The 263,475-nt window shown below is 42.1% G+C and overlaps 12 protein-coding genes across 18 annotated transcripts; 6 read left to right on the top strand and 6 right to left on the bottom strand.

Annotated features, from left to right (window-relative positions):
* Positions 1-21,430: 21,430 nt before the first annotated feature.
* Positions 21,431-26,196, bottom strand: LOC113036521 (homeobox protein otx5-like). The gene is made up of 3 exons (XM_026192921.2): positions 25,360-26,196; positions 24,066-24,217; positions 21,431-23,814 (listed from the first exon to the last, which is right to left on the bottom strand). The coding sequence occupies exons 1-3, from the start codon at positions 25,457-25,459 to the stop codon at positions 23,176-23,178; spliced, it is 891 nt and encodes a 296-aa protein (XP_026048706.1). The 5' UTR covers positions 25,460-26,196; the 3' UTR covers positions 21,431-23,175.
* Positions 26,197-37,897: 11,701 nt separating this feature from the next.
* On the bottom strand, positions 37,898-44,447 carry LOC113036556 (proteasome subunit alpha type-6-like). The gene is made up of 7 exons (XM_026192975.2): positions 43,982-44,447; positions 43,388-43,482; positions 42,336-42,417; positions 42,018-42,173; positions 41,647-41,825; positions 38,694-38,788; positions 37,898-38,401 (listed from the first exon to the last, which is right to left on the bottom strand). The coding sequence occupies exons 1-7, from the start codon at positions 44,055-44,057 to the stop codon at positions 38,344-38,346; spliced, it is 741 nt and encodes a 246-aa protein (XP_026048760.1). The 5' UTR covers positions 44,058-44,447; the 3' UTR covers positions 37,898-38,343.
* LOC113036555 (inositol-tetrakisphosphate 1-kinase-like) lies at positions 44,295-50,888 on the top strand. Of its 2 annotated transcripts, XM_026192972.2 has the most exons (10): positions 44,295-44,573; positions 44,710-44,734; positions 48,393-48,515; positions 48,707-48,824; positions 48,912-49,013; positions 49,173-49,213; positions 49,333-49,498; positions 49,742-49,809; positions 49,895-50,057; positions 50,132-50,888. In XM_026192972.2, exons 1-10 carry the CDS (start codon positions 44,440-44,442, stop codon positions 50,269-50,271), a joined length of 1,080 nt encoding a protein of 359 aa, XP_026048757.2. In that variant the 5' UTR covers positions 44,295-44,439; the 3' UTR covers positions 50,272-50,888. The 2 variants fall into 2 exon arrangements, with proteins under 2 accessions (XP_026048757.2, XP_026048759.2); XM_026192974.2 differs by lacking the exons at positions 49,173-49,213; positions 49,333-49,498 and having other exon boundaries at positions 44,296-44,573.
* Positions 50,889-51,884: 996 nt separating this feature from the next.
* LOC113036557 (uncharacterized) lies at positions 51,885-56,953 on the bottom strand. Its single transcript, XM_080288550.1, has 6 exons — positions 56,733-56,953; positions 54,485-54,525; positions 54,303-54,372; positions 54,124-54,189; positions 52,944-53,992; positions 51,885-52,179 (listed from the first exon to the last, which is right to left on the bottom strand). Exons 1-6 carry the CDS (start codon positions 56,776-56,778, stop codon positions 52,111-52,113), a joined length of 1,341 nt encoding a protein of 446 aa, XP_080144676.1. The 5' UTR covers positions 56,779-56,953; the 3' UTR covers positions 51,885-52,110.
* Positions 56,954-57,353: 400 nt separating this feature from the next.
* Positions 57,354-65,567, bottom strand: sars2 (seryl-tRNA synthetase 2, mitochondrial). Its single transcript, XM_026192878.2, has 16 exons — positions 65,262-65,567; positions 64,486-64,581; positions 64,308-64,337; positions 64,036-64,176; positions 63,877-63,931; positions 63,708-63,771; positions 63,466-63,571; positions 63,290-63,337; positions 62,595-62,703; positions 62,221-62,266; positions 62,055-62,142; positions 61,828-61,940; positions 60,048-60,141; positions 59,775-59,867; positions 59,621-59,686; positions 57,354-57,764 (listed from the first exon to the last, which is right to left on the bottom strand). The coding sequence occupies exons 1-16, from the start codon at positions 65,565-65,567 to the stop codon at positions 57,624-57,626; spliced, it is 1,596 nt and encodes a 531-aa protein (XP_026048663.1). The 3' UTR covers positions 57,354-57,623.
* Positions 65,568-66,051: 484 nt separating this feature from the next.
* LOC113036485 (kelch repeat and BTB domain-containing protein 8) lies at positions 66,052-72,388 on the top strand. Its single transcript, XM_026192877.2, has 5 exons — positions 66,052-66,496; positions 66,839-66,992; positions 67,111-67,189; positions 69,560-69,787; positions 69,992-72,388. The coding sequence occupies exons 2-5, from the start codon at positions 66,839-66,841 to the stop codon at positions 71,487-71,489; spliced, it is 1,959 nt and encodes a 652-aa protein (XP_026048662.1). The 5' UTR covers positions 66,052-66,496; the 3' UTR covers positions 71,490-72,388.
* A 4,098-nt stretch (positions 72,389-76,486) lies between these two features.
* slc5a2 (solute carrier family 5 member 2) lies at positions 76,487-87,493 on the top strand. Its single transcript, XM_026191821.2, has 15 exons — positions 76,487-76,778; positions 76,850-76,921; positions 79,245-79,349; positions 79,463-79,522; positions 79,606-79,710; positions 79,800-79,905; positions 83,938-84,018; positions 84,496-84,725; positions 85,455-85,590; positions 85,792-85,899; positions 85,999-86,149; positions 86,407-86,575; positions 86,665-86,880; positions 86,967-87,099; positions 87,186-87,493. The coding sequence occupies exons 1-15, from the start codon at positions 76,692-76,694 to the stop codon at positions 87,398-87,400; spliced, it is 1,974 nt and encodes a 657-aa protein (XP_026047606.2). The 5' UTR covers positions 76,487-76,691; the 3' UTR covers positions 87,401-87,493.
* A 1,766-nt stretch (positions 87,494-89,259) lies between these two features.
* Positions 89,260-98,658, bottom strand: fbxo46 (F-box protein 46). The gene is made up of 3 exons (XM_026191820.2): positions 98,197-98,658; positions 91,925-92,505; positions 89,260-91,787 (listed from the first exon to the last, which is right to left on the bottom strand). Exons 2-3 carry the CDS (start codon positions 92,390-92,392, stop codon positions 89,955-89,957), a joined length of 2,301 nt encoding a protein of 766 aa, XP_026047605.2. The 5' UTR covers positions 92,393-92,505; positions 98,197-98,658; the 3' UTR covers positions 89,260-89,954.
* A 2,966-nt stretch (positions 98,659-101,624) lies between these two features.
* On the top strand, positions 101,625-117,650 carry coq8b (coenzyme Q8B). 2 transcript variants are annotated; one of them, XM_026193116.2, is made up of 16 exons: positions 101,625-101,762; positions 102,291-102,472; positions 103,046-103,199; positions 103,488-103,693; positions 105,295-105,361; positions 106,305-106,379; positions 108,328-108,447; positions 108,532-108,617; positions 110,834-110,974; positions 111,061-111,142; positions 112,805-112,898; positions 113,345-113,486; positions 114,273-114,380; positions 114,467-114,532; positions 114,735-114,821; positions 116,558-117,650. In XM_026193116.2, coding segments are annotated over exons 1-16 (1,917 nt in total). In that variant the 5' UTR covers positions 101,625-101,761; the 3' UTR covers positions 116,864-117,650. The 2 variants fall into 2 exon arrangements, with proteins under 2 accessions (XP_026048901.1, XP_026048900.1); XM_026193115.2 differs by having other exon boundaries at positions 103,043-103,199.
* Positions 117,651-120,113: 2,463 nt separating this feature from the next.
* Positions 120,114-191,402, top strand: numbl (NUMB like endocytic adaptor protein). Of its 3 annotated transcripts, none has more exons than XM_026191458.2 (9): positions 120,114-120,580; positions 172,805-172,955; positions 176,813-176,887; positions 178,179-178,253; positions 182,068-182,208; positions 184,292-184,499; positions 184,608-184,877; positions 189,286-189,465; positions 189,557-191,402. In XM_026191458.2, the coding sequence occupies exons 2-9, from the start codon at positions 172,830-172,832 to the stop codon at positions 190,693-190,695; spliced, it is 2,214 nt and encodes a 737-aa protein (XP_026047243.2). In that variant the 5' UTR covers positions 120,114-120,580; positions 172,805-172,829; the 3' UTR covers positions 190,696-191,402. The 3 variants fall into 3 exon arrangements, with proteins under 3 accessions (XP_026047243.2, XP_080145414.1, XP_026047241.2); XM_080289288.1 differs by lacking the exon at positions 120,114-120,580 and adding an exon at positions 138,667-138,834; XM_026191456.2 differs by lacking the exon at positions 120,114-120,580 and adding an exon at positions 158,728-158,912.
* Positions 191,403-203,056: 11,654 nt separating this feature from the next.
* LOC113036442 (zinc finger FYVE domain-containing protein 1) lies at positions 203,057-214,701 on the bottom strand. The gene is made up of 12 exons (XM_026192805.2): positions 214,474-214,701; positions 213,475-213,756; positions 213,028-213,250; positions 212,715-212,932; positions 212,465-212,571; positions 210,512-210,620; positions 210,334-210,431; positions 210,103-210,220; positions 209,134-209,304; positions 208,790-208,982; positions 206,711-206,809; positions 203,057-205,047 (listed from the first exon to the last, which is right to left on the bottom strand). Exons 1-12 carry the CDS (start codon positions 214,591-214,593, stop codon positions 204,815-204,817), a joined length of 1,971 nt encoding a protein of 656 aa, XP_026048590.1. The 5' UTR covers positions 214,594-214,701; the 3' UTR covers positions 203,057-204,814.
* Positions 214,702-216,171: 1,470 nt separating this feature from the next.
* On the top strand, positions 216,172-263,030 carry dpf1 (double PHD fingers 1). Of its 3 annotated transcripts, XM_026192582.2 has the most exons (12): positions 216,172-216,299; positions 228,679-228,708; positions 229,257-229,417; positions 232,590-232,697; positions 233,177-233,304; positions 234,591-234,680; positions 235,579-235,657; positions 235,760-235,891; positions 255,191-255,310; positions 261,103-261,215; positions 261,854-261,935; positions 262,820-263,030. In XM_026192582.2, the coding sequence occupies exons 1-12, from the start codon at positions 216,187-216,189 to the stop codon at positions 262,888-262,890; spliced, it is 1,227 nt and encodes a 408-aa protein (XP_026048367.2). In that variant the 5' UTR covers positions 216,172-216,186; the 3' UTR covers positions 262,891-263,030. The 3 variants fall into 3 exon arrangements, 2 of the variants coding, with proteins under 2 accessions (XP_026048367.2, XP_080145415.1); XR_013901547.1 differs by lacking the exon at positions 261,103-261,215 and having other exon boundaries at positions 216,176-216,299; positions 262,820-262,993; XM_080289289.1 differs by lacking the exon at positions 262,820-263,030 and having other exon boundaries at positions 216,176-216,299; positions 261,854-262,204.
* The last annotated feature ends 445 nt before the right edge of the window (positions 263,031-263,475 follow it).

Here is a 263,475-nt window from a genome sequence, read left to right as displayed (position 1 = left end):
GTTTAATAACTTTCATACAAGACATGGTCTTTACATATATATATTTTTCCCCATGAGATCAGCATTCATACAACTACTCCAGCTGACAGGATTTCCATTTTTCCTTTTCAGTCCAGTGGAGTCAGACTAAATGTAACAAGTTGTTAGTTAATGTTAAAATGACTAAATGAACTACCTTTCAGTGTAAAAAAAAAAAACCCATCCTGGTTAGGAAAACCTGCAGTGCGTACAACGACTAATTGTCACAGCTTTCCTTTATATTATTCTCTTTTCTTCTATGTCCATCCATGCTTCCATTTTCTGATGTTTATCCAGGACCATGTTGTGGTGGCCAAGACAGCGAATCCTAGACCTCCTCTCCTGGACACCTCCTTCAGCTCATCTAGGGGAACACCAAGGCATTTCCAGGCCACGCAAGAGATGTATACTGTCCAGCGTGTTGTAGACCTACCCCGGGGCCTGTTCATGGTAATACATGCCTGGAACACCTTGCCCAGGTGAGCCCCAGGAGGCATCCTACTCAGATAACCAAACCTACTCAGATCCCATGACCACAAGTGAGAGTAGGGATGTAGATTGCATCACTGCAGACACTGCACCAATCCGCTTATCAATCTCCCGCTCCAATCTTCCCTTACTCATGAACAAAACCCAGAGATATTTTAACTTGGGGATGCTAATTCTCATTCCTGCGTGGTCGAGCTTGAAGCCACCACCTTACAAAGCCAACAAAATTGCAGTGTTCCACACCTAGGATGAAAACTACATCGTTACATCCTCGACTGGCACCAACCACCTTGTGGCCACAGCTCCGTGCAGCATTGTTTATTTAGACTCAATGTTCCAAAGCTTCCATCCGAAGGATTTATTAGCTCTTCTCTTTATCCAAGTGTCCAAGACATGAGATCATAGATGTCACGAAATGATTACAAAAACAGTCATCAAGTTGCACCTCATGCTTTTATGTACAACCTTATACTTGAACATCGTGCTTGTTATGGACAAATTGTGATTAGCACAAGTTCAGTAACAGAATAACATTCAGGTTCAGATCAGGCAGATCTGGGCACTCTGAAGTGACCAACAACAGTCAGGACCAGTTCCCCGACCTGAAGGCACAGACACACAACCCTCTTGTGCACAATGGAAAATCTGAACGTACAGATAGCAAGCCGGGGGGATACAAGAATAGCCACCCTGGCCTGCCACTGCTCACTGCAGGCAACTCCAGTTTGAAACAAAGTCCAGTCCCTTTCAAGGAGACTGGTTCCAGAGCCAAAGTTCTGAAGTTGGGCTTTGAGGTGAGCCCTATTATATCTATCCAGTGTCTCGCAACCTTATACGCAAGGCCAGGCTCCTCCCCCACATGAGATGTGACATGCCATATCCCAAGATCCAACATTCCAACAGCCAGGGGTTTGACTGTCAGAGCCTTTGTCCTTGAATGCCACCCAACACCCCGTGTTCTCATTTAAATTCCACCCTCAGTCGTGAGTTAAACTGACCAAAGTGCCCCAGCCTGTATAGCAGTGGGTGTTAGGTGATTGGGGGGGGGGGGAATATCACCTGATCAATAAGTTTGACAAGCTGATTTTTTACATCCCACGATTTACCTTTATATGCTTTGTCTCGCTTCATGTATTTAAATTTTTTTAAAATGACAGCTCAGCAGATAAATTTGTATTGGATTATTTGAAACATCCATACCAGGATCAGACTTAAGCATCCTGCCGCGGTGGCACAATAACCCAGTCTGTTTCCTGTTCCAAACGGGACGCATTTTCCCAGATTATACTGAAAATTGGCTTCACACACTTACCCAGTTAATTATACATGAAATAATTTCATGCTCTGGATGAAAGGAACACCCTACTAATTGTCAGTTGCAGGATTTCATGGCAGAATATGAAAAGAATGGTCTCTTTCAGGATTTGGACCTGAAGGGTAGCATGGTGGTAGCAGGTGAGCCAGGCCTTTATTGTTCTGAATAAGCTGCAGTAACGAGGAATTACTGTGTGAAATATTTGTGTCTAGCTTTTGCCACTGATTGGAGCCTCTCTAGCTTTTCTTTGCTCTTTAGAAACATTCAGTCTGCTCTTAAAACAAAGAAGCATCATGTGAAACCACTACAGCTCTAATAGCTCAACATATAATGGACTCTGCATGTCAACACATTAAAGAGGTATGATCCTAGTTATTCTTCTTTCTATTTCATGCTTTTGTCTATGTGCGTGTTTCAGTGTGTATATGTGTGTGTATTTGTACACAACTGTGCATTCACCTTCCCCAAGGTCTGCGTAGTGGCGCTCCATCTGTGGCACTCAGGGGATTACAGCCAATCTGTCTGTCTGCTGCTCAAAGTGCTGACCGTCAGACCAGCAGCAGATTAACACAGTGCTGGGATTGGGAGGAGTGGAGGGGGGGGAGTGGGCAAATGAGGGAAGTGGGTAGATGTTGAGGAAGAGAGAGAGAGATGAGTGTGTGTGTGTGTGTGTGTGTGTGTGTGTGTGTGTGTGTGTGTGTGTGTGTGTTGGGGGAGAAGGGGGCAAGTTGAGGGGTCGACCCCAGATTAGAACAGAACTGGTACAGTGCGTATGTGTGTGTGTTTGTGTGTCTTATCTGGGGGAGGAGGGGGTGTATACATAGGACAGAAGGAGAAGAAGGAAGAGGGACAGATGTATATGGTGGGGGGGAACGAGTGGGGGCCAAAACTGGCATAAAACTCTATGCAAACAGGCATCTCCACTGTTTAAACCAGTTGAAACAGTTCAAATGGATCAATCTCTAAAATCTAAACTCTAAAGCATTAAAATTTGTCAGACGTGAAGGTGAAGGTGAAAAGTCTGATGTCATTTGTTTCTTTGTTTCTTTGTTTAATAAGGATCCCCACTAGCATCAGCCTTAGCTGTTCTTCCTGAGGTCCTTGCTCTCAATCCAACATCCACAACACATGAATAGAAACGAGCAGGTTGTTCTCATACAGACGCCACCGCGTTTCAGAGAGAGAATTAAAAAGCTACCTTATAACAGGACATAAATCCATCTTATTCTTTATTATTTCTAATTGATTGTGTTATCGCATGTCCAACTTACATCCTTGTAATGCAGTTTTAAGACGGGTCATGTGTGCATTCAAATTCACCTAACATATGTAGCATGTCCCCATCATTATCCAAACAATTATAATCACAGTTTTTATTGGGTTATATTTAAAGTGTTCAATTGGGCCTCAATGTGCTGTAAAGGAGCCAGATGAGACCTTACTTGGATGAGAGTGTAGTATGCTAAGTTAAGCTAAGAAGCTAGGCAGTTTATTTTCCCAAGGGGTCACATGATAAACTGTGACTGTTGTGGAGGGCCACACCAATAAGGTGAACTCAGTTTTGATCTGTATTCATTTGATCTCTTTATAAGCTTATTGGTGTGACCCTCAACAACAGTCTCATGTGGCACCTTGGAAAAATTAATTGGTTAGCCCTGAAATGCTAGCCAGATTGGTTAGCAAGCTGCATTCACAAACTGTAAAGATACCAGGCACAATCATGCTTCTAAGTGACGACAGATTAACCAAAACTAGAGCACAAGCTTCTTGGATGGGCAGTACCTCAAAGAGGGACATAGTATTTTTCAGGTGACTACACCAAAAATGCTCTTGGAGGTCAAATTGAGTGGATAGTAGCGATAGTAGCCTGTTCTGGCATCCACCCATGCCCCTAACCTCACAATAAGTAGGTGAAATCAAACTGAGACTGAAGTGGGTTTAACCTCACTTGTCCTGTGAAGTCCAGCTGGGATGTCTGGCAGAAGATGGACGTAACATTGGGTTTTTTGTTTTTTGTTGTTTTGTTTTTTTTATTGTATGGTTGCAGCATTTGGGGATGTAGTCACTGTGGGAGGGCGGTGAATGGGTTAAGACTACAAGAGTGGACCACAGAGATTACTGTAATGTACTAGTGCACCACAAAGAGACTAGTAAGTGGGGGTGATGAGGAACTGGAGGTTGTGGGGGGCTGGGGTGGATGGAGTTGGGAATTGCTCTGAGGGATTAACTGTGGTCTCCTGTTAACACAAGCTGGTTGTCAGCTAGCAGCACAGCAGGGTTCAGTGGAGTCCCACACATGCTGTTTAATAAAGACTGTAGCTGTACACACTGTGTGTGGACAATGAGGGGGACATAAGAACAAAAGAAAAAATAGCTGAATGCTAAGGACTACATGTGGGGTTAGCGCAAGTGATGGTTTTCATGTAGCTTTTTAATCCACTTAATGCTGAAGTGCGATTCCACTGGTCAGTATATATGTGGTCAGAGAAAAGATAAGATAACCTTTATTAGTCCCACGCGTGGGAAATTTGTTTTGTTACAGCAGTGGACAGTGCAAAGTTGCATAGAAAAATTAGAGAAAAAACACTGGAATAATATATCCATAAGATACTGCACACAATAGAATATAATAACAATAAAATAAAATACTATATACAATCAAATAAAATAGAATACAAATGCTATATACGATATGAGTATGATACAACGATGCCAGAAAGAGTATTGCACTTAGTGTTATTGCTATTGCACATGTGTGGATGTGTGTGTGTTTGATCAGTTGAAGTCTTTGTTGTGGAGTCTGCCAGCAGTGGGGAGGAAAGACCTGCGAAATCTCTCCACGTCCCACATCGTGGGTGCCGCAGCCACTGAAGGAGCTGCTCAGTCCTGTTAGAGTCTCCTGCATGGGGTGGGAGATGTTTTCTAAAATGCTGTTACATTAGAATGATAAAGGTATATAGGTTAAAATTAGGTAACCTGCTGACTGTCTATAAAAAATCCCTTTGTCTGGAAAACAAAAAGGGAAAAGTGATGCCTTAAAAAGGGGGTGCCTTAAAAATGCATTCTTACTGATGGCCAGCAGGGGGTGACATTTCTTATTGCAAAAGGAAGTCAGATTGTATTGAAGCCTATGAGAAGAATTGCCCTTCTCCTCACTTGATTTACGGCCTCAGTAAAAACCTTCTTGACCAGTTCTTTTCTTGATCAATTGTTTCCAGTCTTATTTTTATACAATATGATATTAATATGGTGAATTGCTCTTACAATTATTTCAGAAGAAATAATAAAGTTGTGCATGTTTTCTTGTGAGTGAAAGATCTTAAAGATCAACACAAAGCTTTGAAAAAGGCTTTCTTTCATTGAGGGAAGACTACTGTTAACCAGAAAGACTTACACGCTCATGGCTAGCTAAGAATGATCAATTAACCCAGCATGCATGTGTCTCTGGATAACATAAAAAAAAAGCCCACACAGTCACAGGGAGAACCTACAGGCAGCACTAAACCCTGCTCATATAACACAGCAAAGTTAAGATCAATCACTCAAGTGAAACGAGTAAGTAAATGAGTAGAGACACATTTTACATCCCTGTTCATGTTACTGTGCAGCACCAGTGTGTCCCTGTGTGCATGTGTGTGTCTGTGCTGGCTTGCATCGCTTAGGCCATGTGCTTCTCTAGTCACACTGCTACCAGAAGCAGGCGAGGAGGGAGGGAGAACATACAGTCTGCAGACACATGGGAAATGCTCGGCAGCCTCTCTACAGCGCCCTTCGTTGAACAGTTAAGAACTGCAGTTTTGTGACTGACTGGTCAGTCTCTCCCTATCCTTATATTTCCTCCTCATGTTGTGTCTGTTTTTCCAAATTAAATACAACCGCAGGACGTGTGCATGGGCAGTGAAACAGAAACATGGATAGCAAGCAGTTTCCCCCGAGAATATAGTGACTTTCTTTGCTTTTAACTACTTAAGAACAAAATAATTGATGGTTACAGCAGGACAAAGACAAATATTGCGTCGATTCTATGAGCCATGTACAGTCAAAAACGATCTTTTAAGCCTTTGCGTGTTTGCACGGCACAGACTGCAGGCTCGATGCCCATGATTTGGCAATGAATAGATGCCGTTTCTTGATGAATTCTTCATCTCGTCACAGTGACACACAGTAAATATTTGTGTGAGTGTGAGGCTGCTCGCCCGTCACAAACACCCTGGCTGTTGATGTGTTTTTTTGGCAGACACACTGACATGTAAATAGCCACCGAGTCACAGAGTCGGAACAAACATGTTGACTTGTTGTTTCCAGAAGGAGTGTGTGTTGTTGGTGTGTGCTTATGTGTGTGTCTGACTCACATTTTGTAACTTAATGGAGGCACCCCTGACCCCCACCCCTCCCGCTCCCACGCCACAAGTTTGTGATTGGTCTGCAGCTCCAGCGTTGGGGATTAGGCCATGTTTCCCCACTTTACGTCCCCTGTTCCTCTCTCGCTCTCCTCTTTTCTATTCCTCTCTCCCATTCTCCCTGCGTCACATGATCCATTACATCACGGGATTGAGGTCAGAGCTGGATTAGGGCGAGCTACGTGAGCGAGCGAGCAAACGAGAGAGGCAACGCTGGAATTACTGAAAGTGAAGGAGGAGAAATGGGTAGGTAGTCGTTGTTTATGGGGGGGATCAGATGGCCTACAGATGACGAGTGAGGGGGAGAAAACTGAGACAAAGACAGAGGAGGGGGGACAAAAACATGGAGTGGGGTTTTAGGCTAAAAAGCAGGACTTTTGGTCCTGTGACATGTAAAATGCTCTGATGCAGCTCCATGAAGGTAAAACATGTGTAAAGTATTCCAGGATATTAAAGAAGTGTTCATACTGAAGTAAGAAAACACAGGTAACATAAATGTGGTGGAGTGATGGGGGCAAAGGTCAGGCAACACTGGATGCTATCAGACACAGAGGGCAGTGACGAGTGGTGATTACCAGTGTAATCCACAGAAAATACAGCATATGTAGTGGTCAAAGTAGAAACACTGAAAATGAGAACAACTGTAGGTAATAAAATACTGATAACTGATACGTGTTTGAGCCACGTGTAAAGGCCAAGCACATCTGTAAGTGAAGCTGGAATTTGTTACAGTGAAGAGATTGGTCCCAGTTTAGATTTTCACCTACATGCAATTATTATGTTAACACTAGCATGAGACAGATGCTGTTTTTTATAATGTTTTTTTGTAATAACAATAATGTTTAACTGCAATTACCAAAAGCACATAGCATCTAACACTGACTATACTTTTGCCAATATTGCTTAAATCTACATGTGATTATATTTACTATATCTATATCTCTAACCAACCCTAACATGATTGAATATAGTTTTGTATTTTCTAATTAATTTTATTTCCATTTTGAATTTTTGTTTTTAATTTCATTTACTTTCAGTATTAGTTTCACTCTTTTTCATTATTGCTGCATCACGGGCATATGTTAGAGGCAGGGTTTCGGAAATCAGTACAGGTATTACAACAAAAGCACAAAACTTTTTGAAAGCAATTGACTCACAGTTTTGTATACATCCAAAGTCTCAATAAACACGACGGGCAAGGTTTGATACAAATGTATCAATTGTAATGCAATTGTAAACCCTTTATTAAAAAAACCTGGCCTTCACTCTTTAGTTTCCTCAAATTTTAGGCCCATTTCAAAACTTTCATTCCTTTCAAAAATATTGGAAAAAAATCGTTTTTACCCAAGTGAATACGTTTTTAGATACTAATGGTATCATGGATGTTTTTCAGTCTGGTTTTAAACATTTACACTCCACTGAAACAGCACTTTTTAACGATATCTTTTTAGCTAATGATTGTGGAAGTGTTGTGATCCTTGTGCTTTTAGATCTTACTGCAGCGTTTGATACTGTTGACTATAGTATTCTTATCTCCTGTTTGGAACACCTGGTTGGCATCAAAGATGCAGCACTGGATTGGCTTCGTTCATATTTGAGTGGCAGAACGTTTAGTGTTAATGTTGAAAATTTTGAGTCCACTTCAGCCCCTCTTTCTTGTGGGGTACCCCAGGGCTCAATCCTTGGCCCTCTTCTTTTTTCATTATACCTGCTCTCTTTGGGGTCTATTTTTACAAAACACAAAATATCCTTTCACTGCTACACAGACGACTGCCAAATTTATTTGCCTTTAGCACCAAATGGCCCAGGCTCCATCCAAATCCTTTTGAACTGCCTTGAAGATGACAAAGCTTGGATGGCTCTGAACTTTTTGAGTTTCAATGAGAGTAAAACGGAGGTGATTGTATTTAGACCTAATAATATTTCATGCAACCCGCTTGGGAATTGTGGTTGGCTAGGGTCTTATATCAAACAGCACGTGGCAAATTTGGGAGTCATTATGGACTCGGATTTTAAATTGAACAAACATATTAGTTCTGTGTTGCAAAAAAGCTTTTTCCAGTTGAGGCAAATAGCAAAGCTGAAGCCAGTTTTGTCAAGACGTGGCATGGAGAAGGTAATACATGCCTTTATTTCAACTCTACTACTACTGTAATGCACTGTATGTTGGAGTCAGCCAAGGATCATGCTGCCCGCCTCTTGACTGGTACCCACAGGCATGAACATGTAACTCCTATCCTGTCCTCTTTTCATTGGCTTCCTGTTCAATTAATTTCAAAGGTCTAACGCTGGTTTATAAATGCTTTAATGGTCTTGCTCCCCCATACCTTTCTGAGTTACTTCAGCCTTATATTCCTTCGTGGACCCTTAGATCAGCTGACCAGCTCCCGTTGGTTGTCCCAAAATCTAGGCTAAAATGTAGAGGAGAACGAGCCTTTTCAATTTTGGCCCCCAAACTCTGGAATACGCTGCCTTTAAATATTAGACAGGCATCTTCATTTCTTGTTTTTAAGTCGCTTTTGAAAACACACCATTTTTCGACAGCTTTCAGACTGGTGTGAGTTGATATGTTTATTATGTGTATTATTATGTGTTTATGTGAGTGTCAGTGTTTTTATCTTGTGTTTTACCCTTTTGTTTCTGTACAGCACTTTGGGCAAACTTTCTGTTTTTAAATTTGCTATATAAATAAATTGGATTTGGATATAAGTCTTGTACATACATTGGGAAAGCTACAAAAATTATGTCTGTATAAAAACTTCATGGTGAATAACTTTAACAAACTTAAATGGATTGGTTCTTATGCTTATGTAGCATTTTGCTACTCTATCTGAGCACCCAACGTGCTTTATACAACATGCTCCATTCACCCGTTCATACAAGCACGTTTTCTCTACTTTTTTTTCTCTTTTTCTTGTCTAACATTCACAAACATTCATTCTCTGAAGAATCCATGGATGAGCAACTTGGGGTTAGATATCTTACCCAGGGACACTGAGACACGCAGACTGAGGAAGCCAGAGACTGAAGCACCAACCTTGTGATTAATAGCTCAACTGCTCTACCTCCTGAGCCCTTACATGTTGCATATTGCGTGAGTAGTGTTGTCTCAAGCCAAATGCTGCAACTTATGCACAGAACTTATGATAATAAGATTCTTCTTCTGCAAATTAACTGGTCCGGCACTCTCACAAAACTTTTGGTTAATGCAAAATTATCTTTCAATTTGTTTTCAAAGACAACTCGGGGGAAAAGAACGTAAACACAAACTCCCTTTTGAAATGAGTCATCCATAAATAGTAACATTTCCCTTGAGCTTCAAATGTATCCATCCATCCAATCTCCACCGATGGAGCCTACTTATCCCACCTGCCATAGGTTGAGAGGTGGGGTACACCCTGGACACGTCACCAGTCTGTTACAGGGCTAACCTAGCCTTTTTTAGAATCACCAGCTTGCAGCAAGGTGGAGTAGGAGATAGCACTTTGGTCTCACAGGCCTTTCTGTGTGGAGTCTGCATGTTCTCTGATGTTTGTGTGGATTCTGTCCGGGTACTCTGGCTTTCTTCCTCAGTGCAAAGACATGCAGTTAGTGGGGGTGAGGTTATTATGTGTGAATGGTTGAAAAAAATGTATGAATACATTTAAAGAATCTCCCATCTTCCTCGTCTCCATCTGTTTCACACCCTCTTTCTTACAGGTGCGCTACATAGACACACAGCCTGCTCATTAATACTAAGTAACAAACTAATAAAATGGTCCAACATTTAGCTCTGGCTCAAAAACTGAGTCATTTGTAGGAAAGTCCTACCTAATCTAGGTAACAAGACTAAAGTTCATAAGTACAGGATGTGAGACAGCTTGTGTATATGTATGGTTAAAATAATATTTTTATGGTAACACCAACATCTCACATTTTTTAAGAAAGAAAAGGGATTCTGACAAATTTAGTGTTACCACAGAGTTCGTTCTGGTAAACAGCACCTAAGTTGACCCTGCAATTAAACAGGAGAGATCAGGGTGAAGCTGTGGGAGCCAGACTGAGGATTAGACTACTGGCACAAAACTGGATCTGGGGTTCCTCCAGCATCCTGTGCAATCAATCCCAGTCACACAGTTGAGAAACGTGGTTCCAGCAGTGCTGCCTGCAGTGGAACGAGGGTGAGCGGCAACCCTGATCAGCAGCATCCATGTTCATACAGCGCTTTCCTTGTAATATCTTCTCCCTGTTCTACTTTGACATGCTGATGTTTGATGGACTTCATCTGTGTTATGTCATGATTTTATTTTTCTATTTGCAAGAGGTCAAAGTTTAATTAACGATACTTAATGTTCAATGATGGACTGGGCCTGCGACAGCATCTGTCAGCAGGGGGAACATTGGAACCAATTTGTCATGTGGAGAGGGAGAAGGCTTTAATCCCGCCGATGAAAAGAGAAATGTCCACAGAAAGATGGACATAGAGATGATGAGCGAGAGTGATGGCGTGGATGGAGAGGAAGAGGAGGACGAGAAGGAGGAGGAGGAAGAGGGAGACAGTAATCCCATCTAATTCACTTAGTGTTGCGCTGAGGGAGCAGGACACTAAGAGGATTTGGGACATTCTCTAAATTAGATCAGCAAGAATAACAAACTGCAAGGAGAGGTGGAGAGGTGGGAACGAAGGGGCACACTGGAGGAGGTGGTGGGGAGGAAGGGTCAGACGAGGGGAGGCGGCGTGAAGGAAGGAACATGTGAGAAGAAGGGAGAAAGAGAAGGGTGCAGAGGGAGAAGAGGTAGGTTACATGCAGCGGGAAAGAATTCAAACGAAACCTCCGATGGGAGGTGGGACATCAGAAAGAGTGGCACAGGCACCAGAGAGGTACTGAAATGGCCACACTGCTACCTGTTGCCTCAGGTTCAGTCACTCGGATACATGCTCTCACTAGCTCCAAATGCCAAGTGCCTCCATAATCCAGACAACTGTTTGAGTGAAGCATATCATTAATCTGTGGCTCTAAAGTCTGACTTTTACTATTAGTGATATTAACTAGGTGTTAAGTTGTAATCTGCAGTAAAGCCCTAAGCAGAAGTGTATGCTGAGGCTGACAGTGGCTGGTTGATCCATTCATAGTGTAATACTGATCTTGTTACCACTGTTAGCTGCAGATCACTCACTACTTACACTGCAGTACTATGTGATTTAGAAGTATTACTGGACCATTACAAATCTTATTTAAATGATTGATACGAATTATTATTTTTAATGTCTCTTATGTAATCTGTGCAGAGACTAGGGCTATGCTATGCTACGATGTTGAGGTATGATAAATAATATCTGATGCTAAAGACTGACAAATGACTAACTCGTTACCAAATACGTGATACAGTTAATCTTAGGTAACTTTACTGAGGAACAGTTGTGCTATGATAAATAATTACATTTTAATACTGTATGTATCACCTCTTTGGTTTCTCATTGAGAGTTCCAGTGAACAGCTAACAAATACAAGTTTAACACTTGGATTCAATTTCTTGATAGCCAAGGAGCACAAAATTTAACATTTATTTACAATAAAACAAGTCCAGGGCATTTAAAAAACTAAAACCAAGCTAAAAGTCCTACACATATACAATGTATGACAGGTGCAACAGTCTTGACATGGATGTTCTTGCACCAACCATCACAGAAAACCCTCTTCTTCATTGGTTGGTTGAGAAAGGCCTTACTGCATACAACTCCTCCACTATATCCAACACCAGTTCAGCAGACACTTCCAGGGCCAATCTCCTTGGCTTCTGTCTGGCTTCCCCATCCTGTTGCTCTGCTGAAGCTCTGCAGTCTTCATGCTTTCATGCCATTCTGCACATGCTCTGTGACTCCTATCGACTTGCCCACACCTCCCATCTTTTATGCAGTGTGAGCAGGTGTTAATGCAGGTGTTGTTATGGTTGGGTAGGAAGTAAAACACCCAACAAACTTCAAAATAAAAGCATGCAAAAATATATACAAACATGCATAAAACCATGCTATAAAAATAAACCAATAAAAGACAGAATACCAAGAGTCATGTTAAGAGGAAACCAGGCACTGCTCATCACCAGGCCAATACCAACCCTACAGTGAAGCATGGTGGTGGCAGCAACATGCTGTGGGGATGTTTTTCGGGAGCAGAAAGTAGGAGACTAGTCAGTGTTGAGGGAAAGATGGATGCAGCAATATGCACAGACATCCTTGATGTTAAACTGCTCCAGTGCCCTCTGGACCTCAGACTAGTGTGAAGGTTCATATTCCAATAGAACAACCCTAAGCACACAGCCAAAACACTACTTGGCTGTGTGCTTAGGGGCCACTCTGTGAATGTCCTTGGGTCCAGAGTCCAGAGTTGAACCTGATTGAACATCAGATCTCTTGAGAGATTTAAAAATGGCTGTGTACTGACATTCCCCATCCAACTCGATGGATCTTTAAGAGGTTCTGCAAACAAGAATGGGAGAAACTGGTCCATAAACAGGTGTGCCAAGCTTCATCATACTCAAAAAGACGGTACTTTCTACCAAAGCTGCTTCAAAAAAGGATTGAGCAAAGGCTGTGAATACTTATGTACATGTTATATTTTTTGCTCTGTATTTTTAATAAATTAGCAAAAATATCGATATAACTTTGTCATTATGGGGAATTGTGTGTAGAATTATATGGTGAATAATTAATTTAATACATTTTGGCTATAAAATGGCAAAATATACAACAAGTAAAGTACTGTGAATGCTTTATCAACCCTATCAAACATTTGCCCTCTCAAAATATTTACGTTTTTTACGTGATTTGAAGTACACTTTGCTCAAAAGCTGTCATATTTATACAACCACTGGTTGCTAGAGAGAACTGTGTAGTCCCCAAAAGGTTGGGAGTGGTTCCAAACCTCGCCAACTGCTCATAAGTACTCATTATTCCCTCATCAGTGGTTGCCAGATGGTTGTAAACTGTTCTCTAGTCCTGTGTGAATGGGACCTTTTTCACCAGATCTTGACAAATTAGCACACAATTAACTGGTCACAGTACATGAATTTAATCTGTTATTGTTGTTTCAAAATGTGCAAAGTGAGTTCTGCAATTATTAGAAATAAGGATGATGATTAGTTCATTACCAGGCCTCTGGAGAACTTTAAGACATGTTGAGGAGGTAATTTAGCCATTTAAATCAGCTGCGTTGGATCTAGGACACATCTAAAACCATTTGAGGCCTGGAGTTCCCCCACCCCTGCTCTAGTACTTAAATCTACAGTTCCTCTAGTGGTCTTTTCAGGGTCTAAAAGGGATTCCGTTCCCCAAACAGACAAGGGGATATTATGAACATATATACCTGGAGACTTCCCAGACTGCTAATTATTACTAAATTGGACGTCTCTTTCCCCTGTTTCCACTGCTAGTACCTTTTGGAGCATTTTAATGGAATTGATTGCTGTAATATGTAGCATTGTGTGTAACTATAAGAGCTGTCATTAAAGTTTTTAAAGCTAAATGAAAATAAAACTGAGGTTGTCATTTTTGGCAACTTTAATCATATCGACAGCACTCTAGGCGCCCTTTCCTCATATTGTAAAACACATGTAAAAAACCTCGGTGTCTACATTGATGGTTCTTTTAAATTGAATAAGCAGGTGAGTGCAGTAGTTCAGTCCTGTTTTTTTCAGTTAAGACAGCTAGCCAAGGTAAAGCCATACCTTCCGGCTAACGTCTTTGAGCGTGTTATTCACCTTTTTCTTACTTGCAGATTAGACTACTGCAATTCATTGTATTATGGTCTAGATCAGGCCACCATCCATCGTCTTCAGATGGTTCAAAATGCAGCTGCTCGCCTGCTAACTGGTACCAAACGGAGAGAGCATATAACCCCAGTTTTAGCTTCTCTACACTGGCTTCCTGTCTCCTACAGGATCCAATTTAAACTTCTACTTTTTGTTTTTAAGTCACTTAATGCTCGAGCCCCTCCTTACCTGTCTGAGCTCCTCTCTGCCTATGCTCCAGGAAAAACCACGAGGTCTAGCTCAAAACTAATGCTGTCCATCCCACGGACTAACCTCAAATCCCGTGGTGATAGATCCTTCTCTGTGGCAGGTCCCAGACTTTGGAATAGTCTCCCCTTAAATATTAGATCTGCACAAACACTTGAGCAATTTAAATCATTACTAAAGACACATTTCTATGCCCAAGCATTTTGGTCTTATTTGAATTAGTTTAGTTATTGTTTTAATTCTTTTACTGTCCTATTATTGTTTTTTTTTACTGTTATTATTGTATTACATTGTTGCTTTTTAATACCATTTTTATATTGTTAAGCACTTTGTGCAGCATCGGCTGTTTGAAATGTGCTATATAAATAAATTTGACCTTGACCTTGACCTTGACTACTCCAATCACATTATTTCTCAGTAATGCAGTAATGTAACACTTTACTGTACTAAATTCAGCAATCCCATTACAGTTCTAAATATATCATTACTTTCATTACAAACTTTCTTCATTTAACTGCATGACAGGCAACATCCGAAATACCTGATGTCATAGGTATGGAAGAATAGGAAGGTAATAGGAAAGGAATAGGAAGAAGGAAAATGGTGGAGCAGTCTACAACTTACAAGGAGTGGACTTCTCCTACTCTTTTTTATTGCACAAAAGGACAAGAGCGCAATGGTAAAATGTAAACATCTGCACAGACAGTATGCTAACACAAAGCTAGCAAAGATCTCAGAGTGATGATAAGCTGACTGAATGCAGACCCCAGCCCAGCTTCCGGAGCCTGAACTTTAACAGGTAACAAAAAGCAGTGATGAGTGGTCAGGCTTGCCAGATTGCAGATTTGATTTCTACCTGTACATGCTTATACAGAATCACTGTGGGTAACGCCTGGGCGTATCTTGGTCTGGTTTTCAGCTTTTAGTTTTGTGTCCACATGTCAACACTAAAAACCTATATGTAGGATAGGAATATGTGTCGGCCTATAGAACTGTAGCCTGAGATTTATATTGTTAACTAACGATAATAATGTAATAATGCATTTCAGATCATGTTACAGAGTAATATAACAGGTAGTATAATTAATAACTTTCTGATTAAGCAACATACTTTATTATCAAATTTTGTAGCGTAATAATTTTCTTCTTGCGTTTGTTATATTTTGTAAACTTTTTATGGATTTCGATTATAGTATATTGCCTTTGTGTAGATGTCAGGGATATCACAACACTGTGAGCTACTACAGCTGTCATTTTGACTTCAGCCCTGAAACTAGGAGCACCAGAGAATTTCTAGCAGCAGGTTCCTGATTAACTTGAACCACCCTTGTAAGTCCCTTCTTATTTACACATGTAAGTTTCTGGCGTTTATTCTTCCAGTATGTTGTTTTCCTCTGGAAACGAGTGCCATTAAGATGTGTGTCCTATTGTAAGTTTTTAGTCTACCAATAAGCATGCATTAGCAGAATGCTTGTGTTTTATGGATACTGTTGCTTTCCCTGAAAGAAAAACTATATGTTTAAAAGAGTCTGCATTCACTAGTGTATGTTTGATGATGCAATTGCACCCACGTCAGTACAAATTCATGCCTATGTGTATTTGCGTGTGCCTGAGCGTGTGTTTGACGCATGTGTTATGGCGGCAGTGGGATTAGGAATCGATTAAGAGGAAATTGGACTGCAGTTGGACAGGAGGGAGGGAGAAAGGAAGGGAGGGAAGGAGGGATGGTGGGGAGGCCGCTCAGCTCTGGCAGCAGCAGCAGCCTGTGGCATGATTACAGTGTGCCTCCAGAGCAGGCCAGCCACCAGCTTGTTTGTAGGGGATTAGAGAGGGGAAAGAAATGAATCATATTTCTAAGTCCTGAGTGTATCCCTGTCTGTGTGTCTGTGCTTCGTGGTCCATATGCTGCTTCTGGGGGATTACAGGAGCATGCTGCCTGCAGAGTACAGGACATCTATCTATCTATCTATCTATCTATCTATCTATCTATCTATCTATCTATCTATCTATCTATCTATCTATCTATCTATCTATCTATCTATCTATCTATCTATCTATCTATCTATCTATCTATCTATCTATCTATCTATCTATCTATCTATCTATCTGTTAAATTCACTCTGCTCACGATTTAGTAACAAAAATCTGTCTTTTCATGTCACAGAGTGTAGCATTATAATTTCAAGTGTAACTGGGTAAATGAACAGCCACTGAAGTCTGTTAGTGACTGCAGTCTCATGCTTAATGTTAATAAGCTTTTTGGGTTAGCCAGAGTTATGCTGTGTCACCATGAGGCTGAACCCAGCTCTGTGTTCTCAGGCTAAATCCCAGTCAGAAGTCTCACTGTTACTGGGCAGCCTGAGTAATAACCTCAGCCGCCTCTATTGTGTGGTACATATCGTTTTTTGGGTTTTTTTTGCCTTCCCTATGTTCCAAGAGACTATCACGATCACGTAACTTATCTGCTAACCTTGATATATCATATATTAAGTTGGTGTAGTTTGAAACAAATGGTGAATTGGTCCCTCTGGAATCTTCTCTGTAATGGTCAGCGCACCCTTTGATGCAACATTTCTATTGTCAAGTATGCATAATTCCCTTTTCTTTAAAGGTAATCCGGTGCTGTAACGACCACTGACTAGTTTGGTAGATCTTAAAGGTATATCTGAGAACTACTACTTTTTGAAGGTTCTGAATCATCTCTGATGTTGCCAGTTAATTTTGAATTACTGTGCCCACAGCTTCTCTGGTTTTAAAACCAATAGCCTGTTGACATGTCCTCCTGGCCATGATAACTTATAATGGTCCGCTGTACCAGAGGCATGTAGAAAAGTTGTCGCACCATATGCACGAGGTGTGTGTTTCATAATGGTTTCAGGGCAGTGTACCAGGGGCATGAAGAAAAGTTGTACCATATGCACGGGGAGTGTGTGTTGACATGTCCTCCTGGCCATGATAACTTAGAATGGTGCATTAAGAAAGCATAGTTTGGACAGAACAATGTCCATCATATACACTCTATATACACTATACACAACTCCAGAACTTGTGGCATATAGAACAACTTTATCATGGATTCCTGATGTCGGCCAGAAGCTGGTCAATCATTAAAGTTGTAATATATATACATACATACAGATATATATTTATATATAATGATAATGGCAATTGCCGGTGTTCATTTTTAATGGGCTAAACCTAAAATTATTCTTTTCAATGTATTTTTTTTGAAATAGGGAAAATTCTCTATCATGACTAACCTGTTGAAGCGTGTTGTAAAGCTCACGCGTGTAGTTAGGGTGTTCTAGAACATTTTAACTCTCAGAAAGAGGGTATGTGCTTACAGAGCTTTCATGTCATGCTCAGTGTTACTGACGGCCTTTAAGGAGCCTTCTTCATATAAGCTGTGTAAATTTTATGCTCATTGCCAAAATGCTCCTTTAGCAAAGACTAAGCCTTTCTGAATCCTCTGTCCAAGACAACATGGAGACAGCTGTTAAAGTTCCCTCGATCATCCTCTTGTGTACTGTTCCAGAAAATAGAAACAATCTCCAGGCTTTCTATCCTTGCTCTCACTGATGTTTGGTACTGAAGTTTGTCACTATCAAAAAAATCAATCTCCTTCAACTGTGGTTGGTATTATTGTCTTGGATTGGTAACTCAATACCTTGAGATTTGTCCTTTTGTATGCACAACTCGTATCTGTAAGGATATATTTTAACCTGCTGTCCTGTTACAAAACATGACTCCATATTTTCATCGTCAGGTACGATTCTCTAAACACAGTTTGGCTGAGGTTCCTGAATTCGCAGAAATAAAGGTGGAGTAAAAGTAATTCTGTTACTCAAGGTACAGTCTATAGAAATATACCCTCAAAGCTGCCTCAACACAATCAGCATTTCACAGTGACATGGGGAACACAGAACAGAGAGAGTGGACATGACATGAAGTGGGCATGATTGAATCTAAAGTTTATTCCACTTCAAGGAAGCTGGAGCTGAAGCGATTGCCTATGAGATACTGGTGACTGACATTTGAAAGTTATATGAAAAGCATTCATTATGCTAACTTTTTTTAAGGACCCTCTGGGTTTGAATGTGGGGCTGTTGTTCTCCCTGTGCCCTGTGGGTGTTTTTTGTGTACCTTTGTCTTTTCTCACTGTACAAAGCCATGCATATTAGATTAATCTGAACTAGCTGTTTGGTGCCTGAAACTGCTATATGAATGCCATTTCCAAGTATATGAATGAATAACAGTAATAATATATGTCAAAATTATACCAGAGATACCTTTATCACCTCTTTATGTTTAGGGGGAGACTGTGTGTGGGTTTGTATAGACTACCCAAGAGCAGACAGAGGCGAGGAGGCGAAACTTGAAAGCCAAACGAACCTTTATTTGGCTAGTTGCAGGTAAAAACATGGAAACTGAGAAAAAATATGAACAACTATGAAATATGGAATAAACTGAGGGATGCTGGGAGAACTAAGACCTAGTATTATGACATAAACTGTTACAAAAAACGACCAGACATCGGGTGAAACACACATGAGTTGATCAGGGGAAGTGGAGACACATGAGGACACAGCTGACTCGAATGAAACATAATGACAACACAGGGGAGAGTAACACTGGACATGCTAACATGAGACACAGACCTTCAAAGTAAAACAAGAAACATGACAGGCACAGAGTAGACACTGAACTAAACCTAAACTCTTAACCAGAATAACACTGAAACTTATCCAAACAGGACAACTAAAGAATCAGAAAATAAACCATAATACAGAAAAAAATACCAAAATACAAGAAATAGATCATGCTGGGTTAAAATGACCCAGAACCATGGCACTTTTACATATTCCACACACTTGTGGTATTACATTTGTCTGTTGTTGCCATATTGTCTGATTTGGAGAGGGGAATGTCATTTTGAACATTAGTGAATGAGTATTTTCAGTTTTACTTCACCAGGTGCCTCATCTGGGGAAATGGGAGAAATGTCTAAATTTGCAGCAAGCAGTGCATCCCACAGCCCCATGACCAGTTTGCAGAAAGGCCTACAAGCTCCAAAATGCTTTAGAGCTTCCATAACGCCTGAATTGTGTTCGGTAGTACGTTTAAACCAGTCTCTCTGGGTTTCCTTTTCGTCTTTGGGACTTAATATAACTGACTCGTGTGCTTCTTTGTGGTTTTAATACAGCTGAATCAATTTCCCCAGTTTGTTGCAATCTTCCCTTGCATTTTCATCCTTTTTTGTAAGCTCTTTAATTTCATATGTTAGTCCTTTTGTTTTTTTCCCCACATTTAATTTGTATTCTGTCTGAAGACTTTCAATTTTTCAAGTCAGTGCCCTTATTTCAAGCTTGATTGTCCTCCTTTCCTCTATTTTCCTCAGGCATTTCACTAGTCTCACTCATTTTGTTAGATAAACTGTATTCCCAGCAGCTCAAAAGCTTAACTTTCTCGGCAACGCAAATTTGCAACCCAAAAAAAGCACATCGGCCACACTGTGACAGCCCAACTACAGCAAACCAAACAGGCAAAACATTTCCCAAAAGAACAAATAGCAGCCTTTAGAAACTGTTCAAACAGAAGCAATCAACACCTTTGATGACATTGATCTGTTCATGTCACCGAGTGACTTTCCTCTGTTTTTGCACCATAGATTATTCAATAAGTTTCAGATAATCCCACGAAAAATAATCAAAAAGGCCCCAACACAACAAAACACAGAGGTGAGGTCCAGTTCAGTGAGTCGAATTAGCCAGCTATGGCTGCCTGTGCCTGAGGCTCTATCAGTCAAACAGCCACATATACCTAACATTAAGCCTAAAAAATATCCAAAGGATGAGTTATTAATTATTATTAATACATTTTTCTTTCCTCCTGTCTGTAAATATCTTCATTTCATAGCTGAAGTGGGGATTCTTTGGGACTGACTTGCTTGTCCTGTAAGAATCAACACTGATTTTTAGTTGTGGATTTTGTTCCTTGATCTAATCTGAGGTGTCTGACTGATGCTCAGACTGACAGTAATTGATCTGAGGCATTAGAGAATATTATAACTTTGCTCTTTTCTGCGACTGGCTGACAGATCAACAACAGTACAAGAAAGCGTAGCCCACAGACCGGTCACATCACATCTAATAGCAAACACTCCTTGCAGGTTGACCTGCCCATGGACTGCCTTTGTATTACCCTGGTTGACCATAAAATATGGATAAAGCATATAGAAGGCAGTGCACAGGGACAAAAGACATAGCCTATGTGGTTCCCGGAAGCATGGCTAAAACCTTTCATCCAGTGCACTTTGCGCAACCCCCATAAAGCTGACCCTCTGGCCTATCGGTGGCAGGAACACACAGAAACATCCATCAATCCAAAGTAATCTGCCTGTCTCTCGTGCTTCAGTTTGGACCCGGTGTGGTGGTGAGACTCGGTATTAGGGTTAGTTCTAATCTGTTTTCTGTCCTCTCTGCCCTGCTCCCTCTCATTTCAGCCTTATACCCACTGAGCCTCTTGTATGGATTCCTAATGTTCCCCACTATAGATGTCCCAGTGCTCCATTTTCTTCTCTTGCAGTAGAGGTGGGCAAATATCGATAGTATTACCAACACCAGTATCGGTATTGGATTGATGCTAGCATGATAGAATCGGTACTTTGTTGATATCAGGCACACTGAATTGTGTTAAGCACATTATTTTTCTGGAAATGAAAAAAACATACCTCAAACATGCACTATGAAAAATGTCTGATCCTTTTTGTGTGACTGTCAGTTCTGTTTTATTAATAGCCCATATCAAATTTAAACAACAGGAGTTGACCCAACAAGCTTCAGAGACAGGCAAATTTAAATTCCAGGTCTCCAAAAAACCCAGTTTAAAAATAAATGGAAAGCTGAAAGATGTGTCTTTCTGTGTTAACTAATTATTGTGGAGAATAAAAATCACAGTGATTTAGTGGACACTAAAATGCATTTCCAAATTGATGATGATTCATCTCATAAATTGTGACACACTGCTCTCCCCTAAAAAAGCTGGCTTTATATGTTAAAAGTACCTGTATTAGTACCAGCAGTACTGACCCTGTATTCCCTTGGTATTGGAACGATATTAAAATTTGCAGTATCACTATTTAGCACTATCTTGCAGCCCTGAATTGCAGAGAAATGGAAGGATCCATGACTTAGAGAACACAGTAACCCAGGAGTTTTAATGAAGTTGTTTAATGTCTCAGAAACATTGTAGCTATCTGGCATGGTAGTGATGAGACCGGTCAAACACAGGAGACAAATGAAATATACAAAATAATTCATATCAGAAAATAAGCAGAGACGATTATAAAGCAAAAAAAAAAATGTAAGTACAATAAATGATTAAGAAGCATACTGCTACTTCTATTGGATAAACCCCTGAGTTTGACAAAAAAGAAGAAGAAGAAGCAGAAACCAGAAGTATATAAACAGAAAAAAAAATTAAAAGTTGGCAGTTTTCTAGAAATTAAGAAAGAGGGTGATAGAGTCTGTTGGGTGGAGTGCCTGTGTAACAACACACAGCTGATACCAGACATGATTACACTTTCAAGTTTTAATATTTACAAAACAACAACAAAAAAGTATATTAGCAAAGTCCATGTCAGCAGAAGATATAATATTAATGATGATAGTTATAATAGTACTGATAGTAATATGAACTTAAAAACAAATTACCACAAATTTTACTCAAACAAATTCACAAATTTGAAAAGAAACTTAAGTTGTTTCAAGTCTAATACAAAAAAGAAAAGAAATCAGACAAAACATCAAACACATAAAGTGGTACCCATCACATCTTTACAGGTTGGAGCTGAGAGAGGCACCAGACTCTGAGCAAAGGAGGAGGAGGAGGGGTGAGTCGGCCGCATGTAGGTCCAGTCCCTTCCCTTTCTCCGGTGCAGTCTCCTCTCCCATCAGATACCTCACTGCAGCAGTTTATTGGCAGTCTGCTCTCATCATGCCACTGTGAGATGAAGAGGGGTTCCTCTGCCTCAACTAGCAACAATGTGACCATTGTCCCTCAAAATGTGTGGAAGTGATCTTATTACACTAACAATTTACTAGCCATTCAGCTAATGATTATAACCATGCTCAAAGGCAACAGGTTCGTACTGCAGTCACTGGAGTGACCTACTCCTCCCCCCCCCTCAGCTCGTATCCCACACAGGCTGCAGGGGGTCACTGTCATGCAAGGCTACTAGGAACCATCAGCTTGTGTGTGATTTAGAGAAGACCCTGTAAAGACACCGAGCTTTAGGTGTCACATTGGGTTAGCTGAACTGTTTTCATTTCTCAAAGCTCAATGATTAAAAAAAGCAGCTTTTTCAAAGAAAAACATGACAGAAAAAACAAAATTAGAAGTCTGAAAGGAAGAAATGCAGTTCTCATCAGTGTAAAAGGTCCATTTCAATTCTATGTTAAAAACAACCTGTAGGTTACAAATGTTGTTGTGCTGTGGCAATTTTACAAATAAGCCCTGCTTTAAATTTGGTCCAAGTCAAACTCAGCTTTATCAGTCGAATCAAAAGGAAAGCTTGTTCTCACTAGTCTGATTTTATTCTGCATACATAAGTCTCTTTTTCCTTACATGTAGTCATTCCTTGATTTCAAGGCTGATTTTCTATGTTGCTTAAACACGATTGCCATCTCTTTGTTACAATCACCAAACCGAGCTTCAACAGATCACATTACTCCCACTGATATTTTTCTGAAACGACAAACACGTAGAGTTTATTTCAGCCGATCACTTCCTCAGCTGATGTGTGATTGGTGGGACTTCTGTGTCCCAAGTTTACCTCTTCCTCCTTCTAAAACACATAGAAAGTAATCTTGTTTTTTTTTTTCAACCTACTTTGATTATTATCTTTTTATTTCTTACCTCTTCCCTCTACCTCCCTCCCCACGCCCCACCTCCTGTTATTTACAAGACCTGGAACTTCCAGGAGTTCTGGTCTTTGTAGTCCAGACAGTCAGCGGCATTGAAATTGAGCTTCCAGGCAGTTTGGTCTTTGTAGTCTAGACAGTCGACGGCTCCAAAGCCCAGTGAGGCGGCTGTGTAGCCCTGGGAGGACAGTGAGGCTGGGGACTGGCTTAGGGGCCCGCCCATAGAGGAGGCTGTGATAGGGCTCAGGGCCCCTCCGGTCCCCGACAGCTGTGGGTGCATTGGAGACAGGTAGGAGCTACAGTCCAGGCCAGTGAAGTAGGAGGAGGAGCCTGCGTAGCTCTGGCTGTAGGCTGGGGCCTGGGTGTAGGTCATGGGGTAGGTGGTGGTACGCTGCATGCACGGGGTGGTGGAAGCAGACAGGGGGTCTGGCAGCGGAGAGATCGAGGCTGGGCTCCAGATGGACACTGTGGCACTAGCAGAGCTGGAACTGGGGGTGATGGCGGTGCCTGGAGGAGGGGGAGGAGGGCTGTAGGGACCGTTGGTGGGGTTGGCACTGGCCTCGGTGTTGGCCTCACGAGCAGGGGATGCCTTCTTTTTAGGGGGCCGTGGTTTGGACTGGCCTGTGCTCTGTTGCTGCTGCTGGCGGCACTTGGCACGACGGTTTTTGAACCAGACCTTTGGGAACAGGAGCATCAGAGAGAAGATATCTAAGTATCACTATTTCACAATCAAAGCAGCTGATAAAAAACATTAAAGATGTACAAGCTGCTTTCATAAGAACTCAACAAACCCTCACTTTCTTTCTGTATGTGTGTCTCTGTGACATACGCACACGCGCGCGCGCACACACACACACACGCACAGGTGTTTTGCCCTGCCAATATAGGAAAATATATATGATTATAATTTTCAGTGTAATGTGTTACCTGGACTCTGGACTCAGGCAGGTTGATCTTGAGTGCCACTTCCTCCCTCATGAAGATGTCTGGGTAGCGTGTTTTGGCAAAAAGAGCCTCCAGGATGTCCAGCTGCGCACGCGTGAAAGTCGTGCGCTCCCGACGCTGTTTGCGTGGGGTGCCTACAAAAAATATTATTATTATTATTATTATTATTATTATTATTATTATTATTGCCACGTTAAAATCTACGTTGAGTTTATACCTGAAGAATTCCTCAGAAAAATTATTGGACCATGTAAGGCCATGTATCAACGTTGGTGTGCATTTATTACATTTAAAAAATGATTGAACTGATGAATGAAAATAATATGAAATTCAAATCTATATATAAACCACTTCAATAAAAACGCTGGAACAAATAAACGAATTCCGATTTTTCTCTTGAATTCGCAGCATACACTTTAAATACATAAGCACTGTTGCGGCTTCGTTTCACATTTTATACGCTGCTGTGGATATTTGTAGACAAACAAATAGTGGCGAGTCTCCGTAGCTCAATCTTTTATGTGGCGTTCAGGAAAGAAACAAACGTGTGCGGGATTGAAACGTTTTTATAGGACCGAATAAGCGGATCCAGCAGGCCTGATGTTTTTCTTTCTTTTTTAATATTTCTGACTGGAAAAAAAAGAAAGACCGAAACGAAATGAATATCCACATCGGGGATTATGACTTTTAAAAACGTAAACTTTGGGCCGAGCTCGACAACACGCCTTCTGCCGTCGTTTCAAACTATCCTCTGAGCTGTGGCAGATGCTGATCGCTGCATATCGGCCTTTATAAACAACCTCAGTGTTCATTCATGAAAAAATATATATTATTAATGCACCAATATGAAATACAATGACTGTCCTTTTTGTAAATAGGTTACACTGTAAGCGCAACAGATTGGAGTTAGTTTTAATTCCGTGTGAGAACAGGCGGCCTTTCTCTTCTCACACATTTTCATTGTTTTTTGACTCTATAATCCTCTGAATTTATAGGTCAAGTGAACACATGTTCTGATACACGGAGCAGACACTTAGGTTCATAATCATAAATATAACCGTACAGATAAATTTTCAAATATATTATTCAAATTGAGTCTTTTTTTTTCTTTACCGTTTTTCTGCGCGATATAAGCAATAAATACATAACGAATATTTCACTTAATTCCATCATTTCCCTTGTTTTATTTTATTTGTTTACTTAATATAAAGGCGATTAAAGAAACTACAGGTTTACACAGATTAAAAACACACAGAAGTCAAAGGCCAGTACTTACTGGGATATCCAACGGCGGCGGTGTGGAGCAGATCCATGCCCGGGCCGGACAGCGTTAACCCGTTCACGGCGTAATGGGGTTGCTTAATGTAGGACATCATGCCTCCTGCCGGCTTTAAAACACTCTCTCACTCGCTCTCTCCTTCTCTCAGACCGGGGGCCGGGTCTCCTAACTAGTCTCCAGGGGGTGTATCTCTCTCTCTCTCTCTCTCTCTCTCTCTCTCTCTCTCTCTCTCTCTTTCCCTCCTCTCTCTCTCTCTCTATTTTCCTTCTAACTGCCTTTAACGGTGTTTGTTCCTTTTCCTGGGATGTTTGGCCTTAGGTTGTTTTGTTTTTTTAATTGTCCATTGACTGCCTTCTCCTCAACTATTTTTATACGTTACTCTGACTTACTGCCTTCCAGCCAGGCACCTTTGGCCAAGCCCCTTTACGTTTGTTTCCATCTGACGCGTAAAACCACGGCGCTTTTAAGGATTTGGTGTTTGTTCAATGCTTCTAGTCAAAAAAAGAAAGACTACCTTAACTGAAGTCGGCCCGGTGCGACAAGTCAATACACCACACTGAAAACAGCACAGTTCGCTAATCGAGGCCGGTTAGAATCTCCATCAGAGCCGTGCGTAATTGCAGTGCGCACATATAACGTGGCCGGGTGAAAGATGGCAAAAAGCAGCGGCAGCAGCGGCAGCAGCGGCAGCTCCACAGCAGTTTGGTGCCTGCGGTCTGACGGGTGTTGAAAAATTGTAAGGCGGGTGGGGGGCCTCTCTGTCCCTGGTCGTCCCTGAGAAGAAGAGGATGCTGATCTGCAGGGCGGACAAGTGAGGAGAGCGAGAAGAGACTGGCTAATTAGAAGTAACTTCTTATCCAAGTAGACACCCAGAGCCCTCCCTCCTTCTCTCTCTCCCCCTCTCTCTCTGCGCACACGCCCACGCGCATCTACATATTGTTCATTATTCATTCAAGTTGTCTTTCAATAGAGGATAATATATGGTCTTTTTAATGTCCCTATTTGATCTAAATGTCGCCGCAGCAACAAAGAAGACTTGTTGATATGCAGGCAGTAAACACAAACATCGAAAAAGTATTATAAAACACACACCGCGCGCGCGCAAACACAAATTTTTAACAATTTTCGTTTTTATAGCCACTTGCCAAGCTTAAAACAGTCGTCCCAGCAACAAGCATAGGTGTCCGGAGACATTGTCAAGATATCTTTTTTTTTTATTTGAATTAATTCTTTTTTAAAAAAAATTTAATATATTGTTCTAAAGTATTTTTGAAATTGGCCTCCCTAAAATAATTGGACAACTGAGTGTGGAGGCAGAGGTAGAGCAGCTGAGGCGGAGAAGGGGGGTACAGGCCGGATTAAAAGTAGCACAAAGACCGCGTTGTTCTGCTATTAAATCCCCTTCTGATCCCCAACATGCTGCCTCCGGACCAATTATCCATTCATTCACTTAATCAATAATAATAATAATAATAATAATAATAATAATAATAATAATAATAATAATCTGAAACTAGTTTTATTTGATTTGTCAGGCCCTGGTCTGATTATATACCTAAATTCTAAATGTGTTATAAGTATCTGATAAAGATGTTTTATTGCAAAGTCCGACGTTATTTCGTTATCTTATAATTTTGTACGCACTATTATTACAGAAGGTTGTTTGTTTTTTTGTTTCCGTTACCCTTTGTTTATTTTGTCAGTCCTGGTGTTGTATTTATTATCGCTGAGCTTTGTGTATGCGTTGTGTCTCCTCCCGGGGCTAGTTTGGCCTGTGCCATCCTCTACAGCGAGACAATTTCACAGTGTCCAAAGCCGATTCTCTGCGCTTGTTAATTGAATCGGATTTCTTATAGTTTAAAATCCACACACACACACATACACACACATGTAGCTACAGCCCAAACTGTATAAGGGGTTTATCTAGCTCTGTAAAGCCAAAGCAGGAGATATAAAGACACACACAGAGCCACAGAGAGTATTTTACCGGCGTGTTTGAGCGTTTCCAAATCTCAGAATAAAATGTCTTCACCTGCTGAGGTGTGTGTGGCTGTCTCAGTGTGTGGGAGGCCTTCCAGTGTGCGCGCTGTTCACGGTTTGGATACGGTGGACTCTTCAGTTGCTTACCGCATCCAGGTACGCCTGTGTGTTTGTTGGTATGTCTAGCTGTTATTGTCAGTTGTTGTTGGGTAGTTTATACACAGCTAACTGCTAGCAGGATAGCTAATTGAGCTAACTGTGGGGAGTCCGAGGACAAGACTGTCTCGAGACCTCCAGCTGACATGAAAAAAAAAAAACGGCGGGAATAGCGAGACCTCAGATGCGCGTCAGGGCGCGAGCGCGGTAGTGCTGTGCACGCGCATTCTCCTAGCACCTGCCCTCAGAGTCTTAAGTAAATTTTTTAACATGTTTTATGTTATAAGCTAACAGAAAATACATTGTTTTCTTACTTTTTATGTTAAAAATGTTTTTTTGTTGTGAGCAGTAGAATTTGATAAGCTTATAGTAGAAAAAATAACTTCATTTAATCAGTAGTTTCTCAGTTGACAATATACGCGAGCATATTAAACAAAAGCATAAATAGCCTGTATTGTGTGCTAATTATAAATGACACATTTGTATTTGGGACTGTATTAGGCTATAAAGTATAGTTGTAAAATATTAGTATATAGTTATTTTTAGTTATTGTACATGTATTTTGAAATGGAAAAGCTGTTCTAAATTAGACTCTTAGGTTCCTAATAAGATAATAAAATATAGGATTTTTTTTTTTAAATCGTCATTAGGTTGTAGCCTAAATGCTGCACCAGATTTAAAGAAAAAAAGTCCCAAAACTGCCGCATCCATTGTTTTAGAAAACAAGACAAGCATTATGAAAGCATTAGGAAGTTGACTCATTTATTCAGAATTATTTAGTACAGTCACTATTTTTGTCCTCCAAGTTATTTTCTTTGTGATTTTTACTCTTTAAATTGTGCTCTTGAATGTGCATAAAAAGATAAGCCCTCCCGAAGATACAGGGCTAGGCAGTCTAAATATTAATGCTCTTATTCAAAGCAGCAGATTTTACTGTTGCATGACAAGTAATGTTTTCTGGGTTGTTTGTTTTGGAAATTGTTCCGTGATGCTTGTGGTTTGGACGCACTAGGACCCAGAGTAGAAGCAAATTAAGGGCAACCATCACATAAGAGGCTTAGTGCATCTAATCTATACTCCCACAGACAAACACCTACACACACACACACACACACACACAGCAGGGCACAGCATTTCGTAAACATCCCATTTTGAAACAAGCACGCATACATGTCCCACAGGCAAACACTGCCATTGTATTTTCATTTAGTTTTCATTTTCTCCAAACTCTTTTATTCCCCTTGTTGACCTTAACTGCCATCCCACTTTGTTAGAGAACATTTGCCCATATGCTCCACTATTTCTCTCATCCCTTTTTCATTAGCGAACGCCCTTCAATAAACTAAGAAGCTGAGAGCAAACTCATCCATTCTGGACAGCTATAGTTAAAAAAAAGAAAGAAAAATACTCAGATATGAAATCCTCCTCATCTGTATGCTCAGCGCTGCTCAGATGGATGTCTGAATGTTTTAATTCCAAAGGATAAAAAAAGGATTTCAAACTGGAATTGAAATGAAGTTTCACTCAGTCATTGCTCATGAAATGTTCCCGAGGCTTTTTTACTGACAGAAAATTTACTTTATTTTGCAGCTAGCCCTTTTTTCTGAATCCTCCCATGCTAAAACGGCTCAAAGACAACTTTCTCTTCTGTTTACTACCAATCCTTTACTTTGTGTGTGTGTGTGTGTGTGTGTGTGTGTGTGTGTGTGTGTGTGTGTGTGTGTGTGTGTGTGTGTGTGTGTGTGTGTGTTTGGGAATGATGGAGATGAAAAAAGCTGTTTTTGTGCCATTTGCAACACGACAAAGACCAAAAACCATTAAATTCAAAAAGGCCTAAAACACACATACACATACATGCACAAACCCTCCACACACACACACACATTTCCCCCAGCTGTTAAATACTCTGACATCATATTGTTCGATACACAGCGTATTTTTGTATGTCTGTGTACACTCTGTGTGCTTATAGTGTGCATGTGTGTGTGTGTGAGACAGTTACACACACATACACACACGCGCACAGAGTTCAGCCGATTTATCATAATATGCTTTATCTGAAAAGTAAGTATCTTACCTCGGGATAAAGGGAGGAAAGAGGGGTTTGTGGCCAGATTGACAGAGGAAGGGTGGATGGAGAGAACTGAGCGCTCACTGCACTGGAACGGAGAGCCTGGACCTTAACTTCTGTGGCTGGATTGATCGGTTTTGATAAGGTAAACGAACATTATAGGAAGTTGCTGTTGTGAGAGAGAAAAGGCCACAGTGGTGTTTGTGTGTGAGTGAGGGTGAGACCGGCCAGGCTGACACAAACGAGAAGGTAAGAATGCGACAGTTACCGTGAGTGACTGGCGGACGACAAAAGTCTATAACTGGAGGAAACTGGGCGGAAAGTTAGGGCGGATGGGGTGGAGAAGAAGGAAGAAAGGAAGACTTGACTAGAGTGATGATAAAACAGGGCAGAAAAAAGTGGAAGAACAGAGAGAGAGAGAGAGGCAGATGGAGGGGGAGCATGGGAGGGGCGTTGTGACAGACCCAGTCTGAGCTTTCTCAGGGTCCCGCTGTCAGCGCTGTGCCGCCTCTCATGTTTTTCAGTATACAAGTTGGCCTATTCATATAGAAAGTCATTCACAGACGACACATGTTCATACTACATCTGTTGTAGGAGTTTGTATGTAGCTATGAATGCTGTTGTTGGAGGGTATGTATCGAGGTCAGTGTTAACTCCTCATTTAACTCGTGTAAGGATTACTCTGCGTGAGCCCAGGTCAGACCATGTGTCTCTCTCTCTGATAGTGCTTACATTTCATATATGTACAGTTGTGTGTAGGTTACACTGAATAGTCCTGCTGTTACAATGTTTCTGCACACTGTTAGTGTATACGTATGCATATGCGTGGGCTTGCGTGAGCGCGTCCTTTGAGAAGGATTTGGGTTACCAGCAGTCTGTCATGGATCTAGGCTGTTAACACTTATACAATGCGATGCATATATAAACATATACTCAACAAATATAGACCAGGGCTGGATACTTAATTTACTTGCACCTTGGTGGCTATGTATATATGGATACAAACAAGCTACTTTAAAGAATCTCTAACAAATTTGATGCAGCTAAAACTTCAGTCATATTTATACTTGGTGGTCTCTTTGGTGATATATTGCATGTTTGGAAACCTCTGAAAAATGGTTTCACATGAATTTTTTATGGTAAATACAGCCTGGAAGAAACTAATGCTTTGTTATTTATATTTATGACATTTTAAAAAAGAAATACAAACCTATTTCCGTGATTCTAAAACGCCTTTTCTTCACACTATCAGCTTTTATCAACTGCAACCAAAGACTTTTTTTCAAATTTTTTCCATGTTTATGATACAGTCACATGAGGCCCCGTCCTTGAATAGAGTCGTGGCTATCAGGCTGATGAATGATATTAGTGAATGTTTTAATTAACCCCTGAATGCCTAGTGTAAACTAGTGTGACTGGTGTAAACTTATATAAACTTCAATAAATTACACAATAGATTTCTAAGCAATAAAATGCACTCACTCCCCCACCCAAAAAAAACAAACAAATAAATAATTCTTTACATCCTGCAGCAAATAGAATAAAAGTGAAAACTCATGCACTTATGCAAATTAATATTGCTGTATAATTAATATTATAATTTTAAAATTTTTATTTTCAGTTTCAGGGTTCAGCTTTTAAAGTGTTAAAGTGTTGGTTTTATTACCATGCGTGTTATGTGGACAGTTGTTTTATGAGATGAGATTAATGTAATTATACATAATGTATGATATGCGTGACGTCAGTCGTTGCAGGATGCAGTTCTGCTGAGTTTTTTTTTTTTCTTAAAGAAGCTGTGCTGCACTCCAGCCTCCTTTGGGTCTCATGTGGAGGCACAAAGTGTGTGTATGACAGAAGAAGGAGGATCAGTCTGACTATGAGTTCATCTGTAAATGATGTCTGGCCAGCATCTTGATCAATTTCACAGACTGCAGACCCCCTGATGCGTGCATGTGTGTGTCCTGCTGTCTTCTCTGGTAGACAGATCTCTAATCAACTGCAGACAGCAGCAGGTGGTGTGTGTGTGTGTGTGTGTGTGTGCAATACCAGTCATCATTTAACCCCCTCCCTATCACTGTCTGAGGTTTTAGGGTGTTAACACCTGTTCATACCGTCATACTCATACACTTGTAGCTGAGAAACTGCATACCAAAATATCACCAAACAATGTCAAAATATTCACTTTTAATACTGGAAGTGAATACAAATTCAGTAAATGCAATAAAAAGAAAAAAAAAGTACACACACTCACACACACATATGCCCGAAATTCTGACTTGAACTAATTTAATTACATGTAAATTGTTCATTGAATTTTTCTATGCAAGTGCAATTTAAATTGCTACATTTAACAGGATCTGGTCCAATAAAATTATACCTGATTGTTATACTTTTTGTACTTATTTAAATAAATAAACCTTTGATTTTTATACATTTCAGATGCGTTTCATCCAAAATTCTGGCTTCATTTTAATTGTGGTTGAAGAAAAGGTAGATAATGATCATTCAAAATACAAGTTATGTTATGGAATAAACGGAGTTCATAATGTTGACTGATTATTTGAGGTAACCTTTATAGCAAACCAAATACTTTTCATTTGCTTAAAGTTATTTATTATTATTCATTAAAAATATATGATTAAACTGTAAAAACCGTGGAAAAACTGCTAATGTAAAAGCATTCACAGTGTTTAATTAACATCAAAAGGCAGCCTGTGCTCTTCAATTCAATTTGCATTTTTTTTTAACTATGTAGCACTAATTCACAACAACAGCACCCTCAGAGCGCTTTATAATTGTATGGTAAAGACTCAGGTTCGGACTCAAACCCGGGCCACTGCTCTCTGACCGTATGGCATGCAGTTGCCTGCTGACTCACAGGTACTAAAGTAGTACCTGTTACCCATCTATTCACAACTTAGACACAGCTTACACTAAGTTTTAAACCTAAATTTTTCAATTACACTATATGGACATGCTTTCTGTCTCCAGGGAAGTTATGTCCCCCAGATGTAACACACACACAGGCTTCAGCTAGTTAAGACAAAGCTCATATGTGCATTCATGTATGGCTTTATATGCTTTATAAAAGACCGTGTGTGTGTGTGTGTCTTCTGATCATGTGTGTGTGCTGGTGTGGAGGAGAAGGGGGACATTATTGCAGTGGGTGGACAAAGGTGGGGTGTGTGTGTGTGTGTGTGTGTGTGTGTGTGTGTGTGTGTGTAGCGTGGTACAGTAGCTTGAACCCCCACCCACCACCTGCAACACCACCAGCCCATATGGCAGTAGACAGCAGTAATAATCATGGAAGTGGAGCAACAGGCCCTGAGCCTCACTAATCCTCAGCCACACTCCGACACGTGCCACACTGATGCATACACCCACCCTATGGACACACACACACATACACACACACACTGAATGGTACTGAAGGTACCATTTATATATGCAATCATGCATACACACACACAGTCTCACAAATGCATATACTAACGAACAGAACAGAGTCGAATTACAAGGAATGTTTATTGCTCTGTAGCGGGTGGAGCTGCCACTGTTGTCTCAGTAGGTCCTGGTTTATCTTGCTTCATTAATAAGAACACTGTGCCAAAATACACATAAACAAACACACACACATCTTGCATTTACAGAACATCTTTCTCTCTATCAACGCTGTTTTTACGCTACACACAGTTTCTGTTTAATCTCAGTTATGAAGCCATCGATTTCATGTTAATATTGTAACACATCGCCACAGGAGCACAAAGAGTTCTTTCTGATCAGCAGAAAAGCACCTTGGCTTCGTGCTCGTCCAAAGGCACATGCACTCGGCACACAAACAGAGTCGCGCGCACTCGCTCGGTACACATACACACACAGAAAACCTTTTACGTGTGACGCACAAGGAGACAGGGCGACAATGGCGCTCTTATTGTTAATTGGCTGTTTAATCCTGAGGAATGTGTGTGATTAGTACCCACCGGTGGGTCAGGATCTTGCTCAACACTCTTGTTCACAATGGACAGGCTGTAACAGAGATGTGAGAGTGAGCAGGCGCGCAAATGCACACTTGTGCACACACTCACACAGACGGACAAAGGTGTGCAAATAGTGGTGCATGGGTATCACATAAAACACACACATATACACAGACAATTGAGCATCAATACACATGTGCAGATTGAGAGGCCCTCTCACAAAGTACTAAAGTGACCACACATACACAGCAATCTACCCAGCATGCAACTCAGTGGCAAAGAAAAACCATAATTGTGATTTCAATCATATAGTACTGCTCATGCAAGGGACATACAATTTGCAGGAAACACAATATATAGATGTAGCTACACATCTGCATGTGTGTGTGTGCTCTTTTTTTTTTAACAATCACACCTTCACAGCAGAAATGAAAGCCATCTCAGAAGAGCTGGAGGCTACATCATGAGCATTGTCTGATGGTCATGAGACTGACTGCATGCTAACCCATATTCTCTTTTGCCTTCTTTTGTCAGCAAAGTAAAACGCTTTTTTAATGCCATAATATTCAACACAAGTCTAACTTTATATGTAAAAATTCACCCATTGAGTAAGTGTACTGGTAAGTGAGGTAAGCCACTGGTTGCACTGAAATGCAACGTGTCCTTAACGTTGTTTGTTTCGATGTTGTTTGTCAAGATTCAGAGGACACTTAGAGCACGCTACAGTGGCCTGCCTGCATCATGGGGTCCACTGTGCTGCTGATGCATATTTACAGGAGTGTAAAAAGGTTATGATGGACAGAAAGGAAGGGTTAATGGGACAGCCAAGACTGGTTACAGGTGGATTGCTGGGTCGTGTGTGTGTGTGTGTGTGTGTGTGTGTGTGTGTGTGTGTGTGTGTGTGTGTGTGTGTGTGTTCTGTAGGAGGTCCAACCAGGCTGCATCACTGCTGACACACTGCTGCTGGTAAATCCAGCTTAGTGTGTCTAAAACAGGCCTACGAAATCTGCCACAGGGCACCTAATGCTAGGGCCGCTGTCACCCTCAATCACTCACACACACCTAATCCCCACGCTGTGACCCCACACACACACACACACACACACATGGCCAGTGCTCTGGGCCCATTTAGCTTGGCAGGCACTCACAGTACCAGGAGACACCAGCCACAGGGTCAACATTTCATATGGTGGGGGAGTGATGGGGGAAAAGGAAGGATAAATGCGAGGTAGAGGGGTATGAGCTGCAGGAGTTCAGGCATGGAGGTAAGAAACAGGTGGCATTAGCTCTTGAGGTATGGCCAGAACAGAGAGGAGCAGAACAGCTGTGAGGTGAAGGTGCCTGAGGAAAAAGAGGGTTATGGGGCTGCGAATACGAGAGAAGTGGTGTGTTTGTAGGGATGAGAAAAAAAGGCACAGGGAAAAATGAAGGGTATGTGGTGAGGAGAGGACATGGGAAAAGATACTTAGGGGAGTCTGAGTACAAATCAATTCAAAAATTAAAAAGGCACCACTTTGTTAAATACACCATAGAATAAGACGAGCAAGTCTTGATAGCAGTGGGCAGGGGTATGACCTTAAGAGAAAAAAAACTATAAAGATGTTTATGAAAATACACATATATATAAATTAACTGTTTAATTATTCTTAAAGTTTTATAAAACATCTAGTATTCAATAATACACCATAAGAAAATGAAAGGGGAGCGGTCTTATAGTTAATTGTGTGTGGTGATATTTCTTTTCCATTACAAAGTCTTTATTTTTTCAAATTTAAAGATCCACTTCAGTCATTTTCTTTCCAATCCTGTAAATCTTCTGTCATGTCTTCTTTTCCCATAAAAAGCTTCACTTACATCTTCTACTATAATTAATTTTAAAACAGCTTAAAATAGGACCTCCCTTTCCACCTTCCTCTGTCCTACTGTGTGGTAATCCCTAAATTAATCTCAAGCACAGATTGGTCTTTTTCATTAAAGATATTTTGTTACTGCAGTTTGAAACTTAAATGAAGAGACCATTCACATTGCTGTTATATAACCCCTGTGCTAGAGTTATAGACTGTATATAAAAGATGGACAATGCTACCAGCTCTGAAAAGTGACATAGATCTGTCCTTTTAATAGCCAGAATGGGTGTGACTTGAGTCCAATTGTGTAGAGGTCTAGGGGAGAACATCCCTTCAGTTTTCTTGCTGTTTGATCTCAGTAAACACGTTTTAATTAGTTATGATCTCAATTGCTAGTTGCAAATCATATATTATATAACAAAATGTTTTATGTGCTAATCACAGACTTAATTAAAGTAAAAAAGGAGGATAAAGCAGGATATGCTTCACTTTGTTTGACAAATTGCTAGCTAATCAGCATGCAGTGGCTTCTCAGTCTGCTTTATGGTGGCCATGTCCATCTTTTGTATACAGTCCATGGCTGTAACAGTCAATGTTTCTGCCAGAATAAAGTATCTAAAAACTGGGGACTGGAACATGTAAAGGTTGCAGTACTCCAACTACTTTTGCGGTGTGGATCCACTAAGTATAGCTAGCATATCTACGAGTTCAACACTTTTATTGGTGGAGACTTTTTCATGTCTGTCTGCATTTATGTAAACTATGAACCTGCCAGTGCTGACAGCGTTCTTTGTGTTCTGTGTTTTTCCAGGTTCCTGTGCATGCAATGCAGCAATGGGGGTTGAAGAGCCAGCTGGTTTTACCGGTTAAAATGCTAAACTGAAAGATTTACACACACACACACACACACACACACACACACACACATATATATATATATATATATATATATATATATATATATATATATATATATATATATATATATATATATATATATATATATATATATATATATAATCTTTATGCTACACTGCAGCACTGTTCCCATCCTGTTAAAACAGGCCATCATAAGAGTTTATGTGCCAACGCTTATACCTTAATACACAATCTTATGTTATCTAAGAAGTACAGAGATGCTCCCATAAAGTAATTGAAGGCGAGACACTTAAAGCCTATCAATGCAACTTAGGACCGTGCTCCAACCACTAGGAGCTTTAACAAGACTAGCAGGGCTTTTTGATGCTCTCAGTCTAAATCCTTAATGTGTCTGCAAACAAATTGAGAATCTAGTCTTTAAATATCCTTCTTCTCAGTCCTGTAAGCTTTCAAATGACCTTAAAGTATTAATCTTAACTTTAAAATGTATTATTGGATGGGCATTAGTAAAGTTACATTACATAGCACCAGTTCACAACAGCAGTTATCTCTATGAGCTTTACACTGTAAGGTAAAGACCCTGAAATATCAGATGTAAATTCTAATGAATGGAACAACCCCCAGACCACTTGGTGACTGTAGGAAAGAAGAGACCTCAGCAGGCTGTGGGGCAGCTGGGGGTGGTAAGGAAACAGGACAGCACCGAGGAGCAAAGAGAGCTCATAAACAACAAACAAGATGAAACACAAACTACTGGAAACTGGTGCAGAACAAACACGTGTATGATGTGTAACATCACATGGCTACCATAGAGATATTGCAACGGTACAGTATTTGTTTAAGACAATTTCAGGGCAGTGAATACTGTGAAACTACTTGGCAGGTAAGTAATAAATATTGTTGTCAATGAGAGAATCAGCATTATTAATAATGTAGGATCACAGTTTAACTTCTGTAAACTAACAGGATATTCATGTAATCTGCTTCTAATAATAAAGTAAAAGCATAAACACGCTGCTGTTCTCTGTCATTGTACGTGTTCATTTTAAGAGTGAATATGTGCGTGCGTGGCTGAGAAACACTTATCCTTTCAGACTGCCAGGTGACATTTTGTAAATGGTGGGTCACAGTGTGTCTTTCTGGTGGACTGGCAAGACACACAACAAGGGACAAATAACAAAGTGGAAATGCACGATTGGCAGTGTGACACACATACAGACACGCAATCCCCAAAGACTTGGAAGCGTAATAGTTTACAAGAGTCAAAATAGATTTCTGTAAATAGAAAAGTACAAAGAAGAACAAATTCTGTTATGAAATACTCAGAGGCTGGAAGCAGGCACACCACTGCCATCTAGTGGTCACAAGAAGAAACGCAGGACATTCAACAGTGAATAACAGGCAGAGAAGCCACATACATTTCAACACAAGAGCCTCATAAACTGTGATTGCTTTTTGAAATTAAATCTGCTTTAGCTGCAGCTAACATAAATGAACACATGAATGTTTCTAATGGCCTCATTAGTCTACCCCGTCTAAATCCTGGATCCTTAGTTCTTGCTCATGAATACGTATCCTTATCCTTAATCCGTTCACATTAAACCAACACACGACATTGCTCAGTCTTCTTTGCATTCAGTTTTATTGTGAGTTGCTTAAAAAGCATTAAGTATGACTCCCAGGGACAGTTTTATTATGATCTTTGGAGAGTGTTGTTATAAACATACAGTCCTAAAAATGCTGTATGATAAATATTATGCACAAACCAGCATCCAACAAAAGTTTAGCTAGTCACTTTAGGTGCAAGATCAAAATTTAAAAATGGCATTACTACTCTATACAGAACTGTTTTAAAAAAGCCCACTGGAGACATGTGTCCTATCACTATGAATCAAACATGTATCGATCCTTTTTAGCACAGTTTCTTCATCAGGTGCGCTTGATTAATCTGTCTGGATATGCAGGTGACCGACTGTGTACAGTGGAACAGCATTGGTAAATTAGACTAAATCAAGCACACCGACTATAGCAGACTATGATAAATCACAGACCGATGTTTGCAAGGGTGTCTCTACTCCCGCTCTGCTATGGCAACCAAGTGGGTTTCAATTTCTTCTTCAGCGAGTGTCCTGCCAGAAGGAGAGGAGGGAGGAAAAGTGGAAGAACAGAAGTCAGACATGGCCATGTTAAGTCCTTCAAAACAGAGAGATTCAAATCCTGTATAATTACCAGACTGACAAAAAAATAAAAAGCATCTGACAAACAATATAAACGAAATGAACCAAAACAAAAAAGTAAACTCGTATTTGCAATAAAAGCACCTAAAATAATAAACAATGCCACGTTTCTTTCAGGGTAAAAATCTAGAGCAGAACCTCAGTCATGACCCATGTGGTGAAACCAGTGTGTGAATGAAGTTACCTGAACTTAGGTTTGTCTTTGGTCACTATGCCGATCTCCAGCTCACTGGCCTTGAAGTCCACTGACAGGACAGAGGACAGACAGGAAATGGCCAACTGGAAAGACAGGAAAGAAAAAATCCTTCAGTCAGAACATTAAAGAGGATTTTCGGTCAGAGCGAAAGCAGAGTACAACTTCACAGACTAACAAGGTGCACAGAGGAGAGAAAGCCGAAAGGAAAATGTTGTTTCAGGTGCGTTTTCCTACAACACAGGTTGTATTGCAAGTCATTCAAAAGGTTTTAATAGTTTTGAGGAATGCTGGTTGATTCTCTGGCATTGGGCGATTTTCAGGCTTGGTTCAGTTTACACTTGGTTAACTGGCCTGACTCCAACATCATGAACAAAATCATGGTTTACACCTGCTTCTATAGTGTGCTCAGGTGACCACTAGTATTCAGGTTTTTAAAGGCCAAGTCAGATTTGACGTTTAAACCCCTCTAAATGTTGACACTGGCTGAACAAAAAGGGAACAGGACAAAAGAAAAAGTACCACCACATCTGCCCTCATGGCTCATTTTTCAAGGGACACATCAGGACACATTAGGGTTTACACTGCAAAAGATATAATATATGGACTAAAGCACAGGCCTACACATTATACCTACAGAATCCTGTTGGTCACAGAGAACCCAGGCCGTGAAGCTCCCAGTGCACACTCTTCTGTTGACGTTAATGTTAGAGAAGGTTTGAACCTCTGCAGTTACTGAGACAGCTGGTGCGCTGAGTGTAATAACGGACTGAAACAGAAGATGGCAGCACCGCATGTACAAGGATGCCAGCTGCCGTTACACCCCGAAGAAGAAGAAGCTCTGTCCCAGAATTCATAGTGCAGCCCAGCTCAGTTTCCAACAATGGCAGCAGCTAGTTAGTTTTAATATTACTCTTATTATTCTTTTTGGGTCACAAAAAAAAAGTTTAACATATTTTCAGGCTGAATGTAGCTGTGTAAACCTCAAATATCTGCTCAGTTTATCAAGACACCACATATTTTCAAAAGCGCTCTGACGTTTTCGGAGACGTCTGTTACCCACTAGCTCGATAGCTAGCCGGGGGCTAGGCTCACTAGAGCCCGTGAGAACACCGGACTCCCGGCAAATCGTTTTCAAACCCACCGCCGTCTTTCGCTACGCAGGTTAAACATGTAATATAAGTCACTTAGATAACTTAAAAATGTTATTCTTTGGCTTTTTTAGTATTTTATTTGTTCCTGAGTAAATCGGTTTGGCTGAGAAATAAAGTTTTTACACAGCTGAATAAACGTCAAGCAGACAACTGATTATCAGAAGTGTGAGATGCTGGAGAATATACTCCAGTGTCCTGTTATATTTTAGATAGCAAGGAGCAGACGGCTGAGTTTATTAAACTTCACTGAAACAACCTGCAGATTTCATTAAAATTTAACAAACTATCATCTTGTCCTTATTTTTAGTTAGCACATACCTTAAATACTTCAAGCTGTAAGCTAATGATAGTTATATAAGAGCAGATGCTGCTGGTGCAGTAAGCTGTACGTTTTACGTCCAATGGATGCATGATCTGATTAGTCGACTAATCGCAAAAATAACGGTGACTAGTCGACTCTCAAAATAATCGTTTGTGGCAGCCCTATTGTAAAGGCAGACTGCATTGCTCGGTGCATGACTTTGTACACATGTGGCAATGGGACTGGCAATACTTGAATTCAAAGATTAAGAGGTGCGGCCCAACACTTTTGTCCATATAGTGTATGTCGTTAAATACATCATAGACAACTCAGCAGGCAGTTTTAGCGATCGTCACACAAAATGTATAATGCCAACCACACACTAGAAGACTTTAAAAGCACTTCTGAAGCATCTAGAGATGCTGTGTCTTGACTGAAAGTTTGTAGTCATAGATTGTAAGATTTTGTAAACACTGGGAATTTTTTTCAGGGTTATTATTTCCAAGTAACCAAATTGCCTTTAACAATATCACACAATGCTGGACAACTGAGCATTAAACAGAAGGTGCTGCATACATAAGATGCCACTGAGAATGAGACCGGAGGAAGAGAAGCTACTGGGTGTCAACCATGTTCATGAAAGTGATTTGCCTGAGCCATGACCAAAGACTTACAACTGAATCAAACGTGGGTGATTCCTATGGAATATGGAGACGACAACAACACCAACTTAAGGCAGCTTTGACTGAGACAATCGAGATGACAGAAAACTGCCAATATTTTGTCGTGACACGGGACATTTGTCTTCGACACTGATATTGCCTGAGAGTTATTTGGTGTAAGGCCAGCATCAGTGATTCTTTACAGGTGAGATGACCTGAGACATGTAAGCAGGGTTCATGTTACTGGAAACGTCACACTTTATGAGGTAAGTTCAGAGTCACATGAATGGCAATGTGAAACTGTTATAAGGACAGGCTGCTATGGTTCATTGTCACATTGACCTGTTTGCTCACAGGTCATCCTCTTGTAAATCATATCTCAATCAGAGATGCTGAAATCATGCAACACCCTCTCCTTCACTGACATACAACCACTGAGATGTTGATATTCTAACAAAGGTAAAAGGCCAAGTGCATCAGAGGCTGCTATTCTGGGAATGAGCAGGTATAGGAAAAACAAATTCAACAATGCATGATGAGCTAATCCTAGGTGAGGCAGATAATTTCAAGGCAGTGACTATACCAGTGATAAAGGCACAGATTTGACTTTTGCAGGATGTAAAAACATCCTGTATAACGACAGACAGGAATCCAGTGTTTTATTCAGGGACACTGTTGGTATACCTTGGCCTTTCTGTTGGAGGACAATCCTTTCGATTCCACCCAGCAGCTTTTACCACCACCGCATAACTCACCTTTTCGACTAAAATTGGAGGCATCGCATCAATAATTCAGAGAAAGTGTGTTTTCATCAAGCTTCATTTTACCTGCACTGTCCTGTCATGGTTGAGTTCTGGCTTTTTCTTCAGCTTCTTCTCCAGGTAGCTGTTAGCCTCCGTCTGTTTGGCTCCAACCGCCGTGGCTCTGAAGCCACAGTAATAGCCTGCCGGGTCGCATTTATAAAGGACAGGACCGTGCTGGGGGTCAATGGCCACCATGATCATACCTGGGAGCACATGGGGACAACTTAAGACAGCCGTCCTTCAGATTGTGAACATTCAGTGCACATGCAGTCAGTTTTTAATGAGCTCTTATATGTGTTATTAATGTGTCCCTTAAATTAAACTGTCTTAACTATTAATTATATCTATATATTAACGCAAATAAAATGTGAAAATGCACGTAAGCGCCTACTTACAGCAGCCTAGAGGTCTCATTTCAGCATTCTGCGTGTACACCTGAGAGATATCAGCCAACCTGCGACACAACACGTCTGCCGTGATGTCATAACCAAATTTATACTTCCATTCCCCAGCTTCCACTCGGGCCCGGTGAACCTGGGAACGACTGTCAGCTGCACAGAAACAACAGGATTTGAGTGTAATTACACACAAAAAGAACATCAACACTTTAACAACACATACATCACGTCTCATATTTATTCATTATTATTTATGACAGCACAGCATACACATTATCATAATGAAATGCATGCTGTTAAGTGATGTATACATACCATTGTGCCCGGTCATCACGCAGCCAATGCGAGGTGTTAGTTTGAACATGTTGGTCACAGTGGAAGAGTCCAGCAGCTTATCCTGTAGGAAAAATGATCCAACTTTATAAATCTAGACACTGCAGTATTTTGTCAAAGTAACAATTTAGACTCATGAAATGCATCTCTGATGGTTTTAAGCACTTTGATCTTCTGATAATTTCCTTTTTCCTTTTCTTTTGTTTTTTGTGATGTTCTTTTTCCAGGGTCTTTTTCTCTAATTCACATAGGATGAAATATTTATACATGGGATCAATTATATACAGACACCCCCACTAATCATTGGTTAAATGTGCCTTAGCAAGCTGGACACTTTTGGTAGCCATCAAAAAGGTTCTAGTATAATTCTGGCTGGATATATGACCAGTCCTTCTGCTCGAATTGGTAGAGTTCATTTATTTTGGTTTTTAGGAACATCATGACATCTGAAGCATAGTCCACAAATTTTCAACAGGGCTAAGGTTGGTTCTTTGGGTACTGCTACATCTTGTACCAGTACCACTGGTACAGCAAAACAGCCCAAGGGCAACTTAAGACCACTACTATGCTTGACAGCTTATACAGTGAGTGCTCTTGGGTTTGAAAGCCGCAGCTTTACTCCTCTAACATACCTCTTGCCATTGTGGCCAAATAGCTCAATATTTGTCTTGTCTGGCATTAAAACCTTTCTCCAGAAGGCCTTTGTGGTCTCTGAAAGACCCTGCCTTTCACCCTATCATAGTTCCAGCCTTCCTGTAACCCTAAATTGGATAAATGAATGGGTCTCCTGGATCATATCTGGATCCGTGCACACTCCATAACATCCATAAATGCAGTGACTAGATGATGAAGCTGACATAGGAGAATAAAAAACATGCCAAAGGTGTGTTTGAGGCCCTATCGCGTTATATACAGGGTATCTTATTCAAGCTTTTTGCTGACATGCTTTGAGTCATAAGTGGCCTCACTGTTTGGCTTCAGCTCACATCATCATCATCAGCATCATCACTAGTGAGACGCGTTTGAGGTCTTACCGGAACTTTCTTTTGTGTGACCACCACCGAGGTGTCCTTACCCCGGATCCCAACGGAGGTCAACCCGCCCTGAGAGATGGCTTTGAAGGCATACTCTGCATCGCAGCACAAGACACATATGAGAAAAAATAACAACATAAACCTCCCCCTTTATTTTTTTAATCTGATTATTTAATTTATGAGGGGGAAGGCACCGAGTTAGCCCATGATAGTTAGGAAAACAACTTAGAGGAACTATTTTTTTCTCTTTTCGGGATACTTTAAACACTAAAAGCACACATAAAGAATAAAACTAACTCAAACTAACTACTAACTGTGTGCAGTTATTCATATTGCAATTTAACTAGGTTATAAACATTCAAGCTTGAGTAAAAACAGGTATAGCAACTAGTACGTGTTCAACTTGGACGCTAACCGTACTCCGCACCGAAACCAGAAGAAGCTAGCTACTTTTGCTCCATCATGTTCTTGTAGTGTTGTTTCGATTAGCAGCAGCAGGTAGCTCACACCTGGTAATGACTGTGCTACTGTACTGTACACTAGGCATGGTCCGGGTTTGCTGTTAGCTAACACACAACAGAAAATGTCCCTTACCGACTTGGTACAGGCGGCCCTCTGGTGAAAAAATGGTGATGTGTCGGTCAAAACCTGCGTTGGACCCTCGGGACATCTTCCTCCTTGTGACCTCAGGTGAACTTTACTCAATATGTCTATATGAGCACGCAAATAATCGATACTTCGAGTGTTTTTCAAGAGTCAGATAATAGGAAATGACATGCCTGTGCTACTGCCGTGAAAGCAGGCTAATGGAGTAACTTCCCCGACAGGATTTTTACTTTCTCTTTCAGTTTTTCGCTCAGAGCGGCTCCATGACCGGCCCCGGCCGCTTTAATTGGATGGCAGCGCCAACGAGGAAGTCAGAGACTTTACTAGTTAAACTGGCCCTCTCGCTCCTCCTGTGCGGACTCAGACAACCATGACTCATGACTGTCCCCATAAAAGAGCGAGAGGACTCGACACTCCCGAGCAGAAGTGGCAGAGGGAAGGGATGAATGGATCGTCTGTCCGTGCGCGTGTGCGGTCCCTCGGCTGCAGGGGTCCGGATGTCAGAGCGCAGGGTGGGCTGCTGGCTCAGTGACAAGAAGCGCAGGAGGATGAACCTAGACGCGTTCATACGGTTCTGTGCGTAAGTGTACTTATTGTTTTACTATGAGGCTATTCAACTGTAAAATTCTCTATACTGAATGATTTGTCAGCATAGTCTTGTTCATTATGTCTAACATAACAATAGACAATAAGCATTTTAATATTTTTTCCTACAGACACCATGGAGTGGAAGTGGTAAAGGTGAGTTCTTTTCGCCCATGAAATCTTGGCTGTGTGTTAAATCTTAAATCACAATGGCGAGTCACATGAAATGCGAGGCTGAAGACTGGCCAGTTTATTTTATTTGTTACGTATTCGTGTTGATAATTACAGTTTAATTAAGACGAGTGGAACAAGGCAGTGTGTGAGTGATGCTGTGTCAGACTCCAAGGAGTAAGATGATTGTAAAAGCCTAAATTAGGGGAAAATTATTAATTTTTTTTAGTGTAAAGGCTAAAAACTTTCTTGTTTGTGTGTGTGTGGGCGAACATGCTTAACATTGCATGTCTTTGTAAGTGCGTGACGGTAGATGGATGTTTTCATACTTGCTTGATAGCTGTGACACTAGATTATGAACACTATGCGCTCATAGTCACATACTTGCGGCCACAACATTAGCAGTTAGTATCGCAGCCACCTGCGGCCACCTGCTATAATCTGCTTGTAGTGAACTTGCAACCCATCCGTGATCATAACTGTTCAGACATTTAACTGCACGCAAATATCTTCATATACTACTGCATGGGTGTGTAAAACCACCTGGGTGTGTTTTATGGTGATTTAGATTTCAGGAGCAGAGATCAGGAAGTGACTCTTTTTTCTTGTCTGAAAGATTTGCTGGTGGCTTAAAACGAAGCATTAAGCAATACCAAAAGAAAATCAAAAGAACTGCGTGAACAAGGTCTATATATATTTCATGTGGTGTCTTAACCTTTTACATACTGTGTGATGTCATGAAGTTGACCTTGCTTCTGGAAGTTATTACGAGTCACTGTGTTGCAATCTATTGACTGTAGGTGTGCCAGTGACAAGGCCCTGCTAATGTACATAATTATCTACTGGCTCTGTGGTTTGGTTGTAAAACGTCTGATCCCTCCTGAAGCCAAGACAGCTGTCACCCCCAGAGGTCAACTCTTTTGTTTTTTTTCTTTGTTCTCTTCTCGAATCATATAAGGCTTAAAGACAGTGCTGACTTTCTATTTGGTTTTATTTATATGGCACCAAATCACAAGAACATTCACCTTCAGTCAGATTACTCCCCTATGACAAGGCGCTTGGTCATAGGTTTCCAAGGTTTCTAGGAAAAGTGGCCACAATTCAAAGAAACACCCCTGCTGTCCTTGCTGCTGACTACCGGTTGGATATGCAATGATTTCAAACTTAAAGTAATAACACAGACTCATTTGATCATGTCTTGTAGCACACGCTTTTTTGGGATGCGATATTCAAATTAGCTTTATTCTTGTTTTATCACTGTTATAGACAGAATGGGGATATTATCAATGCAAACAGTAACACCTGTGTTTTTCCTGCTCAGCCATTTGAAAATTTGACTTTCTATATTTTTTGATGATCACTCCTTAATTGGTGCAGTGATCAGCTACATGTGCTAAAACAAACTGCCATTTGCAACTGTACATTTATTACACTTCAAGACTGCACAAATGAAGATAATATGAGTGATAATATGAGAATTTAGCTATATTAAACTCCTACAGCATAGATTGGCTACATCTATTATGGCTTACAGCTGCACCACCCTGAGCACACCCAATCTGATTTGACCTAAAAGATAAGCACAGTTGTTTAGAGACAGCCCGAGAGCGCCAGGGTCTGTAGGTTTAGTGGGTGGGTCATGTGGTAATTGTAAAGTTAGTGCTTTGATCCCCAGTTCCTCCAGTCTGCATGTCAAGCGAGATACTGAACCTTGAGTTGCTCCTCGTGCATTGATTGGAGTGTGTGTGTGTGAACATTATAAGGTATGGATATGTGTGCGAATGGGTTCAGTTCAATTAAATTTTTTTTATTTATATAGCACCGAATCACAGCAAGTTTCCTCAAGGTGCTGTATATTGTAAGGGAAACACCCTACTGTAATACAGAGAAAATCCCAACAGTCTAATGACGACCTGTGAGCAAACACTTGCTGGCAGTGGGAGGGAAAAAAACTCGCTTTCAAAAGGAAGATGTCTGTGAAGGTTCTCAGTCATCCAGGTCATCGTAGTCAAAGGAGCTTGCAAAGAAAAGCGTCTGGACTTCTTTAAGTTGCTTGAAGACGTTTCACCTCTCATCCGAGAAGCTTCTTCAGTTCTAAGGTCAAATGGTGGAGAGTCCCAGATATAAACCTAGTGGGAGTAACCCCCCACAGAGGGACAAAAGGACCCCCCGATGATCCTCTAATCGCCTGAGCCAAGGTGTGAAACTGGGTGTGGGTCCAAATCAGGAGTAATCAGGACCCTACACCACCGGGCAGAACATGTTCCCTCTGAGCCTGAAGGAAAAAAGAAGGAACACACACATGTAAAGGAAGCACTCAAAACTTGCAGCTATCCTAAATGGGCGTTTTTAAAGTCAGCAAAGAGGCACAGAAGAGAAGATCAGACACCAGCGAGTGAGGATAAGAAGGACAGACGCAACAACATTGTCATCCCCTATGTAGCCGGTGTATCAGAGAAACTCAGGAGAGTTTTCTCCAAGCATGACATCCCAGTGTATTTCAGACCCAGCAACACGCTCAGACAGAAACTGGTTCACCCGAAAGACAAAATGCCAAAACACAAACTTAACAATGTGGTGTATGCTGTACAGTGCAGCGAGGAATGCTCAGACCTCTACATTGGAGAGACCAAACAGCCACTTCACAAGTGCATGGCACAACACAGAAGAGCCACCTCCACAGGACAAGACTCAGCAGTCCATCTGCATCTTAAGGATAAAGGACACTCTTTCGAGGATGTCAATGTTCACATTTTGGACAGAGAGGACAGATGGTTTGAAAGAGGAGTGAAAGAAGCCATCTATCATCTATGTCCACTGTGAGCGACCATCTTTGAACAGAGGCGGTGGTTTACGACACCAACTCTCTGCCATCTATAATCCAGTTTTGAGTTCCCTTCCCAGACGCCTTAACGCCCACTCACATCCTGGGCCATCTGATCTTAGGAATTCGCATGATAAGTGGGGCCAGGTTTCACAATGAGCTCACCCGAAACTCTGGCTGATTGGGACCCACGCCCAGTTTCCCACCTTGGCTCAGGCGATTAGAGGATCATCAGGGGGTCCTTTTGTCCCTCTGTGGGGGGATACTCCCACTAGGTTTATATCTGGGACTCTCCACCATTTGACATTAGAACTGAAGAAGCTTCTCGGATGAGAGGTGAAACGTCTTCAAGCAACTTAAAGAAGTCCAGACGCTTTTCTTTGCAAGCTCCTTTGACTTTCAAAAGGAAGATACCTCCTGCAGATCCAGTCTCAAGGAGGGGCAGCCATCTGTGAGACCAATTGGGGGTGAGGGGAGGAAGACAGAGATTTTAATAATTAATGATTAAAAACAGAGTTTATAAATGTGTATAAATATATATAGAGACTGAAGAAGAAACACTCAGTGCATCATGGGAAGCCCCTAGCAGCCTAGGTGTATTGCAGCGTAACAAAGGGAGGATTCAAGGTCACCCGATCCGGCCCTAACTACATGAAAAAGGAAAGTTTAAGTCTAGTCCTAAAAGTAGAGAGGGAGTCTGTCTCACTAATCCAAACTGGGATTAAAGAATAAGATAATGAAGCTTGTAATAAAAAGTAGAAAATTCTATATTAAAAGAAGTTCATCAACATAGCCTGTACATTTTTTTTTCTATTGTAGATTGATCTCACTCAGCCCCTGGGCCCTCAGGGACCCTTTGACATCATCCTTCACAAGCTGTCTGACGTAATTGTGGAAGCTGAGCACAATAGCCAATCACAGCAGCTCCTTGATAACTTTCAGGTAATGCTGCACCTATTTAAACTATTCATGTTGCAAGTCCAGTAAACTGTGTGTTCATCTGGGGCTGCTGACAGAGGATACTCCAGTACCCTCTGCATGTAGTCTTTTAATCTCGGGTGTTAATAATAATGGTGCAGCTGGACGTTTTCATTAATGAGCAGTTAGTGACTCCTCTCTCTTTCCCACCACAGAGTTATGTTTCAGCTCATCCTGACACAGTGCTGCTGGATCCCCTGCCTGCCATGGCTAAACTATTAGACCGCTTTATCTCGGGTCGGATAATGAGCCAACTGAACAGTTCACTCCGAGGTGACTGCAGCTTCTTAGCCCAACGGTAACACAACTTACAGCTCAATCGCAGATATTAACAGTTACTCATTCTTCTTTGTTTGTCAGACTGGCGTATCTGCAGTCCCCCATGCCTCGAGGTCCACAGTGGCAGTGACCTGTCATCCATTCAGCAGGCTGTGATAAGACAGGGCCTAACATTTCCTCTCAGTCAGTTCACTTAATGTCTGTCCTCCACATTTCTTACTTATTATCTTTGTGTGCATGCATGCATGTGTGTGTGTGACTGAAGCCTGGAGGTAACATGCAATTCAGTTTTATAAAAATAAAATACTAACACACAAACACTTCCTCTTTTCCTCACCTCAGTTTGTAAAACCAGAGTGGCACACGGCTCATATTCACATGAGGTAGCTGATTTGGTTTTTCCTGCCTCGCAAAATCCCACTTGATATCTACTAACTACTAACTGTAAAATGTATTCTTGTAAGTTTCCATTTCTTAATCTCATGTGGTCTCCATGCTGCAGATGTGTCTGCTCTTCAGTGCAGCCAGTCTGGCTGATATCCATCCCCCCTGTGTGCTTCAGAGTTTTGTGAACCACGGAGCCGTTTTGTACAAAGTGTTTGTGGTAGGAGACAAGCACTGCTGCGTAGAGAGACCCTCTATCAAGAACTTTCCCTCCGGCCCCTGTGGTCAGTTTCCACCCCGCCAATATTCCTTTCGTCTTTCCCGTCTTTTATCATTTAACTTTATATTTTAACTTTTTTTTTAACTCACTTGCATCGCCCTTACCTTTCTTGCTTTTCCTTTCGTTTTGTGTCCCTTCCTTTTGAGTTCCAGCATTTCATTTTCTCTACTACTTTTACTTTCATGTGCCACTGTTATCACCTAGTTTTGCTTTCTGTATAACAGTTTCTCTTTCTCCCTGCCTGCAGACAGGAAGACCATCTTCTTCAACAGCCAAAAGGTGTCCAAACCAGAGTCGAACTCTAATCTCACGTCTGTGAGTAATATTTCGGACTTAGTTTAAAGCAACAGGTCAAATGCTGCTCATGTCCACCATAAAATGCCACGTCTCATATTCTAAGGTGGATGAACATATGGTGGACCCGCCTTCTCCCAGCTCAGATGCTGTGGCCGCCCTCGTCAAGGAGCTCCGAGCTCAGCTCGGCATGGCCCTGTTTGGCGTGGATGTCATCGTCAACATAGGAACGCACGCGCTCACCGTCATCGACATCAACATTTTCCCAGGTAGTGCCGGAGTACACAGTGACTTACACACAGGAAGACACTGTCGTTTTCTGATGCGCTCTTTTCTCTGCTAGGCTACGAGGGCATGCCTCAGTTTTTCTCCTCTCTGCTCAGCCACATCCAGTCAGTGTTGGACAAACACGCCGCTGCTGGTTCACACACTACAGGTGGTTCCTCTGAGGAAACAGTGGGTGTTTGTCACCCCAGGAGTTGATCACGGATAAGCAAAACTTGATCCCGAACTTTATCCTCTTCAAAACACACTAATTACTTTGACCTGCTAATTGTCTCTGCTCTGTTAAGGCCAACAAACAAGCAAAAAAAAAAAAGGCAACCTACAGTACTTGAGTATACTTTTCTGTTTATTGATTGACAGGTAGCATAGAAGAAGATACAGCAGGCACAAAATATAGCACTCTGATTGGCCAGTAATAATACAAATGCCTTTTTTAATCACTTTTTTCCATATTGTGTCATATGTCCTCTATGCTGAGCGCGTCACCTCCCCACAGACGTTTCCTGCAGTGATCCTGCTGGTTTGTGAGATTCATTTTGTATTTCTATAGAAAAAGGAACTACAGTACATTCATGTTGATTAACCTTTGAGCGAACAAGCATCTCCTCTTTGGAATAGATTGCTATAACATCGTCAGTGTTGATTCATAACGTGTATTATTACCACGTGTTTACACAAGTTGACCGTCGGCTCGGCCAGTGTTCAAATACATAAACGTATCGTAAATCTCGGCCTTGTAGAAAAAAGAGAAATATTTGTATACGAGTACCACATGATGCACTTTGATTACATATTAAAATACATTAAATAATTCAGTATTTGGCTAATTATTGCATTCGCGTGTGCTCTAGTCTATACTGTGTTATTGCACTAAGTGGGCCTCCAGTAGCAACCCTGTTAATCCTGCACTAAGTGCATATCTGCCCAGTGTCCTCTTGGGGGCGGTGTTGCTTCATATTTCCCATGACCTTGGCTTACAGACCACATATCTGATATTTACAGAAATGACATGACAGCCATTAAAACTGGGATGTAACACTACCTAGTATTTATCGACGTTATTGTCGGTGTCACTGTTACCAAAAAGACAACAAATGGCTTTAGTTTTTCCTCTCCTCCTTCCTTCAGCTCCTCCTTGGCTTGTTAAGATAAGAGTGCAAAGCTGGCTGAGAAACCTGAGGTGACACTTTTAGACCTTGTAAGCTGTAAGTACATCACCTCCTTCTGCCACACGATCAACCAGGCAAAAGACAAACTTAAAGTGTGACGTACGTGCAAGTGTGTGTTTCGCTCGTGTCACCCCGGTTCGTCGCAAACAGTCTGGCTGTAACAGTGCGTGCGCCGAATGAAACAAACAATCTTCATTTCTACTTAAGTCGCCAAAGAAATTAAGAGGAGATAACGACTTCCTCCTGGGTACAAATATCAGCAGTATCGTTAACAGTCGGAACAGCAGGGTACACACAGTTATCAGTTATTGCACAAAATATACTGTATATTAAAATACACTAACTACTTATAATAGGGAAACTGTATTTTTTTTTCCTGAAACAAGAACACGCCATCAAAGATGAAACCTTCAGAGTAAAAGAAGCGCTGATTGCTATGATCATGACTCTTCGTGGCTGACAATCTGCAATCAAACTAACATCTGAATGAAAGTGCTGAAATGCTATTGCATCTATCGCCTGTCTACCTCACGCACGTTATTTACAGATACTCGAGAAGACAGGGGCAACGGTGATGAGCACAAGCTTTCAGATTCTCTGGGAAAACTACGTCTTTTTCTTCAACACAAAAACACATCCAAATGACCAAAAGAGAAGAAAAAAAGAGTATTCTTTTTCCCTCCAGGCAATCTAAAAGCAGAAATGAACCAACAGTATGTACACTTTGCACTAATGTCCATTTACAGATTCCTCTGAGTGTTGAAGGGATTTGAAGGCTGTTAAATGGAAACTGTGTGAGCCGAATGTGTGACTGTGAATGCAACAAAGGGGTTTTGTCATTCTGCTGTGCGTGTGGGTTATGGGTATCTTATCCTCTGCGAAGTTCCCTCAGCTCTGCAGCCACTTTGCGCAGCTCTGCTTCAATCTCCAGCAGCTCCTGCAGATTAAAAAACAGTTGCACAAGCCTGGAATCAGTGCATTTGTAATTTGAACAGACAAGCTAAGAGAAAGCATATTTTTCAACTATCCCAAACCACTGTCAATGTAACAAGAGACACCCCCCCAAAAAAAACAAAAAAAACCAACAAAAAAACAAAAAACAAAACATGCAATAATAAATGTTCCATTTAATGGAGTCTGGTCAAATTAAATTGACTTGTATACACCGACTATATACCAAGCATATTTACCTTAATGATTAATTGTTTGAATAAATGAACCACTGATTTTATATATTTCAGTTGCATTTCACTCTGACGTATTGGTCTTAATGCTTCATGTTTGATTTTGAAAGTGTAAAATCTTTTACTTTGTGATATACTGAATATTACAGTAACATACATTGTGATTTATCACCTTTTTTTAACCGCATGTAATGTCCTCAGATTTAAACTTTGTCAGTATTTGTTTTAGCCAATTAAAAAAAGTTATCTTACTTCAGTTATTTATTTATTTATTTATGTGATTAAAAATGAGATTATCAAGGTTGCCAGGTCACATGACCCCTTTTGGTTCTGGTATTCCCAGAGAATTTTAATTTATTTAATAAAATGTCGTTATTTGGTGTCCCTTTAACAATACTACATCACCAAGGATGATATCATGATTCTATGGGTTCCAATAACTACCAAGTAACTACAGTATAATTACACTGTAATCTGCAGTTAAGCCTGAATGTACCCATTAATTGTTCTAACTTACTTCTCCTTCATCTTCTTCATCCTCCTCTTCACCCTCATTGTCTTCCTCCTCCTGCTGCCCCTCCTCATCCTCCCTGACATATTCATCCTCATCTTCCTCGTCCTCCCCGTTTCCATCCTCCTCCTCCTCACCCTTGTACCGCTCCCGCTCAAACTGCCGTGTAGCCTCATCGCTCGCTTTCTCCATTACTCTCTTCTGCTGGGGCTCCTTCACCTCCACCTCCTTTGCTGCCTCTTCCTTCTTAAATCCAGTCTCTGTTTTCTCAGAGTCGGGCTCTTTGTCTCCTTCCTCGCCCTCCTCCTTCTTCTTCTCACTGTCCTCCTTCTTCTCTTCCCCCGTCTTTTGGTCCTCGTCTTCCTCTTTCTCCCTGCCCTGCACCTCCTGCTGTTCCTCCTCCTGCACCCGTTTCATCTTCCTGACGAGTTCATCCAGCTCCTCTTGCTTCTCCTTTCTCTCCCTCTCCTGCTCTAGCTTGCCCTTGCTGTCCTGCTCCTTGAGCAGCTCCTTCAACTCTTTTTCCACCTTCTCTTTCTCCACCATCAGTTCCACCTCATTCTTCCTCCTCTCCTCGAGCCTCTGCTTCTCCAAGTCCTCCACCATTTCCTCCTTCTTTTCTTTGTCCTGCTGCTCCTTCTTCTTGTCCTCCACCTTGTCCTTGTGCTCCGTCCCAGCGCCTTTCTGGATCTCCCTCTCCTTCACCACCTCATACCTCTTCTTTTTAAGCTCCTTCAGCAGCTCTTTGAGCTCTTCGTCATTTCTCTCCTCCTTGCCTTTCTTGGCGAGCTCTTCGGCAAGCAACTCCTCGAGCTCCTTGGCTCGTTCCTCCTCGTCATCCCTCTCTCTGTCTTCAATGCGCGGCTCCTCCATCACCTTCTCCTTGGTGTCATCATCCTCTGTTTTGTCTTCTTCCTCTCCCTCTCTCTCCTTTGCGAGGTTGCTCAGATCTCTCTCGTCCTCGCCCGTCTCCTCGAAGTCATTCTCATCCTTCTCATCATTGGCCAGATTGTACTCGTACCGCTGACGTTCATCATCATGCTCCTTATCTCTCTCTGAAAAATGGAAACAGTCAGTGTGACATAAAAAAAGACAACAAATATAAGTGCCCATGTTTTATGGGGGTTTTTTAGTAGTAATATCTTAAAAACAACATCAGACTGAGGCAGTGTGAATTTATGTGTACCATCATCAGCCAGTTTCTGCAGCTCCCTGAGAAGACCCTGATGCCTGTGCACCTCATCAAGTTCATCTGCAAAAAACAATTAGACACAAGCGAGCCTAATCACCGTGCAATCAAACCGCACACACCAAACCCTGCATGACACCATCTGATCTCTTAAGAACAGCTAATTGGTTACCTACCTGCTAGCTGTGGGCCACAATCGTGCGGTGACCCATCTTCATTCAGTGTCTCCTGAATAATACATTCAACCTAATGGTACAATACACACACACACACACACACACACACATATTTTACAGTTGAGTAATTAAAAAGCAGCAGACTGATGGATGAAATTCAAAAATAAAGTCTTGTTCCTCACCTTTGCATCATTAAGGGGTGAGATTACTGGCCGGCTTCCCACTGAAACACAAACACAGACAGAGACGCAGAGTGAACACGGTGAGGCACGGAGGGACAATTGGACTAAAAATCAATGTAATCAGCAGTTTTCTATCAGTAAAAGGAGCTGAAACCTTGCACCACAGATGAAGTAGTTTGTTTACTTTCCAACCGTTTGCTCTGTGCGAGCGTAGGTGGAGCTGTTCCCTTGTTAATGTGCTTAACTCCCAGTCCCCCCTTCTCTCTCGCACTCCAGGATGCAGTCGTTCCCAGAAGCTTTAGCTCACAAGGTCGTTTCCCACCCGGGTTAAATCAGTCACCAATACCACACAAGCCAGCCAGTCATTAAAGGCACACTAAGCTGCTCTGCTGGTGCCTTTTCCTCACGGTGATACACTGCATCTAGCGAGGACCAAGAATCCATGTTCATCCTGCAGCCTGCAACCCTCTCCTTCATTATTGCGCGCCGGGAGCGAGGACTGTTTGAAGTGTGAGACGTGATGCTGCTCAGTTCCAGCAGCTTTATTCACTCTTTGTTTACAAATGTCATCGCACATGTTAACTTTACTTTACAAGATTGTTTTTTGTTTTTTTTAGTGGTACTTTGCCATCACAATTATGAAGAAAATCATGCATAAATAAAGGCAAATATCATCAAGTCTGGGCCCCTGACATAAAAAGGGAAAAATAAATAAGTTTTTAACTGTCATAATATTTTTTGACTGACTTAAAATGCCTAATGAGCGTGTACTTCTATTAGCATGAAGTGCATTTTTCTTCCAAAACCACCACTGCCAAGCATACCACACTAACAGTGCCACCCAAAATACACAAAGGAGAATTTCTCTAAGGAAGTTTCTAAGGAATTACTCACATCTACAAAAAATATATATATCTCTGAGTCACATAATGGAAATCAACAGTTGTTTTGTTTTCTTAGTGTTTCTCATCAGCTTATTTATTAAAACCACTTCACTTTGATTGTGTCTATCAGCTAACAACAACGGTTTTGTTTGAAAGACTCCATAAAGGTTCACTTCATCAAACATGACTTCAAATGTTATGTATTCACAAATAATTATAAATAATAAAAGACACTGAGGAAAATTAAAGCTATGACTTTTATCTGGGCTCTGTGGGATCGCAGCTCGCAGCCCGATCAGTGCAGGATCAATACGGGACCAGCTGATACCACTGGTGCCCCCTCGCAGACACGTGAGCTGCCTACAGTTTGGCCTTTTAACAGTCTGCATGTCCATGTGATGACGAAGTGTGTGTGTGCAAGCTGGGACACCCCAGCACCATAATTATCACCGTGATCTGGCTTTATTTCGGCTTGTCCGCTCAGAAATGAATACATCACGTGTCCAAGTCAAATTAGTGGAGTACACGAGCTGCTCAACAAGCCCCCAAATGTCTGTCTGCATCAGGAATAGGTGCATTTATTATGGGGGGGGGGGGGTTGAAGGATGCGCAATATGGAGTGTTGGCTTTGACAGATGTGGAGCGGCAGTTGCATTATGCAGTATTATTACAACCAAATGTAATAATAGATTTGGTTGTATAGTGTTAGGGTGGGGTTATTGCCCTCACACACTGCGACACAACTCTAACCCACAGCTTGTAGTATCCTCTATAGGTTACTGACAGAGCTGTGCGCCCCTGCAGACACGCGCGTGTGTGTGTGAAGCACACTCCCCCCAGATTATAATTGATTACGCTGGCTCTCGCAGCGGCTGGCGCGTGCAGCTGAGCATCACGCGCACGTGTGCGCTGTTCCGCTCACCTGCGCGCGGAGCTTTTTCCATTTGGATTAGTAGCGGACAAAGCCGGGAATCCCTAAACACTGAAATACTCCTCTGTGTGTGAAATGTGTCTACGGGCAGAAGCAGCATCGCCCCACAGGCACACAAACACAAAGGTGGGCGCACAACAAATTATGTAACAACGCTCCTGTTTAGCCTATTAGTCTTAAACCCCTGCGGATTCCGCCATTAGGTTAGCATAAAGCGCCAGTCTGCGCCACAAAGTAGCGCTAAAACGCGTTTATTGTGTGTGTTTCTATCACAAAGCCGGCTCCATGGCGGTAAAAAGAGTAGCTGAGGTAGTAGCGTGTAAAGAACTGGGTCGTCTTCGGCTTAGCTTGCCAATTTTTTGCCGCCACTTCACACTAAAAGCGCCCTGCATGCACACAGTGTGTGTGTTTAATGGATGTGATGAATGCTTACCTCCGACGGCAGCCCAGAGAAACACCGCGGTTATCAGAATTCCCATAGGATCCGGAAAGTGAGGCTCCTGCAGGAGATAACCTTGAAATAACGGGCTGGATCTTCTTCACACACCCGCCGAGCGAGGTGGAGCCGAGCCGCGGAGCACAGTCCTCTGTGTGTGTGTGTGTCAGGTGACCGATTAAAGCCCAGACCGGTGCCAGAGAATCAGGTTGACGTCCTGTACTTAGCAAAGAATATTTGCGCATCAACTCTGATAACAGTAGGGGCATGCAGCTCTCCTTGGAGTCAAGTGAAAATAAATTAACTTAAACTGCGCTCTGTTTAAACCCCAGCCAACAAGCTCTTCAATGACACTATTAGGATAACACTTTGATTGCAGGCTCCCTGTAGGCTCCATCACCTCCTCTAGCTGCTGCTCAATTATTTTAGCAGATCACTTTGAAACAGCTGGTAATGTAAGGCACATTAACAGGTCTGTATGTCACCTTTGGGAGTTATTAAATATCCAACTGCAAGCTCCCTCCTTCAAAGGCACATAGTGTGTTTTTGTTGTAGAGCTAATCCATCTACAAGGTCTATATATGCAGCCCCCTGGAAAAAAACCCCAAAGTAACGATATTGGAGATATACACACTTTTTATTGCTTTTTTCTTATTGTTCCTCTAATTATCCAGACAAAAGACACCAGTTTCATTACATTAGACAAAGGAATGAATCTATTTACAGTGGTCTTCTTTCAAACACTGACAAACTTAATTCACTCTCAACGTTTTTTATGTCTTTTGAGGGACACGGTCAATCAACCAATCCACTTGCATTAAATAAACAAACAGTTATTTATTTATGTAGACGATGGCTTCTGTTTAGAGTGTTGAACTTGTGTTAGTGTCATCTAATTTTAGGAGCCGGCCTTGGTGGTGGGTAGCGCTGATTGGGTCCGATGTATTTCAGTGGAGTGTACTTTGGCTTCTCAATCACTTCCAGACTCAAGTAAGGCTGCAGGGCTCGGGGAACACGTATTGTTCCCTCCTGGTGAGAGAACGTAAGGAAGTATAGTCTTAGTTTCAAAACTTCTTGAAAACATATGAGAAAAAAGAGCTAGACTTTATCAATTCCTGTGAAAAACTAAATACACCCTCACTACTTCTATAAGAATTAACAGCCAGTTGGTGTTATTCAAATGCACTTAATTAATTGATTATCATTGAGTGCGAGTACCTTTACAAAAAGCAGAACTTTGGGACTTTGCTGGTCTGGAGCATTCAGGTGTGTGTTAACACGTGCTACAACCTTCCTAAGAGTGGACATCCCAGCAAATTTACCTCAAATGTTGGCTGTGCAATGCTCCGAGAAGTTTAATGGTTAAAGTTCATGATGGCACAATTATACAAGTACGGATTGTTTGGAAGTGTTGAAAGGAGAAAGCCTCTGATGTAGAAACAGAGCATGGCAGCATGAGTTAGGTTTGAAAAGCTTCAAGATTTCAAGAACAAGTCCTCTGTGAAAACGTAAAACCACGCACAGCCTATCAGCACCAACACAATGATCCAAACACAGCAGCAAATCAAAAGAACAGCTGAAAACGAAAAAAGAAAAAAAAAATCAACCTGCTACAACGGCGAAAGTGTTTAGCTCAGGTATATGCGATGTCAAGGTATCCATCTTTTACTACAGTCTAGATCAGTGGTTTTAAACTTAAAATATCTGTGGGCCACTTCTGTCATCTCGTGTGAGGGACACTTTAGTGTTCAAGTAGTACAAAAAAAAAACAATCACAAAAACACCCACAAATATTTCCAAAAATGTCGTGTTTTGTTTGTTTTTTGAAATTTCACATTTTGTATAACAAGACAAAACTGCTAAAGTGAGCACAATTATTGTTCTCACTCTTAACTAACTGAAGCCTTTCACTGAACTACCAAATGAACAAACTGGCCAGACACGTGCCAGCACTTCTGCTATAATTTTGTTTGTATTTACCGAAATAAAAATGCAGACCTAAGTGTACACATTCGTTTTGGACTACGAGTGAAAATTGTTTTCTTTACAAATAACTCTCTCACTGAACTAACACACCCAATCCCTCATCACGTTTGTACTCTCTGCTCATATTGCCTTCCTATTAAGTCATTTTTTCCTTTTTAAAGAACTTATTGTAGCATTGCACTCAACAACAAACAAATCCTCCCTAACAAAAAAGTAACTTCACGTCAATATAAAGTAGGGGTGATGTGGGCCGCTAGTTTGAGACCCCTGGTATAGAGCCTGAACGTGACAGCTCAGTGGGTTTTAGAAAAAATTTAAAGATCCTTGATCTTGAAGTTCACCTGTACCATTCAACCTCAACCTGACTCGGTTGCCGTTTCCACTGCTGCAGTGAGACTTGCCTTTTACAACTTCTAACCCTTCTGTGGCTCTGTGTGCTGATTCAGAATTACAAAACAAATTATTCTTTGCAAACACAAACTGTCTTGTGGCACATAGAGTCACCAGCTTTCTTTACACTCAGTAAAGAAGTTGTCTCTCTCCCAGCAGCCTCAACTTTCCTTTGTTGTTCCACTGTGGCGTGTGCACGGGGCGCATTACTGCAGACAGCTGCTGTAACTAGGTCGAGTAAAATTTATTTAGAACCTCACGTGTATGTGCAAAGTCCCAGAAAAAAATGTTTGGAAGGCTAGGATGTGAGTTTGACAGAAATGATTTAGAGAAACATGAATCACAACAGTCACAACACCACAAATATTACACATTATACACTGTGTTAGGTAGATGAGCTGACGTTTTATTATGAGAAACATGAGGGGAATATACTACAGAACTGTCTTTCATAATAATGTGGGGGAAAAAACTAATGTGGGGGGGAAAAAATGCTGCTAGTGTCTTACTTTGGTTTGGTGCGTCTCTAGGATGGCGATTACTGTTCGGGGGATTGCACACGCTGTGGCGTTCACCTAGGATGAGGAAGAAAACATAGATTACGGAGGTGGTATATCTAACCAGCAGCAATATACAGCAGTGCAGCATCATCTGCAGTCTTACTGTGTGGGCGTACTGCAGACTGCCGTCCTCTCTCTCATACAGGATGTTGAGGCGTCTACTCTGGTAGTCTGTGCAGTTGGACGCACTGGAAACCTGAGATACAGAGGATATAAAATGAGCAACAATTATAAAAACCAGTCCGTAAATTTATTCATGCAGGAGTGGTGTGAGTCGCTATTGACTGTACAAACTGAAAGCTTCTTGATTAGAAATAGAAATGAGGTAACTGGAAGTAAGTAGGTAAATGGGTAATATTTATATAACAGGGCTGACCTCTCCATAGCTGTTTCTCCCAGGCATCCAGGCTTCAATGTCATACTTTCTGTGTGCCGGAGGGCCAAGTTCCTCTGTCGGCATGTCTAGCACTCTGAAGAAGAAAATAGTCACAGGTAAGGGTCAGATCTCAACATGTGAGGGATGTGTAAAGTGAAAGTAGTGCTGCATTTTCTGTAGACATTGGGTGACTTGAGCTTTAAATCTACTTTTTTTCTGTTTCACTTCAAATTCAAGACAGAACAGGGTTCAACCAAACTCACTGCTTTATGACTACATGGGATTGTCAGCCTGTCAATGAGCACTTTAGAAGCATTTCTCCCCAGACTCGACCCCTTGGATATAAAAAGTCATCATTCTATCCTTTTAGACACATGTGTACCGTTGAAACGCAGCTCACCTGTTCATATTTGAATGGCCAAAAATGTGACTGACAAATCCTAATCGGGTCACTTTCCAGTCGAAGTTGAAGGTTTGTTTTGTTTTTTTGCTTTTGTTTTTTTCAGAAGTACTGAAATTATTCCAAGCTTTACCGAGAAGAAGAGGGACGAGGTCATAATGTCACCAGTCACCAACACATGTGACCTGGTTCTAGCCATACATGTCCTTTCCACAACATTACCTCCACCATGTTTTACAGATGATGTGTTATGCTTCTGATCATGAGCCATTTCTCTCCTCCTCCATACTTTTCTTAAACACCATTTTGGTTTCATTTGTCCACTGATTTTTTTTCCAGAACTGTTGAGGCTCTTTCAAATGATTTCTGGCAAAGCTGGCCAGTGCAATCCTTCTTTTAAAGGATGTACCAGTTTCTTATATCTGATAGGTTTCTTTTGGCTTTACAGCCTAATGGACTTTTCCACTTTCAATGGAAAAATCTCAATTTCTTTGGACCTCATATTGAGATTTCCAGTGAACTAATGGAATAATAAGGGTGCAAACCTCACCTGGCCAAAAAAACTAAACACTACCACGCTAATAATGGCCAGAAAACATTTATGGCCCCAATATGTTCATTGTGTTGCGCACTGAATTTGACATCACATCCTGTCTTGCTTCAGCCAGTCATGCACATCTTGATCTTTGTAACGTAGCCAGCTGTGCCATGGCCACTGCAGCTGAGTTGAAGAGACTAGTGTAGGATCTTGTCAGTCTATACTGCCATTTTAATGATATACCAGTACAGAAGCTCAGAGACACACGGATATACAGACGTTGGAACAGAAAGCCTGAGTTTGTAGTGGGAAAAAACAAAAAACACTGGACAAATTGTTGGCTTCTGTTTTTGAGTTCTTCTCCTCCTATATCAGCACTTATGCTTATGTGGCAATATTGTCTGAGTGGCGACACCTAGTGTTCAGAAAAATACTGCAGCGTCTTAATGTTGGATATAAATACAAGTGACTGTGAGATGATGTTGTGGAACAAAGCGACCATTGTAGTGGGTATACAGAGCCACAGAAACACGGAAAACAGTGTTTACACATCAACACTAAAAATACCTTTACACTTAATATTTTATATCTTTGGTCTTTTGTTATTATGCTCAGCTTTCCATCTTTCCTCACTACACAAAACTATTTCTTACAACCAGTGCAAGCATTCTCTGAGAGAAAACGGGGAGGAGCATTGACATTTTTGCATTTCAGAATATTTCCACAATATCATTTTGTCCGAGCTGAGGACACAGCTGAGGAGACAGTAAGACTGTGTGTGTGTGTGTGTGTGTGTGTGTGTGTGTGTGTGTGTGTGTGTGTGTGTGTGTGTGTGTGTTGACCTGTAGTGCAGTTCCAGTGCAGAAAACATCTCTTTTTGCAGACTGACAAACTCCTGCAGCAGCTGCGAGCTTTCTTCTCCTGTCTCGTCTGCCGTCACTCCAAACATCTCCACCTGCACAGACGCACATAGAAGCAAGCAGCCGCACAAGCAAATAACCACTTACATTATCATTGGTTTGTCCATGTACAGCAAATGTACACATTAAACTTCTGTGTGGCTTCTGACCTTATTGAAATGATGAACTCTGTAGAGCCCCCATGTCTCTCTGCCTGTGTCGGTCTCCGCTCTGTAGCAGGTGCTGCTGCACACCGTCCTGCACACAGACACGACAGCATCGCATTACGTGTAATTATTCCATATATCTCAAAGTAAGAGGTGGGGTGTACCTCACCTGACAGGAAGGTCCTTCGAGTTCACTGCATGATCCATGAAATAGCCTGAGGGAAGAGATACAAATGGATGCATCCAGTTTACACATTACCACCCCTCTCCAGATTAAAGAAACGCAACTAAACATACAGAGATCCACGAGAGCTTTTCTTTACTGAAACCTGACTACTGATAAGTTGATGGACAGCAAGACACACGACATCTCAATTCAGCAATCGATCGAATACAGGATTGCTGTTAGGACTAAGCAAACTTCTCTCAGTTACTACACTCGATAGCTGTAGGCTTACTAAACAATACAACACACTGTTGCTGTATTGATACACAACCAGCTGGTTATTTGAAACTGTGAGGAAATGGAAAAAGAAGCTTTACCTGCCACCCCAACCTCTCCAGTTCCAGCCAGGTTGAGGTCTGGGAAACGTGCAGGGTCCAGTGAGTAGACTTGTGAGCTGTGGGCATTGGGCTGCATCCCACAACCCTCCTGGAGGTGGGTCAAATCAGAGAGCAGAGTGAGATTATCTGTGGCTGTGCCCAGTTACTTCAACGAAAATTTATATATAACTGCAAAACAATTCATTTAGAATAATTTAAATTTAAATTGTTTGAAAAATGAGCTGAAAAATGAGATTAATGCAGATGTGCTAGCACCAAAAGTGAGTCAATCCCCAAAGACTCCCATGTTAAAATGCTCAACTTTGCTACAGATATGAATATGTTTACGGCCTGGTTTTGAAAAATGGTTTTCATCTCTATGGCTAATTACAAAGGTTATGACAAGGTAGCCATGTGAATGTATCTGACTCAGTCATTTTCATTTTATTAAGGCTTTAAGTTGGGGGCATAGCCACTTTGAGTGACAGGTGAGTGCCTACTCATCAGCAAAACTGAGCTCCTAAACTGTGCTTATATCTGGCAAACAATAAACTCAAATTAAAGCCTTAAAATGAGGCTGAAAGACAAGACTACACAGAATAGTGAGTGTCTTGATGGATGAGGCCATCCTTTATGTATAGTGTATGACAAAAGTATTTTATTGTGACTTTAGAAACCTGAGCTTTGGTACTCACAAACACTGCACCCTTCAGCATATCAGGCACAACCATGGGAATGAAGCCCTGTAGGAGTCAAAGGAGGAATCCATGTTTGGCATGTCTAGATATTATATATATATATATAGATATAATAATACACACTACTAACATTAATTATCCGGGGATCACATCAAATGACCAAACACACATACCCGTCGCTGTAGCGTGTCAAGGGCAAAGTTCTGGAGTGCAGCTTGAAGTCTGGCCCCGGCTCCTCGAAGATAGTAGGACCTGTGGCCTGAGACATGAGCTAGATGCCTGCAGCAGTGGACAGAGGAAATGTGAATAGCGCAGTTTATTTAAATTAAAGTAGCTTGTACTGTATATTAGACAGTGTTATAGTGGACATACAGTACAGTGAAGGACTGTAAACAACAACCAGAGTCATCTTCACCTCTGCCTGATGAGTCCTAACTCTTCCCCCAGCTCTACATGTCCTTTGGGCTTAAAGTCAAACTCTGTACCAGAAACACACACAAACGTTTGTGTCAGCATTCATTAAAAAAAATATTAGGTAATCAATTTAAAGTTTAGAAATCTGCACTTCTCATCTCATTAGTCACCTGGTTTCTGTCCCACGAGCTCCACCACCCTCGCCTGGTTCTCATCTCCTATTGGCTGGAAAGAGCAAGAGAAACTTATGCTTAGTGACTTGAGCTTCACAGTAAATCTCTCCCAAGCAGCTCAGGACAAAGTAGTGTGTGTGCATAGTGTATCCTGACCACATCAGGGTGTGTAGTGTTGGGCAGCCTGAGTGCTCGGCCATAGTGTTCCTCATCCAGCTCGGTCTCTTTGTGGTACAGATGATTGAGTCTATTGCGGATCTCTCTGCCCTTCTGAAGAGCTTGGTTGTACTCTGGAAGCTAAAGAATAGAAAAGAGCAAAGACTCAGAAGTGGTGCCACATGAGATTTATTATAGGTCAAAAACACAGGGGAGTAGGAAGGTTAACTGACTCAGTAACAAAAGAGACAAGGTTCTGAAGTGAAACTTACATTGGCGAGGGCTTTCTTGTCCTCCTTTGTCTGTGAGGAAAAGATCAGTTAGGTCACAGAAATCTACTCTCTGACAACAACAAAAACCTCAAAGCAGAGTAAATGATGACGCAAACCTCGATAGAAACTGAAGTTCATTCTGGTTATAATGTTTAGAGCTGTAATAACTATTTCTCACCACTAGTGCTCTGACTATATCACTGATGCGCCGCTTCTCTTCCTCCAGCTCAGAGATTTCTGTCTTTACTGCCTGGAGCTCCTGCCACACACACACCTAAAAGGTAGACAATCAGGATGATCGAGTCAAAAGCAAGCACATTAGACAGCAGTGATAATAAGCAGGTGTACATATGTAAAAACACTGAGAACCGATCAGTCAAATTTAACACAGTCGATCTAATTTTAAACAACTGCTTTGTTTTTTGTTTCCCAGATGATTTCATGGTAGGATATCTTATTTACAGTCACAAGTATTCAGACCAAAGACGTCACTTTTTATTATGGTAAGTAGTGTAGTTTTAAGGTCAGTCAGCATGACTAGACATTTTTGTCAATTTTTAGATCCAGGCAAGATTTGCAGTGCCGTCCATAATGTTAGGGGAAAAGACTGGGTTTTTTTCTGCCTCTGTACACCACCACCACAGTGGATTGCAAATCAGGGAATCAAGATGCAATTTAAGTGCAGACTTTCAGCTTTAATTCTCAGGGTTATAAAAGATTTTGTATGAAATCTTTACACATCTATGTATCAGTGGGAGTTTGTGGCATCACACGTTTGGAGCGAATCATGTCCCAGTTACATTTTAAGCAAATGCATGTGGAGGCTTATTGTAAAAACAGATTTTTCAGTGAAGCGATAACACCCAGAAAAACTTTAGAAAATAGTGACATAGGATAAAATTATGGTGTTTTAATGCCACAAACAGTACTTAATTAGTAACTAAAACCGCTTACAATTTTCCTCACATCGTCCCCTCGCAGGTCCCCTTTCCTGCTCTCTACATTCGCTATGACTTTGTCAGTCTCCTCACACACAGCTCTCATGTCCAGCTCAGGCTTGTCACTGTAGCCTTCACGGACATGCTCGTACAAACGACTCCGGACTCCATGCGACAAGCGATGCGGGACAAATACATTTACGCTATGCACTGGACACTGTCTGGCTACCGGCTTTAGCACAGCAGCTGCAAAACCCCCAACTTTAGCGACCATGCCGATGCAGGTCGCCATGTTTGTCTCTTTAGCTGAGGATGCGTTCATGGAGGTATAGGAACAATCAACGCCGTATTCTGTTTAGGCTCTTGCTCAACTGAAGTTTCTCGTGGTTATCAATGTGTGCCGAACATTTGAGGCAATGTTTGTGTATTTCATTATTATTTTCATTGTTATTATTATTAATATTTTTGATTTATGATAAATTTATATTTTTAGGTGTCAGTTTAACTAGGTAGCGCTAGTTCTGGCTGTTAAAAAGTCCGTATCTTCCATGAATGCAGCATGAATGCGGAAACCAGTGTTACCGCAGCTAGAAACCAAACAAATTTTTGTAAACAATTAAATTTGGAAGAGAGAGAGAAACGAGTAGTTATTTAACGCAACTTTTGTCACAGTGGAGGAGCAGGATTTATTTTTTTTAAATCCAGTAACAGGAAACGGCTCATCCTCCCCAAACAATCGTCACGGGGCAAAGGTCAGCCAATCAGATGAACGGAAGTTTACCGTTGCGGTAATCCGGTTCAGAGACGACAAGTGCGGCCGACAGGAGCTGAACTCAGTCACAATTTTCAGCTCCGTGAGCCCTAAAAGCTGCAGTTATTACCGGCTAACCACCGAGCTGAGCGTCTGTGTACACTGCCATGGTGGACTGATGTGTGTAACGACGAGACGCGTTTGCACAGGAGGAGATTTTTTTTCTTTTTTTAAGCTAGTTTGTACCTCCAGTTGGTGATGGTGTACACAGGGCTGGATGAGTAGCCTGACGAGCAACGAGTAGCCTGACGCCTCTTCACCGCAGGCCGGGACAAGCGTTTCAGCTGAGTCCGGAGGACCAAGACAACCAAATGCTTCCAAGTTTTTGACAATAAACGAGGTACTTGGATACAGTCGGTCTGCTCCAAACTGCCTCACCAGTTCCTGCTGAAAGTGAGACCCAACCAGCTTTCACGGTGGAAACGAGAAGAAGAGCAAAGGTAAATGAAAGCTAAAAAAAAAATCCCCCATCACAGCCTCTATGAGCAGTGTGCTTTGGAATTTTTAAAACTCCACCTTTTATGGCAAGTATCACACATGTGATATTAAAATCAACGAGTTTCTTAACATGCACTGTATTGCAATGCTCTCATAATGTGTGGCTAGGAAAGCATACCTTTTTCTGCCAGTGATTTGGAGGTAGGTGCTATCTGGGCCATGTGTCCACAGTCTCTGGGTATAATGATGGTCCTTGGATGCATAAAGATCAGCCTGTTCTGTGTTTGCTGATGTTAAATGCATAATGCATGTGTATAATTCTCTGCTTGTGTCCACACCTTCAGATGAATGCTGTGCGGGGGGGCACAGTCACCTGGCGTCCCCAGCCGTGGCAGGACGGAGACGGGGGCGGAGGGGAGCCTCTGTCAGACAGCGACTCAGAGGAGGAGGACTTCCCCGATGACAGCACCACCCCGCTGGGGGACTACATAACTCATGGTGGGACATTAGAAAATGACAAGGCTGGGGTTTCTCTATTCCTGCACTACATTGGGCTGATCTTACCTTCTGTTGCCACTCTCTCATTCCTCCCACCTCTTTCTTCTCTGTCTTTCAGGACTGAAGCAACTCCTGGATGCTCAGCAGCTGTGTGATGTTACCCTCCTTGTTGAAGGAAAGAAGTTCATGTGTCACAGGTATGATTGCCATATGTTACAGGGTATGGAGATGCAAGGGTCTAATTCCCTGACAATAAGTAATTATTGACAATATTGGGAATAAATAAGCATGTTGATGCATGTTTTCCTGTGTTGGAGCCCTGACTTTGGTGAACAGGACCCTATCTCAGATGATAAAACCTATATAATATCCTTCATATCTTAAGTCTGAAGTACAGTTTGCCTCCACAGCATGACTTCTCTTTTCCACCTTTGACGTACTGAGTGTGTGGGCTCATTCATAAAACAGTAGAACAGCAATGTGCATCTCGGCCACTGTATTCAAGGTGATGATGCAACATGGTGGTTTCCACAAACCAGTGCCTGCCCCTGTGTATTTACAGTTTTTGTAGTAATTACACACTATCAATATGTAATTATGAGAGCAATATCAGAGGAACGTTGTCTTCACTGTGTAGTGTACCACTGCACATGGTTGAAATGACAATAAAGCTACTTGACTATTCCTTTTTCCCTTTTTTTTCTTTAGTAAACTCAAAAACATGACTTGAAGAGCTTTGAACACTGAAAGACTGCAAAATTGATTTTCTAGCACTGACAAATAAATGTCCCTTTTATTTATACGCTCTGGTCCTTAGGTTTTTAGACAGTGTTATAGTTTTTGTCATTTTACCTCTGTATGCCACCACAGTGGATTTTAAATCAAACCATCAGTAAATAATTTACTTGGAGTGCAGACATTTAGCTTTAGTTGGAAAATTAAGGAGCAGTACAAGGTGAGACCTGTTCTCTGTCATTTTGTAACAATTTTCAGTAGTTTTCAGAGGTTCAGAGGAATTGAGATGAGATGCCTGACATTTAGAATCCATGGATGTCACCAAATGTTGTGTTTCCTCCAGTGAGGTGTTTGTTTTTGGGTCTCTCTGCATTCAGTTTTGTATTTAGTAACTAAATAGCTGCTCTGTTGAGTTAGGATCAAGTGACTGACTTGGACATTGAACAATCTCACATTTTTCTTGCCTTAAGAAACTCTTGGGTTGTCTTTTTGCTTTGGGTCATCATCTATTTGTAGTTCGAAGCTTTGTCCATTCATGCTTGCAGAATTTGTCTGAATCTGAGAAGGGAGTGTAGCTCTGTGCTCATCGTGATAGCTTTCTTGATTTGGATTGACACAGCTTTGAAACTTTGTATTAAAGTGAACAGCTACAGCTCTTTTATCGCCTTAAAATGCTGTGGAATAGCAAGAGAACCAGCCTCTGAAAAAGAGAGCTATGAGCAGGTCTAGATTATTGCGATTTTTATATAATGATGCAAGTGACTTTGAAAGAGTGTGCATTGGTGCTCATCTACTGATGAGCTGAGAAGAGCCTTTTACTAAGGCAGCTCATCTGGCACACTAGAAAAAGAGACAAAAGTCACATCTGCATTATGTTTGAAATTCCAGTGTGATTCACAGCAGTGTCATTTCCCAATGTTTTTGTGCTTTCCAAAGCTATCACAACCACCATTGCCTCAAGGGCAGAAGAAGATAAAAAGCCACATGTTATAATGTGTAGTTCTGCATGAAAATTTCCCGTCAGTCAACTGCATGCATTTGTTAGCACTGATACCCGTGGTTTAGAGTGATATGTAAGAGAAGACAGGGCAGCTTGTCCTTCGGGAAAATGGTCTGCTTGGAAGAATAGTTATTGCAGTAGGGTTGAAGTGCAGAAACTCGCCATTAAAAGACGTGCAATGGAAACTTCAGTGTTACAAAAACTGTAAAGGCACAGGTTTAGGAGTGGAGTATAGGAACTTACCAGATGAGTCATCCTTTGCTATATTCTGAATAAGAGCACCAGTGTGTGTGATGAAAAGAAAGAAAACAGTTCAAGCCTGAAATTTTTAAAGCTCTGTAATGCTTTTGGGAGGTATTTGTCCTGTTAGATCGGGGATGTCAAACTCATTTTACACCATGGGCCACATACAACTGACTTTAAGCTTGAGTGGGCTGGACCAGAAACTCCCCTTTCAGTCAGTGGACAGAAGTGTAAATACAGTTTAATCCCTGAGATATCGCAACGTAAAAAAAATAACAGTAATTTCAAACGTATGTCTCTGTTTTTCTACATGTTTCTATAGGCACTATGACTGTTTGTGCTAATATAAGATTACATAAAATTACAGACTGTCTTGTAATTATGCAACATGAAAGTTTCAGTTTTGTTAAGGAATTTATTTATTTTTTGTGTGCATCTATGGATCCATTGTATAAAACCTAAATTTGTACAGTAACAGGAAGTTTTCTTAATTGTTTATTTGTTACATTTTGTTGTGGTTCACTTTAATGTCTCACCCATCTACTTCTTCTTTTCTTTTGACTCTCCCTCGACTTCTCTTTGCCATCAGAGTCCTTTTAGCAGCCGTGAGTCCGTACTTTCGGGCCATGTTCACCAGCCCGCTGGTGGAGTCTCGCCTCACAGAGATCCGGCTTGAGGAAGTGACGCCATCTGTCATGGAAACCATCATCCAGTTTGTGTACACTGGGGAGGCTGGGCTCTCCCTGGATACAGCTGAGGATCTGTTTGTGGCTGCCAACCGGCTTCAGGTCATGCCCCTCCAGGACCTGTGCTCCAGGTAAAGTTAATATCCTCAGTAATTAGATGTTACAGTTCAAGTGGCTACGTTTTTACTTTGACTTTAGATTGTAATTAAAATAAAACCTATTCTGTTTTCTAGATGAAGATGGCAATTAAATCATCTTGTGTCATTCCCTTTTTCTCTTCTTCTGTTTTTCTTTGACATTTTTCTGCTTTTTTTTTCTCACTTTAAATGCTTCAGGTTTCTTTTTGAGCACCTCTCAGTGGACAACTGCCTGGGGATGTACTCTCTGGCTCGCTCTCACCATGACCAGCTCCTGCTGCGTGCCTCCCTGCGACTGGTAGCCCAGCACTTTCCCCGGGTGGCCCGCCAGAAAGACTTCCTCCTGCTCGACCACGGCACCTTAGGCAGTCTTCTGAGCTCCGACCGTCTGGGCGTGGACTCGGAGGCAGAGGTATATGATGCGGCACGCCGCTGGGCAGAGCACCAGCCTTTGGATCGCTACGCTCACATGCCGGCGCTGCTTCACCACCTGCGCCCCGGGCTGTTGTCCCAGGAAGAGAGCCGAAGACTGAGTCAAGAACTGGGGCCAGCAGCAGCAGGAGAAGGCCTCGGCGGGCCTCTCAGACCACGAGAGGGAATGTTTGAGAAAAAGATTGTCTGTGTGGACCTGACGCCTCGGGAAGATGAGTATTTAGCTGCAAGAGACTACACGGTGGACTGCTTTGATCCTCGGACAGGGAAGTGGGAGAAGCTAGCACCACTCGGCTCACTTGTCAGTCCTGGCTGCACAGCTGTGGGCGACAGGCTTTTTGTAGCTGGTGGGATCCTGCGGACCGGCTCTGTGTCTGCAGCCGTGCATGAATACGATGCTGTGTTGGACCGCTGGATAGAGCAGCCTTCGATGGTCCAGCCCCGGGCCATGCTAGGCCTCCTTGGATGTGGAGAGTCACTCTATGCTTTGGGTGGCAGCAACCGCTCAGCTCTCCTGGACTCCAGTGAGACTCTGGACCTGACCACACTTCAGTGGAGTCCTGGGCCTCGGCTACCGCTTCCCCTGCGCGCCTTTGCCTGTGCAGCACTACGTGGAAGACTTTACCTCCTGGGTGGAACCACACTTGAACAGAACCGAGCTGTGGTCCACTCAGGCGTGCTTATTTATCACACCCTGACAGACTGCTGGACACGTGTGGCACTAGATTCAGGTGCCACCTGCCTCGCTGGAGGAGTAGCAGTGCGAGGTGGAGTGTGCGCCATTGGGGGATACATGAGGGATACCACCAAGTTCCTGGATGGTAACTACACCAACCTGGAGACTTTGGACGCTACAGGCCGTGTGCTGTTTTTCAGAGAAGGCAGAGGGTCAGGGGTGGAGAGGGAGGTGACTGGGGGAGGGGTGCTGGTCAGCGCAGAGCAGCGAGGGGGAGCGGGTGGCGGAAGTGACCGAGCTCCAAGCCCCGTCGTTTTTCCGGGGTTGCCTCGGCGGATTGCAGCAGGGGGTGTGGCCAGGTGGAAAAGACGGATTTATGTGTTGGGAGGGGAAAATGGCTCGCGCTTTTACGACAGCGTGTACTGTTGGAAACCCGGCTGGCGCAGCTGGGTTCAGAGACGGGAAAAACTTCCGGGAGATACCGGAGGCGTGAGCCAGTTTGGGTGCACCACTCTAAAATTCCCTAAAAAACACATCCTGTCCAGACTCAGACTAGCCAAAGAAAACTGCAAGAAGCCCTCTGACTAGCTGAGCAGGAAGCAGTGAGACTGAAGTGAGGGTCATAGACACAGATTTACTCCAAGGAGAATCAGCTCCTCCATGGCTTCTTGAAATGTTGAATTTTAAAATGAAGTCACGTGGAAAATAGCATTTTATACTATCTGAGTTCAGCCACCAAGCAGGCCTAGAATAGACCGGATCATCTGAAAGTGTCACAGATACATCAGTAGTCAAACAGGCAGTAGGTAGAGGCAGAAACTGGGGAAAAGTCAGGCAACGTGCACCTGAATGTAACTGAATCCACTGTTTGTCCTCTATAACCCAGAAAAGGGCCTTCACTTGATTGAAGTGTGATGTTATTTTAAGCTTTTTTTTTGCTGTTGTAATAACTCTAAATTTGTGGATTTTCTTTGGACGCATTTAGTTTAGACACAAGGATACTGGCACATTCCTGTTCACTTTATTTCCCTAAATCTTTTTTATTGCTCTCCTGATCTCAGCCTGCAAAAGCCCTTTGATACTGCAATTTACAGCACACAAAACCTGACTGGATGGGAAATGTATTGTAGAAAGTTTTAGAATAACTGTATTTATAGAGCATCTTTGAAAAAAATCAAGAAATAATGGGTGTTGAAAGAAAGAAAGAGAAGAAATGAGCCCATAAATCATTGAGGTGATTATAAAATAGATAATGGACTTTCTATAGCCTTTGTAGTGTTGCATTCCTGAAGACAGGAATACAGAAAGTAATGTAATGTAAGAAGAGCATGGATATGAGTTTCTAAGTTTTCTGTGAGTTGAAAGGATTTTTGATGGTGCAAGAAACAAGAGTGAAGAACAGACTGGACCTGGTAAACAATGCTTGATGTCAAAGATGACACGCACACATCTGGGAGTCATTTCAATAAATTGTGTGTGGAGGTTTTTGTTGTTTTCACAGATTCATTTTGATCCCAGGTTACAAAACTACATTAAACAGCTTTTCTAATGGCTCCAGCCCTCCCCCCCCCCCCCTTTTTTTTTTTTAGATCAACAATATCAAGAAATTTGTGGTTGATAAAACTTTGAATAACAAGCTGATATGTTTCTTTTTTCATCTGACATAAATCATTTGGCACTGATATCTGAAAGCCATGGTACTTGCCGAGATGCCAATATTAGTCAACAAGGCCATTACAGCAATGAAAGGCCAATTCACCTTGTTTTTTTTTTTATGAGTTCTGATAACTTATTATATGATAACTTATTTACTGTAGATATCTTAATTCTAATCATTTACGGCTATTTAAGTTCATTGTTTTTAATTTATTACATATTCCCTATCGTGGCCCTGCTGTATTATCTTAACAACCTCCACATGTGAGCATGATTGGGATAAATATTCTAGACAAAGAGTGTGTAACCTAACAGAAGTGAATTTCCTGGTAATTCTGACTAATACGTTTTTAAAAAAAAGTTTTATATTTGTCTGAAACCCCAATGTTATCCTTTACACTAAGCTTTGAGCAACCCTTCAAGTCACTCCCTGTATGAACCTAGACTCTTTTAGCTCCGCCCACTTTACGCCAGCTTTCTTCTGAGTGGCTGCCCAGAATAGGAATAGGAAAACAAAAACAAGACGTGATAGCTATGGCAGCAAGTCCCGGATGAGCTTCGGGGAACCGAACGATCCAAGATCACGCGAAATCGTCAACAATCAAATCCAGCTAACTTACTTAGCGAGGTACGAAGAACGGGCCCCAGGTCACATTGTAACCAGTACATGTATTCCAGAAAGTAATGAAGAGAACAATATGTCCCCTTTAAAAGTGTTTTGGTTAGAAAACACTCGAGTGGGAGAAACGGAAAAAATGAAAGACTGTATTAACACATTCAGTGAGTAGTTAATGTGATATCTAAACCCCTCTTAGAATTTGACCTTCAGTATCCTTGTGTCTAGACTCTGTTACATATCTTCCCTCCATCTTGAAGCCAGTTCAGTCTCTGCTTGATTCAGCAGACACGTGAAGCTTCAGCTGTAGGACTTTGAATGTACTTGGCATGGAGGTTATGGACTATCTAAACACACATTGAGTAGCATTGCACCTTATTTATTTATTTTTTTAAAGTATTTTAAGTCTTTTGTTGTTTCTAAACATTTGTGTTGAGACTGCACTTCCTGGATGTCCTGTAGGTCTGCTCAGAAATGATCTGCTGTGACTCTAAAACGCACTAATAATTATTCAGATGCCACAGAGATTAGGTCACGGTCAGGTTTTGTTTTGTTTCATTCTAAATCCGCTTTTCTCCACTTTCCACTGATAAATAATTTCAGAATCCAAAGTCAAACCGTCCTCTTATCGTTCCAGTTGAAAATGTTGCGCTAATAGTTTCTCCTTCAAGGTTGGAAAAGTGGAATTTCTCCAATTTTCCCAGCTCGCTTCACAGGCAGCAAGTTATTTCTAGTGGCCATAGTGACTTCCTAGGCTGTGCATCCCCATTAAATACTGTGGTCTTTATTTTATGTAGTGCATACTAAATGATACTTTGCTTACTCTAATTTATTCTTGCTTTATATTTGTTAAATACATGGACGTGAGCTGAGTTTCAGGATTCCCTTTTCCTCTTCACTGCTGATAATCAGTCCAGTTTGGATAAGAATTATTCCAAGTGCTTTGTTGGTACAGGGGATTCCATATGTTTTTGGGAAATGACAAAATTTTAATATATTTGTCACCTTCTTTGCCGTAAGTTTGTACAACACCACAGTGGATCATTTTCTGTCACTTATCAAATTCAGGGTTGCGGTTGGGCTGGAGCCAATCCTAGCTGTCATAGGTGAAGAGGTGCAGTACACCCTGGATGCAAATTCAGTCTATTGCAGGGCTGACACATAGACAGACAACCTTTCACATCTACAGGCTATTTAAAAAAAAAAAAAAAGGACACCAGTTAACCTTTGAACTGTGGGAGGAAGACAGAGTATCCGGAGGGAACCCACACAGATACTGGAAGAACATGCACACACAGAAAGGCCACAGATTGGATTTGAACCCAGGACCTTTTTGCCGTGAGGCTAATCACTGCACCACTTACCACTCTTGAAGTGCAGACTTTCAGCTTTAATTCAAGGTGTATATTGTGTCTGAGTGTAATGATAGTTTTTTTTTTTAATACTTGGATAAAATCCTTTGCAGTCAATGACTTCTTAAAGTCTAGAACTCATGGAGAACCAATGCTGTATTTCCTCCTTTGAGATGCTCTGCCTTTCAAGAACATCCCATTTCTTTGCCTTTAGGATGTCTTGAGTTGCCTTTGCAGTTTGCTTTGGCTCATTATCCGTTTGCACGGTCCCATCAGTTCTTCTGTATTTGTCTGGGCAGAGAGTACAGCTCTATACACGTCATAGGTCATCCTGCTGCTTCTGTTAGCAGTCACATGAGCTATAATGATGAGTCGCCCAGTTTCACTGCCAAGCCATACATGCCAATACCATAACGCTGCCTCCATGTTTTTCATATAATGTGGTGAGCTGTTAATCTCGGAAGTTCATCCTGGTTAACCAGGCTCTTTTAGATGATGTCCAGTCTGACTTTGTAGTTGTTGAGCATAACCAGTGGTTCACAACTTGTTGAAAACCTTCTGTATTTCCATTCATGGAGAGGTCTCTTCATACACAAAACTCCTCATGAGTGGCCTTGACTTGATTAGATGTTGTGAAGTTGTTTTGCTTAATCATGGAAATAATTCAACATGAACTTAAGTTGTCTTCTGGGTTCTTTCAGGCCTTTTGGTGTTGCTGGTTCAGATTGTTGAATTTGTTCACTCCTAACTTTTTTTTTTTCCTTTTAATTAGTCATGGAACCACATCAACTGCCATAACCCTGCTTTTTAAGTCAGTTGTCCAGTTACTTTTGAGCCTCTGGAAATGGGGAACTGCGTATAAAAGCAGCTGTAATTCCTAAACATTTAATGCAATACTTTTATTAAACCCCTTGAGTTGTAGCTGGAAATCTGCACTTTAATCACGTTGATGGTTTAAAATCCACTCTAGTACTGTGCTGAAGCAAAACTACAAAAAAAAATGCCATTCCACAAAAACTTATGCACCCGATGTTTCACTTTTGCTTCTTCCTGCCTTTCACTGAGCCACTGCCATTAGCTGAAATATGACCGCCAGTAGATTGGCAGCTTTCTCTTCTCCCTCAGGTGGTGTTGAAGTTTCACGGAAGAGCTGGTAATGCGAGTCTCTCATGATGAGACCGTAATGGTCTCTGCTCACGGTTTGCCATTTTAGACATTTGATATGGAAGAATTCATACCAGTGTGTGTCTGACCAGTGAGGGTTTCTTTGTTTGTTTTGTGTTTCCAGAAAACTCCACACTACACTGCCTGTTAATTATTTCCCCTGACTTGCTCTGAGCTGTCACCCCGGAAATGTCAGACGAACTGATTTCCTCTCCCTCGGTGTGCTTACAGCTTGTGTGACATGTGAAAAGTGACTGTACGCATGCATGTTTTCTATGCTGAAGCGTAAATGTGTTCTACACAAGCTTTTCGCACACATCCAGGGCTCACATGCCGTGCGCCCATTCAAAGAAGCTGCCCTAATTTGTATTACTTAATGACATTTGTGAACTGGAAGGCAAATGGATGCTTCAATGGAAGCAGTGCTATCAAATGAATAAAGGACTTTTTTGCTTTTGTGTTTTGTGACTGTGACTTTTTTGACATGCCAGAACCTTTTATGTTGACTTGGTCACAATGATTTGCAATAATCATATTTTTATCATTGTTTAGTGAACCGTTGACCAAAATAAGGAAAAGTACCCATCTTTACTGGTAACATTACGGGTTGTTGTGGGAATAAAAGATGCAGGACATGCATAAAGTGGGTAATTGTGCATGTAAAATATTAATTCAATCCAGTGGAGCTACTTAACTCAAGGCATGTTTTTCATGGTTTAGTGTTAATAATTACTCTAATAAATAAACTGCTGAATCTGCCCATTGTCAAAAGTGACCAGAGCTCTCACTTAGACCAGTCGCCCCAACTTTGCTGCCTAACTGCTGCTCATCTTTGTAGTCAAGTTGATGCAGAAATGTAGGTGTATTTTTATTTTTTTGTAGATGACAAGACTTTAAAAAAAGCTTTACTTGAAGAAAAGTTGCAGGTAAACCCAAAGCAGGTTTCCTCTAAGGAATCATATCAAGTCAAGTTTTAGAGTGTTTTTAGGTACAAGTGGAGCAATGGCAGACAAGGTGACCATCAGCAATCCAGCAGACATCTCCATCATTGTTGGATATTTCATTGTGGTGATAAGTGTTGGCGTCTGGGTAAGTGTGCCTTAGAGAATTCCTGATTATTCTGATCATCTTTGATGTTTACGCACTTTTCCATGTTCCAGTCCATGTTTCGGACCAATCGTGGGACAGTTGGGGGATATTTCTTGGCCGGTCGTACCATGACCTGGTGGCCGGTGAGTTCAGTAGATACACAATAAATGTACACTTTAAACTGTTATTGGCTTAATATCTTCACTGTATTCATCAGCCAGTAATAGGCGCTGCACAGAAATACCAAAGTTTGAAGTAATTTTAAAACAATTGTGCTATACTTTGCGGTTTATCCAAAGGCGGTGTATAAATAGCCAATACATAAAAACGATACTATCGTTATTGGATTTTTAAATATTGAATCTGCATAGAATCTTTTTGCAGTATCTTAAAACATGATCAGTATATCAAATAATAATCCCCCATAAATGTGAGTGATTGTGAATGAGCACACACTCCTGCATTGAAAAATGCTAAATTTCTGAATATGAGGCTTCAACCGAACATCATCAGTTCTGAAATTGAAAATGCGCCACAAACTATTTGCATTTTGACCTGAAAACATTTGTATGTCTGAATGTGTCCATTTTTCTTTTCCTGTTGCATTCTCTCTCATTCAGTTGTATTTTTTGGCCTGAAGGTTGTGCAAAAAGGTGAGATTAATGAAGTGGCTCTCTTTCTCTGGCTAGAGCACCATGGAAACTTCTGCTCATCACAAACTGATCTGGAGCAGGTTATGTTCTGAGTTTCTAAGCTCCATGTTTTCACTGATTATTTTATTCAAAGTAAGCTCTAAGTGTTATACAGATACTCTGTTGAAGGAATAGGTTTTATACAGAACTGTGCAAAAGTCTTGAGCCACGTTTCTGGATATTTTTCTTCCAAGTTTTCTGAAGGTCTTTAAAAGTTTTTTAAATATACTGGCTGTTTCCCCCCCCCCCCCCCCCCCCCCCCCCCGCTCATTTTCAGTACAGTCCTACTAAAATATGAATCTATGAAGCATAAAAAAGACGCTTTACTCAAGAGAGGAACCACTTTTGTATATTTAGGCATTTTGTTACTAGCAGCCTGTCATAAAGCACACCGTTTGTTTGCATTTCTTTAACCTTCTTTGTATTTTGCACAACTCTGTTGCTTCCCATATGGAAAAGATATATATAAATCTTATAAAGTTTGTATCTGTCTTGTGTGAAACTTGTATGAAAAGCATATAAGAGTGAAAACAGATATAAGAGCCCTTGAAAAATTATATAATGAAACTTGTATGTTTTGGATACTTACTAAAACAATGTATGAAAGTAATGAGAAAGTGGCCACTTTCATGAGTAAATCATGTAAGCCTTATATGATTTACTTAATCACATATAAGTTTTTACTATTTCTTTTCCATATGGGTTGTGAAGCTCGCACACAAGAATTTCACTCACATGTGCTGTACCAATGTACCTGCACATGTGATGTGACAATAAAAGTGATTTGATTTGATTTGATTTGACCTATCAGAGACGTACAGTATATCTCTGAACAGTGAGTGTCTACACTCATCTGCAAGGCATGATGGAGGCACTGTCGTGGTTTGGAGCTGGCTTTCTGTGAGTGGTTTTAGGGAATTATTAACACGAATAATATCGTCAGAGTTTAAACCAACATCCAAAACCATTTGGAAAATAACTGATTTTTCAGAATGACAATGATCACAAACACACTGCCAGTATAGTAAAAGCATACCTGGATAGAAACTCTGTTTTTAGCTTATATATTGTTTCTATGTTTGCATGTTTTTCCATTTTCTTAGCAAATATATAAAGAAATAAAGGGTATCTCAAAACTTTAGCACAGTACTGTATATATAACTGCTGAGTCACATCCTAGTAACAACACCAAATGAAGCACAGTTATTACGTTACAGTACTGAGGAACCTGTAATGTTTAAACATATGAAGTTTAAAGTTTAACACCTCTAATGATCTCATAGAAATAAACAGCAGTGAAGAGAATATTTATTGGTTTTGCTGTTTCACTTGTAACAATCACAAATTCACATTGAAATAGTTTCTCTTGTCTTACTTGCAGTGTCAGTGTTGCGTTTTACTGTTACGTTTTCTGCGTGCTTCATAGATCTCTTTCGCCTTTTCCTGTGATAGTGCCTCTGACTGGAGTAACCAGTCCATTTTGTGCGGAGGAAGAGTCGAGTAATGCATCAAGTGTATGTACAGATCCCGAAGCAGAAGTCCGGGGCATCAAAATTCATTTGATTGCATTAATTAGTATATGTTTTTTATGTAGTGCCAGATCTCAAATTTTCTCTCTCTCCCTCTCAACACCTTCGTGGCAAAAATGACCAAATATTCAATAATTTTCGTGATTTTAAGCCTTTGAAATGCCAGTTTAATTAATTTAATGATCAGTTATTTATTAAAAGCTCCTGTAATTTTGCTGGATCGGCATCTCGTGTGGTTTTTGCAGGTTGGTGCGTCTCTGTTTGCCAGCAACATCGGCAGTGGTCACTTTGTTGGTTTGGCAGGCACCGGGGCGGCTGGCGGCATCGCCGTTGGAGGGTTTGAGTGGAGTGTAACAGTCACCTTATTTGCCTACATTAGACACACTGTAAATGACAACAAGTGACTGGAAGAAGGTCTAAATATGTCGCGTGTTTTTGTGTGTTGTTCGTTTTTATGTGCCAGGCTCTGTTTATCGTGCTGCTGCTCGGCTGGCTGTTTGTACCTGTCTACCTCACAGCCGGGGTAAGAAGTTCAGCCTGTGCTGTATTTCAGGCATCATAAAGTGTAGCCATTCACTGGTGTGATGAGATGTTGTGCTGTGGCAGGTGATCACGATGCCTCAGTACCTGAAGAAGAGGTTTGGTGGGACCAGAATCAGCCTCTACCTGTCAGTTATCTCACTGTTACTGTACATTTTGACTAAGATCTCAGTAAGTGATCCCATTAGTGCACACGTGTTTTAAAAAACTGTCCCTATTGTGTGTATTTCTCTCTTCATTCAATCTCTGTCTCTCTCCAGGTGGATATGTTTTCAGGAGCAGTGTTTATCCAGCAGGCGTTAGGATGGAATATCTACGTGGCTGTCATCGCCCTTCTGTTAATAACAGCTTTGTACACTGTTACAGGTATGGTAGGATCTATACCAGGGGTGGGGGAACTCCAGGCCTCAAGGGCCGCTGTCCTGCAGGTTTTAGATGCGTCCTTGATCCAACACAGCTGATTTAAATGGCTAAATTACCTCCTCAACAAGTCTTGAAGTTCTCCAGAGGCCTGGTAATGAACTAATCATTTGATTCAGGTGTGTTGACCCAGGGTGATGTCCAAAAAGTGCAGGACACCTGCCTTGAGGCCTGGAGTTCCCCACCCCTGATCTATACAGTACATGAAATAAGTATTTGATCCCCTACAACCCAGCCAGAATTATGGCTTCTAGAGATTTGGCTGTCCATCACCATATGGACAGCCTAGACCAAAGACAGACAAGACCAAAGAGTTGTAAAAGGATGTCAGGGATAGATCACGAGAAAGGAGGTGGATCAACACTGTAACGGGGAAAATTCTAATTTTTTCTTACATTTAGATTTAGGTGCTTAGGATTTCATTGTAGAGGTTTGTATAGCCTTTTGTTTTGGTCTGGTCATGCTGGAAGATGTTGCAGGCAGCAGAATGTTTTCCATGGCATCTCCAGACTCTGTCACATGTGCTCAATGTGAACCTGCTTTCATCTTTGAAGAGCACAGGGCGCCAGTGGTGAAGTTGCCAATCTTGGTGTTCTCTGGCAAATGCCAAACGACTTGCACGATGTTGGGTTCTAAGCACAACCCCCACCTGTGGTCGTTGGACCCTGATGCTACCCTCATGGAGTCATTTCTGACCGTTTGAGCAAATGCACATTTCTGGCCTGCTGGAGGTGATTTTGCAGAGGTCTGGGAATGCTCCTCCTGTTCCTCCTTGACAAAGGTGGAGATAGCGGTCCTGCTCCTGGTTTGTTGCCCTCCTCCATGTCTCCTGATGTACTGGCCTGTCTCCTGGTAGCACTTCCATGCTCTGGACACTACGCTGACAGACACAGCAAACCTTCTTGCCACAGCTCGCATTGATGTGCCATCCTGAATGACCTGTACTACCTGAGCCACTTATGTGGGTTGTAGACTCCATCTCATGCTACCACTAGAGATAAATCACCGCCAGCATTCAAAAGTGACCAAAACATCAGCCAGAAAGCATAGGTACTGTGAAGTGGTCTGTGGTCACCACCTTTATTGGGGATGTCTTGCTAATTGCCTATAATTTCCAACTGTTGTCTGTACTTTTGCATAACAGCATGTGGAACTGATTGTCAATCAGTGTTGCTTCCTAAGTGGACATTTTGATTTCACAGAAGTGTAACTGACTTGGAGTTACATAGTGTTGTTTAAATGTTCCCTTTATTTTATTTTATTTTTTGAGCAGTGTAGCTTGACCACAGCTGACCTTGTTGTAGACTTTTTTAATAGAAAATTCCACAACAACACAAAACTCTATGGTAGGAGCTTGTTAATAATCTGAAGGCAGCTGGGACCACAGTCACTAAAAATACCATCAGTAACACTACTCTTTGGCATCAACTCAACCCACCATATTTGTAGGAAGAGAAATGCTGAGTATGACCCAAAGAAAACCATCCTCACAGTCAAGCATAGAGGGGGAAACATCAATGCTTGGGGACTGTTTTTCTGCTAAGGGTACAAGATGACTTCAGTCCATTGAAAGGTAGTGACTTTGCATATCTCCAGACCTCAATCCTGTAGAAAATCTGTGGAGCCACATGAAACTTTGAGTGGCCAAGCAGCAGCCAAGAAGCCAAAACGATTTAGAGAGTTTCCGTAAAGAGGAGTGGACCCTGCTGAGATGTGAGCCAACCTGGTGACCAAGTATAAGAGACGTGTTCGACAACAAGGGTCTCTTCATGCTGTACTAAGTCCTGTTTTGCTTGGGGATCAAATATCCATTTCTTCCGCTTATCCGAGGCTGGGTCGCGGGGGCAGCAGCCCAAGCAGAGAAGCCCAGACTTCCCTCTCCCCAGCCACCTCCTCCAGCTTATCCGGGGGCACACCAAGGCGTTTCCAGGCCAGCCAAGAGATATAATCTCCCCAGCGTGTCCTGGGTCTGCCCCGGGGCCTCCTCCCGGTGGGACATGCCCGGAAAACCTCGTCCAGGAGGCGCCCAGGGGGCATCCTTGTCAGATGCCCGAACCACCTCAACTGGCTCCTTTCGATGTGGAGGAGCAGCTGCTCTACTCTGAGCCCCTCCCGAATGGCCGAACTTCTCACCCTATCTCTAAGGGAGAGGCCAGCCACCCTTCGGAGGAAGCTCATTTCTGTCACTTGTATCCGCGATCGCGTTCTTTCGGTCACTACCCACAGCTCGTGGCCATAGGTGAGGGTAGGGACGTAGATCGACCGGTAAATTGAGAGCTTCGCTTTTATGCTCAGCTCTCTCTTCACCACAACAGACCGGTACAGCGTCCGCATCACTGCAGCCACAGCACCAATCTGTCTGTCGATCTCCGGCTCCCTTCTCCCATCACTCGTGAACAAGACCCCGAGATACTCAAACTCCTCCACTTGGGGCAGGGTCTCGTCCCTGACCCAGAGTGGGCACCTCACCCTTTTCCGGCTGAGGACCATTTCCTCAGATTTGGAGGTGCCAATTCTCATTCCCACCACTTCACACTCGGCTGCGCACCGTTCCAAGGCAAGCTGTAGGCCATCACCTGATGAAGCCAACAGGACCACATCATCTGCGAAAAGCAGAGATGAGATCCTGAGACCACCAAAGTGAAAGCCCTCCGCCACTTGGCTACACCTAGAAATTCTGTCCATAAAAATTATGAACAGAATCAGTGACAAAGGGGAGCCCTGGCGGAGCCCATCACCCACCAGGAACGAGTCCGACTTATTGCCGGCAATGCGAACCAAGCTCTTGCAACGGTCGTATAAGGACTGAATGGCCCGTAGCAATGGGCCTCCCGGAGCACCCCCCACAGGACCCCCCGAGGGACACGGTCGAATGCCTTCTCCAAGTCCACACAACACATGTAGACTGGTTGGGCAAACTCCCATGCGCCCTCGAGTATCCTTGAGTGGATAAAGAGCTAGTCCAGTGTTCCGCGACCAGGACGAAAACCGCGAATCACTACCTTATCTTGGTGGAGGGGTTTGTGTGTTCCAGGGTTCCCAGGGGCTATGTTGTCTGGGGGCTTTTGCCCCCTGGTAGGGTCTCCCATGGCAAATTGGTCCTGGGTGAGGGACCAGACAATGAGCGATTCAGAAGACCCGTATGAAAAGACTATCGAGGGAGCAGGGTTACCGGGGCCCCACCCTGGAGCCAGGCCCAGGGAGGGTGCCCGAGGGCGAGTGTCTGGTGGCCGGGCCTTAGTCCATGGGGTCCAGCCGGGCACAGCCCGAAAAAGGGATGTGGGCCCATCTTCCTGCAGGTCCACCACCCGCAGGAGGCACTGTAGGGGTTGGGTGCAATGTGAGTCGGACGGCGGCCAGGAGCGGAGGCCCTGGCGGACCGATCCCCGGCTACCAAGACAAGACAAATATTTTTTTCACTCAAAAACATGCGAATCAATTTTTAACATTTATTAAATTTTTTAAATCTATTTTGAGTTGATATTCTGTCTCTCTCCATTAAAATGAAACTACCATAAAAATTAGAGACCATTCATTTCTTTACAAGTTAGCAAACTTCCAAATTTAGCAGGGGATGAAATAGTTATTTATTTAAGGTCTACTCCACTAACTTTACACATGTGAAACCATATAACTATTACGTTGCTATAGTGATATCACCAGGGAGACCTTGGATGTGGGAACTTGTAGTTTGTAGGATAAGCTCTGGCTTACAGAGTTTAAAAGATGAGTGCAACCACAGCGCAGAGAGAGTTTAATGAAAGGTCTTTTGCAGAATGCAGTGATACTAAAATTCGCCCCATTAGACTAAAAAAATAATATCAGGGTATCAGGGTCCTATATTCTGATTTCTTGACAACTTTACGTTGACAAAATATTGCAGAGATTTTTTCCATATCAGTGTAGTTCAGTGTGTGTGTGTGTGTGTGTGTGTGTGTGTGTGTGTGTGTGTGTGCGTGTGCGTGTGTGTCTTACCAGGTGGGCTGGCTGCGCTGATGTACACCGACACAGTTCAGACTTTTGTCATCATTGCTGGGGCCTTTGTCCTTACCGGCTTCTGTGAGTCCAATCTTTGCAGCACGACACAACACGCGGGTCACACCTGGGTCCCCAGCAGTTTCACAACAACAGGAAAGACGTTAACCAGGGTCTGCAATCATTGACTTCATTACAGTAGAGGTGTACAGTTTGCTGACAGTGCAGACATGCAACCCCACCACACCTTTTGCTGACTCTACAACCATTCTTTACTAAAACGTCTTGAAATCACAGTCTAGTACTGGTGTAGAATATTAACTAATCCTCTGAGCAGTTAGTGCTGCTTCAGCAGCTGACTCATGTCTTCAGTTAGGATATCAGTTTGACACAACAAGAGAGTTCTGGACTATTGAACAGTAAAAACACAACACGCTTACACACACAAGCAAGAGTCCTGTTTGAGATTTTGGGAAATTGAGTGTGTTTTAAGCATCATCAGCCTTAGAGGGAGGGGTCCTAGCACAAATTATCCTCATGCTTTCTCCTTCTCACCTCTAGCATTTGCTAAAGTCGGGGGCTACAGCGCTCTGCTTAATAAATACAGCTCCGCCACGCCGCTTAATTTCACCTCCCTGGAACCCCACCGCTACAACATCTCCCCCCACTGCTACACCCCCAGAGCGGATGCCTTCAACCTGCTGAGAGACCCAGCTGCAGGGGACCTGCCCTGGCCCGGGGTGCTGATTGGGATTCCAATAGGGGGCATCTGGTACTGGTGTACAGATCAGGTGACTTTTATATCAGTGGAAGCACTTTGGTTTGGGGAGCCAGGGAGTTCAGCCAGTTTCTAACAGCTTCAACTACCATAAAAGGTGAAATACAGCAACATATGTTGTCAGAGTTACAACTTTAAATGGCACGCTTTACCAGTATTAGTAATTTAGTTCTTAAAAATCAATAGTTAAAGACAAACTTTGTAGCCTTTCTCTCAACTTCTCTGTTTATGCAGTCAGCGGACACTACCGCTGACTCAGAGAGGCTTACTGCAGCTCACAGAAGAACCTACTTTGGGCAGCTCTTTTATTCACAGTCTTATTCCCTTCCTGGCATTACCCCAAAGGGATTCATGTCTCCACCCAGAATCTTTCGCTTGTTAGTCGAATGTGTAAATCGCTACACTGTGGAGCCAGCTGCAGCGCACATACACTGCTGTAACTGTCTTTACGATACACTGAAGTCAAGCTGATAACCTGGTACAAGGGCGCCTGTCCTCAAGGAGGAGGAGGAGGAGGAACCAATGGAGTGCAACAATACAGAAAAATAGTCTAGCTGGTGAAGGATGAAAGAAAAACACATTAGCAAACCAGTATTTCATTTGCCCCCCAGTAAAGCATCCTCACATGCTGTGTTACACTAATAAGGCCCATAAGATGCAGAATTACTGCATTAACAGTTGCTACTTTAAAGCAAATGTCTGAACCTTTAGGCACATATCGTTAGTCTGTGTCTTTCTCCAGGTGATTGTACAGCGGTGCCTCGCAGCTCGCAGCATCACAGACGTGAAGGCCGGCTGCATCATGTGCGGCTACCTCAAACTGCTGCCCATGTTCCTCATGGTGTTCCCCGGCATGATCAGCAGGATTCTCTACCCAGGTCTGTGGGCTACACTAGTAGTGGCAGGTGCACACTGCATCCTTATGAACCTGCCTGGCTCTTTTGAGACCGAATCGTCAAAAGTGACTCATCTCAAATCCAAGACCATAATTCCATTAAGCTTTTTGAACTCTCGCTTGTAAGCTTGACTTGCTGTAGGCAGGTGATGTGTCTGAACGTTGTGTGTGTGTGTTTTTATAGATGAGGTTGGCTGTGTGGTCCCTGAACTCTGCAAGAACATTTGTGGGACTGAGGTGGGCTGCTCCAATATAGCTTATCCTAAACTGGTGATATCAATAATGCCGGATGGTAAGGACACAATTATTGGCTACATTTAAAAAAAAAAAAAAGATGGTTATTTTTGCCTTACATGACCCCTGCTCTGCTTCCTGTCACGCTTTTGTCCAGGTTTGCGCGGTCTGATGCTGGCTGTGATGCTGGCTGCTCTCATGTCCTCTTTGGCCTCCATCTTTAACAGCAGCAGCACTTTGTTCACCATGGACATCTGGACCCGTATCAGACCACAGGCCACTGAGCGTGAGCTCATCGTCGTAGGCAGGTACAGTGCAGCATGCTTTCTGTAACACTCAATGTTACAGAAAACCAGCATAACCAAAGAGAGGTCCTTTTCTTGGACTCAGAAACTTTTGTTAAATAACAAGCAGTAGAGTTTTAAAGAATTACACTTTGCTGAAGACGTCATACGAGAAGTTCTTCATTTCCTTTCCTAGGAAAGTAATATAAACAGCAGAGGTTTATAAAACTGAACTGATATGGACTGATTTACCAAACTCTCATATTTTCTCTGGTCTTTAGAGTCTGGGTTCTGTGTATTGTAGCTGTCAGTATCTGCTGGATCCCGGTGGTGCAGGCGGCACAGAGCGGTCAGCTGTTTGATTACATCCAGTCCGTCTCCAGCTATCTGGCTCCCCCTATCGCCGCCGTCTTCCTCCTGGCTGTGTTTGTTAAGAGGGTCAATGAAACGGTGAGACATCGTCTGCCAACATTACAGCGATGAAACACCAGGTGTAGTCACAGTTATATGACATAACACTCATCTTCCTCCACTTGCAGGGTGCCTTCTGGGGCCTGATTTGTGGTCTGCTGATGGGTTTGTGTCGGATGTTGCTTGAGTTCTGGTTTGGTACCGGCAGCTGTATTTTCCCCTCCAGCTGCCCTTACCTGGTGTGTGGGATCCATTACCTCCACTTTGCCATTATCCTCTTCTTCTGTACCTCAGCGCTTGTGTTGCTGGTCAGTTGCTGCAGCGAGCCAATAGATGACCAGCATGTAAGTGATTTACACAGCACTGATTCACTGAGGGCCAAAATAAGGCCTTATTTATCAAATGCTTATGACAAAAACATGCCTTCCAGCTTCATCGTCTGGTGTTCAGCCTTCGTCATTCCAAAGAGGAGAGAAAAGATCTGGACTGGGAGCAAGAGGAAAAAGGGAGGAGGGCCAGGAGAGAGGCCAGCAGGAGGATGAGGGAGAATAAAAGCGATGCAGGTAAGAAACAAAGTGAAATCGCAGTGATGGAGAAAAGCAAAAGAAACACTCACTAAAGCAGCTTACAAACTATTTCTCCCTTTCAGTGGCTGAAGAGGAAGAGCAGTCTGGGATCTGCCAACTTATCAAACGGTTCTTTGGCCAGGGTGGCAGTTCCTCCCCGACCAATGACGAAGAAGAACCTGAGGAACCGGTGCAGATGCCCGACATCAGTGAGGACCCAGTGTGGAAGAACACAGTGGACGTCAACGCTCTCATCATGATGGCTGTAGCAGTTTTCATGTGGGGATACTATGCATGACAGAGTCCTTATGTTGCTTAATGAAAGTGGATTTTTAAATGTCTAGAAATAAATACAAGTGTTGCCATCTGTTGGCAAACTCTGGTCACTGCACTTAAGCTATTTTCTTTATTTTGAAGTAGTTCAAAGTAGGTGCACGTGCAAATATACAACCATGCTGCATTCTGACACAGCATGGTCCTTCTCTACTTTTGTCCAGTTTTAAAAAGCATATGTAATGCACAGTCTGAAAAATGCTTTATAAGGTTAAAATGCCATTACTGTATACGGTTACATCGTGATTCAATCACAGGTCGATCTCGAAAGGTGTGAAGATTGAATTCTAATAGAAGTTAACTCAATAAAGCCTAAAGATTTTTCTAACCTCCTCTAAAACCGTCTCAAAAAAAAAAAAAAAAAAAAAAAGAAAATCAGTGGAAAGTTTGGAGTTGCTTTATACCACCCAACAACATGTGTGCTCATACTGTGCCCATCTTCATTCCCGTTTTTCCGTTAAAAGCAGTTTCAAGGGAAGGAAAAAGGTGGTTTGTATTGTGTCCAATAATCGAGTCGGCTCTAATATTACTCCATAAATAGGCAGGGACACAGATTGACTTGTAATCGTAACTTGGCTGTTGAGACACCACACAAACCAGGTAGTGATTCCGATTTCCAGTTTTAATCATCACTTGTTTTTATTTAAGCAGATATTTCCCATGAGCATTGTACACATCTGGAACCCACAGAGGTCTCCCATAACTATCCAACCACCTTCCCATCTCCATGCAGAGTTTCAGCATCATTCATCACATCAGTTCTTTAATGTCCAGTCTGTCAGCTTGTGGGGAGGGGGGAGGGGGGGGGGTCTGGGAGTGTAAAAGCAAGAGAGAGAAAGGCGGAGGCTTTTTGTTTCCCCTCCCTAAGAATGGAGAGTCAGAGCAGTCACCAGGCACTGTTCATCTTACACTCCCACTCTAAGAGTTTTGGGTGGATCCAGAAGAGCTGAATGAAGTCTGTTGAGCATCTGAAATCTAGCCACTTACAGGGTCCTGTGCGACTCCCAATACTCTTGATCATCTGTGAGGTATCTGATGCCTCAGTCTCCTGCAGGGTGGGTAAGAGGTAGGGGGGCTTTTAAGGCTGGAAGCTGGTGTAGAGAGTTTCTGCGGCGTGTGGTAGTTGGTTTAACCCACTTCAAAGCATGAATGACAGCTTTGGCAAACACTGCCCTCTGCCAGATCGGAGGACGGAGGGGGTGGAAGAAAGGAAGAGAGCTAGGGGTTAAAACAAACATAGAATACTTAAAAATAAATCTTTGCAGGTTGAGTAGGGTGACAGACTGGTACAGGGAGAACTCAGTCCTCAAAATAAAAGCAAATACAACAGCAAACAATCTGACACTGACACTCACACGCACACACGCACACCCAAAAAACAGCAAAAGAAAACAAAAAAATAAAAACAAAAAAACGGCAAACAACCAAGTCAATCAAACCATACAAAAGTGACATCAGGCCTTTCCAAAGTGACATCAAGTTTCTCCCCCCCCAATTCAATCCCCCTGAACTTAATCAGGTTCATCTCCCATGATTCTCTGTAAACCAGAAAGTTCTCAGTGGCTCCTCTTTATGGCTGGTCAGCAAGGTTAGGGGGTCCAATCTGAAACTATGACACGGCCCCAAAATCTCAGTCTCAGCCAGTGTGCAGAGACTGTGCCTGTAATTAACCAATGGCTATTTCAGAATTAACATCAGTGACACAGGCAATGATTTCAGCAGCATTATCAGGGGACTGATCGACATGTACAACATTACAGCACATTCAGAAAATAGAAATGCATGGTGCAGGACAGGTACAAATGGCAACCTTGTACAACGGAAAAGAAAAAAAATCAAGTTTGCTTTATACAATCACATTTCTATATTAATGCTGAACATTCCACCACTGAAAAGTTTTACATCTGTTGGACTCGGTACAGCTCATTCCTTGAAGCACCATTGTACAGCAAACATGGAAGTTTGTGATACGACACAGAAACATAGAACAAGTTCTGGGAATAATAATAATAATAATAATAATAATAATAATAAGCAGGCTCTAGGGCATTACATTTTTATGCGTCACTTTATGAATGCTAATCTCAATCAAATACACTGCAAAGTTTTCACATGTATTACCTAACAACCATGTGCAGAGTTAGACAAGAACCCGAATGATTAAGAGGCAGAAAAAGGGTTGAATAACAGCAGCAGTAGGGGACCCAACCCTGGTATGGAAACTTTTCAAAGTGACCACTCTGGAGCACAGTGGGGGAGAGAGGGATTCTGGAGGGCTTCAAAAAACAAAAACAAACAAGGCAAGGAGAGTGACACACCTCTCTTCCTTCTTTACCACTGAAACACCTCCTACTGAGGGCAGGTATGAGGAAGGAGTGCTGCAGCAAAGAAAAACAAAACAGTCCTGGAGTGCTGATCCTCTCTGTTCCTGTTTGTCCTCTGATCAGATGAGAGTGGGAAAGAAGGAGGTGCACAGAATGAGATGAGAGTTGGTATATGTGAGGTGTGCCCTTTCTTCTCTACCTAGCTTCCTCCCTTCTGTCTTCCCGCTTGGTGCGGATGGGTTGAGAGCCATCAGCAGGCTGCTGGACCCAGTTGTTATCATGGAGTCCAACACGGCAGCCTGGCGTGTCCTTATCTGTACGCCGGCAGCACATCCAGTAGGAACGTCCATAAGGCAGGTCATGGTGGTAAGGTTTGGGGTGCCAACGGCACAAAGAAACATCCCCGCGCTCATATTGTCGCTTACACTGCTTGCAGGGGTCATCTCTATAGAGAGGGTCTTGATTCCACCGTGAATCCACAGCCCGCACCCCATATGTCTCAATCAATACCTTGAAGTAGTGGCAGGTGCACTTGAGGGCTGCCAGCGAGCGCGTTGGCAGGTAGCTGAAGATGTTGACCATGATGTGGTCAGGGAGCAGTAGCATGTACTGTCGAGGTTCAAGGAGTCGCTGAATCTGAAAGCGGATCTCCAGGAAGTCATGGGAAACATGACGGTAGAGGCGACACAGTGAAGGGTCTGAACAGTCTTCTCCAACGCTAGGAGAGTCTGGTCGGGTCGCCCGCTCCCCTGAGCCCACTGCCACCCCTGCCCCAGGACTGTTGTTGTTGGCGCAGTCCAAAGAGCACATTCCTGACCCACTGACAGGGCCCGTTCCTTTTACATCCTCCTCCTCAGCCCGAGGGGGCTGAAGGAAAAAGAGCTGTCCAGGAGGGGGATCGTCACATGAGGGATCAGTAGAGTTTCCAACACCCCCACTGCCCCCTCCCCCATTAGGCATAGCAAAACATACAGTCTCCTCCTGCACATTCTCTGTACTGTCCTTGCCATAAAACACACACTGATCCACAGCACCTGTCACCACCACCTCCACATGGAAACCAGTCACTCGCTCCCTTCCTACACCTACAGCCTTCTTCTCCCCAGAAGAGAGCTCCTGGGTTGGGTCTGGGCTGCCACAGGCCGGCCTGTCAGGGTGATGGAGGTCTCCATCTGGTTTCGGGGTAGCAGTTGTGGCAGCAAGCAGCAGACTACTAGGGTCTCTTGATGAGGGACTGACAAGCTGGTATAGGTCACAGGTAATTTTCTCTTTGGCCCTGGCTGCTGCCTGATTACTCCCACCACCACAGCTCATAAACATACAGCGGGACCTGCCAGCTGGCTCCAGTTGAGACCGTGGGTCCAGATTTGACACTCTGAAAGCTATCCTAACCTCACCATGACTGTGGCTGGGGGGTGGAGGAGGTGTTACCGTACCAGACTCACCTCCTCTCCTACACTCCCTTCCCCTGTCTTGATTACAGGACTCTATTCCAGAACCAGGGCCCAGATGAAGCTGATTCTCCAGGTTCTGGGACTCAAAGTGCGCAATGGCCTGGGCAACCCTGAATGACTCCTGCTGCTGCTCCTCAAGCTGCTGGTCTGTCTGGATGGGAGACGACGACTTCTGGACCTCTTTGGAGGGTTGACCACTGGAACTGTCTGACACAAAAACCATAGGAGAGGGGTCTGACACTGTGCCCCGCAGGAGAGTGTGCTGGTGGTGGGTAAGGCCCGGGCTCTGTGTGGTAATAGAGGGCTGGTGGTGGTGTTGGTTACCATGAACACCCACAATCCCTTGAAGGGCCATGGCAGTCCTCTGCTCAACCAAGGCAACCATCTCTGCGACTGAAAGCAGGTCCGTTTCATTCACCCCTCCCAGCTGTGGTTCATCAGGGCTGGGAGGTGTAAGGGAGGGGTCATTGCTGAGAAGTGACTCTGAAGCTTGGGAGCGTGTTGGAGGGTCATAGGATGAACATCGCCTCCGCCTTTTGGCTTTACTGCAGTCAGTCGCCCAGTTACCTTTGACCTGTTTAAAAAAAAAAAAAAAAAAAAAAAAATGCATTTAGGTCTTTGTCTCAATTCTAACTAAAATATCTTACAAAAACAATTATATAACTACAAAATAAATAAATACAATACTTCTTTACGGTTTCACCTCCTTACCTTCATTGCACTGGGTCTAGGCTGTCCAGCTCCACTGAACTGGTGCGCAACAAAGAAGGCAATCTTCTCCTTGGTATTACCTGGCTTAATAACATACCAGGTGTCTAACAAAACACGGCCATCTTCCATCTGGGACCCAGAGGAGGGTGGTGTAGGAGGGGCTGAAGGGGGTTGAGTGGCTTGGTTCTGTGTGAGGGAGCTGGAGTCAAGCTCAGGTTCAGGTGGAGTGTTCTCTGAACCCACACCCTCCTCTTCTCCATTCTGCTCCTGCACCCCCACTATCATCCCTACATCTTCATTTCTGGCACCTGAAGAGGGCTCAGACTTGCAGAGGGAGGGGGACCCTGCCACACCACCACTACCTCCACCACTCCCCCCTGAGCCTGGATTCCTAGCTTTGTTCTGGGAGTAGGTGCCAAAGGGGCGTGGGCACCACAGCCGGATGTGGGAGAAGGTGTCTCGGTCCATCAGGATGCGGACCACCGTGGCATATCGGCATCTACACTGGCCAGCAAACACCCGGAGCTCTCATTGTCGGCTCCCTGTCCTAGAGCCAACCTGATGGGCGCTGGGCATACAACCTACAACGACAGGATAGAGGGAAAAGGAAGTAGAAGAGGAAAGAAGAAGAGAAAAAGTTAAACTGCAGTTCGCCAGTGTTCATCAGTGCTGAGATCAAGTCAGATAATCAATGGCCAACTAGGGCTGTCCTCAACAGCTGCTGTGAAGTATTCACAGAGTTCACATTCAGCGCCGCTAAAGGGGTGAGAACAGAACAATCATCCTACTGCTGTTGGACTAATCACAACTGGTCTGCCTCCTACTCTGGCCAAACCTGATTAAGCGGTTACATTTGCTACTGTGCACCAAGATCATCTCACTTGCTTTGGAGCCTCTAAAATCGAATTAAAGGGATTCCATTTCAGGTTTGGGGTCTGTGGCCTGCAGATGAAAGGGATGAAAGACAGAACACAAAAGAGCCAAATGGACGCTCCTCTCTCTCCCCCGCTCCCTCTGCATCTCCAGGCTTCAAAGAGGACTTAATAGAAGGCAAAACAGGGAGGAGCATGCAGGCATATGATGGATCTATTTTTAGCAAACAGCAGAGAAGGCGGGTTAGTAGTGAAACTGTTGTAGTCCTTTTCCCTGTCCTCACCCTTTTCTCCCTTCCAAGGAGCGTATGCTGCAGGCTAAGAGGGAAAGCCTTTAGTCCACCCAGCATGCTTTGCATCAGCAGCTATGCCAGCTGTATGGACTGCCAGGAACGTGCCGGCACACTTAAAGAACAAGTGGCAACAGAGCAACATGTTCGGCACACTGCTAACCTGAAAGTGTCCATGACATCTGAGAACAGCTTGAATAATTACACCTCATCTGTCAGTCGTAAGCAATATGTTTAAACTGTTAAAGCAGACCTGAATGTAACCACAGAAATACAGATGTAAAAACTGACCACCCACCCCAGCTTAAATGTAGTTTGAATCATGTTTGATTCGTTCATGGCAATATTTTATTAAAAACGACTGTCAGACTATGTTGACGGGGACATCCTGACCCCTATATAAATAATGTGAAGACTCTAAAGATTAGTCGACTAATCTAATAGTTAACATGTCGTTTGAAGCTTTGTAAGATCCCAAAAGACGCAAGAATAAGTAGGATTGAAGAGTAATAACGATATATAAGAGCAGACGCATGCTGGTGCAATAAGCTGTACGTTTTACGCCCAATGGACGCAGGATCTGATTAGTCGACTAATCGCAAAAATAATCGGTGACTAGTTGACTATCAAAATAATCGTTTGTGACAGCCCTACACTGCATGAGAAGTTTTTACAGCCATGGCAAGATGAGACAACAGCAGTAACAACTGCTCGCTGTGTTGAACACCATGTTGACATGTCTAGTTGTCATACTATAAATGATATCAACAACTGAGCCCTCTCTTGCTTCTTGTGTGGCGTGTCTGCTCAGATCTCGCTCCAGTGAGGTTTTCACAAAAAGCAGTTTTGTTTATCTGTAATTAACTTTCTGTGTTTAACTTTTGATTGACTGCTACAGTACCCGTTTGGTGCTGAAGTTCATCTACGTCATACACTGTTCTCCTGAGGTTGCATCCACCCTTTTTCATTCAGTTATGATTAATGTTTCTTGCGATTTCCTCCACCCATTCTTAGAAAGGGTGACAGGGGACATTATTCTACTACAGGCCATAATAAATATTCCCAGATAGAACAAGTTGGCACTGTGCAAAAGCTGGTGATCATCTATGTATTGTAATCCCAACTGCTAAGGAGAAATGGCCATGTAAGTTCATACAGGGTGTGTTTTAATGGATCACATAAACTAGAGTGGTTGGCAGTTCTCGAACCTACCTTGCCTGATAACACAGCTAATTGAAGACCTGTTTACTGTATGACTGTTTTTTACCAAACCCTGCTTTCCATTTTCGTTGGTTGTGCCTCTCGTCTGACACACTGGATAGGTGGTGCTTTGTACATTTGGACTAATGGAATAGCTCAGAGAGGTGCAAAAACCAAACACCACCCACACAGTGTGGTGAACCAATTCAAACGCTTCCTCTATAATCACACAGCAACAACACGGCTAAGAGCTGAGATTATACTGTTGTGAGGAATATAAAAAAAAGAAAAAGAAGCTAGCGAGCCCTTTTTCCTGCCTCGCTCCACGACCCCTTACAGATGTCTATTGAACGCTTTTATTCTCGGCCTCCTTTTTATCCATTTCTCTCTCCCTATTCTCACTGCAAGCAATCCATCTTTCATACCTTACTGGATGGCATAACAAGAGGGGTCAGAAGAGAGAATGCCTGCCCACAGCAGCAATCTATTATGAAGTCTCTCACACGCAACACATCAGCCACTTTAAACTGCAGACCAGACTTTATAGCACCTACATTCCTGTAAATATAAAAATGGCAAATAAAAAATAAAAATCTAAAAACATTTTTTAAATACAAAAAACCCCACACACAACCAACAAAAACAAAAAACAGTCACATTTTTATTTTTGTATTTTCCTTGTACTTTCCTACCTATAAGGAAACTAACAAAAAACAGAATTAAAAGAAGGTTGGAGAAAACCCTCTTTCTCTATTCGTGGATGTGTTGGCACTGGCAAAGAACAAAACTGCTCAGTTCTATGAAAATCTGGCAAGCAGTGGGACTCAGCCAGGTTGCTCCTCTGGGTTTTAGCAAGTCTATTCTTTTACTTCCTGCTCTCTGTATTCACTCACTGTATTCTCCGTTTCCATAAAGCTTAACAGGCAGCTCCACTGATATTGCATAACTCCTTGCATCTGTTGTCAGATGACTGACTAATAGTACATCAGAACACGAATGCAACCAGACAGCCCAGGTGAACAGCAATTTCCAGTCTGTGTATGCTAAATAAGTATACATTTAAATGACAACGCATTAGTTGTTTGACCAGTTTAACTCTTCCTTTAAGGAGACATCATAGAGATATGAAGGTGATTCATTTCGTTATGACGGTGATTTAGTCAATTATGAAACTCTGAAGTTAACCTGTCATCTTAACTATTCCAGGGGTGTAACAATTGTGACACAAACTGCAAATGACACACTGAATCGTATTTCAACATCCTCAAATGATCATGCCCCATGATTATTGCCCTTCTGAGTCTACATTTGTGTTATTAAGCCACATTACAGTGCACTGCAGTACAATGCAGAACACTCATAAAAATTTATTCACAACTCAACTATGAGTATGCACAAAGAAAAGAACTTACACATTTATTCTGTTATGCTGTGGATCAAGATGTAAAAATGTATAAATCTCAAATGTTATTGGCTGTGCTATACACCTATTTTTAGCTTTAAAAGTAGTCTTTTTGCCACACTACTAATGAGAGGCAAAAGCACATCAATTTATACAAGAAAAGCACACCAATATATACTGCTGCAGCTATTTATAGCACTCACTACAAGCCATCCTCAATAATTATCACCACCACAAGAATAAGAAGCAGCAGCAGCTGTCTAATAAACCTAAATTCACAATATGTTATTTGTAATATTTGTAATGAACTTTGTGAATAGCAAGTTGTATGTTGGTTTATTTAGCCATGTTTGTAAAAACTAACAGGATAAATATGATGATTAAAAATTCATCTTAAAATCAGTTTGCTCAAAAAAAACAAACAAACAAACAAACAAACAAACGTATATGCGTGGACTTGTGTATACTTGAGGTCTGCACATAAAGAGCATGTGTGAGAGAAGGTGTACTCCTGTTTTGTTTTTATACAAAGCTAGACAAAGCTGGAGATTAATTTCTCTTTCAGTTATAATATTTTGTACTAGACTGACCAGCAATTGAAAGTTATTCCCTATTCATTAGAGCCAGTTGCTGCGAATAAAAGCTTGGGTTTACGCATCCTGTAACAAACTAATCCCTCCAAACCTGTCCCAACAAATGTAGCGACTGATACCACCAATTTATTTAACTGTGCGTTTACATACACAAACTGCCAAATAAACAAAAAAGAATAAAAACAACAATAATGACTTAGCGCATGTAGAAAGTACACACCGAACTCCACAGCCTAGATGCAAACACCACGTATGACATGGACAATATGAGCTACTGCCCCATCTCATGCAATGATGGTGCTACTGAAGCCTACTGAAGAAATGTCAACTACACAACTGCAAAAGCAAATGTTTTACACAATATAGCTCCACACAACACATATAAAAAGGTATTTATTTGCTCGCAAAATCCTGCTGTTAGAACAAATTTGCAGGTTTGACCTTTTACATCAAAACTCCATTTCTGCTGGAGGGACTCATTTCCCTATACAAATGAAGAGCAGTTTCACTCTCACCAGGTGAGCACAGTTCTGAACACACAGTGTACTACATCCCTGTAAACTCTAATTTAAGGTTTAACGAGGCGGATTAGCAGATGCTGAACCAAAGCATTTAACTTAAGATGGTGTTGCTGTTTTTCCCTTTAAGACTGTCAGCTCCTGGTCTAATGCCATCTTTGCAAAGAAGTCAGCCTGAATAACACTGAGTGAGAGTAACTCAAACTCCTTCCAACCACCCTCTAGCTCTCCCGCTCTCTTTTTCACAGCATTTCAGCCAGACGGGCAAAAGCTGACGAATGATGGGACCCAAGCATGCCAAAAAGCCTTAGCTCAATCTCCCTCCCTGCATGAAGACAATGCAACAGACGAGCAGCCAGCAGGCCAGCTTTGCTGCAAACTGTCAACACAACAATAGGGCAGAGCGCACTGCTCCAGCAGTCTGCCCAGGAACATTACGTGAGAGCAGGCTTTCTGTCTGGACACCTGGGGAGTGTGGCTGAGTAGACTGCAGGACTCACTGCGTCTGTGTGTGTCTGCACGTTTGTGCTGAAACATCACAAATTAGACTGTGATGCAAGTTTTGATTCAATCACAAAGGCCACTGTGTCAACAGTGTTATCCAACTGAACATCTGAAAGGAGGAGGGCAAATCAAACACTCGCAAACAAAATCACATCAAACTGAACTCCGTGTAAGATTGACTTTTTAAAATAGAGTATTAAGCTACAGTCACAAAAACAGATTTCCTTTAGACTTCTTCATATGGGCTTATAAACAAACAACATTATACGAAAGAGAAGTTTATTTTATTTTCTATCGCAGTGCATACATCTAGATATTTGTGCCACGGAGTATTTAGTCTACGCTCTCGGAGGCCTGCAGGTTATCCCTTACCTTTCCTAGTTGTGTTTAAGGTAACCAAACAACTCCGAAAACTAGCTGAAATACTGCCAACCTCTCCACACTCTCAACCAACAAGTGTGGCATCACAAAACACCATCCAGAAACAAATACTCTTATTTGTTGTTGTTATTATTGTAATCATTTGATGCTCGTTATCATCTCAATGTCTTTGGGAATCCAGTAGCTGGCTGAGAAAGTAGCAAACAGTTAGCTTACACAGCGGCATAGTAACGTAAAAATTCCCATCACCTTATTGGCCAAGTTTCCAACACTTTAATAATTAACATAACCTAACGTCGAGGGTAACCTAAAAAATCTTCTACAGACTTGAATACTTCATATAGATTATTAATGAGTAGTCGCACATAGCAAACAGGTCGGTTAGTAGCTACCAAGGTTGCTAGCTGAATAGCACAACTTACCTGCATAATAACATGACAGCGCTTGCTAGCAAGCTACGATTTTTTTTTTAAAAAAAGACCCCGAGCGTTGTATTTTGGCAGCTGGCTTACCTCAGTGGTTTTAACTGAAGCAGACAACCTTCTTAACCAACAGGCTGTCGATGACAAGTGTCTCCTCGCTGAATTTCGCTCCAACCAGTCTGTCTGGTCAAATGCAGGTGACACGAGTTAACTATCCGTGTCCACGTAGCTAAGCTAGCTCACTCACAGGCTAACGTCGTCATTAGCCAGCAGCTACTTTCTATTTATCAACCTTGTCTTAGTAGTGGCAGCCAACGAGGATGGCGTGCTTGTCAGCTCTCTGGACACAGTCTAGCTGACTGTAGGCCTTGTTAGGAATATCAACAGCCGCTCGACCACTATCTATTTAGAAGTGACACAAGCTTTTACGGTATGTTCTCGGGGATACCAAAATAATCAGTGTCAAAACGACGAGATGAGGAAGGCCATCTTGTTGACAAGCAGCTGCATAAGACCCGCAGCCAATAGCGATGCAGAGTCGGTGGTGTGCCCATATATGGCGTATGCACAGCTCCCTCCCTCTGCCGCCCCCTGCACCCCCCCGCTCCATCCACGCTCTCTACACTGGACCACACTGTAAAAACGCAACATCAAAAGGTCACTGTGTCAAAGACAGGTGGGAAAATCCATATAGGCACATTTCCACTCATTCCACACCAGCGTGACGTTCACCGTGACGAGCACTCTGCACCTTTTCTATACTTTCTGTGACTTAATATGTCCAAATCAGCATTTTTAATTTTTTGGCTAGGTAATCATTTGCATATTGTCATATCTTCTACAATTTGTTTGTATTTGTTTTTTTAAATTTCCATTGTGGAAGTCCTCCTGCTGTTATCCGACACATCTCATTGTTCACAATCATGTTCCGCAAGCTGAAATCAACAATGTTGTGTCAAATTGACTGATTTGTATCCATTTTTATACCCAGTTTCCAACACTGTCTTGTGCCGCAGTGACCCAGTTTGGTTACAGGGATCATTAAAGTTTCATTTTATCTTCCAAAAGCTGTAGGTGTGTCCAAGTAAATAAAACTCACAGCAGCACTGGCTGTTACTCACTACTATATTTAAATACTCTCACACACCCATAATGCACACACATAATTAAATGCTGTCTCTGATAAATATAGATTGTGTATTATAGTGGTCAGTATCTTTTGCACATTTGCTTTTCAGAAACAGCTGTGTAAAAGCCTCCAGCAGCACCGTGTCAGTCCAGCAGAGGGCTAGATGCCGCAGCTTTATGTGTGCATAAATGTCAGCATCTTTTTTGCTTATGTCATCACTATCAATGTTAAAAAACAAAAACAAAAAAACAACTATGCTTTGACTTAATCTGTGCTATACTGCTTGTTGGGCCAAGTATCTGGTAACCTACTTGGAAACATTGGAAAACACTGTTTAAAGACATACTGGTGTTTTGATGATATGGTTTATGGTACTGTTTACCCCCGGGATCAAATCTTTCATAAATGTTCAGCTGAGTTGAGATCTGGTGACTGCACAGGCTGTATCATATGATTTCCATGATTTTCACACTCATCAAACCATTCAGAGACTTTTCAGGTCCGATGGATTGGGGCACTGTCGTTCTATTGGGCCAGAAATGTTGCATCACAGGTCTATTCAAAGCAGCTTTATATAAATTTTCAGTGACCTTTCTATCTTAATTCAATTACTTTCAATTCAATTATATTTATATAGCACCAAACAACAAGTACTTGGCAACAGTGGGACGGAAAAACTCCCATTTATAACAAGGAGAAAACTCTGGCAAAACCAGACTCAGGTTGAGTCAGCCATCAGCCACAACTGTTTGGGGTGATGGGTTAGGTCTCAGTCTCGGTGGACCAGTGGAACCATATCATGCCAGTATCATATATGTGACAGCATCCAGTGACATACCAGCGTGTAACTTAAACTGTAACTCATCAGGTAGTAGAACTATCCATAAAATATCCATATCTATAAAAAGAACCAATTGTTTGTTATTTAAAGTTAATCAGTGGTAACAGTTTTTATTGTATTATTGTGCAGTGATTAGGGATGTTTTTGTTTTGTTAAGATAGTAAACACTGAGTAATTTAAGCATAAAAAAGTGCCAAACTCAAGGGATTAACCAGTGTTGTGTCTAGACATAGCAGACAATTTAGCAAATAAGCAATTTTAAATCATATCTTTAGATACTTTATTACAAGCAGTCTGCAAAAAACACTACTAGTTTTAGTTGAATCTATGAAAAATGAAAGATAACACAGTTTGACAGGCATAATATAGCGTGTGATGCCAACAAAGTGCAGTAACATCCAAAGAAGAGCTTTGAATGTCCTTCAAGGAGCCTGGAGAACTATTCCTGAAGACTAAAGACATTCTGTTCAGACTGTGTTGAAGAATAAAGGTGATCATGTCAAATATTGGCTTTCAAACTCATTAGAATTGTACAGTCTTTTTTTGGCTTATAGTCATTTATTTTTGGACATATTTCAATAATCCATCTGCAATTTTGTTTACCAGCCTGGATCAGGACCATAGTTAAAACATTTAACTTTTAATCATTTTTATTAATTATACAGATCTAGTTAATACAGAGCATAAAGTTTTACTGCCCAGCAATTTCATAAAATGTGCAATAACTCTCAGTGTCAATCAATAGACCACCCATAATTACAGCAGGAACATTTTCTAAATCCATAATGTAACGTCAGATTTTTCATTGGATTCCCTTTTTTTCTGTGTAAAATAGAAATGCTGGTTGTAAGAAAAAAATAAATAAATAACAAAAAAACATAAAAGTGTTGACACAAGAGGGATCATGAGGCCCATGGGAATTCTGTCATAAATAAATACCAAAATGAAAACTAGCTGAAAAAAACCCCAAATGATTCACACTGCAGAAAGACCTTCTCTCTGCATTTACACGCATGAAGAGACCTGACTGCCCCATAGCAGTACTGTATGTCAGCCTCACGGAAGGACAAAATTCAACCATAAAGTAATGACTGATGTCTAAATAAATGCAGTCTGGTTACAGTAATAAATATGTTTCATTCTAAAGAATAGTAGAAGTGAAAAACAATGTGTTGAACATCTTTAAGTTGATATTTGAAAAAGTGAAGAAGTATATACATATATGTGCAAAAGGTCAGTATATTATGGCAGATAATGGTGAGGCAGGTGCAAACAGACAAAAGGACAAATTGAACAAAATCTCTCAACTTTACCTGAATTTTATAAATGAAAAGAAAACGTCTGCGTATTAATTCAATTCTCCGGTTTGGTAACCATAACTACACGCATGACACCCCTGCTTCTCATTGGTAGCTGCTCCGCTCAGTCCCGCCTAATACGGTTTGTAATTGGACAGACTGTTCAGATACAACCTTCCTATAGGCTGGCGTTCTGCACTACCATTCGTTAAACGAATACGCTTCCCGTCTTTCTTCACGCCTATTCACCCTGTGATTGGTTCGCAGTCAAGTTAGTCAAATTTTAACTTCCGGGTGTCGACTCGTTGCAAAATAGATCATTCCACTCTGCAGTCGTGGAAGTGGGCAGCCACTGAGATAAACCTGGAAAAATAGCGATAGGAAAAAAGTGAGTTACTTAATTTGGGAACATTATTTTGTTTTCATTCAGCACTTCTCCGTATACCTGTTGTTAACTTGGGTCTAATTTAGATACCGTTAGCTAGCTAGTCTGCGAGTCCACTAGTTACACAACCTGGATAACACCAGGAGCTAACTTAATAGCTAGTTGACATTCCCAGTTGGATGCATGTGTCGTTTTCTTTAATTCTGACATTTCTTGCAAACATACTTTGCCTATATGTGGTGTGGCTTACAGTTAGGAGGCTACACGTGACACCTCCCTCTTATAAAATGGGCAGCTGTGTATATTCAAGGTTAAACGGGGTGATGATCATCTTGCAGTTTTTGCCCAGAACTATTTCTTTTACATTTATATCTGAGGTCTCAAACTTCTACATTTTCTATAAATTATCAATTTTAGAGTATGGTGTGTGTGTGTTTGCTGTTTTGTATGCTGGCATTTTCCTGTATTGTCACTCAAACGTCTCATAACCTGTAACTTGAGTCCTCCTCTCTCCCTCCTCTGTGTTTGAAGTGATGCTGTCAGAAGTCCTGAAGGTGCTGCGAGGAGCTGGTAAAGTGGGCTCTTCACTGGTCTCCACTCAAGGCGAGCAGCTCCAATTAATGGCCTGCAACTCTTCCCTGGGAGCAGGGGTCAAAGTTGCTCAGGATGTGGTAGAAGGACTGGTTGGCACATTTATGGGTGGCAGCAGTCAGGTGAATTTAACTGAAAAATAAGCAGAAAGTAAAAAATAAGCTCTAAATGCAAAACAAGTCATACATAAAAGGAGCCATTAATGTCATAATTAAAAAACAAATAAACAAAACACTCTGTTCTTTGCTTGTCTTGAAAACAGCTGATTTAATCCCCTTTAGTTAAAGGTTGCTGCCTGCTTCAATCTGTGTGTAGTGGAAGAGGCAGACATATAGGTACTCACATTTTTGTGAGATTGTTCACTGACATTTCTGTATTCCCAAACCTTTTACTTCTGAAGGGGTAGATAAAAGTGCCAAACTCTTAACCTAACCTGATTATAAGCAAAAGTTCTAACCTATACAACATTTCATCTGACAGGCTAAAACTTGACATGTCATTGTATATTTTTTGTCTTGTTACCTGTAAATAATGACTTCAGTCACTTACTGATGCTCTTTTAAATGAGAGAGGGCTGCAAACCCACAATCTGCAAATTATAGCTACAAAAACTTGGATTACACTGCTCCCTAAACCGGCACTACAATAGTTCACTCAGCAATTTCTTTTTGTGTGTGTGTGTGTTTGTGCAGCAGCAGTCAGTACAGGAGGATGTGTTTCCGGATGCGGAGGGCTGGGAGAATATGGACCCTGAAGAAGCAGCCAAATGGGCTGTGGGGTCCCATTTCCCCCCTGCTGAAGGGGAGCACAGCCAAACAGAAACGGGACCTGCAGCACAGATGCACACAGGTATTACTGAGTGTTTATCGAATATCGGATGCACTAACAGAGGTTTACGGTAAGAATATAGAAATGGTATTGTTTGGTTTCCAGCATTGCTCCTTTTTATCCAGAATGTTTGCCTCAACAAATATAAAGAAACCATTTATTTAGGTACTGGTCTTTTTAAGTTTAACAAATACACATTAAAAAAAAAAGAAAATAGCATCCTTAAGGCCTCCATACCACGTGGCGTGTATATTTCAGCCAGTTTTTGGCCCATAAGTATTGTATTTTTTTTTCTTCTCTCTGCATTAGGGGTATCTCCTAAATCAGGAATGGCAGGAGGCGGCGCAGGCTGGCCTGGGCAGGGTGCTCGCTTCCTTCACAACACCTCGGCCCTCCACCGGTACTACTTCCAGAGCAGGTCTCGCCACAACACTGTTGTGGCCAAGCTCACACCTGAGGACATCAAGAAAGCCCGGGAGGCAAAGCAGGCATTGGCCAAACCTGTCAAACAGAAGGTTGGTTTGAGGACGCCCGTGTGCAAATAGTCAGGTCCAAAAGGTTTTGAACAATGAAAAGTTTTGTGGTTTTGCCTCTGTACACCACCACAATGGAATTAAACCAAATGATAAGAGTGTGACTGAGCTGCAGACGTTCAGCTTTAATTCATTGGGTTTAATAAAAGTGTTATATAGTCCTGCACGATTACTTTAGTGGCTCCTAAAAATATTTTTATTTCATTGTCAGAAAAGCATAACTCTGCTTTTACAATCATGTTGTGTGACATTCCTGCTAATGTAAAAATCTTGGCATCAATATAAAATGGTCCTCATTTACCTAAACTGAATGCTCCTCTTAGAAGGCAAATCAAACAAATTTATTAAAAAATGGTACCAAAACAGAACACAAAATCAAATTAACAGGGCTCTGCCTTTATTTTTGCATTGTGTTCTGATCCTTTTCATTAACACTTCATTGCTTAACACTTCATCAAACCTAAAAGAAAAACTTAAATGTATTGAATGAACTGACCAGCTCAGCAATAACAAAAAGGCCCAAAAAACCCCAGAAGACAACTAAATGGTCAACGTCACATCATCTAACTAAGTTGAGGCACACCTCGACCCTTGTAGACGTATGCTTATCATCATCAAAGTCTACAGTCAAAAGATGCCTTGATGGATGGAAGTGCAGAGGGTTTACAATATGGTGCTGTGTGTGCTCTGATCAGATTCAACCAAATGTCTTGACCCAAAGCAAACTGCAGAAGCTACCAAGAGCTTCCCGATGCAGATTGTTCAATGACCATCTCATCCCAACCCATTAGAACAGCGTTTCAATTATCAAATACAAAAATGAATTCATAGAGACCCGCAAACAAACAGCAACTGGATTCAGCTGCAATAAAGGCCCGGAGCAAGTAAGGAAACACAGCATTTGGTGATGTCCATGGATTCTAGGCTTCAGGCAGTTGTGTACTACAAAAAATTTTCATCCAAATATTCAAAAGAATCCATATATTCTGGATGGTCTTTATTATGTTTGTCCTGTTATGTTTGGGCCTCTGAAAATGTATCTAAAAGTGATGTGAATTCCTAAACGGTTAATGCAATACTTTTGTTAAAGACCTTGAATTTAAAAAGTCTGCACTTCATATCAGTGCATTATTTGATTTTATGTCATGTGGGAATGCAAACAGAGAATGCTTATGGAGCTAACTGTATACACACATGCAGACAGATACAATTAATAATATGCATTATTGTGGATGTATATCGTTATATTACTTTGAGTTCATACATTTCATCTTATTTGAGTGAATGAACAGATGGTCAAAACCCATAATATTTATCTAATGAGTTTGTGTACATATTCAGTCTTTTTGACTTTTAGTGTTCGTTTAAATTATATTTTAATAATGATTTCTTTATGTGTGTTCTGTAAAAGGTATATATTTTTTCTCTTCCACCCACATGTCATTGTTCCCAGAGTTCACGAGGTCTTTTTAGTCCTATTTCTGCAGTAAAGTGAGATGCTGGAAGAGTTGGAAAAGAGTCAGTCACCACTACAGATATAATTAATAACATTTTTTTTCATTCACATGTTTGACTTTCTGCAGCTGAGCGACCGTGCCAAAGAGAGAAAGGTGCCCGCCACAAGAATCAGCAGGCTGGTTAATTTCGGGGGTGAGAATAATCTGTTTTTGTTTACCTGCTCAGTTTGTCTCTGGGTTTCAAATTGACTCCAGGAGCCGTCGGACAAAGATGATCGTTCACTAAAATGTCTAAGCTGGGAAACCCAAGTATATCAAGTGGTGACATAAGAATGACTTGAATCATAACTCGGTGACCATCTTTAGTTGCAAAGAAAAAAAAAAAGGGGGGGGGGGGGGCTTTGCTTAATAAATGCAATATGTTCCATGATGTCAGGTGTGGACAAAGACACAACTGAATGAATTTTTCTTACACCACAAAAATAGATTTTAAATGAAAATTTCAGAAAAAAATGTTCAGTAAGTAACTGGAGAAATGACTCGTCAGTACTTTGAAGCTCTGGTGTTGAGTGTTTTCTTTTTTTCCTGTTAAAAAAAAAAACAAACAAAAAAACTTTTTGATTAGTTGACTTGTTGAGGCATGTATGGTCCATTCTGCCGTCACTATTGTTTAGTGATTTGACTGCTGATTGAAATGTTGGAGGCTCTTTTCCCCACTTAGAATCTGTGAAATTGTGCTTCATGTGAGGAATTTCCTGAATACTAATGTAACCTTGAGCCTATGGTGTGAAATCTACAAATCAATCCCATTATGAAGCCTTCAATGTAAACCTAACAGTTCTGATGAGACACATTCAGTCACTTATGGATATTCTTGGAGTCTATTAACAATACTTTATTTGTTTTCTCATTGACAACTGTTGGTTATTAGCTTACCACTGTTACAATAAAAATAAAATTCTTGCTTCTTAATCATCAGAAGTCAAGAAGAGTTAAAGGTGTGGTAAAATATGTGGGGTAGTGGAGTATACTTCCATCCTGCTACATAGCAGCAACATCTGTGTGGGATTGGTGGTTTCCTCTAGCATGTCTTCAAGGGCCCTGCAGTTAAAATTGCTTCTGTCCCTCTGCTGCAGGATTGGCGGTAGGGCTGGGAATCGGTGCCATTGCAGAAGTGGCAAAGCAGTCACTAGGAGGCAAACAAAAAGCAGGTAAAGATGTTTTACTGCTGTTCTCTCCTTCCATCCTGTAAACGAGCCTTGTGTCCTACACTCTTGGCAGATTCAGCAGACAGATGGACGCCTGGTAAACCTTGAGTTGTTTCTAATGTGTCAATACCCGATAGGCCCAGGACAGGCTTTAGATCAGATATGCTAACAAGAATTTATAACGGCTTTACAGGGAGTGCAGAATTATTAGGCAAGTTGTATTTTTGAGGAATAATTTTATTATTGAACACCAACCATGTTCTCAATGAACCCAAAAAACTCATTAATATCAAAGCTGAATGTTTTTGGAAGTAGTTTTTAGTTTGTTGTTAGTTTTAGCTATTTTAGGGGGATATCTGTGTGTGCAGGTGACTATTACTGTGCATAATTATTAGGCAACTTAACAAAAAACAAATATATACCCATTTAAATTATTTATTTTTACCAGTGAAACCAATATAACATCTCCACATTCACAAATATACATTTCTGACATTCAAAAACAAAACAAAAACAAATCAGCGACCAATATAGCCACCTTTCTTTGCAAGGACACTCAAAAGCCTGCCATCCATGGATTCTGCCAGTGTTTTGATCTGTTCACCATCAACATTGCGTGCAGCAGCAACCACAGCCTTCCAGACACTGTTCAGAGAGGTGTACTGTTTTCCCTCCTTGTAAATCTCACATTTGATGATGGACCACAGGTTCTCAATGGGGTTCAGATCAGGTGAACAAGGTGGCCATGTCATTAGTTTTTCTTCTTTTATACCCTTTCTTGCCAGCCACGCTGTGGAGTACTTGGACGCGTGTGATGAAGCATTGTCCTGCATGAAAATCATGTTTTTCTTGAAGGATGCAGACTTCTTCCTGTACCACTGCTTGAAGAAGGTGTCTTCCAGAAACTGGCAGTAGGACTGGGAGTTGAGCTTGACTCCATCCTCAACCCGAAAAGGCCCCACAAGCTCATCTTTGATGATACCAGCCCAAACCAGTACTCCACCTCCACCTTGCTGGTGTCTGAGTCGGACTGGAGCTCTCTGCCCTTTACCAATCCAGCCACGGGCCCATCCATCTGGCCCATCAAGACTCACTCTCATTTCATCAGTCCATAAAACCTTAGAAAAATCAGTCTTGAGATATTTCTTGGCCCAGTCTTGACGTTTCAGCTTGTGTGTCTTGTTCAGTGGTGGTCGTCTTTCAGCCTTTCTTACCTTGGCCATGTCTCTGAGTATTGCACACCTTGTGCTTTTGGGCACTCCAGTGATGTTGCAGCTCTGAAATATGGCCAAACTGGTGGCAAGTGGCATCTTGGCAGCTGCACGCTTGACTTTTCTCAGTTCATGGGCAGTTATTTTGCGCCTTGGTTTTTCCACACGCTTCTTGCGACCCTGTTGACTATTTTGAATGAAACGCTTGATTGTTCGATGATCACGCTTCAGAAGCTTTGCAATTTTGAGACTGCTGCATCCCTCTGCAAGATATCTCACTATTTTTGACTTTTCTGAGCCTGTCAAGTCCTTCTTTTGACCCATTTTGCCAAAGGAAAGGACGTTGCCTAATAATTATGCACACCTGATATAGGGTGTTGATGTCATTAGACCACACCCCTTCTCATTACAGAGATGCACATCACCTAATATGCTTAATTGGTAGTAGGCTTTCGAGCCTATACAGCTCGGGGTAAGACAACATGCATGAAGAGGATGATGTGGACAAATTACTCATTTGCCTAATAATTCTGCACTCCCTGTAATATGTGTTAAATGAGCAGTGCTTGATGATGTACCACTGCCTCAGCTTTTATGCTCCACTATCCACAGTTGTCTCAGTTTAAGGCCAGAGCTTATTTACATGCACCAGTTTAAATGAAATAAATGACTTCTGTCATGCTATGATACTCTTAATATGTTGCACCTAATATCATTACTAATACTGCTTCTGTTTACAGATGTAAGCTCCCTGCTCGACTCTCCCTTCCTGTCAGAGGCCAATGCTGAGAGAATAGTCAGCACTCTGTGTAAGGTCCGTGGAGCTGCTCTCAAGATAGGCCAGATGCTCAGCATACAAGGTACACGCTGTAACACGGGCTGCACGCAAAATGCTCTTTAGATGTCCTCACAGGATTTTTCTGACAGTGGCTTTTTCTCTTCAGACAACTCCTTTATCAACCCCCAACTGCAGAAGATCTTTGAGAGGGTCCGACAGAGTGCAGACTTCATGCCCACATGGCAGATGACTGTAAGCCCAAGACCTGTTACTGGCTCTTCAGCTATTTTCACACAATTATTTCAATTCAGTTTTATTTGCAAAGCTTGAAATGAAAACAACAGTCTCCTCAAGACTGTAAGGGGAAAGACCGTATAATAATAGAGAGAAAACCCCAACAATAGGGTGACCCTACCATGAGCAAGTAGTTGGCGACAGTGGAAAGGAACCACCCCCCCCTTTAAGTGGAAGAAACCTCTGGTAGAACCAGGCTCGGGAAGGGGCAGCCATCTGCCACGACCAGTTTTATCTAATCTTAGAAGCAGGAAATTTTCAGAATATGATGTGTGAGGACCCAAGGTGCAACACAAGTAGGTGGCAGTTTTTAAAAAGGCGAGCCCTTTATTGAGCTGTTAAAAATCTCATGAGGCAAAACACAAAACTAAGCCAAATGAAACTCACTAAGGAGCTGAGATGCTAGGGAACGAAGACCAGGAAACGGACTACACCAGGGAAATGAAATGAACAGTACACTGACGAAGGACAGAGGGAGACAGATACTGTCTATAAGCAGGAGGGTGATTAGGGGAAGTGGAGACACTTCCGGGCGGGAAATCATGAATAACAAGACAAGGGAAGTTAGACTGAACATAACGCACACGAGACAAGAGACTATCACAGTAAAACAGGAATCATCTTGTACAGAAACTGACTAACACATGCAGAGCGGACAGACATGGGGGGGCTGACTGGGGAAACAAGGGGATCACAAAAAGATAATAATGAAATGTTCCAAAACTAATAAGAAGAGCCAGAATATAAGCAGACACTACAAAGGTTATAATAAATGCTAAAGAAAACTCACAACAAAATACAAGAGAGCCAAATAAAACATTAGAGAATCCAAAAAAACCCAAAGAATAATATAGTCTAAAGAAATTACAAACGCAAAACCAAGATTCTAAAAACCAATGATCCTAACAGAAACTGGAGGTCATCCAGGTCTTTATGTCTTTAAGACATTTCTGCAGTTTAACTAATTGTTTTGTTATCTGGCTTCATGGATAGATAGAGCTGGGTATCATCTATCTGCCTAGCAATGAAATGCATGCTGTGCCTTCTAATGATACAGCCTGAAGGAACCATGTACAATGTGAATAAAATCAGTCTTGGCACAGAACCCTGTGGAACTCCATAATTAACCACAGTGTGTGACGACAACTGCCCATTTACATGAACAAACTGGAGATTATTACATAATTGTGATTCAAACCACTGCAGCACATTCCTTTCCAGTAATTTCTGACAGTATCTAAACAAAGTGGCTTTATGTCTGAATGAGCATCCTGTTTGCCTTTCCATAACAGGATTCTTACTAGACGACAAGTAATTCTATTTATACGTCACTTTGAATGCGCCACAAGTCTGAACCTCATCCTGACATGTATCCTGTCATGCATAGCGGGTGACACTGTTGCCTGTTAAATATCTTGTGCATCTCAGTTGCTCAGGTCTCTTAAAAACATGATTGTTTTTGAGCCTATAACCACTCCTGCATTGTGGCTGGTTTACCCTCTACAGCATCTACTTCTTTAACTCTCCATAGGCACTCATAAATGGATTTCAAACAATACCCATCCATCCGTTTCCTTAACCACTTATGCAATTCAGGGTTGTAGGAGGCTGGAGCCTATCCTAGCTGTTACAGGGAAAGAGGTAGAGCACTCTCTAAACCAGTACACCAGTCTATTACAGGTCTAACACAGAAAGACGGACAATTATTTGGATGCAGTATCTTGTTATGGAACTGGATTTACAACTACTTCAGCTATGTATTCATTGCTTTAATTTTCTGATGATTTCATATAGTTTTCACCTACTATGCAAAAAGATTAATGTGTAGATACTACAGCACCAGTTTGGCCTTTTATTTTCTTATCATAAAAGGCCATTTGGATAGTTTGTAAATGCCTATATTGTTGTAATAAAAAGTTGAGCTTTTCAGGCAGCCCTATGCACAAATATCTCTACATTAAGAACATTATTCACTACACTTTTTGGTGTTTTCATGATTGTTATTGGGAGGAATTGTGCGCTGTCCTTCATGTCGGATCAGTGCTGTTGTAGCAGCACGTGGTTGCCAAACACCTTATTTAAGCCTTTTTCTTACATGTGCTATAGCTCGGGATCTTTAGCATTACCCAGTGTGATGTATGACAGTGCTGCAATCTGTGTTTCTGACTGTATAGAAAGTTCTGGAGGAGGATCTGGGGCCAGGCTGGCGAGAAAAGCTCTCATCCTTTGAGGACAAACCATTCGCTGCAGCTTCTATTGGCCAAGTCCACCACGGGGTTTTAAAAGATGGTAGAGAAATCGCCATGAAGATCCAGGTAGAAGCTTATCGACACACTTGCGCAGTCTGCGTTTCACTCTCTGCATTGGACTCGACCGTCTGTTTGTCACTTATTCTTCTCAGTACCCTGGTGTGGCAGAGAGCATCCGCAGCGACATAGACAACCTGATGGCAGTACTGAAAATGAGCGTGGCTCTGCCAGAAGGTAACAACTACAGGACTCTGTAGTGTCCTTTTTGTGTCTGACTTTCCTCAGAGCAGATTCAAAATCAGCAAGATGTATTTAGTCAATAAGAAATTCTGATTTTTATTCATTTATTTATTTATTTATTTGTAATCTTAAAACAACTGTACATTGCAAGTTTGTATACTATGACTTTCACCCATGTGTAAATCATAACCAGTGTCTCCACTATTTAAGACCACAAGGTGGTGCTATAGATGCAGGTCAAACTAGCTTTTTATCCAAGAGAGGCTTGTTTCAGACAGTAATAATTCTTTCATTATTAATAAAGAATTTGCATATTTATTTATTAATTGTCTAAAATAATAAGTAATTAGTTTATTTATGTAGTTTATGTGGTTTTCAACTTACCTGTTTGAGGGCTTTCCACAAACCTTTTCAAAGTTGTGTTGTTTAAGTGATTGCTGACACCGTTATTATAGGTGCATAATGGCTTGTAGTAGCTACAGAGCATAATTGGTGCAACCAGTTGAGTGACCACACTGGATTTTAAGCTTTTATTTTATTAACCCACAGTGGAGAGATGACAGAATATGTGATGGGAGAGAATAATTAGATCCCTGGGGACATCTGTCCATGTCAGAGTAAAAGTGCTTATTTTTGTCAGTTGCGCTCTCGTCACGCTTTGATGCCAGATCAAATGAATAACTTGACATGAGCACAGCTCCATCTGTGGCAGGTCTTTTTTTTGCTCCCTGCTTTTTTGTTCTTAAGACTTCTTCTTCAGTTTGGCTGGCAGTAGATATCCCACTCAAAAACCTTAGCAGCAAACAGGATGAGTTTTATGGCTCAGTGTTTTTATTTTTTTCAGCAATCTGCAGAAATAATCTGTAAAGCCATGCACATCCTAGTGTTCAATAGAATGGTTGCTAGATCAGAAAATGTCAGATGTAAAAACAAATTGATCCACACACCGAGAAGTCAGGAAGGGAATTACACGGCTGATAAAAATATAATCTGTAAATGGGAGCTGTTTGCTGCGCGGAGCAAGCTCTTCGCATTTCATCCAGTGGCAGCAACACTTGCTAAAGCAAGTAGCGTTTTTGTGACTGTAGTTTTCTTTGTGCAGCTACAGTTGTTTATTTTCTTTGTGGTAACTGTACGCATTGCACTCTTTCACCAAACATCTCTCTTCATTTCTCACCCATGTTTGCACTGCAGCTCCGTGCCTCCCCTGAGCTTTCACACTGACACTCATATTGAATGTTAGGCACACTCTTTGGGGATCCTTTTCAATGTTGTCAGACACTTACAAAGACAATCGTAGCTTGTTGGTGGCAAATACTCACATTTTAACTCTGACACAGACTGTTGCCCTGTGGGATTACTCGCTCCCTATTGGATTAATTCATTTTTGTCCCAATTAACACTCTAAATAAAAAAAAAATATGGTAACCCAAGGCTTAGCTTGAATAATGCCTGGATTTTCTTTTACCTATAGCCCACCAGTATACCAAAATACACTTTTAATGCAATGCCTACAACCTGATGTTGATTTTTTTCTGTGTTCTCCCTGCTACAAACTCATGCAGTATATGAATTATTTTTAGACAGAAGCTACCCTGCTCTGTTAGAAGATGACATGGTCTGTGTGTTTTCTTTGCACCATTTATTTTTCCACAGGTCTGTTTGCAGACAGCAGCTTGGAGGTTCTACAGAGAGAACTGGCATGGGAGTGTGACTATAAGAGGGAAGCACAATGTGCCAAGAAGTTCAGGTAGGTTTCTGTTGAACCCAGGCCGGTGTTGTGCTGCTGTGTACCGTTTGAGCTACACTGACGTTACAGGGTGGATTCTTAATACTTATGTCCTGGTAGCTGCCACAGAACATATACATTCAACCTAAGCTGTCTGGGTACACGTCTAGCTGATGTATTGTTTTTTATAATGTACAGTATACCAGTAGAGGTGGCAGATTATATATATTTCAAGTGTAATTAGTAAATCAAGCATCACATTTAGCATTTCTTGGTAATCTTTACTTAATTATAATGCAGGCAGTTATGGTATAGTTAATTTTAACTGTCTTTGCGTGTGATTTGAGATTGGTTTTGTATATTTTGGGTTTTGCATATTTTCCATTTTGCAAATAACCTAATCATAAATCATTAAGTTTTTTTTTGTTTTGTTTTTTTCTTGCTCTCTCTCGTACCTCGGCCTTTAGATCACTGCTGGAGGGAGATGAGTTTTTCCAAGTCCCCGAGGTGATTGATGAGCTGTCAGGCCAGAGGGTGCTCGCCATGGAACTGGTGCAGGGCGTCCCACTGGACATGTGCGTAGAGCTGGACCAGGAGACCAGGAACCAGGTGTGTTTTACTTCAACAGTTAGGTGAATTTCATTCATTTGTCAGATGTCTAGGTGCTAGGGTTTGAACTGCGCTGGAATACAAGGGGATGTTATTGTGGTGGTGATGCTCAACTGGGTTAAAAAAAAAAAAAGAAAGAAAAGAAAATCACATTATGATGCTTCAGTTTAAAATATGCATAGTGAAGTAAAGGTCATCCAGTTTTACAGAAGACTCAGTGAAAATCATCCACGGGGCAGTCCTGGGCTGGGAAGCCTGCAATTAGAGGTCCATGACAGTCTGGAGCTCTAATTGTAGGAACCAATTAGAGCTGAAAGCCTCTGATGAGCAGGAGCAGATCGGATAGCTCTGCCCCCATACGAGGCTTTTGTTAAAGACTTACCCTGTTGCCAAGTCTAAATTTAAATATGCGTAGAGTTTGCGAGGTCTTCACCTTCCATTCGTAATTGGTAACAAAATTTAAAGCAATTTAATCACAAGTTTTGACATGTGTTGTACTCTGACAAGTGCAGATTCATATAAATCTCTCAGAACAAAATGACTTGGTGGTAAATTATTCAGCAGCACCTACAGTGCAGTGTGGAAGTGATACTCTGTGTCACTGTGGAAATATGTGTTTCAGAGCTGAGATAAGGCAACAAATTTTAGACAGAGTGGACACAGTGTGGCAGGGAATCACAGCACCATGAGAAGGCTACACAGGATAGGATCCAAAGGGTGGAAGGAAATGTCACATTGTTAAATGACAGCATGATGGTGAACACAAGCCTCTTCTCTCCACTTCAGATCTGTTCCAGCATCCTGCAGCTGTGTCTCAGGGAGCTGTTTGAGTTCAGATTCATGCAGACGGATCCAAACTGGGCCAACTTCTTCTACAACTCAGACACCAACAAGGTGGGGCAGTCATGCCATGTTTAAACCAATGTTAAATGTTAATAGGGATGTCAAATACAGCAGATTCATTCCACTCTTGTCTTTAGGTTGTTCTTTTGGATTTTGGAGCGTGCAGAAGCTACCCAGAATCCTTCACAGACGACTACATACAGGTATGATAAATCTGCCCGCAGTCAACCTCGCAACATGATTTATGCATCAAGGTTTCTCTCAATAATTTAACGTCGGAGCCTTTGGTTAAATTTTGTGTCAGCCAAGGCAAAAAAAAAAGATTGTGAACAGTCGCATGCATGTGCACACATTCAGCCTGAAAGTGGAGCTCTGTAAATAAACAAGATTGTGTTGTGTGCTCAGGTGATTTATGCAGCTTCTGTCGGCGATCGAGCCACCGTTCTTTCCAAATCCAAGGACCTGAAATTCCTGACGGGCTTCGAGGCCAAGGTAGTTTTATTTTAGTCGCTGCTGCTGCTTATTTTTGATATGCTTTATCTGTTTTTGTCTCTTTTGTGTTCTCAGTTTGTTTGCATTCAGCACTGTTTCACTGCAGCGCACAGCCCTTATGCTCTTACCCCGTTTCACTAGTCTCCCTTTTGTTTTCAGTAGATAAATGCAATATGATGCTTACCTGATTTATAACTTTGACTCATTTCAAGTTAAAGGGTCTCTTGTCATGCACCCGAGGACTGCTTGCAGAGTTGCTGCTCTGTGGAAGTCCAGTTCTAAACATTTAAGGTTGCCCTTCTGCTATTTCATCTCTTCTGTATCAAACTGCTAATGACAGTCATTTCTCTGGTTACAACCCAGAGACCAAGCAGGAGTCGTCCACAGTGTTGTAGCCCAAAGGCAGCGCTTCAGGTCAGGAGCGTGGGAGGAAATTAAGTAGAAAAAACTTAAGCTGTTGTTTGCTGGCAAACAGCAACCTGAAATAACAGGAGTTTTGTGGTCACACGATTGGAATCTTTACTCACCTGATTTGACTCCTTGCTCCTCGGTCCCCCTCAAGTTGAAGCATCATTGTTTTGACACGCTTGAGCAGATGTGGCAAAGGGAAACAGTGGATTTTACACACAGTCTTAAAATTACAGCTGCAGTAAAAGCAGATTAGAGGTGCACAAGAAGAAGATCTTGAAGAGGAGATCTAAGCTACTTCCATGGCCACAGGTGTATAAGGTCAAGCACCTGGGCATGCAGACTGCTTCTACAAACATTTAAGAAATAATGGCTCAGCAAATTCCAGCGTGGTACTGTCATAGGATGCCACGTGTGCGACAAGTCCAGCCGTGAAATTTCCTCTCTGCTAAATATTCCACAGTCAGCTGTTTGTGATATTTAACAAAGTGGAAGTTAATGGTAATGAAAGCAACTCAGCCATGAAGCTGCACACCAGTGCACAAAGCAGGTCCTTAAAGACACAGATGAGTGAGTTTGGTGTGGAAGAACTTGACTTTATGGGGTGGCTGTAGCTCAGGTGGCAGAGCAGGTCAGCCACTAGTCAGAAGGTCGGTGGTTCGATCCCAGGCTGCCTCCTGGCTGCATGCCAAATATCCTTGGGCAAGATACTAACCCCATGTTTGCCTACTGGTGGTGGTCAGAGGGCCCGGTGGCGCCAGTGTCCGGCAGCCTCGCCTCTGTCAGTGCGCCCCAGGGCAGCTGTGGCTACAATGTAGCTTGCTATCGCCAGTGTGTGAATGTGTGTGTGTGTGAATGGGTGAATGACTGAATGTAGTGTAAAGCGCTTTGGGGTCCTTAAGGACTAGAAAAGCGCTATACAAATGCAGGCCATTTACCATTTGACTGGCTTGACCTCAACCCGATAGATATTGAAGACTGTTAGCTAGGTCTTCTTGTCCAACATCCGTGTCTGATCTCACAAATGTGCTTCTGGAATAATGGTCAAAAATTCCCATAAGCACACTCTTAATTGTGGAATATGGCTTATTAAACCCTATGGATTTTTAATGAGATGTCACTCAAGTTCAGATGCGTGTGAAGGCAGACAAGCAAGTACTTTTGGCGTGTATCAGCCTATGTGTGCTATTAAAGTGTCATTTATTATATGAAATATGACTCAGTTAAAGAAAACGCATGTAATTATATATACAGTCCAAGATATCATGCATACTTAATGCTCTGACATTAACATGCCTGCTGTAATTCTTCTTCCTGCTCCACGACAGGCCTTCGCAGATGCTCACGTGGAAGCGGTGATGATTCTCGGTGAAGCCTTCGCATCCGCCGAGCCCTTCGACTTCGGCACTCAGAGCACCACTCAGCGCGTTCAGAGCCTCATCCCGGTCATGCTCCGCCACCGCCTCACCCCTCCACCTGAGGAGACCTACTCCCTCCACCGCAAGATGGCCGGCTCCTTCCTCATCTGCTCCAAGCTGAAGGCGAAAATACCGTGCAAGGACATGTTCCTCGATGTGTACCACGCCTACATGCAGCGTAGGCAGGCCGGGCATGCAGCGCAGGCTAGGGCTTAGCAGTTTTGAGACAAGTTTCTTAATTTGCCTTTCTCAGAGTGGCTCAGGAGTACAGAGACAGAAAAGAGTCACACTTAACTCCACAAGTGGAGCCACTGGATTGGACGTACATCGTGTCAGTAATAACAGACTTTGCCAGCGTGCTCTAACAAGGACCACAAATGACTTTTGCTGCTACACGTCACTCACATCAGTGTGAGGATGTTGTTAAGGATGTCCAAACACAACATTTTGGTGTGACCTTTACTTTTATGTACAGATAGAAATTAAACAATGACCTGATCACAGAGAAGTGCAGGCTTTCTGATTAGATTTTGTAAAAGTAAACACACAAAGCAAGGAGAGCTGCATGTTCTGTTTGTCCTCCCAGCTTCAGCTGGGTTTGCCTGCGAGCTCCACCTTATTTTTAAGTGGAGTGAGTATCTTCTATCTTGGGGGTGATGATACTGCCCCTGCACTGAATCACAGATGCTGCCAACTGCCGAGTCCTGTTTTTATAGAAGGCATTTTGTGCTTGCTGATGAGTTGGTGAATAAAGCTTTCACCTAAATGTGATGGCTGCCAGCCGAGATGACCAGATTATCAGATTAGTTAGAGAAGACAGTCTAATGGACCCTACAAAATAATGGCCTTGCATTATAAAGTGCACTTGGCATAAAACTCCATAACATGAAGTACCGTCAGCTCTTTTTCATGCTTATTTATTGCAAATACCTGCACTGTATCTTTAGAAGGCAGTGTGCTGTGCATGTTTTACTTTTGTAATGAAATAAAATCTGAAACAGTATTGTTTGTGTGTTTGTCACCAAGTGAGCTTTACTGGCAGGTGTCTACAAACAAATGATTCTTCCACACCCTATTGATCTTTCCGTTTCACATTTAGACCTGTTTTGGGAAATGTCAGTGACCGGAGGCCATGTTTGACCTCACCGTTTTCCTGCAATGGTCTTGTATTGACAGTTACGCGTAATAATAGTAGTTGAGCTGAAACAATGTTAGATTTGAGCTAATGGTGGCATTGATGGAGCTGTGTTTTCCAGGAACTATTTTCGTTCCAAGGCAGTGCTGCCAGTTTAGTCTGCGACCAAGCCATTAGAGCACTACGCAGCTGCCTGCAAGGCTCTCACACAATCATGGGAGCAGAAGTATTGGGCCTTCACTGGCATTATAAAAACCTGATGGAGAGAGAGAGATTGGGGAGGGGGCTTTAACTGAGTCCTTCCATTGAGCTCCGCGACGTCCTGCATAGTACAGCTGCTGAGCTGCTCCTACAGCGAGGTCTGCTCGTTCCTGCACTCTGCATTGGAATCAAGTTTATTTTCCTGAGTCTTGGAAATGGGCCGCTGCACATGTACAGAGAAGAAAAAGCACATTCTTCTCTTGTAGTTTCACGCAATGGAAAGTTGAAGTGCTTCTCTGCGTGTAAGAAGCAGCTGGCTTCAGTTTATTGGCGCAGAGTTAGCCTTTTTTTTTTTTCTTGGTCTCAGCCCTTTCACTGAGGCTCAACATTGGACCGGTGTGAGGTGATTTCTACCAGAACCAACCCGTTTATGAAGTGTTAAATGTGGTGCGTATGTGAAAACGTATTGTCATTGAAGGTGTCACTGTTTACATTTTGTTTGTGTGTAAAGACAAAGAGTGAGTAGCAGTTTTGGTGAAAACTGACCATGATGGAAGCAGTCTCAAACTTTCTCCTCTCCAACATTAAGTAGGATGCAATATATGATTCACTTATAAAATACCTACCCACATATGTAATAGTCAGAATTACTGCCACCTTTGTCACTAGTTTTAATCAGACCAGTTTTAATCAGGCTATTGCAGATTTACTGGTATGTTTTTCTTCTAGAATATGATGTTGAAAATGGTTTTTGACAAGCTCCAGCAACATGTTTGTATACAATCTGAGCACTGTTTGCAGCACAGTATTCATCACAGCTGTGTGTGATGTAGTTTCTGAAGTATATCGCCAGAAAAATACACGCTTAACACTTACAAACCCGGGCTGCCACTCCTGTTAGCTGAGAACAGGAAACTGAGGGAACAATTCCAACAAGCTCACCAAAACTGGACAAAAAAAGCTTGGAAAAAATCGCCTGGTCTGATAAGTCTCTGTTTCTGTTGTGACATTTAGATTATAGGCTCCATGTCCAGGATCATTCCTTTGTGGCTACAGTGTACCCATCTTCTAATGGCTGCTTCCAGCATAATCCTGCACCTTGTCACAAAATTTAAATCATCTCAAACTGGTTTCTTGAAACTGACAGTCAGTTTAATCTGTAGTCACCAGATCTCAATCCAACAGTGCACCATTGAGAGTGAGAGCTTCCAGCTGACAAATATGCAGCAACTGTGTGATGCTGTCATGTCAATATGGACCAACATCTGTGAACATCGTGAAGGGCTAACATCTGTTTTCACGACTTTGCTGAATCTGTGCTACAAAAAATGAAAGAAGTTCTGAAGGAAGGTCTGATCTGGTGCTAGGAAAGTGTAACTAATAAAGCAGCCATGCGTTCAGTATGGACTTTTTAACATTTAACAATCTACGAACTTTCTACATCATTGCTTCACAATATGTAAAATACTGTGTTCTTAAAAATCTTTGAAGAGAAAGTGCTTGTAATCTTGGATAAATTCAGTGTTAATTTAACTACATTTGCAAAATATAGTTAAAATTTTGTGCCTTGCTAAAATGGGCGGGTGTCCTCTTAGGGCGGAGATATCAAACTTGTGGGCCACATACAGCCCACTTTGATGTTAAGTGGGCTGAACCAGCAAACCTCCCCCTTCTGTCAGTGTAAAGTAATTTAACTAAACATTTAATTGCATTTAATACAAGAAAAAGAAATGTAATTTCAACAGTGGGTATCAGTTGTTGTACATGAAAAAGAAATGCAGTTGTAGTAAATGAAAGACATCTGTCAGAACAAATAAACACATTTGTAAAATGACAGAAAAACGTTCTGGTAGCTCACTGCCCAGACATATTTCACATTCATTCACTGACAATGAAGCTAAAAGTGGGCTGGACTGGAGTCTTTGTCGGCCGATTCTGGCCCCCGAGCCTTATGTTTGACACCTGTGTTTTAGGGAGGCACGGGGACTTTCTTAAAACAGGGCTATAGTAAACCGTGAATCACAGCAGGTTAGATGCCGCACGGTGGCGCAGTAGAGCAACAGAACCACAACGCTGTGCTTTTTTTTCTTTTCTGGAAAACATCAATGGGAAGAGTAGATTTGCATGTCCGGCCGTCTGTGCCAATGGGCGCACTGGGAAGGCTGGGTTAGCGGGTGGAGCCGGGGGAAGCAGCCCAGTAAGTGCACAGTCAACAACCAAAGCATCCGAGATTACTACACCGATTCCACCGAAATCAGCCCCCCCTCCCGAAACCCCGAGTCGGTGCCTTTTTGGGGAAATATCGCTTTGATTGCACGAATAAGACAGACTCTCTGCTTTTTTAATTTTTAAAAAAAAAATTGTGCCTGCGTGTTTATGTGTGTGTGCGTTTGTGTGTGTAGGCTACGCCGACCAGGTTGTTTTGCGGCTCCACGTCGCCTCCACTCCATCGCTTTGGTAGTGCGGATGAAGAGGGGATTTTTGTGAAATTACACATTCCGCCTGATTCTCGTACAGGGCTAATTTATTTGTGTCCGAGGTCCTGGATTTACACAGAGGAGGAGGAGCGGGGAGCCGATCATCCGTCGTTCTCTTGGGTGAGTTCACTGGATTCGCGTCCAATCTGGCATCCCGATTTACTGACACTTCCAGCCTTATTTAGCAATCCGGTAATGTCTCCATAACGACTGGACCCACAACCAAGAATGGAGCCATCCACTCAGCGTGCGTTTAAATTCTTGATGTAAATAGTTTGGGAGCTGATTTAATGTTTCATTGGAAGTGCACCGCTCTGATATGGACCTCGCCAGCGGGCCCATATATGTGAAATGAATGAAATGTGGCAGCCTTGGTCTTTATGATAACAGCTCACAGCTGTGATCCATCACCAAAGACCACAACTACACTGTGCCTGGACTCTGATCGACTCTTTCACGCCAACTGCGTGCGCACAGGTTGTCTAATTGTGCAGGAGTCTCCAGATAATGCTCTAAAAATTTAAGAAAAACTCCAACTTTATTGTTGTATTGATGATCTATAGGTGTTATAACCACCCTATTACAGCATTTGTGGTCTGGAAATCAGCTTTATTTGATCTTTAGTGGCAAGGTGAATGAGATAATGTGTTATTGATTGAACTGAAAGTAGTAACTTATTGGTTCATGGGATTGTTTTAGTTTTAGCCAACCTCAGCTTGTGTGCAGAGGCCAATATTTCCATGCATCTCCAGGATTTTCTGCATTATCTCTCCATTGCATCACACCATGTGGGGAATCGTGCCTTTTGGGCGTGTTTGCATCATTTTCAAAGTTTTCTTCCAAGGGTGTATCTTTCTTTGTCTCATTGCTGCTTGTTGTGTTTTGGAAAGAATGTAAAGACGGGGGGCAAAGGATGCAAAGTGCATCGAGAACAGTGACACAATGCAAATTACATACATGCACACGCAAAGCGTGGCACATACCTTCGTACATAGGGCTGGGTAATGCATGCAGCTCTATTGACTGTGGAGCTCCATCTGTTCCATGACATGGCATTCCTCAGACAGGCAGTCATGCTGTTAGGGCTGGTCTGTGCTGACCCACTGGCTCAGAGTGAGGACACAGGAGTCACTTAGGGTGTGTTAAAAGCGTAGTACTCTTAGAGTACTAGTAGAGAGGGGCGCAGACTGTCTCCTGCCATTGGTCCTAGACTATTTGCATGTGCAGCTGGAGGGTAACGCTTAAGTTGAGGCTTGTGGGGCTAGTCTCAGTCATGGATTAAGCTACAGCATGAGGAGTTTGTTTTGGAGTGTGTTCTGTAATGAGGCATGATTTGATTTAGAGGTGTGGCTAAAATATGGTAAGGTTTAGTCCACACCTGCAACTTACTTGAGGTTAGGTTTGTGAGTGAAGCTGAATGGAGAATAAGTGGAATCTACAGTTATGGTTTCAGGATGGAGAACAGGAAAAAAACAAAACATGTTTGCTCCAAAGTTTGGCTTAGAAAGGCTGGAACGGGCCTGGGGCAAGTGACTCTAGAGGACTGATGATTAGATTTATGATGAGGCTGAAAAGAAGGGTTTGTGTGGTTAAAAGATCAGATCTCAGTTTGGTGTAAAGAAGGGCTAGTGCAGTCTAGCTACGGGACCTGAACGAAGAACAGATTGGTTTAGAGACTGGCTGTAGAGGTTGTAGTTTTGGGACAATCTGAAGCTTGAGACATACTAACGTGATCTGGGACTTCAACTAATGAAGGAGAACACGCGATTAAAAGGTGGGGCTGGAAGAAGTTTGCTCTAGGGATGTGACTAGAGGCACGCTATGTCTCCAGAGCCGAGGTAAGCTGGAGATCCAGGGATGGAAGAGAGCGAGTGACAGAGAGGGAGGAGTGGCAACTCTGGAAGTCCAAACCAAGTGACTGCTGAACATAAATCGCCTCTGATGTAACTAATCACTGCTGCACTTCAGTCATCACAACTAGAACATAATTACACCGCCCCCATATACACAGCAGCACACACACACACACATCAATGCATAGACACACACACACACACTCCATTTCCCCTCAGACCATTTCCCCTGTCCTCGAGCTCTGATTGCTGCATTAGGACTTGGCTGTCTTTTGTTTTCCACATACACGCACACACGCACATAAACGCACAAGGGGGAGGGTTGGGCCAGCTGAAACCACAATACAGGGGGGCGCAAAGGTCATCCAGCTGGCCAATCAGAGCGATGTCTGGGTTAGCTGGTAGTGGAGGAGGGCGTTGCTCCCCCCCTTTGTGCTGGTCAGGGTGGGTCTCCTAAACAAGCAGCACCACTTCCAGCCCCGTCCCCGCTACTGCCGGCCCGGCAGCAAGGCCGTGCTTCCTCAGGGCAAAGTACAGCAGCCCCTGGCGACTGTGTGGGACTGCAGGTTAGGGTCTTTTTTAGGTTGTAGAGGAAATCCTTTCTTAGTTTGTGAATAGTTTGAAGATCTTTTGTAAATGCTTCTTCAAAACTTGATTTGTTGCTGAGAAAGATTACAAGTATGAAAAGTTATGACTGAAACTATAAATTATGTGTGGAGCGCCACTGAGGTGTTTATTCCAAATTGACTGCAGTGCTGCTCGGTGACTGCTTGTGTAAAGAGGATTTTTTTCTTCTTCTGCTGTGTGCACAGCAGTTGTGATGTGTGGGTGTTAATGAATGAAAGCAAAAAAAAAAAAAAAATACTCCACAAATAAAGCCCGTAAATTGATTACAGAATTCTGCTTCTGCTGGCAGGATTAATTTAGAGAACCAGATTTTAAATAATGAGATTTGGCGTACCCCGAAGACGCTGAGGAGAGGAAGGATGGAGGGAGGAAACGCTCTGAGTCGGGTGCCCGGATAGAAAGGTGGGGTGAGAAAAGCTAAGGAGAGGCAGGAAGTCCGAGGAGGTGCGGGAAGAAAGTGATAAACCAAACAGGAGGAGGTTCAAAATGTGGGAATGAGCTGTGAAGGCCATCGCTGGGTATTACGGTTCCTTTGAGGGATGTTTGGATGTGACCACGTCAGGCTGAGCAGAACCTCTGATCCAGAAGATGTCATCACATGCATGTTTCTACAAACAAACACACACATACACACACTGCTTTCTGATGCCTAAGTGCCTCCAGTGTGTGCTGAGTGGGCTTATCTGATTTCTGAAGGCTAGTTAAATGCAACCACTCCTATCTACCATATAGCCCCATTACTGCACGCACTAATGGCATGCTCACAGTACAAAGACATGGTGCTATAGTTTTTATTTTGTATGCGAGTATGTTCGTGTGCACATGTTGTGCTCCTACCAGTGCGTATTACGTTGAGTCTGGATTGATAAACGAGTGAAGGGATGGATTTGAATGCCCGTCTAGTGGACGCTCATGTGTGAAGGCAGCAATTTGTGTTTTCTCAGTTTGTTTGACCATGCATGCGCGTAAAGGGATGCTGACTGGCTTGTGTGTGTGTGTGTTCGCCTGTTTCCTTGGCAATCAGCAGTTTGTCTTTGCTTCAGTGGCGTTTTTCTCTGCAGATAACAAGAAAAGTGGAAATGGGTCTTTCTCAGCAACCGCAACTCCGAGTGGAGAACTCATCACAACTAATAACTGTCACTCGGAGCAGCCAGGGTTGCATTTAAAAAAAAAAAAAAATCTCATTGCTCTCTCTCTCTTTATTTTTTTTGATGACCTATTTTAGCCCGTTTAGCTGTTGAAGCTCAGATGCAATATTGCGATAAGGAACCTGCGTCTAAAAATACCTGAAATGAAAAGAAAAAAAACATCCCACCACATCCTCTCCCTTAGGGGTTGGTTTGATCTATATCCCTTTCCAGGCTTTTAGCAGCTGCTCTTCTTGCTGCCCAATTGTTTTTATGTGGTTTGTTCCAAATTGCACCTAGAAGCCACTGAACAAATGTCCAGTATTGAACACTTTTGATACATTTTTGTAACGAGAGGTTTTTCACAGTCTCGGGGTCAAACTGTGGTGGAATCGCCAAATAACCAATTTAAAAAACATAAATCAGAACATTTAGTACCGTGTTGAAACAGCCTCAACAGTTTGCACATTCTGTTCTTCTTCTTCTTCTAACCCTTTCATCCCCAGCATGTCCGCCTTCACTACGTCCTTTTCCTCCTGCCTGGCAGCTTCATATTCAGCATGCTTTTTTCCATTGCATCCACTCTCCCTCCTGTGCACATGTCCAACCCTGAGCGACCTGAGCTGTCCCTCTGATGTCCTCATTTCTAATCCATCCATTCTGCTCACCCCCAATGAAATCTGACCATCTCCAGCTCCACCTCCTCCTTTTTGTCAGTGCCAGCATCTCCAAACCGTACATCACAGCAGGTCTCACTACCATCTCGTAAACCTTCCCGTTTCCAAAGCACGGCACAGAGCCTCATGGATTACAGCTATTCTTGGATTCCATGTAACTGTGTGAAAAAAGTTAGGATTGCATGACAGGAACTCTTCCATGTGATCTGTGCAGAGATACTAAATGAGCCCGGGCGGCCTGCGTGGACCGTAGTGCCTCAGATGAACGTAGGCATTGTTAGTTTCAAATCTGGAGTTATTTACAGTTACCACAGCCCACCTACAATCACTTTCCTCCTTGCCTGCACAGTTTTCTGTGTGCGTGCTGCAGACACGGTTTAAAATGATGCAGGCTTCTCCGCTGCACAATTTTAGAGCAATGCAGAGCGAGAGAAATTGTTAGCGATAGAAAGAACCCAAGTTAAATCTTCCAGAGCACAGAGGGGCCCATTCACTGTGTGAAGAAAGTGTTTGAGGGAGATTGGGGGGTGAGATGGGGTGGGTTAGATGAGAGGGGTGACTACACTTAAAGCGGTGTGCATCTGTGCAGACTGTGTTGCAATAGGCAGTCAGAGAGGCAGAGTGGCAGAGGACATACGAGAGGAATCAAACTCTGTTTTCGTGCCTCTGTACGTTCGAGTGCGTGCGGCTCAGAGGGGGCACAGAGGCTACTTCCAGCTAAAACACAAGAATGAGTCACCGGAGAGAAACGCATCAGCGTCTGCTCTGTGGCTCAGTGAACATGTATGATTCTGTGTACATGTACAGCAGTGCGCTCATCAAAAGCTGTTTAAAAAGTCTGCACAGGCTAGGCCCTCGGTTTGCGCAGCCTTTAAATGAAATACTTACGGAGTTTATAGATTCTTAGAGCAGTGTGCAGAGCCCGACTAAAGAAATCATCCAGATTAATGAACCAGCTGACATTAGCTCATTGCGGATACGGTGAAATCCTTTCAGTAGATATCCGAGACACTGGGAAACATTTTATTATGCATAAAGCTGTTAGCTCCACATCTGAATGTGATTAGGACAATTTAGATGAAAGTGAAAAACAGCAGTTTTACTTGCATTCAAGCAGTTCCTTAGTGTTTGTAGCTGGATCAAAAGAACTCTTTGAAAATATCAATTTAGAACAACCAAAAATACTTCATTAGCTCTCAAAGGTTAACCCCACACTAGCTTCCAATAACTTACAGTATAATCCTCACAGCTTCATAGTCAAAAATAATCACTGTTTATCTCAAACTGGACCTTCAGTTCATTCACTGACTGTAACAGGCAGTGTAACATCCTTCCCCCTTCCTTTAAGTTCACTTTCTTCTGATTGGTTGCCCCTCCAAACAGAAGGTTTAGACAGCTGGTTCTTTGCACTTGAGGTGGTAATATTAGGATGTCCCCTCTATCATACAGAGCCCAAAAAGTTGTTGGAAAAAGAGCTTTTAGCTCTCAGGGAGAACTTGCGCGTACACTGACCTATTATTTGAAGCTTGCGACACACAGCCATGTAAATATTGATGAGTAATGAATGTCATTTTGAGTTTTTATAAATTCAGCATCTTACACTACACACTGTAGTAACCCATGCATTTCTTGAAGGAAAAACTGTGGAAATCAGTTTAAGGTGTGACGTCTGAAAACAAAAGTACCCGAGGGAGCCGTGCAGACCCAAGAAAACACTCTAAGCAATACCAGTCCAGTGATATAGATAATGTCCCAATACATTTTAGATGGCGCCCAAACAGTTTTTGCAGAGGATAAAGTAAAATATCAGTAACAAGTGGACGTGTAAAAATGGCGCCCTGAGAAATGAAAAATAAGTGCTAAATAAGCTGCACGTGTTTCTTTGGCCTGTGCGAACCAGTTTGTGTCACTCCCGCTACACTGCGCTCGTAAAACGTACGACGGCACAGTGAATGTGCCAGCGAGGCTTTCGCTTTATAAAACATCCTCTCTGTTTACTGGTGCTATGACTCATGGTTGCTATAGTGAGGAGGCTCTGACAGCAACGCAGCTGATTAGGAGCATCTGACTCCACATGACTGTACCCCCCTTCATCTCTCTCTGTCTCTGTGCCTCCACCGGTCCGTCTCTCTTTCTCTCTCTGGAGTTCTGCATCTTTCCATTTCTTGCTCTGTTGCTATCTTTTCACTCGCTTCTCCTTTCCTTTATTTCCACTGTTCGCCTCGCGCCTTTCCTTCCCCTTTGTTTTATTCCTGCAGCACTCATCAACCTTTAATATAGCTCGTATAGATTTTCTTATTTCGACTGCTGCCCTTCACAGCTCCCTATCTTAAACTCTTATGACTTCTCTGATTTCTTTTACTCGTCTTTCAATCATCTCCATCTGTTTGTCTTTCTGTGGTGTCCAGCTTTACGCCAGATGCAGCTCACTCTCCGAGCTGCTGGCATCACGATCGCGATCAAGGGAGGAATAGCTGGAAAGGATCCCTCATGAAAGACAAGAGATTGTCCTTTTAATGCAAATGAGAAGTATTGTAGCACTGTAGCCAGGCGCTGTCACTTGGTGTTCGCTCGCTCTGTGGTAGAGTATCACTTCCTGTTCCTGCTCAAACACAGTGGTGTTTCTGAGTAGCTTATTTGCTTAGCGATTTAATTAACAACTTTTAAATACATTCTTCTTTCATAGTATAATCTTCACGTGCTTCCTCCGAAGCACACTTTCTGTGTACTCACTACCTAATTTATAGCCAAAGTATTCACTCACTGTCTCTGTACTGTCTCGCTAGCCTAGCTTAGCTCGTAGCCGACTCATTAGCACCATGGCTACTTCACCTGTCCCTCCTGCACTTTCTTGCTCATTGTGTCAGATGTTTAGTTACTCCTCGGCCTCCTTTAGCAGTAATGATATCTGTAACAAATGTAGCATATTTGCAGCGCTGGAGGCCAGGATTACTGAATTGGAGACTCGGCTTCGCACCCTTCATTCACCCGCAGCTAGCCAGGCCCCTGTAGCTGGTGCAGCCGAAAATAGCGTAGGCCCCGCTAGCTGTTCCCCGGCAGGTCCCAAGCAGCTGGGGAATCAGGGCGGCTGGGTCACGGTGAGGAGGAAGCATAGTCCTAAACAGAAGCCCCAGGTACACCACCAACCCGTTCATGTGTCTAACCGTTTTTCCCCACTCGGCGACACACCCGCCGGGGGTCAAACTCTGGTAATTGGCGATTCTGTTCTCAGACATGTGAAGCTAGAGACACCGGCAACCATAGTCAATTGTCTTCCAGGGGCCAGAGCAGGCGACATTGAAGGAAATTTAAAACTGCTGGCTAAGGGTAAACGTAAATTCAGTAAAATCATAATTCACGTCGGCAGTAATGACACCCGGTTACGCCAATCGGAGGTCACTAAAATCAATATTGAATCGGTGTGCAACTTTGCCAAAACAATGTCGGACTCTGTAGTTTTCTCTGGTCCCCTCCCCAATCAGACCAGGAGTGACATGTTTAGCCGCATGTTCTCCTTAAATTGCTGGCTGTCTGAGTGGTGTCCCAGAAACGATGTGGGCTTCATAGATAATTGGCAAACCTTCTGGAGGAAACCTGGTCTTGTTAGGAGAGACGGCATCCATCCCACTTTGGATGGAGCAGCTCTCATTTCTAGAAATATGGACAAATTTATTAAACCCCCCAAAATATGACTATCCAGAGTTGGGACCAGGAAGCAGAGTTGCAGTCTTACACGCTTCTCTGCAGCTTCTCTCCTCCTGCTACCCCCCCAAAAACCCATCTCCATAGAGACTGTGTCAGCTTCCAAAAAGACAAAAAACAAACTAAAAACCAGCAACAAACAACTTAAACATAAACAATCACAAAGAAAGAACAATACAGTATCCACATCTGAACCAAAGAGTAAAACAGTGAAATGTGGATTATTAAATATTAGGTCTCTCTCCTCCAAGTCTCTGTTAGTACATGACTTAATAATTGATCAACAAATTGATTTACTCTGCCTTACAGAAACCTGGTTGCAGCAGGATGATTATGTTAGTTTAAATGAATCAACACCCCCGAGCCATTCTAACTACCAGAAATCTCGAAGCACAGGCCGAGGGGGCGGTGTGGCAGCAATTTTTCACACCAGCCTATTAATTAATGAAAGACCAAGACAGACTTTTAATTCATTTGAAAGCCTGATGCTTAACATTGTCCACCCCAGCTGTGAAACTCAGAAACCAGTCTTACTTGTTATCATCTATCGTCCACCTGGGCCTTACACAGAGTTTCTGTCTGATTTCTCAGACTTTTTATCTGATTTAGTTCTGAGCTCAGATAAAATAATTATTGTGGGTGATTTTAACATCCATGTAGATGCTAAAAATGACAGCCTCAACATGGCATTTAATCTGTTATTAGACTCAATTGGTTTCTCTCAAAATGTAAAAGAACCCACCCACCACTTTAATCACACTCTAGATCTTGTTTTAACATATGGCATCGAACCTGAACATTTAACAGTGTTTCCTGAAAACCCTCTCCTGTCTGATCATTTCCTGATAACATTTACTTTTACAATAATTGATTACACAGCGGTGAAGAGTAGACTTTATCAAAGTAGATGTCTTTCTGAAAGCACTGTAACTAAGTTTAAGAATATAATCCACCCACTGTTATCATCTCCAATGCCCTGTACCAACACAGAGCAAAGCAGCTATCTGAACGCTACCCCAACAGAGGTCGATTATCTTGTTAATAATTTCACCTCCTCACTACGTACGACTCTGGATACTGTAGCTCCTGTGAAAACTAAGGCCTCAAATCAGAAGTACCTGACTCCGTGGTATAATTCTGAAACACGTACCCTAAAGCAGATGACTCGTAATCTGGAGAGGAAATGGCGTGTCACAAATCTAGAGGATCATCATTTAGCCTGGAGAAATAGTTTGCTGCTTTATAAGAAAGCCCTCCGCAAAGCCAGAACATCTTACTATTCATCACTGATTGAAGAAAATAAGAACAACCCTAGGTTTCTCTTCAGCACTGTAGCCAGGCTGACAAAAAGTCAGAGCTCTTTTGAGCCAACCATCCCTTTAACGTTAACTAGTAATGACTTCATGAACTTCTTCACAAATAAAATTTTTATCATTAGAGAAAAAATTACCAATAATCATCCCACAGATGTAATATTATCTACAGCTACTCTTAGTACCATTGATATTAAGTTAGACTCTTTTTCTCCAATTGATCTTTCTGAGTTAACTTCAATAATTACTTCCTCCAAACCATCAACGTGTCTTTTAGACCCCATTCCTACAAAACTGCTCAAAGAAGTCCTGCCATTAATTAATTCTTCGATCTTAAATATGATCAACCTATCTCTAATAATCGGCTATGTACCACAGGCCTTCAAGCTGGCTGTAGTTAAACCTTTACTCAAAAAGCCATCTCTAGACCCAGCAGTCTTAGCTAATTATAGGCCAATCTCCAACCTTCCTTTCATATCAAAAATCCTTGAAAGAGTAGTTGTCAAACAGCTAACAGATCATCTGCAGAGGAATGGTTTATTTGAAGAGTTTCAGTCAGGTTTCAGAGCTCAGCACAGCACAGAAACAGCTTTAGTGAAGGTTACAAATGATCTTCTTATGGCCTCTGACAGTGGACTCATCTCTGTGCTTGTCCTGCTAGACCTCAGTGCAGCGTTCGATACTGTTGATCATAATATCCTATTAGAGCGATTAGAACATGCTGTAGGTATTACAAGTACTGCGCTGCAGTGGTTTGTATCATATCTATCTAATAGACTCCAATTTGTGCATGTAAATGGAGAGTCCTCTTCACACACTGAGGTTAATTATGGAGTTCCACAGGGTTCAGTGCTAGGACCAATTCTGTTTACATTATACATGCTTCCCTTAGGCAGTATCATTAGAAGACATAGCATACATTTTCACTGCTATGCAGATGACACCCAGCTCTATCTGTCCATGAAGCCAGATAACACACACCAATTAGTTAAACTGCAGGAATGTCTTAAAGACATAAAGACCTGGATGGCCGCTAACTTTCTGCTTCTTAATTCAGATAAAACTGAGGTTATTGTACTCGGCCCTGAAAATCTTAGAAATATGGTATCTAATCAGATTCTTACTCTGGATGGCATTACCTTGGCCTCCAGTAACGCGGTGAGGAACCTTGGAGTCATTTTTGACCAGGACATGTCCTTCAACGCACATATTAAACAAATATGTAAGACTGCTTTCTTCCATTTGCGCAACATCTCTAAAATTAGAAATATCCTGTCTCAGAGTGACGCGGAAAAACTAGTTCATGCATTTATTACTTCCAGGCTGGACTACTGTAATTCATTATTATCAGGATGTCCAAAAAACTCGCTGAAAAGCCTTCAGCTAATCCAAAATGCTGCAGCAAGAGTCCTGACAGGGACTAGAAAGAGAGAGCATATTTCTCCTGTTTTGGCTTCCCTTCATTGGCTTCCTGTTAAATCCAGAATTGAATTCAAAATCCTGCTCCTCACATACAAGGTCTTAAATAATCAGGCCCCATCTTATCTTAATGACCTTGTAGTACCATATCACCCTATTAGAGCGCTCCGCTCTCGCTCTGCAGGCCTACTTGTTGTTCCTAGAGTATTTAAAAGTAGAATGGGAGGGAGAGCCTTCAGTTTTCAGGCCCCTCTTCTGTGGAACCAGCTTCCAGTTTGGATTCGGGAGACAGACACTATCTCTACTTTTAAGATTAGGCTTAAAACTTTCCTTTTTTCTAAAGCATATAGTTAGGGCTGGACCAGGTGACCCTGAATCCTCCCTTTGTTATGCTGCAATAGATGTAGGCTGCCGGGGGATTCCCATGATGCATTGAGTTTTTCCTTTCCAGTCACCTTTCTCACTCACTATGTATTAATAGACCTCTCTGCATTGAATCATATCTGTTATTAACCTCTGTCTCTCTTCCACAGCATGTCTTTATCCTGTCTTCCTTCTCTCACCCCAACCGGTCGCAGCAGATGGCCGCCCCTCCCTGAGCCTGGTTCTGCCGGAGGTTTCTTCCTGTTAAAAGGGAGTTTTTCCTTCCCACTGTCGCCAAAGTGCTTGCTCATAGGGGGTCATATGATTGTTGGGTTTTTCTCTGTATCTATGAAGCGCCTTGAGGCGACTTTTGTTGTGATTTGGCGCTATATAAATAAAATTGAATTGAATTGAATTGAATTATTAATAAAGATACAGATTTCACGAAGGAAGTAAGAATAACCTATTAAAAAACCCTCACACCACAACTATTAACCACAATTGAATCACCCTGCTGTTGAGACTGAAATAACCTATTACCCATCTTATCACCCACTGTGCCGAGTACCACAGACACGCTCTAAATCTTCATGGGGAAATTATAGCAATGCCACTGAATACTGTTGAGTGTACCTCACAAGAGCACAGCGAGATAACATGATAATGTTTGTAGTAAAATTAGCAGTTACATAAGGGATATTTGTAGAGTTTCAGGAATGAAAGGAAGACCTCGTCAGCAGACTACAACCAGAAGAAAAATCCTTATTAGCAGACTAGAAAAAGCTCTAGAGTGTAGAAATAAAAATATCACTCAGTAGCCTGTATTCCTCTCTCCGTATAAAGCAATAGGTTAATGTTTTAGAAAATGTGCTTCACAGTATTAATGAGAGTTAAAATGTGTTAAAATGTGAGTCAAAATAAAAAGCTCCAGCAGCAGCACGAGGTTGGCGTAGGTTCTCATAAAACACCGGGGGAAATGACTCTTGTAACGCCTACACAGATCAAAACGATCCTGCTGGAACCTCTTAAAAACATTATTTGAATCACATCATTATATAATCAAGCAAGAAAGTTTCTATAAACAGTTGCTTCATTTTTGTTTTTGTATAAAAAGTATTTCACTGGGATTTTTGTGATCCACTGTATAGTTTAAATCGTCTTTTTTTAATCAAACTGGCATTTTGATTTTAAAAAATACCATATTATGAAGTAACATAGACATGTAACTGCACTGTGGGTAATATAATTTACTGTTTTCCCAACTTAAAAATAAAAACAGCTACAGTTTTTTTTTTTTTAATTTAGCAACAGGTACAGCATCATACTGAAGCCACCCCTGTGTGTGGACGCAGGGTCTGTAACTCAGAAACCAGCTGCACCCATGGTGTCACAGCTTGGACAAGAAAATGCACAACGACCAATTCAGAAGAATTCAGGACTATATAACCACAAAATTTATACAAACCTTTGATTAAAATAAAAAGATTTAATCATATATGAAATATTTAGTCACTTAACATATTTAAGTTACATTTACACTTGTTCGATAAAGTGTAGAGCTAGGCTAGCAGCCTCACCTCAGTGTCTCTAAAACCAACTAATTAAAAAATTATAACAGCTGACATTCAGTGTAACTTTGTGCGCTCCTTGTGTCATTCAAATTATGCTTAAAACTGTTTAAAAGAAATTGTATCGTACAGAGACAGACTCCTTTTGGATCCCAATTAGTGCTACATAGAGCTGGGCGATAGAACGATAACGATATGTATTGCGAAATAACTTTTTCTCGATAGAAAAATTTAACTATTGCGATAGGCCTCACCGCTCTTGTCCTCTTAAAAAAAAATAAAGAAGAACAGCCAATCCAAATTAAGTAGCGCAGAGCCGAACCAATCACAGCCGCAGCGTCACGTCACGTGACTCGTTATATTATCCATTTTTGATCTGTTGCCACGAACGTCGCACTCGCTTACATCATTGTCATGAGACACTCTCGCAATAAAATCACGGTTTTAGTAACGCAGTAACGCAGCGTGCTTACGGGAAAGTAACAGTAATCTAATTACCTTTCTAATTACCTTTTTTGCAATCCCTTACTTTACTTGTTACTTGAAAAAAGTAATTGGATTACAATAACGCGTTACTTGCAACGTGCTACTGCCCATCTCTGCCAACAATAGACGGCGTAAAAAAACGGACAGCTCTACTGAGACAACATCCTTTTTGTTTGCGAAGTCTTAAGATGAGGGTTTCTTCCATCTTGGCTTAAAAGAACCAGATTTGACAAAGAAGGTTGAGGACTGTGAGACTGCTCGCTCATTGGCTAAAGACTTGTCAATCGCAAGTCATTAACCAACTGCATACCTTGGATAAATGAGTGACTGAGACAATAAACTCACCAGGAAAGTGTTTATGCGTATCAAGACAGAGCGAGGTTTTATCTACGCCTGGATTTCTTTTTGCAACCACAACTATCGCCATCTGGTGGCCTTGAGATAGAATGCAGGTTTAAAGGACTTTCGAATCTGCTTCAATTTTTTGACCCAGAAGCTATGTCCATCTTTATACCATTTGTGACCCTGAAGCATTGTCGTCCTTTCCCTTTTCTCTTCCTTGTGTGTTGTGCAACCTATGGACACCCCCACAGGTGTCCATAGATATTATTGTGTTTATTATATATTATTCATCAAGTTATACATACAACATATAAAGCAGCATTAGCATCATAAAAGTACAAGAATATGTTTTTTTCACCTATTATTTCATAATACATCGTCTATAGATAATAAGTATTTTCACAGCATAAAATACCCTCCCATTCTAAAAAGTCGCATGCTCATATGCTTGAAATTTTGTGGAGTAACCTGCTATATATTCTGTCCCCTGCAACAGCAGAACTACACAAACAGGGAAATGGACTCCAAATCTTCCAAACTGCTTTTCTCATGTCAGTATTTGCAGTGGCAGATGGATGAGGCTGCAGGCCAAGAGGAGAGGAGCGAGGTGAGGAGCCATTGTAGGCGCTGGAAAGATGGACGGGGAGATGAAAAGAGGGCAAGATGGAGGAGGGAGAGGTGTCTTGTTTCGCAGGCGAGCTGCACTAAAATGCCATAGTGGGGGAAAAAAACCAAACAAGCATATGGGAGATGAAGATTATTGATAGCGTTAGCATTTAGAGTGGATTGTTCCTGTCGTGACTGCTTATGGGCTGCGAGACAAATACTTTGTGAAAAGTGTAATAGAAAGCAACATTGTGATTGATTGCTGGTACCTGCGCAAGTACCATATTGGACAATATACAACTAATAGGCTGTGCCTGACCCTTTCTCTACACTCTATCTCTCACATTTCTCTCCTGATTCTTGTTATAATGTCTTTTTCCCGTTTCCTCGTAGCCCTCAGTTAAAAAGGACCCTCCTTTTTTTCTGCTCTTTATCAGTCTCAGTTTTCTCTCTTTCCTTTCTTCATTTGTCTCACTTCCCCCTCCTCCCTCTGCCTCTTTTGGCCACGGGAAGTGGCAGTCTTTGCCTGCTTGCTCCCAGAGGAACAGACCTGCCTTTGTCTGTCTTCACTGTAGGAAGATGAGTAGCCAGTCCACCCAGTAAACCCAGTAAGTCCAGTAGGAGTGAGGGGGTTGTCTGTGGCGAGCCAGCCACCTAGAACGCCTGTAAATCAGCCAGCCACTCAAGCCAGGGCCTTTCAAGGTCTGTACAGCCAGCCAGCCAACTAGGTATTATGTCAGACACTCACGACTATTAGAAGGAGTGGACAGGGAGGCACAGTGGAGATGGAGACAGAGACTCCAAGCGCATTTGAAATGTACAATGGCTTTGAAATCTGAACAGCGATACGTACATTTCCAATGCCTGGAGGAAAAACCCAAAATGTGAAATTATTGCAGCATAATTTGTTACCTCATGCCAAGAACTGAGAGCAACCAGTGGGAACTGTCAGATGATCTAAAACACCATATGACATGTACGACCTGTTTATGCCTGTTTCTGTGGAATATAATTAGATGATTTATTTGGTAATAGTCAACTTTAACAAAAAACACTGACGCATGTGTGTGAGAAAGGGAAATAAAAGCAGCGCTATGATGTACAGATACATGTACAGATGTGAGCTGCAGGGAGATTTGCCAGTGTTTGTTTTCACATGAAGAGGCATTAAAACATTAAGTTAATTCAGCTATTTCCTCAATAAGGCTAACACCTCTGCCCGCACTAAAGCAGTGCCTTATTATTATTATCAGCAAAACAAAATTCAAGTTACATTTGTCTCTTATCACTAAGCTTTAATTTAAACAAAATATTGCTTTAAATGTTGAAGAATTACAGCAATTCCTTTTTTTTAAAGTTTCCCCAATTTTTGCTTGTTTAAATATAATCGGACACTAGAGTCAAAATCTGTTTCATGGACAGCTGTGGGATATCCTCATTATATCATTATTAATGAATTAAGCTGGGAAAAGCTCTACAATTCATTCCAAGGGTGGCGTTGGCATTTGGAAGCTGTTGCTGTGAATTTACTAAATGTCATCAAAGAAGTCTGAAACAGGCCATGTGAGGATGCAATCCATCAAACAGATAGTGGGAACAGAAAAGCAAACAGGCCTGGATGTCCATACAGGGAGTGCAGAATTATTAGGCAAATGAGTATTTTGTCCACATCATCCTCTTCATGCATGTTGTCTTACCCCGAGCTGTATAGGCTCGAAAGCCTACTACCAATTAAGCATATTAGGTGATGTGCATCTCTGTAATGAGAAGGGGTGTGGTCTAATGACATCAACACCCTATATCAGGTGTGCATAATTATTAGGCAACGTCCTTTCCTTTGGCAAAATGGGTCAAAAGAAGGACTTGACAGGCTCAGAAAAGTCAAAAATAGTGAGATATCTTGCAGAGGGATGCAGCAGTCTCAAAATTGCAAAGCTTCTGAAGCGTGATCATCGAACAATCAAGCATTTCATTCAAAATAGTCAACAGGGTCGCAAGAAGCGTGTGGAAAAACCAAGGCGCAAAATAACTGCCCATGAACTGAGAAAAGTCAAGCGTGCAGCTGCCAAGATGCCACTTGCCACCAGTTTGGCAATATTTCAGAGCTGCAACATCACTGGAGTGCCCAAAAGCACAAGGTGTGCAATACTCAGAGACATGGCCAAGGTAAGAAAGGCTGAAAGACGCTGAACAGGACACACAAGCTGAAACGTCAAGACTGGGCCAAGAAATATCTCAAGACTGATTCTTCTAAGGTTTTATGGACTGATGAAATGAGAGTGAGTCTTGATGGGCCAGATGGATGGGCCGTGGCTGGATTGGTAAAGGGCAAAGAGCTCCAGTCCGACTCAGACGCCAGCAAGGTGGAGGTGGAGTACTGGTTTGGGCTGGTATCATCAAAGATGAGCTTGTGGGGCCTTTTCGGGTTGAGGATGGAGTCAAGCTCAACTCCCAGTCCTACTGCCAGTTTCTGGAAGACACCTTCTTCAAGCAGTGGTACAGGAAGAAGTCTGCATCCTTCAAGAAAAACATGATTTTCATGCAGGACAATGCTCCATCATACGCGTCCAAGTACTCCACAGCGTGGCTGGCAAGAAAGGGTATAAAAGAAGAAAAACTAATGACATGGCCTCCTTGTTCACCTGATCTGAACCCCATTGAGAACCTGTGGTCCATCATCAAATGTGAGCTTTACAAGGAGGGAAAACAGTACACCTCTCTGAACAGTGTCTGGGAGGCTGTGGTTGCTGCTGCACGCAATGTTGATGGTGAACAGATCAAAACACTGACAGAATCCATGGATGGCAGGCTTTTGAGTGTCCTTGCAAAGAAAGGTGGCTATATTGGTCGCTGATTTGTTTTTGTTTTGTTCTTGAATGTCAGAAATGTATATTTGTGAATGTGGAGATGTTATATTGGTTTCACTGGTAAAAATAAATAATTGAAATGGGTATATATTTGTTTTTTGTTAAGTTGCCTAATAATTATGCACAGTAATAGTCACCTGCACACACAGATATCCCCCTAAAATAGCTAAAACTAACAACAAACTAAAAACTACTTCCAAAAACATTCAGCTTTGATATTAATGAGTTTTTTGGGTTCATTGAGAACATGGTTGTTGTTCAATAATAACATTATTCCTCAAAAATACAACTTGCCTAATAATTCTGCACTCCCTGTAGAAGACAAAGGTAGTAGATGATGACAGGATCCTTTCTATGGTAAAGAAAAATATAACATCTGGACTTTAGTCTGCTCTACTCAAACTATAAAATAAATACAAAACTATTATTATACAACAATATGATAATGAATTTTAAGGTTAGAAATAAATCGCTTTGAAATCTAGAAGTTTCATTGCAATTTAGGATTAATTTTGGTCAGTACAGTCTTATTTATATAGCACCAAATCACAACAAAAGTCACCTCAAGTTGCTCTAATAATAAAGACAAAGGCCTAACAATCAAAGAGACCCCCTTTGAGCAAGCACTTGGCGACAGTGGGAAGAAAAAACTCTCTTTTAACAGGAAGAAACCTCCGGGCTCCGGGGGTGGGGGACAGCCATCAGCCTTAGCTGGTTAGAGGCCAGGGGATCAGTAGTTCCTTCACATCTAGGGATGGGTATCGAAAACCGGTTCTTGTTGAGAACCGGTTCCCACTGTTTCAATTCCTTGGAATCGTTTGCCACTTTTATAAACGATTCCCTTATCGATTCCAGTCGCCCCGAATGACGTCATCACGTTGAGTAGCGTCTTTTACCCAGTAGGAAACACAGCGCCTGAGCGGCACAAACGCTCAAAAGTTTGGTTACACTTTATGAGAAAGGATGACAACAGGGCAACGTGCAATACTTGCAAAGTAGAGATTTCATCAAAGGGAGGAAACACTACAAACATGCAAAAGCATTTGCTCAAAAAACACGCGATTGCGTTCAACGAATGTCGTGTTTTTGATCCGCTCCGGACTAGCGAAGCTCAACCCAGCAGCAGCGGTAGCGTTTCCACGTCCTCTCCCGTTAATACTGCAGGTAACTAATCAATTAGCATTGCACATTATGTTAGCGCGATTTACCTTATTACAAAACCTGCTATTACTGTGCGTTGCATTTAGATAACCATGATGAGAGAGACAGAGTCTGGCTGACTCAGATGCTGGCAGTTCTCGCTGCAGTCTACCGGTAGCGTCTCCTTTCAGGCCAGGATAGACGAATGTCACCGAGCAGTGTCTAAGTTTGTGGTCAAAGGCTTGCACCCATTTGCCACAGCAGATGCCTCCGATTTCACTTTGGTAAGTGAATGTGTTTAATTGTAGGCAGGGACATTACTGGATATTCTTGTGTAATTGCTACAGAATAATTTATGTTAAACTTTGTTATTGCTACAGGAGAATATTTATTTTATTATTTTACATATACATTTTTTTTCCTGGGGACCCTGTGACACCCCATTGAAGAGCCGTAGGCTGTGGATCTCTTAAGATCTCACTGTTGGGTTTGTAAGGCCATGTTACTCCTAAATTTCTATCTTGTTCAAAGAGAAGATATAAAACACAGTTCTAAGCTAATCGACTTTAGTGTTCTCCTTTTTAAAAAAAAAGAATCGATAAGAGAATCGATAAGGAATCGAATCGTTAAACAGAATCGAAAATGGAATCGGAATCGTTAAAGGCTTATCAATACCCATCCCTATTCACATCTGAAAGTAATTATGTACAAAGTTTTTTTTTTTTTGTTGTTGTTGTTGTTGTTTTTTTCCTTTTTTTCATTTTCTTTAATTTAAAAAACAAAAATTCAACCTAATTCAATCTCCTTATGGTGACGAGGTACCTCGAAACTAGTATGTTCAAGACTTAAAACTCTTTATATAAGAATTTTCTCAAACGACAGTGGGGAAAATGAATGTGGATTTTCATTTCTAGAACTGGAGTCCTTAAAAAATGTGGGCGGCCACTATTGCTCTCTATTAGCTTAGTGCAAAGAGTTGCCAAATAGCTAGCTTGCCCTGTCCAACACTAAAATCTGTCCAGCATTTATAAAACTCATGTTGAATCTAACATGTAATAAAACAAACATAAGTCATAGCTTGTTTGTTTAAAATGGCCAAGTTGTTGAGAGAGCTAGCTAAAGCTGCCCTAAGCTAGCATCTTGCTAAGTGTTGTTTTTAGCATTGTAACTGTCAATAAAATGTTAAAAAAGTTGAAGCTAAAAGTTCCAGATTGTGGTACAGGGTGCCATCTCTTCCTGCCAAGCTAATTAAAGTAAGCTGATATCCATATTTGAGAGAAATACAGTGGTGGTGATTTTCTCATTTAGCTGTTCCTAACAGACAACATATTCCCCAAAATATGTCTCACTGAGTAAAGGGTTTGCGTATTACGATTACTGTTATTTACTTAATATTGCTGAAGTAGCCTTTTAGTTTTGGTTCTGATTTAGCAATGTGAGGAGTGACTCCTCAATAGCTAAATACACAGATAAACTTCATAAAAGAGAGGCACACAAACGTAATGAAACTATAATCCCGGCTTATTGACATCAAGTTTCTGAGCTATCTGTCTGTGCAAGTTACCATAAACACACTCCTCATTTAGAAAAGACTCCACTATCCACACAAACGTCCTCTCTTAACCACATAAAGAAACCAAAAACATTCAGTGACATTGATTTTCTATCATATTTCAAAGCTGAAACTGCTTTACATTGTTATGAACAATACGATCCTTCAGATATCATTTTCCCAGCTTTGTCTACACTCTAATATGACTCCAAATATGATGAAATCTAGGATAAAGCCACAGCGCTTTCTCTCTCTCTCTTTTTCTTTTCCAAAAATTATGTTTTAATGGATGAAGCTTCAAGCACCTCAGGCCTCAACAAGCCTTTACAAGGAGATCAATAGAAAGTATATAGACTGTCCTCCCACAGGCTATGTCTGCTCTCGCCTCAGATCACAGAGGAATATCGTGGTGATGCCAAGGCGACACCCAGCCAGTGTAATGTAGAAATGATTTGATGTAATGGGAACACTATGTTGTGATGAGGGGGGGGGCCTCTCTCCCTTCATCTCTCACCCCGTAGCACCCCTTCAGTCTCTGTAGAGCCGAGCTGTCCGAGGAGGTGAGAGCTCATTTGCTATTCTCTTTAAGTTCCCCTCCTTCCCTTGACATTACTCCTCGTCTCCTCTGCTTTCAAAGGCGAGGTACCAGTAGAGTGGCACGGTTTAAAAGAAGGAGAGGATGCTGGCCGAGGTGATAAGCAGTTGTGAGGAGAATGTAGATAAATGGCTGCAGGGTTGAATTGTCCGGCTCACCAGATGGCTGCTTGGTATGTGCAGGGAGAACAGACCAAGAGAGTCTAAACCAGAGATGTTGTTCCCTGGACCTTATGTTCGACACCTCTGGCCTAGACTTGTTTCCATAAGTGCATGGTTGCATGTTTACATGCCTTTGTCCTAGGATGCTCACTGCGCTCCACACAGGGAATGCGCTATTGCTCCCGCTCTGCATTCCTAAGGGCTAGAGGAAAATCTTAACCCCTTTTAACCCTACTTTTTAGCTGTTCACCAACTTTGAAGTTCCTTTTTTCCTTTTTTCTCTTCCTGCAATTCTCTCTCTCACACACACACACACACACACACACACACACACACACACACACACACACACACACACACACACACACACACACACACACACTAGACTACAGAAAGCATGTATTCAGTTTACACTGTGGCAGCCAAGTGTTGCTGTTCATGACTAGATATTTGCTCTTGCTGAGGTGCAGCTAAGTTGAGCGGTGCTTGCTTGATGGTGATGATGATGTGGCTGCAAAGTTGGCCTTGTTTTCATTTTTTAAAAAAAGGTATGTTGGAAGTTTTTTTTAGACTGTCATGCTCTTAGAACTGAGGAGGAAAACATCCTAGCGTGCTGGTTTCTCATCCTTGCCTTTCCTGTTCCCCTGAGACGTGACTTGATGGACAGATCCCAGCCCACAGAGCAGTTGCATGTTCACCAGCTGCCTGTGAAGTGCAGGACTGTTTATGCAACGCTGTCTGTGTCTGTGCACCACAGCAGCTCCACTTTCAAACCATGTCCTACCACTATGTGCTAAAGTAGCTCTTAAAAAAAATGCATGTGCATACTATGGTGTCTCATGAATAGCGTTACATTGCCTGGCGATCCACACGTACGGACAGCATCCGAAACATGCATTTTGCATTCATTTCATATCCCTGCAAGCTGCAGATCGCAGAGCTCAGCACTCATTTCTTTCACTTTTCTCCACTGATCCCCCAGTGCAGAGGTACTCTTTTAAAACCTTGCCTAACATGTGAAAATAAAACAAAAATCCTGCCATCTAAGTGTTTGCCCGAGGCTCCAGCTTTACCAAGTAAAGTTTGGGGAGATTTGTTTGGGCCCCCCAGTGAGCTGTGTGGGCTCATCTCTCCCGCGTGCATCAGTGGACCGCTGCAGTAGTGATAAGAAAGAGAAGTTTGCATTGCTGTAAAAATGAAAAACAGTGTTCAATTTGAGTTATGTTAGGTATAAAACAGCAAAATCTGGGTGAAATGTGGCCATATTGTCATACATTACCTTTCTGAATGAGCCACCATGAAGTGTTCTTCAAGTGCACTTCTTCACCATCTGTGTAACTGTACATCACAAAGCTGCCTGTGTGTGAGAATCTGTGCGTGGCTCTATTTAGGTCTGTGTTATCTAATACAATCTGTCCCCATCTAATATTCACACTGCTAACCCTTCAGGGAGAGGAGAGGAGGAGCAGAGAGGGATTTGGCATGCCAATAAACAGATTTAATACACACACTTGGAAAAAAAAGTTATGTACACATTGGCAAATGCCACAGCAATCAAGTGGCCAGTGTGGCATGTCTATACAGTGCTGCAGACACTTCGTAGGTGGACTGAAACTTAAGTCACAAATGCATGTGTGTGTGTGTAAGTGATTTATGTGTTCCACACACACACCTTAATGTTCAGTAACCATAAAAAAGTTTTAAAAGCATATACGTAATGGTGTCCTAGATAATCGTGTGTTCTTGCCAAATTTAAACAGCTTTTCTTATATTTTACATGGCTTATATTTTAGTGTATATTTCAATTTTGGAGCTTTTAAGTTAAAACATTTGAAGACAGATGTGTGGGCTGTTTATTGGTGTGGCCAGCTCCTTTTTAACCAGATTTTGCAGTTTTAGTCATGAGAATCAAAGCGAAAAGTGCTCCTCTTGGAGCTTTTAACAACGTTTGTGTGGACTATATTGTGGCATGAAATAAACTAGAGGACAGAGGAGGCTTTTTGAATTGACCGATTGACTGCCTTCTGTTTAATAGTGTAAAGTTATGCTGCGCTGTGCTTTGGTGGAGTCACCCAGGCATGCTGTTTGCTTGTGTTGTTGAGGATGTCAACATGCAGTTTATCCCAGAGTCTGTCGGAGACCGGCTGTTATCATACAGACACAAACCATAAAATGTATTTCATTTTTTAAAAATCTTTTTGTAAATGAAAGATTTAAAAAAATAGCAGAGATTCTCTGTATCTCAGAAGTGACTTTATTGTTTTTTTACTTTGCCAATGTTGTGCACGCCATCATTTTAGTTTCTTTCCCCTCTAAAGCAAGTATGGTCTCCTCTCATTCTCTTCTCTTCACTTTTTCTTTTCCTCCTGCTGTAGATACAGCAGATTTGCCTTGCCAGCTATACGGCAGAGTGAAAAACAAGAACAGAGCTTGAATCAATTACTCACTGGATGCACTTGATTTAGTGGTGCTCCGTATAAGCACTTCTGAAGTGATGCTGTCTGAATCGGGCGAGGCAACTTTTCCTTGTTTTTTCTGCATAAATCAGATCTGATCGGTGCTGATCTGCTGTCAGCCTAGATGCAGATCATAATGAAGGAGGAGCTGGTGAGATTGTGAGTCAGCCTCTCTCTTCCAAGAAGCTTGATTTGAAAAATGAGAGATGCACTTTTGGAACAGCAGCTCGCTCTTTTAGAAGGATCACTGATGATTCTTCCACTGAGTTACCATATTTGGTAAATTTTGTCTTACTTTATAAAAATAAGAGCAAACAGCGTGGTCTTTAAAAAAAAAAAATTACTTAATATAAGCACAGTGTTGATGCATGAATCTCTTTGGTCAAAATATAAAAGCTATGAAAGCATGTACATGGTTTCTTTTCCCATCACTGCTAATTCTGCGTCTCTGTGTTGCTTCGCAATCATGCATGAGTCACAGGCTTTGGGTGATCTATCCAGGGACATGTCTCCGAGTTTGAGACGTCAGTTGGGGCTTGTTGGAAGACGTCTGGTTTAGAATAGTTCCATATCTCCAGGGCTTTCGTTTGGGGCGTGGTGCTGTGTCTTACCAAGTCTGCTTCAACACTGTTATGGAGCAATCAGAGAGACAACTGTCCTCCTACTGACAGATGGTTGTGTGTGTCTGTGTGTGTGTGTGTGTTCCTGCCTGCATTTGGGTGAGGGTTCCAGTTTGTTGGGGGAAGGGAAGTGGAGTTTGGGGAGGAAGAGGAGGTGGAGAGTTTTAGGGAGAGGTCAGCAGAGGCACAGCTGGTGAGACCCCCAGTCTAACCAGCTGCTGCCTCAAAAGAAGCCTGTCAGCAGCCTGCCTGCCTGGATGTACGTGCCTGTCCCTTTTCTTCTTTTTTCTGTCTCTAACTCACTCCCCCCAGCTTTCCCCCTGTCGTGTCCTCTTGCAGACTCAGCCCAGCTGTTCCAACCTTTCTATTCCCCTGTCACAATGCATCTTGACCCCCTTGCACGCATACAAAAAACCAAAACTAAACAAACATGCACGTTCTTCAACGAGAACACGTGCGTGAGCACCTTTAGACTGTTCAGGCTGTATCCAGCGAGTCACATTAAACATGTCCCACGAGTGCTGATGTATCCGTTAGAGTGAGTAAAAGCCTAAGGCTGGAGTAAATCCACCAGCTGAGTCTTTGGGCCCTCCAGGATGGCTTCTGCCTTGTATTTGGTCATGGGAATCAGTTTTACCCTTTACTTGGAAAGCCATTCATTTTTTATGTTATTTTGCATCAATATCAACTTGCTGAGACTTGATACATGCTTAAGATATGTAATTATTCAAAGGTAATTGCTCATCACTAACACATTGTCATTGTGCTGCCAAACAGGGAGTGGAAAACGTGGCTGTGTGGAAATGTGATATTGAAAGTTGGCTAATGGAAAAAAGCGGAGAATTATTGAATACTTTGTTTCAGTTCCAAAAAAATACAAAAAAAATACAACTTGTTCATAAAAAGAGAATGATTAACTGACTGATCATTCAGGAATTTCTTATGGCTTGGTGAATAATTCCTGGGCGCCTGTGGCTCAGGAGGTAGAACTGGTTTGTGGATCGATTCTCTGGCTACTCCAGCCGGCATGTCGAAGTGTCCTTGGGCAAAATATTGTTGCCCCGACGGATCATTCGGAGTGAGAGTGTAGACAAGGTGCTTAGGTATAGAAATGAATGTGTGTGTGATTGGATAATTGAAGTTTGCAGTAAAAGCTCTCTGTATTCAGAGTACAAAATCACTATGCAAGTAGCAGTTTACCATTTAGCATATAGCTCTTTGGGTTATGCTAGTATTGGCATATTAAAATGCTCACATGCTAACTGATGTTCGGAGGCTATAGCATTTATTATGTGCATCATGTAAGCTTGTTAACTTGCCAGACCAAGATAAGTTTAGCAGTCATTAATTCGGTGTTTGAGTCTTGCACTTTCATGCGTGCTTTTTCGTGCACGTTAGCACATTAAGTACAGCAATGTGAAGTCCTCTACAAGTACCGACACGGTATTCTCATACAAAAGTTGCATCCAGAAAACTGTAATACTTATAATGTCCAATCCTTGAAAGCACCAACAAGCCCAGATTTCTGGAAGATTTCTGCATGAGTTGTTTGCTGCTTTAGGACCGCAGAAGCCTAGAGGCGGTTTACGGTGATGGACTGCCGATTTCATTAATCCATCAGACTTTAGGTCTTAACAAGTTAATTGTCTTGCTGTTGTGAAACTAATGGAATCACTGGTTTCCTGGAAGGTAGGAAGTCAGTCTGAAGGCATGTCATGTGCTTTGATTAGCCGTAAGTGGTTATGCAGCATATGGAAAAAATGCGTGGGCGCATGAAACTTCCAGTCGTGACTTTCAAACCGAAAACCAAGTGAGTGAGTGACTAATCATTTTGACGAATGAATAATGCATTATTTGCCTCAGTAAATGCATTTGGCTTTAATGTAATTTAAAGAATATCTACCATATGGTCTGCGTTCTGGCTTCTGGCTAGTTTCGCCTGATTTGCTTGATTAACTTCAAGTTCAAATCTGAACTCGGGGGGCCACCCAGGCTGCACCTTGCCACACCCTCTCTCTGTCCCTCTTCCTCAGCGCTATTGTTCCTTCTATGACAAGGACCACGTGCCCCCCTATTCAGCATCCTGGTGGGGGGTAGGCGGGCTCTTTGTCTGCCTGCCATTGTCCCAGACACACACGCTTCCATTTGACGGACACACGTGCTGACAAAAGAGAAAGGGAGTAGAAGAGGAGGAGGAGGGGCCACCGCTGGCCATTATTCTCGATGGTGGTGGCGGTGAAAAGACGAGACGCGCTGGCCATCTGTGGTGTGTGTTTGTAATCTGTAGTGACCGTGTGTGTGTGTGTGGATGGGGGGGGGTGGGGGGGGGGGGCAAGGGGATTGCACAAACACACACACTTCTCAGTTTCTAAAAGAATTCCGCCACGCTTTTCGAGGGGTGTGATGCCTATTGAAATGGCCTCCCCTTTACGTTTGATGAGGTTTTGTTTTGCTCTGAAGTGAGGTTTGAAAAGAGAGGAAAAAAGTCAAAGTGACCGATAACTGTTGAAGTCAAATCAACATCCTAGAGAGAAAGCAACTATAAAAAAGTCTCTAATTCCTTTCTTTTCCCTTTTCCCCTCTCCTCTCCTCTCCTCTCCTCCCTGTGCCAGTGTGTTTTCCAGCCATGGGCCTCAAACACCAGTCCGCTTGTCTTTCTCGTCTCTGTCTGCCTCTGGCCTGATCTCTCTGCCTGAGGGTCTTCACCTCTGCATTGTTTACTCTGCACCATCACAATCTCCCTCTACTTCCCTTTTTTCCCCCAACAGAGGTTAACTGATAAAGCCCCGCTGAATCCTCTAAACATGGGTGAGCTTTTTAGAAGTTGCTCTAGGATGGTTTTTTTTTAAATGAAGCTGAGATATGACATAACTTTCTTGCCTTCCTCTTTTTCCCATTTCTCCTTAATTCCTGCTTTCTTTCACATCCACGCTTCTTTTCTTCCCTCTTTATTCCTCCTCAGTCTTTGTTGTTTGCTTCTAGTCCTGTTTTTCATTGACTTCCCCTGACTTGTTTCCATGCATGACTCTTCTTTTCTTTATCCCCAAATCCCCTCCTATCATCTCCTTTCTGCTGAGTTTTTCTTCCTTTTCTCATCTCCTCCAGTCCTTTAACAGAATCAGTGTATTTGGTGAATGCTGCAGGGCATCGCGTGTCTAATAAAAGCCACGTTTTGCATATTTTCTTAATTTTATTAAATAGTAAATAGGCATGCAAAATCTTGTAAGCGTGTCAGATAAAAAAAAAAAAAGAGTTCTGAGACACGTCACTTTAAATACTTCTGGATATCAGGAAGCTTATCCTGTCGAGCAGCGTGCAGCAGCGCCACCCCTGTATGATCTGCCTGACTTTCTAAACTCATTTCCTCTGCCTGTGTGTTGCTGCACGCCCAGCTTGGGCTTTTAGTGCCGGTCGATAAGACATGACCACCCCGTGAAGGTCATTCTGTCTCACTTCTCCAGAAACCAAAACTCCCAAACCTCTGTAAAGGCAGCCACAAAGATAACACAGCTCGTCTGCAATTTCCTCTCATGTCCCAGTTTTTTTTCTTTCTTTCTTTTTCCCTCTTTTACTGTAAATGGAAACAGTTTTGCCTCTGAGATGTTTTTTGTTCCTGTGTAGTAACTTTCTGTGTCACCAGATGTTGCTGTAAGGAGGATTGTTGCGATGTCGCCAAAGAGAAAAGGACACGACTGTTTCCTTGTGGCCCAGAACATGCTGGTGCGTCTCGCTCTTGCAGGACAGATTTGAGGGCAGGCAGACAGATGGTTGGTGTCACACAGGGAAATGGATAGACTGACAGACAGATGGATAAAGACACAGCTTGATAATACATGCATATATATACAGAGAACGCCTCGGGCCTTCTTAATATGTGTTTAAAGACACAAGTAACATTTAAAAAAATATAACTATGTCATGCAAAATAAATATTTTCGAAGGGGCTTTGAAGAAAAAAAATGCCAGCTATATCTATGAAACTTTATCTTCAAGCCAACCTTTTAAATCAGCACATCCTCCAAACGCTTCCTCTTTAGGAATGCGGAGACAGACAGAGGTCTGTCAGACAGGCAACAGCAGAGTGATGGGGCAGATGTTAAAAGCTTTGAAAGCCATATTGATTTTTAGACTTTAGGCCTCGTATGTTGTTGCTTTAGATGCAAAACATGCATTATGTATGAATGCATTGCGTCACAGTCAACACATGAATTGTGAAGAAAACTCGAGTTCACATGCTGTTCATATCTTGGGGGGGAAGCTCGCATTTAGTATTCAGTGCACGTACTGAAACATGCATTCCATGTATCAGCAAAGTGGATTAAAAAAAAAGAAGCTTCCTGTCTGGACAGGAGGTCGGAGGTCAGAGGTTATAGAAGGCAGCCTGGGGAATGATCCACACAAACACATGCACACAGAAATACAAATGCACAACCCGGAGGCAACTGGTCTGCATAGCAGTGATGCTCCTTCCATCCAGCAGGGGTGCTGTTACACAGGCAAAAACCCCCAGATCTGCACTCCTCTCCTCTACTCTGTGGATTTTATAGCAAATAGATTTTAATTTAAGTCCTGTGCATGGATGAGTAAATGATAGCCTGCAAATAAGAGAAAGATGTCCTAAAAGTTCTTGCTTTGATGACATTGCTGAAAAACCTATAGGCTGTATAATAAAAATGCAGCCTATAGGTAGCAACAACTTTGAGGGATAACACAGATAAAGCGTTCTAACTTTTAGTACAATAAAATCCCTTACAGTGGGGCAAAAAAGTATTTAGTCAGCCACCGATTGTGCAAGTTCCCCCACTTAAAATGATGACAGAGGTCAGTAATTTGCACCAGAGGTACACTTCAACTGTGAGAGACAGAATGTGAAAAAAAAAATCCATGAATTCACATGGTAGGATTTGTAAAGAATTTATTTGTAAATTAGGGTGGAAAATAAGTATTTGGTCACCTCAAACAAGGAAAATCTCTGGCTCTCACAGACCTGTAACGTCTTCTGTAAGAAGCTTTTCTGTCCCCCACTCGTTACCTGTATGAATGGCACCTGTTTGAACTCAACATCTGTATAAAAGACACCTGTCCACAGCCTCAAACAGTCAGACTCCAAACTCCGCCATGGCCAAGACCAAAGAGCTTTCGAAGGACACCAGGAAAAGTATTGTAGACCTGCACCAGACTGGGAAGAGTGAATCTACAATAGGCAAGCAGCTTGGTGTGAAAAAATCAACTGTGGGAGCAATCATCAGAAAATGGAAGACATACAAGACCACTGATAATCTCCCTCGATCTGGGGCTCCACGCAAGATCTCATCCCGTGGGGTCAAAATGATCATGAGCAAAGATCCCAGAACCACACGGGGGGACCTGGTGAATGACCTGCAGAGAGCTGGGACCAAAGTAACAAAGGTCACCATCAGTAACACACTACAACGGCAGGGAATCAAATCCCGCAGTGCCAGACGTGTTCCGCTGCTGAAGCCAGTGCATGTCCAGGCCCGTCTGAAGTTTGCCAGAGAGCACATGGATGATACAGCAGAGGATTGGGAGAATGTCATGTGGTCAGATGAAACCAAAGTAGAACTTTTTGGTATAAACTCAACTCGTCGTGTTTGGAGGAAGAAGAATACTGAGTTGCATCCCAAGAACACCATACCTACTGTGAAGCATGGGGGTGGAAACATCATGCTATGGGGCTGTTTTTCTGCCAAGGGCACAGGACGACTGATCCGTGTTAAGGACAGAATGAATGGGGCCATGTATCGTGAGATTTTGAGCCAAAACCTCCTTCCATCAGTGAGAACTTTGAAGATGAAACGAGGCTGGGTCTTCCAACATGACAATGATCCAAAACACACCGCCCGGGCAACAAAGGAGTGGCTCCGTAAGAAGCATTTGAAAGTCCTGGAGTGGCCTAGCCAGTCTCCAGACCTCAACCCCATAGAAAATCTGTGGCGGGAGTTGAAAGTCCGTGTTGCTCGGCGACAGCCCCAAAACATCACTGCTCTCGAGAAGATCTGCATAGAGGAATGGGCCAAAATACCAGCTACTGTGTGTGCAAACCTGGTAAAGACCTATAGTAAACGTTTGACCTCTGTTATTGCCAACAAAGGTTATGTTACAAAGTATTGAGTTGTATTTTTGTTATTGACCAAATACTTATTTTCCACCCTGATTTACAAATAAATTCTTTACAAATCCTACCATGTGGATTCATGGATTTTTTTTTCACATTCTGTCTCTCACAGTTGAAGTGTACCTCTGGTGCAAATTACTGACCTCTGTCATCATTTTAGGTGGGGGAACTTGCACAATCGGTGGCTGACTAAATACTTTTTTGCCCCACTGTATATATTGGGGTGTACAATGACAAATAAAGGAACCTTGATCCTCAAACCTTATTAATAAATTACAGAGTGACCATTCAAAGAATGGTATTTCTGTCAATAAAAATAGCTACAAGAGCAGCTACATATGCCTTTCACAGGAAATGAGGAGCTGAAAATGCAAGAAGGCTCTGTTTTTCTCATTTTCTTTAGCTTACAAGGCCGTAAAGTGAAGCAGTCTCATAATCACTGTTTTAATTACACTCCAGTAAAAGGGAGTGTGAGCGAAGAGGCTAAAGGCTGTTCAGTGCACTTACAACAGGGCAAGGGATTGAAAATGTTATTCCAATCCTATTACAGTGTTTCTATGGAGTACTTACACAGGGTACCTGGAGATGTAAATATGCTGTAAATATGCTAACCATGGGCACTCTGATTCTTCTCCTTACTACCCAGCATATATATTAATACCCTGTGTGCATAAAGCATCTACACTGTAGTTTTCTAAGCTGAACCATTTCACAAAATGTGATGACTTTTTCATTAATTTTTAATCTCAGTGTTTCTTTCTCACCCCAAAACACTACCCCACATCTCTCCTCCGCGCTACGAAGCGCTTGTTGTGATCAGCCAGGAGGGAGGTCTCCTTTCACCCACAATGTTGTCACTGTCTGTATCTCTCTCTCTCTCGTCACCCTCATCAGAACAGCCAAATTGTGTGTGTGTGTGTATGTGTGTTCATGCTGCTTCTCCACTTCCTCCTTCTTTCTATTTTTATTCTTTTCCAGAGTTTCTCTCCCAAATATCTGTCACCCTCACACTCCCTCCTTTTCCCCTCATTCTCCTCTCACTCTTCTAGCCCACGAAGAAAAAAAACCCATACCATTGGTTGCCATGGGAATTGGTTGCCATGGAGCAGCAAGGTTTTCATGTGGTCCTTGCATGTATGTGTGTGTGTGTGTATGTCTACTGTAGCGTGACAGAGTTTGGGTGTCATGTTGATTGGGAGTAGGGAGAGAGGTAATGCCAAGCAGTTGGCCTTGAACACCTGACCCATGTGCAAATGTTCACACACACACACACACACACACACACACACACACACACACACACACACACACACACTAGACTACAGAAAGTTATTGATCATGTATCCGAGGGTGTGCTCACACACTCCTCCATCGTGTTACAGTTGGTCAATGAGGCTTTGTCTGTAACTACAGGCTTCACGTTGGTCTGTAGAGAAAGATAAGTCAGGGATAATGGAGACATATGATGATGGAGAGTCACTGAGGAGAGAAAAGATAGATGGATGGAGTGGGAGAAGAAAGAGAAAGCAGTACTGACCCAAGGTAAAAATCGATTTAAGCAGCCTGTCAGGATAAGGCACTGGATTTGGCTGTCAAGCGTCGATATTGGATGACCTGTCCATCCGTGCACTGTATTACAGATTTTGATGGGGTGGAAAAAAGAGGTCTTGGTGGATTCTTTGATGGAGCTGAAATCGAAATATATTAGGCATTCTTATCACGCAATATGATCGCTTGTGTTAGCTTAAGCTGAAGTCACTGAGGTGGTGAAATGACATATTGATGAGGTGAAGTGGTTCGAATTGACAGATGTAGCATTAAGAGTGGACCCACTTAAGGATCACCCATCTGTTTCTTTACAGAACACCGCTGATGAAGCTGACGTTCGACACTGGATGCATAGTAGAAGTTAGCAATATGCTATATGAAACCATGAAGTTGGTTTCACCAGCCTGCAAGTTGACCTCCTCAATTTAGTGCTCTCACCAAAATTTAAATAGAATTACTATTAGATTTATTGCACAGCCCTACCATGGGGACTTTATTGTAGTCCTGTAGTGCACTATTTTGTTGGGAAAGTGCTACTGCCATTGGAGGGCATGCTTGGTCTGCAGCAGCGTTTAGGTGGGTGGTGCCAAGACCCAAGGTTTTCTAACAGAAGGTGGTATTGTACTGAGATGAGCAGTGTTATCCTTTTTATCAGTCGCTGCTTTAATCTTGTGGCTGATCACAGTATACAGATACTTCTACTCATGATTGTCGGGGAGGTGAATCTTTGTGAGGTGAAGATATAGGAGTGCTGGATAGAAAAGTTGATGCACGCCCTCCCCAAAGAGGCCAAAATCAATCATCGTGTGCTGGGTTCACAACTTTTTGTTATTTGACTGCTGAATTACAGACAAGTCTTTATATGTTTTGTAGACACATGCCTTCACACTAATGCAAACACTTCAGGGTGCATGCCTAAAGCATGTGGTATGCTAAAAGGAAATTACGTCATAGAAAGTGGCTGGATTTCAATGTCTTCCACTTGGCCTAGAGCAGTGGTTCTCAAATGTTTTCTGGTATGTTTCACTTAAGCTGAAAGAAGTTCACCATCAACACCCAACATTTCATCACTGCAGCTGTGTTTGCAGACAAGTCGACGTCTTCCATGCAAACTATAGATGACTCTGCTAGTCACGAAATAAATCCCAAGGACATTTTTTGGTGCAGGACCTTCTTTACGACCGATTTCACCCAAGCAAAAACCAGTAACCTCCAGCAGTCAGTTGGCCCAGCAAAACACATTTTTCCCCTCACGACCGGAGGTTGCCAGGGGGTCGCTGACTGGTCTCTATGCTTGTGTCACTGCGGCCTTAATCTTCACCCCATTGGCAGTGACTCTGTTTCCTTAATGGGGCCAGCCCCAAAGTTTGAGATCCACTTGCTTACACTCCATAAAGATTTTTTATTAATTGTATGATATTGATCTGTTGTCTATCTGTCTTATTATCCATATTATTTTTAATAGTATTCAAGGAGTGTGTGGGAAAAATGGCTTCCTCTGTGCAGCAGAGCCAGAATCCTGACATTGTGAGTTCAGACTGACCCAATTTGATGTCAGTGCAGTGACTCATACTAAAATATAAAACAGCTTTAAGGAAAATGAATGACTTGCCCACTAATCACACTTGATTTGTTTGAGTCCCATTTCAGATACCAGTAAGGGTTCACAGTTACTGTGCGCCGGCCTGTACTTAAGATCCCTGCAACACTGGAAGAGTGCTTATTTGAACAAAGAGTTAGATAATTTACTATTTGTAACCTGACCGATTGTTAGTTGTGGTTATGTCTGTGTGACAGAAGGAGTCTAAATTACATTCAGTCAGTGTCGGTTAAAATAACAGACTATTATGGAACCACTAAGGCATGACGGTTATAAAACCACACAGTCTTAAATTCAACATCTTTGCAGACACACACACACAGCATTACACACACACACACACACACACACACACACACACACACAATCATGTTTCTGGTGGAACAACTTGATTGTAACACGTGCCAGAGGGCTTACTTATTGTGATGAGGAAGTGTGTGTGTTACCCACCTGGCTGGTGAGCTCATCTTGTTTCATAACTACACAGCAGTTATAATAAGCTTATGCTAGTTAGGTCTGCCCCGTAGACAGATATACACACTGAGACAGATGAAGAAGCGTACAGTGCGATACAGTAGAGCACTACAGTTAGAATATTATAGATATATTATGTAGCACACCTTTCTCACTCTTTTGTCTTCTGTGGCTTTGTCTTCATCGCCACATATTTTTAGATCCTTTTCTTTTCTCACCCTCCTCTTCTCTCCAGCTCTGCAGCTTTCTCCTGAAGGAATGAAAGAGAAATGAGAGGAGGACGGCGAGTTAATAATGATCAAAACAATAGAATAAAAAATGTTGGGAAGAGATCAAAATTAAACAGCGAGAGAGATCTTAACCTTACCGCCGTTGTTCATAGTAAGCCTGCATTGCATCACCTTTAACAGGTGTAGTCGCGTCCGTTTTTTTTTTTTCTTCTGACACCAAATAATTGCTGGAGCAGAATTTAATATGACAGTGTAGATAAACAAAATGATTGCCTGTGGCATTTTGTTTCTTTTTCTAAATGTCACAGTTTTTGCTGTGCACCTTTTTTAACAAGGCAAGCAGCTTATCTTGCAACAACAACGTGTTGAATTTGCACGCCTTTATAATGTGAAATTCAAATATTGGCCTTTTTCAGGTTAAGCCATATTAGTGGTAACAGTTTTTGGAAGAAGTGTTAGAAATTTCAAGGCTACTTGAAACCTTTTGTTGTCTTTGTTTTGTCCCTGGTCTGTAATCAATCCTTATCTAAATGTGAGGGTTTTTTTTATTAGCACAAAATGTGACTTAGCATCATAAGACAGTGGGTAAAACGGTAACAATTGTATGTGTTGCATGCTGCTTGTGTTGAATGAGATTAGTGGATTAGATGCGATTGTTTATGGTGCTTTGCTGATCTTTGCTTCAGCTGCATAGCATATTTACACATTTGTTTGCGGTCTTGTCTAATGAAAGAACAGTAAGACAAGTTTACCCGTGGGAGCATTTAAGGAAGAGTCACAGTGTTGTTAGGCCTGTCACCGTTTCACTGTAATTGTTTTCAGCTCAAAGTGGATTTATTATTTGTGGATATTTTATGTGATGGATGCTGCCATAGCATTAGCACACAAAAACAGGGATGTGAATGTACATCATGTTATGTATATTATATTCAAGGAAAGCCTGAACGTGTTAGCTGTCGACTACAGTGTGATTTTTGTCCCGTCTTCCTCTGTTCATCCCCAACTGATTGTGTCTGAAGGCTGTGCCTCCCTGAGCCTGGCTCTGCTGGAGGTTTCTTCCTGTTAAAAGGGAGTTTTTCCTTTCCCCAGTCACCAAGTGTTGCTCAAAATGCTTGCTCGTTTGATCGTTGGGGATTCTCTTTAATATTGTAGCATCTTTAGCTTAAAATATAAAGCGTCTTGAGGCGACTGAGTTGCGAGTTGGTGCTGTATAAATAAAATTGAACTGAATTGTCTGTTGTCGTGATGGAAGTGGTCTCCTGTAGGATGACGGTGCCTCCATCTATAGAGCTCAAGGGGGTCAATGAATGGTTTGAGCTATGGCATAGAAACTGTTTTAGCAGTGTGTGAGCTAGAAAGGTTTTGAAAACAAGGCAAAGGCTTTGCCCACAGCTAAAATGACTGGATGGTGTTGGTCTTTCAGATGAATAAAGAAATACGGAAATAAAAGTCCATGTGAAGGAACCTAATGTAAGATACAGCATGAAAGGTGATGTGTTGATCGTTCCAAGCTGGGAGCCATAAATGCCCAGAGTGCCGTATCTAAAACAGACACGTGTAACACCAGAGCACAAACGGAGCGTTTTGATCCCTCTCAGTCTCATCTATCGCTGATCTCTGGCTCTGGGTGTTGGAGGGTAAACAGCTTAGAGGATGATCTGGCATCATGGAAGCCTGGGAATGTGTGAAAAGAGAGAGAAGAGCCTCAGGCTACAACTACAGCCTAAAACAAAGACTTAAAAGTCTGGCTCCAGTTGCAAGTCACACCTTGACTTATATTAGAAGGCATCTCAAATCCTTGTGATCAGATTCAGCTTCCTGACAGATATTTGATTTTATCCACCTGGAAACAGCGCTAAACCTCTGATACAGTTGAGCATACTGGTTGTTGTCTTGTAGCCTCTAAATTTCTGGGTGTAGGCTAGAAGACATTAACCTTACCCAGGTGGGTAAGAAGAAGCAAATCATCTGTGACTGACAAGACCGTCATAGTCCACAGTGTACATTCATACTACACAGTCCAACAGTCCTGTTTGACTCAATGACCCCAGCCCTCGCCGCCCAACATATTAAATTTATTATTTATTTATTGTTTAATCCCCAAACTTCTGTCAGTCCTCTTACAGTAGCTGTGCCTCTCTATCTATGCACTGCTGCCTTTGTTTCCCACAGACCCAACAGTCATCTTCATTTAGTGTATGACATTCAGCCTAACTATTTAAGTCGCCCAGCCCTTGCTGTTCTGTATCCCCAGTTTTAGTAGCTATGCAAAATGAAAACAGCCCTGCTGCAAAGCACTGCGTTGTAAGGCGTGTGTTGGTTAAAAAAAAAAAAGTGATTAACAAATAATATCCCCGGCATTTGGTTTGAGATAATGATTCACAAGTTTGAGAGCTTATCAGCAGCCAAAAGTCTGCACAGCATTATAGAATTATGATCGGGGATTTACTGATTTGGAAAGTTATTTCAGCATCAGTAATGTGATCCTTCATAGAAACCATTGTGTAGTAAACCGCTGAAATGTGGTGTTCAATATATAGCCTAACTGCCACAGATACTGGCTGGCTCGCTGATGTTGCAAACATCTTTTTTTTTTTTTTTTACCAGAGTACACTGAACAAGCAAACCTTTTCGTCATTGCAGCCGTAACCTGGTCCAACCTCTAACATCTGCCCTTCATTACAGAGGAGCTCCACCAGTTTCACGCATTGGAGTCTGTTTAGCTTTGGGGACGTCATATGTGGAAAAATATTGTATAAAGCCACGAGTGACTCGGGATGGAGAAGAAATAGGATTAACTTTGATAACGTTGCTTAAGTCATCAAAAAAACTTTGGGTTAGAAAGAAATTGATACCAGACCTCTGTGGAAAACTCTTCATCTTTGATGTAGACCAGAAGTTCTAGCAGCACCTGACTCACTAAGAAAACTGTAAATAGTTGAGTTTCTTTGAAATAGCTGAAAGTAGAAGAAGAATGTACAGAATATTTACTATATATTAAAGATCGACATTGCTGTTGTGTTGTCACTTATAAGTTTGTAGAGTACTATTTTGTGGCCAGCTGGAAGCATTTTGACCTTCACCCTTAAGCATACTCTGCTTCATTATAATCTCTGTTTACTCTAAATAGAAACATAGTTTACGTATTTTTATGCAAACATTATGTTGTCTTGAAGAAAACTTTAAACTTGTGATTAAGACTACAACCTCATTAGGAAGACGTTTACTGAAGGAAAAAAGTATGTTAATTTTCCCATAGATTGTTTATAACTGTTTTATTGCATCAATAAAGCCGGACTTACCCCCTTCTGGTCCCAGGAAAGTATGCCGGTGTGTATTTCCTTTAAATACAGCATATGGCATGAAAAAATCATTTTGATCCTTCATCTTGAGACTAACAACATAATAAAGCATTTGCAAGTTGAGAAAGCACCTATTTTGTGCTTTAGCTTTGAACACTATGGGCCAAATGTGGCAAACATAGGATGAGTGCAAAAAAAAAAATATACAGCTCATGTATGTTGTTAATTTTACTGGTGTTGTTTTCTAAAATTGTGTGCAGTCAGTTCATTTCAATATCAAATGCAAACAAATATTTGCTATGAAATTGCCCACTAATGTTAGTGAGTTTTTGCAAGCTTCATATATTGTGACTTGAGATAGGACTCCTCCCACAAACGCATATGGAATACATGTCTTTTTTTTTTTTTAATTTTGCTTTAAACACTAAAACCAATACATTAGTAAACCTTTCTTCTCTTGCATCACCGTGAAAATGTTTACATTTTTATCCTGATTAACTAAACTTTCTAAGTCCAATGTAAGTGTGCATATGATAAGCTTCGTTTATGGTACTCTTTAAGAGTCACTCTGTGTAACTGACTGCTCTAAATTTGATGCACAGTTCTATATAAAGGTGACCTTAACAGCATATACTCTGGCTTCACATGACCCACAAACCTCCCAAAAATGCCAAACCTTGTGTCAGAACTGTAACAGTGCTTCTAAAATGAATTTCCGTATGGACAAGTTCTCACTGAAACACACTGTCTTAACATTCAAAACAGAAACACATCAGTGTTTCCTGATCCACATGTTTCTCCGGCTTTGCCAGTAAACGTGTGCTGGGGAGTGGCTTGTGCGTTTCATCACTTTGCAAAGGGAGTTGAGGCTATCCCTAATCATCTGATGGGTACCCTGCCTGTTGTACAGCTGTGGCCTATACCCTTCGACATCCAGTGCTGGAAAAACACGTGTCCAATAAAGACCCCTGTGGAAGCATACTATCAGGCTGGGTTCCAGTGCGCACACCCTCTCCTGATCCAGCTCCAGTGTCTTGTCCCCAGGCTCCAGCCCCAGTTCTCGCCCTCTCCCCCAGTGCACTCTTGACCAGTGCGCCCAGAGCAGATGGGGAGCAAAGAAAACTGTGTCACCACCCGCCATGTCTCGCTTAATCACCCCTCCCTTTTCCTTTTTCTCATTCCTCTCCCTCTCTTTCCATCCTCCCACTCTCTTCTTTCCTCACTCTCAGGATTTGGAGCGTCAAACATTGATTTGTCTTTATTTTTAGAACAGCTGTGAGCATACGTGTGTGTGTGCTGTATTTGTTTGTCCGCGTCTGTATGCCAGACGCTCATCCGTACCGTAGGTCGTGGGTAGTTTGATTGGTGTTTGGGTGCGCGGCGGCACACGAGTGTGAGAATGTGTTGCCGCTTTTTTTCTCCAAGTTAATCCCTTAAGAAGAGGTGTGGTTCTCTGTCTCTCTCTCTCTCTCACTCCCCTCACTGCGCACTCGCCTCCACTCTGTCCCTCACTCTGAGCGCAATATCATCACATGCTCTCTAGCTCCTCTCGTCCTCTCATGTTTTCCTTGTTGCTGCCAGTCTGAGGGACGTCTTTCTCTCAGCTTGCCATCTCTCTGCATCTTCTCTCACTTGCTGTTGTTTGAAATGAGTTCCTGGGGCGAGATGGGGGAGGCCATTGAACTCAGGTGAGTCAGATACAGTGTAGGGGATGTGGTCCAACCTCGGGAAGGAACTGATTGATGGTATTCGGCGTACATGTGCGTTTTTGCTTTGCAGGGTATCTGTGAATACGTTTCACATTATTTTTCCTGCTTATGTGTGTAATCGTGTATCTGGGTACATTCTGGATTCTAACTGGGTCAGCTGTTACTGTAGCAATCAGCACCTTGGACTGTTTTTCCTCAGCCTCACCTTGTTTTGTGTTCATCAGCTTGACCCTGACCCAGCTCTGTAGAGGTCAGCAATGGATCTGTGTTTTTTCACAGCAGAGACAACTGTGTTTGCTGTTGTTGTTGTGTTTTTTGGCTATGGTTGTGTTTTCCGTCACTGCTAAACTGATAATAGGTCTAGTCTACCCTGCATCCACAGGGCTCATAGCGGCTAATAGCCTTAGCAGATGCATTAGCCCCCATGCCCATATGGAAGAGATTAAACCTGCTAAATTGATAGAAACGCCCAACATTTTATTTTTATTTGCACAGCGTTAGTGCCGGCACATAATTTCTGTGCACATATAGATCTGAGCATGCTCAGAAGTTCATGCATGGACACCTGCCATATACCCTTTGCCCAGAGCAAGATTTGTGTTAAATTTCCTCCCAAATTCAGCGCCTCTTCTCAGTTTCTCACTCCCATTCTCTCCCTGTCCTCATGATTAGATAATTGTGAGGCCAGCTCTCATGAATGTTGAGAACAAGGCATAAGAGTGAGAATGCCGCAAGTGACAGAGACCTGTGTGATGAGTGAAATGAGGACAAATTGAGGTGAGACACTCAACGTGAGGGTGATAACAAGAGGATGGGTGTGAAAGTGAAACTCAGGAGTGCTAACAAAGAAAAGAGCAGGGAGTGGATGTGAGGAAGAAGCTGGGGCAAAGCAGAATCATTCTGGAGAAAATGTACATTTGCTCCCTTTGTCTTTGGAAGAAGCAGGAGAGGAGAAAATATGGAGAGGATGACAGGGTTAAAAAGAAAGAAAGAAATAACAGACGTGAATGTGAATGCTTCACAGATGCCGCAGTGTTTATTAGACACAGGTTAAAACTCAAAGACTATAAGGTTAATTCTGCCTTTACTGCGAGAGTCCAGAGCCACGCTAGGTCATTTGGCATTGTTCACTGACACAGGAGTCTGACGTATATTCTGCACAATTCAAGCACAAGGGTGGAGCTGGTAAGACCCTGAGACATTACTGCAGCAGTTCTTGCAAAAGTTATTTGGCTCGCTAGTGTTTGACTGATTTCCAGTTGTGCAAAATCTTTTGGTTCACAAAATCTGTCACTGCACTGTGAACACTAAACATTAACTTGTGTCGTATGTGAATTTAAGAAGGTAGGAAAACTTATGGACTTTGGGTTTAACATCTTGCGTGCAATTTGCCGAAGCCCCTGGGAGCAACTAAACTAATACTTACCTCTTCCTTAGTGAGAAGACAATAAACAGTCCTTTGGGTGTGTGGTTTTAGCTGCAGTACCTGAAAAGAATCTGCCATTCCTAGCTAGTGAGCTAGCACCGGCAACATCACTGATCCCTGGTACTTGCAGAGCACTTCATGTGCTGGGAAAACACTTATGGACTCAAAATATCGAGTGTAAGTAGTGTAGAAGCATGCTATTTAAAACACAGCATTAGGTCAAAGACTTTCATTGAGTTGCAGATTTGTATGCAATATGTCTCCTGCCTGCAGTATCTGCTGGTTATTCTACGATTTCCTTGGTTTGTAGATTTATTCGCTGACCCTAGAGATGAAAGTGGGCCGCGCACTTTGCTGTCACATCACAAGTGTAGTACAACCGATAAGCTGACCTGTGGCTCTGGCCTGAACTGATAGCAGGGAATACAAAGTGGAAACACAGCATGACAATATGATACTGGAGCATATTGACTAGACTGCTCCACTTCACGCCTGGGTGCGCTGTGTTTAGATTAGCATACACACACACACACACACACACACACACACACACACACACACATACTTTTTCTGTTACTGTTACAGACACACCCCAGGCGCACAATCGTGACCACGCTTTTGGTACAGATGGAGACGCACAAAGATGCACTCATATAAGGTCATATAGAAGCACGCAGACAGGAACAAATACACATAAAGCTAGCCTGGTTTCTTTGCCTGCTGTTCCAAGGGCAGAAGGGGATTTGGATATTGTTATGTTAATCTGCCTCTCTTTTGTGCCTTGGAACCCATTCAGACCCACACGCGCGCGCACACACACACACACACAGGTATGACAAGATTCAAGTATACACAGAAGGGTACTGGTACAAAAAAAAGGGGAGAGGAGGCAAGTCGCCTTGTACAAACACACACGCCAACACTGATATAGATAGTCCTCTCTCCAGGCTTAACTTGGGTGGGTGGGAATTGAAACAGAAACAGGAGGGGCAGGGACACCGCTTTGTGATTAGCCTGGAGGAAGAGGATAATAGGTGTGGGAGCTGCGTGTGCGTCTCCTGGTGATGAGGAGGAGGTGTATGTGTATGTGCGTGCCTGAATGTACACGCACGTGCTTCTCTACGGCTTCGCACTCCCTCTGCAAAGGTAACAGAATGTAATTTAAAGTTTCCCAGTTCAACCCTATTTGCAGAAAGCAGTGGGAAGCAGGTAATTTTAATTTCAGGATGTTTATTTTTTTCTGACCTCCTCAACCACGACATCGATTGTTCCCCCACTTTTGTTCCTGCTTTATTATATAGCGGCAATGAAATTTGTTTTTCTTTCAGGGGAAGATTACATTTTCTTCCACTGACTTTATCTGATCTCAGACTTATTAGATTTTTGGCTTGAATAGGCGAACTGGGAACAGAAGAAAAATGGCATGTACATTTGAAAACTTTGTTTTCAAAATCAGAATCAGAATACTTTATTAATCTCTGAGGAAATTATGCATTTTTGTGTTTGCTTGCGGTTATGAGTAGTAGTAATAGGTAAACTGGGGGTAAGGAACTTCCCTTAAGAGTAGTGCATATTTAAATTGTTAGCATAACACAAAATAGTATATGTTACCATTATTTTGGCAGTGCTGTTACATATCATGCATCATGGAATCTTTGTAACACATTGTTTTTAAAAGGGTTTGTTTAAAGGGTTTCAATAATGTCCAATTCCTAAATCTATTTAACAAATGTAAATATATATATATATATATATATATATATATATATATATATATATATATATATATATATATATATATATTTAAAAAAAGGCGTGCAAGTGTAAAATAGCGTTAGCATAGAATTCAAGCTAACTAGCTAAATTTAGCTAATGCTACTTGGTGTAACACCTATTAGCTGTTGTATGTTTTACTTTCTTAGAACTCATTAGTGGTATGATAACCACTGATTACAACACCACAATACTTACAAAATGGGGACAGTAAAATGTGTTTTACCTTGTCAGAGAAAACTCTGGAATGCTGCTTCCTGCTTCTATTCCTTTTCATAGTTCTCACAGAAATTTCACTCGAAGTAGGGGTGGGCGATATATCGAATATACTCAATGCCTCCCGAGTTTTTCCATGTTGTTAAAATGGCTCTATCGTAACCATCAGGTATTAATTGTCAGGAAAATATTAAGCTGTTAAGCATGCAATTCACTGTGAGTTTTTTTTTCTCCCACACACTGTGAATGCATCATTAATAGCCCCCTCCCAACTGGAATTTTTTGCTGCCTTGAGCACTGCACTGATCATGCGTATTTATATACTACAAATGGGAAAAGAGGCAAGAGTTGGAAGTTTCAGACAAGCGTAGATGTCGAACAAAATGCGAAAGCAAAACATGCCATAAATTTCAGTTTGTTTTAGTTTTTGTCATGAATTATAGCTCATATTTTTTGTTGCTATAATCTTTTGTTTGTCGTCATTTTTGATGGTAGTACTGATTAGCATCTTTAGCTCACTGTCTGAAGGACAGCTCACCCGTCAGGCGTTAGTCTGTCTGTCTGCAATTCATAAGAATTGCTACTCCTCCTAGAGTATTGGTCAGATTTTAGTGAAACTTGCAGACCACGATCACCTAATGGATCTTCATTGAAACTGTGCTCAGTGACAACGTTCACATTCGTTATTTTATGGGCAATAACCTGTGAATTGAGCTACACTGATATCAGATTTATAAAAGCAACAAATGGTCATATTTTTTCACATTCCTTCTAGCAACATTATATTATATATTAAAAAAACTATCTGCCCAAAATGCTGACTTTTATTAATTGAATTCCATGTAAATTTTTAATGTAATTTTGTTTGATACGTAGAAGTGGCCAAAGGAAATTTACTTTATCGATATACATTCAGTTTATAACGAGCACATCTTCCTTAAAGATCAAAGATTTAAATAAATTAAGCTTTGCTTTTAAATATTTCAGTTTCATTTTACTTTTATTTTTTAACATTTTTTTGAGAGTAAAAAATTATTCCTTAAGTGTACCTACGTACCGCTTTGCTGTCTGTGACCTGGTAACATAGGAAGGTTGCTAAAGTCTATTGAAAGAAACACAAGCATGTGGACCATCGTATTTGGAGGAGAAAACAATGGTTAGAGGTCAAATACCTGGCCACAGATTTGACTGTAAACATCCATTATAGCTAGCTATACTTGGTTTGACTTTCATCGATTGCAGCTGTGGCACCTGTGTGCAGGTAGACTGTATGATTGATGTAGCTAATGTGATGTTGGTTTGAGGACTACTGTTTTGAAGCCTTCAATAACACACTTTTTTCCTGTCTGTCTTTTCTTAATGAAACTTTGATAACCTGCTTTATCATCAGTTTTACTCTAAGTAGGATCATAATTCACTGAAGTGGAAGCCGTGTTGTATCAAAGAAAACTAGCACAAGTTGACATGATGAAGTTCATGAGGTCATCTGTCAAAGGAGAAGTAGCGTAATTTGCTCTTTGTTACAGTCTCAGTGGCAGCCGGTGAAGTCGTCCCTGCTCATAATTAGGCTACGTCCACACTAATGCGTTTTCTCTCCGTTTTGGCCTCCCGTACACACGGAGACGGCGTATTCCCCGAAGGAAAACGCAGCGTTTTCAAAATGCTCTCGAAAACACATACATTTGAAGACGGTGCTTTTGCGTCGCAGTGTGGACAGTGAAAACGGAGACTTTCGAAATCGATGATGCATGTTAGTCATATGATGCAGTCATGTGACCAATTAAAAATAGCGGAGGGCATTATACAGCCGTTGTTTTGTTTGCGTTCAGTTTTGACAGCCCTATTAAAGATTAATATCAGTCTGTACATGCTTCAGATAGCTTTTCTTCAAATTCTTTAATTCCCACTCGCTTTTGCGACTTTGTGCTTTTGTGTTACTCGCAGCAGCAAATCCACCTCATTGTTAGTCCATTTAAAAAACTCGGTGCTTTTCCCCGACATTTTGCCGCGACGTTTCAAAGAGCTGGAAAGTAAACAAACGGCAGACAGAAATGAGGCAGGCCGAATCTTCTTGCATTTCACACATGCGCAGTACTGGAACGTAAGCGCTTTCGATCGTTTCAATGTGGACGCACAACTCTGTGAAAATGACTGAAAACGCTAGTGTGGACGGGGAGCGTTTTTTTTAGACGAAAACGCAGTTTTCAAATCTATCCGGGCTAGTGTAGACATAGCCTTTGGAAGGCATTACTTTTCACAACTGGCGCTTATGTGTTCGCATTGTTTTTCTGTGCAGTGAAAGACCTAGCGTCGACCTGACGTGTAGCTACATTTCTTGGGAGGTGCACGTCAGGTTGCGGTGTAGGGTTAAAATCGGGTTCTGTTTAGCAGAAGTATAGTTCATGTGTAACTTTCTGGCATATTGCCTCAATGTGAGAAATTAGTTTCAGTAAATCAGTTTAGATGAAAGAAAAATGAAAGAACTGATCCTGGGTCAGCTGGTTGAGTCACCTCCATCTACTACAAGTGCTTACCATCCCGATGAGAACCTGTTTCTCATGCTCTAATCACCCTTTGCTGCAATAGTGCCCTAAATTGTCACTTTGTTTTGAGTCACAGAGGGCCATTCAATTGCATTAACCAGGATGAGCATTCACTGTCTCGCTTTCACACGCACACTTGTGCACACTCTGTACATAATTATATTGGGACAGCTTTCAGTAAGGTCTCAAACTGCCCAGAACCCCCCTAAAAGATCATGTTGCATTAGAGGGTAAGAGGAAGGACAGGGTGTGTTTGTACGTCTACCAGTCGGAGTCAATCCAATTGGTGTCTGGTAAGCGTATCGACTTTATAACACACCACGCAAGCACACACTCACTCACACACTCTCACTCTTGCCTTCATATAATTCATCGAAGTTGTTCTCCACAGAGAAGTCATGGCTTATAGACTGCAGTGACAATTACAACATAATCAATATGGCCGAGATGATGGGTGGGGCGGAGCTAATTGCTGTAGCGATAACTGTTAGTTGTCGCTTGAAAATATGACTGATCTGTTATAGAAGGGGATACAGTAACCAGTATTGGATGTTTAGAGCTGATCCAGCTTTTTTAAGGGATTTAAGAATTGTATCTAAAATGATATACTGCAGGCCTTCTGATATATCCACACATTTCTATCACATTTGCAATTTTCATGTTGAGTCAAATCCACTGAGAAAAGACTTGACCATGTGATTTCCTTTCACAAATTTTTTTTTTTTAAAATAAATCCAGTTATTCAGAGTTTATATGCTGGTGGGTATTGAATTATTTGCTGACAATGAAGTTAGACAGAGGTAGGATCTCTTCCCAGGCACAGTTTTATCTTTCTTTGTTAGATTTTGTAAAATAATTAACCCTGCTCACAGTGCAGGTACACACTGAGGGGAATCTAAAGGCATGGGAATTGACTTCATAAATAATGCATTTTGAAGAGGAGAAAATCATTCAAGGACATGCCTGTACACTATATTACATGGTGTTATGAGCAGTATTAAGCAGGAGTACAGTGTGAGAAGCAGTGCATTAAAGAAAACTACTATGGATTGCGGATTGGCCCTGAATTTCAATGACTGAGAGATCTATGAACCCACTTTCTTTTTAAGACTTGGGCCTGGTTTATGGAGCAAACTGAGGCACGTGTGTGTGTGTGTGTGTGTGTGTGTGTGTGTGTGTGTGTGTGTGTGTGTGTGTGTGTGTGTGTGTGTGTGTGTGTGGAGGAGAGAAACAGTGAGAGGGAGATAGAGATGGAGACAATAGCCACAGTGGGTGCCAGGCTGATGGTTTAACACATGGCTCTGCTTCAGCTGCCACTGTACATCAGCCTGTACAAATTCCTAATCTCGACAGAAGGGAGCAGTTTTGATGCATTTAAACCTCCACGCTTACAGGAAAGCTGCCTCCACAGTGTATACAGCACTCCACTGATCTGTATCTGCTCTTCCCAGAGAGGCTCTGCTTTAGATTTGTTCGCAGTAACTACTACACCTTAGGGTATAAATGTTTCATATAGCTTCAGACGAGGGAGCGCAAACTCAGTTTGTACATTTTAAGTTTTTACAAGTGTTTGAGCTCTGGTTCTTTCTTTTTCTGACAAGCGTTGCTGTTCTTTTTTCTCCGTTTTTGAAATGCAAAGACTTTGGGGATGTGAAAGTTTAAGTTTAAATATTTAATTTAGCAGTGTTATGATTAAAACCTAATATTTGGCCATTTTAAAATCCGATAATCTGATATGTATTGTCCGATTATTATTTTTTCAGACACATTCAAAAACAGATTTCCCTATTTATTCAATGACAGTCTGTGTAACTCTGCTTGGATCGGTTAGTTCTTGTGTGTGGGGTTTTTTTTTGTGTGGTTTTTTTTTTTTTTTTTAGTGTTCCTAGTTGCAGGGTGGCCTGGTGTACAAACTATGCATCGTAAACACTCTTTACTTTTTAAATTTCCCCTTATTGTTATAAATGGTGACACAAATAGATCAGCAAATAGCTAATAGCAGCTGGAAATACTGGCCAGGCTTTAGTTGTTGTAGTTTGTTGTCGAGGTGGGATCCAATGTTTGCGTTGGTTAAGAGGTCGCTAATGGGTCACCATGTCCAAGATTTCTGTAGTAACTAACTGCATTCAGGTATCAAAACTAGGGAGTTTTTTGTTTGTTTAATTTTGTTTAAATGAACCAATATTGTTATAGGTCTGTGGAGCAAACAATACAGGAATTTTCCCAGATAGCTTGTTGTAATTCACAGTAAGAATGAAATATTGGATATAAGAGTAAGTTCAAGTACTTTACTGAACATACTGAAAATCCTGCAGGGAGGGAGTTGTTTCCAGGAAGTAACAAAGGCTTAGAGACGCACAAAACACACTCTCTGTATCTGTATCCTTCTCCCTCATAAACATACATAGTCCTGCTTAGATTATTAAAACACTGCACTGCATCCCGTCCTGGAACAAACTTCAGTCTAAATACAAGTGCCCTGGTTTATGTCCGCTGCATCACACTCCTTTATACTTTAATCACACACACACACACACCACCTGTCACTTTCAGGGAGTATGAGACACAGAGAGACATACTTGGGGATAATAGTAATGGTAGTATGTGTCAGTGTCTCTATGTGGGTCACTCAGTGTCAGTGTGTGAAGTCTGCAGGGACCACAAACTGGGTCAGTTTTTACTGCGTGTGTGCGCATCGTGTCAGCATAATGTGCCTGCACCCGATGTGTTTGCTGATTTATGCAAACATTACCTATTAGGGTAATGTTTTCATTGTTTTGGTTTGGAGCAGAAAAGCTGGCTGCCGACCCAACACCACCATATTACAATTTCTTAGCAGAGAAATTCCTTTTCAAAGGTAAATACGTAGGACTTCAGCTGTGGGATAGTATCTGCACTTATTACACTTTATACTCTTTAACACTGAAGGGAATCGTGAAGGCAGGAAAACATTCTAAGCTCATAAACTTGAGAATGCTTGCATATTGCACAAACACTATGCTAATTATGCTGCAGTCACACTTGGGAAGACTAAATTATTACGAAAGTGTGCAATGCACTTGCGATATCTTTGCCGTTGATGTGGTTGCTCTGCAGATGGTGATCGTGTCTGCAAGCACTCACAGTCAGTTAGCATTTTCAGAGTCACTTTGGTGGATCAAGACGGTCATAAAACAGCGATAAGATGGAGTTCAGATGGAGCATGGTCATCTTCTTGGGGAACCAGTCTGTCGCTCCAACTACTTGTGAATCTGTCCCAAAAATTTTTACTGCAATATCTGGAAAACCGGTGAGAGTTTTCCTAATTGCAAGGAGGTTGCTGTCCTATTTTTACTCTAGTGTGACTGAGCCAATAGGATAACATGCATGAGCTGAACTTTGTAGGGACACATCTGTGTTTAGACTAAAAAAGCTTAGGTAATATTCATGTTTTGTTGGCCGTGCTTTAAAAAAAGCTAGTTTAAAGAGTTATCAAAAATCCAACCATTATGCAGATCATTTCGAACTTATGTAGCACAACTGACATGGCTGTTTGCAATTACAATGTGATTACTGAGTTTAGGACCAGTAATGTATGTGTTGTAATTTGTTAACCCACTGTGGAGGTTATAACCCACCCATCTTTTCAGAGTATAATACACTCTCGCTCCTGCATGCTGCTGTGGTAATAGAGACCTTTGATACTTTCCCATTCCACTATGACTTTAAAGTTGTGAGTCATACTCGCAGCTTTAGCGAAACACCTCAGCGTCTTATTTGCACAGCCAAAGAGCCAAAGCCGGACTTTAGTAGAGTGGGTACAGTGTGTCCAGATAAAGTGGTCAGCACTGTGATGACTAAGCCAAGGCAATACTCTGTTACTGCACTCACAAAGATAAACACGCTTAAACACACACACACACACACTGGAGACTTGCTCCACCTCTCTATGTCCATTCCTAGTTTCTTTGGAGCTCCACACACATATGGCTTTCCGTAATATGAGGTGGCAGTGAGTCATTGTGTGTGTGTGTGTGTGGTAACATCACCGCTCTCACCCCTACTCCCCTTCTTGTTTGAGCTGTGTTTTTCTTGAGCATCTGGTTGAGGAGATGTGTGAGGGAGGAGTATGTCCCATTTTGCCAAAATCTCTGGGCCGATGTTGAACACGGAACATCTGGATCAGGGAGGGACGTTACGTGTGTGTGTGTGTGTGTGTGTGTGTGTGTGTGTGTGTGTGTGTGTGTGTGTGTGTGTGTGAAAGAGAGGCATTGTGCCAAAGAAATCAATCGGAGTCACATCTGGCAGGCACAAAACGCAGCTGGACGCACAAGCAGTCTTAACACAGATCATGTGTTGTTAATACAGAGGTGAGACAAATACAAGACATTTGTAATATACATATATTCGGGAACGTGCTGTTATTACTGATAATTATAGTGAATCCCACGCACGCATGCTGTTAATAACCACCAACCATCTCACAGTTAAAATACCAACTTAAGCCGGAGCAAGATGTAAAAATTCTTTTCACCACATTTATTAGTCTGTACGCGTAGGCTAGCTCTTCACACTGAAGTCAGCCCTGTGAATCCTATTTCCTCACATTCGCATCGGCAGAGCTGCAGACGTTTAGCTTCGGGCTCGTTTTTGCGCCTGTCTCCGCATCTTTTTTGATCAAGAGGAGATCTGCAGTGTAAGTAACAGTTAAGAAGAAGGAATAGGGAGGACCAGAGTAGGGGGTCGGCTCGGGTGAAAGAAATTTCCACGACATAACATCATATGGCCGTAAGTTGTCCTGCTTGCCATCTCCCCAACAATACATTCCAGATGGCTGCAAACTCAAACACTAAACTGGGAACAACTATGTGCTTTTTTGGCACCGGGCCTCTTGTTTGTGTAGGCTACACTGAAGTGCTTACGAGTTTTGCGTGGGTTCATAAAGGGAGTGGGATTTAATTTGTGCCATTGATTTATAGATTTATTTTGATGCTCGCCAACCCACCCCCTCTGTCTGGCTCTCATCTTTTTTCCCCCCTCACTGCAGATGGTTCTAGTTTTGCAGGGCTAGGTCACAGCTATGCAACGACTTCACCATTTCAATGTTTGGCAGTTTCACGGCCCTAATGTGTCTCTCTATTATTAAATGTTTACTACCAGATAGTTTTGTTCATTTCACGCCACCGTGCACATCATGAGAAAGCCCATCAACCTGCGTTCACCTGTATTTTCATTGTAGCCTGGATGAGTTCATTTAGTGCTTTGACTTAGATGAGAAAACTGATACCAATGAATATTATCTTTCCAATAAATAATTACAGCAAGCAGCAGGTTAGTGAATGCTAAAGTTACACTAGAGAAAACAATAGAGGGAGACCAAGGCGCAGCTAAAATTATTGCAGCTGTGTGGACTGAACTTCTCTTGAATCCAGAATAAGAAGCATCCACTCATTATATGTGATGCTGCTGTGTAAAATATGTGAAACCGTCGATGAAAACTTCATGTAGAAATTCAAAATGGAGAACTTCCTTCAGGGTCCAGGGCGTGGATCCAAGAGGAATTTTTTTTTTTGTGTCTTATGACACGTGTGTACCAAATTTTATATATGTGTTAAATTCGTATAAGGTTTGGAATTTTAAGGGACCAATAAAATAAGTCAATTCACTCGCGACCTAACACGAGCAACATTTCAAGAGTTTTCAATCATGTTTAGGTTCTCAAATATGCAGTTCATTTTTATATTTAATATAACTGAGCAGATACCCTACTTACCATTGGATAAGCAGTTGGGTTTTTTAAAAATGTATTTACTAATGCATTTTTAAAAAATCTGCATTATTGCTGGATGTTGCTCTCTCTGACTTTCGGCCCTCATGCTTGTAGTGTACTGACCTGTGAATCTGTTAAGCTACTCTACTCCCACACAATTCCCTTTTTATTAAGACTAGACGATGGATGATGAACAGGATCATTTAGTGTATTATAACTCCAATTCTCTCACCTCAGTACTTCATTCCTCTCTTTTCCCAGTAGTTTTATCTCATATTTTCAAAAAACTTGTCCCAGTATCCTTGGTTCATTTCTGCGTCTCTCCTATTTGGTTTGCCATCGGATGCCAGTGCCATTCGCTCACTACTCCTCCCCCGCTGTCCTAGACCATATGAGGGTGTCCTGTATTCCTTACCCAGTACTTCCTTTACTGGGTCTGTTAATTTACAGGGTCCTTTTACTCATGCCAGACATGAGTTAAGCCACCCCAGCCCCCTTCTACCTCTGCTGTGAGGCGTTATGTAAAGCTCTGTAACCCCTTCGCTCACGCCCGTTCACACCTGCTGCAGCAGTGCTGGGGGCGTGCCAGCCAGGTGCCAGTCAGCTGGCACTTTTCCCACATATGAGCGGCACAAACCTCGACATGTGCGGCGAGCTGCAGATGGGCTTGTGGGTATGTTTTGTCTGTGTATGTGTGTATGAGTATCTACTCTTGGCAGATGGCACATGCCTCACATGCCAGACATGAGTAAAGCCACTTGAGCTGTTGCATTTGAATACTCTGCATTACACAGGGAGTGTGTGTGGTGCACAAGAATGGCGAATTGCAAACACACTTCCGGTACACCAGTCTTTGGCAGCATTACCATCAGGGTGGCAGCAATTATGAGAAGTGACGTGTCCGACTATATATTGAGTATAAATTTGGCCCCGTGGTGGTAGAGCTGAGAGAAGCGTTCTGCCCTTCAGTGTTGAGATCACCACTTTACATATGGACATCGTATGTCTTCAGTGTAAGATTAATGTGCTCTCTTACCCTGTAAAAGCTGGAATGCCGATTTATGGATCATCCAAATGGTAAGCGAATAAAACAAGCTCGATCTTTACTCTTATTAATCCAAGATATATGGAAGAATACGACATGAGATAAGCATTTCTAATATATTGTTATCTTATAGTAATAATTTTATGCAAGCCTTTTTTTCTAGCACTCTTCCTGGTTTGATATTGCAGATTTACAAACTGGGCCTTGCTCGTGTATCTCTAAGCAGATCCCTTATACTGTGTAGAGAAAAGAGACCAGTTGTGTTCAGAGATTGAGGACAAGAAAAACAGAATAGACTGACTGCTTAGTCCAATTTGAAACTTTTGACTTGGACAACAAGGAAGCTGATGATGCAGTTAATTTAGTCAATAAAGACAAAGGACTCAAATGAGGAAAGAGGTGTTTTTATTGTACTTCAGATGTCCTGTTGAAGCTGGGATGTGAGTGTGGAGGAATGAAAACAGTAAATTTTTTTTTAAAGCAGGTCATGTTTTGATGGCATCATGTTTCATTATGCTGGGAAATTAGCATGCGCTAAACAGGCCAGCGGGCTGAATGGTCTAATTAGGGAGCGGAGGGAGGATTGTTCACAGGAGGAGTGGAGAGCACACATGTGTGCTGATTAGCATGCGCTCAGCATTCTTGGTGTTTCTTCGAGAGATGAAAGCGTGCCCGGTGCTTTTGTGTTCATTAATGTTCTACCTGTGCGATTTGTACAGCCTGCGTCTGAATGGAGAATCAATGGAGCATTGTGATGGGAAGTGTTTGTGGCACTGATGTACTGACTGCCTTGTTAGATATGATTATAACTTAATGAGCTCCAGCCAATCAACAAAATCATTCCCACTTCTCTCATAATACCATATGAAATACAGGACTCTGGTTTCTCTCAAGTGGCATTTCATTCAATTATAGTTTGGCACTTTTGCATTTAAATATTTTTTTAATGTGCCTGACTATTTAATTGCTATTAAATGAATGTAATTAAAAAAAAATATTGTTCTGTGCTTGTGGTAATGACACTCAGGTGGTTGTCATTTTTCCTTTGTTGAGTACAGAGATACTCTATGGCCTTCCAGTTTTCCGCAACTAAACTTGCATCCCTTTCTGTGTCTGCAGTACCAGGGAGCACGTGACCCCGGAGATGAACAAGCTTCGTCAGAGCCTGAGGAGGAAGAAGCCCACCTATGTGCCAGAGGCCAGCAGACCGCATCAATGGCAGGCTGACGAGGAGGCTGTACGCAAGGGCAAATGCAACTTTGCTGTTCGGGTAAGTATCTACAGTCGATATTCAGTTAATCTAAGCCTAATTAATTTATTTTCTTCTTTCTTTCTTTCTTTTAAGCTCCTAGGACCTGGCGTCCACATATGTGTACATCACATTTTTGGTTGTCTAGACCAAAGTACAAAATCTTGCTCTACAAGGGCCTGATATCCACATACGAGGCCATTATACTGCCTCTGTTTCATCAAAATTTAAAACAAATATCCTCATATGTGGCTCGCATTTTTTTTAGAAACAAAAATTAGGTTAAAAAAAAAATCTGGTGGTTCTTTGTTTTTACATTCATCAGATCCCAATATGCCCAAATATCAAAGAGAAATTTAAAATGCATACCATGAAAGAGTTTGGGTCTTAGGAGGTTAATGTTAAGTATGAAAAAGCAAGTGAGTTAAGACTATGAGATAATAGTTAGGCAAGATCTTATGTGCTAGCAGTGATGCTGGCTAGTGGAGCTGCTCAGAGCGAGCCTCAACTAAAATAGCCTTATCACAAAAACACAAAATGAGATCACATTTTTACACAAACTGATTGTTGAACTAGACAAGATGGCACCGAATATGCCAGTAATATCAGCCATGTCCTAAATACTTTCAGCACAATCGAAAGCTATATTTACTCTCTTATAGACATCAGAGGGCGGGAAATTACCTAAAGAAAACAAAACCTTTTTTTAAAGTCAAGATGCAAACATGTTTATCTCTGTTATAATGTTGGGCTTTTAAGTGGCTATTTAATGAATTGCATTTTGCCTTTGCTTTGTTTTTAAGCCCCGGAGACTGGCCCTTATTAATAAGTAAAGTCAGTGCTGTATAAATACATTCAGCAATAAAGGGTGCACAAGATTCTCACGTAATTATCACTTTATCTTAGCAGTGCGGTCTGTTAGTTTTAATGCAAAGCTAAGCTAGTTGTTTGCTGCCACCAGCTTTTTTGAAGTCTGAATATTATCTGAATTACAAAAATAAATAAATAAATAAATAAATATATGACAGACATATATGACAGAAAAAAAGTGCTGTCAGTGTTAATCTCGTTAAAATGATGTTAACGCCATAACCGCATTAACGCGGCAAATCTCTGTTAGCGAGTTAACGCGGATTGTGCCTGGGCCGGACAGCGCTAATGCGTTGACGCCGTCCAGCCCCACGCACGAGATTAATGCTGACAGCACTAATAACAATAGCATAAATCCTATTATTTCTATTTTGTTCATATTATTACAGTACCTAAAGAAAGCAAATATACTTTTTAATGTAATGCCTATGGTTAGGCTGTGTGATACAGTTCAGGATACTTTGGCTCTGACCTTTGATCTTTATAAGAACCATCAGTAGTAAAGCACTGATCTATATTCTACCTCAGTAGCTGAATGCCTCCCATGCCATAAATGCAAAAAAGGGCCGTCATTAATGGGCCAATTTACTGATAACAAGCTCCGTTCTGAGCATGTACTGTATGGCCATCCTTGAGAGCTAAAGTGATTTGTAGAAGGGCTGGAGAGAGAATGAGGGAGGGAGATGGAAACCAGAGAAAGAGGAGTGACGATGAGGTAAGGTTATAGATTACAGAGAGCACAGGAAATGACAAGGTGAGGAATGAGGGCGCACAGAGGGTAAGGAGAGACATTTTCAGATTTGAAATGAGAGATAGATAGGACCAGATAAGATAAGTGAAAGGAAAGAAAGACCGCAGACTGAATGGACCAGGAGAGAAATACAAAGCAAAAAGATAAAGGCAACAAAGAAAGCTGAGAGTATAAGAAAAGGCTTCGTGTGGGGCTGAGGCTAATGGAAAACGGTTCTGATGGTAATGGTCCAAAGAGCTAGCGATGAGATGGGCACTGAAGTGGAGCTCAGAGCTTTAGCAAGAGATGTAAGCATAAAAGCCTCTGTCTCTTTATATGTTGTTTTTACCTCCATGCTCGCTCAGCCATCTTTTTTTTTCAGTGCTTTCTCAGTGTTTTTTAAATTCTAAATGAGTCACGAACTATTAATGCCTTTTCAAAAGCATTTGAACTGTAGCTACCAAAAGAATACGTGTCAGCTCAGCTCACTGCTGAAAGAAACGTTGTTTTTGCAAACTAAAGACTGTGGGATAAAATGGCCCATTGGAAGATTTGCCTGGTGCCTCTCATACTTTACGTTATAGAGCATATGAAGCTCTAGATAACCTTACTTATGTTTTGACTTCAATTTGTGTGTAATGGTCATCATTATTTTTATTTTTTCTCTAACAACACGTCTTATTTTAGTAATATATCCAGTTAGCAAGCTAGCAAAGTAAAATAACAGCTGCCAACTGTGATAGTGTGGCAGACCAAACTATGTTAGCTCAGCCATTGTGACATTAACAATATTAGCCTGTTTGACATTTTAAAAAGAGGGCAGACACCCCCTCTTTCACAGGTAACATTGACACTAATATAATTCCTGTTGTTTACTATCACAAAATAGTCAGAGTATTTGTTAAGGCAAGTCACAAAATCTAGCTCAGCTCATAGTAAATGGTACATGGGCTGGTTCCTATATTGCACTTTTCTACTCTACTGGAGCACTCAAAGTGCTTTATACAACATGTCTAATTCACCCACTTTATTTAATATATAAGTGCTTTATATTTAACAATCACACATTCATACTCTAGTGAATGCATCTGAGAGTAATTTTGAGGTTCAGCATTTTGCCCAAAGATACTTGGGGGGTTGGCGTAATAAGCAAATGCTTCAGCCAATACCTTTTGATTAGCCTTGTCTCATGCTTTCTTGCTTTGTGGTAGATCTTTGTTCTGTATTCATTGAGATATTTGAATGCTAATCAATAAAATCAAATCAAATCAATACTTTGACATGCAGACAGGGACCAAACCACCAACGTTCCAGTTAGTGGATGACCTGCTCTAATTCCTGATACCTGCCTAAACCATAGTCCTAATAACAATTGCTGATTTCAAGCCAGCCCACATCAGCTGATGCTTCAATTTATTGTTTGCTTTTGTCTTTTGGAAAGTCTCATAGAAGGCACTTCTTATAAGCTACTTTACATACATACCCTTGCTGCTTTCTCTGCAAGCCACTTTGCAACCTGCCTTCTTGGCATATTTTCTTTCAGTTCGTTCTTCTCATACCTTTTAAATAACTTAAATAGCTGCCAAAAACAACAAAAACTTAGTAGATGAAAATCAGTGCTATATATTTAAATGTAATGCAGAGTTGCCTACGTAACATCACAGTTGCTAATTATCCTTTTATGGACAAAGGTGAGTTGAAATTCAATGAGATCGAAGCAAAATAGTGATGGGGTGTGAGAGATGTTAAATAATCGATCCCACAAAACTTAATTTAAAACTTAATTTATCTCTGTGAAGTTCCTTTATTCAGCTCTCCCAAACCTGAGCTGTAACTAAGAACAAAAACCTTGGAAGTCCATCCTCCAACATCAGGAGTGGATATTAAAGTAAGCTCACAATCCGAGTATTAACTTTGTTTTAATATACAAATTGCACATTTGCAAATTTTTAATTTTTTTGTCTCAAGGGGACCTATATATTTCACTGGCTACGTGTTAGATATCGAATTGATTTTAAACTTGTAATTACTTTAGAAGCCATACGTTATCACATCACTCCTACCTACATTATAGATTTATTCTCGGCTTATGAGCCCAGCTGCTGCCTGTGTTTCTCAGATCAGACCTTCCTGATTGTTTCCAACTGTTTTTTTTTGCGTTCACACTATTCACTCCAGCTGAATGAGTTTCATTTGCAAGAAGTTTAAATGAAGAGCCCTGGTGTATCAAACGTTAAAAGGAAAAACCTAAAACCATCTGTTTTTGTTTCGTCTGCAGTACCTGGGGTTGGTGGAGGTGGACGAGTCGAGAGGGATGCACGTATGCGAGGAGGCAGTGAAGAAGCTAAAAGTTGTGAGTAACCCACACACACTTCTAACACACACTTTTTGCTGCATTACTAAAAGTACATTTTGTTGCAGGAAGCCAGTTACAAATATGCACCCAGAGGACTTCAGAAACTTTGCAGAAACTCATTACAGACTCGGTGGCGCAAAGCCAGTGCGCCAGTGTATTGACTGAAGAAATGCACAAATGCACGCACGTTCAATACTTGTTCTTCTTGTTGTTTTCTACTTTTTTACCCCGTTAATTGGTCTCTCTGGTGGGTCCTATTCCATATGTATCTGATGTCACCATAGAAAAGCAAGCAGAAAATGAAACTGGGGCGTACGCATGCTCGTGTAAACACATAGTTTGCCCCCCTGGGAAGCTGGATTCGGACAGGGAGCGTGTGAACAGAGTGACTCAGACTGGCCGGTGTCAGACAGCCACAGACACACACTTGAGGTTGTAGAAAGGACAGGCGTGTACAACACAGTTTTCATGTTATTTCTCTGCTACTGCTTTTCTTGACAAACTAATATCAAACTGCACTTTTCTTTAAAATCTAGAGTACCACATTTTCAGCTTGGAATCTGCATTTTCTATCTTATCCCCAGGGAGGCATGTAACTGTATAACTTTATATAACAATTTACAGAAAATCCCTAAAACTCTTCAATTTGTTATGCTCCATTCTCTATCAACACCAACATCTTTCTCTCTGCATTTGCTCAAGCTAAAATATTTCTCCCAGAGTTCCACTCTGGCTCCACCTCATCATTTAGCCTCTTCTTCCCTCCATCATTTGTCAGATTCTTCACCTTCATTCTTGCTCCCTCGTTCTTTTTGTCAGTGGGATTATGCAAAAATGGGGCTCCTTATCGCGTCGCTGTGGGTTTCAAAGCCATTTCCTGCAGAGCTCTGACTCTGTTTCCCTTACTCGCACACACAAACTCCGATGCGGATTCGTGTGCATGTGCACGCTCACAGATTCACACAGATTCACACACGAAGCCCTTGCTTTTTCAGTCTGTTTATTTTTAGCATGGCCCATGTTGAGCGTGTTATTAGCGCTGCCTGGTGCCCACCTCTGGCAAAATGATTCGTAGTGCCAGCTGGCACAGTTTTTAGCTGCTCCCGCCTCTCTTTTCTTAACCCTCCACTACCTCATTTATCCCAGGGATGTCATCATTTTACACAACAGCAGGCAAGAATAAAGGTGGCGTTACAGTCTCGCTCATAAGCTTCAAGTACAATTTAATACTGCTACTTGTCTATAAAGGTTTAAATGATTCAGTGCCCCATGTTCTTTGTCTTTCCAGAGCGGGAAAAAGACAGTAAAAGCAGTGTTGTGGGTTTCGGCTGATGGACTCAGGGTGGTAGATGACAAAACTAAGGTAAGAAACGCTTATCTATCATGTGTCTCCTTGTTTTGTCCTTCTTTCTATCTCTCTTTTTATCTATGTTATCACTCACCTGACAGCAAGGGCACGGTGCACAGTCGTGCCTTCTTGTTGTCATGTCTACAGTCTTGTCCACACTAGTATTTTATCTGAGTCTTCAGTCTCAGCCTCTCAAGACAGGCAGAGACACAAATAACAGAGTTAGCCTGTCAAAAAGAAGATATAAAGCCCACTAATGCGCTTATTTCCCTCTAATACTTCAATTTGAAACATTTTTTCTTCTTTTTGTTGCTCTCATATTTAGTAAAGGCATGCATATGCCATCCTCAGACCACCAACAAAACTCTCATTCTGTCCTAGTTTAGTGACCCTAACAGACGGGTCCACTGTGTATCCACTGTGTTGCTCCCAGGCTTTTTTGAGACTCTGTGTGTGTGTGTGTGTGTGTGTGTGTGTGTGTGTGTGTGTGTGTGTGTGTGGTATTTCAGAGCTGGCATATGTGACTCATGATTGCTTGCTAAAGGTGCTTAGTGGGGGAGGGAAACTCAAGTAAACACAGACGCACACATGCACTTGAGGAGTGTCTGGCGGCCAGGGAGGCCTCCTACAGTGAGTGCAGCTCGCTGTGGTTCTAGTGAAAGCAGAGCACAATAAAGAGCAGCAGAGACAGTGCAGAGAGTAAGCCTGATAGAGCAGCCTCTTTCTTGCTTTACTTTTTTTTTTTCTTTTAATGTGTTTAGAGGCCACACACGACCACACCTCTTCCAGTCTCTCAGTCCCACTCCTCGCCTTCTAACCTTCCTCCTTCCTATTGTCTATCTGTTCTATTGTTGTCTTTCTGTTCTTCAATTCAATCCATTTCATGTCAACTTTATTTACATAGCACCAAATTACAACAACAGTCACCTCAAAGTGATTTATATTGTAAGGTAAAGACCCTACGATAATAGAGAGATATAGGGAGACAGGATGAAAGCTACAGCAAGAGTTTAATAATAACTGCAGAGTGTAGTGTAATGATTAAATGCAGAGTGGTGTGTAAACATATAGAAAGTGAAGAAAGACACTCATTGCATCATGGGAAACCTCCAACAACCTATCTTTATTGCACCATAACTAAGGGAGGATTCAGGGTCACCTGATCCAGCCCTAACTATAAGCTTTATTAAAAAGGAAAGTTTTAAGCCTAATCTTTTAAAAGTAGAGAAGGTTTCTGTCTCCCAAATCCAAACTTGAAGCTCTTCATTGCAGTATTTTTAGCCGGAACAAATATGATATAACACAGCAGAAAAACCCTGGATGCTACCATCAGTAAATATTATCCTGTTTGCTGATAACCTCATAGTAGCTCTTTAACCTTCTAAGACCCGAACTCTTCCACGGCATGCATTTTTAATTTCTCTTTGACATTTGGGCTGATTGGGACCTGATGAATGTAAAAACAAAGAATTAGCAGATTTTTTTTTTTTTACCTAATTTTTGTTTCTAAGAAAAATGAGAGCCACATATGAGGATATTCGTCCTCATATCCACATATGAGGATATTCATTTAAAATTTCGATAGAAGAGTAGCAGTATAATGTCCTCGTAAGTGGATATCAGGCCTTTGTAGAGCAAAATCGAGTATTTTGGTCTAAATAACCCAAAATGTGATGTCCACATATGTGGACGCCAGGTCCTAGGAGGTTAAAGTAATAAAAAACTAATAGAAAAACTAAAATAAACCTATGTATTTGTGAACCATAATCACCATATTTGTTTAAAGATTTACATTGCTGTAACTTTTGGAACTGTAGCAACTGAATAGCTTAAAGCTGAGAGAAGCCAGAAGTGAGGTTTTGGTTTTGTATAAGATTTAATTGCTATAAGTCAGCGTGTTAGCCAGCTTTAACCTTGAAACTAAAAAACACCAATATCAGCAAAAGAGAAGAAAACGTTGGTTTTGGTGGAGTCACAAGAGGTTGTTTTCTTTTGGCTTGCACTTTTGTTTCTCTTCTACCACATTACCTAAACAACAGGTTAATTTAAAATATACCTGTGGAAAGAAAAAGCAGGCTCACTCGTCATTTATTAATAAACTCCTGAAACATACTGAACTTGCAAAAGCAAGTTCAGTATGTTTTATATTCAATAATTCATAAAATGGGTTTAAACTTACGTAGGAACATTAGGAATTCTAATTGTGCATATTAAGGTTGTCATTCAGCGCTCTACACAGGGTTTTAGCATCCTTTAGCTCAGTGTTTTTATTTTTCAGCCGGTAAAAATACTAAATTGATGGCGTCTTTTTGCTTTTATAGCAAGAAAAAGCTCTAATATTTTTAGCCAGCTGTACACGCCTTGGCCAACAACAAACAGTGTGCAGACACAGTTAACACACTGAAGCCTGTAAGAGTCAGATATTCCAGTCAGAAGATACTAGAGCCCCAAAAGAGAGAGAAAGGAGAATACTGAACTAACTGTGAGATGACCGAAACGTAATTGTCTGCAACATCTTCACAGGTTAATTACGTGTAAACTATTGATGATAATCATTAAAATAATTTAATACAAGTTTAACTTAATAACTTTTTGTTAGACAATCAGCTTTTATCACTTTCTTCCTGTTTTATTTCATTGCCTGTTCGTAATCCTTGCCATCAGCTAACCTCTGTGAATCAGCTAGTATGCTCTTATTAACAGCCCCACGAGCCTTTATCAGAACCTTTCCCACAGTCTATCAGTATACAGTGGGCTTGTGCATATGTGCGACGTGCATGACCTTCATGATAAATCACCAGCAGAAAGAAAGAGTCAAGTCTTATTCCATTCAGCAGAGTGACTCCTCCGCATAGATGACACAGCCAGAGTCACTGCCGAGCTTTATTCTTCCTTTCACTGATAGAAGGCCGTGGTCTGAGTTACCCACCCCCGCTCACCTCATTACAAATATTCCTCACAAGAGCACAGAGAATTATAAATCCCTAGAAAACACATCAGTACATAAATACAGTATTATGTGTGCGTATTAACACAGAGGAAGTCATTATACCAGTGATGAAGAAACAGACATGTCGGTCTCTGCTCAGCCTTTCACCTCAGTACCAGCATCCCCCTCCATTCACTAATTGGCCCACACTGAATAGGCTGTTATTCTTCTACTTTTTTCTCATCACATCCCTCTTTCCTTTCTTCCCTTTTCCCATCCTCATCCTCCCTCGTCTTCTCCCCTCGTCCGCCCGTCTCTTTGTTCTCTGTGACACAGCAAGGCAGGAAGGGAGTGTGTGGATGAGTGTGTGTGAATCCTCTTTCTGCCTTTTCTTCTTGCTCACGCCTCTTGTTTTTCTTCTTCTTTCTGTTTTTGGTGAGTCAAAGAGGTAAGCTGAAGGCCCCCTTTATGTACACAGAGAAAGACAGTGGCCCCATCTTAGTCTCTTCTATAGTGACTATACATGCTGAAGCCAGCTGAATAACCCTTTTATTGAAGGAAGGGCAAGTTGTGGAAACATTGCAGAGATTAAAAGAGGCTTCGGTGTCATTAGTCTGTAGTCTCTGTCTTTGCTGTCATCAGTGGATGTGTAAATAGGTTTATGGGGGGTTGATGGGGTTAAATGAGGTTAAAAGCAGTGTGTCAAGTATTGGATCGGTCTGTGAGCTAGTGCTCCCAGTATTAAAGTGATATTTCCTGTTTTTCTTCAATTAAGCTGCAGTTAGTTTGAGACCCTTCTACCTGCTGGAACAATTCAATTGGCTTTAGTGTAATACGAGCACAGTCAAATGCAATAATCTCCTCTTACTCTGTCTAATTTCCTTTGCCTGCCCCTCTCAGGACCTCATCGTGGACCAGACCATAGAGAAGGTTTCATTCTGCGCTCCGGACCGTAACTATGACAAGGCCTTCTCCTACATCTGCAGAGATGGGACTACAAGACGATGGATGTGCCACTGCTTCATGGCTCTGAAAGACTCGGTGAGTAGACACTTCCAGATACCCTTTAGGATTTATACGGAAAAATGTCTGTGTTGCTCTAGCTTTTATATATATCAGTGCAAACAATTCTTTCATTTGTGCCCCCCCCTCCTAAAAAAAATAGATCTTGAGGTTTACTTTCAGTATTTTAAAGGGGCTTAAAAACAGGAAGAGATTAGCAGTGGCAACAAGGGACCATAATAATTCAGCAACTTGTATCAACAACAGGTAGTAACGGGCACAGTGCAAGTTTAGTTTTTCAATATAATTTTGATCTCTGCTGTCTAAAAATGCCAGATATTTTCCACTTATGTGAAATAGTGTTTGGTAAAGTTTGGTTTAAACAAAAATAAGACTCATCTATATCATAAAGCCATTTACGCACTCTGGATTTTGTCAAGAGAATCGGGTCTGGACATACACAACTGGATAACTCCACTGCTGAATTAGGTAAAGGTGCCATCTGTATGTATATTGTATGGATATTTGTTAGGAAGCATGTATCCCCCATCAGGTAATGTCTATAGATGGCTACATGAGTGCTTTGGATGTTTCCATTTTCTTATGTAGACATACAGCATTAAGTCACACAAGATACTTGGATCCCAGTTCTAAATTTAATTTATTTACGTTGTTAAAATGTCTGGAGGGGGTTTTTCGTAGCTCTTTTTTTTAAAATAACAAATCACCGAATAAAAATAAACAGACATTTTACTGAAAATACATCTTCAGTTGTTTTTCATATATTAACACGCATTGCAATCTGTCTGTTAGATTTGTATTGTTTATTGTCATTTATGCTTAGAAATATTTAACCATATATGCTTAGAGGTGTGTAATCGATTGTGTAGTGATAGGATGTGTGATCCTTATTAGTCTGCAAAGACTTTGTGTGCATTCCAGAATGTTCTGGCATTCACACCAACATCCTGGGAGCATGGGAGAGGTTGTACCTTCTCTTATTGTTTTATGGTAGGATAAACAAAGCTATATCTGTTTTAGTCTAAGTGCCTTTTGTTTAGATGAACTGCTGGACTTCCAGATCAGCAGGTTTAGGGAAGTCATTTATGGGGCCACACTCTGACCCCACACACACACACACACATACTTACACAACGCACAAGCAAGGTACTCTTTGTTTGTATGTAGACGTCATATGTTAATGAACCTATGTATATTCATGTACCTCAATAAAAGAGCAGTGTTACGGGGGAGTAGATGAGAGCAACTGGGGTCGAGCGAAGGAAAGGCGTTTGTCCAGTTCTCTCCCGTGCACGAGAAACATAAAGAACTTTGCCTACTTGTGTCTTGCTTTGCTGTGTAATTAAATTATCTTGAACGTTCCAGCGAATAGGTTTAAGCTACAAACCTATCACTGTCAAAAAGGTAAACATAAACACAACCCACTCTGTGACAGGTGTCTCAAAATACAGCTGTAGCCAATTAAATGATTGTTTATGAATTTTCTCTACCTGTCGCTAAAATAGTGTCACTGGAATGACCTTGGGATAAGCCGACTGAAATTTAAAGACATCTGCGATAGAACGAGTGCTGGCATAGTATAATGTGGTTCTAAACCCCACAGTGGTTTCATCAAGTTAGACGGCGAGTTGGATTATTAATGTGGATGGAAGAGGACGCAGCACAGACCTGGGGGATTAGGAGAAGGGATTAGATAGGAGCCAGTGGAGTTATCTGCCCATTTGTGTCTCTCTCCATTTCCACCATACAATATCCATAACTGTGTGCTCATCTTAAACTGGACTCTCTGTTCTGTAATTGCCGTGGCTGTCTTTGTATAAGAAAGAAGCTAAGACAAGCAGCCAGTGTACCAGGGATGGAAAATATTAATGGCTCAGTGTAAAATGCCCTCTGAAATGATTTGCTTTCAGAGGGATAACTTACTTTGACTTTTACTGATATAAAAGTTTCTTTGCAATCCTAAAGAAACTCTATTATGCACAAATACAGAAAAAGGCATTTCAAAATATATATGATAAATCATGATGTTTTGGGACAAGGGAAAGTGTGCAAATGTGTTTTAATGCTGTTTTTCCCCCCTCTCTATTTGTTTTTGCATCAGGGGGAGAGACTGAGCCATGCAGTGGGTTGTGCCTTTGCTGCTTGCCTGGAGAGGAAGCAGCGCAGAGAGAAGGAGTGTGGTGTGACGGCTTCGTTTGATGCTAGTCGCACCTCGTTTGTGCGAGAGGGCTCCTTCCGCGCCAATTCCTCCTGCAGCCAGCAGGGCAGCAGTAGTGAGCGAGAGGACAAGCTGCAAGAGAAAAGGAAAGGTAGAAGTTTTTTTTCTTTTTTAGCTGCATAGGCAACAATAGCACCATGATATTTACATAAAAACTGTCCTGAACAGCAGTAATTATCGTAATCCCTTCTTCTTCCAGACCAGCCCTCTATCATGCCGGCCCTTCCACCTGGCACCGCCTCCCCACCCGAGGGTGCGGCCTCCCCTATGGAGCGACCAGAACCAGGCGGGCCTCATGCCATCCCCCGCCGCCACGCGCCCATTGAACAGCTGGTGCGTCAAGGCTCATTCCGAGGATTTCCGGCCCTCAGTCAGAAGAATTCTCCCTTCAAGAGGCAGCTGTCACTCCGTCTCAATGATCTGCCATCCACACTACAACGCAAGACAGATTTCGAGACCAAGAACCCTGGTGAGTGGAAACGTTTTTGATGTTATACTGACAAATGTTGACATCTGCTGACCTCCTGACCCCAGTCCTGTTTTGATAGAGGCTGAAGTTCACAACATTGGAATGTGGGGTAGGGCGACAAAAACTACAGCGCTGTTCCTTCGAAGCATGAGTTTATATCTGTGCCCAATTCACACTTTCGTCATAATAATAAATTTGGTTTTAGTGACTGAATAATAAAGACTATGAGAAGGTAGCACGTGTTTTGATAGGTTAGTAGGTTTAGAAATGTCTAAATGTGTGTTGGATGTGTAATTTGGTAATCAAAATGATTGTTCCGCAGTCACACAAACTATATTTTTCATGCTGACATATCATTAATTTAGATGACATTCAGTGATGGCCATCATTTACAGGGCTCTAGACTAACTTTTTGCCATGGTTGCACTGGTGCGCCTAAAAATAAAATTTAGGCGCACCAGCACAAAATTTAGGCGTACAAGCACAAAAGTTAGGCGTACCCAAATTTTTAAACTGCATTACTTAACACCGCAGTTTTACATGTTCACGTTTTTTTTGATTTGTAAATGATTAACTAACAACCTTTCAAAATGATTAACTTGACACCCCCTTTGCTGCCCAAATTAACAGCAGCTCCATCAGCCCCCATAGCAATGATTTTATCCAACCAGTTACTGCACTGGTCCCCAAGAGCAGCAAATGCTTTCTTTGAGGCAGCATAAATTCCTAAACAAATTAAAAAAAAATACCATTTACTTATCAGATCAAGAGTTTACAATGCAGTCTTTTTCAGTTTGAGTTTCTATATTCATGTATTATTGCTATGTTTAATTTTCAATGATAAGAACATGCTAGATATGGTTAATTCAGTAACACGACATAATATTATTAATCATATACATAGGCTACGTGACATGACATGGCTTACCTTGGGCATGGGCATGCTGGACCTCAATGTGTCCAATCAGTATATTCGCTGGTCTTCCTTTTTGCAAGATACGAGCGTACACAATGACACATTCTTTTGTGGCGATGTCTGTGTCTCCATCGATCAGGAAGGCCATGTATGTACTGTTCGCAATTTCCACTGACGTCTTTTTTTTCAGTGTGTCAGCGATTACGCCTATAAACTGGGCGCACGCAACATCATTGCTGTATGTGGGGTTTATGTCCAAGCCATTTTTCCTGTGAAGAGTTATTTCTGACTTGAACTTAGTAAACGGAACTTCTTCTTTTGCAATATTGTAGGCGATGTTAAACTTAATGATCATCTCGGCCTCCTCCGATGACCTGTTTACTCCTGCCTGCCGCTGAAAGGCAGTGGGGAGCGGGGACATTTTGGCAGAGCATTTATCGCGGCATATAATGTGTCTTCTTGATGCTGTATGCTTTTTCAGCGTTTCAATTCGAAACGTATTAGCACCAGTGACAAATGCTGTGTTGCCGGCCATGGTCTTTCCACACTCGCGACAATAAATGCAGTGCATCATATTGTCAGCTTGGCTGTATCTTAGCCAGGGAAACTGGTCAAGCCACTCGATTCGAAATCTATACATTTTCTCACTTTTACTTTCAGTGGACTCCGGCTGGGAGTCGATCGTATGTGGCTCATTTTCTGATGCCGTCTCCGGACCAGTGTTTGACAAAAACGGAGAGGTTGATGGCTCCGTGTCAGAGCGCTGGCTCAGAATTTTGGACTGATCAGGCCTTAACTTAACGAAAAAGTTATCAATTGTTCTTTTCATATTTTCTCAATACCAACTTCATACACTTCTGACCTGGGCTACTCACCCTTCTCTATCTGCCCGCACTTTCAAACGTAAACACAAGTAGGTCTGCAGGAATATCTGGACCACGGCCAATCACAGAGGTCCCCGCCTCTGAGTATCTCTGATTGGTTTAGAACACGACATGGGCATAATGTGTGCCTGTTGTTGAACACACGGAGACTTTCAGGGTTGCTGAAACTTTTTTTTCCGAGAAAATACTTGGTTGCACCGGTGCGACCAAGTATTTTTTATTAGTCGCACCATGGAGAAATTTGGTCGCATTTGCGACCAAATTGGTCGCACTCTAGAGCCCTGATTTATCTGTTGCTTTGTCTCCTATTAGCTGAGCAGCATGTTAAGCACCACCTTTTTAATTGTTAGACTGACTGCACCATTACTGAAAGTGCACCAATTATAGTAACAAAGGTGTCTAATTTAGAGCTTTTGTGTGAAAGGGGAAGATCCAAAAGTACACTAATGTTTTAGGATACATAGAAAGTTAACTATTTAAGCTATTCTCTGTATGATGTGGAATAACCATGAATTCGTTTCACCATTAGTTTTCTTTAAATCAGTATTAAAGCTACTAATATACTTACTAATGGATCAGTAGCAGGATGGAGGTTTCACAGGCAGTTAAGGATACAACATTGAAAAAAATAATGGCAACAAAATAAATATTTTGTAGTGGTAATAGACAATAAACTATGTTTATAGCAGAAGGATTTATGATATTAACATGTAGATGCTAAAGACTAATATTAGGCTAACTTCATTCACACTTCATTTTTCTGGAGATGATTTAACCACACTTAATTTACACATGGCATCAAAATACCTCTCAGATACTCACAGGAAAATCAGGCGGGATGTCACTCTTCAAGAAGGAATGGTATCTTTTTTTTTTAAAGGTACTGCAAACCCCACATTTCCAAGTAATTATTTGTTATTCCAAAGAAGTCAAAGAACATGACTACTGCCTCTACAAACTATCTGCACACGGGGCTGTATTCCACTTGCGTCATGGTTGTTTGTTGGAGGGTTATTACATTTTCCATTTGGCTTGAGCGTGACATCACTGACCCCTGACTGTACACGTCTGAGTAATCATATTACAGAATAAATCATCCGCAGATCTTAGGTGAATTTACATTCATGTTTTCGTGGTGGAGCAGGTGTAATCCTGCTTTTTTCATTTTAATGCTTACCTTCCACTGAATACTTGACAAGGAAAAAAAGAAGCAGTTATGTGAAGTGCTGTTATTATTGCGATAAGTGACAACGCTGACAGCTGCTGCCTGTGCAACTTTGGGAGCGCTTGGCTTTTTTTAAGGGCAATTAAACATAACTGATTTAGCCCAGACAGGTTGCATAAAAAGAAATACACAGTCCCCCCACCCCCCACCCATTCTCTGTGGTGCCACAGGATCAGAGTGCTCAGTAGCAAGGCTGATTACAGTCATTAGAAGAGATGAGAGAGAGTTTTTGATATGACTGGAATACTAAACCACAACAGCCACTCTCATTCACTATATAGTCCATCCTTTTATTTCCATTTCCCATTCGCCAGTGACTGTTACCGTATCCAGGTTGGTGGATATGTTGTTGTTTGAAGCTTTAAAGCTTTTTGGAGGCGTGTCATGAAGTAAAAGTGGACCAGCTAAAAGGTCCTCAATTTCCCAAAGTGTCCTCATTTCAGTGGTCTTGGAGGCACAAACTAGTCCCCACATAGACATATAGACAGGTACACACACACACACGCAGATAAAACCTAAATGGTCTCAGCCAATTCGTCTGCCTGCCTTCTCCCTTGTGACTCCCTGTACAATGTGCGTATTGATTTATGCGGTCAATCAGCTGTCCTGTTTAGCCTTCAGCTACTATTCTACCAGCCCTTGAACCTGCCACTGCACTGAGGAAAACACAGAGAATAGGCACACATGTGAAGTGCTTAAAGTACCTCTGAACTCTGAGAGGCACTGACAAGAGCAGGGGGGGAAAGGGATCACAGGGCTGGTCTTTGTGGAACAAAGGACAGAGAAATCTTTGAAGGGAGACCTTACACATGCCTCCAGCGCCCTCTGCGCCCTCCAGTATAATTCAAGGCTTGTAGCCATACAATGCAGACAGTTAAGAGAGATATACATGTATTAGAAGAATGGATTTGAATGGCACACCAGTGCGATTTGCTACACAATGGGCCCATCTGTTGTAAACATGTATTTCTCTTTACTTGAATCCCACTCCTGTATTCTTGAATCTGTCTATGTATTCATATTATGAAAGTACAATGTGAAAGAACTCTAACAGGAAGGACGAGGAAAAAACACAAGCATCATTTCTCTGAGGTTGTGAGGGAGGCTCAGGAGACTATGAGGAAGGAATTTTATCTATTTATATCTGCAGTCAGTGGTTTAACCCATGGTTGATGTAAGAAACTTGTATTTTGTTGCTTTTTAGGTCAAACAGTGGCGAGCATCAAAGTATTTAAATGCTCTAGTTTTATGCTTTTGATGCTAACTAGGTCTGTTCAACAATTGTGTATTCCATCTCTTCTTTTCATGCTTTACTCTTTGTCTCATTTCTTTCTCTCTCTTTCCCCACCTCCCCCTCGTGTGTCCTTATCTTGCTAATACCAGAGATGGATATGGGATTGCCTGGTGAGGGAGACAGCAGTATAAATGCTCTGTGTAGCCAGATCAACACCTCGTTCACCAAACCATCAGACGAGCTCTTCTCCAACCCTTCCTTGTCTGCAAATGGCCCGCCAACCGGCACCGTGCCCCCTGTTCTGCCTCCTCCACCTGCGCCAATGCAAGGTAAGATGAGACTATAATAGATCAATATTAGTTTTGAATTATAACAAGTGGTGGGCAAGTTTAAGTAAAACTTTTACTCCATCACTTCTAGCCACCTCCTCATGGGTACAGGCGGAAGCTCCTCTCCACTCTCCTCCTCCGGTTTCTGTGGCGATGCAAATGCAAAGTGGCCACAAACGCACGCCATCTGAGGCTGAGAGATGGTTGGAGGAGGTCTCCAAGGCTGTGAAGGCCCAACAGACACCTCCTCCCGGCCCCGCCATCCCCACCATCCCCGGACCTCCCTCCATCTCCAGTCATCAGATGTCTAGTCAGGCAGCCATGTCAGCTGCCCCAGTGTCCACTGTGCCCATGTCCAAACCTCTTATTTCCGGCCCCTCTGCTCTTTCAGGTCAGGCTCCGATGCCCCTCCCACCAATGTCGATATCATCAGTTCCTCTAATACCTGGACCTCCAGTTTCAGGTCCCCCTATGTCTCTTCCGTCCATGTCCATACCCACCATGTCAGGGCCAAGCATGTCTGGAGCCCCCATGATCCAGCCCTCCCTCCCTGGACCTCCAGGCTCACTTCCAAGCTCCATGCAACCGTTCCCTTTGGCTTTTGATAACACTCCAGCCCCTGTGGGAATGTTTGCCAGTCAGCCTGTCCAACCTGCTTTTGTGCCCATGCAGACCTACATGCCAGGTCTAGCAAGCAGTATGACCTATCCCAATGCCAGTGTGCCTGTGGTAGGCATCACACCATCGCAAATGGTGGCCAACGTCTTCTGCACTGCCACAGGCTCGTCGGGCACAGGCAGCACTATGGGCTCGGCTGGAGGAGGAGGACCCAAGGTGGGGACGCTTGGAGCAGTCGGGCAAGCCCATTCCTATCCAGTCCCACCTAGTGCCGTTGGCCACTCTGCAGGTTTTTCAACACCTCCATTTTCATCCACTCCACCTTTATCAACAGCCATTAATGGCCTTGCACCGCACAGCAGCACCACAGTGGCCCTCCAAAATGGGACCTCCAGCACTAGTGGAAATTGTGGCACTAGTAGCAGCTGGCCGCCAGAGGGCAGCCAGCTAACAGCTCCGGTGGTTGATTCCCAAGAGGATGACCGTTTTGAGGCCAAGTGGGCAGCCTTGGAGACAAAACCAGCAGCTCAGCAGCCTGGGAACAAGGCATCAGCTGCGACAGCCAACCCATTTTCCAACAATCTGCAAAAGACTTTTGAGATTGAGCTCTAAGACAGACTTGGCCTCCCAAAGCTGTAGCACTCATCCTGGAGTTAAAGCCTCGGGACGCCAGGCACTAATTCCAGCATCTTTGCTTAGAATGGGATGGAGGTCCTTACATTTAGCCTAGGATCCAACCTGTGGCAGCCTAGCAACTTGCTGAATGCCCTCATAGGAGCCTACAATGATCTTGCTTTCTTCATGCTCCAATGAAACATAGAGTAACTTAGCAGCTTGCTGGACTGTAATCTGAGGATCAGGTCTCTAGCTCTCTAGACTTGATGGACTAAATCCTTTCACTCCACCTGCTACCTGCCTCTCCTCCATGCTTTCTCTTCTCACTTCTGGCTTTAATTTACCTGCTGGAAGTCCCCAGATGTACTGCACGTGCCCCCTCCAAGTACAGTGTTGAGGGGATGAAATGCAGTTTAGTACTTTTTTTCTTTGAAAAGGGGACTCCACTCAGATGCATTCCAATCCCATGTTTCTTGGCAATTTTACTTGATTTTGGTGGAGACTTTAGCAAATGTGGTTATGTGACAAGATACGTGGAGAAGCAGAGCAGTGACCTGTTGACCGATGAACAGACTGACGCTGATCTTAGCAAAGCACAGCAGAAGTTCAGACACCTGAAAGGACTAGTCAATGACGTGAGACTCAACCCTACGAATCCAAAAGGAGTTACTGACCAATAGTAGAGATTTATGGCCAAAAGTATTTTATTTATTGTATTTTATTTTTTATTTTAACAGGTTATATGTACTTAAAAATCTAAATCTCAAAGCAGTGTTTCAGGAGCATGTTGTTTTTTTATTTCTATCCCCTATATTTATTTTTGTTGAATCATAAAGAGTAGGTAAAACTACAGGTAGCAGGTTGTAAACAGTTGAAGGTAAGCACTGTGGGAAACTGAATCATGTAACAGGAACCAAATAACCAGGGCATACAGTAATGTGACATGTGAGACAAGTGTGTATATAGCGGCATGTTTCTTCCACCCGTTAGCCGTCAAATAAATATGCTCCACTGCTGCTGCCGAGGCCAGCTGAGTCTGTATGGCTTCACTTTGGCATTGTTGCCCATTTCTGTTGCTAATGCCTAATTTAAAGGGCACTGGGACTTGAAAAATGTCTTCAGGATATCCAGCACACAGACACTCTGGACAATACAGCACAACAGTCCTTTGGACTCCATCTTCACCGGACAAACCCAAGGAACTTTAATAACTCAGTGGATTTAAAAAAGTAAAACTCTGCAACACTGTGCAACTGGTTGGTGGAAAAAGATGCACTACATTCTAACATTCAGAAGTCCTTTTATGTGTTCAAACACAGGGTAAAGTCTCATCATGTACAGTATGATTGTGTATTCACCTCTACTGCACTGCTGTGACGCAGCAGGGCTACACTCACAACTGATTTCTGGACTGTAGGAGAAGAGAAACACGAGCAGATATTGATTCAGGCGTGTGGGCTGAAAAAAAAGAAAAACAAAACTGGAAGGGTTTCTGATGTCGAAATATTAGGGACAACAAAGATTCAGTTGATTACCAGAGGGGGAAAAAAACAGCGGAGAGGAAAGATGAAGGATAAGCTGTATGTGAGAGGATGTTGCTACTGTATACCTTTTAAAGAATGGGATGGAGGAAGTCTGAAGGAAGGAAAATCAGATGTGCGTAAAAAAAACTAAACAAAACAACCCAAGATAAAAGCAAGAGGCAGTTTGCGTGAAAACACGTCGAACAAAGACACATTCATCACCCACGACACAAGCACTGTCTGCCATCTTTGTGTTCCTCGAGGTCAAGCCGCTTTCATTTCAGCATCCTATTCCTCGTCTCTTAAAACCTCAAGAAAACAACACTTCTTAATCATGTGAATTTATGAAAACAATGTTGCTTATTATTATTATAACTGCAGCCTCATAAACAAGGTTTTTCTCAAACTGTGCGCAACTCCTTATATAGCTAAAACTCCAGTACTGTCAGCAGAGCCTTCAGTGTTTGTCCAAAAGATGCAACCTTACTAAAAGTTCAAGCAGGCCTGTGTAATGAAGGGCTTTTCCATGGGTTACTTCTCTATGTTATTTAAACTACAATCTGACCACAGATGCTCCTGCTATGTTCCTTAGGAACTGAATTGTGTTTGGATATATGGACTGCCACTGATTAGATTTCCTGCTCATTAACTCCCTAGAGCTTAATTAGCTTGTTTGGTCTCTTCCTGTGGCCGGCTTTTCAGAGAACTTAAATTTACATGCCACTGGCCTAATTTACACCACCTCGGCTCCTCCCAGGTTTTACCCCTTTGTTTTCTGATGACTTGATATATCTTCCCCACAGAAAAAAAATCCAATCCGCTCCCTCTCTCTACAAAAACAAATCCGATTCCCTCATGAGATCGATGCTTTTATTTTGTTTAAAATCGTTTGGGGTTTTTTTGCCCTCAACTCTTGTTTGCACGCTCCCCCCCAAAAATGGTAAATGTAGGTTAATTGTGTTCCGCGTTAAAGCAAACTAAATGACCTCATAAACTTGATTGTAAAACCATAGTTTAGTGATGGTAACAAAGCAAAACCAGTGGAGTTTATTTTTAATCTTTATTTACAGAATTTTTGTATTTAAACCAACATATTTGTATTGTAATTACATTGTACAAAAGATAAATAAAGTAATATAATATTACACCTGCTTGTGATTTCTGGGTAGTGATTGTGGTTTTCTTTTTACCCCATTTTTTGACTCATTTCTTTTCAGACATTTCCCATCCTTCAGCTGATCTTTTATGCTTAACCCCAAGCAAGTTCTCTTTCTTCTGTTATTATCATTCTGGCTCATACTTGTCGGCTTCGTTGCTGTGCTTTTTCATCAGCTGGATTTAAATGGGTTAAACACTTTTCCCTGGATGTTCTTAAACCACAGTAGAAACCCTTCAAGCGAGCCGATTTAGAGCAGTTATGCTGACATGTTGGATAGTCCTCACCGGCATTTATCTGGGAAGATCATTACGGCTCTCATATCTGCTGGCTATATATGTAACAGTCAGGAGATTGGTAGTGCAGTGCTGCAGACGAAGAGTGAAAAACACCTTTATATGTAACTAAATAAAATGTTATGTCTTGCTTGTTTAAAGCAAAGATTATGGTCATTTACAGCTCCACACAGCAGCATTGCATAATTCACAGATTGAAATAATCCATATTTATCTTACACGAGGCTTTCATGCTGCCCTTCAGTTCGTCCCACCGTCTGAACCACAATGGATGAACTGAAGCTTTCAAGCCAGCTTTGTTCTGATTGGATGGCCCTTGCAAGCAGGCTTGAACATCAGGTGGGTGGAGCTTGTGTTTATAGTCAGAGCTATGTGCCCAAGATGGCCATATTAAGGATACTTGCAAGGTCCATTCTGTAGAGAAAAGGAACCGTAAAAAAGTGAATTTTTGGTTTTAAGGTGGGAAATCACCGCTGGATAACTAAGAATTTTGAGAAAAAAAATTTTTTCTTTTTGAACATTGGATAAAGGTGGGCTCCCTCTTCCCTGCCCGTCTTTGTGCTGTGCAAACCACAGTCAGCAGCAACTTCTGGCTGTAGCTTCATGTTTGGCAGACATGAGCGAAAGCGGTTTGAAGGGTAATATAATACTTAGTCCCAAAGACGAACAAAAAGGAATGTGGCTGCCGACAGGTTGAAACAGCTGACAGCACATAGCCTTATTATACTTCCATTAATCTCCTTTTTTGTTACTTTCCTCTCTAACTAAACATCCTACTCGTGACTAAACTGCTGTCTAATAAGCGCTGTCCTCCATGCAGCCAGGACCGAGTGCTGCCGCTCCTCAGGTCACTAATGGAACCAGACAAGGCCTCTTTTCTTCTTAAGGACCGTGAGAAACTGAGTGAATGCGCGCGTGCGCGCACACACACACAAACACACACAAACACACACACACAGCGCTTGAGCAGCGGTTGCAGTAACTCTCACCAGTCGATGAGTTTGTGCTGCAGACAAGGAAAAGAGGACAGATCAGCTGTGCTCAGTAGCTTGTGAAGCTTGTCTTCCAGTCATTCTGGATGTGCATCATGTTTCATGCATGTCAAAATGATTTAATAGTCAACGTTAAAGAAGCCATTATTAGTTGTTCTCAAAAAGCAGGCTAAGGCTTTGTTAATTAGGACAGCCTTCATTGTTGCAGCCATGGTAGCAGTGTGGTCTGTGACATTTGTGCTCCCTCGGGTTAAATCTGGGTTATTTATCAGTTTTACTTTTGGTTTATACATTACAACACTCTACAAAGACAATAACGAACATGGCAAACATTGCCTTTTTGGAATACTGATGTTAGCTTTTAGTTATTTGTGGACTCCAGGGCTGAAAAGTAAGGCCAGCATTGAATTGCCAAAGGCAGCAATTCTGTTTCTTTGTTGGATGTTTTAAAAGAATTAGAGTTGCCCCTCTGAGAATTAATGTTAATTTGCAGGTGTGTGTGTGTCTTTGTGTTATACCTGTGCACCCTATGGGCCCAACACTAGCACTGGTAGCAGTAGCTATCAGCTAGTGCGCCTAGTTTGTCCATATACTCTCACTTTAATAGGTACATAGCCGATCAGATGGCAGAAGCTCAATGCATTTAGGCACGTTGCCATGTTCAAGACGACCTGCTGAAGTTCAAAGTGAATATTAGACAAAGCCCTAGGCATTACAAAAAAAAAAAAAAGCACTTTGAATTCACCGTTATTGTAGAAAAGCACTATTTAAGTACCAGTCCATTCACGAGAACAGCCAGACTGCTTTGTGGTGATTGGAAGGCTTAAGTGACCACTCGTTACAACCAAGGTAGGCAGAAGATCCACTCTGAATGCACAACCTTGAAGCAGATGGGCTACAGCAACAGAAGACCACACCAGATGCCACTCCTGCCAGCTAGGAGCAGGCTCACCGAAGCTGGGCCACACAAGTCTTAATTTCTGCTGTGATATTCAGAATTTGGTGTTAACATGAAAACATCAATTCATCCTGCACTGTATCAAAAGTTTAGTAATTTGACCGAACAGCTTTACATTACATCTTTTTCTCCTTCACAACCCCTTCAAATACTGATGAATCCTCCTCTCTTTTAAGCATGTCTCAGTATAGTCCGACTTGGGCTTTGGTTTCTATCCCTTCCACAGCACTTCAGTCAGGTTAATGTTCCCCCAAAACACTGTTGTCTTCCATTTATGCTTTTGTAGCTATTTGCTGGTATTTTCTTAGGTTGCAGTGCAGACCATGTATATCCCTTTAAGACCACAGTGTACTCATCTTTTGATGGCTGCTTCTGCAAGAATAATACGTTGCAAAGCTTAAATCATCCAAAACTGGCTTCTTGAACATGACGGTGAGTTCACTGTACAGTCGCCAGATCTCCATCCAATAGAGCATCTTTGAGATGTGGTGGAACGGGAGATTCTCATCACGGCTGTGCAGACCTGCTGACCGAAATCTGTCGAGGAGTGTTTTCAGCAGCTCGTTGAATCTAGGCAACCCAGTTCTAGCAAGATATACCAAATTAAGTAGCCGTGTGTGTATTCACTTCTTTAAATCAATCTGTAAAAACTGGTCACAGATACGTTTTTTACTTTTAGGGGTTCAGAACTATCATTTAAATTCAACCAGCTGCAGCACCTCCACCTACCTATCTACCTACCCGTACTCGTTACATTGTAGGCTGCTGCATAATGAAGTTGGTCTACATAGGAGATGGAAATGCTTGGTTGCCATGGTGACGTAGTTAAAGATTCAGTAACATCTGAAAAACCACTGGAATCCGCAGAAAAGGCTTCCTATACGTATACATTACAGCGCCGAAATAAATTAAGGTTGCTGAAAATACAATATAATCCTAATGGATTCTCAAGGTGGGTCAGACAAGTGTGTGTGTGTGCATTTCTCTGCCTATTTGTTGCACACCTAGCAGCAGTGTGAGATCACTCAGAACAGATTACATTAAACCAAATCATGTAACAGTGTTTGAATGACCGTTTCTGTGAATTGTGTTTCACTTCAGATTTGTTCTCTCTCTCTCTCTCTCTCGTGCTTCACTGCCTTTAGTGGATGTGTACAAAAGGAAGGCTGTTGTCTCTTTCAGCCCTTTGCATCACTGTGTATGTGCATATAATTAAATAGGGCCTGTGAGGAAGGATGCGACTGAGTATGTGTGATACCCGCGCATCTGTGCGATAGCAACATCTGATAGCTGTATAAGCACAGACTTGGTAATGGTTTTTGTGTAATGGACCATGGCCGGACTGTCAGCTCTGCACCGGATAATGTATCCATGCTACATGCACACACTCATTTATCCTTCTTATCGCTACTTGATCGCACAAAAAGGCACAAACACGCTCACGTGCATACTGATATTTCCTGCACGTCAGAAATCTCGTCAAGTGTTTCTCGCACTCCAGGACTCATTCTCTGCACACTTGTGCGATACAGCCACATTTATTAGATATACTGTTTGCAGTGTGACCTCGCAGTCCTTGAAGCTTGAAGGAAGTAATTACATTGATTAATTGGATGTGGTTCCTATTGATTAGCACAGCATCTGTGTCTACTGTTTGGCACACAGCTGGCTCCACCAGCACGACATAGTAATGTATACATTAAGGACGGGTCTTAAACAAAGCAAAGCAGCGATCCATTTTTGTACTTGTGTACATATTAAATAAGCCATGACAAGCTTCTACTAAGGGGGTGCAGTAATATGCACTTGTCAAAACAAAAAAGCAACAAAAACACATTAAGCCCTCAGGGATTAAGCCAACTTCAAATACCAAGGCAAGAGCAGGGGCCTGGCTCTCCTAACAGAGCTCAGTTTAAAATCAAATAAGACTCTAACCACTTTCTCTTTTGGGCTCCTGATAACAGCCTTCCTCCTGCCCGCCGATATAAGATCTTAAATTGTATTGCCTCAAACAATCAGCTCTTGAGATAACGGATCCAAAGGAGAGCTTGACCGGCTTCTGCACATCATCACGAGTAGGAATTTGTCTCAGAGCCCTCAGCTCGGTGCATCCATGAGTCTCTGTGTCCTCCTGACCTTCTTGTGTGTATTTCCCCTGCTATTCTCAAACTGAACAGGGTAATTTGTTGCGCGATACAGATCAAAATTCAATAATCCTGGAATTAGATGATGATTTATGTGTAAGGAGACAAAGAAGAGTATTGTGCAGGCAGAATTTCCCTCTGGGTACAGACCAGAAGGCCTTGGACCGGGGAGTGCTGCCTCACTGTGCACAAACACAAAATGAGCACGGGCAGTGAGAGAGTGCCGGCTCCTACCACCCCCTGCCAGCAGCTGTCACTCATCAGCACTGGGTGCCAGAGAAGACCAGAGCGAGTCAGCTCTCGCCCATTGTTTGCTCTCATCAAATCGCCCAAGCAGTGAAGTAAATCGTCTATTTACTATGCCAGTAAACCAGAGGGGACTTTCCTGTGTGCTGCAATACCTAATAAGCCTATAGCAGACGGAGTTTACAACTCTTTAAAATGGAGCCATCTCCTCAGTGCTTAGTCACAAGCTTAATCATTTGGGTGACAGATTGTCAATATGAGTAAATCCTCTGATATTTATGTCTTCTGTGTAAATGATATCATGCAACACGAGCCCTGAATATCATTTTATTTGCTCTAAGTTTGCCATGCAGAGCTTTTCTGTTTTTGTAAAATGCTACAACTTGGGGGGAAAAGGCTTTTATTTCACTGAATAAATACCTTTAGAGGCTAAAGTAGAAAAGAATAAGCAGTCATGAGAGGTCTAGCAGTAAAAGAGTGATGACAATGCATGCCTCCCTGGGCATACCTGAGAAAGTGTGGACAATTCAGACAATGAAGCCCATAGACCTATGCACTGCCACTGCAAGGCCAATGAAGGTGCAGGGGACATAACAAATAATATAGTGATCAAATCACTCTCATGTGACTCTACTGAGGAGCATGTATCCATCTCCCTACAGCATCTAGCTCTGTTTGTGAAGCAGTGGGAGTCGAGTTCTGAGCTTCTTGAAATCACGAATAACTCACTAGCTGAGAAAATGCACATTTCTAACTTCCAAATAGGACAGCTTCATTGTAAAATCCCCTGCTGGGACTCATTCAGGACACTTACCAGTAGGTGGTCTCATACAAAATTTACTAAGCTCCAGCCGCATTATTTATGCTCATCTGGCGCCCTCCTGTGAAAACACGAGGAATAACAACATGGGCCCGACAACTTATTTCATGCTGCTACAAGATTTGCTCATGCCAGTTCTGTTGGAGCTCTGTAATGTCTTTGATTAAGTATGTATGTGCATGTCTTTACAGCCTTTAAAGCCAACGCTTAAAATTCAGCTGATACCAGTATCTCAACGCCCACCCATGCATCTAAATGTCCAACTCACGAAAAATGTCCTTTTTAAACTTCTTTACACAGCCTAGAATTGCTGCATCTGCAAGCTGCTTTGGAACCCATCTCCCGCACACCTGCTTCTCTCAGGCAGTCCTCTGACTAAATGAAATCTGTAGTCATTGATTGCCTGCTCTATTCTGTGCAGTGGGTTTCAATGTTGCTATGCTAAGCTTCCACTGGTTTTCCATGTTTGAAAAGAAGAGCAGGGGGATCTCATAAAAGCAGCCAAGGCCCTAAAAATGAAAGCTGCAAATCGAAATTTAAACCTTCTTTTACCTGTTTTAGTTCTGGCTGAAATATCATTAACAATGGTTGATAAATATCTGTATCCACAAGAACAGAACCTTGAATCTGAAGAGAAGGAAACTACCAATACTCATTTCCCACTGTGCCACATTATTACTGGATGTTACAATCCCTGATAATGCATTGCTTTAAATGGAGAAAGCGGGATGGCTGTTATAAGGAAAGGCAGCCCAGAAACTTTAGCAGTTTGGGACACATCGTCAGTAGTGGACCTTGGATTCATCGGGTGTTTCGGCCATTATCACTAGACACCCTCATCTAAGGAGGCCCTGCCAGGGTTGATCAGGCCCGGAGTGTGTCACTGGTTTATGTTGAATTGGTATTTCTCTTCTTCTTTCTTCTGTTTGGTTTTCTGCAGTTTATTTTCTTCTATCTATTCACTGCAACTAAGAAATAATACTTACCTCTTTGACATTTATGGAGCCTCACGTCTTCAAAGGGATAAAAAGGTGACAGAGAGAAGTAAGACCACACCTCTCCACCGGATTGGGCTATAATTAATAATTAATGTGCAAAATTCACTGGAAATCTGCTCATAAAATACTGGTGTGGCGGGGCATGGTCTGCGGTGCTGCTGCAGGGGAGATGGACGCACCTGCACGGCCTATGCAATCACGCCATTCGGTCCTAAACCGTTTGGGCTTTACAACAGTGGATTTAAAAGTCATCGTCTGAGTGTTTAAAAAGTCTCGATATCTTTAAATCATACCTTCCCGTGACAAAACCTACTTCGGGATACTCATATATAGTAACCATGTAACACCCACTTTAAGTGCATCATCACATGTTTCAGCAGTCACGCTCTGATCCAGGACCTGGCACTGAGACAGAATAAAAACTCAAGAGGCTGGTGGCTTTTTCAGCAGAGTGTCTTGTTCAGACTTAGTGCTCTTGGATTTTTCCACAGTGCTTTGGAGAAAACCCCCCCAGGACAAATACACGGGGCAGTGCAAACCAGTCACTCAGCTGAGACCACCAGCACCACTAAAGTGTTTCTCCCAAGTTTCCACGTGTTTTGCACCTACAGAACCTGTTTGTACTGAACCAGTCAGTTTTTGAGCAGAACTGCCTTGCCAAGGACCAAATGTGTGCTTGGGAAGTAAACCATAAGGAGCTTATGATCTATATACACACACACCCACAACGGCAGAAATAAAAAAACAAAAATCGGAAAACTCACATTTTGTGCAGATACCTCAGATTTGTCCATCATGTTTTAAAGTCATTTACTTTGATTTGCTGTGGCATCGACAATCCATTCACAGACATCCCTCTCCAGATCTCGTGTCCATGCTGGTGCAATGTGGAATTGGTTTTTGAAGGACATGAGGACTACTGCATGGATTTACTGTATCTATCTATACTGTATGGATGGTGTCATTGAACACCAGGGACAATGAACTTCAAATGACCTTGAATGAGAGCGAGAGAGAGAGAAAATTACTTGGGAATATGTGTGTATTTACAGTAAGATTAATTCAAGCGTATTTTAGTCTTTTACAGCAACATCTTTGCCTCCATTTTCATGTGTACAACAGCGAGCTGCTGACTGACTAACAGGAGTGAGTCTAGTCCAGCTGCGTCCTTTTCTATGAATTGTTCACACACAACAGTGCAGGGCCATTAGTTTAGACTGGATTTCATCTGTGGAGACTGCAGTTGACTCCAAGGTAACATGAACACCAGAATACAAAAGCCAATAAACAGAAACAGAGGAGAGGCGATGAGGACAGGTACAGCAGAGTGGAAAGCTTTCAGGTTGAAAAGAAACTATTGGAATTCAAAATCAACGCAGGACAGGTCACCCACAGAAATCGACCGCATCCTTTGAAGAACTCAACAAAACATCACTTCCACTCTGGAGAGAACAGAGATAAAAGTATCAAAGCGAACAAAGATGCAGTAGCAAGAATCGAAACGCTAGACAACACAAGACACTAGTTTAAAAAAACAAAACAAAAAAAAACAACAAACTTGGAGCAAAGCTTTGAATTAAGTTTGGAAAAGACGCGTTTTGTATCGTATGTAATACTCCGAGTACCTAATATTACGTGAGGGTTTTTATTCAATTATATGAATTTATCAGTATCTTGTACCTCTGTTATTGCAGTTTATAGCTCATTTAATGTTATGACTGTTCACCCAGGGACTGCAGGTGGAAATGAGCTAACAGCTAAATCTGGGACGAGGCGTTCTTGTACAAGATTAATGTTTTTGTGCTGACAAATAAAAAAGAAGAGTAAGTGTGAAGTGTCCACAATCCACACTGTTCCAGCTCATCAGTGAAACAGACAGGAGGTCAATTCATGGCCTGGATGTGCATGACTCACCTGCACTGATGATGGAGGAGATAATCACAGCAGCAGGATGACTTCAGAGGAACACAAATGCATGTTTTGTTTTTATGCACTGCATTCATTATATGGATTCAAATATTAGACTTTACCACTTTTACCTCCTCGCACAGAACTTCTGCACGATAACTACAGAAATGGCAACTCTTTATGTAACGAGACAGACTGTACAGACATCCCAGCCTCTGCTTCTGTCACATTAACACGTTTAGAGTTTGGGTGGAAAGGTCACCTGCCACTCTATAAACAGAATTATCTAGGATTTTCAGGGTAGACTAATTATCCTCCAAAGAGAGACGAACACAAAGAAAAAAAGATGAACAACCAAAGAATGCAGCCAAGATCTAATCTGCACTGCTGCATCGACCAGGCTCACAATAAGGAACACGGAGGGAAAAAAAGAGCCAAGCACAGCAGCAGCAAGCTGAGAATACCTCTGAGGACAGAGGCTTATCAATAAGAGCAAAATAGAGAGTAGATTTTAAACAGACAAAACACACACACACACACACACACACACACACACACACACACACACACACACACACGATGAGCTCATGTGGGCAGTGTGTGACCCATAAGCCCAACTACAAAGAGATCTTAAATGGAAATGGAAAAACAGAATATAATCTTATTTTACCAAACAGAAGACAGATAAAATTTCAATTTGTCTGACTCGGTGTGTACTACAAAGAAATTTACTGCTACTGTGAGGAGAGAGCTGTTAAACCGCGGAGCCAAATCGAACCACACTCATTAGCGATATGAAGCTTTTTTTTTTCCCTACACAAAAACAGGAGATGGATTGACTCCAGCAGCAGCTGGCTCACAAACCAACACTACTCATAAAACGTTTTGTGAATACTGGCAGAACAGGAATAAAACAAACAACTAATTACAGGCGGTGAGAACACAATGCTGATCGAGCCAAAATGTCACCCTGAACTGATGAAAATGGGGAAACGCAACGCTATAGTCGGTTTGGATGGGATGACGGTTTTAAAGCCAGCGGAGTTAAAGATGGAGATGAATGGATGCAGATTACTTCTACTTGACTGCAGTAAAGGACAAAGCCTGCTGTGTGTTATCGCTTTGCTTTCCACCTCCACATCGCACGCTCTCTACTGATGCTATCTGAGGAAAAACCAGAGATAGTCAAAGAGAAGAGCGACTCGTTCCAGTTGCAGTGCTCGCCGTCGCCTCACAACTTGTGCGCTCGCGCTCATTCAGAACAAAGTCAGCCGTCAAGCTACTCCCGCTCACATATTTATAGACACAAATCTCTCCTTTGTTTTATTTATTTATTTGGATGAGCCTCATCAAAAACTGAGATTGTCAGTAGCTAGATTTAACAGAAAATTTGATAAGTGGTTATTTTGAAAACTGGGATAAAGCACTAAAGAGTCCAGTATGATACACAGAAAACGTCTCTCGAGAGAGAAAATGTCGTTTCTCTTCCATCAGTGTTTATATCATTTGCATGTCATTCACCATGAGAGCAACTCTATCAGGTGTGTTCTTTGTTTTAAAGCCCTTCAAAGACACCAACTCCCATCAATTCATCGGAAACAGCAGCAGTCTTGGTATTTCAGACCAAGAAATGAGTCTAAATGCACCGAGTTACAACTACGGACATGCACACAAGACAGCTGATGATGTCTGCTGCTCAGTGAGCCACTCCCCTCATTAGAGAATTCCCTGACCAGAAATAACCTGCACATAACGTCATTTAATCGTAGTTTCTTTTAAGAAAATTTAAACCAGAAAGGAGATCTTACTCTCCGAGCCTGTGCTGGAGGGGTGAGCTCAGCTCTCTCTCACACAAACAAACACACACACTGCTCTTAGTGACACTGCCAGATAGAACCTAATGCTTTAAAGTACCTATGTTGACAACTCCTGTTGCACAAAAAAGAAATTAAAAAAATCATGTGTTGCTCTTCCAGTCATTATTGTTGGCATTTTTGATTGAAGCCTTTGAGATGACTATGACTGAGCGACAGAACGCCGTCACTCTGATAGATTGATGAGAGCAGCGATGTCTGAAAAGGGCTTGAGAGAGCTACCTGGAAACATCAGTGCTTCACTTCTTATAAAACCCCAGAAAGGCAAATCTACATTAGTACACAGGTACTTCTATATAATGGAATGTCTAACATGACAACAGCTACATATTTTATACTGCAGATACAACTTCACGAGAGGATGGAGGCTATAATCGTGGCTCTATAATTAGGCACAAATGAGCTCAGAATTTGAACGTACAGAGAAATCTCCAAAAGCAAACCCAAGAGGTTAAATAAGTGGGTGTTAAGATTCCCATGAAGGCACACACTGCTGCAGTTTGTGTTTCTCCAATTTGCATTGCATTCTGCCCTGAGTACTGTAGGAGCATCCCCCCCCCCACTATCATGATTATACATACTCCTTAACCAGGACTTGTCACCGTGTAAGTGGTTGCAGTGAGTGGCTACGTTTTAAAAGACCATTCAAACTTTTAAAATCTCCCACTATTCCCAGTACGTCCCTTTTACTCGTCCTCCTGTCATATTTAACTAAGAGCATATTCAAACTGAGAACCATGGTGCTGGCCTGTGCAAAGAGAAATTAATGAGCATGGAAGACCACCCTCGAGTGCAGTTAAGAGTTCAAGCTCTGCTGTTATAATGATAACTGGTCGAGATGAAAGTCTTCATTCTTAAAAGCAGTCAGTTCAAAACACATGTCCAGCTTCCCATTTCTCCAGTTAAAGCATTTCGATTGGTCAGTAGAGGCTGTCAATCATCTCACGGCTGACAGGAAATCAGTCGCTCAAGAAGGCAAAAGAGACCGAAAGCAAATCCCGGCTGAGCGGTGGAATCCAGATGGTCATCCTTCTACATATCTGAGCAGCTCCCGTTTCACATAAAACAAAGGCTGATTCCAGACCTGCCATTTAGTCCCCTTCCTGGTTTCCAAGGAGCAGCAGTGCCAAGATTCACAGTGTTTTGTAGCCCATCTGAGAAAAACTGAGAGCACTTTGAGAAGTTTGCCTGGTGGAAAAGGTCACAGGCTGTCTGTGCGGGCGTGACAGCTGTCACACACTCTGACCGGGTGGTCCCAACCTCGAGAGGGCACGGGCTTGTTGTGTGTGGAGCAGGGCCCGCAAACGCCCTGCCCACAGGCCCTGCAGTGGTGCTTCGACATGGCTGGAGTGAAAGGTTTGGAGCACTGGTTGCACTTGGTGATGTCCTGGTCTGGCACCCAGTAGTCTGGCCGAGCCACGTCCTTCACGAAACCTGAAGCGGACGGGCAAACAGAGAAGAGTGAGTTTAAGATTTTAAATCGGAGATTGGCTTTTTATTTTTTATTGTCTTAGAACATAAATGCATTGTTCATTGTGTGTGTGTTGGGAGGGGGGACTACTTCAAAGTGGAAGTCTTCTTTTTGTCCAGTGTTAACAAAGTTACATTCACCACCTAAGATGGCAACATGTAATATGTACCCATCTAACAGCATCTCCATTACAGCCCATTCAAACCCCTTTCAGCTCCACTAAAGAAAACTCTATCTTCCCTCTCTGTGTTTCTCTCTGTGTTTCTTAGAGAAGAAGATTATTTTTCTTGTACAAGAAGCTTTCAGGTTTAGGTTTGTAGTCTTGATCAGTCACAGTTGAGGCTTGTATTCCAGTAAACAGCTTGCGTGGAGGGACAAAGAGGGACTGCGTTTTCTGAAACACAAACCTAAACCTGACATTTTTGCCTGTTAATTAGTTTTTTTAACTGATCTGGACTAGCAAACTATAACCACCAGCCTTACACCCAATACCAGTTATCCATTATTCACAAGGCTATTCGCTACACTAGAAGCACCAAACCCCGCTGCTGTCATCAGAGGACAGACGATATATCCAGCTATCATCTGAGAACCTATGTGGTCACCATTGCAGTGCTGGTCAGGTTGGTGATTCAGAATCATTTATTTTAATCCCTTTGCCCAACATCCTATATATTTGGTTTTTCCTTCCTGGAAACCGTTCATTGAGGCTGACTTCACGCTATGTCCTTCACTCTGCAGGAGCACTCAGCCACTCAAACATCAGTTTCCACAATAAACTCTTGTGCCAAGTCTGAGGCTTTTACTCATCTGTGTTTTAGAGCAAGGTCGAGCAAATCCCAAATTGTGCCAAAGCGTTCTATTATTACCTCCACCGATGAGGTCATGTGACAGGTTGGATTTGTCTGTCTGAAAGCAGCATGATATAAAAATATATGCATTTAATATTTACTACACGTAGAGTTTGACAGAACTTAGAAGTTATTATATTTTTGATCTGGATTCACGAATTTTTGAAAGGATCTTTATTTTTTTATTATTAAAGGAGTTGAGACAAAAACGGGACATTTCACATCATATCTTTACAAATACATATAAAATCAAAGTTTGAAAAAAGGTAGGCGCTGTTTCGATCTGCAGCTGTGTTTCTGCTTATGATCAGAAGCCTATTGAGACTTTGGTACCAGCTTTAACTTAAAATCCACTGACTAACTGAATTTGTTGCCACTGTCACAGGTAAACTGGCTCTTGTTGCACTGATGTTGAAGCTTAGCAGTCTGGAATTTCATCACAGTTCATCAAACTAGTTTGACTTTAATTATACGTTAATTTAAACTGATACTGGTGGATAATATATAATTTGAGTGGTATTGCACAGACATGCACTCAGTTCTTGGTGGATGACAAACATCAGTATGCAAAATCACTCTGAAACCAACCATCCGATCATGTCCCAGATGTACCTACGCCTGTAGATTAGCCTATCCTAACACACTCATGGAGTGGTTGTGCTAAAACCAGGTATTAGAATTACCAACAAATATCTGAGTGGTGAGGAGACAATATAAAACAAGCTGCAGAGCACCAACAGACCATGTAATGGTAAAAGAAAAAAGCAGTGCTCACAGAGAGGGTAGTCCACAGCTGTGGTGACCATGTCCAGTGTCGACTGTGCCACCTCCGTCACCCTGCGAGCTATCAGACCACGAGGCTCCACCTTACAGACTAAACAAACAAGGTGTGTGTGAGAGACAAAGAAATCAAAACACAAAAGCAGTAATAACAACAAGTCAGGAGCCGCGACGACCAGCATCAAATGCATGAAAACACACAGTCTCACTGTTCGGTATGCACGCTGCAAATCCATGACACAGTATTTGCTCCCCTCGTGATACCGTGTTTTTTGTTTTTTTGTATATTTGTCACACTTAAATCTTTCAGACCAGACATTTATTATTAGACAAAGATAACCTGCTTAACCCTCTGGGTCTATATTTCACCTTTAAAAACTGTTTATCTTGCCTTGTTTGGTATCATTATTTTCAGCACAACCTCAAATAACTGGAATTTGAGTTATTTTTTCATTTTTATATACTATATTAGCACAATTGATCTAAATTTAGACAAAAAATTCTAAATCCGAGTAAAAAAAAAGTTATATTATTTACTGTAAAACCCACAAACATATTTAACGAATCATTTTCATAACTTGAAATGCAAATAGAAATTGTACATGTCTAAAAATTATGCACAAGTTTTGCAAACAACAAAGTTATCTGGTACTATTTAAAAATGCAGCCAAGGCCTCGGGCGTTTTTTATATAACCATTTAAATCTATTTACAGAACAATCAGGTGTGCTGCATCAAATAAGAAGGCACACTAATTATTTGTGTCAGTCCAAAAAAATAGTTTGTGTTCAGTATAAGACAGAGGAGAACACCACAGGCCTAAACCCTGCAGGTCTGACAGCAGGAGGTCCTGTTTTCCATGTGGGAACAGCGTTTACACTGGAATCTGCCTGTGGCCCATCGACACAATTCAAAAACTGGTATATAGTTTGAAGTCCGTACTTTCGACCCAGGTTTAAATGGAGACTCTGAGTCGCTGCATCTTGTAGCTGTGTCGTCTTGAATTGGTCATGTGATTTTGACGCGCCAGTGCGTCCGTCGACCCCAGAGGGTTAAATACAAAATGCAGTTTTTAACTCATGATTTCATCTAATAAGGGTTATACAAACCTAACTGGCCCTATGTAAAAAAGTAATTGCCCCATCTTTATAAATCATGAATTAACCACATATTTGTGTAGACTGACTTTGACTTTACTAGCTACACCCAGGCCTGATTACTGACAGACCTGTTTAATCAAGAAATCTCTTAAATAGAACCTGTCTGACAAAGTGAAGTAGCCTAAAAGATCTCAAAAAGCAGCACATCATGCCACAACCGAAAGAAACTCAAGAGCACACGAGAAACAAACTCACTGACATCTATCAGTCTGAAAAGGGTTACAAATCCACTTCTAAGACTTCGAGACTCCAGTGAACCATGGTGAGAGCCATTATCCACAAATGGAGAAAACTTGGAAGCGTGGTGAACCTTCCCAAATGTGGCCAGCCAGCCATATTACTCCAAGAGCGCATCAATGAGTCATGCAGGAGGTAACAAAAGACCCAGAACAACATCTAAAGTACTTCAGGTCAACTTGTCTCGCTTAAGGTCAGAGTTCACATTGAGTCTTATTGTGGAGTTCATGACTCAACATTAAGAAAGAGACTGGACAAAAATGGCAACAATGTGAGTGACAGTCACATAAATAAACCACCAATGCTGAATTAAAACAATTCTGCAGCGAAGAGTGGGACAAAAGTTCTTGATGCCAAGGGTGGCACAACCACTTATCAGGTTTAGAGGCAATTACTTTTTCACAAGTGACCATGGAGATCTGGATAACTTTCGTCCTTCAATAACTAAAATAACAAATAAAAACTGCATTTTTAAAAATTTACTCAGGTTATCATCGTCTAATATTAAAATTAACAGCATTGTATACACAGGTGTGCGTGTCACATAACATTAAGTGTAAATGTGGGCTCACCTGTAATTGAGTGCTTAGCGACTACAATGATGAAAGACATTTGTCTAATGTAACTCTAGGTTTAGGCTCGTCCAGCAGTTTAACTGACAGCTTGTTTCTGTCTTACCCTGGCTGTTGGTGTCAGGAGGACCTCCCTGGCGGTAGCAGGCCTCACACACCCTGACAGGACTGTTGCCCCAGCCCCTCTCTGGCACCGGCATCCTGCGGCTGGAACAAGGATGGCAGAAACCCTCCCCACATGATCGACAGTGATGCTTCCTTTCAGCCTCCTTGAACTCCTTTTGACATCCATGACAGGCCTGAGGGGAAAGAGGGAGGGGGATACAGTGATGGCAGATATCACACCGACAGACACAAGTCAATGAAGACCAAAAATTTAACCACTTATAACTGCTATAGTTATTCTAGTGCCTTATGTTGTGTTTCTAAATGTTAGCCCTTCATACTCACAGTGATCTCTGTATTAGGTCTCCAGTATGGAGGTGCCACCTGGTCAGTAATCCAGGCAGTGACGGCTTTGGTGGGGCCAGTACCGTACTCTGACACTGACTGAATCACATAGTTCATCCCATCCAAGACCCTCTGGGCAGCATTTTGGTGGCTGGTTAGAAAAGCGTCAGACTGAAGAAAGACACGAGTGTGATCTCAATTAAAAGCTTGATAAAGAGGATGATGGTCAAATTAAGTGCCCATTAGTGATTCCACCATCATTTCTACAGTCACAAGTGCAAATCAGCTGAAGTGAATCATCTTAACCCCCAGAATTACTTGCAGTTTAGCATTTAATATCAGAATTACCGTATGAGGCCAATAACTGGGAACTCCCAGTTGCAGGGAGGAAGGCAATGATGGTGTTATAGCATGGCTCAACAGTCCAAGTGTTTCACTTAAATTTACATCTGACAAAACATGCGAGCATCCTGTTTTGTCTGTGTGCAGAGAAAGCTTAGCTGCAGGCTCTCTCTATAGCAGCAATGCCTGCAGCATGCAGGGATGAATCCAAACTGATGGCACAGGGTGTACTCCACCACACCTCAAACGTTTAGTTGCTACTTATTTAGATTAGCAGAACTAAAAGTAAATATATTAAATAACACCCCAACCCATAACGAGACAGCCTAAAGAAATGAATTTAACCATTACAGAATATTTTTTCTCTAGGGCAGTGACAAAATATGACAGTACCTTACTGAGTGTCAGGACAACAATCACTAAAACAATTTGCCTCTGCTTTAATTACAGGCAACAAAAATCCAAAACAGTATTTCAGTACTGCGTGCTTATTTTACAAAGACTAAAAATATGTAACATAAAACCAACAGGTGCTATTTTTTACACTCTCCACAAATTCTTTTGATGTTTTTTGTGAAATAAACATTATTAAATATAAACATGAGTTAAGCATGTTTTAGTACTCACATCCTCCCAGACGTGCTTGACCTCTGATCGCACCACACCACTCTCTGGGTCCTGGTTTCCCATCCAGTACTGTCTGCTGCGGTAGATTACCCCACAGCTAGCACACTCCAACACATATCTGAAAGAGGGACGAGAGGAACAAGGCAGCAGACAGTGGAAGTGAGATTATTGGCTGAAAGGCAAAGAGGAGTGTGAGCGTCCGCCTAAGTGTGTATATGTGAGTTTCCATACCCTGACCAGGCGTATTTGGCCAGTCCAAACCAGGGATTATCAGACGAAGCTGATGTTTTGGGCACAACAATCACCTCTCTGCCAGCTTCATAGCACCTCTGGACATGCAACACAAAACAGATGTAAACAACAACAACATACAGGTTCACCAAAACTAGCAGTGAAATTCTGTTCTTACCTTACAGATGAGGACCTTGTTGTTGTACTGGTGTGCATACTGGCAGAGTCCATCTGCCATGTGGGGAACTCTGTCTCTCAGGTGGTTCATTCCATTTTTACAGCGAATGCTGGAGAGTCGACATGACAGATATTAGAGTTGGTGAAGGAGAGGGGGATTTGTAAGAAACCTATGGTTACAGTGCACTCATTCTGAACAAGTGTTATAATTTCTCACACACACGCTGCTCTCAGGTTTTAGGAAAGAACAAGGAAGAAGAGTAGCTAAGAAGCAAAGTAGGTTTCTCTTCACCAAAACCAAAACATGGAAAAAGAATTAGCACTTATGCATCCCACTGAGGAGATAGTTAACATCCACAAGAAAAGCAGAGGATTCCCATTTTTAAAGAATACTGTTCTCTACTGTGATTCAGTCACAGAGACAGTAAAAGGCTGTTGTTCTGAGATGGAAAACTAGAACTATTTGGATCAAACTAAATGAGAAAAAACTCAGGAAAGGTGTGGTTATAATAACAGTCCATCCAAGGTGATTAGGTAATCTGCAAACACCCAGCGCTGGAGATGAGTACAGTTTCCAGATCAACAATAATAATACACACTTCTCACACATTCCCAACTATGCAATCTAAATATTTCAGGTTTAGGTTGACCATCCATCCATCCATCCATCCATCCATCTTCATCCGTTTTATCCGGGGCCGGGTCGCGGGGGCAGCAGCCTAAGCAAAGAGGCCCAGACCTCCCTCTCCCCAGCCACCTCCTCCAGCTTATCCGGGGGAATACCAAGGCGTTTCCAGGCCAGCCGAGAGATATAATCTCTCCAGCGTGTCCTGGGTCTGCCCCGGGGCCTCCTCCCGGTGGGACATGCCTGGAACACCTCACCCAGGAGGCGCCCAGGGGGCATCCTTGTCAGATGCCCGAACCACTTCAGCTGGCTCCTTTCGATGTGGAGCAGCAGCTGCTCTACTCTGAGCCCCTCCCGGATGGCCGAACTTCTCACCCTATCTCTAAGGGAGAGGCCAGCCACCCTTCGGAGGAAGCTCATTTCTGCCGCTTGTATCCACGATCTCGTTCTTTCGGTCACTACCCACAGCTCGTGGCCATAGGTGAGGGTAGGGACGTAGATCGACCGGTAAATTGAGAGCTTCGCTTTTACACTCAGCTCCCTCTTCACCACGACGGACCGGTGCAACGTCCGCATTACTGCAGCTGCAGCCCCAATCCGTCTGTCGATCTCCGGCTCCCTTCTCCCATCACTCGCAAACAAGACCCCGAGATACTTGAACTCCTCCACTTGGGGCAGGAACTCATCCCCGACCCGGAGTGGGCACTCCACCCTTTTCCGGCTGAGAACCATGGCCTCAGATTTGGAGGTGCTGATCCTCATTCCCGCTGCTTCACACTCGGCTGCGAACCGTTCCAGTGCGAGCTGGAGGCCCTCACCCGATGAAGCCAACAGAACCACATCATCTGCAAAAATCAGAGATGAGATTCTGAGGCCACCAAAGCGAAAGCCCTCCGCCACTTGGCTGCGCCTAGAAATCCTGTCCATAAAAATTATGAACAGAACCGGAGACAAAGGGCAGCCCTGGCGAAGCCCATCACCCACCGGGAACGAGTCCGACTTATTGCCGGCAATGCGAACCAAGCTCTTGCAACGGTTGTATAGGGATCGAATGGCCCGTAGCAATGGGCCAGACACCCCATATTCCCGCAACACCTCCCACAGGACACGGTCGAATGCCTTCTCCAAGTCCACGAAACACATGTAGACTGGTTGGGCAAACTCCCATGCACCCTCAAGTATCCTGGAGAGGATAAAGAGCTGGTCGAGTGTTCCGCGACCAGGACGAAAACCGCATTGTTCCTCCTGTATCCGAGGTTCGACTAACCATACGTTCAAATTTTAAGGACCAGTTCTAGCTCTTGTGTGTAGACAGCATTACTGACTTACTTGCAGCTGAGACAGAGAGCTGAGCAGGTGAAGTATTCATCTGGGAAGAAGGAGTACAGTGTCATCTTTTCATCTGATAGTTCTCCACAGAAACGCTCACTCAGAGCCTTGTTGAAACAAAAACAGAAGGGATTAGAAGACAGAGAACTAGATGGGAGCTGAAAAAAGGCTGAGGAGACACAAAGGAAGGATTAAAAAGAATCATATGCTTTTTCTTAAAAGGCCTCTAATATGGTGCTTCTTCACTTACTTCTAGTGCATGAAACACTATCCCAGGCTGGCGGGGGGACCGTGTATGAGTGTTCTTCACTTGCTGCTTGATGGCCTCTAGCAGCCCGCTATAGTCTGTGGGCGGTGTGATCGTCTGAGTGCCTACGTACTGCACTGAGCTGAAGGCCTCTGTCCCCAAACCCAGGTCATGAAAACGCTTCTGGAGGAGTGTGTCTGCATAGCCGGCCATCTTTGAGTCTACAACAGGAAGGAAAGACAATAACATTGAAATCTGTGACACAGGAAATTACAACCAAGGGAAATAATTATCCTAAAGTTCTGCTTGGAAGTACCTTGGCCCAGGAGTTGCGTGTGTGTCGTTTCCTGGAAGATGATGACTGCAGGCCCCAAAGAGGACAGGGGTACATCCAGACCACAGCGGGTGGACAGGGCCCTTAGCTCTGGGGTGAAATGCTTCAGGTATGCCCCTGAGGCACTACTCAGGAACTGGAACATGTCATTGTGAAGACGCTCTGCCCGTGTGCGATACACCACTATATCCGACACTGCCAGCACCTGAAATTGAAATAAAAATGTATCTGGAAATAAGATGACTTGCTTATATCATGAAAACATTGGAAATGAGAAATAAAGTGAGTTTCACTGTTCTGTTTACATGATTAGGATGTGACCATTACCTCAGCAGAACAAGCAAAGAAGACAATACTAGAAGTCAGCACACAAAATCACAGACTCCTCCAATTATTCCACCCAAACCAAGCAGCAACCGCTAAATTTACCTTCAGCAGCAGCCGCATTCTCTGGTTCTGATTGGCTGCGGCTCCCAAGAGGCCCTCTGTATCCAGCGCAATGAGGCTGAGAGTGGGGTTGTAAGCAGCCCAAACTCCCACAGTACAGGAGCTGGGGGACTTGGAGGTGTAGAAAACAGTCTCGCCATCAAACAGGACGTGGTTAAGCGTGTGGGACTTGCCATCACCGGTGTTTCCAAAGATGGAGAGGACCTTGACGCCCGCTACGTCGGCACAGCCAAGTCGCTCCACGAACTCTGCCTCATCCCGGACCTATAGGATAAGAGGAGAAAGAGCACCAAGAGACAGGCTGGTTACAGAGATGAGCTATTTTGTGGCACCGTGGTACAATTGGGCAAATTACTTTTACTGATTCTTTATGAACGGTATTATTTATTTTAAACAAAGAAACCAAAAACAAAACAAAAAAAGAACTGCGGGGGATTAGTCACTTCAATCTTAACGCTGGTTGTTCATACAGATTACCTTAAGTACACAAGAAAACATTATCTCTTGTACTTTGTAACACTGTGAGGGTGCCTTCCATGTGGGTCAACTGTGCTGTATGACTCACCAGGGACTTTCCTAATAGCAACCCTGTCTGCTGTTGTGCTGCTCTTATTTACAACTTAAATTTAATGTTTTTTCACAGTATTATAAGCAAGACACCATCCACACGTTAAAGCCACGGGCTGTATACAGACAAAGGCTAAAAAGACAAGAGGCTAAACACGACGAACATCCAAACACGCTGTTTAACGTCGCATTAGCAAAGCGTCGTGAAGTAGCTAAAGCCTCAACAAACTTGCTTTATTAGCTTCAAGACAAAAAGATCGATTTAGCGCTGAAAGCAGATTTGGCTCATCCAACATTTTTTTCTTTTCGTGACAAAAGATAGTTAAGGGCCTTCCGTAACAGGAGTCTTCCCCTTTCTAGCCTAGCGGCTAACTGTTAGCCGCCGTTAGCTCAGCTGATGTTAGCTAACTTTACCTGCAGGTTTTCTTGCTCGTCCACGAGCAGGAAGCTCCGGCCGCCGCCGTTGGGACGGTCCTCTGGCTTCAATGGACTGATCGACAAACTATCCATTTCTTTCATCAGTATATCGGACATCGTTGTTCACTTAATTGAAACGCATTTGTGGCAGCAGCACCAAAGAGCAAAGGGAAAGTTTAACATGACGCCTACCTGTCGGTCAATCACAACAACAGCGCGTGGACTGTAGGAGGAGCCAGATGGGGCCACGCAGGGCAGCAACGTAAGACGCGCTTGTTTGACTTTGGTCTAAACATGAGCACCACCGTGTGGTCAGCCGCAATACAGCACCTCACATGCCATTCAACAAACTTCCTTCATCAGGGAATGAGAAAGCATAAAATAAAACCGAGTGGACCCATGTGACCGGTCTTTTGTGGCCCCTAATATATATTATTATTATATTTTTTTCTTATTTAGGATTAATGATGTGAACCAAACACAAATAACGTTCATCTAACATTTCTTGCTACGTTAATACAAAATAACACATTTATTATTCTTCACAACTAAAGAATAACGCACAAAATCAAAGTTTCCTTAACTGACAGAGAGTATTTTATCGGAGCGGTGCTTCCATGCTAGAGCTGCTTGCTAATGTTCATTAAATATTTGTTAGCACAGATCTATAAATATCACATGTCACTGGCTTCAGAGCGGCGCCACTGCTGCTAACATGACATGGAGAAAGAAATTCCAGCATTGCTGCTCTAACGGCTCTGAGTCCTTCCTTCCTTCCTCCCTCATCTCCTCCCTCCCTTCCTTCCAATGTCTAGGGAGTGGAAAATGCCAGCCCAGGCTTTGGCATAGTCGCTTTAACACCCTTGTCTCTAGCCTGAGTCAAATAAAATCGCCACCTGGGACAGATCCAGCAAAAGATGTAGTAAGGGCAAGAAAACGAGCGAGAGGGGGAAGGATGCAATAAAGGATGGCGTGGTTAAGGATTTAGAGAGGGTCCCGGCCTTTCTCCGGGCTCAACTATGAGAGACAAATGTCTGAAAGAATCAATTATAGGCCTACTCCCAACCCATCACCCCTGATTAATGAATAATTAAAGCTTCTCATTGCAGGGCTATCTAACATCCATGAGGCCATGAAGCCGCTAAGATTACGCAGAAACAACTTCTCTTGATTTTCAACAAATGACTATACAGACCTGTCCTCAGTTTCCTTAACAAAACAGGTAAACATCTTTGTATGCAGTTTGTGCTTTTTGCTACTCGAGTATCCAGTTATTCCCTTTACAGTGCATTTAATATGATATCTGACCCAAATTTGCACCCATATCCACAATCATACCTCTGTAAACAAACACAATTTAGTGTTTAGCTGCTATAAGAGCCAGAGTCATCATCATCACCCAGACAAGGGAACGATGCTTATAGGAGAGACTGACAGAAAGTCCTGCAACCCAACCTCAACATAACTGTGGTGGATTTTCTTCTTCTTCTTTCTTTTCTATAAATTCGGATGGGGGGTATGGGGGGCATTGCCCTAACAAGTCCGAGGCGGGACCGTGGTCCACTTAAACCGCTACCCCCGCTGGAACTTGTAGTACTGTGCTCCTCGGCGCGTCTCATGTTGACATGCATAAAAACTACACTTCCCCAAAGCTGTCACAGAGCGCTCCCGCCTCCCATTGGCTGGCCGCTCCAGCCGCAGCCCCAGAGAATGAATGAAATTGAAATAGCTGCTACATTACATGTACAATACCGGGCTCTGCAGTGTTGCATTCTATCATACTATATCAAAATGGCCACAGCGGTACAGAACCCCCTCAAATCGTAAGTACAACACGTTTCCTGAGTGTTTGCGCTTTTTTCGGTCATTGTGCATGCTGTCACTGTCAATTTAAGCCCCTCAATTTCCCACATATTTCCCCAGCATGATTACCAACGCGTCTATATGCATGCAGTGCATACAGCGGAGAATGAGATAACGTCAGGAGAGGCGAATCAGCCCCGGAGAAAAGTTAGATTTAAAGCTGATGGAGGTTTCTGGGAGGTTTTTTCGGGCATGAGTGGTGGGGGGATTATTGCGCGCTCCGATGCAATTCATATAATCATTTCTCTGAGCCGACAGCAGTGTGTGTGCAGGGATATGGAGGAATGCTGGAGGTAGATTTGGGTGACCCGGTATGTCCCTTGCCAGTGTAGCCAGCCAAGATCACGGCCAAAGCCGGGCTGGAGTGGCAAGGCTGTCCGGGAGGAAGGGGGATGGTTTAGATGGCTTTACAGTACCTGTGTGTATATTTTGTTGAAGGGGGGCTGAGAGGAGGTAAACAAGTAGACTGAACGAAGTGCTCCGTTCCCGGGTTTTTAGGCTGCAGCGTTACCTTTACCGCCGGACCTCTTGGAAACGTATAGTGCGAGGTAAATAACGCTCCTCGAAGACTTGCTTTCATCTTCGGCGCTTAGAATAAAGCCTGGAATCCAACCCAAAGCCCGGCGCTTTACATTTAGTGCAGCTACATCACAGCGGACATTTATCTCCACTGACAGACGTTAAAGCGGCGGGTTTCCCCGTGAAGTTTCTTCCGCGATGATCCCCTTTGTGCAGTTTTTTTTTGGGTGGTGGGGGTGGTGGGAGTGGAATGTCTTTTTTTTGTTTTTTTGTTTTTTGTTCTGAGACTGGTTTCAGCGGAATGCAGACGCCTGCTGCCCGCCTCAGCTCCCGGCCAAAAAGGTGGCTGATGTGCGTCTGTCAGCGGGTACGCACGTTCAGCCAAAAAAACAAAAAAAACAATAGCTCGAGTACCTTGGAGTGTTTGAGCATACAAACGCTCCAGCTCAGGCAGTTTGAAACAAAGAAAAGTCACAAGACCTATGTGCCAAAGGAAGGAGGGAGGGGGGGAGGCACATCGGATGCTGTGCAGGTTTTTACCTGAGCAGGGAGATGGGATATAGTGTCTGTCTGTCAGCTTCTCCGAGAGGCGACATTTCGCGCATTTCCATGAACGACTGCCCTGTACGTGCCTGCTGTGAAAAGCTCCTCACAGGAGAGAGGGAACTGGATTTGTAACGGTGCTGATTGGTCAGCAAGCCCTGATTGACTGTGATGGTATTTTGGGGGTGTTTTGGTTCAAAGTACTTGAACTACAACGCAACGCAGGGACCACAGATATAACGCAAACACGCAGGAGATGAATCATTTATTTTTGGTTTATATATGCTCTAAAGGGCAGGTATGTGGCAATGCCGATGACGGGACGAGAATGGATGGGTGGAAAAGGATGAAGGCTCCTCTTCTCTCCTCCACAGGATCCAAGCAAAGAAAAAGTGTGTCCAGATTGTTCCCAGAGGCCCTCAGTGGCACCATGTCAGGGGATTAAATTGACTCATTTGCATGGAGTACACACCAAGACACACAAACAGAGAACACAGGGTTTTGGTACAAGGAGGAGAATAGAATGAGGGGTGGGGGGAGTGTACAAAAGACAGCAAAGTAAGTGGTTAGAAAGAGTGACTAATGAACTACAGCCCAATTTTGAGTGGACTTACACTGATTTCTTTTTAAGTGCTTCAAGTTAGACCAGAACCTCCATATTGTTAGCCAGTATCAACCCTGCAGGGATGCTGGATTCCCTTAAAGCACGTGAGAAGAGGACAAAGCTGGATGTATTTATTTATTTATTACACAAGGCCACAGCAATCAAAGCGGCCTTTAATATCTCACCAACTGCATAAATGCCATCATTACGCAGTGTGGGTTTAACTGTGTTCCAGTTACCGCTCTGCAATGGGCTTTTAAACAAGCCCTTGTAATTAGCATGTCTACAAACAAACTTGCTATTAGAGGCTTACAAATTAGGGGCCCATCCAGTAAAATGGGCCAAACAACCAGCAAAATTGGGTTCAAAGTCAGCCCTAATAGGGTGGCTGAGCCCTGCGCGCCTGGAGACGATGCCTGTTGTGCCCATGAATGTCCCCAGACCTTGCTGGATCTCTGCGGCGAATTAGCTTTAATTCAGTGTATATAAATCTTTGGGAAGCTGCTGGTCCCCACTGTCCAGCTGAGTGTGAGCGGGACACTGTGACAGCCAGTCTACGTGAGTGGAGGTATGGTGGAGGGTTGATGTGCAACAGCAAATGAGGGGAGGAGAACACCGAGCTCCATTCAATCTGCTGGGCATTTCCCTACCAGCCCTTCTCCCTGTCTATCACTCTCTCTCTCTCTCTCTCTCTGCTGGATTAGACTCGTTTATAATCTCTCTTTCTCCCTCCCTTTTACTTCCTCTCTGTCCTCCCATCACCCTGCTGCCCTCTCTTCCACTATATGCCTCCCTCCTTCTTCGCCGCTTTCCCCATCCATCACTAGTTTTGCCATCTCTCGTTTTTATTCAGCCATCTCCTTTCTCTCTCTCCCTCTCTCTCTTTTTGTTGTCCATTTTCCTTCTTTTTGGCCTCAAACCATCTGAGCCCTCTCCCCTCCCACCACTCTTCTTTACATTGTGAATCAAGGCATGGCCACTCTTTTAATAAACTACATCGATGAGAAATTCCTACGCATTCTCTCAGATCCCTCGAAACTCCGTTATATAGCTTACAGCTAAGAGTTCCTTAAGATGTATCTACTGTATATTTGGGCCATCCACTGCCAAGAAAGGGCTTTTAGTATACTGTCACCACATTATATAATGTTTCATAAGAGTTATGGTGTTTACAAAAGACACCCTGAATATTTGGGCTTCTGGATGTCTGCTTATAAGTCATCTTTAAAATCCTCTGCAGATGAAAGTCTTTCGGGAGGAGAGCGCAATTAAGTGAAATTTCAGACTTTGCAGCAATCACTTAAAGGCACAGGTGGCAGAACTGATCAAAATGACAGTGGATGGCGTGTGCATTTCCACGATATTACTTCCCCGTGCTGGTTAGAGAGGGAGATGTAGATAGTTGCGCGCTGTGGCACTGGCAGCAGTCGTGGTGGCAGGGCCCTATATGATATTATTTCTGCCCTGCCTGACTGAGCTAAATGAGTTCCGTGTAATAACCGGCTCTGTGTGCAAACAGCCCCGCGTGATGGCTGAAGCCACAGCCTGAGCATCCATTTCTAGATCTTTCCCTCTCCTTTCAATCTCTCCCTTTCATTCCCTCACTCGCTCATTTGTGTGGCATCGCGCGTGTGTACGGAGGTAGACAGGAAGGCACACAAACATGCACACACTGTTGCACTCTCTCATTTCCTCTCTTACTCTCAGTTTTTTTCTTCACCCGTATGGGAGTAAGCCTGAGGTCTGATGTTTTTAAGGGTATTTCTTTTTCCGACTTATTCCTTTCATCATCCCCTTATTTAGACTTTCTATCTGTTTTACTTTTTTTATGAAGACAGGAGAGAGAGAAACACACACACAGAGTGTGTGAGAGAGAGAGCGAGAAAGAGAGAGACATAGATAAGTATTTTTAGCTCTATGACCTATTTCTCCAGTGCTACCTAACTGACTGTCAGTCAGCTGCACTGCTTTGGGACTTTGCGTGATTTCCAGCTAGGGAATTTGGAATTTGTAGTTCTGTTTGGTTGGAACTTGAAGTCCAAACTAAAGGCGTGGTAGGAAAGGAACAGAATATATTAAGCCTCTAGTCTCCTCAACATTATTTCTTCTCTCTTGTCAGTCCCCATTTATATTATTCCCAGTGTCTGTGCGCGTCCACTGGTTCCCTATCAGGAGTTGTTGAGGGAGGAGTCAACAAAAAACCCCAGTGCCTGCTTTCCTCTGCAGCACTTTAATAAGGATGCACAGTGGTGTGGGGAAGTGGGGGTCTGTAGGTTTGGTGGGGTGGGCTGGGGGCCACTAATAAACACACACACGTAGCCACACATGCAGACACACGTGCGCACCCAGATACAGAGGTAGGGAATCCATCGCCTTAATAAGAGGCCAAGTGCAGTGGTGATAAATCTCACCTGAAGGAGCTGTTCACAGGCAGATTGCCTTACCCTGATGTACTGCCCTCAATGCACACTGCAGCCAGTTATAGGCTATATACACCCACCCACGCGCGGGGATGTATGCGCACGCAAACACAAACAATCAGCGCGCATAAACAGGCACGCACGAGCGATAGCCGCACGCATATGTAGAGACAAACAAACGCAAGCGGCAATCGTGAACAGACACATGGACATGGTGGGCCTGTGATTCACAGATTTAGAGGGTTTCTCGGAGAACCACACCCAGCGGACAAGCAGGCAGACGCACAACTCTTCATTAAAATCGCATGCAGCAGGTAACACAAAGCGCTGACAGAAACGACACGATCTGTTGCACGGCCCTGCCTGTTTCTGCCTCCCTCCGTCAGATCTCTCGTCATGTTCAAATATGCAAACAGTCAGTTGCAGACACACACACAAACACTCGTGCACATACACACATGGCCATACCCAGTGCTGTGACAGCCATTCGAGGAAACTGACGCTTTCCAGCTGGTAGCGTGGCAGACGTCCGCTCCTGCACAGACACAGCCACACTCACACTCCTGTCTGTCCATCTGTCTGTCTGTCACTGTCAAACTGAATGTGCGGCCTCTTTGTCTTTTTCTGACTGGCGTGCACGCTCTCAGTCACACACACACACACACACACACACACACACACACACACACACACACACACACACACACACACACACGTTTTCATTAACCTGCATACAGGAGTAGGACTGCATTAGTGCATGCACTCCAAATGTATGTGTCTCACTCTTCAACCCAATTTTTTTTTACTCTTGATCTGCGTTTGCCAGACCACATCTCTCTACAATACTTCATCAATATGCATGCAATATCTGCTAGTGTGTGTTCACGGGCAGCCATCCACACATATTTCAGTAGCCCAGCCTAGATATACTATATACACATACAAATATCTATATATTCCTACTACTGCAGCCTTGCAGTCTTCAGAAGAACAGAAAAATGTGTTGCTGTGAACAAGTGCACATGCACACACAGAAAGAAGAGAGAGAGAGAGAGAAAAAGACAAATCATTCGACTGAGAGAGAGAGAGAGAGAGAGAGAGAGAGGAGAGTGGAAAAGAAATTGAATTGGGGATGGTGAGGGTGGAGGGGCATGAGGAGGAGGAGGAGGGGTGAATTGGTAAGGGTGATATTGCATAGTTTAATCTGTTGAGTTCAGCCATGGAGGGGCTGGGGTGGGGGAAGGGGAGGCACGGAACAGTGGTAGGCTGCCTGATATTAGTTCTCCTCTGCGAGCACACACACACACACACACACACACACACACACACACACACACACACACACACACACACACACACACACACACACACACACACTGTGGGCTGGCATTTGTGTGTGTGTGGGTACAGATGGACAATGGTGGATAGGACAGGTGTGTGGACAGGTGTACAGGCTTGAGTATGTAGGCACAAGTGTTTCTACAGGCTCCAAACTCAACCGAGACGTGCACACAGCTACCAGCCACGCTGTCGGCAGCATTTGCTAACAAATCTTAAGTGCAGAACACAATCTGCCCTCAGTCCTCAAAAAGCCATTTACAAGTGAACTACCTCATTTCCTTACAGTTTAATTACCTAATTCCACCCAGTTGGAAACCACCACTGAAATGAAATCCTTTGTTGGAATGGAAGTTTCTTGTAATTTCTGATTCCCTCATATTTTCCCCACCCAATAATATGACTTCACCTCTAGGGGGAGCCCTCTGTTTCCCTATCGGTTGGGGAACCAGCTAATTGGTGTGGTTAATTGCACCATAATAGAAAAATGCTGGCGGCAGTCTACGTGCGTTTGAGCGCCAGTGCAACCCTGGGCCGAGGCTCAGTGTGCGCTGAAGTGGACTTCTGCTGGATGGGACTTGAGGGATCACGGAGAGAGTCAGACAATGGCTTACCCAGGGTGGTCCTGGTGGGGTGGCTGTGCTTTTTTTTAAGGATGCTTCTGTATCTACTGCCTGTCAGCTGCACCAGTCTGTTTATTTGTGTGCGTGCTCCCAGTGATACCAGTTACTTCAGTGTTTTCATGGAGGCCTCTCCCTCCCTGCTGTTTGCTTAGTGCAGGCTGAGGCAGACAGCTCAGTGTGGGCTTAGGATTCATACACACATATACACACACACATTCACAAACACACAGTCTGCATGCTCCAGGCACTCTCATTCTCTTTTCTTATCTAATCTCGAGCCTGTGTTTGTATGTGTGGCTAAAGGTTCATATTATTACTGCCTGTGCATGCAAGCATCTCCTCCGTCTGCATGCCTCCTCTTTGTTTTTGTGGCTAAATATTACCCATACAAATGCATATAGCGCCATTGGTGGTGTTACTTTAAGTATTTCTGTGTGCAGGCACCCTTGCACAGGTGTCCTTTCCAGTTTTTGTGCCCTTGCATAGTGCGGATCTGCTTGATTGTCATTTCTGTCATGTCTGCATGGACATTTTTGGTAGTCAGCTCCAGTTTGTTGGAGAGCTGGCTCCATGCCAGTTCATTACTAAAGCGGCTACTATTTCTCCCTGCTCTTGCGAGTCTGTTTGCATCCATTAGTGTAAAATATAGCTGAAATAAACCTGAAATAGAAATACATGTTGAAAAATATCACAGATGAAAACGATTGGAATTGTAAAATTAGTTTTCATGCTGATTGAGGCACATAACCCCTGTCTTCATGTGTCTGTGTGTGTGTGTGTGTGTGTGTGTGTGAGTTCACTGATGTGGAATCAGGTTTCGGCTTTTCTTAATCGGCTGTGTGGTTTGATGATAGGCAGTTTGGTTTCTCTGTGTGTTCCCCTGTGGTCTGTGTTTTCACCAACTGCTTGGCTGGTATAGGACCACAGTGGCCACAAGCCAGAGAGGTGCAGATGTTTCCCTGTCTGTGCTAAACATCTGTGTGGAGTAGGGGTGTCAAACATAGGGAGAGGGGCCCAGATCTGGCCTGCCAAAGGGTCACATTTGTCCCACTGCATGGCTTTGCAAAGTGTGAAATGTGCAGCCAAGTCATACCTGCCACTTGTCTGGTGTGGTGGGGCCAGCCTTACTGCACAGGAGCAAAAATTCAAAGGACAATGTTAAAAGTATTTCTAGAAGTTGCTTGAATGATAAAAACATAAAAATAATATTGTTGTTCAGTTACAGGAATTCTACATATGAAGACATGTAGTGACAGCAAACACAAGGAATGTGGAATACTATAGACGCAGAGTTGAAATTGCACTTAATTTTTATTTAAGATATCTTGGAACGTTTATGGTCTGTTTTTGTTCAGTTAAATCATGAAATGATAAAATAATTTAAGAACAAATAATACATTACTCTGGGACGAGATCGCAGATCCGAGCAGAGGAAATGAGCTTCCTCCGAGAGGTTTTGGGGCTCTCTGTTTCCCTCAGCAATGATCCTATCTCTGATTTCAGTGCTGAGTGGCTCAGAATTGAACTGCCGTGCCTCCGCATCGAAAAGAGCCACTTGTGGTATTTGACTTGCATGCCTCCTGGACAGCTCCTATTTGAGGTGTTTCTGGCATGTCCAGCAGGGACAGAGGCTTGGGCTATGTGTCTCGGCTGAGTAGAGCTGGAGGAGGTGGTCAGGGACAAGGCGGTGGACAGATGACACTAAAGAGGGGTAATGGTTTCACAATTTTTAGCTATGGCCCATTTAAATGTGGTTTGTCCAGAATATATGGCCACAAACTAAAAGGCGACACCCTGGTCTGCTTTCTTCCTTATTGACGTTTTAAAAAAACTAGTTCAGCATTTTGGGAAATGTCTCCTTCCCTCTTGATACCTTTACAATGGAGCCATGCTACTTGTTTTCAGTCTAAGATAAGCTGACAATCACCTGGCTACAACTTAATACAACAAACCGTTGCGTCTGTCATGAGCGGCTTTTAAAGCGGCGACTGTGTCGCACCTGCAGATCCACAAGGGAGCACAGGGTGTCCTCTGGTGAATTGAGAACAGCTTCTCTTTTTTTCTTTTTCAATTTCACTGCTATTCAGATTTAATATTCTTTTTAGCAAGCTGGCCAGCACAAAGGCAGACAGAATTTAAGGCAATATTTGGTGATCACACTTTTTCCTGCTGTTGCCACCCACTCAATGTGATTTCTGAATCAAATCTAAGAACCAGCGATTATTACTTTTCAAATCGATGTTGAATGTCGGACCAACGCTCGTTGCTATTTGCAGCTGAATTGGGGGTTTTACTCTCCAGAGAAATGTTTGTGAGAGCTCAAAAATTAAAAAAAAAAAGTGTCCGAAATAAGCTTTCCACACATCCCCTGCCCCCGCCCGCTCTGCTACTGTGGGGATCTGCTCTTTTTCTCCCAAACTTTCATTCCCCATCTCTTCCCGGATGTCACTTTCTTCTGCCTCTTGCTCTCTCCTCAGCCCATCTCACCCTGCGTCCTCTCTTTCTTCAAGTGGCGTCTCCCAGCTTTCTCTGCGGGTATCTTCCTCCTCGTACAGCTCTACTGCTGTACGAGCCTTCAAACTGGCAAACAGTCATGCGGCTCTCCTATCACAATATAATGAGATTGCAAGCGCCCAAATTGAAAGAAGCCATTTTCTACAGCTGTCAACTTATTATCGAGGAGGGACCGACTTATTCTGGCGCCTCTAAAGGCAGCAGAGGAGAGAGAGGGATGGAGGTGATGGAGAGATCGAAGGGAGCAGGTTTTGAAAAATGGAGGGGGAGGAATGTGGGGAGCTGTTTTACATTTAACATTTTTCTTTTTCCGCTCTCTCCCAGTCTCTCTGGTATTTCAGTTTGGTCACTAGCACAGCCTTGAAGTCCGGGTCTTTTATTCACCATGTTCTTGTTAATATTTTAAACAGCACCGTGTAAGGCTTTCTAGGCCTGTGAACGTATGCGCCCGTTTGAGCGCCTCTCATCAAGTGTGAGTGTTTATTCTCCGTCCTCATGACTATTTATACAAACAGCAGGTACTGGATATTTGTCTCTGAGGGAATGGATTTCTCTATTTTGGCCAAGCTTCTCCCGGCCCATTTAAAATTCAGGCATTTAGGTATTGCTTTTATCCGTAGCACCTCCTAATGAGTGAGTGGTGTCTGAGTGGCTCTGTGGATCTAACCTGTTATTTTCTGGACAGGCCTCTAGTGCAATTCGTTTTTTTCTTTTCCAGTTGTTTATTGTAAACTGCAGGGAGGAGCATGGGCACAGCTCTAAAAGAAAAAAAGTGAAATAAGGTGAGGAAAAGTTCTGCTGACGCACCTTTTACACGGCCGTGAAATACTTTGATGGTCAGATATGCATGGCCGCCTGAAGGGACAGAGCTGAAAGGAGCGTATTCTCCTCAGCAGAAGGGGAGCAGCAGCTCCTTTCCAAAGACATGCAAACAGACATGAGCGCAGCATTGATGCCCCAGTCGCATCCTTTAAATGTCATACGTTGGCCCGAATGGTTGCAGAGCTGGTTTAGGAGGTTTTGAAGATTCAGTACACAAGCTGTCAGTCATCACAAGCATCTGCTGGGTCCGATGGCAGTGCTGAGTTTGTTCTTATTTCCAAACAGGACAGCTGATTCTACTTGACATTGTCACAAGAGGGTTTTCCCTCGTCTTTCAGACCTAATTCTGCTTTCATTCTGTGTTGATTGGGGTAATATGCTCTGTTTGTGCGTCCATATTGAGCTGTAGCGTAGTGTGACGTTAATCCAGCTTTTTATTAATGAGCCAGGCTGGTGAGTTTTTTATTCCCGTGAGCTGGTTTACTTTTTGTCTGCCAGTTAGTAGGTTTGTTAAAATGATTTAACAGTAGGGCTTGGTGATATGGCCTAAAATTTATATCGCGATATAATTTGAAGCATGTGCGGTAATGATATATATCACGATATATTCTTTTCTTCTGTATAACGCATTTTCCACACTATAAGGCGCACTTAAAATCCTTTAATTTTCTCAAAAATCGAGAGTGTGCCTTATGTATGAATTCTGGTTGTGCTTACTGACCTTGAACCGATTTTGGCGTGCAGAAATCTGTTAAAAAAGGTTTTAGTACAACTTTGGTAAGCTGCACTGCTTGATGGATTGTCAGAGCATTACGGCTGAGGGGCTTCGCAGAGTAATCTGAGTCCAAAACTCCGTCGGCGTCAGGTCCCAAAGTCAAACAACACTAAGAGTTAAAAACGGTCTAAATTCTTTCATCTTTAATTAAGTCATCAGCGTTGCTGCTTTATCGGGTGTAACAATTAAGTTTTACATCCATGAAAACAGGATTTATTAAATTTAACAGAGTTAGAAGTTAACAGGAAGTTAGCTCGCTAGTTTACACCTAAACATTTCATACCATGTTCTGACTGAGAGATTTTTGAAACTAATTAAAACGTACAGCTCTGCTACCACTTCCAACATAAATGAAGACAGAAAACTAAACAGCAGTGGCGTTTGCAGGGTCACTGAAGTTGGACTACCTGGTATATAATGATTTAGATTTTTAACCGGAAACTCTTTTATCTACATGTCTATCCATGCCACAACCTTCCATGCAGTTAAAGTTGTGGTATGCCTACGTGACCCTGGACCAAGATCAATTATGATGATCCAGGAACAACACCAACGCAGGGCTATCAGACACACCCTAGTGACCACAGTATTTTCTGTGGGATGAGAGGGGGAAGTAATGAGACATACTCCTTTATTAAAGCATTGATTTTGACATAAACAGGAGGTAAATATAGGTGATGCTAATGCCATTAGCTAATGCTTCTGCTCTATTTAGGTCCCAGCCTCAAATAATGTGGCTGCTGTGATAAATGTCAAACAAAGTCCAAATATAGAGCAGGCTGAGCCGGATGGATGATTATCAAAATATCAAACTTTAACACAATTTTTCCACATCTAAAACATAGTCGACATAATATTTTTCATGGCCATCATTGTTCCCTGAGCTTCACCTTGTGTTTACTGTTATAACCAGTGATGAGAGGGGTTCTTCAACCTCTTAAAAGTAAGGGGAAAAAAAGAGGATAAAAGTGGACCTTTTATGCCACGCTGCAAAATTTCCATAAACGTTTGTGTGAGTTCTTCTGAAGGACATTGTTTAATTTAGTGAATTGTTGAAAGGTGCGTGTTGCCTGTTTAAAGTGAAGCTTCATCAGCTTTACACACCAAAGTCTGTTGACAGGTGTTTGCGGAATATGTGTGTGTGGCGTTTAAAGTCTTATGCATCTCCAAAGGGACTCAAGTCCCTCAACTCCTTTGAGTCAGCATCAGGTGGGGCTGCAGACTAAAAGAAACCTGAAAGTGAAAAAAAACCGTTGTGGGTGTTGAAATGAACTTACTATTCCTTGTGGTCTGGTCCTCCTCTCCACTTCAGGCTAGACCCTCAAGGCTGCATTAGCCATTACTAGCATAACAATGTCTGAAGTGAGCTGCCGAAGGTCAAATTGCATTGTGGAAAATGTGGGTGCCAGGTTGTGACAAGACAGAATTACATGTGGAATTAAAAAAAAGAGTATTTCTGGCTCTGCTCCATGAATTCTGATGATTTTTCTTTTTAAAAAGCCTTTATGAGTCTGGCAGTGGTAAAAGAAGGCAATGCTAAATCGGTGGAGGAAAACTGCATTGTGGAGATACAACCGAATAACACACAAATCTACATCTAATCGTTCAGTTAATAGGCCACGCCCCTTCAGTGGTTGGACAGAAACAAGAAAAAAAAAAGTCAAGAAATCGCTACCAGCCACTACCCTGCACTGTCTTTGTGAGCTCGCTGTTGGCCCTCGATGAGTGCATGCGTGTGCGCGCGCTCGCGCAGTTTTGTGTGTCGTGTATCTATCGTCTGTATAGTAGAGTGACCTTGATGTCTGTGCTCAGCAGGAAGACGCTAGAGAGGAGTGATTAACAAGAGAGAGACAAAAAGAGGAGAGAGAGAAGTGCAAAGAAAGATGAAAACGTAAAACACAAAGGGAGGAGAAAAAAAAGAACAGCAGGAGAACAGGGGGAGTGGGAAAGTTAAACACGCAAGTAAAAAAAAGATAGGAAAGAAAAACAGTCTTGGAAACAAGTGAGAGAGCGAGAGAGACAGAGCGAGGGAAACGAGTTGTGAAAGAATGAGAAGCCAAATGAACGGGGGGGGGGGTGGCAAATTAGGGTGGGGTGGAGGAATGACTCACCGCACATCTACTCACTTTTTTCTCCTTCTTCTTCTTCTTCTTCTTCTTCTTCTTCTTCTTCTCCCTGCAGGCAATCTGGAGGTGCAGTCATCAAGAACAGGTACGAAGGGGTGTGGGTGAGGGGTGGGGTGGTGAGGTTGAGTGGAGGGAGGGACAAAGGGAAGAATATCCCACTGCATGTTAATCAAACTCACACTTGTACAGGTGGGAAAATACTGTGCATACATTGTTCTTGCAGTGAGAATAAAGTGTTATATACTCTCTTACTGTACAGGATGTGTGTGTCTGTGTGTATGGGTGTATGGGTGTGTGGTGTTAACAGTGAGTGGTCGCCAGCTTGTCTGCTGTGACCCAGGTTATTAGGACTGTGCATCTCCACTCCTACCTACACACACACACACACACACACACACACACACACACACACACACACACACACACACACACACACACACACAAAGACTGTAGCTGTCCATGACTGTTCACCCACTGCCCCTTTTGATGGTTTGGGTGTGTGCAAGCTTCACGTTGCTCCTTGTTCTACTTAAAGCCTTCCTCTTTTGACTCACACTGGACCTCCTCTTGTCCTTCACCTTTAACCCCTCCCTATAACCTCCATCCTTGTTCTTCCCCTTTGCTCTGACTCAGTCTTGGAGAGGAGTTTTATAAGGAGGCCATCGAACACTGTCGCAGCTACAATGCCCGTCTGTGTGCAGAGCGCTCCATGCGGCTCCCTTTCCTGGACTCCCAGACCGGGGTGGCCCAGAGCAACTGCTACATCTGGATGGAGAAGAACCACCGTGGACCAGGTTTGTGTATGTGTGTGTGTTTTTTAGTGTTTTTACCCATCAGAGTGTTCTTCCTCTTCTTCTCCTATGTTGGTGTGTGTGTATGCCAGCTGTTGTGCTACACGAACTGTTCTCTCCAGTCGCTCATCACGCTTCTTCCTTCCTTCCATCCTCTGCTCTGCTTGTTTCTGTCTTTCCTTTTCATGCCTCCTACCTCTCACACCTCAACTTTTTTCCCCCAAAGGGTGTTTCCTCATTGCTTTTTCCTTCTCTGTAACATCAGTGTATTTTGGCACTGAATCAGACAGCCCTGTAGGCGATGTTACGCCGCTGGCACCAGCTATTCCAGAGACAACACACTTATGTGCGTGTAGTTTTGTGTAATGCCTGATGCATTAACCATTTTGGTTTGTATAATTTCACTTTCAGATAAAACTTTATTTTCAGTGTAACCCAAATTAGAATTGAACTCACTTATTGAATTTTTAAAATAATTTTTAATTTTTATTTTGTGTTTGTAGATTTAAAGTTGTTTTTCTTTGTTTAATTTCACTACTTTTTGTTACTGGCCAAATAACTTTGAACAAAATTGCCACATTTTCTAAAACCACCAAACAAAACTTCATTGTTCATTGGATATTTTACACACGCACATTAACCCAACACAGCACCATCACACTTTTCTTTGGAGTGGTTTCGTCACACTGAGATCCAATAACTACTATTATAGCATCCAATGGTGCACAGAGGACACAATATGATTTTTCCTGTAGTGTCACATACCCATACCAACATTTGTGGCCACATTAGCTGGCATCAGGGCTGTAGAGTGGTGAATGACAGTTAAATAAGCTACATTTTTGTAGTTTAGTGGTAGTTCAAGTAGTTAAAGACAACATGAAACACTAAACATATAAAGGCTAATTTACACCACTGAGCCCTCCTCAAAACTGATATACTGTAGATATAACTCCGTGAAGCTGGATTTAAAAAAACAAGTGCTTAAGGTTTTAAAAAAATGTTTAGCACCATCTTCTGACATCATGTGGTTGGTTGGTTGTGGTTAATAGCCTTACATTAAAGCAGTGTTTCCCAACCTTTTGGAGCCATGGCACATAGCACACAGCACACCACCAAACAAAAAATTTCACAAAAAACATATTGACAAAAAACATGCACCAGCTATAGCGGCTATAGTTTGTTCCCAATATACCATTTTTGCTTTCTTCTGACTACTACTCATGCTAGGACCTTCCTCTGGGTTGGACTTTTCTCCAGGACCCAGGTCAGATTGACTACTTTTGCTTTTCAAATATTTATCTATTGCTGTTACACCCTGCATTGTCGCATGACAATGTAATTTCTTCTTCATCTTCTTCTGTTTAATTGGCAGTTGGCAACCCGTTTAATTGGAGCAAGAAGTTGTACTGCCCTCTAGTGGAAGAGAATGTAGTAATTGTTTTGCCCGTTACGCTGGTCGCTTAGCGTACCAATCAGGTGAAACCATATATTCTTCCAAGGGACACCTGATCATTTCTCATGGCACTCCTATGCGCACAGTGGTTGGGAAACACTGAGCTAGCTAACATAAGCTAATATAAGTCTATTATCATCAACCAACCACATGACGTCACGTTCCGTACTGACAGAAGATGGCGCTAAACATGTTTTTAAAACTTTAAGCACCTATTTCTTAAATCCAGCTTCACAGACAGAGTTGCATCCATGCCGGTTTTTGAGAGCAGGGCTCCATGGTGTAAATTAGTGTTTCATGTCATCTTTAGAAACACACAAAACAGTCAAAAGTAATCTAACTACTGAAAGCACAACTTGGGTCATAAAAGAAAACAGGAGATTTTTTTATTTTCAGCTTTAATTTGACCATTTGCAAGTTTCCACTCTAAGTACATCACTTTCACTAGTTATGGCCTCTCCTGATTTTATCCTGTCCGCTCTGAAGACATGGCCAGGTTAGTTAGCTGAGGGTCTTTTGTAGTATTATATTTTTGTTATATCACATGTACATATATCGTTTTTTATAAGCACCCATTCACACCCAGTCACAGAAGCACTTTTTTAAATGTTTTTTTGCCTAAGTGCTTTCTGTCTCACATTCACACTCCGGTGAATGGATCAGAAAGCAACTTTGGTTCAGTATCTGTCTGTATACTATACTGGAGCAGCCAGGGATTGAACCATTAACCTTTGGATTACTAGATGACCTACTCCACCTCATGAGATGAGCTGCTCTAGCCCTCCTCAAAACAGTTTCAGAGCAGTTTCCCAAGAACACCAACTTTCGGATGAATTACTACGAGATCAGGTTGACACATAAATGCAGGGGTACTTTCACAGGGGTCACTGGTGGTCACAAGATGGTAACAGTAGGTAACACCAATGGCCAGTGGTCCCTCTAGAGTTTCCTCAACAAGGCCATTTGGGCTAAAGGCTCACAACACCCAGTAATGATAGTACCAGTGATGAATGTACTGAAGTACAGTTATGTTATATAATGTATTTGCTCTTTATTTATTTGTTATACTGTTTTCTCCTTCTACTTCACTATGTATTTGCAAGTTGCAACTCGTACAATTTATTTTAGGTCTTATTTTGCCGAATATAAAAATAAATCTTCCAATAAATGTATTATAGATAAAGTGACACAGCAGTATATAAGTAATTAGCTGTAATATAAATATTATATACACAGAATACACAGAACACTGCATAATTAATACTTTAAGTAAAACTTTTACACTGTTATTTAAGGATGAAGACTTTTACTTAAAGGGTGTAATGCCTATTTCACTACTATTTCAAGCAGAAGAATAAGAATAAATGTTTAGTTCTTATGCAATGCTACCTTTTCTGTAACACCATCTGTGTCGGGCCACTGCTCTGCACACGAGCTCTCGAGATAAACTAAAATAACAAACCTGAATAAATAACTGCGAAATGTTGTAAAATATAAAATGTGTTAGCGTTTAGCACCGCTGTGTCTACAGTCGCTCACAGTCTCTGGATGTGGGCTGTCTAGTTAATGATGTAAAACACCAAAATTAGTTACTTGGTAATTTATTCCAGCACATCAGACTTTGACATGCCAGAATTATGATTATTTAATAACCTACTTTCCTTCATGTACTAATTAATGTATCAATCATGCCAGTATGTGTGTTCCTCTGTATTTCAGGTCACGCTCCGGGCCAGTTGTACACATACCCCGCTCGCTGCTGGCGCAAGAAGAGACGGCTAAACATCTTGGAGGACCCGCGGCTTGTACCGATCGAGTTCAAGATAGGTGAGTAGGAAATGGGATGAACAGAAACACTTGAAAGAAACTGCAGAATATCTCAACTATGTTAGGTGTGGTAGACATTGCTTATAAATTCAGAGTCACACAGAATATCTCTTTTCTTTGAAAACTTTATGGATGTTATTGTATAACTAACTTCAGTGGAGTGATCATATTTGTAGAAAACTTTAACCTCATACTTAAGTAACTTTTCTTATTTTCTTATTTTACCAACATTTTACAGCAATTGGTTAATGCTTTGAGAAAATTTAAAAACAGCAATTTTCCACAAGTGTTATACAATCATATGACGCTAAAATGGCCATGATCATTTCAGCCTCTGTGCCGTGGAGATGCTAAAAGTCACTGCAGTTTCATGAACAAGCCAAATGTCGTGTCCTCGGGGCTCTGTCAGCTCGGCTGTGCACGCCAGCGTGAAGTCGTGCTCTCTGCTGCTTTCTGATTGTAATCGTCTCGTTCCACAGACTACGAGGCATCTTTAAAGAAGGAGGGGGGGATCCCAGACGGTCCCGTGCTGGAGTCGCTGCTTGCTGGGGAAACCCTGGACAAGAAGGTAGAAACCAAGGAAGAAGAGCCCATGAGCGAGTGTCAGGTGAGATGCTGCTTCCTCTTTCCTCGGTCGTTTCTCTCTCTGTAGTTCTTTGTTGCTCTCCACGTCTTGTTGTTTTCTTCTCATGTCAGGCTGTCTGTCTTTTTTTATCCATCTGTGTTTGCGTTTCTTTGTCTGTCTATGCCTTTTTGTGTGTGCGCGTCTCTCTCTCTCTCTCTTGGAGTGTGCGTTTTGGCGGTGACATGGGCTCCTGCGGCTCCTGACAGCGTGTGCGTGTTTCCCATCACTGCACTTGTGGCTTGTTGTTTTACGGGGATCCCGCTCAGTTGTTTCACAGACTTTGAAAATTGTTTTCTTTTTATCTTCTTTACATTAAAAGGAAACATAACTTATGTGCAAAAACTTAATGCTCATCTGTCTGGAGTATTTCACGAGCTCGAGGCTGCCGCTGTTGAACTCTCACGGACAGCTAATCAATCAGCAGTGGCCCTTTGAGAGCTGGAGTCGTGTTTAGGGCCTCTAATCCGGGGCTTCCCCCAACTCCTGCTCTTCAGCAGGCAGGCGTTATACCGTGTGTCCCATCAAACACTCAACTGTCAGCTTTTTACACTTTTCTTACTACAATATTTGAGCTCAGTGTCTGTGATATTCCACACATGAATATATTTGAACAAAGCTGGTGTCTTTGTTAAAATAGATGTTTAGTCCTACTAAAGTTCTTGCTAATAGAACGCTAAAAGCCTCTCATCCAAGAGGGGCACTCCACTGATTTTACGCATAGTCTTCAGTTTATTCATCACAACGGACTCTGCACAGCCTGTGAAGTTTCTAATGAATAGGCTGTAATGCATACTCAAGTGAACCTTTTTGGGGTATTTAGGACACAATGGAGTTCGGTAAAACAAGCTATCAAGTTTTAATATAGGAAGTGGAAGTATGTTTTTGTTGGCTGACCCAAAAGGAAGAGTATGTCTGACACTTCTGCCTGCCTTTACTCATTCTGTTATGCCCCCCTCATCCCATGATTTGCCCAGTTTTATTAGATTTTCATGATCTACCTGTTTAATTGAGAAAATTGTGATTCAAATGTTGTCATATTTTATTGCAGCAAAACGGTGAAAGTATTGGTTATGTTCAGTGTTAATAGTGCTTTCATGCTGGGATCATCCGAACAAGTTAAAAACAGCAGGAAAGTGCGCAATTTAATTTAAACATACGGGCTCATGCAGGGTAAAAGGAAAAATAAATGACTTAAGCGATAAAAGGAAAGGAAACTAACCTGTATGACAGTCCATCTCTCCCTTTCTGTTTCTATATCTCACCAACAGAAGCTGCTTGTTGGGGATTTCCCTCATGAGCTGGAGGCGGATGACATGGATGAAGATGTTCCGAAGCGCAAGAACCGTACCAAAGCACGAGTAAGGAAACAGGGACATTTCAGTCTTTTCCACAGAAATTACTTACTTGTTAATGTGGAAGAGCAGAATCAGGAAAAAACAAATGACCTAGTCTGAGCTCAGAGTTATCAGCTCTGAATCTGTGTCCTGTCTGTAAGACATAAAGGCACGCAGTGCTGGAAACGTGACAGTGTATAAGGAATGATTACTGGAAACTTCACATAAATGTAAAATATAAGTTAGAAATCTTTTCGTGCTTTTTCTGTGTACCAGACTTTGAAGTGAAGTGTCATTACACAAAACTAGAAGTTATTGCAAATAAATGCAAACAGATACAGTGATTAAAATCATGCTGGGAAGACCTCTTTTATAACATCTTTGATTAGATCAGACAGGTCTTTTTTTCCCCCACACTCTTTTTGGGGATCCTATGGGAAGATAATCAAGTGTTAGCAATGCATTCTGAAAGTCACCACACACAAACTCTCTCTCTCTCTCTCTCTCGCTCTCTCTCTCTCTCCCTCTCTCACACACACACACACACACACACACACACACACACACACACACACACACACACACACACACACGCTTACACATACACCAGGGTTGCTAATTGGAACTGTTGCTCCCCTGCTAGGTGTCATCAGCCCCCTCCTGCTGGAAGTGGAGCTTTACACTGAGAGCAGATGATTAGAATGCAAACGTGTGTGTGTGTGTGTGTGTGTGTGTGTGTGTGTGTGTGTGTGTGTGTGTATTGTGAAACAGTGAGTGAGGAGTGTGCTGCTATGCTGTCTTTATTGTGTATGAGTGTACAAAACTTAGTACATAATAAGCGTGGAAGTTCAAACTTTTATGATTATATTACATGTATTTTTACAAGTGTGTGTGTGTCTGTGTGTGTGTGTGCTCTCTGCAGGCCTATGGTGTTGGGGGCATGAGAAAGAGACAAGAGCTGCCTGCCATTGAAGACAGAGACAAGCCTTATGTCTGTGACAGTGAGCGTCACATTTTCTATGGATTCATTTAAGTTTCTCCTTTCTCGTTTCTTCTTGCAAACGTAGATAAATCTAATATTATACACTGCGTGTGTGTTCCAGTCTGCGGGAAGCGCTATAAGAACCGCCCAGGGCTGAGTTACCACTACACTCACACACACCTGGCAGATGAGGAGGGTGAAGAAGACTCAGAGCGACACACGCTACCCTTCCAACGCAAGAACAACCACAAGCGTGAGTCTGCACTTATCTGTCTGTCCATTTGCAGGTTGTTGTGGAGAGTTTTCAGAATATTTGTATTCAAAACAGACTAAGTATAAAACATTTTCAGGGTCATACCAACCATCCTTCATAATCACAGCTGATTGCCTTGAAGTTACCCCAGTGGCATTAGGGATGGGTACAGTGCTGACAAAGCCAAGTCCAGTGTGCACTTGTGTGCATTTTATAATAAGATTTAAGCTGAGTTTTCAGCTCTCTCTTATTCATATTTTAGAACCTTTTTCAACCCCGGTCAAACAATGTGAGCTTCCTTAGTAGAAGAAAAAGGGGTTAAACGTGCATTATAGGACACACCACACCCTGCAGTGGGACTGAAAGTTTGCACTAGTTTGAGTCTGATGGACGCAGATTGTCACACTTTTGTTCTCTGTTAACTTCAAGTCTACAGAACGTGGCACATGACACTTCAATATTAGCATGACTGCCCTGAGGCAAAGTTAGCCCTAGGGTAATTTTGCTCTTTTTCTTTTCTTGCAATGTTTAACCTTTCAGGGATTTGGCTGCTGTAGCCCTGAGCTAATGTCACTGTCAGACCTCATTCAAACTTCTACTATTACCACTGTATCAATACTGTATAGAAACTTTTCAGAAGTGACAAGATAGCTATTTCTGAATGTACAAATGCATCATTATAATGTAGCATACTTGCTATTCATAGGGCGGGTTGAGGGAACACCAAAACAAGCACATGATCATCAGTCATGTCAGTTGCAATGATGAATGTCTATTTGAAATAAAGCACAACCACAGTGTTTAATATAAGCAAAACAACAGATACATTTTTGTATATGTTGATTGTGTGCCTGTGATTTGTGCCTGCCCTGCTACCTGCTTTCAGAACGTGCACACACAGACCAGTCGCTGTGAGGTTCCTGCCACAAATCTGGGTTTGACAAACTTTAGCAGGAGCTGAAGTTGTTGCTTTTACATGTTTTATTTACTCCTGCAGCTTTGTAGGGTTTCCTGCAGCAGCAGGATCAATACGTGCACCTGAGACAATGTTCATTTTTCAACATAATTATTAATTATTTCCAACACATAGAAAGGATGGGTCATGACGTGTGAACTGTTGATGTCTTCGGTAAAGTTCAAAACATTGTTCATAAATTCTCAATCACTATTTGCAGTTGTGATTTTATGAATAACTGTGAGCCTGGGTGTTTACTGTGACTAATCTTAGCACAAAAAGTGAGGACATTTGTTTTCGGTCGATCCTTTTGTTGTTGTAACAATGCTTGTCTAATCGATGCAATGAATCTTATACTGTTGGAAAGCCTGTGTATTTCCCCTTACATGGTGCTGGATTTGAAAATTAATTTGCGGGTTGAGCAGCAGAGTTGCCAACTTGCCAGGTCTTCTCTGTCAACGTCAAACAGCTTCTGCTATTCACTAGCTGGGACCACATCCTCATTTTAGGTTTGACAGCATTTCTAGTAGTTAATGGCAGATGGCTTGAACATGAATTGAGGCTGTGGGTAGAGGAAGGCTTCAGTGGCGGTGGCTCCCAGGCTGGGTAGATCCGCATGTACTAATGAGTAGTGAATGAACTGAAAAAGAGGAGGGAGGGTGGCGTAATATATAGAGAACCGGAAGGGTATGAAGGTGTGGTCCCAATCCTGAAATTCAGATGAGTTATCTCCTATTGACTCTTGTTTTGAACTCCTGGTACCCAAGATGGTGACAATTAGGAGCCTGATTGCTGCCTGATAGTGGTCAGCTGGTGTCTGCTCCAAGCATGCCAAGTTTGACTGATCTGAATAGGGCCTGTGGCATAGAGCAACTTTAAGATGATGCTCTGTAAAACCAAGATGCAGCATTATTTGGAGCGAGCACTAGTTCCATATAACAGTTGATATCAGATATAGGCTGTCCCAAGAAGACTGTGTTTCCTCATCCTGTCCACATTTAGGAACCGCAGTCTTCTACAGATTTACAGTCAAGGTGTGGAGGATGATTTGGCCGACAGCTCTTTACCCAGACAATCCAGAACAGACTGAACATAGCCACAGAGAAGATTTGGCAACTTTTTCATTAGAGCAACTCACATACTCAACTCTGCTGCTCAACCCACAAATTGTCCTCACAAACATGGCACTATTTAAGTGGAAATAATCAGACTTTTCAACAGTGTAAGATTTATTGGGAAGAATGGGACCAGATGGTAATAATGACAGCACATTTAACACATTTATTGTGAGATCAAGACAAATTAGATATGTTATCACATAGAGACTGTTTTGTGTGTTTCTGACAACATTAAAAAAAGAACTTTACACTTGTGATAGACTTACACCATGCCATCTCTCTTTATGATTTCAAGAGTTAAAGGTGCAATTCATCTAATTAAATTCACCAACTAAAAATTAGTACTTAGTCAAAAAAGGTCTAAGTCATGCATCCATTTCTAAGGGCCATTGGGAGATCTGACCAGGATACTGAAAGTTAGAGAAATGAAATTACCCAGACTGTAAAGGTTCTTCTACCCAACCATCATCTATTTTACTTAATTGTATACCTCAGCCTTTGCTGTGAATGCATATCAGTTGTTAATGAGCTTTTAACTGGCGCTGATCAATTTTAAAGAAGTGCTAGTTTACAAGTCATACTACAGTAAGGAACATTTCCATCACACTCTTTAGACATCAACTTCTAGTGTATGTACATTTTTTTTTACAGGATGCAATATGGCTGCAGCTATCAAGGGCCTAATGAGAATCTCTTAATGCAGTGGTCCATAATATCATGAGGTAGTAATGATGATAGCGCTCGCTAATGCCTTCAGCTCTTCTTGAAGAGAATGTCGACAGCTATGCTGGGTTACAGATGAAATGTTTTTTCAGACTGACTAAAGTATCTAAACCATTAACTAGCGTTTTGTGACATTCATTAGCTCCAAAATATGAACTCTAGTGTATATAGTGATTTTTTTCCCAATCTCACAACATTCATATTTGTAGTTCTGACTGAACAAAAAGGAAGTAATAACAATAAAAACAAAATGAAAAAATATGGGTAGCTGCACTGGCATCTTCCAAATTATTCTTTTTAACATTAGTATTCAAAATTTTCAATGGATGTATGCATTCCCATTCTCTGTTTGTATGGTGTGTGTATAGTAACACAAACGTTTAAGGTGGTGCGCTTAACAAACATTACACCCGCATTAGCAGCGCCTTTCCATAATGATGTTACAATTAAGCTTAAAGCACAAGTGTGGCCAAATGCTGTTAAAATGTCAGGGTTTAAGAAAGGAAATATAAAGTGACTAAACCCGCGTAAACACAACACAGTTAAAAGAACTTGAAATGCAAATATTTAATTCATTTTAGTTCAATTAATTTTTATTTGCATAGGAAACAAATAGAAACACCCTACAATAATACAACCCCCCCCCCCCCCCCCCCCAACAATCAGAGAACTCCCTGTGAGCAAGCACTTGGCACCAGTGGGAAGGAAAAACTCCCCTTTTAACAGGAAGGAACGTCCAGCAGAACTGAGCTCAGAGAGCAGCAGCCGTCTGCCATGACCAGTTGGGGCTTGAATATGGGAGATATGTAGTCTTGCTTGCTTGTGGCAGTTTATAACCGTGCTGCAGCGTTTTGGACTAACTGCAGTTGGCTAAGCACTGACAAATTGACACCTGAATAATGATTATTATAATAGCGAAGCTGGATCGCTCTCTTAACGTCTCCGAATCAGAGAAATTGCTTCACTTTTGCTAGTATCATAGATGGAAGAATCTAGTTTTAATGACTGTGTTAATCTATTTGTCACAAGTTAGATTATTGTTAAAAATCAATTCCAGGTTCCTCGCAAATGGTTTTTATAATTCCTTATAGGGACAATGTTGTAAAGGTTAAAACACAATGACCTCTGTTTCCTGTATGAGTATGAAAAAGGACTGGGCCAAGAATGGACCCCTGGGGGACCCCATATAAGCACAGGGTTATTGAGGAAGATGTAACCCCTACCCACATAGCAAGCTGGTCTAGCCTAGATCTGGTATCAAGTCGGCACTGCTGGCTGTCTTCTGGTGTGGTAAGTGGTATGTCATCCAGATATGGGCCAGGCCTGCCATAGATGGCACTGTCTATGTGATGGCATGCCATATCTGGCCCGATTGTGGTTTGGTTTATGTGGCCCAGGCTAATAGAAAACAGGTCTGGCCCAGATCTGGCATCAAGCTGGCACTTCTGACTAACTGGTGTCATGACAGAGTGTATGTCAACCAGATGTTGGCCAGGTCTGGCAATGATGGCACTATTTATGTTCCTATTTTCCTATTTTAGTTAGAAGACCCAAGTGCCATGTTGCAATACTATACTGCTATGGTAGCCAACGGTTCAAATGCAGGTTTGACAGGTTTGTGAGTGTACACTTTATCCACTACCTAGTGACGGTTTACTCATCTTTGCCAGTGGGTGGCTATAGCTCAGGAGGTACAGCAGGTCACCTACTAATTGGAAGGTTAGTGGTTCGATCCCTGGCTCCTCTAGTGTGCATGTCAAGAGTGAGAATGTGTGTGCCTGTAGTTAAGAAGTGCTCAATTTCGAGGAAGTGTATGAATGTGGCATGTTGTATAGAGCACTTTGAGTAATCTGGAAGAGTAGAAAAGCACTATATAAGAATCAGTCCATACAGAGTTTCGTCATATTACTTTTGCTCTATTATGTTCCGGCGGATGTTGTTATTACATGGCTTGATTAAGGTACACATTAGGCTGACATCTGGGGCCAGAGCTGAAACTGTTCTGGGCCAGCACAGGGCCAACAGTGTGTCTGCAACTGGCCTTGTGCTGGCCCATGTGTGGGCCACATCTGGCAAACCAGATCTGGGCCACCAAAGGGCCGTCATTCTTTGTGGTATGTGGGCCATGTGTAAGCACATTGTGTGGGCCAGATCTGGGCCATACCAATCTTGCTATCTGGGTAGTCTAACTGTAAAACCTTTGTTGGTTAAATAACATTTAAACCATTTTCAGCACAATTCTTTTGATTCTGAAGAAGCTGAGAGATAAGAATACCATGAAATACAATATTAAAATCAGGGCTAAGGTTTTAAAAAATTACATGAATGAATACTAAAATGACAGAATCTTCTAGGTCAGTAATTTTTATTGTTAGGAGGTCATGTAAAACTTTTAAAAGCACAGTTTCAGTGCTGTGGTGTGCTTGAAATCCAGACTTGTAGTACTGTTACAAACTGAAGCAAAGTTGTAAAGTATGTAAGGTGTTATAAAGTTTATTTTAGCTCCTGCTGAAGCGTCCAGATCACAATTCTCAGAATTATATTCATTTTGGATTAATTAGACACCTTGTGAGTTCAGATGCAATGCAAATGCTTCCTTCCAGTGCAGGGACCAGTGAGTCCAGCAAAGCACACATTAAACAAGCTGATTATTCGACTTTAATGAAGGAATATTTTTTTATGCCTCATGCCATACTTTAATCACTGTTGACTCAGCCAAACTGATTTTTTAAAATGATACGGCTGCACACCTGGTTTGGCAAATGCAGTAAACTGTAGTTTAGAAACATTTGCACGCAATGTAAACAGGCCCATCACATTTGATAACTTCAGAGAAGTCATGTTCACTGTCACTGAGTTTTCACTAATTTTTCATAGAAACCATTTAAACAGGAATGACACAGGTGTAACAAATGTAAATAATAGTCAGTTTCCTGTTGGTTTTCCAGTGAGGTTGCACATACAAAACAGAGCCCTGTTTCCCTAAAGCATTTTAAGGCCCATTGTAAGTCTGCTGACGACAGTCTTAGTAAAAAAGATGCCTTTGGGAAATGGAGCCCAGGCCCAGGCACTACATGAAGCAGTTTATTAGACTGCAGTCAATATATATGTAATTGCTTACAACTGTCTTGAACACATTATTGTGCATCATGAAAAAAGTCACACCTCTGTGGACATTTATTCTCTTTAAAACTCACCTTGGTTTCCTCTCATGCCACATTATTCCCTGTGTTATTTTTACCTATTAAATAAAATGAACTGTGAGAAGTAAGTGTGAAAATTATTGAAAACTGGCAGATTTCCCAAAGCTATAAAGGGGCCTTTTGCAAAATCTGGAGGGGCACAGGTTTGTACAGACATTATATGGCATGAGACTGTCCAGAGATCACTTTTGCAGTGTGATTCACTGAATGGTACTGTAGTATATGCAGAACGCTGCTGTTGGTGTTTGGGATCCCAAGCCTGCACTTAGCACAAGGCTACAATGGCTCTGCTAAACGTATCATGGGTACGATAAGAGAGCAATAAGTGCCGATGAACAACAAGTAAAGCAAATATTTAGGTTTCTATGAACAGGTTGGGAATCAGGCCTCGACTCTTGATCCTGTCAGCTGCAGCATCAAAATTGCTCTGCTTTTTTTTCTTTGGCTATTTGTTCTCATCCCCCGGACCAGTTTTCTATTGCCGTGTTCGGCGTTCAGTGTTGTCTTCTGTGTGTGTGTGTGATTTGTTTGTTTTTTGAAGACTTCTTTTAAGGACAATAGCATGCATTTATCCTACGGGAGATTGTGTTTTGGTCAGTAATCATGAGTAAATTGGCTACAGTTGTTCACAAAAAAAAGGAAAAAGAAATAGCTGTGGACATTTGAAAGAAGAGCACAGACGAATCATCCTCTTTCTTTGTTCCTCCTGGTCTTAAAACAAGCAATTTGCTCAGAATAGAGCACACAGATAAACACACAAAACACACACATCCACGTTATCTGCACTGCAACAATGTCCACAGTGAAACCACGCTGCCTCAATTAATTGGCAGTGTGTGTTTTGTGTTTTTAAACTGGCCGTTTGTCTGACAGGACACAACAGTCCTTTATATATATATATATATATATATATACATTTCTCTCTATATATATCTTTGTGCGTGTTTGTAAAATGTGTGTGTTTGTGTGTGTGTGTGGCCAGGCTGCAGTATTAGGTCTCTCCAGTGGAGGAGAGCAAGAGAGACAGCATTTGAATTGTTTAATATCCCCCATTACTCCCTCCCAAGCAGTCAGAAATCACACACATGGTCACGTGAACACACACACACACACAGTCAAACACGCATGCACGCACACGCACACGCGGCTCCAGAAAACCCAATCTTCTCTGCTGAAATGAAAAAGAAAGCTTAGCCTTTTGGTTGGTGTGTGTGTGTGTGTGTGTGTGCTTGTGTGTGTGTGTGTGTGTGAGAGAGAGACTCCAAATGCACAAGTGCATATGCATTTGTAAGACTCTGTGAGTGTAAATGCATTGATGTGCGTGTTTGTGTGTGTCTATATATGTGCACGTGTGTGTGTGTGTGTGTGTGTGCAACATTTTACATTTAACCAGTCTGCCAAGTGCCATGGAAGAGGCTCCACCACCCTCCACCCTCCATCTTTTGGTATATTGCCACATATGTAATAATATTAATACGGCTTCCCTTGAATGAGAGCAACCCCGCATGCATAATTCATGCTATATTCTCGCTGTCTAGACACTATAGCATGTATGCAGCATCCCTGACACACAAGGGTGAGCCGAAAAACACACAAACTTATTAGAGAAACTATAAAAGTCTGTTTGGGGTTTTTTTTGGAGCCTCGCCCCTCTCTGCTCTCTCTGTTTTTCCATCAGCGTGATAAACGACAGATTACTCCACGAGGAGATGAGCTTTTCCTTCCCTCTTGCTCTGCGAGTCCATCTTTCACCACTTCTCTTTTCCTCATCTTGCTCTGCATCCCCCCCCCCCCCCCCCCCCCCCCGCTTTCCATTCTCTCCATCCATCTGCTTTGGCTTTCCTTATAATTAATTTCTTTGTTTGTGTGTACCATCGCTAAAATCAACCACCGTTACTAACCCTCCACGTATTCCTGGATCCTAGCTGATATACTGTTTACTCAAAAATGAGCTGCGCCATTAAAATTCATGACCGCACAACATACTATGTTTCTCTTTCTCCAAACAGGAGAAGTAGTAGAAGAGGCTGGAGGTTAGAGGGAGGGAGAGCAGAATATTGAGAGGTGGGGGTCTTTTTTTGGCATTGGTGTGATGGTTGGAGGGCTGGGGGTAGGAGACGGAGATGAGAGGGAGGAGGCTGAGGGGGGAGAAGTAAGGGGGGATGTTTACTTTAGAGGTCGGCCCTGCACTGTCCACCTGAAAATTGGTTTTGTGGACTTCAATAGAGAAAAGCAGGAAAAAGAAGAGCGAGACAGAGAGCGAGGAAGAGTAAAATAATGGGAGAAGAGTCGGGATATAAGATGGGTAGATAAAATGAGAATTACCCAAACAGAGCAAAACAGCACCTGTGAATATGGGAATGGATGACTGAGTGAAATAAAAGAAAAAACAAAAAGAGAAGGGGGGGGGGGGGGATGTGTGGGAGGGAGTGGGGGAGGGAGGAGAGGGGGACGGGGGTGTAGTTGTCATTAAAGCCTCCTCTCTCAAATCAGAACTGAGATTCAGAGGCCACTTTATCTGGACGGACAGACGGTCCTACGGTGTAGAGCAGCAGGGACACAGAATGTGTGTGTCTGTGTGTGTGTGTGTGTGTTATTAAAAAAATGCACCTAACTCACGCACATGCATGCCCATGAATGTGCGCACGCCTCTCTGTGACACTGAGCTGCGTGAGAGTGCTGTATGGCCAATCACGCCCAACTCCAAATTTGTCTGTGTGCGTGTTTGTGTGTGTGTATGTGTGAGTGAGACATGTAATTGAGCCCTTTGAAGGTCAGTATCCCTCTGTTCCTACTCACCATTGTTGGTTGTTGTGGTTTTTTTCCCCACTTACATTTTTTTTCTTGTGTTTCAAAATGGCCTCCCTGCTCTCCTCCTGCTCTCTGCAGGCTGAAGCGAAGCAGGAATTTTGATCAACCAAACACTGAGAACCTGAAATGGCCACTACCCACTTTGTGTCTGTTGTCATTCAGCTGTGCTCAGCAGTGCCCCCCCCCCTTCTACTTCCATCTGTCTTTGTCTTCGGAATATCGGAAAAGGTGATTTGAGGTGTTGGAAGACTCCGGCAGCTCTCGTGTTTGTTGCGCTGACATTTATAGCAATGTCACTGGGCAGATACAGATGTGTGTCTCTACTGGGACTAGATGGGAAGTCTTTGCACTAAATGCTGTTTGCTACCAAAACCTGACTGTAAGTCCTAGGGACAAAGTGGAGCAATGGCTTAATGTTTCATGCACTCATTTTGTCTATGTTTAAATGCCCTTTGTGTTTAATAGACTTCTGATTACTGTTAGCTTCATCTTATAAGATTTTGAAGCATGTCTCCTAAATTTCATTCATGGCCAGAGGTTTAATTGCATACACGGTCAAAAAAACAAAAACAAACCCTCCAGCTTAAGAACACAGTTTTAAAATTTTTCGTGTTACTTTTTTCCGGATATTTTTTCCCCCTTCTTTTAACTACACATAGAATTTTACAGTTTAAAGAAATGCCCATAAATTTTTGTAAAAAAAAAAGACATTTTCCATGTTTTTCCAAGATTTTTTAATAGTTTTTATTTTAACAGTCTCATGACATTTTTTGACATACTCTGAAAATGCATACTTGTGATTCATCTTCATGGACACAGTTAACCCCAGTTTTTTTTAAATTAATTAATTTTTTTTTGTCTCATATCTCAGCCCGTTCAGTGTATTGCATGCATATCTATTGATTTACGTGCATTCACAGGAAGTGATGTTTTATTAGCTTGAAAGGGGCAAAAAAGTCTGCATCTGGAGACTGTACCGGTTGGTGGCTTATTAAGTCATTTCATCTGTCCCCAGGAACCACAACTTGAGTCCCCTGGAATCATTTATAGACATTATCTGCCGTTACTTTGACACTTCGTTTGTTGTTTTGTTAAATTTAGGCACTAAAAACTTCTCAAGCTTAGGAACCAGAGCGACTCTGTTGGGTTTAGGCAATGATGCTACTTGTTTAGGATTAGAAAATTTTATTTTTTGCGCAGATACAACAGATGATCTTAACACTGTGTTCCCTTGGTTGACCTGTCCTCTCTGTGGAGTTTAGAGAACACATGTGGTACAGCCAAAAACCTACATCCTACTACATCAAAGATATGAATCCTGTGACAGGTAAAACGGGAAATATATTCTCCATTTACATGAACAAATAGATAATTTCTCCTGATTATCTCATGTTTTGGAATAAGATCATGCTGGCCTAAACACATTGCTGATTTTAAGTTTCAATCCAAAGACTAATTAAACTTGAGTCATGTCCTTTCAGTTTGATTTAATATGCAGGAAACATTTACGTTAAATTTGCTACATTGAAACAGCAAAGACATAAAAATGAAAAAAAAAAAGATCTGATTATAAGACAAATGATAAAAAAACATCTTCAAAAGTAGCTGAATATTCACCGCAGTGCAGACAACTTCATTAAACTGGAAAGGCTGGTGTATATTTTTGTGTTGCTGGTGCATCCATCAGTACATTGTGTGTATTTTCACATGTGGAACCAGCATTCACTGCTTTCTGGATGTGTTCTGAACTTTTCATGTACTCGAACGTTCCTTCTCAGCTTTTGATTGGTTGATTGTTGCCGCTGCTGCACGGCGCAGGAAAAAGGAAGGGAGAAACGGCTGTTGCCTAGCAATCCGGTTGCCATGGATACCGCCAGGGCTCCCTCCTAAAGAGTACACTGTTATGTACATTGAAAAGAGAGAGAGAGAGAGAGAAAGAGAGTGAGAGATAGGTGGTAGAGGAGGAGGGAAGGAGAGCTATGGAGAGAAGAAGAAAAAGGATGGAAGGAGGGAGAGGGGGAGAGAGAATGAAAGAAGGCAGGGTGGAAGAAGTTGAAGTGGAGGGAGAAGGAGCAGGAGGGGGTGCAGAGTTCATTAAAAATAACATAAAGAATGGGAGAGAGACAACAGACAAAGAGAGAAGCAGAGCGAGAAGCAGAGAGTTAAACAGACTGAGAGAAAAAGAAGACGAAGAAAAAAAAACCCTCTTCATGATTCATCATATAGATCCCCCCAGACAGTTGGAGTGGTGAAGGCAGGGTAATATTGGAGTCTGCTTCATTTGGTATTCTGTCTTAAGATGTGGTGTTGTGGCTTGCTGGATGGTTGTTCTGTGGTCCCTCAGTTGTCTTGGCCATGTTTGGATAAGCCTCCCACACTACCACACCACAACCCCTCCCCTACCACCGTGCCAAATCCACGCTCACCCTCCATCCATCTCCTGCTGTCTAGTTTTCTGTCAGTGAATGGATTTACCGCAGCCGTAAAACTTGAGCGCCACGTCACGCTTGTAAATTACTGACGGAACAATGCAAACATTGGAAAGAGCGAGAAGTAAAAGGTTTGAGGGATGCAAACTTTTTGCACTTGGTCTAAACTACAGCGTTGTTGCTCCTGGGAAGCTGCCAAGCCCCCACATACAGTAGCGAAGCCACTTGCAGCTCTTGTTTGTGCAGAATAAAATTCCAATTAGAAGTTAGCACAAGCAGCATTAAATGCAAAGATAATGTCACCACTTACAGAAACTCACACTCTTAATTTCAGTGTTGCGGTGGCACAACAAAATACAATCTGTGCTCTACTTGTTTTGTCAAATTTTTGCTTTTGTATGCATATCTATTCTTTTTTTTCTTTTTTCTTTTCTTTTTTTTACCCCCGGTTGGTCATTTTTGACATTTCCGTGTGAGAGCGCAGGGCTAACATAGTGGACCATGTGAAGTAGGGCCCAATTCAAACAGGATTTCACAGTCACATTCCCAGCTGGCTCTGTCCCTGGAACAAAATAGGATTAATAATTTGCATTTTAACTCTTTGCGGACAGGGACACAAGCCACGGAGCGATTCTTTGTAAGAGCGTGCGTGTGTGTGTGCACAAAGTTTTGCACGCATCGGCATTTCCTGCGTGTGCGCGTTTGTGTGTGATTTCTTTACATGCATGATTTATGGGGTGGTAGTGTGCGTCTGTGTGTGTCTATTTGCTAAATGTGCACATATCAGAATACTGCAGAGCCTGACGGATTGTACGCTTGTGTGTACGTGTGCCTGTGTGCCTGTGTGCCTGTGTGTGTGTGTATCTTTGTTCCTGTGGGTCAGTGTGATTACAAAGCAGCCATAGATCAAGTTTTATTATGCACCAAAACTGTCTCTGTCCTCTTTACTTTGCAATGTCATCTCCGAGAGCACACGCTCACATTGCACACACACAGAAATGCATGCATCCAGTCCCACAATGCATTGGGAGTTACGCAACCTGCTGACTGGACATGAGTAAAAGTGATGCTTGTGTATGTGTGGTTGTATAAGAGTGGGGTGCAAAAAAGCAACAAAAAAAAATGGGGGGAGAAAACAGAATAAGAACAGAGCATGATGGCACCGATGCAGGCACCAGTGTGACAACAGATGGATTGCAGGAAAGAGTTCCAATTTCCTCTTTGAGAGTAAAGCAGAGGGGGGAAAAATAGAGAGGCCAAATAAGGAAGAGGGAAACAAAAAAAAACAGAAGAAGAAGAAGCACAATGAAGCAGAGTGAAGAGATCGAATCAGAGGCAGAGGGAGCAGCAGCAATAATGAGAACGCATGAAAGTGCAAGGAGGAAGACAGGGGGAGAGGATGGAAGAAGGAGGGAAAGTAGGAAGATGGAGAGAGAGCGAGAGAGAGCGAGAGAGGAAGGAAGCTAGTGACTTTTCATCTGTGACTGACGGTTTCCATCTGACTGCATCTCTGCCTCGTTGTCTGCATAAAAAAACCTCTGAAAATGTCTTCTTGAGCATTTGGGATTTTGCATCTATGTGAATGTAGTCTGACGTGATTTGTGCCCTATATGTTGCTTGTTTCTTTTCCCTTTGTTTCATGGAAAAACTGTACAATATCTCAGATTGTAATTGCATGTGTGTGCGCGTCTGTGTGTGTGGCTGCAAGGGGTTACAGAGACTCTCATTCATCACATTAAAGAGAGCAAGAGGGGGATGGGACTGAAACTGGACGGCAAAAGTTATTATTAAAAAGGCTTGGTTGTAAATCTCGGTGTGCGCGCGCGTGCGCTCTACTGTATGCGTGCGGTCGCGGGTGTCTTTTCCCGCGTTGTGTATGTGCGTGCATGCGCTTCTCCCGAGAAGCTCTCCTCATTAAGCAGCGAGACGACAGGAGTGCAGAGTGTGTGTTTTCACACGCCGCTGCTCCGATACAACAAGAGACACTTCTTCTTTTTTCTATTTTACCTCCATTCCTCCTCTCTCCTTTGTGCTTCCTCCTCCTCCTTCTCATCCTCTTTTCTCTTTCTTTTTGCCTCATCTGTTCCCAAAATCCTCCCCTGCTCCTCTCTTCCCTCACCTTTGTACCTGATCCTCATGTCTTCTTCCCATCTGCACCTGCCCTACAGGGGCGTTTGCTGCCTTCGGTGATCGTAGAGACCAGACAGACGCTGGGATGAGAGCATTCAGACATCACTTGTTAATTCCCGTCTAAACCTCAACCTTGATTAATCAAGTTTTGTATTTTTGTGACAGTGGTATCCATGGAAACGCGCATTTCTTTCTCAATGGCCGAGCTTACCTTTTTGTGTATCTGCACATAACGGGGGTAGGACAGAAGAAGATGAAACATCATATTAAATTCAGTCAGTTCGAGCAGATGTCATGCCAATACCATGCTTGAATGTGCTGAATAAAAAAACAAAGAGGAAGGAAAAAGGAGTGAAATTATGAGAAAATTTAAAGGAAAAAGTGAGGTGGAAAAGAGAGTGCGAAAAGTCAACAGGTAGGCCTGTTAGCTTGTGTGTGGGGAGGCCAGGGTAATTCCCTTTCGGATGAAAGCGCTAAATTAATGAGGCTTCCACTGTGGTCAGCCAAAGGAGGAGATTATCAACCAGTCAGTCAGGCTGAAGCGCTGGTTTCATGTTAGCGTTGGAGGGAAATGGGAAAGAGGGGTGAAGGAGGAGGAAGAGACGCTGGAGGTGTAAGTAAGAGAGAAAAAGAGCAATGCTGGGGAGAAGAATTCAGGGTTAATTTGAGCAGCGCTCACAGACACAGAAGTCATGATTTCTTCATGGCGCCTTTGTATTTTTTATTTCCTTCCACCATCCATATGATCTTTAAATAAGGAGTTAAAGAGCATAGATTTCTTTATACTATTTCCATTGCATGTGACTGCAATAAACAGCAGCAACAAAATGATTTATTGAAATGTATTCTCTTTGTTACTAACATTTATTTTCTCTTTCTTCTTTAAGTAGTCAAATCAAAAGGCTCAGATTATCTGAGAAATACATTACCACAAAGGTGAAAACAAGATCTTTTATGACTAAATAACCTTTTTAGCTTGTTTTTTCAATGGGCAGTGATGTGCATCTAAAAAGATGCTGCTTTTCTTGGTAATGCATGCTCTGGTGAGGAAGCAAAACATGAAAAAGCAACTTTAAAATAACACCTTCTCCTCTTTCTTTGTGAGAAATCCTCAGTTTCATGAAACCATTAATAATAGTATTAATAACAATAATTTTAAAAAAGCAAACATGGCAAAAATAACTTTGAGCGAATACAGTTAGTCTGCAAAAAGTAATGTGACACACCTCAGCTGTGCAGACACAACAGCGTGAGGTTGCTTGGAGGGCGAAAAAACACAAGGTTACCGAGGAGCAGCGTGAAGGAGGAAAGGAGAGAGAAAACGAGACGGGGTGGGAGAGAGAAATTATAAGCACGGGGATGGGGAAGAATGGGGAAGGGTAGGTATTGTAGCAGGGGAGAGGAGGTGGGGGTGAGGAGCATTTGAGGATTCATCTCTTGCTGGATAATTCCCAGGAGGATCTTTCTCCAACACTTGAAAGCTGTGAAGTGTGCGGTTCTGCTCATACTCCTCCTGGTAATTGGAAGAGGAGGGGAGGGTGGGAGGGAGGGAGCGAGGGAAAGGACAGTCAGGTATAGGAATGAGATATGGAGGTAAGAAAGAAAGGAAAGGAAAGGATGGTTGAGGCAGGTTAAAATTTTGGAGATGGAGGTGAAGGGAAAAAAGGGGACAGGTGGGGAAGAGCCAACCGCACTGAGGGGTTCTGGAGGAGGAAGAGAAGGAGAAGGAAAGGTACCTGATGATTGCCAGTCTTTTCAGTCTTTGGTATATATCTCTTTTATTTTTGCTCATTAGCTCAGCCCTCTTTATTGTCTCGCTCTCTCTATCACCATTCTCTCCCTCCTTCCCTCCCACCATTTGGCGTGTCTGTGGTTGCAGGCAGCTTCTGAAACATGGCCACAGGCGTTTAATCATTGATGAGTTTTTTTGTCTACGCAGGCAGGCCAGCGGGCAGCCCCGACTCACTCACATGCATCAGGACCTGCTGATTCACTCTCAGGGGCCTCCTAGCACACACACACACACACACACACACACACACACGCAGAAATTCAAAGGCAAACAAAGATCTGCACGTGCACACCCAACTACAGAGACACAGATGAAATACAGTTTGAATGTGTTGTGTGTGTATCCACATGTGTGTCTGTCTAGTTTATCCCGCCAGGAATTGTGAGGTCCAGTCAGCAGCGGTGAGCCCAAATAAAAGGAGTGAAGATAAAAGCAATTTATTTGACCAGAACAAGAAGACAAAAACATGTTTGCATTGGCTCCAGGCCTGCGAGCCGCATATGTCTCTACAGCTTTATACATCCTCCTGCAGTAAACATCTGGCTGCACTGGTTTCTTTAGAAGTAAATACACTTAAATAGCTGCGGCATCCTCATCCAGGATCATTGCGCTCTTGATCGACTGTGTCCTGTGCTTCATTTTGATGGAGCAACAAATCGTCACACGGTTTGCACATGTGGCCCAGGATCAACGCTAGCATGTGGCAGCTTGAATTAATTGGTCCAGCGCATTGGTTCAGACTGGAAGGTCTCTATAAGTATGGTGCTAACACCTTCTGACTTTTCCTCCAGTCTTACCATACCATGCTTGACATTTTTATTTACAGTGAATTCGTAACAGGGCAGCACCGTGGTGCGGTGGCTAGCACTGTTGTCTCACGGGAATCAAGAATGCCCACCATTTGGTTGTAGCCTTTCTGTGTGGAGTTTGCATGTTCACCCCGTGTTTGTGTGGGTTCTCTCTGGGCAAAGACTTGCAGGTAGTGGAGTTATTTATTCATTTAAAATTACCCATTGATGTGAACGTGAGTGGGAATGGTTGTCTCTCTCTGTTAGTCCTACGACAGACTGGCAACCTGTCCAGGGTGCACCTGTCTATCATTCTGCGGCAGCTGGGACAGACTCCAGCCACCTTGAACTGGATAAGTGGAAGAAAATGAATGGATGGATGGATTTGAGACATAGCAGGACAATGACTTATCACTATACATCTGTGGGTTGAAAACACTTGTACAAACATTTAGATGAGCTGAAGCAAGCCTCACCACTCTGCTGCTATTCTGAATACCTCTGGGAGCTATTTGGACAATTATTGTGAAGTACTGTCTATTTGTTTTGGACATAAAAATTACATTTTAAGAATCTCCAGTCAGTTCTGATCCACTAAAAAAGTTTGCCGTGTTTGTTCGATAAAAGGTTTTCTAAAGCTTTTTTTTCCCAAGCAAGGGAAATTTTACCACCATCTTTGCTCTTGCTGTGATTTTCATTATATGAATGTTATATGTATTAAATGCATATTTACTCGCTGGGCCCATGTCCTCATTTTAGGTTTGATAGCATTTTAGTAGATAAGGTGAGGCTTAGACATGAATTGATTTGCAGTTTGGGGAAGGCCACGAAGGGGACTGGCGGCAGCTCTCAGGCCTGGCAGTTCCCCATGTACTAAATAGAAGTGAAGACGTTAAAGAACTGAAAAGGAGAGGGAGGGTGGGGCACGTGAATGAGAACGAACAGCTTGTAGAACTGGAGGCGTGGTCCCGCTCCTGAAATTCAGATACTTTATCTCCAATATATGAATTTAGGATTCTTTGAATGGGATGTCTGTCCCTGATAATTTTTCTGAATGAAATACCTTTGGTCATCAGCAGCGATCAAGGATAGTGCTAGCCTCAGCCGTACTTTATTTTGCTAAGTGGCAAATATTAGCATGCCGGCATGCATAGCTAAAACAGGGAATTTTCGTATGCCTGGGCTGTGTTCAGATTTTTTTCCTATGTAACAGACAGCCAGCAGTTTACAGTAAGCAGCAAGTATAATGACATGGTGGGAATTTTATGATGATTGATGAATTATTAATAGCTACAAAAGCACTAAAACATTATGCTAACATGCTAGCACACAGACATGATAGGTTTCTGATTGTAATATTAAGCCAAGATAACTGCCTCCACCGCTAGACTTGCTGTAATGTACTTGAAAATGTAAGAACTGTATTTTTTAATATTTATTTAATTTTGGATAAAATGTAATTTTACCACTATTTAACTGCAACTTGGTCAATACTATAGTAAGAAAAAAACAGATGAATATATTGGTGATTATGATTTTTTTTGTTGGCGTTTCATTTCATTAATTGGATCCACAAAAAAGACCACACTGGCTGGCTGATGATTTTTAATTAAGGGGGAAAAATAGGGCAGGACATATCTGTCTAACCTTTGCCAGCACACCAGCCTGATGATGTGCAGGTAATTTTTTTTCTTCAATTAAACTATCATCATTTGAAAAAGCTGACACCAGCAGATCTCATTATATCACCACTGGCAGAAGAGATTATTGAGAAATGTGAGGTTGCAGCCATTTATATTGAAATGCTAGGGGACTAGATAGACACTGTTTTACACATACAGTAAATCTACTGTCATTGCTATCTCTGTTGATAGTCGATAACCCAATATAGATGGTAGTATTCATGATTCTACAATATAGAGTATGAAAGTGCATAACCAGGCTCAGAGTTACGGTGCACAGTACTACACTGATCTCATGATATAGAGCCTACTGCTTATGGTTTTGCTGTAGCAGACACAGTGCATTATTCCTTTCCTCTCCCATGTGTCTGTCTTTATGTTTGCCAGTCTCTCATCTTGATCAGGACTTTTTTTTATTTTTATTTCTCATTGGGGATTAAAGACGTACCCTTTCGAGTAGAAACCCAATCTCTTCCTCTCACTCCACCTTCCCCTTTCCAACATCAAATTCCATCAAATTCACCCTCTCCTCCCCTTTCCGGCCTAGCAAGACTCCACCCTTATAAATGGATGGATTAATGATCTCTCATAAGAGCACAACCACAGTATTGCTTATAGTGCTTTTATTTTCCTGCGGGATGAATGGTTTTCCACTTGAGCTTGTATGTGTGTGAGTGTGTACCTGTATAATCCACTCTATTGTATATTCACCAGTGCACCAGCCTGGTGACTCACTGTGAAGGACCCGTCCGCTGCATTACATCTTTGAGACGAAAGCACACATACAAATAGTCTGCAGTGGTTATGTGATTGCTTCCATTAAAATGATTATGCAATCAACAGTAGTGAGACAGGCAGGAGACAGACAGACAGGCAGGAAGACCAACAGTCAGACAGAGAGATAAGGGGTACGTGTGGATCATACACACACACACATACAGTGATACTTACAGTATATACACAGCACTCAGGCAGGCAGGGGGAATTTCTCTTTGTTAATAATTATTATGAAACGGCTTCACATGGAGCACTTGCCTCTCCGTGCTCAGCATGATGGCAGGTCTGTCCCGGCACCCCCCAACACATGCACGGACACAAGCACACATCCACAAGCACACGCACACATACACGGGAACACACGGTCTCTCTCTTTCTGTCTCCTCTGCTCTCCCTCCTCCTCCACTCCTGAAAATATTTGCTAGACCCCAGGGGCTCCCAGCGGACGTTCCCTTCTGTTCGGTCCCACCCTCACTGGGTGAGCCAGTGTTTGGAGAGTCCCAGGCTCCAGAGCAGGCCTGCGTTGGTGCTTATTTTACCAAAGTAAATATATAATAATGAGTGGTGACCAAGACTTAGTTACACGTCTACTTTCTTTTGCTTTGTTATCTCATCATTTTATCTCTAATCACTCGTATTCTGTAATACTCCATTGACCATGCTTCCCAGCACACCTTAGTGATGGTTGCTTTGTTCACCTGATATGACTTTTATAGGTTTTCCCTCTTCAATCTGTCTCACTGTCGAGAGACTGATACAGCCTCTTCACCCCGAGGCAACATTTCATAACACTGACTTATGAATTTACACTCTTGCTCTTCATCCTCTTTTCCCCAGGAGTCCAGTTGGGAGAAAGTTTTTCTTACCCCCTTTTTCTTTTTCTTCTCTCAGCCAAGAAAGCAGCGGATGGCTCAGTCATTGCCAACGGCTACTGCGACTTTTGCCTCGGAGGCTCAAAGAAGACCGGCTGTCCTGAAGACCTTATTTCCTGTGCGGACTGTGGACGCTCAGGTAGGGCACCACTGAAGGGGATGATTGGCAGAATGGCTGTTAAGGCACAGTTTTAATACATTGAATTTCTTGGCTTAAGATTTCATGTTTACTACTTAATGTGGCCCTATTTTGCTAATTTCCAGATTTTTATTCTTGAACTTTGTAGCTTTGCACGATTGGCAGTTCAAAATAATCATTACTTGTCGTATACTGAACCTCGGTACTGACCAAGTTCATTCATAGTTTGATACACTCCACTTCAACTCCCCTCCCTTTTAAGGGCACCAACTCTTTAAGGGAACTTTCTTCTGATTGGCTGCATCTTATTAAGAGACTTTTTAATCACGGTGTGGGTGGGGCTTCTGTGCTTCAAATGACCTTATAAGGGATAACTTTATATGACAGAAAGTAACAAAAAAAGCACAATAGGCCCATTTTAAGTAAAATAAAGTTTTGATTCTTTTCATTAATGCTTAAAATGGACCATACCAGTGTTTTTTGTTTTAGCCCATGTAATACAAATGATGTACAGTAAAACTAGAGTCCTTACTAGCCATTTGCTTCAGTGTTTCAAACTGCAAGTGATTATCTTTAATTACACTACCTAAAAATCAGTTTGCACAGACTTGGATATAGCTAAGGGAAAGTAACCACACTGAAACCTTAAAGTAGTGGTTGCCCAGACACTAAAGTGGTCACAATACCAAAGAACACAACATTAATACTGGTATCATCACAACATGATTGTCAGTGAGCTGATGGCTTTTCTTTTAAAGAGTTACTTGCAAAACTCAAAGAGATCAGAAGTTTTCATATGTTCATCATGAGCATGAATGTCATGATTTCTTTGAACCGTGCTTTTTCCAGGGAATGATTATACAGCACACGTTTTTTTATAATTTTAAAAAACAAGAGCTGGTTGCACAACTTGTATTGTTTTTCGGATTTTCTCTAATCCACACAGGGTCAACAGTATAGGTAGAGGCTCAAATATATAAATACACCCACACTAATCAATTTAAAGCCCCTTTTCCATCAGTATCTACTTATCGACTCGGCACGGTTTGCCCAGGTTTTCAGGGTTTTCCATTAGGCCATAGGAGCTGGTACTTTTTTAGTACCCACTCGGCCGGGGTTCCAAGCAATCTGAGCAGGTACTAAAATCTAACGTCATCAGTCTGCATTAGAGATGGCACGATACCACTTTTTCATGTCCGATACCGATACCGATATCATAAATTTGGATATCTGCCAATACCGATATGAATCCGATATAGTGTTTTTTATTCAATAAAACTGTTTTTCTAATATCTTGCTGCTTTTTGTATAAGTTCATACTCAAGTTAAAAAAAACCCCACTAAAGCCATTCTGTTATACCTGTATGCAAAAAATACACTGCACCCAAAATATTTCATAGTTCAGCAACACTGATCAATCTAATAAACTTAAACCTACTCCATCCTCCCTATTCTGGTATTTTAAAGAGTAAGCAACCTAACTAATAGGGTTCTAAAACACCCAGCAAAAAAAAAAAAAAAAAAAAAAAAATAGGAAACCACCCACTGTCCACCTCATGATGCTTAATTGACGTAATCAACTTTAATTTGATGCAGTGTGAAAAAAAAATGCACAGAATTGTTTTTGAAGAATAATTAAATAGATTCAACATCTTTCTTCAACAAAATTGCAGACTGCACAGATGGTACCTTCCCAAAGGAAAAAGTACTATAGCTTACTAGGGTATATTAGACTTAATAGTTACTATATACAGTAATGGACTTCTATACATTTTACATCAGATTAAAACTTTGGGTGTAAGATTCGGGTAATTATTTATTAAAAGATAGACATTTTAAATGAGAATAAGAAAGAAAGGTATGTCTTTGTGCCCCCTTTTCCCTGTTCATGCCCTATCGGCCCCCTTGGCTAAACTTTCCTAGATCCGCCCCTGCACAGTTACCAGCCGTCAGCTATGTAGAAAAAGATCCTGGTGTAGAAAGTAATATTAAATAAATTCTAACAACAGATTATCAAGCTTAAACGTGCTGCTGTTATTCAGCCGCTGGTTTCCTCTTTCTGGCGCGAAGTGGGCGATAAACAAACACGACAGAAAAGCCGATCAGCTGATCATTGATCAGTTTCATGATTGAAGTAGTATTGAAGAGGGAGGGAGAGAGAAGAGGCAGTCGCTCCATATGTCGGTTGTTAAGCTTAACGCGGGAATGCTTTACAAACATTCAGAGATGAACTTACACATTTGCTTTACTTCTCTCTGGGATAACTTCCTCGGAGATGAAATGCCGGATTGGTAGCGAGGCTACAAATACACACAGCTGCTCTATCACGTGATGCATACTGCTGCCACGTGCTACGGTTATGATCCGAGTTATGCCATGTCGCAAGTTTTGTGAGGTGCTTTTTCGATATTTAATGGATCGGATTACATTTTTTATTTCTCTCCGATATCCGATCCAGTAATTTATGTCAGTATCGGACCGATACCGATACGTAATATTGGATCGGTCCATCTCTAGTCTGCATGCCACTGATTGGCTGGTCAGTAGCATCACTTGAAACGGCATTTTTTAAAACCTGGCTATGAGGGAAATGGCTACAAAAAACAACGCCGTGATCCCTGAGTCTGACGAAAAGCCACAGACTGAGCAGCAGGTATATTGTCGCCTTGACGTCCACCCTTTGTTGTAGCATTTGTGTTGCTACAACAAAAGGTGTCAAAGCGGGACGCTCTGACACGTTGCTATGACGACAACCATGCATGTTAGGTAATATTAGATTGTAATAAAAAAAACAGTTGATCCGAGTCGAGTCGTGGTGATCCGTGGTGAGTCGATTATACTAACAGCCCCAGAGCATGATGGTACCACTATCATGCCCAACAACTGGTATAGTGTTCTTAGGTTTTGTAGCAGGGGCATCTTGCTTGGTCCATTTTGAGTCCATGGTGATGTAAAACTTGTTTCACTGTGGACCATGACACTGGTGTTCCAGCAGTTTCTAGTTCGTGTGTCAGGGCTGAGCCTTGGTGTTCATAGGTTGTTCCTGAACATCGTAATCAGTTTCCTCTCATCTGATGGTGACAGTTTGAGTCTTCTTCCAGAATTTAGCAAAGCGATGACACATCCAAATAACTTGTACTTGCATACAATTGTTTGAACTGATGATCCTGGAGCCTTCAGTTGTTTAGACTCCAAGACACCTTTCCAAGCTATGTAAAACAACAGTTTTCCTTCTTAACTCTTTAATGAGTTCCTTGGATTTTCCCTTTGTTCTGAGTATTAAGTATCTGAGTATTCACAGTGAGTGCTGTCAGACAAATTCGTCTTATGCTGGTGAAGAGAAACTACCAGTTGTAGACAATCATGATGACTATTGAGTTAATAAGATAATGGGCCTTGTCAAGTTAAAAGAGCGTAGAACCTTTAGCAGCACTTATTAAAAGATTTAATTGAGTGTATGTATAATTTTGACCCCATGTGGATTGGAGAAAATCCAAAATAAAATCAAACTTGTGCAAGTCAACAAAGATGTATGCTGTGCAATCATTCCACCCTAGAAAACAAACACATCAAAGAAACCATTAAAAGACCTAAATAACCATCACATTCATGCTTCTGACCACAAGTTTAGCTGTGAAAAGAGCACATTACCTCTTATAATGATGGTAAACAATGATGCAATGAGAAAACAACAGCATCACTAGCCAAAACTAACTGTGGTTAAATAATAGCAGATTATTGCCTTTCTCTTTGATGTAATATCTCATGATTATAAGTCACTGGAAGTTGAACGCTGTATGCAAATTGATGGAAAAGAGTGGCTCTCTGGAAACCAGAAAATACATTGAAAGCAAACAACTTAAGCAACATGATGTGTTTTGGGAAATGGTGGCTGTAATGTAAATTGTTCTCAGACAGTTTCTCATTCCTAATCACATTTTTATCCCGACTTACAAATCAGGGCTAACTGCATTCATGCAATTCAAATGTATTCATTAAAACAACAAAACCTAATAATGATTGGATTTTTTAAAGAAACTGATTCTTCATGGGTTATAATGAGCAACAAATATGGTTGGTAAAAGGTTTTTGCTGACGTCCATAACCAGAAATAGAGGAAACTTTTGTATAAAGGCGTGGAAAGTTGATGTGCATTATGAGAGACAATGTTGTGTATAACTGAAGCTCTTATTCTACAAATTTAATGTGGTCATTTCTGCTGATCACAACACTCTGCTCTGCGGTTCATGCAGATATTTTGCTGGCACTGAAATATGAATGGAACCAATAAAATGTCATCTCAATGTGACCTTCTTGTCTGGCAAGAAAACACAAAAGTGTTTAGAATATTATGTTCTGCCTTCAACACTAGCTTTTTGTGCATCATCCAAGTGTGATATTATAATGATTGTCTGTTTCCTCTTTCCTTTGATACGAAGAATCTGATTTGATGAGAGAACGACCCCCCTCCTAGCATGTATTTTGACTGTGAATAGCAAGGAGCGTTTATTTTAGTGGAGAGAGTAGAGAACGTATTTGTTTTAATGTGCTTGTATTTTTGTTTTTTTATTATAAGGCTCATTTTTTTTGGTGTGAGATGTGTTTGTACATTTCGGTTATCTGTATAAAAGCAGATGGTGCAGTGGTGCAGAATGTGTACTTATAATTTGACTGCATGTACTACATATTTTTTTCTTCTCACATTTATGTTTGAAAAATAAAAAGGACAGAAAAAAAGGGTTTATGTGATTTGTAGTGATTGGGCTAGTGCATGCAAGACACTGGTATGGTCCTTCATAACTGGAAGGTCAGAAAGTGTGGATGACATAACATTTATATTTTCATAATCATGTAACAGTAAATATCAGGAAAAATTCAAATAACTGCAGAAAAGAAGAGATAGTTTGTTTTCCAAATGACTGAAATGTGGACTTCAGTTTATGAAAGCTGTTATTACTTCCCTGTCATTTTATTTAACTAGGGCAGCGGGTTCTATATAAAAGCTGAATGTAGCCACTGGGAATATCCTGATAATCTTACCAACACAAAGAGCTGATCATCTAAGGCTAGCTGGCAATCTTGGTTAGCAAGGTGCATCCATAAAGCACCAAGACATTGTTAGCTGTGGCGAGTTAAAAAACACAGAAACTAAACTAAACTACTTGAACTAAATTGTACTTCCTGAAAAACTGCCTTTATATATGTGTTTTAGGACAACCACACTTGGAACAAGCAAGGAGTATAACTGAAAACCTGAAGGTTTATCAACAAGTTTACTCTAAACAGTACTGATGAAGACTTGAAATTAGTGGCTGAGAAGATCATGTGGTCAAAATCAACTGAGAAGTCGGCTCATTTTCTCATAGACTTCTATGGAGTTGACGTCCTTCTTGCTGACAGTTAGAAATAATGCAGGTTTAAGGCACTTCTAGCTTCATTTTTCAGACCCAAAAGCTCTGACCATCTTTTATATACAGTCTATGTCTAAGACCAAGTTAAAGCAACTATATGGATTAATTCACATGCCAATAATTGTGGTTATTATCAAGACCGTATTTACATTCTTCATAAATATGCAGGGGGGAGCGGCAACCAAGCAAGCATTCAGTCGCTTGCAAAATACCTGCTAAGTTCTCCTCAAACAGATCACCTGAATGAAGCAAATGAATTTACAGCTGGAAGAAACAGCTGGATGACTGTCCTCAAAATACAGACAGAAATAGTGAACGCGTGTCTGTGTGCCTGTGTGCGCGCGCGTGTGTGTGTATGTGTGTTTGTGTGTGTGCACCCAGGCCACCCGTCCTGTCTGCAGTTCACAGTGAACATGACAGCTGCGGTGAGGACTTATCGCTGGCAGTGCATCGAGTGCAAGTCCTGCAGCCTGTGTGGCACCTCTGAGAACGACGTAGGCTCTTACTTTCTACTACACGTTAAATCTAAGCACATGTGGCTGCACACACACACACACACACACACACACACACAAACATACACACACACACATGTACAGCTCATACATAATGCCAGAAAAACTTAGGCAGAGCAGGTATAAGTGAATACTGCTGATATTTATTTTTGTAGTTATCCGAGGCCGATGTCTGGCTCAAATACTTGAGTGCATGAAGACGGTGCACGGCTGAAGGATGGTGTTATAGTGCTGCCCACAATTTACTGAGATCAAACAAATTTTACTGAAAACCCTTCCAGAAGTGCAGATTTTTTTGAAGGTGCTTAAATTTACACAGACTGCAATGCAGGACTCAAAGTGCTGGTTAAAGCATCTAGTGTACATACAACAAAGAAAGAGAGTTGTTGATCCTGTTGAGCTTTTTACCGCCTGCCACAACAAAGGTTGAAGTTATGAATATGAAATAAAAAAAAACAACCAGGGACATATTCATCACACCCCAGTCGCTTGATTATATAAATACAAAATGATTGTTAAAGCACTACACACACTATGTTTTGCCGCTGCAGTCCTCGGCTTTGATTTCAAGACCGTGCGCACGTGTGATTAACGACACTAATTCTCTTTTTTTGCAGGACCAGCTGTTGTTCTGTGACGATTGTGACAGAGGCTATCACATGTACTGTCTGAGCCCTCCGATGTCTGAGCCGCCAGAGGGTACGCATGCACGCCGCAAAGCTACACAATGTACCGCATCCTCATTTTTATCAGACTTCACAACTTTCCACAACCACGACAACATTTTTATCATTACAGAGACATGGAACTATCTGTGCTGTAGGTAGAATGAGGAGAGTGAAACCTGCAGTCAGAGCAGTCGTGCTGATTTTTAAGGCATTTTTAAAGAATATGACCCTCAGGACTCTTTTCTTTTTTTTCTTTTTCTTTTTTGAATGAATGTTTTAATCTGAATACGGCGGTCTAAAATACCGTGACTGCGATTACAGAAATGGAGAAGGTACTTCTGTTTAAATCAAACTGTCATTTGCCACATAAGATGGCTGCCTCAAAATGTTTGATGGCGTTGTCATGGAAATGAGTAGTAGAAAGATAATCTGTTTCCATGGCAAAAGTGTCACTTGGCTGAACATACAGTAGCGGTGCCACTTGTGTTCAACACGCACTAACAGTGTCAAGCTCTGCCCACACATGCGATGCTTTCGATTTACAGGAAAATATTTTTTAAAATTCAGCAGCAGTCAGTTAATTTCGGGTCTCCGCACACGCGTCGATGATAAACTTATATTTGTGTACCACCTTTAGTCTGGGTTCACTTTGAAGCGTTAAGGTTGAGGAGAACATTTCAGCATCTGTCTCGACTTTATGTTTAATTAATGTCACAAATCCTGAGCCGGAATCCAAACCAAACTACTTGTCAGATCCTCTGCACCCACAAACCACAGGCACAGCGTGTGGTGTTTAAACACGGAGCTTTAATTTACAGTGTTACTTAACGCTCTGTGTGAAATGAGGGATTAATCCACAAGGCTTTACAATAGCAGTGATTGAACTCCCAATCTGTGTGTGTGTGTGTTGTACAGGGAGCTGGAGCTGTCATCTGTGTCTAAGACAACTGAAGGAGAAGGCCTCAGCCTACATCACCCTCACTTAATCTGCTGAGCTGCGCCTCTTCCTCTTGGCCCTTCATCCTCTCCCAAAACCACTTCTCCGTAACCCCCCTCACTGTGCCTCAGAGGCTACCCCCCCTCTCCTCTTCTGATCTGCTCGCCGCTACTCTCTCTACGTTCTGTCCCCGCGACCTTTGACACGACTGAGCACACAGCAACCACGGCGATGCATATTCCCGAAACGTCTTTCCAGTGGCGAGCCAACCTCCGCCCCGTTTATTTATTTATTTTGGTCACTCGAATTCCCTGTTGTGCTTGACCTGAATCCCCCCTCCCTTCATTCTCTCTCTGTCTCAACAGAGGAATTCATCAGCTGGCAATAAGTTTGCTAGCAAGACACACACTTCAGCCTGCCAAGGGCACTTCTGAGGCATACTACTCCACAGGAACCCTCATAAGGGCCCTCGGATGAGCCCTAATGATCTTCAGCTGCAACTCAGTCAAGTAGTGAGCGAGAATTAATAAGATGGATAGGTGTTAGGCAGAGGACAGGGCATTGAAGACCCTGGATAACCATGGAGCAGTATGTTTCAGTGTTAGTCAACTGTGAAATATACACCCAATCAAAA

Source organism: Astatotilapia calliptera, chromosome 14, assembly GCF_964374335.1.
Source record: "Astatotilapia calliptera chromosome 14, fAstCal68.1, whole genome shotgun sequence".
Lineage (NCBI taxonomy): Eukaryota > Metazoa > Chordata > Actinopteri > Cichliformes > Cichlidae > Astatotilapia > Astatotilapia calliptera.
Note: the sequence above shows the minus strand (reverse complement) of the source record. Positions and strands in the feature narration are given on the sequence as shown.

Bases quoted from the DNA above. Each gene is read 5' to 3' on its own strand.
- LOC113036521 (XM_026192921.2), bottom strand. From the start codon at position 25,459: ATGATGTCCTACATTAAGCAACCCCATTACGCCGTGAACGGGTTAACG. The intron at 24,218-25,359 runs GTAAGTACTGGC...TATTTTTTGTAG, and splicing joins CGCCGCCGTTGGATATCCCA to GCACCCCACGCAAACAGCGT. The intron at 23,815-24,065 runs GTAACACATTAC...CTGTTCCCAAAG, and splicing joins TGCCTGAGTCCAGAGTCCAG to GTCTGGTTCAAAAACCGTCG.
- LOC113036556 (XM_026192975.2), bottom strand. From the start codon at position 44,057: ATGTCCCGAGGGTCCAACGCAGGTTTTGACCGACACATCACCATTTTT. The intron at 41,826-42,017 runs GTAAGTAGGCGC...ATGTGCTCCCAG, and splicing joins AATGAGACCTCTAGGCTGCT to GTATGATCATGGTGGCCATT. The intron at 38,789-41,646 runs GTAAAATGAAGC...CTGTCTTTCCAG, and splicing joins ACCATGACAGGACAGTGCAG to TTGGCCATTTCCTGTCTGTC.
- LOC113036555 (XM_026192972.2), top strand. From the start codon at position 44,440: ATGGATCGTCTGTCCGTGCGCGTGTGCGGTCCCTCGGCTGCAGGGGTC. The intron at 44,574-44,709 runs GTAAGTGTACTT...TTTTTCCTACAG, and splicing joins GCGTTCATACGGTTCTGTGC to ACACCATGGAGTGGAAGTGG. The intron at 49,499-49,741 runs GTCAGTTTCCAC...CCCTGCCTGCAG, and splicing joins CTTTCCCTCCGGCCCCTGTG to ACAGGAAGACCATCTTCTTC.
- LOC113036557 (XM_080288550.1), bottom strand. From the start codon at position 56,778: ATGGGAATTCTGATAACCGCGGTGTTTCTCTGGGCTGCCGTCGGAG. The intron at 53,993-54,123 runs GTACACATAAAT...TCCATTTTTCAG, and splicing joins GCAGAAACTGGCTGATGATG to AGAGAGATAAGGAGCATGAT. The intron at 52,180-52,943 runs GTAAGTTAGAAC...TTTAATCTGCAG, and splicing joins ATGAAGAAGATGAAGGAGAA to GAGCTGCTGGAGATTGAAGC.
- sars2 (XM_026192878.2), bottom strand. From the start codon at position 65,567: ATGAACGCATCCTCAGCTAAAGAGACAAACATGGCGACCTGCATCGGC. The intron at 63,932-64,035 runs GTCAGGATACAC...TGCTCTTTCCAG, and splicing joins ACACTACACACCCTGATGTG to CCAATAGGAGATGAGAACCA. The intron at 61,941-62,054 runs GTCAGAAGCCAC...GCGTCTGTGCAG, and splicing joins GAGTTCATCATTTCAATAAG to GTGGAGATGTTTGGAGTGAC.
- LOC113036485 (XM_026192877.2), top strand. From the start codon at position 66,839: ATGAATGCTGTGCGGGGGGGCACAGTCACCTGGCGTCCCCAGCCGTGG. The intron at 66,993-67,110 runs GTGGGACATTAG...TCTGTCTTTCAG, and splicing joins GGGGGACTACATAACTCATG to GACTGAAGCAACTCCTGGAT. The intron at 69,788-69,991 runs GTAAAGTTAATA...TAAATGCTTCAG, and splicing joins CTCCAGGACCTGTGCTCCAG to GTTTCTTTTTGAGCACCTCT.
- slc5a2 (XM_026191821.2), top strand. From the start codon at position 76,692: ATGGCAGACAAGGTGACCATCAGCAATCCAGCAGACATCTCCATCATT. The intron at 76,922-79,244 runs GTGAGTTCAGTA...TGGTTTTTGCAG, and splicing joins GTACCATGACCTGGTGGCCG to GTTGGTGCGTCTCTGTTTGC. The intron at 87,100-87,185 runs GTAAGAAACAAA...TCTCCCTTTCAG, and splicing joins GGAGAATAAAAGCGATGCAG to TGGCTGAAGAGGAAGAGCAG.
- fbxo46 (XM_026191820.2), bottom strand. From the start codon at position 92,392: ATGGACCGAGACACCTTCTCCCACATCCGGCTGTGGTGCCCACGCCCC. The intron at 91,788-91,924 runs GTAAGGAGGTGA...TTTTTTAAACAG, and splicing joins CTAGACCCAGTGCAATGAAG to GTCAAAGGTAACTGGGCGAC.
- coq8b (XM_026193115.2), top strand. The intron at 114,381-114,466 runs GTGGGGCAGTCA...TCTTGTCTTTAG, and splicing joins ACAACTCAGACACCAACAAG to GTTGTTCTTTTGGATTTTGG. The intron at 114,533-114,734 runs GTATGATAAATC...TTGTGTGCTCAG, and splicing joins TCACAGACGACTACATACAG to GTGATTTATGCAGCTTCTGT.
- numbl (XM_026191456.2), top strand. From the start codon at position 158,872: ATGAGTTCCTGGGGCGAGATGGGGGAGGCCATTGAACTCAG. The intron at 172,956-176,812 runs GTAAGTATCTAC...TTTCGTCTGCAG, and splicing joins AATGCAACTTTGCTGTTCGG to TACCTGGGGTTGGTGGAGGT. The intron at 182,209-184,291 runs GTGAGTAGACAC...TTTTTGCATCAG, and splicing joins TCATGGCTCTGAAAGACTCG to GGGGAGAGACTGAGCCATGC.
- LOC113036442 (XM_026192805.2), bottom strand. From the start codon at position 214,593: ATGTCCGATATACTGATGAAAGAAATGGATAGTTTGTCGATCAGTCCA. The intron at 213,251-213,474 runs GTAAATTTAGCG...TTTCAATTTCAG, and splicing joins GAATGCGGCTGCTGCTGAAG to GTGCTGGCAGTGTCGGATAT. The intron at 212,572-212,714 runs GTAAGTGAAGAA...TGTTTCAACAAG, and splicing joins TAGTGTTTCATGCACTAGAA to GCTCTGAGTGAGCGTTTCTG.
- dpf1 (XM_080289289.1), top strand. From the start codon at position 216,187: ATGAATGAAATTGAAATAGCTGCTACATTACATGTACAATACCGGGCT. The intron at 216,300-228,678 runs GTAAGTACAACA...TTCTCCCTGCAG, and splicing joins GTACAGAACCCCCTCAAATC to GCAATCTGGAGGTGCAGTCA. The intron at 229,418-232,589 runs GTTTGTGTATGT...TCTGTATTTCAG, and splicing joins GAAGAACCACCGTGGACCAG to GTCACGCTCCGGGCCAGTTG.